The 268,849-nt window shown below is 47.2% G+C and overlaps 5 protein-coding genes and 3 pseudogenes across 9 annotated transcripts; 6 read left to right on the forward strand and 2 right to left on the reverse strand.

Moving 5' to 3' along the window:
• The first annotated feature begins 1,322 nt into the window (after positions 1-1,322).
• On the forward strand, positions 1,323-3,131 carry LOC149328603 (heat shock protein 68-like; annotated as a pseudogene).
• A 16,525-nt stretch (positions 3,132-19,656) lies between these two features.
• Positions 19,657-31,367, forward strand: LOC149328604 (uncharacterized). The gene is made up of 2 exons (XM_089559035.1): positions 19,657-21,749; positions 30,624-31,367. Exons 1-2 carry the CDS (start codon positions 19,662-19,664, stop codon positions 31,365-31,367), a joined length of 2,832 nt encoding a protein of 943 aa, XP_089415161.1. The 5' UTR covers positions 19,657-19,661.
• An 18,060-nt stretch (positions 31,368-49,427) lies between these two features.
• On the forward strand, positions 49,428-51,282 carry LOC149328605 (heat shock protein 68-like; annotated as a pseudogene).
• A 36,114-nt stretch (positions 51,283-87,396) lies between these two features.
• On the forward strand, positions 87,397-89,292 carry LOC149328606 (heat shock protein 68-like; annotated as a pseudogene).
• Positions 89,293-100,604: 11,312 nt separating this feature from the next.
• Positions 100,605-227,298, reverse strand: LOC149328607 (uncharacterized). Of its 5 annotated transcripts, XR_016285872.1 has the most exons (16): positions 227,093-227,298; positions 226,793-226,931; positions 215,614-215,709; positions 210,611-210,867; positions 183,107-183,163; positions 177,405-177,507; positions 160,084-160,217; positions 157,052-157,169; positions 152,354-153,048; positions 150,255-150,458; positions 148,656-148,719; positions 144,363-144,525; positions 139,565-139,687; positions 105,885-105,967; positions 103,563-103,788; positions 100,605-100,745 (listed from the first exon to the last, which is right to left on the reverse strand). XR_016285872.1 is itself a non-coding variant. In XM_089562291.1 (13 exons), the coding sequence occupies exons 1-13, from the start codon at positions 226,971-226,973 to the stop codon at positions 137,127-137,129; spliced, it is 2,199 nt and encodes a 732-aa protein (XP_089418417.1). In that variant the 5' UTR covers positions 226,974-227,298; the 3' UTR covers positions 136,806-137,126. The 5 variants fall into 5 exon arrangements, 2 of the variants coding, with proteins under 2 accessions (XP_089418417.1, XP_089418418.1); XR_016285870.1 differs by having other exon boundaries at positions 210,611-210,864; positions 226,793-227,298; XR_016285869.1 differs by having other exon boundaries at positions 226,793-227,298.
• LOC149328608 (uncharacterized) lies at positions 111,963-132,442 on the reverse strand. The gene is made up of 6 exons (XM_089562293.1): positions 132,209-132,442; positions 131,348-131,445; positions 122,576-122,693; positions 121,459-121,691; positions 119,465-119,684; positions 111,963-112,156 (listed from the first exon to the last, which is right to left on the reverse strand). Exons 3-6 carry the CDS (start codon positions 122,625-122,627, stop codon positions 112,032-112,034), a joined length of 630 nt encoding a protein of 209 aa, XP_089418419.1. The 5' UTR covers positions 122,628-122,693; positions 131,348-131,445; positions 132,209-132,442; the 3' UTR covers positions 111,963-112,031.
• Positions 227,299-233,487: 6,189 nt separating the features above from the next.
• LOC149328609 (uncharacterized) lies at positions 233,488-238,724 on the forward strand. The gene is made up of 2 exons (XM_089560870.1): positions 233,488-235,054; positions 237,494-238,724. Exons 1-2 carry the CDS (start codon positions 233,871-233,873, stop codon positions 238,467-238,469), a joined length of 2,160 nt encoding a protein of 719 aa, XP_089416996.1. The 5' UTR covers positions 233,488-233,870; the 3' UTR covers positions 238,470-238,724.
• An 11,280-nt stretch (positions 238,725-250,004) lies between these two features.
• On the forward strand, positions 250,005-255,652 carry LOC149328610 (uncharacterized). The gene is made up of 2 exons (XM_089560872.1): positions 250,005-251,396; positions 254,471-255,652. The coding sequence occupies exons 1-2, from the start codon at positions 250,213-250,215 to the stop codon at positions 255,444-255,446; spliced, it is 2,160 nt and encodes a 719-aa protein (XP_089416998.1). The 5' UTR covers positions 250,005-250,212; the 3' UTR covers positions 255,447-255,652.
• Positions 255,653-268,849: the final 13,197 nt, after the last annotated feature.

The raw sequence follows: 268,849 nt of genomic DNA on the forward strand, positions 1-268,849 counted from the left end.
ATGCACAGACGCGGCATCGGAGGCATATAAGAGAACCGCGGAAGTACTCCCTCGCCTGAAGAAAATTAGAGATGCCAGTGAATACCATTCGCTCAAGGTTCTTAGCAACGCACGATGTCCGAGAGATTGGGCGGAGGTTAGAGAGAGAGGGAGGTCTGTCCGGCTTTGGGATCATAGAAATGAGGGAGGAGGCCCAGAAGCTCGGCACGAAGCATCTGTCCCAGGCCTCATAGAGCATCTGACGGAGGAATTCTTCGGCGCGGTCAGTAAGGTTACGAAGTGGAGTGCATGTAATGGCGCCCTCACCGGGAGCCGAGCAGCCACAATTAGCAGCAACAGCCGCTTCGAGCTCCCGGAATGTGAACGGGTGGTCCTCATCGGGGTTAGGTCCACCCGAGTAAGCGGAGTAAGAAGTCGCAAGAGGGAGCCGGAGATAGAGAGAGGCGAGCTGGTCAAAAACATTGCACGAAGTCCCCTGGGTTAGGGCTTTAGCTCGATAGGGAGCAAGGGAAGGTAAAATACCATCTGCTGAGCTTGGCTCATCGCGTCGCCAGGCGAGAAGCAGGAACGAATGGGAATCGAGCAATGGCTACTTAAACGTGCTCATTACGATCATACCTTTGAAATAAAATATGACTTCAGGAGCCTTACAATAAACAGCAGTCCAAATCTCTGTTCGACAAACCGACGAGTGCACAACAATAACTACAATCGAAACTTCATGGCTCGAGTGGGCGCAGCCATCTTCCTCGGGGTCGCTTGTTTTGAGCCCGCAAGTTCTCGAATGATCAAGCGTGCTCTTGGCCGGATATGGCTACGAATGGCTGCGAAGGCCTTGAAATCCAAGAAATCAGGGATTCCAAGAATATTTAGAGGGCTATTTAGTGCACACAGACTTTAGTGTCCGCGTACTTTCTTCACTTAGACAGTGCAATAAGAGCACAATATAGCTGAGCAGAAAGCGGACGGAGCCTAGCATCACCGCATCGAAGTTCATTTTTTTTTTGCTCTTCGTAAGCCGAAAGCAGACGACGCGAGACCTTTCTGTAGCTTTCTTAACCCCGCAGTACCCGCAGACGAATCGCAGAACTACCCCTCTAGCCACCATAGCAGAACAGCTTGCGTGACGTAATTGAACCGCTTTCCTTCGATTGGTTGGTGCCGCTCGCGAAATTTCTTGGCATTTCTAGAAAAGCGCGCGAATGGTATAAACGCCGCCCCGCGTAGCCGTTTGCCAGATTTCACTGACTGCATCAAGCGATCGAGTGTTCTGAACGGAACGCACCTTTCACAACAACACATTCACCATGCTTACCCCAACAATGGCAGACTTAACGGCAATCGGCATCAACCTGGGCACCACGTACTCGTGCATAGGTGTCTTCCAGCACGGCCGCGTCGAGATCATCGCCAACGACCAGGGCAACCGGATGACGCCAAGCTACGTAGCCTTCAAGGACACGGAGCGGCTGATTGGCGATGCAGCGAAGGCACAGGCGGCCATGAACCCGGAGAACACGGTGTTCGATGCCAAAAGGCTGATCGGACGCCGTTACTACGACCCTAAGATCCAGGACGACCTCCGGCACTGGCCCTTCAAGGTGGAGAATGACGGAGGCAAACCCTAGATCAGCGTCGAGTTCAAGGGCGAGCGGAAACGTTTCAACCCGGAAGAGATCAGCGCCATAATTCTGAGCAAGATGGAGACGGCAGAGGCTTACCTGGGGAAGAAAGTCAGCGACGCCGTCATCACGGTGCCAGCCTACTTCAACGACTCACAGAGCCAGGCTACCAAGGACGCCGGAGCCATCGCCGGCCTCAAAGTGTTGCGCATCCTCAACGAACCGACTGCCGCCGCTCTGGCCTACGGGCTGGACAAGAACCTGCGCGGCGAGAAGAACGTCCTCATCTTCGACCTGGAGGCGGCACCTTCGAAGCCTCCGTGCTGACCATCGACGAAGGCTCCATGTTCGAAGTGCGCTCAACGGCGGCAGACACCCACTTGGGAGGCGAGGACTTCGACAACTGAATGGTAGAGCACTTCGTGGAGGAGCTTAAGCGCAAGCAGCGCAAGGACCTGCGGGTGAACCCGAGGGCAGTGAGGAGACTGCGTACGGCCTGCGAGCGTGCCAAGCGAACCCTGTCCAGCTGGGCCGAGGCGAGCATCGAGATCGATGCCCTATTCGAAGGCATCGACTTTTACAGCAAGATTACCCGCGCCCGCTTTGAGGAGTTCTGCATGTACCTGTTCCGCAACACCCTCGAGCCCGTGGAGCGCGCCCTGCGTGATGCCAAGATGGACAAGTCCCAGATCCACGACGTGGTGCTCGTGGGCGGCTCAACGCGCATTCCCAAGGTGCAGAAGCTGCTGCGAGACTTTTTCAACGGCAAGGAGCTGTCCATGGGCATCAACCCTGACGAGGCCGTGGCCTACGGAGCCGCGACGTGCTGCTGGTGGACGTGGCGCCGCTGTCGCTGGGCATCGAGAGTGCAAGCGGAGTGATGACGCGCATCTTGGAGCGCAACTCGCGCATCCCTTGCAAGACATCGCAGACGTTCACCACGTACGCCGACAACCAGCCCACGGTGACCATCCAGGTGTACGAAGGAGAGCGCGCCCTGACCAAGTACAACCACCTGCTGGGCACGTTCAACCTCAACGGCATCCCACCGGAGCCCCGCGGCATGCCCCAGATCGAGGTGACCTTCGGCCTGGACGCCAACGGCATCCTGCAGGTGTCGGCCAGGGACAAGACTACGGGCAAGCAGGAGAGCATCCGCGTCACCAACAACAAGGGCCGCCTCTCCAAGGAGGACATCGAGCGCATGCTCGCCGAGGCCGAGAGGTTCATGCAGGAGGACGACGCACATCGCGAGAGGGTGCCCGCTCGTAACTCCCTCGAATCTTACGTCTACGGGGTCAAGCAGGTCGCCGAAGAGGCTGGGGACAGGCTTACTTCCTCCGACAGGGAGTCCGTGCTGTCCAAGTGCCGGGAGACCGTCCCTGGATCGACGCCAACAGCCTTGCCGAGAAGGAGGAGTACGACCACCCGCTCAAGGAGCTGCAGCAGGCATGCATGCCTGTCATGAGCAAGCTTTACCAGCAGCAGCAGGGACCCAAGCACGCGTAGGCAGCTGCACACCATTCGGGACCCACGGTGAAGAAGTGGACTGAGCCGCAGTCTCTGATAGCAAGCTTCGCTGATTCGCCCTTTATGTTAATTTATTGCCCATACCCACATAGACATGTAAACTATTTTTTCTACTCTAGCGGTTGTTTACTGAGACGCTGCATTAGAGGGACGCTTTTTATTAAACCTGTCTTGTGCGCAACTGGTTTGGAAATGGGTGGCAAGTTCACCTTGAGGCCAAACTTTTGAAATGCGTTTCGTGCTGGGTGCAGCAGCAGACTTCGTGGCACTAGCGCACGCCAGGAGCAAAGGGACAGCGAGATGCTGCGTGCTTTCTCATGTGTAACATTCTTCTCTTATTTTATTGCATCATGTTGGTAAGTACAAGTCATATTGGGCCGGTCTAGTCTTTCTCATCTGGCTGCAAGCTACACCTCAGCAATCGGCGTTCAAGAGTTATAAAGGGGGAGTAATTTGCTCACTATAATGTGAGAAGCTGGAAAAATATATATGTTTTAGTGAGGGTTGGCAGTGACTTGTCACGAGAAAAATTAATTGTGCTTTTCTGCTGGTGACCGTAGAGCCCGTGGGATTGCTTGCGGTGACTAAAGGTAAACTGAAATCGGCTAATGACTGCAGGCTAAAAGCAGCACTTCTTACATACATTTCACTGCGGAACAGCAGTTACAGCAACAACACCAGCATACACAGGCTAAGTGGTGGCCATGATGTCAGGCAGAGCTGCTTAACGCAAAGACGCAAGTGTGACAAGAGCGGAACATCTTCCAAGATGATAACGTACTCAAAGCCAGAAGAACCCATCATTTGGTTCACTGCATTGAACATATATACGGCATTTGGGAAGCATTTGCGGAGGTTTTTCTCAGAGCCCATAATTAGTGACACTAGTCATCACATACTCTGGTTACTGGTAGCAAAGATATTTTTGTCACACATATTTCAAACCAGACAAGGGGATGAACTGCTGGGTGTGATTGCTGTTAAGGACTTTGTCGACAGCACTGTCAATCTGATAGTGCGTAACTGCGTGCTTGGTCTTCCACATTCTGTCAGTAGATATATGAAATGTCATTCATGAAAGAAATTGTACCACCTGGTAGTAAATGACTGCTTGCCCCACATAACTGATTGACGTTTCTGCCCCATAGGTGAGTACCATTAAGATACAGTTGTTGTATGCTTTTCTCTTGAGGGATATTGGTCAATTCCCATTCATGATTTGAGAGAACCTGCCAAATGCACTTCACCCCATCCTTATTCTTCTAGTTATTTCACTCTCCTATTCAGTTCATGTTAAATTCACAGACATAAGAATGGCAAGCAAGAAATTGAGGCTGCTCACCACCAGCCGCGCAGAGCAACTTGAAAAGTAACGCTTAAAGAAAACTCAGCTCCAGGTCAACGACGGCCGCTTCTGAGGAACGTAAATATGCTAGCCACTGTCACGTGTCAGCTGCGCCGTTCGTTCTCTGTTCCCCGAGTTCCGAGGCTGTTCATTGGTTTCCCGCATGGTGCACGTGACTCGAAGTACGAGGTGCGCTGGCGATATCACAGAAAGGCCAAACTCTCGCTTCGAAGCCGCTCGGTCCCAAGGGATCTCGGCAGTCTGACAAGGACGGGATGGCGAGGCCGCCGTCCTGATTATCTGATATAATAAAGTTTTTCTAAGCCTAAGCCTAAGCCTAAACTCTTCCACTTTGCTTCTTATTATTCACAGACGCCATCTATGAAGGATAGGAACAAATAAAATTTATTTTGCCTTTCTTGGACGACATCTATGAACGATAGGAACAAATAAAATTTGCACTGCCTTTTCTTGAACGCCATCTATTAACAATAGGAACAAATAAAATTTATTTTGCCTTTTCTAGGATGCCATCTATGAACGATAGGAACAAATAACATTTATTCTGCCTTTTCTTGTATGACATCTATGAACGACATGAACAAATAAAATTTATTTTGCCTTTTTTTGGACGCCATCTATGAATGATAGGAACAAAAAAATTTATACTGCCTTTTCTAGATGTCATCTATGAACGATAGGAACAAATAACATTTATTCTGCCTTTTCTCGGATGCTATCTATGAACGATAGGAACAAATAAAATTTATTTTGCCTTTTCTTGGAGGCCATATATGAACGATAGGAATGAAATTAATTTTGGCTTCTCTTGGACCCATCTATGAACGACAGGAACAAATAAAATTTATTCGTTTTCTTGATCACCATCTATGAACGATAGGAACAAAATTTACTGTGCCTTTTCTTGATCGCCATCTATGAACGACAGGAACAAATAAAATTTATTTTTCATTTTCATGGCTCCCACTGGTTTCTTAAAAATCAGAAATTAAAACTTTGTCATTTAATTCGCCAATATTTATTCAGGCCATCATAACTATTTCGTTAAATTCTGTGCCTCACCTACTGTCATTTAAACTAACGTTACCAATTTGTCATAGACCTTGCACTAATCTTGAATCAGCTTTTCATTCACCAAACTTTTATCACAACAAAAAAAGTTTGCATTTTAAAGGTATACGCTGATGTGCAATTAACTTCACGGCGACTCAAGACAGTTACTCAATTTGTATATAGTATTTAGTTAAGCCCAGTTGGCCTTTGGGATGGCCCCAGTGCCATATGCCTACCGCCTTGTGAATGTAGTCAGCATTTACATGGGAGCACATGCTTGGGCCGAGAACAGCTGCATCCAGCAACAGGCTCCATTTTACAGCTAAAACAAAACAGCAACAAGCCCACTTAACTTCATTCACAGCTTTATGCATGTCTCCAAGAATCCAGAGTTGCGATATTTATTTGCACCAGTACTTTGGCACATAAACAGGAAATATCTATAGAGTCGGTTGACACACCAAGCAACTAGCAATCAGCTACAGACAAAACTTTCTACAATTAGCTTTGCCTTTTTCATGAGCTGGTGTCTTGGCTATGTTTTAGGAACTTAATTCTTGCTTTCAGCAGCCTGAAATACAGAAACACAAAGTAGCATGTCTTCCTATAAACATTTATTCATGAAAACAAATATGAAGTCAGCTCCTCCAAACAAAGGAACCATAGCTAAGAGAAGACACTATGGCAATCTCTCGTTGACGCATATAAAGTGTAAACATGCCCTGCTGAAGTCGATCACAAGAGCCTACAATCGATCTGTTTCCGAGCCACATCAAACAGGGCAACACACAGCATCAACAGTACACTGAGCGGAAAACCGTTTATGAACGCAATTTCTTTAATAGAATGCAAGATTTCAATACAACAGTCAATATATCCGCAGATCACCCGACGACAGCCTTGCATTTTTTTTCTCTGAATGTTCTTGCTATGATAGAAAGCTCTCCCCATGTGTTTTCTATGGCAGTCTTAACTGTTCGATGCGATCGATGGAAACACTTTAAAAGAAAGATTTTGTTAGATATCCGAAGAATGGACCGTTACGTTCAATATTTCCGTAGCAGCGTCTTACAATTTCCCGATGTTCAAAATTTCTGCCTGAGAAAGTTGGACATGAGAACAGTGACAAAATACACAAGGGTTGATACAAATGCATTGCTTACAAACCTTGATTATTGCAGAATATTGCACGTTACGACAGTAAATTTTCAATTAAAACTCCGTTTCCCATTTTAGGCCATTTTTAAATATTTATTGAAAATCGCAGCACTCCCTTTTCCTTCTTGTTGGGTTGTTTTGAGTGCTGTCAGTCAAATAGAAAACCGGCACAACCAGACTTTACGATCAGGAAATATGCTGCAATAACCTTTGTAGCACCCGTGCTTTCCCATAAAGCTACTATATATCAAAATTACACCTCCATCACACAAAATTATTGTCCTTTTTATAGAAAAACACTACTTGATATCAATTTCCATACGTGCTACCACGTTAGAAAAATGGACATAGCTAGTGAATGACAACTGTGACAATTAAAGCTGGATCACTTTAGAGAAATGTTCTTAAATTAAATATTTCAGTGCCCTCACACAAATCTCTAGTTTTTCGGACCCAGGCAGGGATAGGGGAATGCTAATATCTATTAATCATTTTTTTTTGTCGATCACAGCAGGAAAAAAATTTTTTCTCTTGAAATTGAAGATAATTGTTTTATGTTATTTATGTTATTATTCTTTATGTTAATACTGAAGGTTGAAGGTTTATTTCCGCAACTGGGTGTTGCGGGGACAGCCAGGGAAAAAGCTGTATAGTCAGCTTGAGAGGTCCTGGCTTCCTGTTACAGTGCAGCATTGCCGGCGGCGGAATAGGACGTCAAACAAAATGTAAGTAAAGTATGTTCGGTACAGAGAATGAGACATGTACGTTCAATGCGCACTACATTGTGCTTTTAAAAGAAAAAAGAACTACATTAGATCAAAGAGCCTATAAAGGCAAACACAGGGAGGAGAAAATAAATGACAGCAAAATTGACAGGTGCACTCAAAGTGGTAATACGAAGAAAAAAAACATGAACATTTGGGGCCATTCTTTCAGAGAAATATTGGATACATCATGATTCTTGTGGCACTACAACTGGTTCAGAAGTGTCAGTAAGGTATGCTGCAACATTTGTTTGCTATAGTTTGTGCGGCATTTCTTAACATTGCAAGGCTCTGCTGCGCGGGTATCATGCACAGTTCTGCTTCGCTCTAGCCCCGCTAGTGTAAGTAAGGAGTCATCATTTTTCATTATGGCGAGTTTATATTTATAGCACAGCCTATAGTTATACAAGGACTTCATTGGTATGACGTTGTGTCGATGGAAAACGCTCGCAGTGTGGAAGAAATGCGGCACTTTACATGCAATGCGTAAAATACGTATTTGTAACACTGCGAGTTTGTTAATATTAAGGCGGAAGCCTTTAATGCCTCATCGTTGTAAGCAGGAGCTGTCGACAGAAATGTCACGCTTTTCAGTTGGTCGAAACGGTCGTGACGTCAAAGTGCGCGAATTTCAAACGGGGCGAATTGTATCGTATAGTGATGCTCCAAGTAAGTTTGACTGAGTTTAGTTAATTGCTTACATAACCAAATAGTCTAATTAGCCTTTCTAGTCAGACCAGATAAATAAAGAAAACCGAGTAGGAAATTGGTCGAACTTGGGAATCGAACCCCGGTCTCCGGAGTGCGAGTCGAGCACACTACCACACCGCCATGCCAGCTCGATGGTTCGGAATGAACAAGGGTGCGTCTAGTGAATATGGTGTCTTCATTCACTCCCATCTTCCTCCCTTCCCGTTACGGCGCGGTTTAGGTGTCCACCGAGATATGAGAGACAGATACATTTCCTTTCCTCAAAAACCAATTTACCGACGAGCAAGGCGTATTTGTCCGCGTTTCAGATTGGTCCAAATTGTCGTGACGTCACAGCGCGCGAATTTTGACGGGTGTCCACAGAAATATGTGAGGCAGTTACTGCTCAACTTCCTTTCCTCAAATACAATTTCCGACTAGTGTCTACTGATATATGTGAGACAGCTACTGCGTAATTTTCTTTCCTCAAATACAATTTTCATTTTCTTCATTACGGCCCCTCTTTCTTCTTTCACTCGCACTTCCTCCCTTCCTGTACGGTGCGGCTGAGGTGTCCACCGAGATGACAGTTTTTTACAGCCCCATTTCCTTTCCTCAAAAAGCGTTGCGTTCAAAGGGCAACGCATCGCGCCGAACGGGTGGTGGCGTTCCTTGGACTCCGTGGCAGCGCTACAACACGCTGTCGCGTTCCACTCCTAAAGGCGAAGCTTAAGCGTCATTAAGTGGCAGTTAATTAATGCTCCAACAAAATGTACAGTGAACAATCGCGTAGCAGAATGCAGCACTCAAGCTTTCGCCTTTCACCACTTTAGCCGCTAAAGTTCCTTGCAGTTTTTTTTCAGCTGTTGTTGTTGCCAACACCATACATCCGTAGTTAGCTATAGACGAGAACAGTGAGTGGTAAAGTAACATGTTGACTGACGTAGGAAAGTTAAAGCAATTGCGGCGCATGATACCAACTGTTCTGGAAAGTTTCTGAACTACGTAATTAATATGGTCATTCCATGACATATCTGCTGCAAAGTAAACGCCCAGAGTTTTCACAGACTGCACAAACTCTATTCTGGTATCGTTTAATTCAATTAGAGGTAGTTGAAAGTGTTTGTGACGTGGATGAAACATGACTGCTGCGGTTTTACTAACGTTAATTCTTAAGTGATTATCAACTGTCCCAGTATTTATTGCTTTCAAGGTTTTATTAGCTCGATTTGCAAGACCAGCAGTTGAAGTACCCGAAAAAAAGACTAACTTAAAACAGCACTTAAAATTTTTAAGTGCTCCGAAAAACAAGTTGATGAGAGCACATCAAGCGGACAAAATGCGAATGACTTTACGGAACTATTCCGTAAACAATGTCATCAGTTTGAAATAGTAAAACAAACTCAGTATCTGACAGGTTTTTATGACAGTTTTAACCACTCGATGCGAGCGACAGAAAAACTTTATGAGAGATTTTGCTACGAAACGGAAAAATGGACCATAACCTTCAATATTTCCATAACAGTACCAAACACTATTTGTCCGAAATATTTGCGCAAGAGTGCTGCACATCGGACTACCAAGGTAGAGGAAAGGGCATGCAATGTCGAACTTTCCACCTATTAATGTGGCCGCCTAAATGTCTTTTTTTTTCAAAGAAAAATCTATACACCGCAAGTGCATTAGCACACCGCGGAGTGAATGCTATAGGAAAAGAATGTTAGGCATGGTTTAAGCGCGGTTATACTGAAAAGTCGAGCAATAGCACTGGCATGGCTGGACAGTTCCGACTCCTTCCGTGGCCAATCGGGCCAGCATGGATAGTTTTTCAATGCGCCATACGTTGACGTCGCGTCAGATGACTTTAGAGTAGAACCACCTCGATGAAACTCATTTAAGGTGAAAAGTCAACGTCAAAGGTCAGGAATGGAAGGACAAGCCACCATGGTGCATGTTTGGTAGACTACCACATACTACCGAGTTTTAACTTGGTTATTACAGTCCGAAACCGTTCCCAAATCTCGAAGTCAAATTTTGGCAATAGTCCGGGCCAAATTTGGAGCTCACCAAAATTGAGCGAAACAGTCATTTATGATTGGACATCAATTTTCCACATTGGCCATGATAAGTTTTTGGATGACCCGGCGTAAATTTTTCGAAATGACCAGGCCCAGATCTGGAGGTGACCATCGTGTAGGGCACGGTCAAATATGGTTGGACATCACTTTTGGTACAAATCGGCCGAGGTCAAATTTCGGCGGTCGTCCGGGCCAAAGGCTGTTGCTAAGCGGCTTTGCAAGGTCACACTCAGGTCAAACATACGCACATCCCAGAGATAGATTTTGCATCAAGTACAGCTATCGCTCTGAAACATCCATGGCCACATACTGTGGGCACACGCTGGATGTTTTGTTTCTTAGCTTAAGTTCTCTCTTTATCGCGAGAAGTTTATTTAAAAGTTTAGTTTATTTAAAACGCACATAGTAATACAAATACAATAAAATCAGTACAGAAGGAGGTCCCATAGTACACGACTGTCGGGGGACCTCCTAGAACAAATCAAGTGGGGTAAAATTGCAAAGAATGGAAGGCAGTGTATCAATTAGCATAAATAAACAATCTACAAAAAAAAATTTACAATGTTATGTGTGAAAAACGGAACAAAAAGTATATACAGCAACAACTTCGAAACATAATGCAAATAAAATGAGACTTTAAACAAGGATTACTACTGTTTAGGCATGTGGACCACACAGGAAATTAATTAAGTACTCTTTAATGCGGTGATGAAATGAGTGAACAGTAAACGACGCTTTAATTTCACATGGCAAAGTATTCCAACAGGATATGCCGGCAAATATTGTGCCCTTATCAAATATTGTGCCCTTACCATTTTTTCATTCGAGATAACCGCCGATCTTTGATCTCGATAGTTCGCTACTGTCATTAGACTGAACGCTGTCGAGAGCAACCGGGATTCTTATCGTCGGCGTCCGCCGTTCACGCTGGCTGCTATCGCCGCCGCCCAATTGTTTCTGCAGTTTGCGGCCGCAGGTTAGCCCAGTAAAGTTTTCGGGCTTTCCGTCAGCCTTTTGTCAGCCATCAGTCTGTGCGGTAACCTAGCCACGTGCAAAGCTCAATTCATTATTAAAATTTGTTCGTTTGCGGGGTTTAACGTCCCAAAGCGACTCAGGCTGAGGGACTAAATTCATTCCTTGGCGATGTTTGCGTAGAGTTTGCAGATAAAAACCAAAACTATTCCTTGCATATCGAGATCAAATATTCTTACGACCTTGTTAGCAAGATCGAAAGAAGGGGAATAAACAGAAATTTAAAGTGATGTTGTTTGTGGTTATTCAACTGATCTCGAAAATAAGTCGTTTTTTACAGACATTAGCTTCTCAATATAGGATCAGTGGCTAATTTCTTTCTTTGGTCTATGTCCTCAAGGGGCGATCATAAAATTATAGGTACGTAATGCATTCATAAAGCGGCAGAAAGCCTATAGCGCGCAGTGTGCAGGTGTTGAAGAGCCAATGGATCTTTTAGGTCCCATAGGAGTATTTCCATAGTATCTCCTTGTAATTCTGCTTGCTTGCTCCTCAGTGTTCACGTCGCAGAGATTTACTACCGCAATGACTGCTTCTAAAGTTATCGACTTGCTTGGAAAATCAGGGCAAATATTCCTGAGCATTTCTAGGCCCGTATGTCGGTAATCTTGCACATCAAAAGAGCCCGCCGTCTTGTTCGCCTAAATCACCTCACACAGTCATCATTTAACTGATATGTGCAGGTAAAAGATCAAGCATTGTGCTTGCAGAATTTCTATCACTTTCTTACATTGCACCTCGGAGCGCCTAGACACGATAGCATAATCGCAAACAGTTCATGCGGACAACGATTTTTGAGTCAGTGGCAAAGACGACAGTGACAAACAGAAGGCTATACAGATATGGCAGAGCACCTCGAATATGTGCTGTTCTTTTTTTTCTAGCACACGTCTCCAGTTTTGGTAGAACCTGATACAAGCTACACCGGACAGTATAACAACAGGAACGATCCGGACGAATGCGTCTCTTGTCCTGTACATCCTGAGCCTTTGATGATTGACGGTTAACAGCGCAGGCTGCGATGGAAAGGCCCTTACCTGTTCTCAGCCAGGAAGACGTTAAATCGGTGCTCGATTCGCTCACTGACGATAGCAACAGATCGCCCGCTTCACCCACGGTCTTCTCCTGCAACACATGCGGCGACCAGTTCACTACGCAACATCTTTTTGAAGAGCACTTTCAGAAAAAACATCCCCAGAGGAAAAGGTACCAGTGCAGCAAATGCGAGTACTCCAGCAATTACAGGTAAGCCCGACGTTTGACCACGCTATATGCTTCGCAATTGTTTTAGTAGCGGTCGACAGCAGTGGTAGCGTTAGACCGAAGCGAACATCGAGAAATGTTTGGCACCCATTGGTCACACAGATACCGCCGTCAGGATGCTTAACGCGAACGCTCGAGCGCGTGCCTTGCACTGACTAACTTTAGCGGCGCTGGGCGTCGGCCGCTGCGCCTAAGCAGGGCACAAGCTGACTGCAACCGCCGCAAACAAACCGTGCAGCATTGTCTCGGACTCGGCGCCCAGCGCTCAGGGGCTATAATATCAGCGGAGGACGCCCAATCGAGCGTTCTGTTAAGCGTGCTGACGGCGGTAGATATGTAGACACCCTAAAAAGACTCATTTTCAATCATTTCGTTCCTCTAAACATAGGAAGCTGGTTGGTTTGGTTTATTAGGGTTTAACGCCCCGAAGAAACTCAGGCTATGAGAGATTCCGTAGTGAAAGGCTTCGGAAATTTCGACTACCTGGGGTTCTTTAACCTGCACTGACATCGCACAGCACACGGGCCTCTAGAATTTCGCCGTCATCGAAATTCGGCCGCCCCGGCGTGCAATAACCTTTGTACTCCGATCATTCAAGCAGGCAAATACGCAGTTAGAACAGGACGCATGTCGTCACCTTCCACGGCGGAGCAGCCATGCCTGCCGTCTTCCCTGAGAACGCAGAATTGCTTGCCATGGGTTTATACGGTAGAAACGTAGGAGCACGGAAGCGGGTTTTGTTCGATTCGGCTTGATGTAAATGGTGCAGGTCGTTACGGAAGCAGCGCCCTAAGGTTCAGCTGCGACACAGAATGGGACCACCAGCTTCGTTGCGCATAGAAGCTAATCGGCGGATTCTACGACAAGAGCACAAATGTTTCCCTTTCCCGTTTCTATGTAGTCCTGCGTCAGGAAATGGACCTATGCTCGCGGCCTAGTTCTGATGTATCCAACAACCAACACATGCTTGAAGAACACAATTGGTCTGGCTTGATAGTCTTTATTTGTCTCAGATCTAATGCAAACAGAAAGATTTGAGTTTTAATCGCTCATCGAAGCTTCTCTATGCTGACTCATTGCAGTGCATGCTGTAGACTGCTAACGGCCGCATGTTCTTTTTTTATGACGCAATGGTTATTTCAATCTTCGTCCTCTGAGGCGGCATTGTCATTCTTAGCGCGCCCTCCTGTTTTAATCTCTTCTCAAACAGTTCTGATGTCAACAGACACGAGCGGACCCACACGGGCGAGCGTCCTTTCGAGTGCGACGTTTGCAGCAAGCGCTTCTCGAGTCGTTCGGGTCTCAAAGAACACCAGCGTGTCCACACGGGTGAGAAGCCGTACAAATGCCCCGAATGTGGACGGTGCTTCACCCAAAGTACCCACCTGAGGCGTCACCTCTTTGATGTCCATCGCTTTGATGTCCTCACTGCCACCAGACGTTTTCGCACGTAGACGACTGCGAGAAGCACTACTTGACGCACCGCGAGCAAATACCCCAAGCCAGCTCTCATGCCGCTGCGCAAGAGGTTCAGGACGCGTGGTCAATCCCAGACGCATGACAGTGGGGAGAGCATCCGCCGCAATCCTCTTCTCAGGGCACAGTCTGGCATTTTTAACTTCAAGGATCTGAGACGCCATACGCGTGCGCTTTCCCCACGGTTAATCTTGAACGACAAGCAAAGATGACGCAGGTCTATGGCCACTAACAAAAAAGGCAGATAAGGAGCGCGTTTTGCGTGGCCGTCATGACCGAGATAAAAAAAATCGGAGATCACTGCGGCGACCTGCATTGGTAGAATGCGAAAGCATTGACGCCTCCTCGGCACTCGTCGCCTCTGTTTGCCATTCCCTTTATATTTGTTTATTTAACTATTGAATTTGCGTAATCATCTTATGCTTTAATTAAGGATCGATTCGTTTACCCTGATATACCTTCTTTGTCCTCAATCAACCATTTTGGTTTTTCAAATTTGGTGCCGTGGATTCCTTGCTTTCAGTTCCACTTACTATGTCCCCGTCGAGCCTATTCAACCGTCCAATCGGTTTTGCTGATAATTAATCTATGTCAATGAAACTTTTTGTTAGATTAATTATTACTGATAAAATGCATTTCGATTCATTACAAACATTGTTTTCACTCATTTGCCTATTTTCCCGCTTTTTTGCCGTCCAGGGCTACTTTCCTGTCCACTCACTATATCGCCGTCCGCGCTTTTTCGGCGTTCTTTTGACATTTATGGCTGCAAATAACTAATCGTCCTATCGACATAATTTTTTTCCGCCCTGTCCTGCCATCATCCTCTTTCGATTGCAACCATACGCTTCTTGCTTCCTCTTTAGAGAACGTCACAACTGCTGCTGTGACGTTCCCGCCTGTCGGGGGTCAGTCGCAATGCAACACAATATTTGTTGCTATCTACGGGCTCTGCTGAAGCGAGGAGAATTGAGCCAAAACGCAACGCCTGCGAGTGAACCTTATTTATTCACTTTCTGCCTGAAAGTGAAATTTGGGGTTCCGCTCACCGCTGTCTTGTATTAGGCGTCGGTGCAGTCCGGCCAACAGGTGCCTCGCTTTCGGCTGCTCTGGCAGGGTGGCGCTCAGCCTGGTGACGGTCCCACGTTTCGGCGAATTGGCCCGGCGACTGCTAACTGGGGCTTCCATCTTGACACTGTCGGATCTTCCTTCCCAGGCGTCTCGGCTAGTGGTACTATGACGGGTTGAGGCCTCAGGCTTCTTGGGTGTCTCGGCTGGCGGTCAGTTTGCTACGGACCCCTGAGGTCCGGCTTCGCCGACTACAGACCAGCGCGATCTTCCTCCGTTCACCTCGGCCGACTCTGCTCGTTCCCGCCTTTGTCTCTTCTGTCTCCAACGCGTCTCTATGAGGACTCTCTTCCTTTCCTTCGGTGTCCTCGTCGCCCAAAGGTTTTTCGCCGTCGCTGCTCATGCAGTCGACCTAGGGCGCCCGCCGATTTTTCCACGAAGCCGCGGCCGTTACGACGCGAAGGCCGGCGGCCCCGTTGGGGATGTGTCGAAGGGGATCAGGTGTCCGTCGGAGGGCAACGGTTCCCTCGCCTCCTCTGCTGGGAGCCCTCCTAGAGCTAGCCGCCGGCCTCCCCCGCCACCTCAAGCCGTTACGCGGTCTGTCGGGGCCGCCGTTAGTAAGGCTGTTGCGTTGCAAGACACTGCTGGCCTGTGGGCCCGCGAATTCCTAGAAACTGTTTGTGCCGCGAGCCTTCCGGCCTACCCTTGGCGCCGCAGGGTGCCGGCCACGTCGCGAACGCGGGGCTCATGTTCAGCCGAAGACGCACCCCTCTCGAACTTGACATGTTTATGAGGGTCACGGTTTCCCTCTCTCCTCTGGCATCGGAACTCGGGGCGTTCTGGACTCAACCCCCAAGCACGCTTTCCTCCAAGAACCGCGGCTTGGTCACGTGACCACGGCATTCGAAAACTCGGCCGTCAACGGACAAAGAGAGTCCTCCTCTAGCACCGGAAGAGAGCAGCTGCTCGGGGAGCCAGTCTGCGTTTTCCAAGGGCCTGGAGCCGTCTTTTCTTTTGGGTTAAATTGCCTTAATAAAGACCCAACCCCTAGCCTTGACCGAGTCCACAGCCCGTACCTCGCAACAAGGCCGTCTGCAGGCGCGCATGCGCGCACACACAAACGTCACCGTCTCTGCGCCAAAGGGAGGGAAGTTGGGGACGCACCGCAAAACGGGCCGCAGGGATGTGTGTGGTAGCGCTGGGCTCCTCGCGCGGCCTCTCCTCTTTAGCCCTCTGGCTACTTTGCACGTCTTTCTGTTGACCCGCCCCATTCGACACAACCGCCTTCGCTGACGGGGCAGGGAGATAATTTTGAAGCCAGACACAGTGGCTCAGGTGCTAGTCGGTGGAGTCAGTTCTTTTGGGCCATGCATACGCCTCCCGTACACAGCCCGTCACACTGCGGTCACGTTCTATGAACATGACCTCGCCGGCATAGCCTGGAAATGCTTTAGCATTAATCAAATACTGCAGCGCAGTGAAGGCTTGCTCTTTCCTTGTGTGGTACGGGAGTAACTCTGGACGAGTATGAACATCATTTATAAGCTCAACGCGTTGGAAAGCACTATGCGCGCTGTAGGTAAGCAGCAGATGTAGGCGTGAGGAGGCATGGAGAGACCACAGAAACCAAAGGAAACCGCTGCAGAAGCGCTATCTGGCGGATCGCGCCTCTTGTCGAGATGCGTGCAGTGTTACCGAGATACGGTCATTTCTGTTGGGCACGGCTTTCTGGCCGTGTTATCAGCATACATAAATATTACGAGTGGCTAGCATGGTACAACTTTTGCACGCTTATTGTGCAATGGTTTCTGAACGAGTATTCAGTGGCCGGCCTATGAGGTGAAAAATATTCGCGCTGTGTGTCGTCTTTCAAACAGATCTCAAGAGGGCTGCGGGATGTATTCACTGCACAGGCCAACATTTTCGTAGGTGACACAGCTCTAAAAAAGAAACTGCACCCCATATTCGTAGCCTTCACTTTCTAACTCCACATACCTCGAACCAGAAACCGTCACAGAGCGCTGCCAAGCAGTTCTGCGATTCTTTTCTTGATTCTTCCACTTTTGCTAGAACCTGTACCCAGTTGCTCACACAGGACTGTGAACAAAAATATGCTTCTTAGTTCAGTTTTTTTTAACGTCAGGAATGCATGTTTCATGAACAGGCTAGAGAGACATAGTCGCTAAAATACTTTATACATGTTTTTCGGTTACCTACTTGTGTAGGTGTGTCTTTAGAGAAACATTGCTCGGCACGGAAGCTAGGAAAGTGTTGTTATACTCATACATATATATAAAGATTTATATTTTTGTATAAACAAATAAACGAGCGAATAAACAAGTTTTCAGACAGCCATGCCTGCATGCGCATCGTTTCTTCCTTCACATAGTAAAAGATTTCAATCAGCGTGCTGGCGACTAAGCACTCTGTTCGCAACTGTTCACAACTGCGCACTGTCCGGCAACTGATGCTTTAAGCTGTTGGAGCTCATAGGTACTCTCTTTGAGGTGCAATGTTGCATTCCAGTCTTGCTCGGAAACGTGTTTGCTGTAGTTGCTTTCCTGCCTTAAAAAATAATTCTCAAGGCGACAAGGTCACACTGTAACTCAAACTTTTATTAACAGCATTTCGCATCTACTGACAGCTTTGAGTTGGAGTGGGCAAGCAAAAAGCCTAAGAAGGGCTTCACAAAGCCTGCACCCAGTGAAGTTGACAGAGCGATGGAGAGCTGACAAGTTGTATAGTGTGTTGCAAAACAAACAAAAGGTTGAAGTAATGGCAGAAAAATACACACACACATACATACATACACACGTACGTACGTACATACATACATACATACATGCATACGTACATGCATACGTACATGCATACGTACGTACATACGTACGTACATACGTACGTACATACGTACATACATACATACATACATACGTACGAGCATACGTGTGCGTACGTATACACGCGCACGAACACGCACACACACATACGTACGTACGCACGTACATACACATGCATACATACATAAGTACATACAGTCTTAGTCAAAACTAACCAGGCTGCACGTTTTTTTTCCCACTCGTGTATTAAAGCTATTATGCCAGCGCTCAAGCTCGAAATGTCTGTATGGTAAGAGGAACCCCTGTTCGCATCTTCAAACAACTTTTTGATCTTTAGGGAAGCTGTGAGGGCTCTGTAATACGAATGAAAAGCAAACCATGCAGCCTGGTTACTTTTGACAAAGACTGTACGTACATACGTACATACAAAAACTAACTGCTAAATAACAAACCCCATATTGTCACGTAGTGGTGGTGACTGCTGTCCCGGAAACAGGAAAACAGCGAGAATGTCTTCGAAACGGAAATATTTATTTGGGCTGTGTCACAGAAGTGGCGGCAGCCTGTAAATTACTTTTGTTTGTATAAAACTGATGCGTCCGCGTTTCTTTGTATGTCTCGGGAAGAGCAAGAATGTATGCACGCTTTTTTCAGTTATGTAGACAACCCCTCGCATTGCGAAAGCGGAGGTGGCTCAAAGTCGTCCCCGATACTGCCGAGGTCTGGAGCTGACCATTAGCGGGAAAGAAGTTGCGGTCTACGTGACTGGCTTTTTGGTTGTGTTTTACTTTTTTGCGTTTCCAAGGTCACCGAATCGAGAGTCGAAGCCTGGGGCTTCTTTTTAGTTGTGCGTTAAGTTTTTCCTCCTCCAAGATGGCGGCCATGCAGAGTCAAAGTGTAGGTGCCTACGTGCTCTCGTCGCGCTTTTTGGTGTTTTGTTTTTTTCTACGCCGACGCTGTGGCGCCGCGAGTGCTCGCGCGCTAGCGCCCGAGGGCTTTAAAAGGGGGCCGTATGGAAACGAACTTCAGTCCGCTCGTCGGTGGAAACGCTGCCGCCGCGAACTCCCGGGTCTCCGAGCCGCCGCACCGCATCCTCGAAACCGCAAGCTGCCCTGGACGGACGTTGCCTTCGGGGGCCGCACTGACTGCGTGTTTGGGATGGACTGCAGCCGCGCTTCCCGGTTTACTGTATGTTTGTTCACCTCCTGAGTTTTGATCGACTTTATCTTATTGGCCTCTCACTTGTGTTCTGACCTGTGTAGAAATATTCAATGTATAACTTCATTCAGTGTGTTTACTGTTATGTGCTTTCCGCAATTGTTTTGTAGAATGTAATTTACGTGTCTGTGAAAGCTGCCGCATTGTTCAATCGAAGGTATAAACTTTGTTTTGTTGTTGTTACCTCTTAACACGCCTCGGTCTCAGTCACTACGTTTGCTTACCGGCTACGCCGGGCATCAAACGGCTACCCCCTCATTGTCCGGACTCGGTGATGATGTCGACTAGTCGCCGAACCCGTGACAATTAACTGGCGTCCGCGACAGGACGTTTGATGCGAAGGGAACGTGGTGAACTGAGAGGGAGACTTGTTGAGGTATTGAACTGTGCCGACTTTATAGAGGTGTAGTGTATCAATAGGATTTGCTTTGTGCTGAGCTTGTAGCTGTGTTATTGAAAGTGTGCTTGGAGATAGAAGCAGGGATTTGGAAAGGTTGATAGCTATGGGTAGCCAGTTGGGGCTGAAAGGCACTGAGCTCAGAAAATGGGTCGAAGATAAGCAGCGCGAAGAGCGGGCGTTTGCCCGAGAGAGAGCGGAGCAGGAGCGCGCGGCCGCGAAGGCAGCTGACGAACGTCAGATAGAGATTATGCGTTTAAAAATAGAGAGTCAGCGACTAGAGAAAGAGACAAGAGAGAAAGAAGGGAGTCAGGACAAAGGTGATTTGAAGTTAAACACAAGTAAACTCCTGATCCCATTTGACGACCGGAAGGATGATTTAGATGCGTATATCAGACGATTTGAAAGCATTGCGAAGAGCCAGAAGTGGCCGGAGAGCCAGTGGTCGACAGCGCTAGCTACTTGTCTGAGTGGGGAAGCCCTTAGTGTTTATGGGCGTTTGCCGCCGGGTGATGCAGCGGATTATATGAAGGTGAAAACCGCCCTTTTGAAGAGATTTCGTTTCACCGCAGAAGGATTTCGAGAGAAATTCAATACAGGAAAACCGGCGGATGGCGAAACTGCAGCTCAGTTCTCAGCGCGTCTCAGCCACTATTTTGACCGCTGGATCGAACTTTCAGGCATCAAGACAGAGTTTCAGGGACTCAGAGAGCTCCTCATTAAGGAAAGATTCCTACAAGGTTGTCATTCCAACATGGCACTTTACCTGAAGGAGAGGAAGGCAAAATCGCTAGGAGAGATGTTGGACCTAGCTGATCAGTTTTTAGAAGCGCAAGGAAGCCTGAATCTCTCCAAATTGAAGAAAGACAGCCGAGACGATGCCGTGAGGCCCGAAAGCGAAGGAAAGAGAATCAATCAACGAGCACCGCCTCGCTGTTACCTTTGCAACCGCATTGGGCATCAGGCTTCACAGTGCCGTATCCACACCAGTAACAGTACTAGCGTCACCTGTTTCAAGTGCGGGCGAAAGGGACACAAGGCGGATGCGTGCCGCTCAGCGGTAAAGGATAGGCCTCAGGCATCGTGCGTCTACTCACCCGCCAAGAACGTTAATGAGGAGAGCATTCGCGATGGCTACCTGGAGCTCAAAAATGGGGATAAAATTCCCGTTGTGAACGCGGTCATGCAGACGCGACCGAAATTCCTCGTTGAAGGACTGCCGGTGGTGGCTGGAACGTTGGGAGGCAAGAGCATATCGGTACTGCGGGATACCGGATGCAATACGGCGATCGTGAGACGAGAGCTCATCAACGACGACCAGCTCACAGGAGAGAAGAGGCCAGTTTATCTAGTGGATGGAACAGCTAAGATGCTGCCTGAGGCGCGGGTTCACATCGACACCCCGTATTTTTCTGGGACTATATCGGTGCTCTGCATGGAGGAGCCGCTGTATGACTTAATTCTCGGAAACATAGAAGGCGCCAGAGCTCCAGATGACCCGGAGGAATTGGTTGAACAACCGGTCAGCAACGAGCTCGCTGAAGAGGAAGTTGCAGCGGTTGTAACAAGAGCGAAAGCAAGGGAGCAAAACAAGAAGTTCCAAGCGCTTAAAACCCCCGGCGTCGCAGTGGAGCCAAGCAGGAAGAGTTATGCAGAGGAGCAAGCAGAGGACCAGTCGCTCAAGCACTGCTTCTCCCAAATTGGCAAGAAAGTGACGTGTAGGGATTCGCAAGGAAAAATAGAATTCCAGAAAGAGAATGAAGTACTGTACCGAATCTACACCGAGAAAACTGGGCGGATCGTGCGCCAGCTCGTCGTTCCAAAGTGCCATCGAGAGGCGGTGCTGAAAACTGCGCACGACGGAATAATGGCCGGACATTTAGGCGCCCAAAAGACGAAGGACCGGATTTTGGAAGATTTTTTCTGGCCGGGTATCACCGCGGACGTGAAGCGATTTGTAGCCTCCTGTGACATCTGCCAGAGGACAATCCCGAAGGGTCGGGTCGCTCGGGTGCCGCTGGGGAGGACGCCACTCATCGAAACGCCATTCAAAAGAGTGGCCATAGACATTGTGGGTCCAATCCAGCCCCCTTCCAAACATGGCAACCGGTACATCCTGACCTTAATGGATTATGCTACCCGTTACCCAGAGGCCGTAGCGCTGCCGAGCGTGGAAACTGAGAGGGTCGCTGAGGCACTGGTCGAAATGTTTTCTCGATTTGGAGTCCCTAATGAAGTCCTAAGCGACCGAGGCACCAATTTCACTTCCGACTTGATGAAGGAGGTGGCCCGACTTCTCTCCATACGCCAGCTGCATACCACGCCGTACCACCCCATGGCGAACGGGATGGTCGAAAAATTCAACGACACCCTGAAAATAATGTTGAAGAGAATGTGCGCCGAAAAGCCGCGAGACTGGGACCGCTATCTGGCGCCGTTGCTCTTCGCATACAGGGAGGTCCCACAGGCAAGTTTGGGCTTTTCGCCCTTCGAGCTTTTGTATGGGCGGCATGTGAGGGGACCCCTGGCCATTTTGAAGGAGCTCTGGACAAACCATCACCTCGACGAGGAGGCGAAGACCACATACCAGCACGTCTTTGACCTCCGTAATCGACTGGAAGACACGTGCAAGCTAGCGCACGAGGAGCTCGAAAAGGCCGGGGCGCGCTACGCAAAACTGTACAACCGGAAAACCAAAGAGAGGATGTTTGATCCGGGAGACAAGGTCCTGATTTTGCTGCCTACGGACAACAACAAGCTGCTGCTTCAGTGGAAGGGGCCCTTCGAGATCAAAGAGAAGAAAGGAGAGGCCGACTATGTTATCGAGACAGCCGGAGGGAGGAAGATTTTTCACGCCAACCTACTTAAAAAGTACGAAGAGCGGGAAAGCCAGCCAATAGAACGCGTGTGCCACGCGATCTGCGGCGTTACCGAATCGGACAGCGAGGGAGCCATTCCTGTTCCGGCGCTTGAACAGTCGGAGGGCGAGCGAGATGTGAAGCTTTCTAATGATTTGACGGCGGATCAACGGAGACAGCTCCGAGAAGTGATATCAGAGCACTCTCGCATCTTCTCCGACGTCCCAGGCAAGACGGACTGGGCCGAGTGCCAGTTAGAGCTCACTAACCGCACTCCGGTCCACATAAAACAGTACCCACTTCCGTTTGCGACGAGAGAAGCCGTAGAAAGAGAGATGCAGCAGATGGAGCGACTGGGAATAATCGAGAAGTCCCAGTCACCCTACAATTCACCGGTCCTCTTGGTGAAGAAACCAGACGGCACGAACCGGCTTTGCATTGATTTCCGACGCCTTAACGACGTCCTGGTTGCCGATTCGGAGCCAATGCCCAGAGCGGACGCGGTCTTCGCTGCAGCTGGAGAGAAGAAATACTTCTCAAAGGTAGACTTTGCCAAAGGATATTGGCAAATCCCATTGACTGAGGAGTGCAAGCCCAAAACGGCGTTTTCAACGACATCGGGTCTCTTTCAATTCCGTTTTATGCCGTTCGGCATAAAAACTGCCCCGGCAGTATTTTCAAGATTGATGCAACGAGTGGTGGAGGGAATTCCCGGAGTGCAGCACTACTATGATGATGTCCTCGTTGCCAGTGCTACGTGGGAGGAGCATCTTTCTTCGCTGAGGCAGCTGTTTGCGAGAATCGAGATGGCCGGCCTGACAGTACGACCAAGCAAATGCGAATTCGGGATGGAAAGCATCGAGTTCCTCGGGCATCGCATTGGCGGAGGTGAGCTGGCACCACTCGGTAAAACGCTCGACAAGATACAGGCGGCGCCAACTCCTCGAACAAAGCGTCAGGTACGCGCTTTCCTTCGCTTGTCGGGGTATTACCGCGACTTCATACCCGACTACGCAAGAATAAGCGAGCCCCTCACCCAGCTGACGAGAAAGGGAGAGAGCAACGTCGTAAGGTGGACGCCGGCCCATCAGGAAGCCTTCGAAGAGCTCAAGCGTCGGGACTCAAGCCCTCCGATACTACGGCTGCCAGACTTCTCTAAACAATTTGTGCTGCGCACGGATGCCTCTGATACCAGCCTTGGCGCGGTACTAATGCAGCGGCATGACGGAACGCTTCACCCGGTGGCATACGCGAGCAGGAAATTGCTCCCCAGGGAAGCAGCATACAGCACAATCGAGAGGGAGTGCTTAGCATTAGTTTGGGGAATACAGAAGTTTTCCACCTACCTCTATGGGGTCCCGTTTTTAGTTCAGACAGACCACCAACCACTGAGCTACATCCAGAGAGTCAAACAGCTAAACAGCAGAGTCCTGCGCTGGAGCTTGCTGCTCCAAGAATATCAGTTTACCGTCGAGCATATAAAGGGCAAGGACAATGTCGGTGCTGATTTTCTTAGCAGGCTGTAGATTTGTCGCGCGCTATTAATTTTCGCTATTAATTTATTCAAGTGTTATGGTGCATGTATACACGGTGACTTGTGTGTGTGTGCTAGATTTATATAAGAGGTTCTGTTACGCGCTGTATATCTGTGCACAGGTCTGCTCGCCGACTTCTGTGGGTCTAGAATATTATCGGATAATATTCCGAAAGTGGGGGGCCGTGTCACAGAAGTGGCGGCAGCCTGTAAATTACTTTTGTTTGTATAAAACTGATGCGTCCGCGTTTCTTTGTATGTCTCGGGAAGAGCAAGAATGTATGCACGCTTTTTTCAGTTATGTAGACAACCCCTCGCATTGCGAAAGCGGAGGTGGCTCAAAGTCGTCCCCGATACTGCCGAGGTCTGGAGCTGACCATTAGCGGGAAAGAAGTTGCGGTCTACGTGACTGGCTTTTTGGTTGTGTTTTACTTTTTTGCGTTTCCAAGGTCACCGAATCGAGAGTCGAAGCCTGGGGCTTCTTTTTAGTTGTGCGTTAAGTTTTTCCTCCTCCAAGATGGCGGCCATGCAGAGTCAAAGTGTAGGTGCCTACGTGCTCTCGTCGCGCTTTTTGGTGTTTTGTTTTTTTCTACGCCGACGCTGTGGCGCCGCGAGTGCTCGCGCGCTAGCGCCCGAGGGCTTTAAAAGGGGGCCGTATGGAAACGAACTTCAGTCCGCTCGTCGGTGGAAACGCTGCCGCCGCGAACTCCCGGGTCTCCGAGCCGCCGCACCGCATCCTCGAAACCGCAAGCTGCCCTGGACGGACGTCGCCTTCGGGGGCCGCACTGACTGCGTGTTTGGGATGGACTGCAGCCGCGCTTCCCGGTTTACTGTATGTTTGTTCACCTCCTGAGTTTTGATCGACTTTATCTTATTGGCCTCTCACTTGTGTTCTGACCTGTGTAGAAATATTCAATGTATAACTTAATTCAGTGTGTTTACTGTTATGTGCTTTCCGCAATTGCTTTGTAGAATGTAATTTACGTGTCTGTGAAAGCTGCCGCATTGTTCAATCGAAGGTATAAACTTTGTTTTGTTGTTGTTACCTCTTAACACGCCTCGGTCTCAGTCACTACGTTTGCTTACCGGCTACGCCGGGCATCAAACGGCCACCCCCTCATTGTCCGGACTCGGTGATGATGTCGACTAGTCGCCGAACCCGTGACAGGCTGACTTGCATCCGCAAAGAGCCGAATCATTCGGCGGCGGCATAGCTACAAGCGTGCGCGGCGGTCGTCGAACAGAATGGCCGCCGCTCTCGGCCGTGCTCTTTTATGCGAAGCATACTAGCCGCACAACCGAGCTCTTCTTTGCTGCGCCGCGCGCGGCCGCGTAGCTACCACTTGACCTACATCGGCGCACCACGTGATATGACGTCACAACAGCTGTGAAAGCTGGGGCTCAACTCGTGCGCTCGCTTGTGGACGCGCAGCCTCCAGCGGTGGCCTAACTCCCGCTCCTTCCGCTCGGAGATACTGACGTCACGCAATTGTATAAAAGGCGATGCTTCGCATTCTAGGCTTAACCATGAGCTAAGCCAGGCCATTTTTTAAAGCTGATAGCGAACTTCCGAGATAAAGCTTGGAAAGTTACTAGAACACTCTGGAACAACCAACGTTACTAGATTACTTTTTCAGTTTGAAAACTCCGACGCCAGGGATGTCACCCTTGCCTCTGCCGCCGAGCGGGGCGCTCTCGTCGCTGTTTGACCGGCTTCTCGGCAGAGTAGCCACGCTGACCACGTCAGCGAACACTACAGCGAAGCGTTTTTTTGCCAGGCGTTTTTTGTTGGTGTTAAACTGCGCTGCAAGTTGATCGCTGCTCCTCTGTGTCCTAGCCACATTTATATAAGTGCGCCGCCGCGGTGGCTCAGTGGCTATGGTGCTCGGCTGCTGGCCCGAAAGACGCGGGTTCGATTCCGGCCGCGGCGGCTGAATTTCTTTGGAGGAGAAATTCGAGGCCCGTGTACTGTGCGATGTCAGTGCACGTTAAAGAACCCCAGGTGGTCGAAATTTCCGGAGCCCTCCACTACGGCGTCTCTCATAGCCTTAGTCGCTTTGGGACGTTAAACCCCATAAACCAAACCATTTATATAAGTGCGTTTCGAGCGACGTAGCTCGTGCGGCGTTGGCTCCGGGTGCAACTCAACACAGAAGTGCAACAGCGTCGGTGCACCCGAGCTATGCGTCCGTGAGTCGGTGCGGCGGAGCTGTCGACCTGTCTGCTCCGAAACCAAGGTAAGATAAGCGTTCTACGTTATGCGACCGCAATTCACACTGACCACCACCAAGGCTGCAAACATTTTCTGGAAAGTTTTGGAAGAGCTAGACAAGTGCAGCCTTGCTCGCTTGGGTTGTGCTGAGCGCATGTCGGCATTCACTTGTTAGATACTGAACTTTGTTATTGCAACAAGAATGCACTTTTTCTCTAGAGATGTTAAACACCGTTTAGAGAGCAAGAAGAAGGTGGCTGTTGCAAACAAAACAGCACGTCTCTTGTAACTGTTTTTTGAAAAACAGTAGAAACAGTTTTCTTGTAACTGTGTTTTTTTCTTATGTGAACTGAATAAACTATTTTAAATCTGACCTCTGCTATTACCGTCATTATTTGCGTTTTATGACGTTAATAACGTCGAAGTTTCACGGTGGTATTGCTGCATCTCCCTTTAAAAAACACGTATGTATCATTGACCCTCTTGCTTCAAACCGATCGTGCATGGCCATAGGTTTCGATATTTTCGGCAACATGCGACTCATCTACCGTTTCGTGGCCCGCCGTAAGCAAAGAGTCATTTAGTTTGTAGGGAAGTAAATGAAACAAAAAACTATACCCGACCAAGATCCAGATGTCTCATCAAAAGGGCTAATGATTCAGCAGAATGATTCAGAGAGGGTAATGGGAGCTTTGTCAAGCTGCTCGTGAGCGGCTTTTACTCCCATACACCTCAAACATGTATGTAAACATGCTTGTTTGAAATATACTCATACTCATACTCACATCCCGATCGCATCTTTGCCGCCCAGGACCGTTCGCGAAGCCTTAATGCCACTGTAGCTGCACATTCAGAATAATATTTGTGCCCTATCTTGGAAATATCTTCGCTAAACAGGAATTACCGGAGTAAAGTGGCGTGAAACACGGCGCGCTCGTCTGATAGCGAGAGTTCGTGTGACGAGAGACCGGCCGGACCGGGTCAACAGCGTCGATAACGCCACCTCGCGAGAGGGACACGAATGGGGCCACGTTTGGCCGCCGAGCTGCAGCGGAGTTTCCAAACTGACCAGGTAAGGCGCTTCATAAGCCTCGAGCACGCCTAGCAGCCTTCAGCACCCACTTGCGCTTCAGCCTGGAGTGCAAATCGAACAACGTGACCCCAAGATCACTGAAGCTTCGTCGACCTGTGAACACCGCCTTTGGACGCCACGTCGTGACGAAGGCAGAGCGACAGCTTGTACAAGCCCGCATCGATGAATGTAAGTGCACCTTGAAACGCCTACAACAGGAGGCTTTCTTTGCGAAGCGGCAACTAGAGTTCCGCATGCCAGAAATCTACGCGGAGGTACAACTAGCTGCCAACCAAGAAGCGAGGCGCTCAACAGAAAAGCACGAAGTTTCGCAAAGGAGCAAACTATGCACTTTGCTGGGGGAAAAAAGGAACGAGTCTAGAGGACCAGTCTCCAAGGTTAAAAACTTGTCGTCGTACACCATGAGTGCCACCGAAGAAATGGTGCAAAGCCGAGGCTTGAATTTCAATCAGGGGAAACCGCCGGATACGCGGAAGATGATTTGCGCTGTGGAAAGAGCCATTAGTCTTCTTGATAAAGACGTACAAGAAGATGTCAGAATGAATGCGATCAGTGTTCTTAAAAGAATGCGGAAACAGCACCGTGAGCACATTCTTTCCGAAGGTGAACGGAAGGCCCTGGAGTCGCTGAGAAAGAAGGAGGATATTGCAATTCTGCCCGCAGACAAAGGAAATGTGACTGTTGTGCTTGATCGGTCTGCGTACCACTCAAAAATGTCAGAGATGCTCGAGGACGCGACAACCTACTGTAAGCTCATTAAGGACCCTACGTCGAAAATACAGTCCCGCTTGCAGATGATCCTGTCTCACATATTCAGTGGTCTTCCGCCTTCTGAAAGAAAGCTGTACTACAGGCTTCTTTGCACTAATGGATACGCTCCCGCAATATATGGCTTGCCGAAAATTCACAAAAGTGGAACTCCGCTAAGGCCAATCGTGGATTTCACCAGGTCGCCTCTTTTCCGTCTGTCCGGTTATCTGCACAAAGTGTTGGCTCCGTTGGTGGGACAAACAGCGACGCACATCAAGAGTTCGCAAGACTTTATTGAAAAAGTCAAGGATATCGTCCTCGAAGAAAGCGATGTGCTGGTGTCCTTTGATCTATGTTCCCCTGTTCACAAGTGTCCCGGTCGATCTTGCTGTGGAAACCTGCAAGGAGCTCCTAAAAAGCGACCCCTCATTTCCCGATCGCACGCCGTTGAACGTCAGCGAGATCAGCGAATTGCTTCATTTCTGCTTAGCCAATACCTATTTTACTTACAACGGCACAGTGTACAAGCAGATCTTCGGAACTGCAATGGGAGCGTCAATTTCAGTCACGGCTGCCAACCTGACAATGGAGTCTATTGAACAGAAAGCCCTGAACTCGTTCACACGTCGTCCAAAGGTGTTTCTGAGGTATGTTGATGACTGCTTTTGCATTTTAAACAAACAGCATATTCACAGCTTCCTTGAACACCTGAATGCCGTAGAGCCATCTATAAAATTCACTTTGGAAGAGGAAGCGAACGGCATGATCCCGTTCTTGGATGTGCTCGTCAAACGTGATGCGCATCGGTTAGCCTTCAGCGTCTTCCGAAAAGCAACGCACACGGGGAGATACCTGGATTTTGATTCCGCTCATCCAACGGCTCACAAGCGTTCACTGGTTGCGTCACTTGTCAACCGTGCTAAAAACATCTCTTCGGACCCGGTCAGCCTTGGCAATGAGATGAAGCTTATACAGCACGATCTTGAGCGAAACGGCTACCCTAGACATTTTACCACCAAAGTCACCAAGAATGCCACCTACACACGAGGAGCACAACAGCTGACAAAAAAGATAAAGCGTGCTGCGATTCCCTCCGTGCGTCAGATCAGCGAGGCCCTTTCTAGGATTTTCCGTAAACACGGAGTGCACATTGCACACGTGCCAACCAGCAAGCTGCGACCCGAAGTGGTCAACGTGAAGGACCCGCTACCACGTGCCAAGTTCCCTGGCGTTGTTTATCGGATATCTTGCAGCGACTGCCCCTGCGTCTACATTGGGGAAACCGGGAACTTCCAGCGGCGCATGAAGGAGCACCAGGGCGACGTCAGAAACAAGCGCGCAGCAAAAAATGCAGTTGCAGAGCACGTGCTGTCCACTGGCCACGAGATAGGCCGGGATGAGGTGGAAATCTTGGCAACGGAAAGAAACCTATCTGCAAGACTGCATCTAGAATCCCTAATCATCCAGACAACGGCCAACACGCTAAACAAGAATCAGGGCACGCTACATCATATTTACGTGAAAAGATTGCAGAAGATTCTGAAGCGTATATAACCATCCCTTCTTCTGCGACAGCCTTATTGTGAACAAGGGCCCCGTATGGGACCCGAAACGTCATTTTTCATCTTTCGACTTGGTCAGTGACCCAATTTTCATTTGTGAATAAATCAGGTAATCTAGTAACGTTGGGAACAACGTACAGTCGGCTCCGCCTGGATGCGATCGATCGAGATAAACCTAGGCGCGTCTTGCCTCACAAACAAAGCGATAAAGCGGCGTGCCGGCAGCTTTGAAGAATGAACAAGCAAACACTTCAAACATTAGCGGCATTATTCCCCTCTCAAAAGAGCATCGACCCGATGCTTCAGTACATAATTCGCCATAAATAACTAAAACAGATTGTGTAAAAATAAACACCAGGAGTGTAAACACAACGTGTTTTAACGCGCATAATAGGGCTCTAGACGGAAGGCATGGACAACTTCTGGTCGTACGCGGCGTCCCTGGGATGCAGTCATTTCGTCAGAGACGATTATATAGTCCAGTTCACCTACCCGACGAAGAACCTTGTACGGGCAGAAATAGCGGCGCAAAAGTTTTTCACGCAATGCGCGGCGGTGAATGGGCGTCCAAACCCAGACTCGATCTCCTGGCTTGTATTCCGCGTTGCGTCTTCGTAGGTTGTAGCGTCTGGCGTCGGCCCGCTGCTGGCCTATGATCTGCAATCTGGCAAGCCTTCGCGCTTCTTCTGCGTGTTGAAGGTAGGCGGCGACATCGACGTTATCTTCTTCGGTAATATTGGCCAGCATGGCATCTAGCGTGGTCGTGGCCTCCCTGCTATGGACGAGCCTAAAAGGCGTCATCTGGGTGGTCTCCTGCACTGTGGTGTATGATGCGAAGATGAGGTAAGGCAGGATAACGCACCATGTCTTGTGGTCGGTATCGACATACATGGCGAGTATCCTGTGTATCGCACTGTTTTCAGCTCCTGTTGATTTCTATTTCCCCTTGGAGAGGTTCTCTGCTCTGAGGGGCCCTGTAACACCTTGGGGACCCCCTGAATGTCCTCCCTCTCCGTGGACAACACCTTAATTTTCATTTTCCACGCACTTCGCACCTAGGCTGCGGCCTGCTTGGGCCTGGAGGCTGCTGGCTCCATCATCACTGACCGCGCAGCTGCTGCCGGGCTGGCCCTGGCACCTCTACTACGCGCGGATCCGCCATCTCTTGAGGTAACCTCTGACGTCCACACGGAACCTACCGTTGACCTACCGATCATACCAGATGAACATCGTCTAACTGACCATGGTAACGCTTCAGGTGGTGAACCCCGTTCTCTTTCGGGCTCAGATTTGACCCCCGTGACCGGCGTCCCGGGCCTTTCCTCGCCACCTGCTGCTGTCCCAAAGACCCCGGCCCCCGGCAACCTAGAGCTGGGCACGGATACCTCCCTTTTAGCGGCGCACGAGGAACTGCTGTGCATCATTAATGACGGAAAGAATAAGATCACAGCAGGGGTCCGGGCTACCCTTGTGTCCCTGGTCTCTGCCATGAATGCTAATGCGCATAACTCCTTTGCCTGCGCCATCCGTGACACAGAGCGCGCCCGTGCTTTGCGGGACCAAGTTATCGCCCGGGATCGTGAGCTGAAGTTCCTGAGGGCCCGGAATGCCGAAGTGTCCGTCAGGGCTTCCGAGGCCGAGGCGGAACTTCGCCTTCTGCGGGCCGGACCAAATGTTCCTAGGACCTTTGCGGCGGCTCTGCGCGGCGGTGCCGGCCCTCTTCCACCTGTCGGAGTTGATTCAGGCACTGCGACACAGGCACGCCCAGGGCCCCTCGAGCTCGGGGACTCTCCTCCGGCCTAGAAGCCCCATCAGATGCTTTCAACGTCTGTTGGGGCTTCCGACAACGTGGGTCGCGAGGTTGCTACCCTCATCGAGTCGGGCATCGACCCTGAGTCTGAGGGAATAGGAGCCCCCACACTCCGACCCACCCGTCGCGCCCTGGTGGTTACATCCCGGAACCCTGGGAACCTCGAGCGCCTGCAGGCTGCCATCACCCGTATCGAGGCCACCCGGGCTTCCATCAATGTCCGTATGCCTCATCGACGCAATCCCCACGTCCGCCTGTCCGGGGTTGATCCTGATATCCGTCCTGAGGATCTCGTGACCGCCCTCAACCGGCGGAATCTGGCACTCTCTCTTGATCCGCAGAAACGTAAGCTCAGATTGTCCTTTACACAGCGCTCTGGACTGCGTGTTCACGTCCTAGAGGTTGACCCTTCCGCTTTTTCCCGGCTTCGTGACGCCCGTCGCGTCACCGTGGGCTGGACTTCCGTCGAGGTCCAGGAGGACCTCCACGTCCCGCTGTGCACGTTCTCTGCCCAATACGGCCACGCTCTTACAACAGACCCCTATAAGGCTTGCTGCACGCGATGCGCGGGGTCGCACCCTCTCGCACAGTGCCCCGCCCTATACAGGACCCTAACGCCAAGTGCGCCCCGTGCGACGCGGCTGGCCGCCCCTCTAACCATCAAGCTGGGCATGCCTCCTGCTCAACTTTGCAGGAGCGCGATGCTCGCGTCCGTGCCAGGACCGCTTATGGCCCTTAGGGCCGCGATTGCCCTGCCCTGTGTACGTCTCCCGCGAACCGCCAGGTTGCGACTGTGATTGTTCTTACGGCCTCCTCCATTAATTTTTCATTCGTATTCTTCTTTTCTCGCTGCCCTTTGGCTCCGTATCCGTTCCTCGGCCCTCCTGCTTCCACCACCGCCACTATCTATAAATCAATCTCTCTAAGCAGCTGTTCCCCATATGTGATCCTATTCTACTTCAGTTATCCCCGTTCCTATACCGCTTTACATCGCCATGGCTAGTTTTAGTTTTCTTCAGATCAACCTTGACCACACCCAAGTGCCAAGGCTGCCCTCTCGAGTCATTGCATCTCTTCTCCGTTTTCTCTGGCAGCGGTGGCGGACCCTTACCTGGTCGGCGGTGGGGTTTCAGGTCTTCCCAGTGGGGTTGCCGTCTTTTCTGCGCAATCACATCCGCGCTCGCTGGTCCTTGCGCAGGATCCTCCTTTTGAGTTCTTTCCTATTCACGCCTCCACATTCGTCGTGGCGGTGCTCTGCACCTCTCAGTCTGCTTCCTTCCTCTTTGCCTCTGTTTACTGCCCCCCGATCGCCCTCTTTGACTCTTCGTTAGACGAACTGGACGAAGTGGTCGCTTTGGCGGCCGGCCGCCCTATCATCCTGGCCGGTGACTTCAACGACAAGCATGAATTGTGGGGCCCCGCACCCTCCGACTCGGGTGGCTCCAAACTTCGCCCTGGCTCACCAACTGACAGTTTTAAATGATCCTACTTCCGCCCCCACATACGACAACTATTACGCGGAGTCGTGCATTGATGTCACGCTCGCTTTTCCATCCCTGCTCAGCTCCGGATACACATGGACCGTCTCGGACGCCGAATCTGTCTGGGCATTCTTATACTGAGGTGTCGATTCGTCTTCCTTCTCCGAAACAGCACCGGCTAACGGTTGCATCTCGGGCTCGTCTGCTTCAGTGCCTCGCAAGGGACACATGGTTTCCCCGGGTTGCTGGCGCCGATCTGCGCTCTCCCGATGCATTGGAGACCGTCGTCAACCGGATCCACGACCGATTTATAGCGCTGATTGAGTGCCACAAGAGTACGGTTGTGAGTGCTCCGGCACCGAAGCCATGGTGGTCGCCTGAGCTCGCCATCGATTGGGGCCGCGTTCGAGCTTTGCGCCAGCGCTTCCAGCGTTGCTCAGAACCATCGTTGCGCCTTCTCTATCGCACCGCGTTTCAGGCCGCACTTGCCTGTTACCGTCGCAACATCAGGGAGGCGAACGACTCGGTGTTGCGCCAGGCCTGTCACGATGCGACTCGGAAAAACCTTTTTGGCGCACCCTTTCAAAAGGCATTTGTCAAACTGCGCGCCCCAGTATTCTTACAACCTCTGGACACAGCAGGCGGCGTTCTGGCGACTTCTGTCGTCGAGTCGGCGGCACTTTTGCTCCCAACACAGGTCGCGTTTGATAATTCTTTGATAGATTCACCATTCCACGCGTGTATCAGTGCATCCGTCGAGTCGCCTTACCATCCTTCCGTACCGCCAGACGACCCGTTCTCGCGTAACGAGCTTCAGTTGCTCGTAAACGCACTCGATACTGGCACGGCGTCCGGCCTGGATGGGCTGACTGCGACCTTGGTTACGGGCCTCTGGCTGTTGTTGTTGTTGTCCTCTAGAAAATGGCGCATACCCACTGCGGGGGATTGGCCAAGACACAGGCGGCAACTGATAGGTGTACAAAATGTTAAACAAGAAAATAATGGTGGGGAAAAATAAAATAATCATGATAATAATAGCAATTAGGAAATAAATGAAAGGATCTCGGATGAGTAATTGAAATAGGCTAAACAAATGCTGTGAGATCGGTGACTGAAATAGAGAACGGGGCTAAATATTCCACGTTTCAGAAAGCTTTGATTCCAGAGAAATAATGATCATGAGAAAGAGCACAGCTTAAGAGGGCAGCCGTTTAGTGTCTGTAAGGAAGTTTTGCATGGCGGAGAGCACATTCCAGTTGCTGTGCCCAAGGGAGGAAGCCCCAAGAGACAGAGCAACCCCAGCTGACAGACTTAAACAAAGCTGTCGTAACGGAAGCTCCAGCAGGCGGCTCCGTAAAGAGGAGAAACGGCGGCAGGTCAACAAGAAATGATCTATCGTTTCGGGTTCTCCGCAGAACGGGCACAATGGGGAGACCGCCAGACCAGATCTATAAAGGTAGAAGTTTAAAAGAGGCACGCGACAACGTAGACGCGTGAAGTAAACCTCAAGCTATCGTGATCGCCATCCTTTACTGCACCACGGGTAAAGGAGATGCCGGAATTCGGGAGAGGAGGTCAGAGCTGATGCTGCGAATTCTTTCAAGAGCAGGTACCTGCGAAGCCTGGCCGCGGTAATATATGCGCTTGGTGGAAGCACAGATACGACTGGGCCTTGAAGAGATGCCTTCGCCAGGGTATCAGCAACCTCATTCAAATGGATTCCTCTGTGCCCAGGCACCCAGACCAACCGTAATGAACACACGTGGGGTGGAACCAAGCATTTGAGTAACCGAAGTGCCTGAGATGTTGTAGGCGCGGTGAGAGAGGAACACAACGATAATGAATCTGTCATAATTATGACAGAAGACAAGGAGCTGTTTAATTTGCGCAACGCTAAGACTACTGCTAGAAATTCGGCCAAATAAATAGGGGTGTAATCGGGAAGGCGGAGTGAGAATGACCAGTCAAGGGAGATGGAAAAAATGCCAACACCGGCCTTTTCTTCACACTGTGAGGCGTCTGTCGCTATGAGCACATGAGATTTAAAGCACAGCAGGTAATCCTGCAATAAACCGCTGAGCAAATGAAAAGGCATTAATTTTGCATGTTTTGGAAAGTTGTCATCGAAGACAACCTGAATAGATGAGTTGGCGCATACCGGACGGATGCCCGAAATGCGGACGTTTAAGGGGTCCAGGAGGGATTGCACCAAACATATCTGAGGGGTACGGAAACGAGACCAGGTTTCGTTGAAAAATAGCCTAGGCTGACAAAGGAAGATCAAATTGGAGGCATGGAGCGAAGAATCGCACATTCTTACGAACGTTTTCACCGTTAAGAGCCGAAATCTAGAAATCAATGATGGAGTACGCGCTTCCAGGTACAAAACGGAATTCGCCACAAATTTCGGAAGGCCCAAACAAAGGCGCAACGCCTCCCGCTCCAAGAGAATCAAGGGGCGAAGTTTATACGCTGGTGCACCAGAGAATAAAACACAGCCGAACTCTAAGACTGGACGGACGTACATTCTATAAATCATAAGAAGTGAGTGCCTTCTCATGCCAGAACGAACACTGCTCAGCCTGCGCAGCATACCGACTGCTCGGACTCCTTTCACAGTGATCTGCTCAATATGGGCCCCCCAGGAAAGAGAAGGATCATAAATTACTCCGAGGTATTTGACACTTTGCACTTGAGGAATTACATGGTTCCGGTAAACAATAGAGATATTAACTGGACGAGAGAGCGGAAAAACCAATAAAGCACATTTATTGACATTAAGGGACAGATTAATGTCTCCTAACCATTGGTCTAGGACATTCAGGTAGGACTGTAAGGACTGGTACAAAGAGGAAATGTCGTTCTCTGAAGCAAAAAAGGCGATGTCATCAGCATACACATAAGTGGACACCTGAGGACTGCAGGGAATACTGCTGAGTAAGATGTTAAAAAGTACAGGGGAGAGGACCGCCCCTTGGGGCACTCCTCTCGCTTGTCGAAATTTGCTTGATGAAACACCGTTCTGAAAGCAGTAAAATTCCCTGTCAGCAAGGAATTCAGCAACCCAAGCCACAAAGTATCTCGGAAGTTCTACTGCCTGCAGTCTTTGCAAGAGCGTCCTGTGCTCAACGCTGCCATAGGCTTTAGATACATCTAAAGTAACAAGCGCTGCGTATTGGTTTCGGCGCCGAGCTAACTGTATGCGGCTCTCCAGATCGGTATGGGCACACCATATAGAGCATCCTGGTCTGAAACCAATCTGGCAAGGGTTCAACAACCCAGTCTCTGAAATAACAGACATTATTCTATCATGCAACACCCTCTCAATTAACTTAACGAGATTCGAAGTTAAAGAAATTGGCCTTATATTGTCTAATACATAACCATCTCCCTGCTTTTTAAGCAACGGGATAATCTTTGCTAAACGCCACTCATTTGGAATCCATGGCCCCTTAAGATAGTAATTTATAAGCGCCAGTAAGTCGGTGGGAGATTCCTCGAACAAAATTTTAATCATCGAAGAAGTCACACCATCAGGGCCAGGGGCCGCGGGTGGAAGGCGGGATACAGTGTTCGAGAGCTCAGTGAGGGTGACCTCCTCGAAATCGTCCAAAGTGGCAAGAAATCTCTGAGGAGAAGGAAGAAGAGCCGTAAACCGGCGCTCGAGACCTCTGCCTATCTCTTCCAGGGACTGTGCAAGTTCAGCAGGTGACTGAACTAGGGAGACAGCGTTCATGGTGGGCGAGATTAGTTTCCTGGATTTTAGGTAATTGAATAAAGCGCGCCTATTACCAGATTTTGAAAGGAATTCGTAGCGTTCAGTATCGTGCAACTCCTTTGCACGAGATACGGTGCGCTTAAATGTAGCTGCAACGAACTTATAATCGATCCAGTTTTTGGGACACTGATTATGGAGAAGTTTCTTCCAAGCAGCCTTTCGGCGCCTATAATCGCGAGCGCACTCTGCGTTCCACCAAAGGCACGGCGATGTTCCCTTATGTGCCTGAACCAAGAACTCCGATTTTTTACGAGCTCCATCCAAAATTGAACAAATGCGGATGGCATTATCTCCACTGTTGGAATGAGATAATTCCTGAAGGTCTGCTTTGAGGGCATTTTTAAAACTGTCGTAATTTATGAATGTGCGCCGTGTGCTGTTAGGAGAGGTCAACTGGCACATAACTTGGAAGCTGATCGGAAGGTGATCACTATTGGAGGCACAGTCAACTGGCGCCCAAGAGGACACAGTTATTCTGGGGGAAGAAAATGACAAGTCTAACGCTGAGCGAGCCTGACCACGGACAAATGTGGGGAGACCCGAATTTAAACATATGAGGTTATTCACACAAGCCCAGTCCCATAAGAGCGTACCGCAGCGATCTGTACGAAACCCCCACGAAACATGATGCGAGTTGAAGTCTCCAACAATTAAAACCTGTTTCCTGCAACTAGATAAAAACGAGTCAAGAGGCCGAACGTCATGCACACCTGTTGGAAAATATACATTAGCCAGAATGAGTGGCTGATATCCAGGAATATTGAGATCAAGTGCCTGAATTTCGCACTGCCTGTCCATATATTCAAATGACACAGTTGCCCTGTGGCAAAATTTTGTGGATACGAACAATAGCAACCCACCACCTCTTGAGGGCCGGTCAAGCCTGAAAGAACGATAATTTTGTAAATTGTACCGAGAATCTTTAGAGAGCCACGTTTCCTGAAGAGCAATTAAATCTGGACTTAATTTACTGATTAAACAAACTAAATCTGTTGAAGCAGAAAGAATAGACCGGCAGTTCCACTGCAACACCTTCAACGACCCTATGTCGCCGAAAGGGCCGCAGCGGAGACCGCCTGATCCAAAATGCTGCCTTTGGGTGTAGATCTAGGGTGATTCTTTTTATTCTTCGACTGAGAGCAAGACGGACTAGCACCACTTATCGGAGACGCACTGCGCTTTTGAGCACGCATCTCAGTCTCCATATCAACGCACTCTTCAGATGAGAGTTCTGTCTCACTGTGATGTGAATAACTGGTTGTAGGGATAGACGAAGGCTGTGATTGAGTCTGATTCAGAGGATTGGAAGTCACGGGCACAGAAGGTTGGGGAGGTGCAACCAATGGAGAAGTGATTGTGCCACAAAGGGGGGCAATAGAAGCTTGCAATAAAGTGGACATTTGGGATGCCATGACCTGCGAAATGCACGCGGACAGATTTTCAACTATGCGATCCATGGCACTTGCCATTGCTTTCTCCACCGCCGCCGCAATCGCTTGCGACAAGGAGGAATCCACAACGGTTGCATGCCGCGCTGCCACACTTGCATAGCCAGATGTCCTATCTTTGATGACTGCAACTGCCTCACGTCTTGAGCACCTGCGCTTGTCAATCAACTCTAGTACTTGCACTTCCTCAGCCCGCGCTGGGCATTCGGAATGGCTTGCTGAGTGTCCACCGCCACACAAACAGCATTTCTCTTGTTGAGCAGAACACCCAGCGGGGTCGTGGCTCTCTCCGCACCCACAGCAGCGAAAACTCGATTTACAGGCCTTGGCGCTATGGCCAAACCTCCAGCAATTACGGCACTGAAGGGGCCGAGATGTAAATTGATCCACAAGGAAAATCAAAGGCCACACCTTAACTTCAGATGGACAGGACAGCCCCGCAAATGTAGCAATAACAGTCTCCGTCGGTACCTTTGTTCCATCCACCACACGACTGCATCGGTGAATGGCGATCATGCCAGCCGAAGTGAGCTTTTCTAATGTCTCGGACGCGCTTAGCCGTGGGTCTACGCCACGGACTAGCCCTTTCGAACACACCAGATGAGGAGGTATGAACGCGCTCACCGGGTGATTGGCAAACGACGAACACTTCAGCAGGTCGGCTACGCATGCCTGGTCTGGCGATCTGCATGTGCCCACCCGTCCTTCTTTCTCTTCCTTTTCAACAGTGCCCTCAGTCTCGGCCACTTTCCCTCCGTGTGGCGCAGGGGGCGGATCATCTTCCTTCCTAGAGCAAACCGTCCCTCTTTCCTCCCTACTTCCCACCGGCCAATAGTGATGAACTCAGTCCTCCGTAAACTATTAGAACGCCTACTTCACCGCCGTCTTTACCATTTCTTGCACGCCAGGGGCCACCTCCACCCCAACCAGTTTGGGTTTACCCATTCGCGCAGCGCAGTTCAAGCCCTGGCCTCGTTGTGAACGGCTCTGGACAATTTCTGCATATCCCGCACGCACATAGTTCTCATAAGACATGATTTTCAGGGTGCGTTTGATAGCGCCTGGCACCCCCTCGTCCTTCGCTTCTTTCTCAGCCGCGGCCTCCCTTCCAACCTGTATCACCTCTTGCGCTCCTTTCTTTCGCAGCGCACGGTAGTCTACCGTGCACGCACTGGTGAGGAGGTGTCTTCCAATACCACTCTCGGCAGCCCTCAGGGATCCCCCGTTTCACCCCTTTTGTGGAACATAATCGCAGACCTTCTCGAGTGTCCAATGCCCCCTGGCATGACAATACAGGCGTATGCCGATGACACCATTGTGCTGGTTCCGTCCCGCACGCGCCACAAGTTGGAGCAGCTGTGTGCCGACGTCCTTGAGAGAATAGCCTGTTGGGCCTCTGATTCTCGGGTGACGATCTCATGGCCAAAAACATTTTGTATGCTGTTTTCCCATGGCGTGGGCGGAATGGAAAAGCGTAATCCCACCGTGCGCTTTTCGGGCCGCCCCTTAAGTTTCAAACAGGAACTCAAAATTTTAGGCGTTGCCTCGGACTGCCACCTCATTTTTCTACCGCATGCTCACTTCCTCTACAACAAGGCAGAGATCCTCACTTCGCGTCTTGTCTCATTTCTGTCGTTCCACCGTTCCCACCCTCCCTGTTCTCTACATAGGCTTTATTTCCAAGTAATACAACCCGCTCTCACTTTCGCCGCGCCCGCTTGGTGGTCTCGCCACGCAAATTCCCGCCTTCGGGAGAAGGTTGTTTCTGTGCAGCGGGTCCCCCTTCTCGCTATCACAGGGGCTTTCCGCACAACGCGCACGGCTGCGCTTCAGGTACTCCTCCGAGTACCCCTCTTCCCTTGGCATTGGATCGCCTCTGAGCGGAGTAGAACCTTTTAAACGGTGTAGATCCCGTCACCTTTGGAGGTCGCACTTATCTACCATCTGATATCTTGCCCCGCTTTGATCCCTGGTGCGACCATCCCTCTTTGGCTTCCTCATTCTCCTTCATCCGTCTTCTCCCTTCTCACTTTCCCTCTCCTTCCTCCCTTCCCGGCCTTCAGATATTCAAGGACGGCTCTTATACGTCCCACTCTGGGGGTGCTGCTTACGTCGCATTCTCATCTTCTGGCACGCTGCGGAACGTGGGCCCGTTTCGTCTCGAGACAGCCTCTAGTGCCTTCTGCGCAGAGGCTGTTGCGTTTCACGAGGCTTGTTGTTATGCCCGGCGTGCCCCCTCTCCTTTATCGTTCCATGTCTTCTCTGATTGCCTTTCTCTCTTTCAGGCTCCTCACTCTCTTTCCACCAACAACTTACGCGTCCGAGACATCAAGTGCACCCTTGCAGTCATTTCTCTTCAGCGTCCTGTCTTCCTCTGTCATGTCCCCGCCCATTGTGGTGTCTGGGGCAACGAGCTCGCTGACTGGGCCGCCTCAATGGCGTCGGCACGCGGCCTCCTGCGGCCGTCATGGCCGTCACCTTTGTCAGTGCGCACCCGCATGCGTACCACCACACTCAGGCTTTGGCCAGACACCTGGACCGCAGAACATTCGGACACCCTCCTGGCTGTTTTTGTCCCCTCTCCCGGTTAGTCTCCCGCTCTCTTTCCCTCCACCCTGATCTCTTGTCCCTCTCCAAATTGGCCATTGTCATTTTCCCTCCTACTTCCATTGTTTTGCCCTCCTTCCTTCGCCTTGTTGTCCATGCGGGGCAGCTGTGGGGGATGTTGTCCATTACCTACGTGCCTGCCCTCTCACCGCGGACATAGCAGCACGGCTTCCCGGCTATCCGCACTTTCTTTCCCCTCATGCCTCCCCCTCTTTTTTAGGTTCCCCTCGGTCTCGTGCGTTGCTTATTCACGTTTCCCTTCTTTCACTTGTATCTCGTCTTTATTCCCGCCCGGATGTCTCGTAGACCTCCTTGCCATTTCTGCGCCTCCCCATGTCTCATGTGGTCGGGGGCACCATAGGGCCAATTTTGGTGGGCCGTGGCCCTGTCTCTGCCTCACGGGCATGTGGATGGCATGTGGATCTTGATATTTGGTCGCCTTGCGTGCACACGCAGTCTTTGTTTTGTTTTCGTTGTTTTCATGTTTATTTCTATTTATTTTTTGTTTTCAATTTGTTTCCTTTCCCTTTTTTTTTCTTTCCTCTAGCTGTTATATTTTTCATGTTTTAATTGTTTGGTTATTTTTCATTTCGCTCGTTCTGTTTCTGTTTTTTTTTGCCTGCCTTTTTGTCATCTACTTGATTCTCTTTTCAATTTCCCCTCTCTTTTATGTACCCCTTCTGCTTTCTTAAGCCCACTATCTCCTGTTTGTTAGTTTTTTTTTTCTCTTTGCTTTCTTTCCTTGTCTCTTCTCTCTTCCTACAGAGATCCCCGCACCTTCCCTCCTCCTGGCCGCCTGCCAGCCTGTCTGAAGAATCTGGGCACGCTGGACCCATCCCTGTTTCAATATCACTTCATCCTTCTCAATTCTTAATCCTTCAGGGGCGTCTTGCGTCTAAAAATCACTTTTGCCCGCCCATCATTTGTGCCTATTTTCTTTCTCTCTTGTAATTGGTTTTTCTTAAATTTTCTCTTGGGCGTTGGCCCCGTTTTAATTTAATTAATTTTTTAATTGGTTCGCCTGCGATAACCTTTGGTTGGGTGCGGGCTTCCTATCGAATTTTTTTTATTTGATTTCATTTCTTGAGAGCTTTACAATAAAAGGGGAGTGTGCTGATGTTGAACGTGAGGATCATGTGTTTTGTGTCTATTTCCTTATTATCCTTCCGGATCTTGATTCGGCGAACGTCTGTGACGTCAGGGTTACTCAGACCTTCGAGCATCTTTTTTTCAGTGATGTGAATAAAATCATTTTCGGATATTACGCCCCGGACGGTGTTCAGAGATCGGTGTGATCTCACAGAGACAGGAATATCCCTAACAGACACAATGTTTACGAGTTTTGAGTGCTGGACGTTGTCACGCAGTTCGAGCAGTAAGTCACCGCTGGCCATCTTTGATACCTTGTAGCCAATGCCCAAGGCTTCTCTCAAACACTTTGATACTAGGAAGGAAGACAGGATTCTTGCTTGCTTATCGTGTACTTCACTATAGATGAAGTGATATTTAGGAAAACTGACTTTTCTTTTTTGGAAAAAATGATCTGCATCGTTCCGCCCTCTCTTGAGAGAGCGGTCAGGTTTAGAAAGAGGGGGAGCCATAAAAGATTTTAATTTTTCGGTCACGGTGCCATCCACCCACCATGGAGCCCAACAAGGGGACGGGCAGAAACTTGCCAGCAAATTCTGCCCACGCCAGCTGTACACGTCAACTATAACCAAATATGACGCAACTCAGGGTAGTTGGCCACACACGGTTAACCCTAGCCGACAGGAAAAGTGAAAAAAAAAACAAGAAAAGATGAGGCGACAGGAGAGTTCTAGGAAGGGAGACAGGAAAGTGAAAGATGGAACAGGAAAACGCGACTGCCGATTTCCCCCGGTCGGATCAGGCCGGAGGTGCCGTCTACAGGAAGCTGTGGCCAAAGTGGTGTGCTGCCTCCGCCGAGGAGCCTTAAAGGTCCGAACGCTCGGCATTGGCTCAACCGCCAGGATCCCCTTTTCCCCGGACACGGCGATGCCGCACACGGCTGAGCGCGGATGCTCGGGTCCGTGGTGGCGCACTGCTCACCATCATCCCCCTGAGGAGATGTCCCTGCGGATGCTCGGGATACCCCGTGGTGTCGCAACTCACCAAAGTCTGCATGCTGCAGACGCCCCCCTGCGGGGATCAGTTCAGTTCAGTTTATTACCTTGACTGTGCACAATGGAGAGGACATCGAGGGACAATGTGTCTGGAGGGCACCTGTATGGCCCGCTGGTGTTGGTTTCAGTTGGAAGATGATGAGGATGGTACAGGGCGTGGCCACAGGAACCTCAAGGAGCACGAAAGAGGCATCTGTGTAGGCCACACCTTGGGTATCAAAGAGAGGGAAATGGTGCCGCATGGCGACGGCTGGCGTGCGGGACAAGCTGGCCGGGAAGGAGAGAATATGAAGACTGTGAGCCGGGGTGGAGACAGGAGAGGTAAGGGTGGAATGGGAACTGGAGAGTGGTTATTGGCTCAGGCCAATAGCCAGAGTGGTTACTGGCCTGAGCCAATAATCACTGACTCTGACGAGTAAGAGAAACCAGGGCAGGCCGTGAGTCCTGATGCAGAGTGAGAATTGAACGGAGAGGATGGAGGAGGCCTGTGTCAAAGAGCTCAGCAGTGGAGGTGGTGACAGGGAGGTTGAGAGCTGCTTGCAGAGGCCCACAAGGGCAGTCTCAAGAGCGTTAAGTTGAGTCTGATTGAAGTAAACGTAGGGTGCAAAGTACAAGACCTTGTTGAGGGGAAGCACGTGGGCAACGTGGCATGCATGAGCCTCCACGCACCGCAGGAGGTGAGTTACTGAGTGGCAGGTGGTCAAAGCGTGGAGGAGGGCTGGCACGTTCTTGGTCGCATGCAAAGAGAAGCCAAGAACTCTACACTGCGTGACGACAGGAATGGGTGAGCCAGAAAGATGGAGAGAGACTGATGCGAGCGCTGGTATGAGGAGTGGTTGAGAGGGAGCAGCTTGGATTTCAACGGAGCAGCAGAGGCCAGCGGTGGTGAGAAAGGAGTCGGTGAGGTCTATTCGACGTTGCAAGGTGTTCTGTACATGACAGGGAGAGCCAGACAAATATCAGAGAGTGATGTCACTGACGTAAATGATGCAGTGCAGGTCGGGAATTTCGGGTAACTGGGAGGCGACAGGACTCATAGCGAGATTGAAAAGGGTAGGGGAGAGAACATCAGGTTGAGGAGTGCCACAGGTGAGGTGGTGGGGTTGGACAGATGGCAATCTGCGGGCAAAAGACTACATGTGGAAGCCAGAGGCCACGGAGGCGAGTTGAGACAAGACGTGGCCGCGGCACACACCTTCGAAGGCCTTGCGGATCATCGACGGTCACAAATGCGTGAATTTCGGAGGGGTAGCTGAGAGAAAGGTGTTGGAGAGTCAGAAACACGTCCAATGCGCAGACGCGGCATCGGAGGCATATAAGAGAACCGCGGAAGTACTCCCTCGCCTCAAGAAAATTAGAGGCCAGTGAATACCATTCGCTCAAGGTTCTTAGCAACGCACGACGTCCGAGAGATTGGGCGGAGGTTAGAGAGGGAGGGAGATTTGCCCGGCTTTGGAATCATAGAAATGAGGGAGGAGGAGTTGGAGCTCAGCAGGCAGCCGCTGTCCCAGGCCTCATACAGCGTCTGACGGAGGAATTCTTCGGCGCGGTCAGTAAGGTTACAAAGTGCAGTGCATGTAATGGCGCCCTCACCGGGAGCCGAGCAGCCAGTATTAGCAGCCACAGCCGTTTCGAGCTCCTGGAATGTGAACGAGTGGCCCTCATCGGGGTTAGGTCCACCCGAGTAATTAGGGTAAGAATTTGCAAGAGGGAGCCGGAGATATAGAGAGGCGATCTGGTCAAAAACATTGCACGAAGTCCCCTGGGTTAGGGGTTTAGCTCGAGTGGGAGCAAGGGAAGGTAAAATACCAACTGCTGAGCTTGGCTCATCGCGTCGCCAGGCGAGAAGCTGGAACAAATTGGAATCGAGCAATGGCTACTTAAACGTACTCATTACGATCATACCTTTGAAATAAAATATGACTTCAGGAGCCTTGCAATAAACAGCAGTCCAAATCTCTGTTCGACAAACCGACGAGTACACAAAAATAACTACAATCGAAACTTCATGGCTCGAGTGGGCGCAGCCATCTTCCTCGAGGTCGATCGCTTGTTTTGAGCCCGCAAATTCTCGAATGATCAAGCGTGCTCTTGGGCGGATATGGCTACGAATGGCTGCGAAGGCCTTGAAATCCAAGAAATCAGGAATTCTAAGAATATTTAGTGGGCTATTTAGTGCACACAGACTTTAGTGTCCGCGTAGTTTCTTGACTTTTACAGTGCAATAAGGGCACAATATAGCTGAGAAGAAAGCGGACGGAGCCTAGCATCGCCGCACCCAACAAACACAAAACCTCCTCAAAATCTCCCAAACATGACCCATCGGGACATCTGGAATCTCCCCAGGAGGTACTCATTTTTCCCGAACACATCTAAAAAACGTCCCCACAACTATAGCAATGTCCAAAAAGTTGTGCATCCCATGGAAAGCCCCAAAAGGTTAATGCTCGATTTCTCGGCTCTGGTTCAATAAAATTATTCCTCATTTTTCGTGCAGCCTGCAGGCATCCAAGCGCACATATGTGCCAAATTTCAGGTGCATACTTACGTTACAGGTGGTGTAATCCACCTTTCCACTCGTCTGAATGCGTCCTGGCTCGGCCGTTCTGCACTTATCCGTTTACATGAAATGTCCTAGCATTTTGCACACAAAGGAAATATGAACTCAAAAAGTCCCCCGATTTGGCTCATATAAGAGCAAATAGCAGCGCCATACAGAAGTAATTTCAGTTTACTAGGTGTGCTCTTAGCACGAATTGCATCCTGTCGTCCATGCCGGCGACCGCACCATACACCACCACAATCAAAATGCATTCATGTTTCAGTCAAAGAAAAACAATACAGACCGAATTGAAAGTCCGTGCCGAAAAACTTACGTTCAAGGGCGCAAATCTGAATGAATACAAACAGCAGACGCAAACGTATGCACCATTTAATACACAGTGTACATAACACTACGGCGCCATGCATATGATGGCCACTTTTTTCTCCAGCCCTGAGAAATCTGCAATATGAAGCAAGTAAAACAGAATACAGGCTGAAAGTTGATGCACCTTAAACGAGCATTCTAAGGGCTACAAAAGCAGATATGCACACGCAAAAGCAAACGTATGTAAAGAGCAACTTCGGCGACAAAAGAAAAGACGAGATGGGCGTACGCTGCAGACACGCAGTTTCAGGTCACGGATTTTCTTCAAGTTGAAACCCCCCTCACGCTTAGAGACTCGGAGCAAGCTTCAGCGACGTGTTATCAAAACAGAAAAAAAAATACAGAATGTTGCGCAAATCAGAGAAAATCGAAAAAAAATTCTCACACAGAGCACTGACTAGGGAAGAGGCTGTAGGATGGCGTAGGCTACAGACGAACACTTTTCCTAACCTGTACATATACAGCAAAATGTCACCAACGCAATTCAGATCAGACTGTCCCTGGTGCGGCGGTACACCTACACTCTATCACATTACCTGGGAGTGCGAAAGAAACAGCATTCCACAATTATCAAACACCGAGTGAGGAGCAATGGGAGAGCTGTCTCTCCAGCAGCGAGCTCGAGGTCCAGAGGGCCTTGGTACAGCACGCTGTTGAAGCGGCACGACTCAGTGGAGCCCTGGACTGAGGGCCCACCCTTGCTCGAAGACTCAAGTCGCCAGCGCCCAAGCAGGACGTCCCAGAAGTCTTCATCTCCGCGAATCTCTTGAAAGAGCAATAAAAGTTTTCTCTCTCTCTCTCTCTCTCTCGGCTTAACCGCGCGTATGTTCGGGCTCAAATTTCGCACAGAGGTTGCATTTAGTGGTCAGTTTTGTTTTATATTACATTTAGGTGGGGTACTTGCCTGATTCGGGCAGAATTATTTGGAAATCCCCATCGTCTGTGGCGACGGAGAACCAAAATCAAAAGACTTCGCATGGATGGATGGATGGATGGATGGATGGATAGGAGCGCCCCCTTTGAAACGGGGTGGTGGCAATTGCCACCATGCTCAGCTTTTCTTTATTTATTATTTTTTTTGTTTACTGTGTTGGCAATTCTCATTAAGATTCTCCATCAACTTTGCCTACGGTTTCCTACTATTCTAACCTTATGCCACATCTCTGCTTTTCAGCCACCAATCCTCCAATCGCTTTTTGCTGACTTCCACTGCAGATTTATTTACATGACCATTGTTATCTTTAAACCCTAGGGCCTCAGAAAGAGTGACTGTGCCTGCATCGACATCCGGATGGATACCATCACATTTGATTATGAGGTGTTCAATTGTTTCCACAGATCTACCACACACTGCACATGTGTCATCTTCTTCGTTAAATTTCTTTTTGTAGCAGCAATGGTACGCGTAGCGCCATCTCGCAGCCATGGGAGAAACGAGCTCTCCACCGGGGAGGGCGGTGGTATGGTGGCTAGAAGGGGAGCTCGTTTCTCCGATGGCTGCGAGATGGCGCTACGCGTACCATTGCTGCGAAGTCTTTTGATTTTGGTTCTCCGTCGCCACAGACGATGGGGATTTCCAAATAATTCTGCCCGAATCAGGCAAGTACCCCACCTAAATGTAATATAAAACAAAACTGACCACTAAATGCAACCTCTGTGCGAAATTTGAGCCCGAACATACGCGCGGTTAAACCGAGAGAATTTTTTTTCGATTTTCTCTGATTTGCGCAACAGTCTGTATTAGTTCTACTAGGCGAAAATAAAAAAAATGCGAAAAGGGCCTGCAGTATGCTTAAATAAATAAATTAAATTAATAATTAAAATAAACCAACATACCTTGACGACGTTGCCTACGGAAACCCAGGGATGAAATACAAGGCTGCAACAGCTGAAACCATAAATTAAACGCAGGCTTCTGTCCTGCGCCTTCTCACAGCACAGCGAGCGCTCAAACTACGCGTTACACCCTCGTAACGATCCTGGGAGTTTTATTTTCTTGTGACTAAGTGTGGGGATAAGACTGCTTGGAGCCAGGCGGGAAGGTGAACGTGCTCAGGTACGTGCGGTGGCGCGCTGCATCCATGGTGCGGCAGACCGCGCATGCGGCACAGTCCAGCGTGGGAGTCGAGATCAAGGCACGATTAATCCAGTGGGAGAGAGTCAATATAACCACGCGAACACTGCACAAACTATACCGCTGCGGCAGGATGGCTGCGCGGTGGCGAAGTTGGTAGAGCAGGCTAATCCATGGGCACTCGCAGAAAGAGAGTGGTGGGTCTCGGAGGTCCTTCCCGCCTCAGACCGTAGTAGACGGCCAAGCTGCCGCCACCAACGTGCTGCAGTCGTCGGAGGCGCTGAGGAATGCAGGGTGCGTGCGAGGAGTCACCTATTGCCACGAACTCCGCTGCCACGAACGCCGCCTCGAACAGCGGCATCAGTAGGGCCGTGGAGCTGCGCAAAGGACTTGCGATGCGCAGCCGCGGCATCAGTTCCAAAAGGAATGGTGTGGGCACGCCGAGGTGCGCGGGAAAACTTCCATGAATCCGTAGCTACGAAGTCCACGACAGCCCAGTTGGCGCAGTGACGAGAGCAAGAACTGCCGCGCGCTGGGGCTTGTGCTCGAACGTCTGGGGCAGCGCGAATAAGCATGCGCAAAATGGCGTCCGTCCAGCGAGGAAGCCGGGCGAGCGACGGGAGGCCATTACCGCACTTCTGCTAGACAGCGGCGCAGCGTGGAGTGCCGATAGTCGGAGACGCCTGGAGGGACCACCACACAGTTTTGAAGTTGGGCGCAAGCTGGGAAAACGCTAGAAGACGGGAAAGATGTTGACCGCCGCTGCCGGCGGCGCGATGAAAATGCAGACCGCCGCCGCCTGCCTGCAATGGAGCCAACGGCCCACGTGCGAGAAACGCATGCACCGAGAGAGATGCGGGGTTAACCGCTTCCTTCGGCTGTTCGAATGAAACTGCCGTTTCATCTCTCAAAACGACGAGTGCAAGAGCAAAACCTTCTCTCCCCGCAGCTTGTGGCGCGAAGGAGAGAGAAAAGAGAGCGCGAGCAGTCGATTTTTATTTCTTGTTGAAAATCATTGGTCCCAAAACGTTATGCCCAGTTACATTTCTGGGACGAAAATGCATTAACTCGCTTTTGTTGCTGCTTAACACTCCAGAAAAAAACGTTTCTAGACATTTAGTGGGAGCACTGCCTTTTTGCTTGTGTTTCTATGTCGTGCCTCTATGGTCTGGAAACGTTTGATAAACGTTGTACTGGGACTGGGACATTCCATCCTTTTTTGGAGTTTCTGAGTAGGTTTTGTGTTTGTTGGGCATCGCAGTTCATTTTTTTTTTTTGCTCTTCGTAAGCCGAAAGCAGACGACGCGAGACCTTTCTGTAGCTTTCTTAACACCGCAGTACCCGCAGACCAATCACAGAACTACCCCTCTAGCCACCGTAGCAGAACAGCTTGCGTGACGTCGTTGAACCACTTTGCTTCGATTGGTTGGCGCCGCTCGCGAGATTTCTGGGCATTTCTAGAAAAGCGCGCGAATGGTATAAACGCCGCCCCGCGCAGCCGTTTGCAGGTTTTACTGACTGCATCAAGCGATCGAGTGTTCTGAACGGAACGCAACTTTCACAACAACACATTCACCATGCTTAGCCGAACAATGGCAGACGTGCCGGCAATCGGCACCGACCTGGGCACCACGTACTCGTGCATAGGTGTCTTCCAGCACGGCAGCGTCGAGATCATCGCCAACGACCAGGGCAACCGGGCGACGCCAAGCTACGTGGCCTTCACGCACACGGAGCGGCTGATTGGCGATGCAGCGAAGGCACTGGCGGCCATGAACCCGGAGAACACGGTGTTCGATGCCAAAAGGCTGATCGGACGCCGCTACTACGACCCTAAGATCCAGGACGACCTCCGGCACTGGCCCTTCAAGGTGGAGAATGACGGAGGCAAACACAAGATCAGCGTCGATTTCAAGGGCGAGCGGAAACACTTCAACCCGGAAGAGATCAGCGCCATGATTCTGAGCAAGATGAAGGAGACGGCAGAGGCTTACCTTGGGAAGAAAGTGAGCGACGCCGTCATCACGGTGCCAGCCTACTTCAACGACTCACAGAGACGGGCTACCAAGGACGCCGGAGCCATCGCCGGCCTCAAAGTGTTGCGCATCCTCAACGAACCGACTGCCGCCGCTCTGGCCTACGGGCTGAACAAGAACCTGCGCGGCGAGGACGTCCTCATCTTCGACCTGGAGGCGGCACCTTCGACGTCTCCATGCTGACCATCGACGAAGGCTCCATGTTCGAAGTGCGCTCAACGGCCGGAGACACCCACTTGGGGGGCGAGGACTTCGACAACTGAATGGTAGAGCACTTCGTGCAGGAGTTTAAGAGCAAGCACCGCAAACACCTGCGGGTCAACCCGAGGGCAGTGAGGAGACTGCGTACGGCCTGCGAGAGCGCCAAGCGAACCCTGTCCAGCTGGGCCGAGGCGAGCATCGAGATCGACGCCCTGTTCGAAGGCATCGACTTCTACAGCAAGGTTACCCGCGCCCGCTTCGAGGAGCTCTGCATGGACCTGTTCCGCAGCACACTCGAGCCCGTGGAACGCGCCCTGCGCGATGCCAAGATGGACAAGTCCCAGATCTACGACGTGGTGCTCGTGGGCGGCTCAACGCGCATCCCCAAGGTGTAGAAGCTGCTGCGAGACTTTTTCAACAGCAAGTAGCTGTCCATGGGCATCAACCCTGACGAGGCCGTGGCCTACGGAGCCGCGGCGCGCTGCTGGTGGACGTGGCGCCGCTGTCGCTGGGCATCGAGACTGCAGGCGGAGTGATGACGCCCATCGTGGAGCGCAGCTCGCGTATCCCTTGCAAGACATCGCAGACGTTCACCACGTACGCAGACAACCAGCCGGCGGTCACCATCCAGGTGTATGAAGGAGAGCGCGCCCTGACCAAGGACAACCACCTGCTGGGCACGTTCAACCTCAGGGGCATCACGCCGGCGCCCCGCGACGTGCCCCAGATCAAGGTGACCTTCGACCTGGACGCCAACGGCATCCTGCAGGTGTCGGCCCGGGACACGAGCACGGACAAACAGGAGAGCATCCGCATCACCAACGACAAGGGCCGCATCTCCAAGGAGGACATCGTGAGGATGCTCGCCGAGGCCGAGAGGTTCAAGCAGCAGGACGACGCACAGCGCGAGAGGGTGGCCGCTCGCAACTCCCTCGAATCTTACGTCTACGGGGTCAAGCAGGCCGCCGAAGAAGCCGTGGACAGGCTCCCTTCCTCCGACAGGGAGTCCGTGCAGTTCAAGTGCCGGGACACCTTCTCCTGGATTGACGCCAACAGCCTGGCCGAGAAGGGGGAGTACGAGCACCAGCTCAAGGAGCTGCAGCAGGCTTGCATGCCTGTCATGAGCAAGCTTTACCAGCAGCAGCAGGGACCTAAGCATGTGTCGGCAGCTCCACACCATTCGGGACCCACCGTCGAAGAAGTGGACTGAGCCGCAGACTCTGATAGCAAGCTAGTCATTCGCCCTTCATGTTAATTTATTGCCCATACCCACATAGTCATGTAAACTATTTTTTCTACTCTAGCGGCTGTTTACTGAGACGCTGCATTAGAGGGACGCTTTTTATTAAACTTGTCTTGTGCGCAACTGGTTTGGAAATGGGTGGCAAGTTCACCTTGACGCCAAACTTTTGAAATGCGCTGCGTGCTGGGTGCAGCAGCAGACTTCGTGGCACTAGCGCACGCCAGGAGCAAAGGAACAGCGAGATGCTGCGTGCTTTCTCATGTGTAACATTCTTCTCTTATTTAATTTCATCATAATGGTAAGTACAAGTCATATTGGGCCGGTCTACTCTTTCTCATCTGGCTGCAAGCTACACCTCAGCAGTCGGCGTTCAAGAGTTATAGAGGGGGAGTAATTTACTCACTACAATGTGAGAAGCTGGAAAAATATATATGTTTTAGTGAGGGTTGGCAGTGACTTGTCACAAGAAAAATTAATTGTATTGTACTTTTCTGCTGGTGACCGTAGAGCCCATGGGATTGCTTGCGGTGACTGAAGGTAAACTGAAATCGGCTAATGACTGCAGGCTAAAAGCAGCACTTAATACATACATTTCACAGCGGAACAGCAGTTACAGCAACAACACCGGCATACACAGGCTAAGTGGCGGCCATGATGTCAGGCAGAGCTGCTTAACGCAAAGACACAAGTGTGACAAGTGCAGAACATCTTCCAAGTTGATAACGTACTCAAAGCCAGAAGAACCCATCATTTGGTTCACTGCGTTGAACACATATACGGCATTTGGGAAGCATATGCGGAGGTTTTTCTCAGAGCCCATAATTAGTGACACTAGTCATCACATACTCTGGTTACTGGTAGCAAAGATATTTTTGTCACACATATTTCAAGCCAGACAAGGGGATGAACTACTGGGTGTGATTGCTGTTAAGGACTTTGTCGACAGCACTGTCAATCTGATAGTGCGTAACTGCGTGCTTGGTCTTCCACATTCTGTCAGTAGATATATGAAAAGTCATTCATGAAAGAAATTTTACCACCTGGTAGTAAATGACTGCTTGCCCCATATAACTGATTGCCGTTTCTGCCCCATAGGTAAGTACCGGTAAGGAACAGCTGCTGTACACTTTTCTCCTTAGGGATATTGGCAAACTGACATTCATGATTTAAGAGAACCTGCCAAATGCACTTCACCCCATCCTTATTCTTCTAGTTATTTCACTCTCCTATTCAGTTCATGTTAAATTCACAAACATAAGAATGGCAAGCAAGAAATTGAAGCTGCTCACAAGCCAGCCGTGCAGAGCAACTTGAAAAGTAACCCCGAAAGAAAACTCAGCTGCAGGTCAACGACGGCCGCTTCTGTGTAACGTAAATATGCTGACCACTGTCACGTGTCAGCTGCGCCGTTTGTTCTGTTCCCCGAGTTCCGAGGCTCTTCATTGGTTTTCCGCATGGTGCACGTGACTCGAAGTACGAGGTGCGCTGGCGATATCACAGAAAGGCCAAACTCTGACTTCGAAGCCGCTCGGTCCCAAGGAATCTCGGCCGTCTGACAAGGACAGGATGGCGAGGCCGCCGTCCTGATTATCTGATATAATAAAGTTTTTCTAAGCCTAAGCCTAAGCCACTTTGCTTCTAATTATTCACAGACGCCATCTATGAAGCATAGGAATAAATAAAATTTATTTTGCCTTTCTTGGACGACATCTATGAACGATAGGAACAAATAAAATTTGTACTGCCTTTTCTTGAACGCCATCTATTAACAATAGGAACAAATAAAATTTATTTTGCCTTTTCTTGGACGCCATCTATGAACGATAGGAACAAATAACATTTATTCTGCCTTTTCTTGTATGACATCTATGAACGACAGAAACAAATAAAATTTATTTTGCCTTTTTTTGGGCGCCATCTATGAATGACAGGAACAAATAAAATTTACACTGCCTTTTCTAGATGCCATTATGAACGATAGGAACGAAAAACATTTATTCTGCCTTTTCTCGGATGCTATCTATGAACGATAGGAACAAATAAAATTTACTTTGCCTTTTTTTGGAGGCCATATGTGATCGATAGGAATAAAATTTATTTTGCCTTTTCTTGGACCCACCTATGAATGACACAAACAAATAAAATTTATTCCGCCTTTTCTTTATCGCCATCTATGAACGATAGGAACAAATAAAATTTCTTCTGCCTCTTGATCGCCATCTATGAATGATAGGAACAAATAAAATTTATTCTGCCTTTTCTTGATCGTCATTTAAGAATAATAGGAACAAATAAAATTTATTTTTCCTCTTCTTGGCTCCCATTGGTCTCTTAAAAATCACAAATTAAAACTTTGTCGTTTAATTCACCAATATTTATTCAGGTCATCATGACTATTTCGTTAAATTCAGTGCCCCACCTTCTGTCATTTAAACTAACGTTACCAATTTATCATAGATCTCCCACTAATCTTGAATCAGATTTTCACTCATCCGAACTTTTATCACAACAAAGAAAGTTTGCATTTTAAAAGTATACGCTGATGAGCACTTATGTGCAATTAACTTCACTGCGACTGACGGCAGTTACTCAATTTGTATATAGTATTTAGTTAAGCTCAGTTGGCCTTTGGGATGGCCCCAGTGCCATATGCCTACCGCCTTGTGAATGTAGTCAGCATTTACATGGGAGCACATGCTTGGGCCGAGAAATGCTGCATCCAGCAACAGCCTGCATTTTACAGCTGAAAAAAAAACCAGCAGCAATCCCACTTAACTTCATTCACAGCTTTATTACATCTCTCCAAGAAGCCAGAGTTCCGATATTTATTCACACCAGTACTTTGGCACATAAACAGGCAATATCTATAGAGTCGGTTGACACACCAAGCAACTAGAAATCAGGTACAGAGAGACCTTTTTACAATTACCTTTGGCTTTCCATGAGCTGGCGTCTTGGTTATGTTTTAGGAACTTGATTCTTGCCTTCAGCAGCCTGAAATACAGAATCACAAAGTAGCATATCTTCCTATAAACATTTATTCATGAAAACAAATATGAAGTCAGCTCCTCCAAACAAAGGAACCATAGCTAAGAGAACACACTATGGCAATCTCTCGTTGACGTATATAAAGTATAGACATGCCCTGCTGAAGTCGATGACAAGACCCTACAATCGATCTGTTTCAAGCCACATCAAACAGGGCAACACACATCATCAATAGTACACTGAGCGGAAAACCGTTTATGAACGCAATTTTTTTTCATATAATGGAAGATTTCAATATAACAGTCAATACATCCGCAGATCACCCGACGACAGCCTTACTTTTTTTTTGTCTTTTAAGGTTTTTACTATTGTCGAAAGCTTTCGACATGGGTATTCTATGGCAGTCTTAACTGTTCGATGCGATCGATGGAAACGCTTTAAAAGAAAGATTTTGTTAGATATCCGAAGAATGGACCGTTACGTTCAATATTTCCCTAGCAGCATCTAACAATTTCCCAATTTTCAAAATTTCTGTCTGACAAAGTTGGACATGAGAACAGTGACAAAATACACAAGGGGTGATACGAATGCATTGCTCACAAACCTTGATTATTGCAGAATATTGCATGTTACGACAGTAAATTTTCAATTAAAATCTCCGTTTCCCATTTTCGGACATTTTAAAAATTTATTGAAAATCGCAGCACTCCCTTTTCCTTCTTGTTGGGTTGTTTTAAATGCTGTCAGTCAAACAGAAAACCGGCACAACCACGATTTTACGATCAGGAAATATGCTGCAATAACCTTTGCAGCACCCGTGCTTTCCCATAAAGCTCCTATATATCAAAATTACACCTCCATCACACAAAATTATTGTCCTTTTCATAGAAGGACACTACTTAATATCAATTTCCAGATGTGCTACCATGTTTTAAACAATGGACATAGCTAGTGAATGACGACTGTAACAATTAAAGCAGGATCACTTTAGAGAAATCTTCTTAAATTAAATAGTTAAGTGCCTTCACACAAATCTCTAGTTTTTCGGACCCAGGCAGGGATAGGGGAATGCTAATATCTATTCATCATTATTTTTGTCGATCACAGCAGGAAAAAAAAAATTCTTTAGAAATTGAAGATAATTGTTTTGTTATTTATGTTATAATTATTTATGTTAATGCTGCAAGTTCCATGTAGGATGTAATCGAATGGGCATTATGACAGCTCTGCGAGATTCTGTCTAAAATGCGACACAATATAATACACGTGAGATAATCCAAACTGCTTTAAAACTGTGCACACATAGATATCATCATTGCTCATTAAAAGAACAGCCAAGAAAACGAAGACTGCTTCCCTGTAATTTCACACTTAAAATTTTTAAGTGCTGCGATGAAGAAGTTGATGAGAGCACATTAAGCGGACAAAATGCGAATGACTTTACGGAACTATTCCGTAAACAATGTCACTAGTTTGAAATAGTAACACAAACTCAGCATCTGAGAAGTTTTTATGACAGTTTTAACCACTCGATGCGAGCGACAGAAAAACTTTATAAGAGAGATTTTGTTGCGAAACGGAAGAATGGACCATTACCTTCAATATTTCCATAACAGTACCAAACACTATTTGTCCAAAATATTTGCGCAAGAGTGCTGGACATTGGACTACCAAGGTAGAGGAAAGGGCATGCAATGTCGAACTTTCCACCTATTAATGTGGCCGCCTAAATGTCTTTTTTTTTACAAAGAAAAATCTATACACCGCAAGTGCATTAGCACACCGCGGAGTGAATGCTATAGGAAAAGAATGTTAGGCATGGTTTAAGCGCGGTTATACTGAAAGGTCGAGCAATAGCACTGGCATGGCTGGACGGTTCCGACTCCTTCCGTGGCCAATCGGGCCAGCATGGCTAGTTTTTCAATGCGCCATACGTTGACGTCGCGTCAGATGACTTTAGAGTAGAACCACCTCGATGAAACTCATTTAAGGTGAAAAGTCAAGGTCAAAGGTCAGGAATGGAAGGACAAGCCACCATGGTGCATGTTTGGTAGACTACCACATACTACCGAGTTTTAACTTGGTTATTACAGTCCGAAACCGTTCCCAAATCTCGAAGTCAAATTTTTGGCAATAGTCCGGGCCAAATTTGGAGCTCACCAAAATTGAGCGAAACAGTCATTTATGATTGGACGTCAATTTTCCACATTGGCCATGATAAGTTTTTGGATGACCCGGCGTAAATTTTTCGAAATGACCAGGCCCAGATCTGGAGGTGACCATCGTGTAGGGCACGGTCATATATGGTTGGACATCACTTTTGGTACAAATCGGCCGAGGTCAAATTTCGGCGGTCGTCCGGGCCAAAGGCTGTTGCTAAGCGGCTTTGCAAGGTCACACTCAGGTCAAACATACGCACATCCCAGAGATAGATCTTGCATCAAGTACAGCTATCGCTCTGAAACATCCATGGCCACATACTGTGGGCACACGCTGGATGTTTTGTTTCTTAGCTTAAATTCTCTCTTTATGGCGAGAAGTACGTGCCCTTATCATTTTTTCGTTCGAGATAACCGCCGATCTTTGATCTCGATATTTCGTTACTGTCATTAGACTGAACGCTGTCGAGAGCAACCGGGATTCTTATCGTCGGCGTCCGCCGTTCACGCTGGCTGCTATCGTCGCCACCCAATTGTTTCTGCAGTTTGCGGCCGCAGGTTAGCCCAGTAAATTTTTCGGGCTTTCCGTCAGCCTTTTGTCAGCCATCAGTCTGTGCGGTAAACTAGCCACGTGCCAAAGCTCAATTCATTATTAAAATTTGTTCGTTTGCGGAGTTAAACGACCCAAAGCGACTCAGGCTGAGGGACTAAATTCATTCCTTGGCGATGTTTGCGTAGAGTTTGCAGACAAAAACCAAAACTATTCCTTGCATATCGACATCAAATATTCTTACGACCTTGTTAGCAAGACCGAAATAAGGGGAATAAACAGAAATTTAAAGTGATGTTGTTTGTGGTTATTCAACTGATCTCGAAAATAAGTCGTTTTTTACAGACATTAGCTTCTCAGTATAGGATCAGTGGCTAATTTCTTTCTTTGGTCTATGTCCTCAAGGCACGATGATAAAATTATAGGTACGTAATGCATTCATAAAGCGGCAGAAAGCCTATAGCGCGCAGTGTGCAGGTGTTGAAGAGCCAATGGATCTTTTAGGTCCAATAGGAGTATTTACATAGTATCTCCTTGTAATTCTGCTTGCTTCCTCCTCAGTGTTCACGTAGCCGAGATTTACTACCGCAATGGCTGCTTCTAAAGTTATCGACTTGCTTGGAAAATCAGGGCAAATATTCCTGAGCATTTCTAGGCCCGTATGTCGGTAATCTGGCACATCAAAAGAGCCAGCCGCCTTGTTCCCCTAAATCACTTCACACAGTCATCATTTAACAGACATGTGCAGATAAAAGATCAAGCATTGTGCCTGCAGAATTTCTATAACTTTCTTACATTGCACCTCAGAGCGCCTAGACACGATAGCATAATCGCAAACAGTTAATGCGGACAACGATTTTTCACTCAGTGGCAAAGACGACAGTGACAAACAGAAGGCTATACAGATATGGCAGAGCACCTCGAATATGTGCTGTTCTTTTTTTTCTAGCACACGTCTCCAGTTTTGGTAGAACCTGATACAAGCTACACCGGACAGTATAACAACAGGAACGATCCGGCCGAATGCGTCTCTTGTCCTGTACATCCTGAGCCTTTGATGATTCACGGTTAACAGCGCAGGCTGCGATGGAAAGGCCCTTACCTGTTCTCAGCCAGGAAGACGTTCAATCGGTGCTCGATTCGCTCACTGACGATAGCAACAGATCGCCCGCTTCACCCACGGTCTTCTCTTGCAACACATGCGGCGACCAGTTCACTACGCGACATCTTTTTGAAGAGCACTTTCAGAAAAAACATCCCCAGAGGAAAAGGTACCAGTGCAGCAAATGCGAGTACTCCAGCAATCACAGGTAAGCCCGACGTCTGACCACGCTATATGCTTCGCAATTGTTTTCGTAGCGGTCGACAGCAGTGGTAGCGTTAGACCGAAGCGAACATCGAGAAATGTTTGGCACCCATTGGTCACACAGATACCGCCGTCAGGATGCTTAACGCGAACGCTCGAGCGCGTGCCTTGCACTGACTAACTTTAGCGGCGGTGGGCGTCGGCCGCCGCGCCTAAGCAGGGCACGAGCTGACTGCAACCGCCGCAAACACACCGTGCAGCATTGTCTCGGACTCGGCGCCCAGCACTCAGGGGCTATAATATCAGCGGAGGACGCCCAATCGAGCGTTCTGTTAAGCGTGCTGACGGCGGTACATATGTAGACACCCTAAAAAGACTCATTTTCAATCATTTCGTTCCTCTAAGCATAGGAAGCTGGTTGGTTTGATTTATTAGGGTTTAACGCCCCGAAGAAACTCAGGCTATGAGAGATTCCGTGGTGAAGGGCTCCGGAAATTTCGACCACCTGGGGTTCTTTAACGTGCACTGACATCGCACAGCACACGGGCCTCTAGAATTTCGCCGTCATCGAAATTCAGCCGCCGCGGCATGCAATAAACTTTGTACTCCGGTCATTCAAGCAGGCAAATACGCAGTTAGAACAGGACGCATGTCGTCACCTTCCACGGCGGAGCAGCCATGCCTGCCGTCTTCCCTGAGAATGCAGAATTGCTTGCCATGGGTTTATACGGTAGAAACGTAGGAGCACGGAAGCGGGTTTTGTTCGATTCGGCGTGATGTAAATGGTGCAGTTCGTTACGGAAGCAGCGCCCTAAGGTTCAGCTGCGACACAGAATGGGACCACCAGCTTCGTTGCGCATAGAAGCTAATCGGCGGATTCTGCGACAAGAGCACAGATGTTTTCCTTTCCCGTTGCTATGAAGTCCTGCGTCAGGAAATGGAACTATGCTCGCGGCCTAGTTCTGATGTATCCAACAACCAACACATGCATGAAGAACACAATTGGTCTGGCTTGATAGTCTTTATTTGTCTCAGATCTAATGCAAACAGAAAGATTTGAGTTTTAAACGCTCATCGAAGCTTCTCTATGCTGACTCATTGCAGTGCATGCTGTTGTCACCCACACTTCGCCACACTTTTACGTGGGAAGCTCCCAGACACCCTTAGAGCGTGTGGGGGTAGCGGTCTCGGAATCAAAGGAGATGCCCTCGACTCAGCGTGGCAAACTCAGCGGAGACCAGCTACCAAGTGACAAGAGGTTTTTGGGCGTTCGGTGCCCAGCTTTCGCTTGTCTCAAGCCAGAGAATGGGTCGGAGCCAAAGGTTCACAAACAAAACAAAGTTTATACAGCAAAGAGATGATACAGAGGATTTCACAATCACTGGTACAAACACATACAAAGTGATTAACAAAAGAATGCAACGCTTGCAAAGTTAAACTCGAGAGAGAATGCAATACAAAGGCAATATTGCGCCTAAAGTGCTCTAACACAAGAGAGAGAGGTAAAAAAACAAAACACAATTTGTTCACCAGGCACTGCGGCAGTCCGACGACCAGAGCTCCACGACGATGCCGTCCCGCAGACTGGCGAACGTTGCCTCGTTGGTCCGATGCTGGCCGAGTGGTGTTTTCCCCGGGAGTCAAACGGGCGCGCTTCTCCGAAGCTTAAACGGCGGTCCGGACTAATTGACAGTTGTGTTGTGTTGTTGTGACTGAGAGAAGGATGAAGAGGAAATTGCACGGGCCTGCTACTGGCTCTAGCCAAGCCACCACCGCTGCCACGTGCAGATAGAGGAGAGTTAAAAGATCAGAGGAAAGAGAAAAAGGAAAGAAAAGACGCGCGTCGCAGCAACAACTGCGTCCGCCGGAGCGGACGCGGTCGACGCCTTCTTTTATAGGCTCGCTCTCCCGTCTGTTTGTTGTACGCGCCAAAGTAGGCGCGCACATACACGCAGTATCTCCCGTGTAGTTTCCCTTCCTTTCTCTCGCCGGCCGCGCGTCCTCATTGGTTAAAGTCAGGAGTCGTTTCGCGAAGGTTCCAGCGTGTTCTAGCGTAGCGCCGCCGCCGACGTCCGAGTGCAGAGGAGGGGGGCGTGTCTTAGCGCACGCAAGGTTTCCCCCTCTTCCCCCGGTTAACGGTAGAAACGACTCGGATGTTCTAGAGAAATCTTCCGCATGGATGATTCATTCTCTCGGCGCACGCCGCGTCGGTGAGCGGTGGTGGAGGGGGGAGAGTGCACACGCACACAGGCTAGGCGCCCAGCCGGGGTTTCCTCCTCTCCCGTTCGTCTCGTGCCGGCGAGACGCTTCCGCGCGGCGCTGTTTTTCTTTGTTTGCTTCAAAAATGCGCCGAATTTTGTGACACTGCCCCTTCCTTTAAGAATATTGTTTAACAATATTCACAAATCACAAAATTCGCGCGCACATGCATGCGCTCACAAAGTCAGTGGCGAATGCCAAAATACATACATCAATACCTTGATGTTTTCACATACATAACACAGTGCAATGGGCAGACTGCACTTCAAAACACGCCGCAGTTCGGCGGTTTAATTCACGCGCACATGCATGCGCTCACAACTTCAATGGCGAATGCCAAGATACATACATCAATGCAATGATGTTTCCACATACTTAACTCAATGCAATGTTCACAATCCAGATAAAAACACGCCGCGATTGGGCAGAACATTAACACAAGGCTACAAACATGGAGAACACAAAGAGAAGGCATACTTTCGCCGGTACTTTCACGTTTGGCCTACACAGCGGGCTCGGAACAGGATTGTTTCGCTCAAGGTTTCAGTCGCGCTTTTAGTTCTCTTACGCACGCGACTCTGAATTTTCTGTCTGTCGCGAGCTCTGCTCTTCTTTCGCCTTGTGTTGAGGCTTCTCTTCCGAACGCGGTTTTGGCTCCACTTCCTATTCGTTCTCCTGTCTGGTTCTGCGCCCAGACCTCGAGCTCCTCCTCTTTTCCTGAGGTTAGCGCGCCGGCTACGAACGAATTTAACGCCAGTTCGCATATGACGGCTCCGCTTCAGGTGTTTGCTCTCTTTTCCGTGTGCGCTCTTCTGATTCCGTTTGCGCCTCCAAACTGAGTCCTTGCTGTAGGCTGGGCTCGTTCCTCTGAGCTTCTTTCTGATTTTGCTGCGATGTTCGGGCAGCTTGTTTGCATTCGGCTCGGCTGTCTTCAGCTTGGTTCGGTTTCGTCTCATTCGGTTCCTGAATTTCCTCCAGGGTTTCAGCTGTTTGATTCCACCTGCATCGGCGGTGCTCGATTCGCTGCTCTTTCTTTTTACTTTCTTCCAAATTTTCCTTTTGGTCAAGCCCGGTTCACTGACAATGCCGTCATCCGAGTTGTTATCTCGTGATGAAGGCACTCGTTCAGCTTTCTCTTGTTCTTCGAGCACTGAGCTTTCTTCTTCCAAGTCCTTTTTCTTTTTCTTCTTTCTTTCGGCCGCCGTGGTGGCTCAGCGGTTATGGTGCTCGGCTGCTGACCCAAAAGACGCGGGTTCGATCCCGGCTGCGGCGGCTAGAATTTCTTTGGAGGAGAAATTCTAGAGGCCCGTGTACTGTGCGATGTCAGTGCACATTAAAGAACCCCAGGTGGCCGAAATTTCCGGAGCCCTCCACTACGGCATCTCTCATAGCCTTAGTCGCTTTGGGACGTTAAACCCTATAAACCAAACCAAACCTTTTTCTTCTTTCCGCCTACTCTTCGAGCGCAATGCTCAGAGCTCGGCTCAGGAGTCATTGGAGAATTATTCTCTTCACTGCTCAGTTCTCCTTCCTTAATTCTTTCCGTCAGTTGGTCACTTAGTGTGCAGCCGTAAAAAGGCTTTCCTTCTGCTGCACCCACTCCTTCCTCATAGGCGAAAATTTCCTCGCACCGTTCATAGGCACAAATTTCCCCGTCCTTCTCATAGGCAAGGGTTTCCTCGCTGCTCGAGGGTTCTCTAGGAACGGTTTCCGCGTTTTCTCTGAGTGACCTCTCTTCAGCTATTACTCCGTTGGAGCCTTCGTTCTCTACGACATTTGACCGCTCTTCCTCACGGTCCCTACTGCCACCCTCAGGAGTGCAGCTCAGTGATTTGTCGCTACAGCTCGAACTTCTTCCGTCGTCTTCAGGCGACTTCTTTAAGGTGCACTCTGAATGAAGCGTCAGAATGGCCTTGTCCTCAGTGCTTACTACCTCAGCAGTTGCTACACTTTCAGTTTCCTGAGGAAGCGACACTCCGGTCGGTTCTTCACTCTCTGTGGTTACAGCTGCAGGAACAGGCAGTTCCACAACCACACTCTCACCAGTGGAGCTAGTTACAACCTCTTCCGTGGTTGTCAACAAATTAGACTCGTTAGTCTTCCACCCGGCCTCTCCGGGGTTAAGCTCCACTGGATCTCTGACGTTCCTCAAACGCCGCATTTCTGCAAGCTTCCTCTGAAGGATTGCCATTTCTATATCAAAAGCTCTTTCGGCCGCTTCTTCGCGCCTTTTCCGTTCTCTCTCTTCTTCTTCACGTTTCCTTTGCCTCTCTTTCTCAGCGGCTTCTCTAGCGCGCTGTCTTTCCCTCTCTCTCTCTTCTCGAGCCCTCTCTCTTTCCTGGTCCACCCATTCTCGCAGTTCGGCCCCGGTCATCCCCATCTGGAGACCGACCTCTATTAGCTCCTTTAGCTCCTTGAAGCTCATCTTTGGGGACCGAACTCTACATTCAAGGCAACTAATACCTCTCCACGGTGAACCTCACTAACCGCTTCAGCGCGGCACCTCACGATATCGCTCTGCTAATAACACTCGTTTACGACATCTTCGTAAAGTCCTTCAGACTCTTTCTCCGTTCTCTGTGCTTACAAACACCAAACGTCCTGTCGCGGACGCCAGAATATATTGTCACCCACACTTCGCGCACGTTTACGCGTGAAGCTCCCAGACACCATTAGAGCGTGTGGGGGTAGCGGTCTCGGAATCAAAGGAGATGCCCTCGACTCAGCGTGGCAAACTCAGTGGAGACCAGCAACCAAGTGACAAGAGGTTTTTGGGCGTTCGGTGCCCAGCTTTCACTGGTCGCAAGCCAGAGAATGGGTCAGAGCCAAAGGTTCACAAACAAAACAAAGTTTATACAGCAAAGAGACGATACAGAGGATTTCACAATCACTGGTACAAACACATACAAAGTGATTAACAAAAGAATGCAACGCTTGCAAAGTTAAACTCGAGAGAGAATGCAATACCAAGGCAATATTGCACCTAAAGTGCTCTAACACAAGAGAGAGAGGTAAAAAAACAAAACACAATTTGTTCACCGGGCACTGCGGCAGTCCGACGACCAGAGCTCCACGACGATGCCGTCCCGCAGACTGGCGAACGTTGCCTCGTTGGTCCGATGCTAGCCGAGTGGTGTTTTCCCCAGGAGTCGAACGGGCGCGCTTCTCCGAAGCTTAAACGGCGGTCCGGACTAATTGACAGCGGTCGACGCCTTCTTTTATAGGCTCGCTCTCCCGTCTGTTTGTTGTACGCGCCAAAGTAGGCGCGCACATACACGCAGTATCTCCCGTGTAGTTTCCCTTCCTTTCTCTCGCCGGCCGCGCGTCCTCATTGGTTAAAGTCAGGAGTCGTTTCGCGAAGGTTCCAGCGTGTTCTAGCGTGGCGCCGTCGCCGACGTCCGAGTGCAGAGGAGGGGGACATGTCTTAGCGCACGCAAGGTTTCCCCGTTTTCCCCCGGTTAACGGTAGAAACGACTCGGATGTTCTAGAGAAATCTTCCGCATGGATGATTCATTCTCTCGGCGCACGCCGCGTCGGTGAGCGGTGGTGGAGGGGAGAAAGTCCACACGCACACAGACTAGGCGCCCAGCGGGGGTTTCCTCCTCTCCCGTTCGTCTCGTGCCGGCGAGACGCCTCCGCGCGGCGCTGTTTTTCTTTGTTTGCTTCAAAAATGCGCCGAATTTTGTGACAGCTGTAGACTGCTAACGGCCGCATGTTCTTCTTTTATGACGCAATGGTTATTTCAATCTTCGTCCTCTGAGCCGGCATTGTCTTGCTTAGCGTGCCCTCCTTTTTTCATCTATTCTCAAACAGATCTATGGTCACCAGACACGAGCGGACCCACACGGGCGAGCGTCCCTTCGAGTGCGACGATTGCAGCAAGCGCTTCTCGCAACGTTCCGATCTCAAAGAACACCAGCGTGTCCACACGGGTGAGAAGCCGTACAAATGCCCCGAATGTGGACGGTGCTTCACCCAAAGTTCCAGCCTGAATCGTCACCGCTTTGATGTCCATCGCTTTGATGTCCTCACTGCCACCAGACGTTTTCGCACGTAGACGACTGCGAGAAGCACTACTTGACGCACCGCGAGCAAATACCCCAAGCCAGCTCTCATGCCGCTGCGCAAGAGGTTCAGGACGCGTGGTCAATCCCAGACGCATGACAGTGGTGAGAGCATCCGCCGCAATCCTCTTCTCAGGGCACAGTCTGGCATTTTTAACTTCAAAGATCTGAGACGCCATACACGAGCGCTTTCACCACGGTTAATCTTGAACGACAAGCAAAGATGACGCAGGTCTATGGCCACTAACAAAAAAGGCAGATAAGGAGCGCGTTTTGCGTGGCCGTCATGACCGAGATAAAAAAAATCGGAGATCACTGCGGCGACCTGCATTGGAAGAATGCGAAAGCATTGACGCCTCCTCGGCACTCGTCGCCTCTGTTTGCCATTCCCTTTATATTTGTTAATTTATTTAACTATTGAATTTGCGTAATCATCTTATGCTTTAATTAAAGATCGATTCGTTTACCCTGATATACCTTCTTTGTCCTCAATCAACCATTTTGGTTTTTCAAATTTGGTGCCGTGGATTCCTTGCTTTCAGTTCCACTTACTATGTCCCCGTCGAGCCTATTCAACCGTCCAATCGGTTTTGCTGATAATTAATCTATGTCAATGAAACTTTTTGTTAGATTAATTATTACTGATAAAATGCATTTCGATTCATTACAAACATTGTTTTCACTCATTTGCCTATTTTCCCGCTTTTTTGCCGTCCAGGGCTACTTTCCTGTCCACTCACTATATCGCCGTCCGCGCTTTTTCGGCGTTCTTTTGACATTTATGGCTGCAAATAACTAATCGTCCTATCGACATAATTTTTTTCCGCCCTGTCCTGCCATCATCCTCTTTCGATTGCAACCATACGCTTCTTGCTTCCTCTTTAGAGAACGTCACAACTGCTGCTGTGACGTTGCCGCCTGTCGGGGGTCAGTCACAATGCAACACAATATTTGTTGCTATCTACGGGCTCTGCTGAAGCGAGGAGAATTGAGCCAAAACGCAACGCCTGCGAGTGAACTTTATTTATTCACTTTCTGCTTGAAAGTGAAATTTGGGGTTCCGCTCACCGCTGTCTTGTATTAGGCGTCGGTGCAGTCCGGCCAACAGGTGCCTCGCTTTCGGCTGCTCTGGCAGGGTGGCGCTCAGCCTGGTGACGGTCCCACGTTTCGGCGAATTGGCCCGGCGACCGCTAACTGGGGCTTCCATCCTGACACTGTCGGATCTTCCTTCCCAGGCGTCTCGGCTAGTGGTACTATGACGGGTTGAGGCCTCAGGCTTCTTGGGCGTCTCGGCTGGCGGTCAGTTTGCTACGGACCCCTGAGGTCCGGCTTCGCCGACTACAGACCAGCGCGATCTGCCTCCATTCACCTCGCCCGACTCTGCTCGTTCCCGCCTTTGTCTCTTCTGTCTCCAACGCGTCTCTATCAGGACTCTCTTCCTTTCCTTCGGTGTCCTCGTCGCCCAAAGGTTTTTCGGCGTCGCAGCTCATGCAGTCGACCAAGGGCGCCCGCCGATTTTTCCACGAAGCCGCGGCCGTTACGACGCGAAGGCCGGCGGCCCCGTTGGGGATGTGTCGAAGGGGATCAGGTGTCCGTCGGAGGGCAACGGTTCCATCGCCTCCTCTGCTGGGAGCCCTCCTAGAGCTAGCCGCCGGCCTCCCCCGCCACCTCAAGCCGTTACGCGGTCTGTCGGGGCCGCCGTTAGTAAGGCTGTTGCGTTGCAAGACACTGCTGGCCTGTGAGCCCGCGAATTCCTAGAAACTGTTTGTGCCGCGAACGTTCCGGCCTACCCTTGGCGCCGCAGGGTGCCGGCCACGTCGCGTACGCGGGGCTCATGTTCAGCCGAAGACGCACCCCTCTCGAACTTGACATGTTTATGAGGGTCACGGTTGCCCTCTCTCCTCTGGCATCGGAACTCGGGGCGTTCTGGACTCGACCCCCAAGCACGCTTTCCTCCAAGAACCGCGGCTTGGTCACGTGACCACGGCATTCGAAAACTCGGCCGTCAACGGACAAAGAGAGTCCTCCTCTAGCACCGGAAGAGAGCAGCTGCTCGGGGAGCCAGTCTGCGTTTTCCAAGAGCCTGGAGCCGTCTTTTCTTTTGGGTTTAATTCCCTTAATACAGACCCAACCCCTAGCCTTGACCGAGTCCACAGCCCGTACCTCGCAACAAGGCCGTCTGCAGGCGCGCATGCGCGCACACACAAACGTGACCGTCTCTGCGCCAAAGGGAGGGAAGTTGGAGACGCACCGCAAAACGGTCCGCACGGATGTGTGTGGTTGCGCTGGGCTCCTCGCGCGGCCTCTCCTCTTTAGCCCTCTGGCTACTTTGCACGTCTTTCTGTTGACCCGCCGCATTCGAATCAACCGCCTTCGCTGACGGGGCAGGGAGATAATTTCGAAGCCAGACACAGTGGCTCAGGTGCTAGTCGGTGGAGTCAGTTCTTTTGGGCCATGCCTACGCCTCCCGTACACAGCCCGTCACCCTGCGGTCACGTTCTATGGACATGACCTCGCCGGCATAGCCTGGAAATGCTTTAGCATTAATCAAAGACTGCAGCGCAGTGAAGGCTTGCTCTTTCCTTGTGTGGTACGGGAGTAACTCTGGACGAGTATGAACATCATTTATAAGCTCAACGCGTTGGAAAGCACTATGCGCGCTGTTGGTAAGCAGCAGCTGTAGGCTTGAGGAGGCATGGAGAGACCACGGAAACCAAAGGAAACCGCTGCAGAAGCGCTATCTGGCGGATCGCGCCTCTTCTCGAGATGCGTGCAGTGTTACCGAGATACGGTCATTTCTGTTGGGCACGGCTTTCTGGCCGTGTTATCAGCATACATAAATATACGAGTGGCTAGCATGGTACAACTTTTGCACGCTTATTGTGCAATGGTTTCTGAACGAGTAATCGTGGTCGGCCTATGAGGTGAAAAATATTCGCGCTGTGTGTCGTCTTTCAAACAGATCTCAAGAGGGCTGCGGGATGTATTCACTGCACAGGCCAACATTTTCGTAGGTGACACAGCTCTAAAAAATAAACTGCACCACATATTCGTGGCCTTCACTTTCTAACTCCACATACCTCGAACCAGGAACCGTCACATAGCGCTGCCAAGCAGTTCTGCGATTCTTTTCTTGATCCTTCAACTTTTGCTAGAACCTGTACCCAGTTGCTCACACAGGACTGTGAACAAAAATATGCTTCTTAGTTCAGTTCTTTTTAACGTCAGGAATGCATGTTTCCTGAACAGGCTAGAGAGACCCACATAGCTGCTAAAATACTATATAAATTTTTTTCGGGGGCCTACTTGTGTAGATGTGGCTTGAGGAAAATATTGCTCGGCGCGGAAGCTAGGAAAGTGTTGTTATACTCATACATATATATAAAGATTTATATTTTTGTATAAACAAATAAACGAGCGAATAAACGTCTTCAGACAGCCATGCCTGCATGCGCATCGTTTCTTCCTTCACATAGTAAAAGATTTCAATCAGCGTGCTGGCGACTAAGCACTCTGTTCGCAACTGTTCACAACTGCGCACTGTCCGGCAACTGATGCTTTAAGCTGTTGGATCTCATAGGTACTCTCTTTGAGGTGCGATGTTGCATTCCAGTCTTGGTCGGAAACGTGTTTGCTGTAGTTGCTTTCCTGCCTTAAAAATAATTCTCCAGGCGACAAGGTCACACTGTAACTCGAAATTTTATTAATAGCATTTCGCGTCTACTGACAGCTTTGAGTTGGAGTGGGCAAGCAAAAAGCCTAAGAAGGGCTTCACAAAGCCTGCACCCAGTGAAGCTGACAGAGCGATGGAGAGCTGACAAGTTGTATAGTGTGTTGCAAAACAAAAAGGTTGAAGTAATGGCAGAAAAATACATACATACACACATACGTACGTACGTACGTACATACGTACATACATACATACATACATACATACATACATACATACATACATACATACATACATACATACATGCATACATGCATACATGCATACATGCATACATGCATGCATACATACATGCATACATGCATACATGCATACATGCATACATGCATACATGCATACATGCATGCATACATGCATGCATACATGCATACATGCATACATACATGCATGCATACATGCATGCATACATACATACATACATACATACATACATACATACATACATACATGCATACATACATACATGCATACATGCATACATACATGCATACATACATGCATACATACATACATACATACATACATACATACATACATACATACATACATACATACATACATACATGCATACATGCATACATACATGCATGCATACATGCATACATGCATACATGCATACATGCATACATGCATACATGCATACATGCATACATGCATGCATACATACATACATACATACATACATACATACATACATACATACATACATGCATACATACATGCATACATACATACATACATACATACATACATACATACATACATACATACATACATACATACATACATACATACATACATACATACATACATACATACATACATACATACATACATGCATACATGCATACATGCGTACGTACGAGGGGGTACCCAAAAGAAACCGGACTTATTTTTGTTTGCACTTATTTGTTCACATTTTAAGCACAGACCTTCAATCTCCTTCAAAGTATTCCCCACTTGCAATGATACGCTTGTCGAATATTTCATTCGCTTTTTCAAAACATTGTTTAAATTCATCTTTTGTGATGCTTGACAGTGCCTCCGTCGTTTTTTTCTTCACCTCAGCAACATCAGCGAAACGCTTTCCATTCACCTATTTTTTCATTCTAGGAAACAAAGAAAGTAGCACAGGGCAAGGGCGGGAGAGTATGAGGGTTGAGGAATAGGGGTCATGCCATTTTTGGTCCAAAATTGTCGTAGAGACAGGGCTGTGTGAGCAGGGGCATTGCCATGATGGAAAAACCAGTCACCCGACCGCCACAAATCTCGCCGCTTCCACCGCACACTGTTGCCCAATCTCTTCAAAACATCCAAGTAGAAAGCCTGGTTACCTGTCTGACCCTGCGGAACAAATTCTCAATGGACAACTCCTCTCACGTCTAAAAACAAATCAGCATTGTTTTGAGGTTTGGTTTCACCTGACGAGCTTTCTTGAGGCGAGGTGAATTTGAAGTTTTCCATTGGCATGATCGTTGCTTTGATTCAGGATTCGATTCAGGAAATATTGAGTTGTCCCCATAGCATCGTCCTTGTACGTCTTTCTTAATATTTCAAGAGTTTTCCATTCAACTTTTTCCGCGCAAAAATCAGAATTTCACCGGCGCACGCTGTTCACGAAAATCAGCCATTGCAAAAACGACATTCACACAAAACAGTCGTCACTCTAAATCTCTGCCTAAACTAGTCTGACCTCCTTCAACGACGGCACTCGGCTTACTGACTCTGGAATGTTCGTTCTATGCGCTCCTAGTGGCAAAACGCGGTACCACAGAAGCTTTGCCGACCAATAAATTTAGTCCGGTTTCTTTTGGGTACCCCCTCGTACTACTAACAACATTGAAGAATTTAAAAAACGGTTGCGGGGTCATTTTGTAGTAGATTAGATAAAATGGTCATTTTATTTATTTTCACGTTGCTATTCTGTATACAGCGATTTCGCCAATTTTAAACATGCATTTTCGTTATTTTTGCCGCTTACTGTTGCTAACTGTGTTGTCATTGCTTTGTATTATAGCTTGTTATGAGTATTTCTAAATGACCGTATGCCTTAACACTACTTTGTATACTTTTGTTTCTCAAACCTAAAGTTTTTTCGCGCTTCATGCTTTTTTGCAATATCGTTTACTTGTATTCTCTTCACTTCGAAATCTTGTGTAATGATGCTGCTAAATACGCGCGTTAGCTATTGTTTTAAATAACCCGTTGTGTATATATTCTGTACGTATTTGTAACCACTCACTGCATTCTCTAATGCCCTCCAAGGGCCATGAAGGAACCTGAAATAAATAAATAAATAAATAATTGGTGTTTTGCCCACAGACTGCCATCTGTTCAACCCCACTACCTCACCTGTGGCACTCCTCAAGGTGATGTTCTGTCCCCTACCCTTTTCAATCTCGCTACGAGTCCTGTCACCTCCCAGTTACCCGAAATTCCAGACCTGCGTTGCATCTTTTACGTCAGTGACATCACTCTCTGGTGTTCGTCTGGCTTTCCCTGTCACGTACAGAACACCCTGCAACGTCGAATAGACCTCACCGACTCCTTTCTCACCACCGCTGGCGTCTCGCTCCGTTGAAATCCAAGCTGCTCCCTCTCAACCACTCCTCACACCAGCACTCGCATCAGTCTCTCTCCATCTTTCTGGCTCTCCCATTCCTGTCGTCACGCAGTGCAGAGTTCTTGGCTTCTCTTTGCATGCGGCCAAGAACGTGCAAGCCCTCCTCCACGCTTTGACCACCTGCCACTCAGTAACTTACCTCCTGCGGTGCGTGGAGGCTCATGCATGCCGCGTTGCCCACGTGCTTGCCCTGTACAAGGTTTTGTCTTTGTACCCTACATTTCCTTTACTCAGTCAAGCTAACGCTCTTGAGACTGCCCTTGTGGGCCTCTACATGCAGCTATCACCCTCCCTGTCACCACCTCCACTGCTGAGCTCTGACACAAGCCTCCTCCGTCCTCTCCGTTCACTTCTCACTCTGCATCAGGACTCACGGCTTGCCCGGGTTTCTCTTACACGTCAGAGTCAGTGGTTATTGGCTCAGACCAATAACTACTCTGGCTATTGGCCTGAGCCAATAACCACTCTCATGTTCCCATTTCCATCCTTACCTCTCCTGTCTCCACCCCGGCTCACAGTCTTCGTATTCTCTCCTTTCCGGCCAACTTGTCCCACCGTCCTGCACGCCAGCCGTCGTCGTGCGGCACCATTCCCCTCTCTGTGATACCCAAGGTGTCGCCTATACAGATAGATGCCTCTTTCGTGCTCCTTGAGGTTCCTGTGGCCACGCCCTGTACCATCCTCATCTTCTTCCAACTGAAACCAACACCAGCGGGCCATACCTGTGCCCTCCGGACGCATTGTCCCTCGATGTCCTCTCCATTGCGCAAACTTAAGGTAATAAACTCAACTGGATTGCTCCCCGCAGGGGGGCGTCTGCGGCATGCAGACGTTGGTGAGTGGTGACACCACGGGTTCCCGGGCATCCGCAGGGACATCCCCGCAGGGGGATGAAGGTGAGCAGTGCCCCACCGCGGACCCGAGCATCCGTGCTTAGCCGTGCGTGGCATTGCCGTGTCCGGGGAAAAGGGGATCCTTCTGGTTGAGCCGATGCCGAGCGTTTGGTCCTTAAGGCTCCTCGGCGGAGGCAACACACCACTTTGACCCCAGCTTCCTGTAGACGGCACCTCCGGCCTGATCCGACCGGGGGAAATCGGCAGTCGCCTTTTCCTGTTCTCCTCTCCATCTTTCACTTTCCTATCTCCTTTCCTACAACTCTCCTGTCTCCTCCTCTTTTCTTGTTTTTTTTTCACTTTTCCTGGCGGCTAGGGTTAACCTTGTGTGGCCAACTACCCTGAGTTGCGTCATATTTGGTTATAGTTGAGGTGTACAGCTGGCGTGGGCAGGACTTGCTCGCAAGTTTCTGTCCCGTCCCCTTGTTGGGCTCCACGGTGGGTGGATGTCACCGTGGCCAAAAAATTTAAATTTTTTATGGCTCCCCCTCTTTCCAAACCTGATCGCTCTCTCAAGAGAGGGCGGAACGATGCAGATAATTTTTTTCCAAAAAAGAAAAGTCAGTTTTCCTAAATATCATTTCATTTATAGTGAAGTACATGATCAGCAAGCAAAAATCCTGTCTCCCTTCCTAGTATCAAAGTGTTTGACACAAGCCTTGGGCATTGGCTACAAAGTGTCAAAAATGGCCAGCGGTGACTTACGGCTCGAACTGCGTGACAGCGTCCAGCACTCAAAACTCGTAAACATTGTGTCTGTTGGGGATATTCCTTTCTCTGTGACTTCACACCGATCTCTGAACACCGTCGGTGGCGTAATATCCGAGAATGGTTTTATTCACATCACTGAAAAAGAGGTGCTCGAAGGTCTGACTGACCAACACGTCATAGACGTTCGCGAATCAAGATCGGGAAGGATAATAAGGAAATAGACACAAAACACATGATCCTCACGTTCAACACCAGCACATTCCCCTTTTATTGTAAAACTCTCAAGGAATGAAATAAAATAAAAAAAAATCAAGAGGAAGCCCGCACCCAACCAAAGGTTATCGCAGACGAACCAATTAAAAAATAAAAAAGGGGCCAACGCCCAAGAGAAATTTTAATAAAAACCAATTACAAGAGAGAAAAAAAGGCACAAATGATGGGCGGGCAAAAGTGATTTTTAGACGCAAGACGCCCCTGAAGGGTTGAGGATTGGGAAGGACGAAGTGAAAATGAAACGGGGAGGGGTGCAGCGTGCCCAGATTCTTGAGACAGGCTCGCAGGCGGCCAGGAGGAGGGAAGGTGCGGGGATCTGTAGGAAGGAAGAAGAGACAGGAAAAGAAAGCGAGGAGAAAAAAAACTAACAAACAGGAGATAATGGGCTTAAGAAAGCAGAAGGGGTACATAAAAGAGAGGTTAAAATGAAAAGAGAATCAAGTAAATGACAAAAAGGCAGGTAAAAAGCAAAGAAACAGAACTAGCGAAATGAAAACTAAGCAATTAAAACATGAAAAGTATAACAGCCAGAGGAAAGAAAATAAAAAAGGAAAGAAAACAAATTGAAAACAAACAATAAAAAAATAAACATGAAAAAAAAACGAAAACAAAACACAAACTGTGTGTACGCAAGGCGAACAAAATCAAGATCCACATGCCATCCACACGCCCGTGAGGCAGGGACAGGGCCACGGCCCACTAAAATTGGCCCCGTGGTGCCCCCGACCGCATTAGACATGGGGAGGCGCAGAAATGGCAAGGAGGTCTACGAGCCATCCGGGCGGGAATAAAGACGAGAGACAGGTGAAAGAAGGGAAGAAACGCGAACAGCAACGCGAATAAGCAACGCACGAGGCCGAGGGGAACCTAACAAAGAGGGGAAGTCATAGAGGGGAAAGAAAGTGCGGATAGCCGGGAAGCCGTGCTGCTATGTCCGCAGTGAGAGGGCAGACACGCAGGTAATGGACAACGTCCCCCACAGCTCCCCCGCATGGACTAGAAGGCGAAAGAAGGAGGGCAAAACGATGGAAGTAGGAGGGAAAATGACCACGGCCAGTTAGGAGAGGGACAAGAGATCAGGGTGGAGGGAAAGAGAGCGGGAGACTAACCGGGAGAGGGGACAAAAACAGCCAGGAGGGTGTCCGAATGTTCCGCCGTCCAGGTGTCTGAATAAAGGCTGAGTATGGTGGTACGCATGCGGGTGCGCACTGACAAGGGTGACAGCCACGACGGCCGCAGGAGGCCGCGCGCCGACGCGATTGAGGCGGCCCAGTGAGCGAGCTCGTTGCCCCAGACACAACAATGGGCGGGGACATGATAGAGGAAGACAGGACGCTGAAGAGAAATGACTGCAAGGGTGCGCTTGATGTCTCGGACGCGTAAGTCTTTGGTGGAAAGAGACTGAAGAGCCTGAAGGAGAGAAAGGCAATCAGAGTAGACATGCAAGGGTAAAGGAGAGGGGGCACGCCGGGCATAACAAGCCTCGTGAAACGCAACAGCCTCTGCGCAGAAGGCAGTAGAGGCTGTCTCGAGACGAAACCGGCCCACGTTCCGCAGCGCGCCAGAAGATGAGAATGCGACGTAAACAGCACCCCCAGAGTGGGACGTATAAGAGCCGTCCTTGAATATATGAACGCCGGGAAGGGAGGACTGAGAGGGAAAGGGAGAAGACGGGTGAAGAAGAATGAGGAAGCCAGAGAGGGATGGTCGCACCAGGGATCAAAGCGGGGCAAGATATCTGATGGGAGATAAGTGTGACCTCCAAAGGTGACGGGATGTGCACCGTTTAAAAGGTTGTACTCCGCCCAGAGGCGGTCCAATTCCAGGGGAACAAGGGGTACCCGGAGGAGTACCTGAAGCGCAGCCGTGCGCGTTGTGCGGAAAGCCCCAGTGATAGCGAGAAGAGGGACCCGCTGCACAGCAACAACGTTCTCCTGAAGGCGGGAATTAGCGCTGCGAGACCACCAAGCGGGTGCAGCGAAAGTGAGAGCGGGTTGTATTACTTGGAAATAAAGCCCACGTAGAGAACAGGGAGGGAGGGAACGGTGGAACGACAGAAATGAGACAAGACGCGAAGTGAGGATCTCTGCCTTGTCGCGGAGGAAGTGAGCATGAGGTAGGAAAGTGTGGCGGCAGTCGAAGACAACGCCTAAAATTTGGAGTTCCTGTTTGAAACTTAAGGGGCGGCCCGAAAAGCACACGGTGGGACTACGCTTTTTCATTCCCCCCACGCCATGGGAAAACAGCATACAAAATGTTTTTGGCCATGAGATCGTCACCCGAGAATTAGAGGCCCAACAGGCTATTCTGTCAAGGACGTCGGCACACAGCTGCTCCAACTTGTGGTGCGTGCGGGCCGGAACCAGCACAATGGTATCATCGGCATACGCCTGTACTGTCACGCCAGGCGGCATTGGACACTCGAGAAGGTCTGCGATTATGTTCCACAAAAGGGGTGAAACGGGTGATCCCTGAGGGCTGCCGAGAGTGGCATTGGCAGACACCTCCTCACCAGTGCGTGCACGGTATACACTACCGTGCGCTGCGAAAGAAAGGAGCTCAAAAGGTGATACAGGTTGGAATGGAGGCCGCGGCTGCGAAAGAAGCGAAGGACGAGGGGGTGCCAAACGCTATCAAACGCACCCTGAAAATCTAGTGATATAAGAACTAAGGGCGTGCGGGATATGCGGAAATTTTCCAGGGCCGTTCGCAACGAGGCCAGGGCTTGCACTGCGCTGCTCGAATGGGTAAACCCAAATTGGTTGGGACGGAGATGGCCCCTGGCGTGCAAGAAATACTAAAGACGGCCGTGAAGTAGGCGTTCTAATAGTTTACTGAGGTCTGAATTCACCTCTATTGGCCGGTAGAAAGTAGGGAGGGAAGAGGGACGGTTTGGCTTAGGAAGGAAGATGATCCGCCTCCTACGCCACACGGAGGGAAAGTGGCCGAGACGGAGGGCACCGTTGAAAAGGAAGAGAAAGAAGGAGGGGTGGGCACGCCAGAGGCCCGTAACCAAGGGTGCAGTCAGCCCATCCAGGCCGGAAGCCGTGCCAGTATCGAGTGCGTTTACGAGCAACTGAAGCTCGTTACGCGAGAACGGGACGTCCGGCGGTACAGAAGGATGGTAAGGCGTCTCGACGGATGCACGGATACACGCGTGGAATGGTGAAACTATCAAAGAATTTTCAAACGCGACCTGTGTTCGGAGCAAAAGTGCCGGCGACTCGACGACATAAGTCGTCAGAACGCCGTCTCCTGTGTCCAGAGATGGCAAGAATACGGGAGCGCGCAGTTTGGCAAATGCCTTTTGAAAGGGTGTGCCGAAAAGGTTTTTCCGGGTCGCATCGTGACAGGCCTGGCGCAACACCGAGTCCTTCGCCTCCCTGATGTTGCGATGGTAAAAGGCAAGTGCGGCCTGAAACGCGGTGCGGTAGACAGGGCGCAATTACGGTTCTAAGCAACACTGGAAGCGCTGGCGCAAAGCTCGAACGCGGCCCCTCTCGATGGCGAGCTCAGGGGACCACCATGGCCTCGGTGCCGGAGCACTCACAGCTGTACGCTTGTGACGCTCAATAACCGTGGTAACTCGGTCGCGGAACCGGTTGACGACGGTCTCCAATGCATCGGGAGAGCGCAGATCGGCGCCAGCAACCCGGCGAAACCACGTGTCCCTTGCGAGGCACTGAAGCAGACGAGCCCGGGATGCAACCGTTAGGCGGTGGTGCTTCGGAGGAGGAGGACCAATCGACACCTCAATATAAGAATGCGCAGACAGAGATTCGGCGTCCGAGACGGTCCATGTGTATCCGGAGCTGAGCAGGGATGGGGAAGCGAGCGTGACATCGATACACGACTCCGCGTAATAGTTGCCGTATGTGGGGGCGGAAGTAGGATAATTTAAAACTGTCAGTTCGTGAGCCAGGGCGAAGTGGACGAGTTTGGAGCCACGCGAGTCGGAGGGTGCGGTGCCCCACAATTCGTGCTTGGCGTTGAAGTCTCCGGCAGGTATGATGGGGCGGCCAGCTGCCAAAGAGGCCACTTCGTCCAGTTCGTCTAACGGAGAGTCAAAGGGGGCGCGCGGCGGGCAGTCAACAGAGACAAAGAGGAAGGAAGCAGACTGGGAGGTCAGAGCACCGCCACGACGAATGTGGAGGCGTAAATAGGGAACAACTCAAAAGGAGGATCCCGCGCAAGGACCAGCGAGCGCGGATGTGACTGCGCAGAGAGGACGGCAACCCCACTGGGAAGACCTGAAACCCCACCACCGACCAGGTAAGGGTCCGCCACCGCTGCCAGAGAAAACAGAGAAGAGATGAAATGACTCGAGAGGGCAGCCGTGGCACGACGGGTATGTTCAATGTTGATCTGCAGAAAACTAAATCTAGCCATGGCGATATAAAGAGGTATAGGAACGGGGATGACTGAAGTAGAATAGGATCACATATGGGCGACAGCTGCTTAAGAAATTGATTTATAGATAGTGGTGGTGGTGGAAGCAGGAGGACCGAGGACCGGATACGGAGCCAAGTGATAAAGGGCAGCGAGAAAAGAAAAATACGAATGAAAAATTAATGGGGAAGGCCGTAAGAACAATCACAGTCGCAACCTGGCGGTTCGTGGGAGAGGCACACAGGGCAATTGCGGCCCTAAGGGCCATAAGCGGTCCTAGCACGGACGCGAGCATCGCGCTCCTGCAAAGTTGAGCAGGAGACATGCCCAGCTTGATGGTTAGAGGGGCGGCCAGCCGCGTCGCACGTGGCGCACTTGGCTTAGGGTGCTGTATAGGGCGGGGCACTGTGCGAGAGGTTGCGACCCCGCGCATCGTGTGCAGCAGACCTTAGAGGGGTCCGTAGCATGCGGGCACGCCTTAAGAGGGTGGCCGTATTGGGCACAGAACGTGCACAGCGAGAAGTGGAGGTCCTCCTGGACCTCAACGGAAGTCCAGCCCACGGTGACGCGACGGGCGTCACGAAGCCAGGAAAAAGCGGGAGGGTCAACCTCAAGGACGTGAACACGCTGTCCGGAGCGCTGTGTAAAGGACAATCTGAGCTTACATTTCTGCGGATCAATAGAGGGCGCCAGATTCCGCCGATTGAGGGCAGCCACGAGATCCTCAGGACGGATATCAGGATCAACCCCGGACAGGCGGACGTGGGGATTGCGTCGCGGAGGAATACGGACATTGATGGAAGCCCGGTGGCCTCGATACGGGTGATGGCAGCGTGCAGGCGTTCGAGGTTCCCAGGGTTCCTGGATGTAACCACCAGGGCGCGACGGGTGGGTCGGAGCGTGACGGCTCCTATTCCCTCAGACTCAGGGTCGGTGGCCGACTTCATGAGGGTAGCAACATCGCGACCCACGTGGTCGGAAGCCCCAACAGACGTTAAAAGCATCTGATGGGGCTTCTAGGCCGGAGGAGAGTCCCTGAGCTCGACGGGCCCTGGGTGTGCCTCTGTCGCAGTGCCTGAATCAACGCCGACAGGTGGAAGAGGGCCGGCTCCGCCGCGCACAGCCGCCGCAAAGGTCCTAGGAACATTCGTTCCGGCCCGCAGAAGGCGAAGTTCCGCCTCGGCCTCGGAAGCCCTGACGGACACTTCGGCATTCCGGGCCCTCAGCACCTTTAGCTCACGATCCCGGGCGATAACTTCGCCCCGAAAAGCACGGACGCGCTCTCTGTCACGGATGGCGCAGGCAAAGAAGTGATGCGCATTAGCATTCATGGCAGAGACCAGGGACACAAGGGTGGCCCAGACCCCTGCTGTGATCTTATTCTTTCTGTCATTAATGATGGACAGCAGTTTCTCGTGCGCCGCTAAAAGGGAGGTATCCGTGCCCAGCTCTAGGTTGTCGGGGGCCGGGGTCTTTGGGACAGCACCAGGTGGCGAGGAAAGGCCCGGGACGCCGGTCACGGGGGTCAAATATGAGCCCGAAAGAGAACGGGGTTCACCACCTGAAGCGGCACCATGTTTAGGTAGACGATGTCCATCTGGTATGATCGTGTCGTCCGGGTTCTCAACGGTAGGTTCCGTGTCGAGGTCAGAGGTGACCTCAAGAGATGGCGGATGCGCGCGTAGTCGAGATGTCAGGGCCAGCCCGGCAGCAGCTGCGCGGTCAGTCATGACGGAGCCAGCAGCCGCCAGGCCTAACCAGGCCGCAGCCTAGGTGCGAAGTGAGGAGAAGATGAAAATTAAGTTGTTGCCCACCGAGAGAGAGGACACTCAGGGGGTCCCCAAGGTGTTGCAGGTCCCCTCCGATCAGAGAACCTCTCCAAGGGGAAATAAAAATCAGCAGGAGCTGAAAACAGTGCGATCCACAGGATGCTAGCCATGTATGTCGATACCGACCACAAGACATGGTGCGTTATCCTGCCTTACATCATCTTGGCATCATACACCACAGTGCAGGAGACCACCCAAATGACGCCTCTTAGGCTCGTCCATGGCAGGGAGGCCACGACCACGCTAGATGCCATGCTGGCCAATATTACCGAAGAAGATAACGTCGATGTCGCCGCCTACCTTCAACACGCAGAAGAAGCGCGAGGACTTGCCAGATTGCGGATCATAGGCCAGCAGCGGGCCGACGCCAGACGCTACAACCAACGAAGACGCAACGCGGAATACAAGCCAGGAGATCGAGTCTGGGTTTGGGCGCCCATTCACCGCCGCGCATTGCGTGAAAAACTTTTGTGGCGCTATTTCTGCCCGTACAAGGTTCTTCGTCGGGTATGTGAACTGGACTATGAAATCCTCTCTGACGAAATGACTGCATCCCAGCGACGCCGCGTACGACCAGAAGTTGTCCATGCCTTCCGTCTAGAGCCCTATTATGTGCGTTAAAACACGTTGTGTTTACACTCCTGGTGTTTATTTTTACACAATCTGTTTTAGTTATTTGTGGCGAATTATGTACTGAAGCATCGGGTCGATGCTCTTTTGAGAGGGGAATAATGCCGCTAATGTTCGAAGTGTTTGTTTGTTCATTCTTCAAAGCTGCCGGCACGCCGCTTTATCGCTTTGTTTGTGATGCAAGGCGCGCCTAGATTTATCTCGATCGATCGCATCCAGGCGGAGCCGACTGTACGTTGTTCCCAACGTTACTAGATTACCTGGTCAGTTTGGAAACTCCGCTGCAGCTCGGCGGCCAAACGTGGCCCCATTCGTGTCCCGATCGCGAGGTGGCGTTATCGACGCTGTTGGCCCGGTCCGGCCGGTCTCTCGTCACACGAACTCTCGCTATCAGACGAGCGCGCCGTGTTTCACGCCACTTTACTCCGGTAATTCCTGTTTAGCGAAGATATTTCCAAGATAGGGCACAAATATTATTCTGAATGTGCAACTACAGTGGCATTAAGGCTTCGCGAACGGTCCTGGGCGGCAAAGGTGCGATCGGGATGTGAGTATGAGTATGAGTTTATTTCAAACAAGCATGTTTACATACATGTTTGAGGTGTATGGGAGTAAAAGCCGCTCAAGAGCAGCTTGACAAAGCTCCCATTACCCTCTCTGAATCATTCTGCTGAATCATTAGCTCTTTTGATGCGACATCTGGATCTTGGTCGGGTATAGTTTTTTGTTTCATTTACTTCCCTACAAACTAAATGACTCTTTGCTTACGGCGGGCCACGAAACGGTAGATGAGTCGCATGTTGCCGAAAATATCGAAACCTATGGCCATGTACGATCGGTTTGAAGCAAGACAGTCAATGATACATACGTGTTTTTTAAAGGGAGGTGCAGCAATACCATCGTGAAACTTCGACGTTATTAACGTCATAAAACGCGAATAATGACGGTAATAGCAGAGGTCAGATTGAAAGTAGTTTATTCAGTTCACATAAGAAAAAACACAGTTACAAGAAAACTGTTTCTACTGTTTTTCAAAAAACAGTTACAAGAGACGTGCTGTTTTGTTTGCAACAGCCACCTTCTTCTTGCTCTCTAAACGGTGTTTAACATCTCTAGAGAAAAAGTGCATTCTTGTTGCAATAACAAAGTTCAGTATCTAACAAGTGAATGCCGACATGCGCTCAGCACAACCCAAGCGAGCAAGGCTGCACTTGTCTAGCTCTTCCAAAACTTCCCAGAAAATGTTTGCAGCCTTGGTGATGGTCAGTGTGAACTGCGGTCGCACAACGTAGAACGCTTATCTTGCCTTGGTTTCGGAGTAGACAGGTCGACAGCTCGGCCGCACCGACTCAAGGACGCATAGCTCGGGTGCACCGACGCTGTTGCGCTTCTGTGTTGAGTTGCACCCGGAGCCAACGCCGCACGAGCTACGTCGCTCGAAACGCACTTATATAAATGTGGCTAGGACACAGAGGAGCAGCGATCAACTTGCAGCGCAGTTTACCACCAACAAAAAGCGCCTGGCAAAAAAACGCTTCGCTGTAGTGTTCGCTGACGGGGTCAGCGTGGCTACTCTGCCGAGAAGCCGGTCAAACAGCGACGAGAGCGCCCCGCTCGGCGGCACAGGCAAGGGTGACATCCGTGGCGTCGGAGTTTTCAAACTGAAAAAGTAATCTAGTAACGTTGGTTGTTCCAGAGTGTTCTAGTAACTTTCCAAGCTTTATCTCGGAAGTTTGCTATCAGCTTTAAAAAATGGCCTGGCTTAGCTTATGGTTAAGCCTAGAATGCGAAGCGTCCCCTTTTATACAATCGCGTGACGTCAGTATCCCCGAGCGGTAGGAGCGGGAGTTAGGCCGCCGGCGGAGGCTGCGCGTCCGCAAGCGAGCGCACGAGTTGAGCCCCAGCTTTCATAGCTGTTGTGACGTCAGCGCCCCTAGCGGAAGTAGCGGGAGTTAGGCCACCGGTGGAGGCTGCGCGTCCACAAGTGAGCGCACGAGTTGAGCCCCAGCTTTCACAGCTGTTGTGACGTCATATCACGTGGTGCGCCAATGTAGGTCAAGTGGTAGCTACGGGGCCGCGCGCGGCGCAGCAAAGAAGAGCTCGGTTGTGCGGCTAGTATGCTTCGCATAGAAGAGCACGGCCGAGAGCGGCGGCCATTCTGTTCGACGACCGCCGAGCACGCTTGTAGCTACGCCGCCACCGAATGATTCGGCTCTTTGCGTGTGCAATTAAGTCAGCCCAAATAAATATTTCCGTTTCGAAGACATTCTCGCTGTTTTCCTGTTTCCGGGACTGCAGTCACCGCCAATACGTGACACTATGGGGTTTGTTATTTAGCAGTTAGTTTTTGTATGTACGTATGTACGTACAGTCTTTGTCAAAAGTAACCAGGCTCCATGGTTTGCTTTTCATTCGTATAACAGAGCCCTCACAGCTTCCCTAAAGATAAAAAAGTTCTTTGAAGGTGCGAACAGGGGTTCTTCTTACCATACAGACATTTCGAGCTTGAGCGCTGGCATAATAGCTTTATTATACGACTGAGAAAAAAAACGTGCAGCCTGGTTACTTTTGACTAAGACTGTATGTACTTATGTATGTATGCATGTGTATGTACGTGCATACGTACGTATGTGTGTGTGTGTTCGTGCGCGTGTATACGTACGCACACGTATGCTCGTACGTATGTATGTATGTATGTATGTATGTGTGTGTATGTATGTATGTATGTATGTATGTATGTATGTATGTATGTATGTATGTATGTATATATGTATGTATGTATGTATCTATGTATGTATGTATGTATCTATGTATGTATGTATGTATCTATGTATGTATGTATCTATGTATGTATGTATCTATGTATGTATCTATGTATGTATCTATGTATGTATGCTCGTACGTATGTATGTATGCTCGTACGTATGTATGCATGCTCGTACGTATGTATGTATGCTCGTACGTATGTATGTATGCTCGTACGTACGTATGTATGCTCGTACGTACGTATGTATGCTCGTACGTACGTATGTATGCTCGTATGTACGTATGTATGCTCGTACGTACGTATGTATGCTCGTACGTACGTATGTATGCTCGTACGTACGTATGTATGCTCGTATGTACGTATGTACGAGGGGGTACCCAAAAGAAACCGGACTTATTTTTGTTTGAACTTATTTGTTCACATTTTAAGCACAAACCTTCATTCTCCTTCAATGTATTCCCCACTTGCAATGATACGCTTGTCGAATCTTTCATTCCATTTTTCAAAACATTGTTTAAATTCATCTTTTGTGATGCTTGACAGTGCCTCCGTCGTTTTTTTTTCACCTCAGTAACATCTGCGAAACGCTTTCCATTCACCTATTTTTTCATTCTAGGAAACAAAGACAGTAGCACGGGCCAAGGTCGGGAGAGTATGAGGGTTGAGGAATAGGGGTCATGCCATTTTTGGTCCAAAATTGTCGTAGAGACAGGGCTGTGTGAGCAGGGGCATTGCCATGATGCAAAAACCAGTCACCCGACCGCCACAAATCTGCCCGCTTCCACCGCACACTGTTGCCCAATCTTTTCAAAACATCCAAGTAGAAAGCCTGGCTAACTGTCTGACCCTGCGGAACAAATTCTCAATGGACGACTCCTCTCACGTCGAACAAACAAATAAGCATTCTTTTGAGGTTTGGTTTCACCTGACGAGCTTTCTTGAGGCGAGGTGAATTTGAAGTTTTCCATTGGCATGATTGTTGCTTTGATTCAGGATTCGATTCAGCAACACTTGAGTTGTCCCCATAGCATCGTCCTTGTACGTCTTTCTTAATATTTCAAGAGTTTCCATTCAACTTTTTCCGAGCAAAAATCAGAACTTCACCGGCGCACGCTGTTCACGAAAATCAGTCATTGCAAAAACGACATTCACACAAAACAGTCGTCACTCTAAAATTCTGCCTAAACTAGTCTGACCTCCTTCAACGACGGCACTCGGCTTACTGACTCTGGAATGTTCGTTCTATGCGTTCCTAGTGGCAAAACGCGGTACCACAGCAGCTTTGCCGACCAAAAAATTTAGTCCGGTTTCTTTTGGGTACCCCCTCGTAAGTAAGGCTGCAGGTAGGTGGTTCCACTCCGATGACGTCCTGGGAATGAAAGATGCCAAGCAAGCAGTAGTGCGGCAAAGTGGTATGCTGACCTTGTGCAGATGATCAACGCGTGATGAAATGTATGTAGGTGGAATGAACAGTGCTCTTTTTAGGTATTCGTTCCTGCGAAAAATTTTAAAGAAAAGGCTCAGTCGTGACACTTTTCTGCGCGTCTCAAGGGGTGGTAATGACAATGCATTTTTCATGAGTGTCACGCTATGTGAACGATTATAGTCCGAAAAAATAAAACGGGCTGCTAGATTTTGTACAGCTTCAAGAGCTGTTATCAATGATTTAGTTTGCAGGTCCCAAATTGAAGAAGCATATTCTACCTTACAACGCACCAAAGATTTATAGAGAGTTAGTTTGACAGAAGATTGGTTTGGTTTATGGGGTTTAACGTCCCAAAGCGACTAAGGCTATGAGAGACGCCGTAGTGGAGGGCTCCGGAAATTTTGACCACCTGGGGTTCTTTAACGTGCACTGACATCGCACAGTACACGGGCCTCTAGAATTTCTCCTCCAACGAAATTCCAGCCGCCGCGGCCGGGATCGAACCCCCGTCCTTTGGGTCAGTAGCCGAGCACCATAGCCACTGAGCCACCGCGGCGGCGTTTGACAGAAGAAGAAGCAAGAGAAAAATTTCTTTTTATGTATCCCAGCATGCGATTAGCGTTGGCGACAATGCGGCTGACATGATCATTCCAAGTGAGGTTTGGGGTTAGATACACACCAAGATATTTAAACGATGTAACTGGTGCTAAAGATGTATTGTTAATAAAATAGACTGGAGTATTAGCCATTTTACGACGTGAGAAGCGCATCACTTTGCATTTAGTTTCATTAAGGGTCATTCGTCATTTAGAACACCAGATAGAGACTGCGTCCAGGTCAATTGTAGCAATTCAACGTTGTTAGAATTCTTAATCACATGATAAACAGCACAGTCATCAGCAAAAAGTTTCATAGAACAGAAAAGGTTGGAAGGTAGATCGTTAATATAAACAAGAAAAAGTAAGGGACCGAGCACCGATCCCTGCGGCACACCAGATGTTACTGCAATTAACGAAGAGTTGTGATTGTTAGCGTGCACGAATTGTGATCGGTTCGTTAGAAAGGATTTAATCCACGCTAGTACGTTAGGGTCAATATTCAGTTTGCTGAGTTTATAAAGAAGCAAGATATGGGATACTTTGTCGAATGCTTTACAAAAATCTAGAAAGATACAGTCGACTTCACAACCGCGGTCAAGAAAACATTGAATGTCATTAGTTAAAGTAAGAAGCTGTGTTTCGCAAGAAAAAAAATTACGAAAGCCATGTTGCATAGGGGTGAAAAATGAGTTGTTTTCAAGAAACTTTACCAAGTGAGAATATGACATGCTCCATGATTTTGCAGCAAATGCTGGTTAACGATATTGGGCGGTAGTTAGCTGATGAGTGCTTGACACCAGATTTGTGGAGTGGAACCACCTTAACTATCTTCCAGTCTTCTGGTAACCTGCCGAGCTCAATCGACTGTTCGAATATTTTAGATAATATGATAGCGGTGTAAACTTTAGTGTTCTTCAATATTTTAGTGTTAATATTGTCAGGCCCACAAGATGAACTCAGTTTTAGGTTGTCAATGATATTAATGATACGAAAAGAATCAAACCTTATCGGATCCATTGGAAACTCAATGTGATATTCATAATCAGGGAACGTTGCATTAGAAGTGCGTGGAAAGGCTTTACCAAAAGTTTCATTTATAATATTAGCACAATTAGTAGCTGGAACAGGATTTGATTGGGAATCGTTAAGTGAAATATCTGCATGGTCTTGCTTATTTATGATGCTCCAGAATTTTTTGGGATTGCTAGTCAACATTGAAGGCAATATCACATTAAAAAAGTTCTCTTTCGTTTCCTTCAATGTTATTTTGTAGCTTTTGCTAATTTCTTTTAGCTTCGACCAAAGCTCCGGTTTACCGGAGGACTTCGCTTTCCTAAAGATTCGTCTCTTCCTATTATCGATACGTTATTATCGATCGTTATTATCGATCGTTATTATCGATACGTTATTATCGATCCAGAGGCCACGGAGGCGAGTTGAGACAGGATGTGGCCGCGGCACTCACCGTCGAAGGCCTTGCAGATCATCGACGGTCACAAATGCGTGAATTTCCGAGGGGTAGCTGAGAGAAAGGCGTCGGAGAGTCAGAAACACGTCCAATGCACAGACGCGGCATCGGAGGCATATAAGAGAACCGCGGAAGTACTCCCTCGCCTCAAGAAAATTAGAGAGGCCAGTGAATACCATTCGCTCAAGGTTCTTAGCAACGCACGACGTCCGAGAGACTTGGCGGAGATTAGAGAGGGAGGGAGGTTTGCCCGGCTTTGGAATCATAGAAATGAGGGAGGAGGCCCAGGAGCTCGGCAGGCAGCCGCTGTCCCAGGACTCATTGTAGGCTTGAAGGAGGAATTCTTTGGCGCAGTCAGGAAGGTTGCGAAGTGTTGTATATGTAATAGCGCCCTCACCGGGAGCCGAGCAGCCAGTATTAGCAGCCACAGCCGCTTCGAGCTCCCGGAGTGTGAACGGGTGGCCCTCATCGGGGTTAGTTCCGCCCAAGTAAGCAGGGTAAGAAGGAACAAGAGGGAGCCGGAGATAGATAAAGGCGAGCTGGTCAAAAACATTGCACGAAGTCCCCTGGGTTAGGGCTTTAGCTCGAGTGGGAGCAAGAGAAGGTAAAATACCATGTCCTGAGCTTGGCTCACCGCGTAGCCAGGCGAAAAGTAGGAACGAATGGGAATCGAGCAACGCCTACTTAAACGTACTCATTACGATCATAGCTTTGCAATAAAATATGACTTAAGAAGCCTTACAATAAACAGCAGTCCAAATCTCTGTTCGAGAACCGACGAGTACGCAACAATAACTACAATGGAAACTTCGAGATGGCTCGAGTGGGCGCAGCCATCTTCCTCGGGGTCGCTTGTTATGATCCCGCAAGTTCTCGAATGATCTCACGTGCTCTAGTGCGAATATGGCTACGAATGGCTGCGAAGGCATTGCAATCCAAGAAATCAGGAATTCCAAGAATATTTAGTGGGCTATTTAGTGCACACAGACTTTAATGTACGTTTAGTTTCTTCACTTTGACAGTGCAATAAGGGCACAATATAGCTGAGAAGAAAGCGGACGGAGCCTAGCATCGCCGCATCGCAATTCATTTTTTTTTTTTGCTCTTCGTAAGCCGAAAGCAGACGTCGCGAGACCTTTCTGTAGCTTTCTTAACCCCCCAGTACCCGCAGACCAATCGCAGAACTACCCCTCTAGCCACCGTAGCAGAACAGCTTGCGTGACGTCATTGAACCGCTTTGCTTCGATTGGTTGGCGCCGCTCGCGAAATTTCTGGGCATTTCTAGAAAAGCGCGCGAATGGTATAAATGCCGCACCGCGCAGCCGTTTGGCAGATTTCACTGACTGCATCAAGCGATCGAGTGTTCTGAACGGAACTCAACTTTCACAACAACACATTCACCATGCCTAGCCGGACAATGGCAGACGTGCCGGCAATCGGCATCGACCTGGGCACCACGTACTCTTGCGAGGGTGTCTTCCAGCACGGCCGCGTCGAGATCACCGCCAACGACCAGGGCAACCGGACGACGCCAAGCTACGTGGCCTTTACGGACACGGTGCGGCTGATCGGCGATGCAACGAAGGCACAGGCGGCCATGAACCAGGAGAGCACCGTGTTCGACGCCAAAAGGCTGATCGGACGCCGCTACGACGACCCTAAGATCCAGGACGACCTCCGGCACCATGGCCCTTCAAGGTGGAGAATGACGGAGGCAAACCCAAGATCAGCGTCGAGTTCAAGGGCGAGCGGAAACGCTTCAACCCGGAAAAGATCAGTGCCATGTTTCTGAGCAAGGAGACGGCCGAGGCTTACCTGGGGAAGAAAGTGAGCGACGCCGTCATCACGGTGCCAGCCTACATCAGCGACTCGCAGAGGCAGGCTACCAAGAACGCCGGAGCCATCGCCAGCCTCAACGTGCTGCGCATCAACGAACAGACTCCCGCCGCTTTGGCCTACGGGCTGGACAAGAACCTGCGCGGCGAGAAGAACGTCCTCATCTTCGACCTGGGAGGCGGCACCTTCGACGTCTCCGTGCTGACCATCGACGAAGGCTCCATGTTCGAAGTGCGCTCAACGGCGGGAGACATCCACTTGGGAGGCGAGGACTTCGACAACCGAACGGTAGAGCACTTCGTGCTGGAGTTTAAGCGCAAGCACCACAAGGATCTGCGGGCCAACCAGAGGGCAGTGAGGAGACTGCGTACGGCCTGCGAGCGTGCCAAGCGAACCCTGTCCAGCTCGGCCAAGGCGAGCATCGAGATCGATGCCCTGTTCGAAGGCATCGACATTTACAGCAAGACTACCCGCGCCCGCTTCGAGGAGCTCTGCATGGACCTGTTCCGCAGCACCCTCGAGCCCGTGGAGTGCCCTGCGCGATGCCAAGATGGACAAGTCCCAGATCCACGACGTGGTGCTCGTGGGCTGCTCAACGCGCATCCCCAAGGTGCAGAAGCTGCTGCGAGACTTTTTCAACGGCAAGGAGCTGTCCTTGGGCATCAACCCGGCCGAGGCGGTGCCCTACGGAGCCGCGGTGCAGGCGGCCGTGTTGAGCGGCGATTCGAGCGACACGATCCGCGACATGCTGCTGGTGGACGTGGCGCCGCTGTCCCTGGGCATCGAGACTGCGGGCGGAGTGATGACGCGCATCGTGGAGCGCAACTCGCGCATTCCTTGCAAGACATCGCAGACGTTCACCACCTACGCGGACAACCAGCCGGCGGTCACCATCCAGGTGTACGAAGGAGAGCGCGCCCTGACCAAGGACAACCACCTGCTGGGCACGTTCAACCTCAACGGCATCCCGCCGGCGCCCCGCGGCGTGCCCCAGATCGAGGTGAACTTCGACCTTGACGCCAACGGCATCCTGCTGGTGTCGGCCCGGTACAAGAGCACGGGCAAGCAGGAGAGCATCCGCATCACCAACGACAAGGGCAGCCTCTCCAAGGAGGACATCGAGCGGATGCTCGCCGAGGCCGAGAGGTTCAAGCAGGAGGACGACGCACAGCGCGAGAGGGTGGCTGCTCGCAACTCCCTTGAATCTTACATCTACGGTGTCGAGCAGGCCGCCGAAGAGGCCGGGGACAGGCTCCCTTCCTCTGACAGGGAGTCCGTGCTGTCCAAGTGCCGGGAGACCGTCTCCTAGATCGACGCCAACGGCCTGGCCGAGAAGAAGGAGTACGAGCACCCGCTCAAGGAGCTGCAGCAGGCCTGCATGCCTGTCATGAGGAAGCTTTACCAGCAGCAGCAGGGACCCAAGCACGCGTTGGCCGCTGCACACTGTTCGGGAGCCACGGTCGAAGAAGTGGACTGAGCTGCTAATTCTGATAGCTAGTCATTCGCCCTTTATGTTAATTTATTGCCCATACCCACATATTCATGTAAAATATTTTTTCTACTCTAGCAGTTGTTCACTGAGACGATTTTTTTAAACCTGTCTTGTGTGCTACCGGTTTGGCAGTGGGTGGCAAGTTCACCTTGATGCCAAACTTTTAAAATGCATTGCTTGCTGGGTGCAGCAGCAGACTTCGTGGCACTAGCGCACGTCAGGAGCAAAGGAACAGCGAGATGCTGCGTGCTTTCTCGTGCATAACATTCTTCTCCTATTTAATTGCATCATGTTGGTAAGTACAAGTCATGTTGGTAAGTACAAATCATATTGGGCTGGTCTAGTCTTTCTCACCTGGCTGCAAGCTACACTTCAGCAGTCGGCGTTCAAGAGTTATAAAGGGGGAGAAATTTACACACTCTAATGTGAGAAGCTGGACAAATATGTTTTAGTGATGGTTGGCAGTGACTTGTTGCAAGGAAAATTAATTGTGCTTTTCTGCTGGTGACCGTAGAGCCCTTGGGATTGCTTGAGGTGACTGAAGGTAAACTGAAATCGGCTAATGACTGCAGGCTAAAAGCAGCACTTAATACGTACATTTCACTGCGGAATAGCAGTTAAGCCTAACATCCAAATGCTGAGTAGCAGGAAGCATCCGAGCTCTCCAGGTGACAGGAGAACAAAGCGTTTCGTTTGCTAAGCAGCTGGAGAACAGCATTACAGAGTAGATTGGGGAAACGGCAGGTATGCTTCTGTAATCTCGCTAGTGGGAACACCCATAAAACACTAGGTACACCAAAGCACTAACATATGCAACTTTTGCAGTTGCCTGTCTGTGTTAGTGCTTTAATTCTGACCTACTATGACATGAGGCTTCGTAACAGCCCAACAGTGCCTCATATGTGGCACTGAGTTGCATGAAAAACGGTACCACTGCTAGATGGTTGCATTTCTCTTGATGGCAGTGACTGAACTTGTTGTGAATCCTTAAGTGGCCAATAATTAGTCATCAATTAATTTTGGGGCCAGACTACACGCTCAAGCAACACCGGCATACACAGGCTAAGTGGCGGCCATGATGTCAGGAAGAGCTGCATAACGCAAAGACACAAGTGTGACAAGAGCGGAACATCTTCCAAGATGATAACGTACTCAAAGCCAGAAGAACCCATCATTTGGTTCACTGCATTGAACACATATATGGCACTTGGGAAGCATTTGCGGAGGTTTTTCTCAGAGCCCATAATTAGTGACACTAGTCATCACATACTCTGGTTACTGGTAGCAAAGATATTTTTGTCACACATATTTCAAGCCAGACAAGGGGATGAACTGCTGGGTGTGATTGCTGTTAAGGACTTTGTTGCCAGCATTGTCATTCTGTGAGTGCGTAACTGCGTTCTTGGTCTTCCACATTCTGTCAGTAGATATATGAAAAGTCATTCATGAAAGAAATTTTACCACCTGGTAGTAACTGATTGTTCGCCACATATAGCTGATTGACGCTCCTGCCCCATAGATGAGTACCGGTAAGATACAGCTGTTGTACATTTTTCCCTTGAGGGATATTGGTAAATTCCCATTCATGATTTGAGAGAACCTGCCAAATGCACTTCACCCCATCCTTATTCATATAGTTATTTCACTCTCCTATTCAGTTCATGTTATTTTCACAAACATGAATGGCAAGCAAGAAAGTGAAGCTGCTCACCAGCCAGCCGTGCAGAGCAACTTGAAAAATTACGCTGAAAGAAAACCCAGCAGCAGGTCAACGACGGCCGCTTCTGCGGAACGTAAATACGCCGTCCACTGTCACGTGTCAGCTGCGCCGTTCGTTCTCTGTTCCCCGAGTTCCGAGGCTGTTCATTGGTTTTCCGCGTGGTGCACGTGACTTGAAGTGCGAGGTGCGCTGGCGATATCACAGAAAGGCCAAACTCTTTCACTTTGCTTCTAATTATTCACAGACGCCATCTATAAAGGATAGGAACAAATAAAATTTATTTTGCCTCTTCTTGGACACCATCTATGAACAATAGGAACAAATAAAATTTATACTGCCTTTTCTTGATCGCCATCTATGAACGATAGGAATAAAATTTACTCTGCCTTTTCTCGGATGCTATCTACGAACGATAGGAACAAATAAAATTTATTTTGCCTTTTCTTGCACCCATCTATGAATGACAAGAACAAATAAAATTTATTCTTCCTTTTCTTGACCGCCATCTATGAACGATAGGAACAAATAAAACTTATTCTGCCGTTTCTTCACCGCCATCTATAAACGATAGGAACAAAGAAGATTTATTCTGCCTTTTCTTGATCGCCATCTATGAATGATAGGAACAAATAAAATTTATTCTACCTTTTCTTGATCGCCATCTATGAATGATAGGAACAAATAAAATTTATTCTACCTTTTCTTGATCGCCATCTATGAATGATAGGAACAAATAAAATTTATTCTGCCTTTTCTTGATCGCCATCTATGAATGATAGGAACAAATAAAATTTATTCTGCCTTTTCTTGATCGAAATCTATGAATAATAGGAACAAATAAAATTTATTCTACCTTTTCTTGATCACCATCTATGAATAATAGGAACAAATAAAATTTATTCTGCCTTTTCTTGGCTCCCATTGCTTCGTTCAAAATCACAAACTAAAACTTTGTCATTTAATTCGCCAATATTTATTCAGGCCATCATGACCATTTCATTAAATTCAGTGCCTCACCTTCTGTCATTTAAACTAACGTTACCAATTTGTCATAGATCTTGCACTAATCCTCAATCAGCTTTTCATTCACCCGAACTTTTATCACAACAAAAAAAGTTTCCATTTTAAAGGTATACGCTGATGTGCAATTAACTTCACTGCGACTGACGACAGTTACTCAATTTGTATATAGTATTCAGTTGAGACCAGATGGCCTTTGGGATGGCCCCAGTGCCATATGGCAGTTTTTTTTGCAATTTGTGCTATAACCAGGGAGGCGCCGCTCCCTTTCACATACGGCGATGGAAGTGGAGGCTCATAGGCCTCCCTTGGAACCCGGCGGGTCGGCAGCGGCCGCCCAGAGGAAGCGTCTCTACCATCTCAGTGACGCAAGTAGCCAGGCTACCGAGGTGTACTCGGCGGCCAGTGAAGACTCTTCGACGGACGACGGGTTCGTACCAGTCCTCAGCAAGAAGGCCAAGCGAAGACTGCGCCGACGTGAGGAGTCGTCCTCATCAAGCACGTCTACAGTCATCAAGACGCGAGGTCCCCCGACGCATACCATCTTGTTTGTGCCTGAAACGCCAACCGGAAACCTCAACCACCTGAACAGGCAAGCCACGTCTATGTTCCTTGAGGGCCTCGTGCCTGGGGGGATTAAAGACGTGCGAGTCAACCCTTACAAGAACATTATCGCCATTGATGTCACGGAGCGCAGCGCACTGCAAAGTCTGTCCGCCGTTACCAAACTCGGCGACATCAGCGTACGCTCCCATGTCCTCCAAGACAGCGGCACTACAGCAGGCGTCATTTACAACGTCGACATTTCCATCGCTGACGCTGATTTGCCTATTTTAATCAAGCCAGCGTCCAACAGCATCTCTATAATGGCAGTTCAGCGCCTTGGAAGATCTCAGTGCATCAAGCTCACATTCCAGGGCGACTGCATACCATCGTATGTGAAAGTTGGGCATTTTCGCCACCCAGTTCGACCTTTCGTGCCCAAGCCACTGCAATGTAGAAAGTGCATGAAGATCGGACACGTGAGTGGCGTCTGCAAGAACAACATTGTGTGCTCTAGATGCTCTGATGCACATTGTGGCGACGTTTGCCGCGCGACTACCCTGAAGTGTGCCAACTGCCGTGGCCCTCACGATTCCTCTTCGAAAGACTGCCCACGCCTCAAGAATGAACGAGCAGTGTTGAAACAAATGGTTCGAGACCATTCCACGCACAGAGAGGCCGCTGCTAAGGTGCGACGACGTCGGTCGCGTCGTCGAAGGTCCTCTAAGAAAGCCGTCACTTTTGACAGAGAGGTCTCTAGCACTGCTGCATCTTGTCCTCCTCCTCCGCCTGCCGTATTACACCAAGGGAGCCCGACAGTTGATGAGGCCGGACTTGCTGCATCGGCCGTTACCTGGCCGTCACTCCCGAAACCTCCCACATCCACTGGGTCAGGAAAGTCAATGCCATCTCCAAGTTCGGCGCCTACTGTTGATCCGGAGAAAGGCCAAGATCTCAGCCATGGCCAAGAACTACAGGTTATGGCAATGCTGAAGTCCATCCTGAGTGCCATCCGCGCTGTGCTGGCAGGCCTGCGTACGCCAGCGGCACAGAATGCGCTGCAAGTACTAGACGCGCTAACACCAGTCCTAGCGGCGTTACAGTAGCAGGAACAATGGCTCCCCCAGCATTAACATTTCAAAAGCAGCTGAGGCAAGCCTCTATTTTTCAATGGAATGCCCGCGGACTTCAGCCCCGAATTTCAGATATTCGGCAGTATGTTTACGTAAACAATTTCCCCATCCTTATCATTTGTGAGCCTAATGTGCCGAAGATATTGCGACTGTCAGGTTACGAGGCGTTTGCATCTCCCACGCACCGAGGGAACAGTAAAGTCATCATCTACATTCGGCGTGAACTTACATATGTGCTTCATCCAGTTCCCCCTAATAACGACAACCAGTACGTTTGTCTAACAGTGAAGAGGCGTAATCTCACGTTTACGCTTGTGGGTGCGTATTTGTCTCCATCAAGTCGATTTGACGCCGCACGACTGAGTGACCTGATCGCGCTTACACCCGGCCCTTGGATCGTCATGGGTGACTTTAACGCTCACCACACCATGTGGGGAGGCGTTAGAATGAACATTAGGGGACGGAAACTTGTGTCCTTCGCTTCTGACCATGATCTTCAGTGTTTAAATGACGGCTCCCCAACTTATATTCGAGGGACAACTTACAGCAGCTGCCTTGACTTGGCGTTCGTTTCTCGATGCCTTATCAGCGATGTACGGTGGTTTTCGGATATTGAAACCCGCGGCAGTGACCATATCCCTACATATCTGATCATTACTGGCCTTTCCACATGCACCTCTGCCACACGCATGCGACGCATCGATTGGTCAGTGTTTCAAGCACTTATGGAAGATGCATCAAGAGAAGGTTCATCCGCAAGTTTTGAAGGGAAAGTTAAGGAGGCCATGGAGAACGCGACACGGTTATTCACCCCAATTAAAAAGTACACGGAATTCGATATGGAATTGCAGCGCCTGCGATCACTGCGGCGTAGGGCCGAGCGTAGGTACCGACGCACAAAGTCGAGCCTTGACCTCAGAGATGCGAGGCGCATGCAAAAGAAAATTCAGCGCAGAATTCAAGCAGTACAGGCACAACGTTGGAGGTCATTCTGTGAAACGCTTGATCCACGGAAACCGTTGTCACGCATCTGGAATGTAGTTCGTGGCCTTCGAACATCCCCACACCAGCTGCACCCTTTCAAGTCTCTCTCACTCTTCCAACGACGTGGCGAGGTCGAGGTAGCTGAGGATTTCTGCGCTAGGGTAGCAGGACCATCTTCCCCATCTGCGACGCTGCATTGCAGCGATGTTCCTGCTTCTCGGGATTCTCGGATGGACCTTCCCTTCTCCGTGGAGGAACTTGATTCTGCGCTGGCTTGTTGCAGACGATCATCATCGCCGGGACCCGACGGTGTGCCATACACTGCACTTGCAAACCTTGGACAAGAAGCTAGGCGTGTCCTTCTGGAGCATTACAACAAATCTTGGAATGAGGGCACAGTCCCAGACGATTGGAAGTCCAGTCGTCTAGTTCCGCTCCTGAAACCAGGGAAATCGCCTCTTGACCTGACATCATACCGTCCAATTGCGCTGGCTAGTTGTGTTGGCAAAGTACTGGAAAGGATGGTACTTACACGCATTGAGTGGTACCTGGAGCGCTACCGCATATATCCGGATATAATGTCCGGGTTTCGACGTGGATGCTCTTCAATCGACAGCGTGGTCGACCTAGTGTCATCCGTTCAGTGCCAAAAACATTTGAAGCGCTTGACCGCGGCGTTGTTCCTGGATGTAAAGGGCGCATACGACAATGTAACCCACCAAGCTATTTTGGACGCTCTGGAAACTGCCGAGCTTGGTGGCCGCGTATTCTGCTGGATACGTAGTTATTTATCCAACAGATCTCTCTTTGTGCAGACAGAGGAAGGCTCAACATCTTCTCATTTCACTTCCCGTGGAGTCCCGCAGGGTGGAGTGCTCAGCCCAACGCTGTTCAACCTTACACTTGTCGGGCTTGTCGATATACTACCACAGTCGGCGCAACTCTCAATATATGCGGATGACATCTGTATCTGGGCATCTGGAGTTACGCGCCCACAAGTTCGAGCGAGACTTCAAAAGGCGTCAAGTATTCTTGCTGCCTACCTTCGCCAGCAAGGCCTACAGATTTCAACCGAAAAGTGCTCGCTGGTTGCCTTTACACGAAAGAACATGTCTCCTTATACCGTATGCATAAACGGCACAGCAATACCCTACGTAAAGAGCCATCGGTTTCTGGGAGTAATCATCGACCGAAATCTATCATGGACCCCTCATATCTCATACATGAAAAAGAGACTGACAGCGATTTCCCACGTTCTCGCCTTTCTTGGGGGAAAGTCGTGGGGAGCGTCGGTGCGGTCGATGATGCAGCTCTACAACGCCTTATTCATGGGATTTCTTCGCTACAGCCTCCCTGTACTTGGAAATATTCGAAAAACAAACATACGAAGTCTGCAGAGCGCTCAAGCTCAAGCTCTCCGGACTTGCCTAGGATTGCCAAAATGTGCCTCCACGGCCGCATCTGTACTTATCGCCCAGGAGCATCCAATCCCTACCTACTTAACAGTTGACGCACTGAGGGCACATTTCCGGCACATTTCCCGAGTTCCCTCTCACCATCTTGCCAGTCTTCCTATTACCAGGCCGCGCACATCGTTTACAGACGTCATTGACGCACATCCCGCCATTCTGCCGTCCCAGTTTACACCTGCCTCTAGACCGTCCTCGCCACTTTGGAGCCTGCATAATCCCCGTGTGCTTCTTTCGATACCTGGCATCAGGAAGAAGATAGACTTATCGCCGACAGAACTACAACAAGTCACCCTTGAATATTTACATGAGCACCATGCAAACCGGGTGCACGTTTACACCGACGGCTCAGTGAACCCTATATCTTCTTCTGGCTCCGTCGTCATACCCGCAAGAACTACAGAAATTAGAGTTAGGACAGGTCGCCGCACTTCTTCGACGGGTGCAGAACTCACCGCTCTTCGTGTCGCCATTGAATGCATCAGTCAGCAGCGCCCTCAGCGGTGGTCTATTTTCACCGATTCGAAAGCTGCCCTCCAAGGCTTACAAGCTGCTCTTCGCCGTGGAGCCCATGAACAACTGGTCGCAGAAATTCGACAGCTACATCACTCTGCCATCAACAAAGGGCATGACATTATCTACCAATGGCTACCGGGGCACAGCGGCATAGCAGGTAATCACCGCGCGGATGAGGTCGCGCGAACGCGCACGACGACGGCGATTTTGTATCGATCCCCATTTCGAGATCGGATGCAGCGAGCAGGCTTCGCGCACTTGCGCGGGACATCACGCTTGCCGCGTAGAATTCCGGCCAATTTTGCAATTCCCGTTTACAATCATTGGACCCAGACCTGAAGCTCCGGCTACCATCAGGCCTACCACGACGAGAAGAAACTTTGCTGTGTCGCCTCTGGCTTGGTGTAGCGTTCACCAATCACTACTCATTCTTAATCGGTATGGCTGATAGTCCTACATGTTCCATCTGCGGGCAAGACGAGACCATAACCCACATTCTTTGTGACTGCCCTGCCTACACCACCGAAAGGCAGTCTCTCAGCCGTGCGCTGGAGCGCCTAGATACACGCCCTTTCACGGAAATGAAGATTCTCGGCCCCTGGCCACGGCGGTCGTCGGCGGAGAAGGCCTGCAAGGCACTGCTCCGCTTCTTGAGAACTTCTGGCCTGCACGATAGGCTGTGACTTTAACGAACAGTGACGTTTTATAGTGACTTCAATTTTCTGTTACTCTCCTTTCTCTTTCTTTTTTTTATCCCCTCACCCCCTTCCCCCCGTGTAGGGTAGCAAACCGATTATTATTTCGGTTAACCTCCCTGCCTTTCCTCTTCTATATCCTCCTCCTCCTCCCAGTGCCATATGCCTACCGTCTTGTGAATGTAGTCAGCATTTACATGGGAGCACATGCTTGGGCCGAGAACAGCTGCATCCAGCAACAGGCTCCATTTTACAGCTAAAACAAAACAGCAGCAAGAACCACTTAACTTCATTCACAGCTTTATTACATCTCTCCAAGAATCCAGAGTTGCGATATTTATTTGCACCAGTACTTTGGCACATAAACAGGCAATATCTATAGAGTCGGTTGACACACCAAGCAACTAGAAATTAGCTACAGACAGAACTTTTTACAATTAGCTTTGCCTTTTCCATGAGCTGGCATCTTGGTTATGTTTTAGGAACTTGATTCTTGCTTTCAGCAGCCTGAAATATAGAAACACAAAGCAGCATGTCTTCCTATAAACATTTATTCATGAAAACAAATATGAGGTCAGCTCCTCCAAACAAAGGAACCATAGCTAAGAGAACACACTATGGCAATCTCTCGTTGACGTATATAAAGTATAGACATGCCCTGCTGAAGTCGATGACAAGACCCTACAATCGATCTGTTTCCAAGCCACATCAAACAGGGCAACACACAGCATCAATAGTACACTGAGCGGAAAACCGTTTATGAACGCAATTTTTTTCATATAATGGAAGATTTCAATATAACCGTCAATACATCCGCAGATCACCCGACGACAGCCTTACAATTTTTTGGGTCTTTTTTTGCTATTGTCGAAAGCGTTCAACATGGGTATTCTATGGCAGTCTTAACTGTTCGATGCGATCGATGGAAACACTTTAAAAGAAAGATTTTGTTAGATATCCGAAGAATGGACCGTTACGTTCAATATTTCCCTAGCAGCATCTTACAATTTCCCAATTTTCAAAATTTCTGTCTGACAAAGTTGGACATGAGAAAAGTGACAAAATACACAAGGGGTGATACGAATGCATTGCTTACAAACCTTGATTATTGCAGAATATTGCATGTTACGACAGTAAATTTTTACTTAAAATCTCAGTTTCCAATTTTCGGCCATTTTTAAATATTTATTGAAAATCGCAGCACTCCCTTTTCCTTCTTGTTGGGTTGTTTTGAGTGCTGTCAGTGAAATAGAAAACCGGCACAACCAGACTTTACGATCAGGAAATATGCTGCAATAACCTTTGTAGCACCCGTGCTTCCCATAAAGCTACTATATATCAAAATTACACCTCCATCACACAAAATTATTGTTGTTTTTATAGAAGGACACTACTTAATATCAATTTCCGTACGTGCTACCACGTAAAAAAAAAAATGGACATAGCTAGTGAATGACGACTGTAACAATTAAAGCAGGATCACTTTAGAGAAATGTTCTTAAATTAAATAGTTAAGTGCCTTCACACAAATCTCTAGTTTTTCGGACCCAGGCAGGGACAGAGGAATGCTAATATCTATTAATCATATTTTTTTGTTGATCACAGCAGGAAAAACATTTTTCTCTTGAAATTGAAGATAATTGTTTTATGTTATTTATGTTATAATTATTTATGTTAATACTGCAAGTTCCATGTAGGATGTGATCGAATGGGCATGATGACAGCTCTGCGAGATTCTTTCTAAAAGGCGACACATTATAGTACATGTGAGATATCCCAAACTGCTTTAAAACTGTGCACAGTCAGATATCATCACTGCTCATTAAAAGGACAGCCAAGAAAACAAAGACTGCTTCCCTGTAATTTCACACTTAAAATTTTTAAGTGCTGCGATGAACAAGTTGATGAGAGCACTTTAAGCGGACAAAATGCGAATGACTTTACGGAACTATTCCGTAAACAATGTCATCAGTTTGAAATAGTAACACAAACTCAGCATCTGAGAGTGACACTTCTCAAGATGCACTCATCACTCTAAGCTGCTAGAGCAAATTGATTACTTCTATTGACGAGATGGCCTTCTCATGCTCCCAACTCAAAGCTGCCTCTGACATACAAGCAAATGCTGTCGTAAATTGCATCATTTACTCATATGAACACGCAGAATACATCACATATGCCTCATAAATAAAATAAAAACCTGCTGAGGAATGGGATGAAATGATTTACCCAAGGCTTCGGCACTTGCATTTGACACTCTGTGACTTCCATCCCAACACATTCCTCTTAAGGGGAGATCCTGGCCTTGAAAAAAAAAAAATTTATTAATGCAGTCACAGTTAAGAAATCTTCAGGGAATATGTATTCTTGTGCGCTGATTCTAGATGTATCATTTAATTTCATGTAAAACAATTCCTTGAGCACTTATGCACTTTTTATGCAAGCATTTTGCGAAGTTTTGAAAAAAATTTGCTGCGGGAAACTCGCTGAAATTTATGCCATTTGGGTTCTCTTGACACCAAGGAATGCAATAAGGGTGAAATTGTCTTCCTGGCTATCATAGAACTTAGGTTATAGGGTTTTGAAGTTGTCGCTTCAGAAATGAGAAGTGTGTACTAATCCTGTTTCTGAAGTGGCAGCCTCAGTACCCTACAACTCAAATTCTATGATAGCCAGGATGGTAATTTTACCCTTATTGCATTCCTTGGTATCAAGAGAACCCAATGGCATAAATTTCAGCGAGTTTCCCACAGCAAATTTTCTTCAAAACTCTTCGCAAAATACTTGCATAAAAAGTGCATAAGTGCTCAAGGAATTGTTTTACATGCAATTAAATGACACATCTAGAATCAGTGCACAAGAACACATATTCCCTGAAGATTTTTTAACTGTGACTTCATTAATAAATTTTATTTTTCAAGACCAGGCTCCCCTCTTCAGAAGAAGACGAGCATACGCTCAAGCCGCATGGCCATTGCCTGGCTGGACTGTCTGATCTTGGACTTTATCCGGAGAAGCCTCGGAATTGGAGCAGAGTCAACAGCAGTCCGAGATCAGCTAGTCCAGCCAAGCAATAGCCATGCGACTTGAGCATATGCTCGTCTTCTTTACAAGAGGAAGTTTTCTGGGATAGGGTGGTCGTGGATGGCACAATAGATTTCAACACCAGAGGAAGAGGTCGCACTGGATGCTGATGACTCCACAGCTTGATACGTACATTGATTCGGGAAAGATGATGAGCACTGTGTCGTGCTGAAAGTCATTCACTCTCTTGTTCCCTTGATTTCCCGAGACAGCATTGAGGAGAGGCTGCTTTTCAGCTGGTTAGGAGTCGTCTTGAAGGTCTTGCATGTGAAGGCTGGAAAAGAAAAGATACCAGCGTTAGTTTGTCAGGCAGCTCTGAACAGGACGCCAAAGGAAACAAAGCTGGTGTACACTGATGGAACAATCGTTTCTTTTCTTTTTATCTCGTTAGAATATCTGTATCACGTTGCAGTTCTAGAGCAAACGAATGCTAAGCATAAAAAGAAAGACAGCTGTTATAATCATACATGACAAAATGCTTTGAGAAGGAGTATTGTAAAAGCAACATCTCTAGTATATTAGTTTTTTCAATTAAAGTTATGGTTTCAGTTAGTTGGTTCACGACGATGGGAAAGCACACTTACACAGAAAAGACGGGTGCTGTTCTGTCAGTACAAAACAGTAGCAGTTTTGTCCCACATAAGCTTTTCTATCGTCTTCATTTTCACTACTAGTTTTTTCCAAACTCTCCAACAGTTCCAGTTTTGCACTGCTTCATTTTAGATTCCTAAATTACCACATAAGCAGCAAAAAATCTAGAGATCAATTACTACTTAGGTCCCTAAAAAACAGCTCAAGACTATTTCTATTTTTATGATGCAAGAGTGGCTAGGCCGAGCACCATTACTAATGTGTTTTAATCTGCTTTTCATTCTGCAGTTAAGGTGGGGTCGTTGACCCCCCCCCGCCTTAACCCAAACAATTTACTTAAAGACCTAAAGAATTTAGTACTACTAAGAGCGCACAAGAATTCACAGCACAACTCTCTTGCATTTAAGAAACCTTAATTCAGACCGATGAATAAATGGCTGCATTCATGAACTGAGCAAAGCCACGTGTTCCTTGATTGCCTTCGATCAAGACTAACTACAAGTTCTTTCTTTCGGCACCAATGACACTTCATGACTAACGACTTAATCAGGTCTTTGAGTTAATGAGAACCAATAACATCAAGTCCTTAGAGTCCTTGAGAGACCTAGCACGGTTAAAATTGGTCTTTAAACTCTATCATGGTCAGTTCTGTCTTAACTGTTCAACATACTTGCAGCCTTTATCATCTGGAGTCACAAGGCATAACCATGCTCATAATCTGACTATGTTATTCACCCATACAAATATCTTCAAATATTCTTTCTTTCCTAGGACTAAATCCGATTGGAATAGTCTACCAGCTCATGTGTTCGCATTTGAAAATGTGCTCTCTGCGAATAAACGAGCTTTTGACTGTTAACCATTGCTCCTCATTTGTCACAATTTATTTTTTGTATTTCCTCCTTTTTGTGCTTTTTTCATCCAGTGTGTAGATCCCTACATTTGGCATTGTGAATTGATGGTCCACAGAACGATTCCCCCACTCCTGCTTGGGCATTTTTTGCCTTCCAGCATTGAGCAAACAAAAAACAAACAAACAAACAAGGGGACAAAGTGAACACAGGGTTCAGCCTGAAAAGCACTTGCATGCCATGAAAACAGGACAAAAGAACAAAACGTTGTCATGAACTTCTCAATTTTTGCTTCTAAAAACAGTGTTGAAGATTTCGCGAGAGTTGTTCCCGTCAAGAGGATTTCACGGCAACACATTTGGGCTGCCCACTGTGTCTGAAGAAAGACAGCTTCAGGCAAGTTCTAAAGAGTTGGAAATTGCTGACAATTATGCACTCGTGCGTGATTTTGTTGGTTTCAGTTTAAAGTCATATACAAGGACAATAAAAGTAATGTAAGGTACAAACAAATTAAACCACAGAATAAAGATGTGTACCTTACAAATTTACCCAAGAGAAACACTCCAATGCATGACAGCACGAAACCAAATAAGCAACAGAGTCAGCCATGCTAAAACAAATGAGGGCAGATTTCTCAGCAAGTTTGATAAATTTATCCCCTGCTAACCGTGCAGTAACCGATGGATGCAGTTTGCTCTAACCTCTAACCACTGTGGGAAAAATCCTAGAAACCGTTACATCATGATCAACAAAACTCTTCAATTTACTGCGACAAAAAATTCCTTATACACGGCTTCCTCGGATACAAATGTACAGGTGTACATTAGTATTTCAAGCTTTTCCAGCTGGCATCTATATGTTACCATGTGTTCTATCACTTTAAATGGTATTCATGCCAAGTTGAATTCTCCTCCACACTAGACAACCATTAAAAGGGCAGTTCTGGGAGTTGTACAGGTTCATGCAATATGTTGAAAATTTTGCTGTTAGTTCTTCTCCATCTCCTGAACTTTAATGTCAAATTTTGCAACAACGCGGCACTTCAAATGAACACAAAATCATTTTTGAGTTTAACATTTCTTGGGACTAAAATGGGACGAATTTCGTGGCCAACACTGCATTTGCGATTTAATAGAGTAGGCTGAAACATACTAACCCATTAAAATGTCGACATTGTTTGAGGTAGTTTAAATATTTCATGGATAAGGTTGCTGGTTAAAGTCATCTGCTCAGCCATTCAACGTGCACATGACAGTTTTGCGGACACTGTTTATGACACCGTTTCTTGGGCATATGTGACGTCGTGTTCACTGAAACCAAGTTTTTGTTTCAGTTAACTGTACTTAAAACAGTCTTAAAATTGTTTCGTCCACAATTTCGAAAAATGCGTGGTTGCAGAAAAAGAGGGAGGACCACAAAACACATATCAGTCAAGAACTCAAACTGTAATAAAAAAAAAAACTGGAGCTGCTGTGGAGAAAAATTGATATACAATCTCATTCCTTCTCAACCTCTTCCTTCACCTACTGCAGTCCCCATTTCCCTTTTCCCCCTTCCTTCTGCCCTTACGGATTACGAGCAGCGCTACCCTGTCACCGGACTGCGGAATATGGCATCTTCATCGCATTGCGATCACAACTCTATCTTACTTATGATTGCGTTGACGCGGACTGGGTCTAGTGCCGGCTTCTGCTCCACGTTCATGGCCTTGAACCGGTTGCAGCCTTTGCCAAACAGGGTCTTCCCCAGCAGCTCCTCATTTGTGAACAGCATGCGGATGAGGCGCCGCGCAAACTTTGAGGGCGTGTTGTGCTGGTGAGCGAGCAGTTGGTCCAGCTGCATGCCGTCCACCATGACACCACCCCCGATGTCCACCTTCGAGGAGAAACAGAGAGGGGGGAACTTACCGTTATTATCACCACCTGGACATCTTTCGAAAACCATGCAGAACACCAAAGTAATGTTCACCACTCTACAAGAGAACAGCAGTTCGTAATTGGTGGCGACTCAGGCTATGAGAGACGCCGCAGTGAAGGGCTCCGGAAATTGCAACCACCTGGGGTTCTTTAACGTGCACTGACAACGCACAGTACACGGACCTCTAGAATTTCTCCTCCAAAGAAATTCTACCGCCGCGTCTTTTGGGTCAGCAGCTGAGCACCATAACCACTGAGCCACCAGAGGGAAATAACTAGAAGAATAAGGTTTGGTTTATTGGGGTTTAACGTCGCAAAGCGACTCGGGCAATGAGGGTAGCCATAGTGAAGGGCTCCGGAAATTTCGACCACCTGGGGTTCTTTAACGTGCACTGACATTGCACAGTACACGGGCCTCTAGAATTTCGCCTCCATCGAAATTCAGAAGAACAAGAATGGGATGGAGCGCATATGGCAGGTTCCCTCAGATCATGAATGGTAGTTTGCCAATATCCCTCAAGAGAACAGTATAGAACAGCTGTATCTTACCGGTACTCACCAATGGGGCAGAAACGTGGAGGCTAACAAAGAGGGTTTAGCTTAAGGTAGGGACAACGCAGCGAGCTGTGGAGCTAACGTGAATGTTAAGAGATCAGAAGAGGGCGGAGTGGGTGAGGGAACAAACGTGGGTTAATGACATCGTAGTCAAAATGAAGAGGAAGAAATGGGCTTGGGCAGGGCATGCAATGCGAAGGCAAGATAATCGATGGCTCTCAAGGGTAACGGAGTGGATTCCAAGAGAAGGCAAGCGTAGCAGGGGCTGGCAGAAAGTTAGATGGACGGATGAGATTAAGAAGTTTGCGGGAATACTGTGGCCGCAACTGGCAAAGGACATGATTAATTGGAGACATTGGAGAGGCCTTTGCCCTGCAGTGGGCGTAGTCAGGTTGATGACGGTGATGGACATCTTTCAAAGCCCTCTGTGCTCACTTTGCAAAGACCTGAACACTGCACTAACCTAGCTCTTTTCTTGATACCTATTAGTTTCTCCCCCTTGCTTTTTTTTCTTGTCTGAGAGCTTCCTGAATAATTCGTTATTCTTGTGCAGTTTATTTCTTGTTTGTATTTATCACAACTGCAACCCGCACTCCTCTAATACCACCTCAAATGGTACGACATTGTATTCACTTTAGAGGTTTGATATGTTCGTCATTTGTTTTCTATTCACTGGCATTAAAATTAGTTTTTACATTTGTTTCGTACTTATATTTGGCGTTTCTTGTATCCCTGTAGCTGCTTCTTGGTGTCTGTCATTATGCTTTGCCCGCTTTATTTATATAATTTTCCCCGTGTTCCAGTACACGGATCACTTGATTTCTTCTACGCACATGAGAGACACAATGATTTACTGAATGACTGATTAAATATTATTATCATTACTGTTACCAAAATGGAGCACGAAGGAAACAAAGGGGATAGGCTGGCAAGGGGCACCCAAACGGCACAACATCTTCCTACCTCGTGGGAAAGGGAAAAAGTGTACACATAATGAACCAATGATAAAACATAACAGAGAGAACATGATAAGTGAGGAAAAACAACAACAGAAAGAAAAAGAAATCAGATGAGAACAATGTGCCATTAAGCAATGCAGGATACGCTGCTTTGTGGAAGCTTGAAGGTGCTGAGTAGCGACAGAAGAACAAGGCCGAATGTGAGGTCAGATTGTGATGCAGTCAACTAGTATTAACTAAAGTGACTGGAAACATTCGAAGTCCAATTGTGGCATTGGTTTCCCGTCATTCCTATAGGCATTTTTCTGAAAAAAAGGTATTTTATTTCACAGTTGTAGTTAGAGCCTTTCTTTACCCACATTTGCCCTTGTTCTGTTGCCACTAATATGCATCTTCAAGCTGCCATGCAACGTGCCAGTCTCTGGGCTACCTTTGTTACCAATCAACCAACCTCTCGTTCAAAGACATTCCTCTGCCACCAAAACAAAAACTGCAGCCCATCCCAAGTGAACAAATGCCAACACAGGAGCAGAAACAATACCTTTCGTGGTTCGGCAACAACAATCTTGCCATTGTCTCCCCTTTGCAGGATTCCCTTGAGCTCTTTGACCAGTTGGAGAGATTCTGAAATAAAAAAGAAAACAATAAATAGACGCAAAGCATTTTACAGTGCTATCTGTATTAGCCCGGTCATCTCAGTTTTGTGTCATTATCAGTGTTGTCATCCCATTCGGATGCCCCATTCCAAAGTGTAAGAAGACTCAGAGCAAAAAAAAAAGATTCAGAGAGACGTGACAGCCCTCCATTTTCTACACCGTCTCTCTCTTGGCTTAGCTACTGGCTATGGATTTCTACAAGTACTAAAATTGGCTTCAGTTACACGTCCACTCAGGATGGGGTCCCAGTAACAGCTCTCGCTGCATAAGATGGTGAACTACATGTACAAAGCTGTCCGCTCTAGAGCACAGCCACTCTACTCTGCTCACCACCCTCCTACGAAGGCCAACTGAATTCGAACCAGAGTCCCTAACCCAGACCATAATGCAGAGTAAATTTCCCCTCAATTACGAATCAGCACAATCAATGATAGTCTACTGCCGCTATTATATTAGTGACAATACAGTGGCAACAGCAGTCATGCATGGTGTCATCACTGTGCTAAAGACTTTGCGAAGAAGCTAGCACTGATGACTTGTCATACCGAGGATAAGTAACTGTAATTTTTTTTTGTAAGATAACTAGACGACTAACCATACACACAGTTGCCAGCATGCATAAACATCAGCAATGCAACTGCTTTCAGGATGATAGATTTCTGTAGCTAAAATGTATTGCATTATTTGAAAGAGTGGTCCTTACATTTCTGCAATTTTGGCTACTTGGCAGACCACAGTGAAATGCCCTGAGGAGATAAGATGGGCAGTGCTTTGCAACTGTTCGGCAAATTCTTAACCATGACTATTGTTGCAGATATTTGAACCACTGTGTATGCTGCTGCATTAACTCTCCACGGTTTGCGTACAAGATGACACGTTTACAAGTAGTGGCTGGCCAGTAAAGCATGTGATCTACTTTTCACATTCTGCGTACCGGAGCTACACTGAGCACTTAAAAAGCATGCTGAAATTAACACGAAATAGATAAGAATAATAAATTTTGACCACGAAACAGTAGACAAAAAAGGCTACTATCAACAAGAAAAAAAGTTGTACTGGCCGGGATTTGTAAATAGGCTACCATGTAAGGCAAGGCGAGACCGTGTAGAAAATGCCTAATAATAAAGCACATCCAGACACCTTGATGTCCTCACGGAGTGAAGAAACAACAGTGCAGCAATACCTGACATCTCTTCAAACCAGGCGTGTATTCAGATGATGCTTTTCCAATGATTCTGTCTAAAATACACAAGCCACCAGGATTCCTTCCAGGCTCAGCTTTGTGGCTTGTTTCCCATCCCCAACATTCTATGCCTCTCAAGAGTGAGGGATATGCTCATGCTCATCTGTCTAGGACAGGCAAAGCAATGCACCAAGGAAATGAACCCATGCACAGAGCAAGTGAAAAGAAATGCAGCCAAGAATTACTGCAGTTATAGTATTCTTGCATGATCATGTAGAGTGTAATGATCATGTAAAGTGTATGATCATGTAGAGTGTAAAAATGTCTCAACATGTGAATGCACAGAGGCAATAGTTTCATTAGGCTTTAACTAACTGATTGCCCCATTACCATTGTGTAATGCGAGTCAGCGGCAGATGTTTGCATCACCACTCGACCATGCCATGTGGAGGAAGTACTCGCTCATGCTCTTAGCCGCAGGCAATGCCGCACAGTTGTGACGTGGCGAATGGCGTAAGCACTAGTTTGCACCACCACACCTAGCAGATGCCACTCCATTTTCTTTATTTGTCTGTCATCCTTCGCGTCACACAAATGCTGATGCCACCGAACTGGGAAAAGTGGCCTCAGCAGGTACTGCTGTTAAACATGTGGTTTCTTATATGCCAAGCTGTCTAATGTTGAGCAGAAACCTCCCACAGCCACTGCCGAACACTGTCACAGCAAACTCATTAGCCTTATCACTCATTTGTCCAAAGCTTGCATTCCTTTCACTGGACTACAAGAAGCCACCAGCTACCTGTTCTGTACATCACACACCCCCCCCCCACTTAACAATTTTCCTCATCCCAATTTCACATGGGCTATACCTTCCAATCACATCTAATTCATGCTACTGTCTTTTTGTCTCTAGATCTCTAGACACTGCAATAATTTCATCTTTCACAGCTTGCTGCACTGCCCTAGCCTGCTTTCAAGTTTTTTTGCTACCCAAACAGTTTCAGCCCGACACGGGAGTGCTGGTCAAATACCTTGGCTGTTTCCTTTCTTTTCGGAGAATTTGGATAAGCTGCTGATCAGATGCCTGCAGAAAGTTCTCCAACCTAATTTCGTTTGTGTGGTCTCAATATGCTTTTGCTGCCTCAACAATTTCAATACCTAATTATCTTCTATGAAGTGTTCATTCACCACAATGTAGAAACCTAAGTTTCCTTCGCATTAACACTCAAACCTGATATTGCACTTTGTCGTCAATCATGCCTCTTCGTCCTTCCAGCTCTTAGGCTTGAATTGCAAGTGGATTGAAAGTTTATGGTGTTTAACATCCCAAAGCGACTCGGGCTGTGAGAGATGCTATAGTGAAGGGCTCTGGAAATTTCGACCACTTGGGGTTCTTTAATGTGCATTGACATCGCACAGTACACGGGCCTCTAGAATTTCGCCTTCATCGAAATTCAGCCGCCACAGCCGGGATCGAACCCGTCTCTTTCGGGTCAGCAGCAGAGCGCTATAACCACTGAGCCACTGCAGTGGCCAATTGAAGGTTTCCAAGGCATTCCATGTTATGAAGTACTGATGCCTACACACTAGAACCTTGCTGTTACTTTCCTGCGTGCTGTGTTGCGAGCCTGTCCCACTGTAGACCCCACAGAAATCCATGTAATATACAAACTTTGCAGCTACAACTGTGGCAGATTTCCCGCATGGTACATGTCATGAATGTCCACTTGTGCGACTGCTCTTCTCTGTGGCAACATCTGGACAGCCTACATTCAGCGTGCGAAGCACAGCGACCCTTTTTTCCACCATGTTTGGACACCACTGTGTTTGGTGGCTTGCTTGTGTGTGGCGTTAATTGTTGTTACAGCTGCTGGTGAAGTTCCACCAGCGCTATGACGCCGGTGCGAACAACTGAAGGTGCAAAACAAAGCTATGCCAAGACAGAAAGTATGCTCATTGGCTCGAGAACTGCTTTTTCTCTCATCTGCTTTTCTCTTGTCCCCTGCGGCTTAAGAAGACACATCTTGCATTTTCTAAGAGATGAGGCTTGTATAGGATTAAAGCGGCCGCTGAGAGGTCAATGCACTCCCCAAGCTGCTCAGGCAGATGGGAAGCCACCTCAGGGCATTTGAAACATTTGTGCAATACGCATTTGCGCATTGCACATTTGTGTACGTGCATGCACATGCACATACCGTATTTTCCGGTGTACAAGACGCACCCTTGTATAAGACGCACCCGCCATATATGCAGGCTGTCATTGAAAAAATTGGTATATAAGACGCACCCATGTATAAGATGCACCCCAATTTACCCAGTTAGGCTAGTGAGGCTTAATTAAACATGCTTATGCGACCATCGCAAAATGCACCGTACGTGTGAGAAGTTCTTAAGCAACGCTAAGTGATCGAAAAAGGCAACACTAACGCCATACCAGCCCACGTTTTAGCACAAAAGAAAAAAAGCGAAAGAACTCTCTTTATCTCCATAACAATTTATTTTTACACAAAACCTTCAAAGTCTTCATCTTCGGATGCGCTATCGAAAAGGCAACACGTCTGAAGCATTCTCTTCGCACTTCGTACTTGCAAAGGGTGACTAAAAAAAATATCGGCTTCTCTTGGCTTGTCGTGACAATGGCGAGAAGCGCGACTGTCGCCATCTTTTGGCATTTCACATTACCTTTGCTTGGGGCCTCCGAAACGGCCGCGTTTAAAATCCCAGAAGTGGTCAACCCCGCCGTTTCATGATAAAGTTCACCTAAAAAGTTGCGCACGGCGGTCTCCGTATTGAAGTATTAACCATGTTACAACCGCGTTATTGGTAGTAATATTTTTTCAGTGAAAAAAGCTTGAACATGAACTTGAGTAATTTCTAAACTCGCAAAAAAAACGAAAAATTGGCATATAAGACGCACCCTTGTATAGGACGCACCAGCAAGATTTTTGAAAAAAAAAAACCGCGTCTTATACACCGGAAAATACGGTATGCACATTTGTGCAGAACAATCATGAGGGACACAGAGCGCAGCAAATTCCAGGGAAGCACGATGAGCTCACAAGATATAGAAATAGTAGCGGAAGAAAACAATGTACAATTCTTTCGCGCACTTCATTCGGCTACCACTTTTCCCAGCTGATACTTTTTTTTTCCCGAGGTCCCGTGACAAAAGTAACAGCTGTCTACGTATTCCCTTTCTAAGTCCAGTGCTTATGACGTTTTCTAAAAATATACATGGAAAAAGCAACACAGATGGCATCTCTGTGCCTGGTACCACTTCCGATTGTTCTTCTCTCACTCCACTAATAAAGACTGTAACTGCGTAGCAGGGGGCGACAGAAAATTAGGTGGGTGGATGAGATTAAAAAATTTGCGGGAATATGGTGGACGCGGCTGGCGAAGGACAGAGTTAATTGGAGAGACATAAGACAGGCCTTTGCCCTGCAGTGGGCATAGTCAGGCTGGTAATGATGATGATTTTTCCAGTCCACATCAAAATTTATGTTGAGAGTGTGCTGAAATTGTTCACAGCATTCAACATCACATGCTGAATTTGCCATGTGAATAAGCAGGTTTTATGTTGGTTGAATGTTCGGGCTGTGTTCAACTTTTGTGGAAAAGTGGCCACCATGTTTGCTCAATATTCTCACCAAGTTGGTCAAATGTACCAGCTGTGTTCAATCCTTGTAGAAAAATGGTATCGGGTTTCCGCTGAATATCTTCAACCCGTTTTTAGGTCTTTTTATGTCGAATTCAAGAGGCAGGTTTAATGTTGGTCGTATGTTCCAGCTGTGTTGCATCTTCACGGAAAAGTAGCCACCATGCTTCCGCTGAGTATTCTCAACACCGGTCCTTAAGTATTTTCATGTCAAGCTCGTGATGAATTCTTGAGCGACTCAACACATCACGTTGAATTTGTGTTGATGATATGAAGGCTTCACATAGAAAAGCAGCCGCCGTGCCTAGCTAGGCTGTGTTGAACTCTCTCCACGTCACCTCTTCATTGTTGTCGTCTCGAGTAAGCGTTGAAAAGCGAAGAGAGTCGATTCTCCTCTGAAAGAAATTTCTGCTCCACAGAATGAAATGATTATACAGGGAAGAGGTCGTCTCGAGTAAGCGTTGAAAAGCGAAGAGAGTCGATTCTCCTCTGAAAGAAATTTCTGCTCCACAGAATGAAATGATTATACAGGGAAGAGGTCGTCTCGAGTAAGCGTTGAAAAGCGAAGAGAGTCGATTCTCCTCTGAAAGAAATTTCTGCTCCACAGAATGAAATGATTATACAGGGAAGAGGTCGTCTCGAGTAAGCGTTGAAAAGTGAAGAGAGTCGATTCTCCTCTGAAAGAAATTTCTGCTCCACAGAATGAAATGATTATACAGGGAAGAGGTCGTCTCGAGTAAGCGTTGAAAAGCGAAGAGAGTCGATTCTCCTCTGAAAGAAATTTCTGCTCCACAGAATGAAATGATTATACAGGGAAGAGGTTGTCTCGAGTAAGCATTGAAAAGCGAAGAGAGTCGATTCTCCTCTGAAAGAAATTTCTGCTCCACAGAATGAAATGATTATACAGGGAAGAGGTCGTCTCGAGTAAGCGTTGAAAAGCGAAGAGAGTCGATTCTCCTCTGAAAGAAATTTCTGCTCCACAGAATGAAATGATTACACAGGGAAGAGGTCGTCTCGAGTAAGCGTTGAAAAGCGAAGAGAGTCGATTCTCCTCTAAAAGAAATTTCTGCTCCACAGAATGAAATGATTATACAGGGAAGAGGAAAAAAAACAGACACAGACTATCCTGCAAAGTACTTTATTTTTAATTACAATTAATGCGCGATGCAGGTCATCAAGTAAACACAGCACTCAGGGAGAGCCCACGTAAGCAGCGGATGCACCCTCTGCTTTCTTCATGTGAGTAAGGAGCATCACGGAAAGAGTGCTTTTCACGTTGCGGAGGCCAGCTCCAGGAAACCTGGCACATGTGTAGTCTGTAAAAAAAAATAACAGAAATTAGCAAGCATTCCAAGTGTGCCATGTAAACACCTAAACAGGATTTAGCATGTGTAATACAGGGTGTGCTGTTTGTCACGGCACTCAATTTGTGCAGTGCAGAGTTGGAGCGGTGTACAGAATTCCGTTCTCGTGTGGCCATTTCTACGTGGGCCAAACAGGCAGGCGCCTCAATGAACGCCTGTTAGAACACGCTAATTCTTTGGGAGGCTCCTGTTTGTCAAAATTGGTTGCACATTGCAAATCCTGCCTGTGCACTCCGTACTTTGACAGCACTGTTGTGCTGTATTGTCACAAAGAGCAACTAAGTACGGGAAGTAGTAGAGGCTTACTGTATTTACTCGAATCTAACGCGCCCTCGATTCTAACGCGCACCCGTTTTTCATGACCCCCCCACCGAAAAAAAAAACTTGATTGTAACGCGCACCCGTTTTCCATGACAAAAAAAAAAAGGTACCACCCACCTCGTGCTTTCATGCAGCAATACAACTTTGTCTCATTTGGAAAAACAAAGATTTAATCTCGATGCACTAAAGTTGCGATAATAAACACACACATAAAAAAAAAGAAACGGCTTATCTTGCCAAGCCCGGGATCAGCCGTGCCGGCGTAGTGAAAACAATCTTGGCAAGATAAGCCGTTTCCTTTTTTTGTGTGTTTATTATCGCAACTTGGTGTAGAGAGAGGAACTCGAGTGAGACACAGCGGGAAGCCTCGTGCCTGCATGCTCTGCCGAAGCGTGATTGGTGGCCCCGAGAGGGACCGTTGAAAAAAAAAAGCTGCCAAAGGAGCTTTGAGAGAAGAGGAGGAGGAGAAGCGGCGTTGGGCGAGGAGACATATGCAACGCCAGCCCGGGATCAGCCCGCCGGCACAAGGTTCACTCGTCGTCGCTGTTAGACAACTCCTTATCGCTGTTGACGGACCAAAGCATTTCATCCTCGGTGCCGTCCATGGCATTCGATATGCCACATTTTTTAAAGGCCTTGCTGACCATGGCAGACGGTATCGTGCACCACGCATCTTTCGCCCATCCAGCGAAGTCTTGCAGCGAGGCACGCTTAATCCTATTGCTGGGAGTGAATTCATGGCAGCCACTCACAAGCCATTCGGTGTAGAGCGCCCGAATCCTATCTTTAACCGGCTTGTTCAAACAGACATCGAGCGGCTGGAGCTGCGCTGTCATGCCACCGGGTATCACGACAAGGTCGGTGTTGTACGCTGCGAGCTTGTCCTTGATGCGTTGGTCGAGATGGCACCTGAACGAGTCGAGCACAAGCATCGCACGCAGGCCCAAACTGCCGCCGGGTCTCTTGCGCCAGACGTGATCGATCCAGTCGGCGACCAAGTCCGTGGTCATCCAACCTTTTTCATTTGCGCGCACGATCACGCCACTCGGAAACACGATTCCTTTCGGGAGTGTCTTGCGTCTGAATATAAGATACGGGGGCAGCTTGTGTCCATCCATGGTGCAACAAAGCATTGCGGTGACACGTGTTTTTTCATGGCTGGAAGACAACATGCGCACTTGCTTCGCCCCCTTCTTTTCAACAGTTGCGTTGGCAGGCATGTCGAAGTAGAGCGGTGTTTGATCGGCATTTCCAATCTGGCCGAGGCCGTAGCCGTGTCTGCGGCGCAAACCCAAAACGAACCGCTGAAAACTGTGCAGCTTTTCCTCATATTCCTCAGGCAACTTTTGGCATATCCCCGTTCGCCTTCTAAGAGAAAAGCCTTTTCTCTTCATAAAATTTGAGAGCCAGCACCTGCTGGCTTTGAAGTCACTCCGCGTTAGCCCTGTTTGTAGGGCTAACTGCATCGCCCGGACTTTGAGCAGATCGGTCGTCACTGGTTGCTGCGCCGCTCACTGCTCTTGAACATATTCTGCGAGCCGCTCTTCTATTTCGGCGAACCGGCCCTGCTTCGGTCCACTGAAACCCTTTCGTGTAGCCTTGCTGGCGAAAATCGTTTCCTTCTGCTTGCGCCAGTCCCGCACGCACGTTTCTGGTACTCCGAATACGCGTGATGCGGCCCAATTTCCGTCCGTCTCTGCACACATGATGACTTTCCTTTTAAATGCGGCATCATGATGAACTCGGCGTATCTTCGCTGTCGGCCCGTCCATGCTGGTAGAGCAAACGCAGAAAACGGATAGACTAACCTAAGCACAGGCAGCTAGTCAGCTACGCTCTCGAAGTGCGTATGAGGCGGCCATTTTGAAATGCCGATGGCGATATGATATCGGAGATTTAGGGTCGTACTCGATTCTAACGCGCACCCAATTTTTGGACCCGATATATCGGAAAAAAAGGTGCGCGTTAGATTCGAGTAAATACGGTATCATATCTTCACAGAAGTTGACTCATGTGTGAGCAGCACTTCGATGGCCTTGTCTAAGCGTGAGATATGTCTGTTGGAAAAGCGTGAGAGCCTGTAGGTGCTTACGATTCAGCAATTATTTTCCTTTCTTTTTAGGTTAGTACAGTGAAAGCTCGTTAATTCGACCCCCGTTAATTCGGAAAATCGGATAATTCGACGCGTGCGCGAGGTCCCTACAATTATACATAGGAGTCTATGGGGCGAAACTCTCGTTAATTCGAACAAATTTTGCCGTGCGTCGGTTAATTCGACTTCACTCCGCAGCCCGCCAAGCCGGTGTGCCGAGAGCAAAAAGAAAAAAACACTGCCATGAGCGGCGCTACTGTACGGCTGATAGGCCATCCGTATGGTCATATTATCATCCATCCATTCATCCATCCATCCGAGGAAGCGAGTTAGCGGCGGCCGAAGGGGCTGGCGTCTTTTTTTTTTTTTGTGCTTTGTTGTGTCGCAGCAGTCGCTACGATCGCGGTTATTTACGGCGCCTTTTTTGGTAAATGCGCACTTTGTCAGCGTGTTTACTGCGCTGCTTGTTGTTGCTATTTTGTTGCGACTGAGAGAAGGGTGAAAGGAAATTGCAAGGGATTGCCTACTGGCTCAGCCGAGCCACCACCGCTGCCACGTGCAGATAGAGGAGAGTTAAAAGATCAGAGGAAAGATAAGACGCGCCTCCCAGCAACAACGCCGTCCCGCGGACGCTGGCTGAAAAAAGATAAACGGGGAGCCGCGCTCGCTTCACCTCCTCCCCACCTCCTCCCCGCGCTGCTTTCGGGTGGGTAGCGCACAGGGCCTGCGCGCCTCGCCTTTGTGTCCTGTCAGCTGACCAAGGATGAAATAATTGAAGTGACAGGCGCTGACAACGACGACGATTTATGATTGTGAGCAGTTGTCCCAAATGCCGAAGTGCACGGTGAAAGAAGCCGCAGAAGCCTTGTCTGTGCGGGAGGACTTCTGTGAACAAATCCCTGACGGCGCGTGTGCCGTGGAGCACCTGGCAGCTGTTAGAGCTATCGTAGTCGCTCAAATTCGCTCGAAAAAGCAGACGGTGATTACAGATTTCCTTGCCAAACAATGGTATATGTCCTGTTGCGGCAAACATTGTTTTTTGTTGTTCATTCGATAATTCGACATTCGGATAATTCGACAATTTTTCGCGGTCCCGTCAGTCTCGAATTAACGAGCTTTTACTGTAGTTTGTGATGATGATGTGAGGCTGCGATGCAGCGATTACAGATTATTTAACTGGCTTTCCAATTAAAACAGTCAGTTGTAAGTAAGCGCGTGTTGGTGTATCTCTTTTTGTGGTCCTTCGTTTTAGTTGCGCTGTTTCGTTCCTTAAGATGTAGTACAGTTGCTGACCGAAAATTCAGACCCCCAATTTTTTTGGATGTGCTTCATTATTCATGCTTTCTCGCGGCACTAACTCATGTCAAACAGAGCCATGTACAAGAGCAACAGAAATTTCAGATGCACTGCAACTGACTGCTTGATTTTTCGGTCCTCATTCTCACTCACCACAGCACTGCTACCAACAGTGAACCACAGTGGAATCTCGTCAATTCAAACTTAAACAGAGACCGAAAACTAGTTTGAATAAAGTGGAGTTTAAATAAGGTAAAAGCGAGCCACTTAAAGTACAGGGCTGATACCTTCCAAGAGCTGTCACACTGCATGTGTGTGCTTGCGAGTTTGTACCGATCTCGAACAACACGCCCTGTACAAAACTTGAATAGCAGTCAAAGTTTATGGAACACATCTGTGCCGAGTCCTTACCAACAAAATTTTAGCGAGGCATTCACGACACTGTACATGCGTCAATGTGAAAGCATTCATGCAGTCATGGTGGGATGTACCTTCACCACTCCTACCGGAAGTCGGCAGTCAGTTTCGTTTTCGGATCAGCGGTGGCTCGTGTTGGCTTGCTATGGCTTGTTCAGGATTCTGTTGGATTATGGACTTATGGATTGGATTGTGGACTGGATACAGATTGGCCAATGTTTCCACAGTTACGTTCAGCCAGTTTAGCCAATGGATCAATTGTTGTGCGGCTAGTGTTGGATTGGCTATGGATCTCTCTTGTTGGATGAAGGCCACTGAGCCATGAGCCAAGAAATGCTTTCTTATTAATATGCAAAGTGGCAGCAACTAAGCTCGTGGGAAGTATACAGCTGCACAGAGGTGGTGCGCTGAAGATGGTGGATCAATGGCGGATCAGATATGGCAGATCAACTTAACCTTGATCACAACTTAACCTGATTCTAATATCCTCACTAGACGTGCCGACAACCCATCAAAGCAAAACCATGAGCCAATCAGACTAAACACACGGCTTTACACGTCTTCTCAGTTTAGCTACGTACCGTATTTACTCGCATAATGATCGCACTCGCGTAATGATCGCACCCCCGAATTTTCTAGGCAAAATTCAGTTTTTTTTATTCCCCGAGTATTGATCGCACCCCGAACTTGCCGCGGCAATTTGTCGACGATGTCGAGTCTAGCCAACGATGATCGTACTTGCTTATCTCTCTGACAGATGGCACGTGCAGATTACCATCTTGCTCTGTGAACATTGTAGCGGCAGCCGCCTGTTGGTTGACCTGCGGTCACACGGGCAGTCTAAATGCGGTTATGCTTAACCGCGGATACCAAACTTAACTGCGGTTATCTCGAATCACGGTTCGCCATTGTCGCAAGTCTCGCCACCGTTCTGGGTTGCGGTGCAACGAACGAAGTGACGCGGTGATCCGGCTAAACTTTATTGCTCTCGTAAATAATAAAGGCCCAACTCCAATCTCACTTCCGAGGCGTCGCGCCGCGCGTCACCGCGCGCCAGGCGTCACAGGCGTCAGCCAGAACCAGTCTGCGCATGCGCGCGGCGTCAGACGCGAGCAGCGCGTGCGCTGACGCTCCGATCTGTCCCTGCCAGATATTTGGCGCGCGGCGCCGCGCGCGCCGCACGCGAGCACAGAGTGAGCGAGTGTCGATGGCGCTGCGGGTTTTGCGATACAGCATCACAGTGAAAAGGCATGCTTAATTATTTGTGTACCAAATACATTCTACGCGTTTTAAAATCATTTATTTACTCGAATTACTACCTCTCACCACTTTTGGGTGTCGAACTGCTTTTAGCAACATCAACCCAGACGCGAGCGGCGCGAGCCAGTTCCCGGAGAATGGAGATGTGCACCTCTCTCGACGCCCGACGCGGCGCGGCGCTCAGCGCGCCGGCGCGCGGCGCGACGCCTCGGAAGTGGGATTGGAGTTGGGCCTTAAGCCCTGGGATACGGGAGCGTCAAAAATGAATCCTCCTTGAGGATCACTGGCCTGTACCGAGTTGATGGTAGGAGTAATAACTGCGATACTAGCTAGTTTTACGTTCGCAGCCTCGTAACAGTTGCCGCCATTTCAGCGCGAGTGACCCGATCTGCTTGGCCAGTTCCGCTGCGAAGGCATCGCTGGAATCGATTGTATATATTCCTTTTAATATGAAACAATGAGGTTGTGAGTAAGGCAGCGCATAAGTAGAACATTCATTATAGCGTTGGTCAATTCAAAAGCGCCGTCCACTGTGGCTTCGATACGAAACAAGTTAGGCCTAGCGACGAATAGGAAGTACAGAGCGCCGTCGTCCGCCGCGCTCACGGGCGGCACCATTGCGGTAAGCGCATGGAATCCAGTGCTCCGAGCGTTGCGAACGTGTCACGTAAGTACATCAACGATACGGCAGGGACCGGACATTTTTCGGCGTAACAGCGGTAAAATGCGTAGCTTGAGAGCCGCGGGACGTTGCTGTTGTACGCTGTTGCCGCGCTATCGACGAGATCGAAGGCCGTATAAAAGCACCGTTGCACAGCACTATACACACTGCCTAGATGTGTTGCTCTTAGAACATGATTTAGTGTGAAGAAAGTACGTTCTTGAAGAGGGCCAGCTCTTGCGCTTTTCGCACTCTACCTTCTCGGTTAATGCCGTAAGCCGAGATTGCCGAGATCGGTTCGCGATAACCGCGGGTAGTGCACCCGTGTGATAAGGGCTGTCTGCCTGCTACTTGTTTGCGTTTTTGGTGCTCAATTTTTTTTTGTAATTTACCCCGCGTAATGATCGCACCCCTAATTTTGCGTCAATCTTTTGAAAAAAAAAAAGTGTGATCATTATGCGAGTAAATACGGTAAAACCCCACCATTTTTTTTTCTGTCACGCTGTTTCGGCACCAACCAGACAGTGGCTGTGATGTCGCAAATGAGTTGATGCACCACTGACATCGTGTGGTGTGAAAAAATTCTGCTTTGCTGTTTCAATTCATGTAACTCGTAAGCCAGCCTGCCCCATAAGGCGGAATGAACAAACATCTATTACATTACGTTTTCTGCATGCCACACATGACATCAACCTTGCTTAACACATCTGTGATGTCACAGCCACCATTCAGCTGTTGAAACTGAGACACAAAAGAAAGAAACCGAATCGAATTATTTACAGGGCTCAGGCAAATTTCATGCAGCAACCCATGTTTACTGATATTTTCTGCACTGTTATGAAGAAAAGAATACAGCCACAATTTTGTGTTTTGCACTGCTTTTAGGAACTGCGTAGTGATAAGGTTTGATTTGGTTTATGGGTGTTTAACGTCCCAACGCGACTCAGGCTATGAGAGACGCCGCAGTAAAGAGGTCCGAAAATTTCGACCACCTGGGGTTCTTTAACGTGCACTGACATTGCATACTACACAGGCCTCTAGAATTTTGCCCCCATCGAAATTCGGCTGCCACGGCCGGGATCCAACCCGCGTCTTTCGGGACAGCAGCCGAGCGCCATAACCATTGAGCCACCGCGGCAGCGGTGATCGGATAAAATTATCACCAGCTCATGCAAGAAAGCAGCACATGCAAACAGAAAGTAAGCACACTCACTTAGTATGGCGTTCACGCGCACGGGGTCAAGGGCCTCCTTGACAGGGTGGTCCTTGTGCAGATGAGTTCTGTTCTGCCCAAACAGGGATTTCCCTTTGAGCTCCTCAGGTGTGAAGAGATGGCGCAGAAGCGCCCGAGCAAACTTGCCCGCGCCACCACCGCACCGCTCCAGCCTTCGGAGTGTGGGCTCCTCAATTAGAATTCCGCCCCCAATGTGAATCTGCAAGCAAAGCATCAAGTAAAAAAAAATTATAGGGTAGATTACACTCTCGTGTAAGACTGATGACACAGCGATGCTGCTTGAGTTTGGTTCCACTAAGTTTGCCATTAGCATTTTTGCTGTCGTTGAAAACGTTCTTCATTGGTTTTCTATGGCACCCTTAAAGGTGCAGTGAAGAGGAATCCGAACTCGTATTTTTGCCGCGGGAACTCAATCTACACGTTCCGAGCATTCGTAGAAACATCGGTTTACTGCCCTGTGTGGCCGATTTCCATAATTAAATCGGATTAACGTCCAGCTCCCGCATTTTTTTTTTTTTAATTCTCCCCGTACGGTGGGCGGAGTCGACAAACACGTGGAATGCCTTTCACCCAGTCCCGTGGCGGCTTGCCGCTCTGCCATCGGCGGAGTGATACGTAGTAATCCGTACAAGCAAATAGTCCGCGCGTATTTTTATTTCTGCGGGCTTATTTTGCGGCTATATTATCTGCGAATGAAAATATTTATTCACGGAAACCTAAAAAAACAAAATAAAGCGAAAGCAAAGCCTCCATGTAGCTGGCTGAAAGGCACTCCACGCACTGGTCAACTCCGCCCACCGTACGGGGAGAATTAAAAAAATAAAGGCGGGAGCCGGACGTTAATTCGATTTATTAGGGAAAATCAGCCACACAGGGCAATAAGTCGATGTTTCTAAGAATGCTTGGAACGTGTAGATCGAGTTCCCGCGGCAAAAAGACAAGTTCAGATTCCTCTTCAGTGCACCTTTAACTACTTGATGCGAGCGATGGATAAATTTTTATAAGAAACATTTTGCTACGCATCGGAATAATCGACCATTACATTTAGTGTTTCTATAGCAGTACCTTAAAACATTCCACAGTTGTCTCACAACTAAAATTGGTGTCCATGAAAATCATGAACTTGAGCTGTGTTTGCAGTAATGAGGTCACCCACGGACAACTGACACCCCCTGCCAGAGCAGACGACAACTAATACAATACTAGTTGTCCGCTCCGACAGGGGGCGTCAGGCGTCCGTGGGTGACCTCATTACTGCGAACATAGCCACTGCTGCGCACGAACAACGGAACAACCTCTGGCTTAAACAACATCGCTGTTAAAAGGGTGGACGCTAAAAGTTCAGTCTAAGTGAAAAAGGCAATTTAGTAGTGCCCAGGCACTGAAAACGTCAAATAAAAGCTGTGAACTTCAAGGATTTCAACAGTGATCACCTCGTCAATGCAGAAATGTAAAAAAAGGTGAAAGATTTATCAAGAAAAACATGATTACAGCACCATTAAATGCATTCAACTCAGTTTAATGATTGGCAACTCAGTTGCCAATATAGTTGCATTCATTATGGAATGAAGTCTTTTCTTTGCACTTTTATCTCCAGATTATCAAAAACATGCGCCAAAACAGTACTTGTAAACGTCTGGAAGTAAAAAACACGAACAAGCGAAACTTCGACTCCGAGATTTGCTTGATATGCTAAACATGCTGCTAACGGTTACTGCCATGTGGCTTGTACTGAATTCGCCAAGCAGTGTGATAAGCAAATGAAAGAATTGGGGTCTGAACGCAGCTCTAAAAACAGCCTAAGATGACGGTCGATCAGCCCTGTATTTCTGTGCATGTGGCAACTGTTGCCGAGTTTGCTGATTTGCTCTGCCATTGGGTGCTGATCAGGCAAATAGGCAAGGCTGAAGTGATATTACTGAAAGATTGGAAGGGTGTACATGGGCATAGAGCATACTCAAGTCCATGCATACCTTGGGACATGGAATCACATTGTTAGGTCCCACTTTGGCAGGCACCACTCTGACACCGGTCAACGCCTCGACGGGCTCCACGTTGACGGGCCTCACGTTGGCGGTCACCGCACTCTCAGGTACCACATCGTCAGGTACCACGTTGTCAGGCGCCCGATTGTCAGGCACCACTCTGTCACTTCTACTTTCGTTTCCAATCATTTTCTGCAGCCTCTTCACCATCTTGGAAAGTTCTGTAAAGCAAGAAGCAAAGAAAAAAAAAACAACTGTTAGAAGAAGGGAAAAGAAAACTTACAGGACGACCAGACATCCGAGGCGACAATTCTGCAAAAGTAGTTGGATGTACCCTTGAAGGTTACTTTGACGGTTTGCTCTCATTTAATCTGAGCCGACCCTTCACGCACACGACAGCTTCTCTGGACAGTGACGGTGGGCAGGTGAATTTCCTGTGGAATGGCATCACGGCACACATGCGGCTCGAAGCAACAGCTGCATAATGACACAATTGCAATTAAGGCTAGTCTTCGGAGGAAAGTGGTGATCAAAGGCAATGAAAATGGTGCCATTGCCATGACTTCCACTAGCTAAAAGGATCGAGAAGTCCCGGCTTTCACATCGTGTCAGTGAAAATTAAACAGAAATGCTCGTACACTATGTGAAAGAAAGACCTGTGAGGTAATTCCACGCCAATTTTTTACACTAATTGGGACCGTGCAACAATTAAGGTCGGCGCAGTGCACCACGATGGCAACACTACCACAAACAGGAGCATCGTGTTTACATGTCTGCTTGCGTGAAGACCTCTGCCGGCTGTTATGTATGTATATTGAATGGCTCAGGAAAGTAGCACGCACTGATGGTTTGGAAGCATCAGCTGTGCTGGACTTTTTGCGATGTCAGCACAGATAAAAGAACAATGCTACGATGAAGTAAGCATGTTTTGATGTGTTGGAAGAGAGCACAAGCTTGCTCTGCAGCTGCATGAAGCTCGCACAAACAGTCAACAAAGAGAGCTCCTTAATATCATATTAGCCCCCCACCCCCACCCCCCCTTTCCTTGCAAGGCCTACTCATTTAGAGCACACTGAAAGCAAAATCGTAAAGAAAAACAACTTACCAGCTGCCTTTTCGGTCACTTCCAGCTGCCTCTTTAAACTTGCAACTTCCATTTTCAAAGCAGAATTCTTGTCGCGAAGTCGCTTCAGCTGTCCTGCACTCCTGCAGCACGGCTCGTCCTGAAAACAAGAATTTAAACAACTAAAAAGTTGTGCAGAAGCAACAGCAGCAGCACAAAAAGTTAAGCACGCTGAGAACAGCTCCATCCAAGTATTGTTTTCAGTAAAAATAAATTCTGTGGCTCTTTCTGGCTATATTCATGTCTGTGTGGTAGGAAAAGACATACCGTGATTTCTGGTGTAGAGTCACATCTTTTTCTATCTTTATTTTTCGTCGATGCGCCTTATACAGCAGAGTGACTTATATACAGCCAAAAACGATGCGCCACCTCGCATCATCATTTGCCATGCCCAGTAAACATGCTTGTAAATAACGGCAATTAGTAAAAGAAGAAAAATCGAGGTATTTAAATCTTAGTGGCAGAATGGCATTTTCTTTCGATGGACAGACAGAAATGTGGCGATTGCTGCATTCAGGACTCCAGTCAAGTTCTGGAAAGTTTCGACTTCAGTGCCACATCCGTTTGTCACTGTGTGCTTCATGGGTGGTTGCAAGGCGCCTTGCGCAATACGGCACCAATGATGCCGCCTGCAAGATGAAGGAGCTACAACGCAATATTCAAAGTTGCGTGCTGTTGAATATGCACTCGGGAATGGGAACTGGGCCTCAGGGAGGTAGTTTGACGCAAGCGAAAAAAATGATCCAGAACTTACGCAAAGCCACAAAAGCACTCTGGTCGATGCAACCAGCAAAAAACTGACCCACGATTGAATGAAGTAATGGAAGAAATACACTGCCATTGATTTACAACCAGTGGGCACAGTTTTTTTCACCTTGATGTTGTGGGTTTGAATCGAGGAGCAGGGAAATATTTGAATACAATTTTCTCGCATCTAAAATACCGTAGATTCCAGTATATATATATATATATATATATATATATATATATCACGAGTATATATTGCGATTATTGCAGTGGTATTTGAATGGTAGATAAATGCGGACGGAACACGCATTGTCGAAGAGAGGTGGCTCTGAGTTTTGGCTTGGGCAGCGCACACAGTCATCCGCTGCTGCTGAGCCTGTCTTTGCATGAACGGATGATGGCGCTCGACATGCTACTCCTGCTTCATCTGTTAGTGGGTTGTATAGCGAAGCCCGTTTCATGAAGCCTGTCTCGTGTGGCACTTTGCTTTCCTCTTCCCGCTTCCGCTGTACCCCACTCCTTCGCTTCCTCCTTGCGCTCTCTTCACTATTGCAGTCTTTCATCCTTTGCTGCACTCTGTGTTCGCTCTCTTTCATCATCTGCTGTGCTCTTCGGTAGCTCGGTTACACCAAGGCACACCACTAAACCCACGAACAGGCGCTTAACACGTTTACTGCATTGTGGGTCACTGGTGGGTATTGTCATTTATTCATGCTGTGTGGACATGACTACCGGGTGACACGAAAAAGCCATAGGACAGATTTCATTGTGAGGTCCTCTTTCTTAGGCTTACAATAAAATCTGGCTCATAGCTTCAGCATGTGACCCAGTACTCGTGGCCGTAAGCATGAATAAATGACAATACCATTGGTGACCCACGACGTAGCTGTTAAGAGCCTGCACCCTAAAAACTAACAGGATAGTTACAAAAAGGCAAATGTTTGAGCGTTCGCTGGGGTGAGAGAAAACAATTTTTCAAAAACAAGCTGCGCTACTACTGGTTCTATAACGCATATTTTCAGCTCACTCTCCAATGAAAGAGTACAGTTGAACCCCTCAATAACGAAAGCCCTCAAGCACGAAATTCTCGCGGCAACGAAAAATTGTGGCGCCCCCGGCGAACTCCCATAGGGTTCAATTCATTTGTCCCCTCTAAACAGCGAAGGGTTTTTAAAAAGCAGTCCCGCATTAACGAAAGTTTGAGGCAGTGATCTGCAACATTTTTTCGTCACATCAGCCAGTCGGGAATATAGAATGGGCAAAACTGCAGCAGCACACTCATCCGACAAGTCGGGCCCATTCTGCACTTCGCGTGCATTCTGGGGCACGACAACTTTAAGGCGAGCGCCGGATGGCTAAGTCGATTTAAAGCGCGGCACTGCATCGTCGCCAAAGTGTTGTCAGGGGAGTGTGCGCGCGTCGACGCTGAAGCAGCATCGTCCTGGATGCAGGAAAGTTACGCAAGTAAGCTCGCATGATGTGCTTGATGCTTTCGATGTTATCCATACTTTTCTCAGCGACCACGACGACGACGAAGCTATGCATAGCTTATCAAGCTGCGAAGCCAGAGTCGTCAAGCTCCTGCACAGCAATGTCAATAAGAGCAAAATAAGCGACTTTTTTCATTAAATTTTGGTTCTGGAAGGTAATGGGTGTGCTTATTTGTCCATTTTCGCAACAGCGAAATTCTCACAACAACGAAAAGGTTTTCCTTCCCCGGCGGTTTCGTTATTGCGGGGTTCGACTGTATTGTTATAGCGCTTACCGAATGAACAGGTGTGTCCTACACACAGATGTGATTTATGCATGATTTTTAAGGCAGAAGCCTTTAATGCCTCATCGTTGCACGCAGCAGTTGTCGACAGAAATGTCACGCTTTTCAATTGGTCAAAACGGTCTTGACGTCACAGTACGCGAATTTCAAACGGGGCCAATTGTACTTTGGCTAGTAACCATGCAACCAATTAAATGGATCATATAGTGATGCTCCAAGTGGGACTGAGTTTAGTTAATTAACCAATTAGCCTAATTAACCTTTCTAGTCAGACCAGAAAAATAAATAAAACCAAGTAGGAAATTGGTAGAGTTGGGGAATCAAACCAGGGTCTCCGGAGTGCGAGACAAGCACGCTAACAACTCTGCCATGCCAGCTCGATGGCTTGGAATAAACAAAGGCACATCTAGTGAATACAGTGTCTTTGTTTACTCCCATCTTCCTCCTTTCCTGTTACTGCAGTTCAGGCGTCCATAGAGATATCAGGTGTCCACCCAGATATGCCACCCAGATATGCGAGACAGATACATTTCCTTTCCTCAAAAACCAATTTACCATGGAGCAAGGCGGAACGGGCGATGGCATTCTGTGGACTCCCTGGGAGCGTTGCAAGACGCTGTCGCGTTCCACTCACAAGAGGCGAAGCTTAACATCTTAACCACACATCAGTGACACAAGCAGCAACACCGCGCTTAAGGCTTCCGCCTCACCGCAATTCAGGTCAACAAAGTGCCCCCGGAATTTTTTTTTTTTTTTAAAGCTACCTTTTCAGAGGGGTGCAACTCATATATACTGAAAATACGGTACATTAGATGTGAGAAAATTGTATTCAAATATTTTCCTGCTCCTCGATGCAAACTCACGACATCAGGGTTAAGAAGAATCCACTGACCACCGGTTGTAAGTGAACGGCAGTGTATTTCTTCCATTACTTCATGCACTCAGTGCAGATAGAATGAGAACAAACGAAACGACGCACCAACTCAGTGCAGTGTGGTTAGCCTAATCACAGGGACCTGCGTAGAAACGAACTCTCTCGGAGCACTGTAATTAGCTCACAAAAATGGTTGGAGCTGGTGACACCTGTATTTCATTTTTTTCACCTTCATTTCTAGTATACAGATGCTCCATTATCACTGAAAGTAGCATCTCTGAAACTGGAACGCAGTAGTCTATCAATACAGGCCGACCTTTACAGTGGCACAAGATAACTGCGCATCCCAACTGACAGATGCCACACAGCAAACGCAACAGTTTGCATTCACCAGTGCAAGTTGTCACTGTTACATTACACTGAAGCAACACTGCTTTTTCAGCTTTTCTAAAAATCAAAGCAATGCTGAACACCACAGATGACAAAAGACGAGCTTGAGCCTTGAGTGTCTTACTCAAATATGCCGCATGAAGTACACAGATGCCATCAACAGTTTATGGAATGTGACTCTGCCTAAAAATTTCATTTCTCTTTGCTCAGTGCCATTTTTTTAGTTATTATCGGAATAGTCGTATACAACAAGTCTGCAGTGAAGCTCCACCCACATTCAGCCTCCGCACACAGAATTCCTCCACGACAAAAAAGTAGTCCGCTGGTTTAACGTTTCTTGTAACGTAAACAAGAAGCTTATTACAAGAGAGAGCACTATGAGCTCTAGAATTCTGATACATGGATTGTTTGATATTGCCACGTATCATTGTAGTGTTTGTTCGTTCACGCTCAAGGCTGCAGGAAAGGGCTGTTATCATTTTTGTTCGTGAGGCGAGAAGCGACCAGTCTAATCTCAATTGATCGCAGCCATGAAAGGCTGCATCTAGGTTTTTCCAGATTACTGTAGATGATCTTGTCCTGCTATCTGGAAGTTTCTTTGCCGGCTTTAAATTGAACGATGCCGCGAGTGGCGGACATTTGTAGTTCGACGATTGACGAGCACGTTTGTTGCTTACGCCGCCGCCGAGTGATTCAGTTCTTTTGCGGGCGCAAGTCAGCCCAAATAAAGAGCTTCGTTTCCAAGACTGGTTGGTGTCTTCCTGACCGCTGGACTGCCGTCACTACAACGTGACATAGTCAAACATTAAAAAGCTGATTTCGTTTAGTTGCAATTGGCTAGTGGAGTAATACAGGACACCACAAACCGCGGCGTTTTTTTAAGTTGTATCCTACTTTAGACTGTGTAATCTGTAAGGTGAGAGTACACGCTACATAAGTCTTTTCCAGGCTGCATGCCAAAGTGGCACTGATATTAATTTTTTTTGGTTAATACTGCATTTCATAAATATTCGCCTGCAGGTGCACATTTCATTACGATGTAGTTCAATCAGTGCAAGAGTCCAGTTGAGGCAAATCACGCAGGAAATCTTACACGTGTAGGCACTGCTCACAACGATAATCCAATCAGTCTTAAAGTACCATTGACACATAATTTTACTCCAATGTTTTCTTATCTCAGATGATCCATTAAAAAAATAACACATGGTTTAACATGTGGTATCTGCCAACAACCACTAAATAATTTATAATTTAATTTCTTGATGCTGTTTCGGTTTCATCTACCAAACACTGGCTGTGACACGTAGTTGATGTTTACGTAACATGAGGCACAAAAAAGCTGCAATATAATCGCTGACATGTAGTTCTCATTCACTAAAACACTACCGCCAGCCTGTTTCAAGAGCTGGAATGACAATAAACGAAGTATCAGCAGTTATACTGCCATTTTTTTCATGCCTCACATGACTAAGCACCATCTACATGTCATAGCCATAGTTCGGCTGATGAAACCGAAACTGAAACAGCAACAAGAAGAAATTCACTTATAAATTATTGATTGGCTGTAGGCAGATATCTTGGGGTTATCTATGTATTTTAATGTCGAGCACATCATTTGAAAGAATAAAACATGCAAGGAAAAAATTTGGTGTCTATACTCTTTTAATGAAAGAGGAAATCTGGTCAAATTATTTCTCTACACTTACTGCCACCTATCAAGCACTCTCATTACAATCTGTTTCATACATAGCCTGCAATGCTGTCAAAACTAGCACGCCTTTTCCTGCTTGTTACGCCTCGGCCTCAAAAGTAGTTCATCACATGTCCACTGTACAGCCAGACATCTTTCATTGAGCCTCGACTGAAGTATCGTGGCTGGCAACACTTCGCACTTCATTTGACCTTTTACCCCATTTTCGTCCTGCCCTTCACCGAGACTTCGAGAATTGGGAGCAATATGTAGTAGAGTGATATCCAGTTGGCATACCTTTCGAGATACGGTGCGAAAGGCAACGATAACGGTCTGGAACCACATAAAAGCAGTTGTGCGTATCTGAGGTCATTCGAGATAAATGTTCTCCCATCTTGCATCGGAAAGTGATAAAAGCCACGTGCCAGCAGCTCTGAGCCTGAACAAAGCTTCGCAGCAATATTCTTTTGTGGGTGCACTATTTGTCCAGATTCCATAACATTGCATACTAAGTGTGAAATGGCTTTAAAGGCGCACTGAAGAGGAATCTGAACTCGTCTTTTTGGCGCGAGAACTCGATCTACGCGTTCCGAGCATTCTTGGAAACTTCGACTTATTGCCCTGTGCAGCCGATTTTCCTAATTAAATCAGATTAGCATCCGGCTCTCGCCTTTTTTTTTAATTCCCCGCATATGGTAGGAGGAGTAGACCAACGCGTGGAGTGCCTTTCAGGCAGTCGCGTGGTGACTTTGCTTTCGCTTTTATTTTGTTTCTTCTAGGTTTCCATGAATAAACAGACGTAGTCAGAGGCTACATAGCTGCAAATTAGGCTAACGGAAATAAAAACACGCGTGGACTCTCTGCTTTCGCCAATCACTTCGTATCCCTGCGCCGATGGCAGAGCGGCAAGCCGCCACAGGACTGGGTGAAAGGTTGGTTGACTCCTCCCACCATTTGCGGGGAATTAAAAAAAAAAAAGGCGGGAGCCGGACGTTAATCCGATTTAAAGTAGGAAAATAGGCCGCACATGGCAATAATTCGAAGTTTCCAAGAACGCTCGGAACGTGTAGATCGAGTTCCAGCAGTAAAAACATGAGTTCAGATCCCTCTTCAGTGCACCTTTGAGTTTCCATGGAGCACTAATCTTCGACACAGAGATCCAGCTACCACATCCATTGCAGCCAGTTATGCATAGGTTGCTGTGGTGCACATTCCAAGCATGACAGCAATCTGTAAACGCATTTAGGAAGTCATTAAGCAACAGCCGGCGGAAACTGAGTGCGACTCCTCTCGCCTGCCCCCTTCGTACCTTCCTCTTCCACTTTCCACCTTGAGCTTCTGCCTTCCTCTCTTCCAACGCCACCCCTCCTCTGCCTTTTCATTCTTGCTCTCCCTTCGTTATTGCCCTAACTCCCATCCTTCGCCGTGCTCTTCTCTTTGCTATAGCTCTGCCGATTACACCACCGTCGCCAAGCAAGCCAGGAACGGGCACCCAAGAGCTACACTTCACTGCATTGCACTTCACCAAGAGCCCTTCACTGATTATGCACTTTACAGCATAGTCGTGCCTCATTAATTAAGGCCCCCGTAATCTGCACGATCTGCACGTTCCGAGCATTCTTAGAAACTTCGACTTATTGCCCTGTGTGGCCGATTTCCCTATTTAAATCGATTTACCGTCCGGCTCCCACATTTTTTTTTAAATTCCCCGCATATGGTGGGCGGAGTCGACCAACGCGTGGAATGCCTTTCACCCAGTCCCGTGGCAGCTTGCCGCTCTGCCATCGGCGGAGTAATACGTAGTAGTCCGTAGCAGCAAATAGTCCACGCGTATTTTTATTTCTGCAGGCTTATTTTGCGGCTATATTATCTGCCAATGAAACTATTTATTCACGGAAACCCAAAAAACAAAATAAAGTGAAAGCAAAGCCTCCACGGAGCACGCTGAAAGGCACTCTACGCGTTGGTCAACTCCGCCCACCGTACGAGGGAGAATTCGAAAAAAAGAAGGGCGAGAGCCGGACATTAATTCGATTTAATTACGAAAATCGGCCACACAGGGCCATAAATCAAAGTTTCTAAGAATGCTCAGAACGTGTACATCGAGTTCCCGCGGCAAAAAGACGAGTTCAGATTCCTCATCAGTGCACCTTTAACATCCTGAAGCGACTCGGGCTAAACGGACACTGTAGTGGAGTACTCTAAATTAATTTAGACCACCTGGGGTTTTTTAAAGTGTGCTGACATCGTACAGCATATACACGGGTGTTTTTGTATTTCACTCCAATCGAAATACAGCTGCCGTGGTTGGGACTGAACCCGTGACCTTGAGATGCAAAAGCCACTGAGCTACTGTGGCAGGTATGCACCTGTACAAGAAATGTTAATTACTAGCTATGTGTCAGCTGTACCAAGCAAATGAGATGCCTCCTAATTAATTAATTAGTAATTTGTAGCTTCTCAGTGCATCGCAAAAGCTATGACCTTGCTGCAGTTGTTCTAAATTTGTGTGACAGAACTGCGTGGAAACTTTCTTTGCGCTATGCAAAAAACTAACGTACTCTGCGATGCCACGGAAAGCTAGCACCCAGTAATTATGCGAAAGAAATTGGTGCACATGACTACTGTAAAGCACATGTACACCCAGAATGAAACTTAATGAATAAGCTTAAATTCATCACTGCATTTTGCTGCAGCCTGGAATAAATATGTGCCACCTAATTCTAAGTGTGTGAATTACACACTGCATCACTTAAACAAGAAGCAATCTGTCCTGGATGCAAAGTAATTTAACTTCATTGCCAAAGTCACGTTCCATAGACTTGCGACGATGGGCGTACATGCAGGATGTTTTTTGCCTGCGGTATCAGACATGTAAGCACTATCGGGGACAAAAGTGGTATAGTCCACGCGGCGGGTGCCAAAGCAACGGAAAACTGCGTTGCAACAGCATCTACAGGCAGCATCTAGCATTGAGACAGCCAATGTGTGACCTTTGTTATTAGCAGGCATGTCGCTTGTCTTGTTTCAATGTTCGCACTTTAGCTCGCCAAAATGCCGCAGTTTTCCGTTGCTCAGGCCCCTGCCACGTGGAGTATACCACTTTCGTCCCCGATAGTACAAATATAAGCCGACCAAGAAAAGAGGATATTAACAAGCAATAAAAATCAAACAGCAGGGCTCATACTGTGGATTACCTGCTTCCAGTAAGTCACAGTGCATGAAATTCAGCTGTGTACGAGAACAATAATGACAACGAGTACTGAAGTAAATACGTACACTCAATGTTCCCGTCCCTTCTGATGAGCTGCTGCCACCATCGATGTCTGCGGCTGCAGCAATTTTCGCCCTCTCTTTTTCGACCGAGTGCGGCTTGCCTGTCAAAAAACAATGCAAGTTGTTACACAATGTTTCAAGTAATAAGGGAGTAATTACTCATTGACGTCCACCCGAGCGCAGCCATACGGCCACAAAGGAAAGCTATACAGCTTTCTCAGAAACTTCGTAGTTAAAGAAAAATTTGTCCTGGTCCGGGGTTCGAACCCGGGACCACCGCTTCACCGGAGCAGTCGCTCTACCAACTGAGCTAACCGGGACGGCAAGCTTATGGTAGGGTGAGAGCGAATTGATCAATAATTCGAAGTGGGAACTGTGTTGGTCAAATGTTTAGGGGAATCCCCCAAAGTAGAGTAGATTGCTAATAATATTCCCTTATTATAATAATACTCCCTTATTGTAATAATACTGCCTTATTACAAATCTACTTCACCTTGGGGGATTCCCCTAAACATTTGACCAACAATGTTTTAAGGCGTACAAAAAAAAAAAGTGACCAAAACCAAACCCACATGTAAACACACATACACGTTGTAATAAGCAAAGCAGACTTGGCACTGCGACGCTGCCATCGTGCCAAATGGCAGATTCATTATCCCTCCTCCACGCAGTCAGATTGAAGACGCAGGTGAGAGAAAAGAGAAAGAATGGGGAAAGGTTTAGGGAAAAGAGCTGGGAAGCTGGTGAACAAAGAATGAAGCAGTTGGTTTGTATTGAGACTCAAAGCTGCCTAAGTGCTCTATGCGTGCACCACCGCACATTCCCGACTGCATGCATGTACATTCACTAAAAAAAAATGCTTACCCGAGTGAAGAAGTTCTGCCGGTTGCGGTTGTTTGATTTCTTCTCAAAAGACAGGACCACAGTACCTCCCAGCTCCACAAAAGCACTTCCTTCATTAAGGAGCTTACTGCCAATAGCCAGACCCACAACTGACTATAGAGGATATACATCCCAGTTCTTTCTTTATCGTGTACATCTTTGTCTCCTCCACATATGTATACAACATTGCTTTAGACCCTTTGCCAGCAGCTAGCCCTGGGTAATAAAATAACAATGTGGAAAGGCAGGCGACGGAAGCAGTAGTAGGAAGTCACTCCGATCATTTTTACGTACAGAAATTATAAAGAGCTAGAACCTCTATGCAGATCAATGAATAGAAAAATATAGAATAAAAATAACAGGGAATAAGGAAATGCGAATACAAGAGCACATTTTCAATCGTGCATACACTAAAACAGGGATGAGATGGTAATCACACAAAGATGACTTTGGTGAAAACATGTTGAACGCGTGTACATGGTGTACCTGACGTTAAAATAATCGTATTGTTGTGAAGAATATGAAGAAGCGGGCAATGACGTGAGACAAAGCGCTCGCACTAGGCCCGGAGCCATTAAATCCTATTTCATCTGTTATCATGTCGTCCTTGGCTTGCTACCTCGTATCAGTATGTATTTTGGATTATTCGATACATTAAGGTATCATTTAACAGCACTCGGGAAGTACAAGTCTCTTTTACATCAGCCACTTCATCAGGATGCCAGGCATTATGACAATGAGGTAGGTTTAACCACACCAGAAAGCTCTCAAGTGAAGGTTTCAGACCGAGAGCGCCTAAAACCCAGCCACCTAAGAGAAGGACAACTGCGACCTCAAACCCAAGCAAACAGCTCCTCTAGGCCTGTGAGGCCATTCCTCTAGGATGACACTGATATGAGACATAGCAATTCAAGGATTCGCTGCAATCATCTCAGTCTGCTCATGACAGACTAATCGCCTGAGTGGAGAACAGCCAAAATGAACATCACCACAATTAAGTATTTCTGATTCCCCGTCAGCAAACCATAAAAGTAACGCAAACAACTTCCCTGCACAACTATCTTTTTTTTTCGGACCAGGGTTGCATTTCAACAAAACTTTTGCAAACATGAACTCAGCAATTTATTTTGTAGTAAAGGCATACAGTCATCAAACCGCCGATCTCTGTGCATCCAAAAATGCCTACAAAGTTTAACAACGTGCTTGGATTCACCAAAAATGGTCGCTCAAGTTGGTATGTTGTTGAAGTGGTGACAAAAATGTTTCCCAAACACGGGCACTTGGTTCACCACATCATGCACCACATATGAACACTGCTGCTACACGGCCTGTGCAGCGCGAACTGAAGTAACAGTTACTGTACAGGAAACTCATACGTGTTGCATTTTTTCTCCGCAATGCACAAAAAGAAAGCCACGATAAGAGCGGGAGGCTCACCGAAACTGTGAATGATACAAATGGCACGGCTCTTCAAAGTAAGAACAGCAAAGATGAAACAAAGTTTCTTGGTTCCATATTGCTCATCATCGATTCTAACAGGAGTTCAGTTCTATTTTATCTTGTCCGAGTTGCAAAATGTGAGCAATAACAGATCTCCGACTTCCAAGGCTCAGCTCAGCATATCATAACCTACCTACGAAGGCAAATGCTGGCAGAGCTGATGCATCAGCTACTCTGCCTCTTTAACTTTTCAACCATCTCTGCCTTCCCGTTTCGGGCCCATCACATGGCAGACACTTCTTACTGCAGCATGTTCGCTTTACTATGTGGGCTTTGCCCAATCACCTACATTCAGTGACGACTCTGCAGCAGTGTATGTATATGAAGAAAATAATAGACTAATTAGGAATTTTTTCAGATAACTGAACAACCCTGATAGGGCCTAAGAGATTGGTAGTGAAACTGGCAACACCGGGACACGATACAACGAGGAATTGTGAAAATCACGCCCCAGTGCTGATGTCGAAATCGGGGCAGCCACCAGAGCCGAGAGGTGTACGGAAACAAATCATTTCTGAACTGTTTATTCAAATCTGTTATCGTTCTCATCAAAGAAATGACAGCAAATTTCACAATACAACAGTAATGAAATTCTTCACAAAAATTTTTCAGTAATCGTTGCAGTGGGGTTCACCTGTACTTTGCAGAGTGCACCTCACTGAAGAAGTCCATTATAGAGGCTAGACGGATGTGCTCACATTGGTGCAAAAAAGCCCCGTAGTCTAGGAGATTCGTCGCTTGATCTCACACAGGCCTCATAAACTGCAACCATATCCGCCTTAGGCATAGATAGACCCCTCCTTGAATCTTCGTTTGCGAAATTAAAACCATCAGATGATACGTAAATGTCCTTCACCTGAAGGTAGACTTTCAAAACACAGCTCATCAGCACTGCTCCAGTTTCGAATGTGGCAGAGTTCTTTGAACTAGCAAAAATATAATATGTTGTTTGCATTGCTTATTTATTTATTACAAATACTTTCAGTGCCCATCGGGCACTATCATAGGACGATATATTACAAATGCAAAGGTAAAAAAAAGTGCAAACTAAAATGTGAGGTCAATTACAATATGAAACGATACAAACAACTATTACTGTAACTAAAGAGGAGACAAAATATATTCTATAGCAAGCATAAAGTTTTCAGCTACAAATTTTTTCCACGATGCATAAAACAGTACAGTGGAAGTATGATCTGAAACAGATTCATGTGATGCTTACTATGGCAGATGAAAAATCGGGCACGAACAGCATCTTATCCAGGAGCAAATTCCCTTCTGGAATTATTCTTGGAAAGAATGACAACTTAAATATGTTTGCAATTCTGTGCATAGATGTAACAATGCACAAGTGTTTATGGGTGGCTAGTTAACAAAATGCGGTGAAATCTAGTTCGAAATGTGCGAGAAACAAAAGCATGGTTAGCCCTGCCCAGCGTTTATAACACAAAAGATTTTTTAATCATTCCATGTTTAGCTCATTGACCAGTGGAGGTATCACCGGTAAGATACCATAACTCAGACAATGAACTGATTCCACCCCCCCCCTCGTTTTTTTTTTTACGTTGAGAATTTACTTTTTTTTTAACCTCGCGTAAAAAAATGCAGACCTAAACTTCAGGATCGGTGTTCAGCACGTTCACTTTACCGCGCCACGATTGGCTGGCGCTGTCAGCTATCATAAAATTATTGAATCGTGCCATGAGACAGCAAACACATTCTGAAGCAAATGATGCTAAACACCTGTGACATGATCACAGGGAGACAGCTTGTCAACCGCATGTTTTTGTTGGTGTCGGATGGATGGATGAAAGGACCAACAAACGGCCATAAAGAATGATACGAAATTTTGACTGTTACAAAAAAAAACTTTTTTTTTTCCCACAGTATGAACTCTCGTCAAACTAGCGCAGACTTTTCTGGAAAAAAAAGTGAGTTCCTTATGCGAGTCAATACAGTAAATACTCATGCATACATTGTTTGTTATTTTGTCATATAATAGTGCATTCAATTGAAATAGTTATAAACGAGGTGGTGGCGGTCAAAAGCTTGGTTTTGTTCACTACTTAGTTCATGCTAACAAGAGAATTCATAAGGATTCTCAGCACACAACAAAAATCACTATGGATGTGGGAAAGCACAAGACAAATCCACACCTCCTCACGTGCGAGGATAGTGATTTCAATTTCAGTTGATTGCAGCAGCTTCTTCCTGTGCTGTGAACCATTGAGTTGTGTCCTCTACACTCTTTCGGAAGTTGGGGATAACCTCTGGATATAAATAGCCTTTCTGAGTAACACAAAAAGCATTCCACCACTTCTCTGGTTGAATTTAAGCGGGGACGAGGGCCTTAAACCTCACCTTTTTATTTATGGATAGAATCTCATGAAATTTCACACACAGATGTGTTTTTCTCTTCTGATTCCAAAAATGTAGTCCTAATTGAGCTGCTGATCTTAGATCAAAAGTTATCTTAAATTCTAGAGTGTAATTAGGCAATTTCTTATGCACCTTTAATCAACTTTCTCATTACATTGTGTTGCTTTTAATTACAGGAACTGATAGCCAGCAAATTCCCATACCCGATGACATTCTTACTTCTTTTGTTTACGCCACATATAAATAGCAATCTACAATTAGCTTAACAAGTTGCAGTGTCAAATACTGCGACCTTTTACTCTCGACACAGTATACCAGGATGACATCTCTTTTCAGAGAAAAACAAAGAATGTCACCGTGTATGGGAACTCTCTGGCTATCAATTCATGTAAATAAACGCAACAAAATGCAATGAGAAAGTTTGTTAAACCTGCGTAAGAAATCACCTAAATGCATTCTAGACTTTGTAAGATTTAAGATCACCACCTCAATTATGATTATATATTTGGAATCAGAAGCGAAAAATGCATCTTCGTGCAAAACTTCATGACATTCTAGCCATAAATAAAAATGTTTGTTTTAAAATGCTCGTCCCCCCTTAATAATCATGGAAAACTACATGCAAGTGAGAGTAACTAGCTAGGAGTGCTTTGTTCTGAGTCAAAACACCTGTAAATGGCAGTTAGTCAAAACACGTGAATACAGCAAAACAGAACAAACAGTTCACTTTATTGTGAGTGATGCCGTTTGCCTATAAGGCAGAAAACAAAGTATACACATCGAAAGAGAAACTGCATTGGAAGCTTTTTCATGTCCTTTATCATTCAAATGTTGATGCTGAACACCAGAAACATGTGTAAGGGCCTTTTTACAAATGTAACTGAGAGATGGAAACACTCCACCAGCTCTTTATCACAGCTGGCATTCCCATCTGGCCCACTTAATAAGCAATTAATCAAAATTAAAACTTGAAACTTATCGCCCCATTTTGAAGCTTGTGCCATGCGGCTTGCATGAAGCTTCACCTGAAAAGCAAAGAACAGAGTATAGTAGTAGAAAGAATACTTTAAAAACAAGGATTCTAAGTCGCTGATTCATATAGCATAAAGCAGGTTAGTAATATATGCGTCAACTCCCAAGCTTAAAGGTGCACTGAAGAGGAATCTGAACTCGTCTCTTTTGCCACGGGAACTCGGTCTACACGTTCCCAGCATTCTTAGAAACTTCTATTTATTGCCCTGTGCGGCCGATTTCAGTAATTAAATTGGATTAACGTCCAGCTCCCACCTTTTTTTTTTTAATTCCCTGCAGACGGTGGGAGGAGTTGACCAACGCATGGAGTACCTTTCAGGCAGTCTCGTGGCGACTTTCCTTTCGCTTTTATTTTGTTTCTTTTAGGTTTCCGTGAACAAATAGGTCTAGTCAGAGACTACATAGCTGCAAATTAGGCCCACGGAAATAAACATACGTGTGGACTCTTAGCTTTCGCCGATCACTACGTATCACTCCGCCGATGGCAGAGCGACAAGCCACCACGGGACTGGCTGAAAGATTGGTCGACTCCTCCAACGCTTGCGGGGAATTAAAAAAAAAAGGCAGGAGCTGGGATGTTTAATCCGATTTAAATGAGGGAAATTGGCCGCACAGGAAAATAATTCGAAGTTTCTAAGAATGCTCAGAACATGTAGGTCGAGTTCCAGCGGTGAAAAGACAAGTTCAGATTCCTCTTTAGTGCACCTTTAAAACACACCCCAGTATTAATTCTGTACTGGATGACATGCTAAATCAGTATCTAGATTCTGAAATTATTGACGAAATGCCATAGACCGGCTTTGAGGTGACATGTATGTTACTTTTCAAGATGCATCGGACTGCATCGGATGTAGACAGACCATAAACTTACATTGGGAGACTAGTCATATATCTAATGCACATCTTCCTTACAGTGCGAGTTTTCAACTCCCTACCCTCATTTTAGAAGAAACCTTGAACATGCTAAACTAATATTTTAGCCATGAGACTGTTCCTTACTCTTCTATTGCTTAGCTCGTCATGGAAACTAAATTGCCACAATCCCATTTTTCAAGTTTCCCAACCACAGAAGCAAAATTAACTTTAGGCTATTAAAGACAAATTCCAAATTTCTTGCCTCCAATCTAAAGGAGGACTGTTCTCTGCATTGAAGGTTGCCTGTGAATTTGGCATAGAGGTAACAAAGTTCTGCCAGAACACTTTGGTAAACAGTATCTGTGATATTAATGAACCGCTAAAAATATATAAAATATGCAGTAAGGCATTCATTAGAGAAAAAAACTGTCACTTTATAATTATTTTTGTTGTCAATCATCAAATTAATATATATAGGTAGGATACAGCTTAAGTCTGCAGTGAAGCTCTGCCCACATTCAGTACCACAGCACAGATTTCCTCCAAGACAAAAAAAGCAGTCACTTTTCTTGTTACCAAAACAAGAAGATGACTATAAGAAAAAATTCTAAGCTCTACAATTTTGATACCTGGCTTGTTTAATAAAGTCAAACAGGAAAAAGCTGATTTCGTTTACTGTTGCGATTGCCTTGCGGAGTAATACAGGACGCCACGGACTGTGACCCAGTGTTAACGACTGCTGTTTTCTTAAGGGGGGGAAGCTGGTCTTAGAAAAAAAATTTTTCTTAATGAAGTCACAATAATGGAATCTTCAAGAAACAAAATGTATTTTTGCTTGCTGATTCCAAATATGTGATTTAATTTTATGAAAAACAAGTCCTTGTACACTTATGTAACTATAATGTGTTATGTAACTTTTTGCCCAGAGCTTTCAATAAATTTTGCAGCAGGAAACTTGCTAGGACGAATGCCATCGGCTTGTCTTGACATCAAACTATGCAGTAAGGGCAAAATTATTATCCTGCCTATCACAGAAGTCGAGTTACAGGGTTCTGAATTTGCCACTTCCCAAACAGGAAGAAACTGATAATTTGAAAATCCTATAACTCACCTTTTATAGCAGGCAGGGTGATAATTTCACCCTTATTGCATAGCTTAATGTCAAGAGAAACCAATGGCATGTAGTCTAACAAGTTTCCTGCAGTAGAATTTCTTTCAAACTCTCGACAAAAGTTACCCAACATATTGCACAAGGACTTGTTGTACATAAAGTTAAATTAGATATTTGGAATCAGCACGCGAAAATGCATGTTTCCTGAATGTTTCATGGTTGTGACCTCATTAATAAAAATTTATTTCTAAGACCCTCCCCCCCCCCCCTGAAGTTGTATCCTACTATAACTGCAACAATTACAGTCAGGACAGTCATCCAGCAATTTCGCTGCTAACCATCAAATCAGAATAACTCAGAAGTAAAATTTACTACAGAAACCATGCTGTATTTTCTCCACTGTGGCTCCCGCTGTAAGCACGTGGCTGTAACAGATGAAAGAGGTAAGACACTACACTCACTCAGCGTGGGCAGTGGTCCGCAACATCTGCTCGAGTTTCAGCACTTTTGAATGGACAGGGGTCCACACCCTCTGGCCTCCCCTTCTCTTCCTGCCCCACCTGGGGTCCAACTCAAAGATCTGCCTGCAAAGAACCAAAGTTACGAAAGCCATTCACATTTCTGATCTGCCTGTAAAGGGCAAAGTTATGAAAGCCATTCACATTTCTGACACCGTTAGGACACCTCAATGTAATACCGCAAGTGCACTTTTTTGGGGCTTTCTCTCATTATACATTTCATCATCAACAGCCTGACTACGCCCACTGCAGGGCAAAGGCCTATCCGATGTCTCTCCAATTAACCCTGTCAATTGCCAATTGCGGCCACCATATTCCCACAAACTTCATCTCATCCGCCCACCTAACTTTCTGCCGTCCCCTGCTACGTTTGCTTTCTCTCGGAATCCACTCCGTTACCCTTGAGGACCAGCGGTTATCTTGCCTTCGCATTACGTCCTGCCCAAGCCCATTTCTTCCTCTTGATTTCAACTACGATGTCATTAAACCGCGTTTGTTCCCTCACCCACTCCGCCCTCTTCCGATCTCTTAATGTTACACCTATCATTTCCCTTTCCATAGCTCGCTGCGTTGTCCTTAACTTAAGCTGAACCCTCTTTGTTAGCCTCCACGTTTCTGCCCCATAGGTGAGTACCGGTAAGATACAGCTGTGTTAGACTTTTCTCTTCAGGAATATTGGTAAGCGACCATTCATCACCTAGAGAACCTGCCATATGTGCTCCACCCCATTCTTATTCTTCTAGTTATTTCCCCCTCATGATCCGGATCTGCGGTCACTACCTGCCCTAAGTAGACATATTCTCTTACTACTTCCAGCACCTGGCTACCAATTGCGAACTTCTGTTCCCTTGCTAGGCTGTTGAACATTACTTTGGTTTTCTGCATACGTGAATTACCGTATATAAGAGTGTAAGGGCCGCACCTCCTACTTGGCAGCCAGTAATTCGAAAAAAAAAAAAGAAAATTGTCAGCCAAAACTGTTTTCATGTGTGCATGATTTTTACCACGTGGTACTTTCTGCTGGGAGCTAATAGACTACGATAACTGCCTATCACACTCGGTACGACCACAGACGTGTTGTGGCATGCACCACACTCCGCCTGGAACTGTGAAAACATGGTGCCCCAGCGTTGCTAACTCGCCTTCTGTGCTCGGCGTTCACACCAAGGACAAAATATTATGCTGCACAAAAGCTAGAATGGGGTGCATCCACGCTAATAGCTTTCTAATAGTTTCCTTTAGTTTCTAATGTTTCCTAGTTTTGAATAGTTTCCTTGTAAATAGCTTTCTATTAGTTTCCACGCTAATAGTTTCCTTGTGGCGACGCACCACCCACCAGACTCATTCAGCCGATGTCAGTCAAGGCATCAGGCTGTCGGTCAAGGCCTGAGCTTTGGCCATCTTAAAGGTGCACTGGAGAGAAATCTGAACTCGTCTTTTTGCCACCGGAACGCGACCTACACGTTCCCAGCATCCTGAGAAACTTCGATTTATTGCCCTGTGCAGCCGATTTCCCTAATTAAATTGGATTAACGTCCGACTCCCGCCTTTTTTTTTTTTTTGAATTCCCCGCATACGATGGGAGGAGTCCACCAACACATGGACTGTCTTTCAGGCAGTCGCGTGGCGACTTTGCTTTCACTTTTATTTGTTTCTTTTAGGTTTCCGTGAATAAATAGGTCTAGTCAGAGACTACACAGCTGCAAATTAGGCCCCCGGAAATAAAAACTCTTTGCTTTCCCCGATCACTATGTGTCACTCCGTCGATGGCAGAGCAGCAAGCCACTATGGGACTGGGTGAAAGGTTGGTTGACTCCTTCCACCGACTGCGGGGAATAAAACAAACAAACAAAAAAAGTGGGAGCCCGATGTTAATTTGATTTAAATTAGGGAAATCGGCCGCACACGGCAATAATTCTAAGTTTCCAAGAATGCTCGGAATGTGTAGATCGAATTCCAGCGGTAAAAATACGAGTTTAGATTCCTCTTCAATGCACCTTTAAAGGGGCCATGAAATGATTTTGGTCATATTCTAATGCAACAGACCTCTACAGGTAGTCTTTGCGAGCATTCGAGTTAAATTTGAAAGCTCTGCATGGATTCTATAATTTACAAGCCATTTTTAAAAATTGCTGCTCAAAACCGATTACGGCAGCATCTCGCCGTGCGTCCTCAGACATCCCTACCCCAGTGAGGCGAATGAGCACTTTCGGTGAGCCTTCTCACTGGGCATGCCCAACTGACATGGCCGGAATGGGGCATGGTGGGGTGCAATAGTGACCTGCTTTATTTTTTTTTCTTTCTCTCGCAGTGGCTTGCTCGTGCGCTTTTTGTTAGCCACATTAAATACCATTTCATAGTCCCTTTAACTTAACAATCAAGTGACGCTCACCAGTAAACTGATCTAGCAACCTGCTCAACTCCGTGTGGTTAGTTCACACCGGTCGCCAGGTGCACGTCCTATCGTCCACACTTGCAGTGGGTTATGTATTTAAAAGATTCGCAAGGGCTGCGCTAATTCGTCATAAAAATACATGTCACAGCATAAAAAGGGGCCACGTAATCGAGGCTCCGCTCTACCTGGAAATATTTACATTAAAATGCCTATCCTGTGTAAAGACTGCACCCTGTCAAAACCACAAAAAGAAGGGGGCCCTAACACGAACATACAGTAATCCCTCGTTATAACGAAATCGCTTTACTCGAAATATCGCTTTATTCGAAATTTCTTCCGGTCCCAACCCAAACGCATGCATTTTAAGCCGCATTACTCGAAGCGCACGAAGAGCTTGACCCGCTTAGAGCGAAGTGGCGAGCGTAGGCATCGCCGCCGTGGCGGCGCCCCTTTGCGCATGCAGTGCGAAATTAATACCGCCGACGAATTAAACTCATGCAGGCATAGAACAGGCCACAAAAGTACCAAACCCACGATCGATGACCTGCTTAGTAACCAGCACCAAGAGAGTGTCGAGTGTCCCCTGCTCAGCGGGACCAAATTCCATGGTGCAGCGCGCCCGAACCGTTAATCTCGGTCGGAAGCGCATTCCTGGTGTTCCCCGTGACAGAATCCACACGAAAAAAATGGCAGTGGCTTAGCTCTGGTTAAGCCTGGATATGCAAGCGAAAAGCTGCATTTATGCTTTGTTTGACGTCATGGCTGTCGCAGTTCGCGCACAAGGCAATGGGAGCACCACGGTAGCGGTGTAGATTTTGAGCCAACTTCCTCGCTACCACTTCTGGGTCTTCTTTTCTTCCTTCCATGGTGAATGTCTGCGTCTCTTCTACGGCAGCCGCCGCCGCTCACACGTGCGTTCTCGCAACGCCTTGCGAAAGAACCTTCTCTTGGGACCGCGGCGAGACCGTGCAGCAGCGGCAAGGGGTAAACCGGTGGCGTGGAGAAGTGGCGATGGAGCGCAAGCGCCGCGGCGCGCGGCCTCTTTTATGTCCGCCGTATCACAACGCGTTATCACAACGCCTTGCGATAACGCTATAAGAACGCGATAAGAACCGCTAGCAACGGCGAAGGGTAAACCGGTGGCGAGGAGGAGAACGGAGGGGGTGGCACGGAGGGGGAAGGGCGCGCGGCGGCGGCGCCCACGCGAAGCGCGGTGTTGACGAGCCTAGTGAAGCTTTTTGCTTCAATAAAGTTTTCGTCGCGCTTTGCGATGCCAGAAAACCGCGGTGTCTTGAATGCGGAAAAGTGGCCGGTCATGCTCGATTCGCGCCATTCGACTAGACAAACGGTCTAAATGAGCGTTAGGGTCACTGAATTTTGTTGTTACGGCGGGAAGACATGTGTGAAAAGCGAGCGCGATTCAACGCGGCGCGAGGTTGCGAACGGCGCCGCAGCGTCCGATCGCAGCGCGCCGCTTGCGTCCAACCTGCTAGATGTCAACGACGGGCTGCCCGCGGCAAACGCGATGACGGGAAGCGGGACCCAACGCGAGCGCGGCGAGCGGCAGCGTCATGATGACGTAGGGCGCGCTCCTTTGAGCCGGAGCCGGTCTCGACGCGCGAGCGAGCGAGCGCGCATCGAGACCGGCCGTGGCCTGCCAGCCTGTCGATCAGCCTGGATCCCGTCTGGATCACAAAAATGAGCTAAAGCTTGTTCTTGATATAGATAATAAACTCTGGTATAAGCAATTTGAAAACTGTATCATCTTTGAGGATCGCTGACCAAAACGAAGTTGCTGGCAGAACAAATGTTTTACGAGAAAATTTTCTAGCGAAAGCTACATTGGCCACGAACTTGCGATTTCGCTGTGGCGGTGCTCCGAGGAGGCACAGAGACCGACCTTGAGCCGTTGCCTAGCAACCGCCGCAGCTGGCGGACGCCGCGCAGCGTCCGCCAGCTGCAGCGGTTGCTAGGCAGCGGCTCAAGGTCATCCGCCAGCTTCCTCGCAGTTGTGGCGCAATTAAATCTCGACAGTTTTAGCTTTTTTGAGCGGTCGCTTATATCGAATTATCGCTTATAACGAATTTTTTCGCCGTCCCGCTGACTTCGTTATAACGAGGGATTACTGTATACGGTAAAAAAGAAAAAAAAGGAGCTGGACCTGACTTCCATGCCCAAACCTTGGATATATAAGGTAAGGCAGTGTACAAAAAAGCAGGACATAACAACACCACTTGCTAATTATATAGAGATGTAAGAGAATGTATATATATATATATATATATATATAGAGAGAGAGAGAGAGGACAAAGCAGGAGTCATGATCTGACGAGCAAGACAGCTTACCTTTGAAGGAATTCCATTGTTGTGGCTGCAGCATTGGCATGCTCAACATTAAACACACAGTGTGCCAAAAACATGAGGCAAGTAGCCTCGCTGAAGTCGGTGGGCGAGTCAATCAGGACCTCCTGCTGGTAGTACACGTAGCACTCATTGCCGTGAATGCCACCTGTAAGAAGTTGGCAAACACGCAAGAGAAATGAGGGAACAATCCTGGGCTGCCTGAACAGCATAAACGAAAAATTATACATGACAAGGATACAAGTTCTAAGAGCACTTGCTGCTGGGCTAGTTGGTTTTGGTTCATACTTGAATAGGTTTTAGGCGCAAAAAACAGACGAGACACATAGGAAGGTAACAGGACGGAGCGCCAACTTCCAACTGATTTTATTGCATGCTTGAAACGTACTTATAAATCTTGTCGTCACATGAGCAGGAGGGTCACCTAAAGTTCAAGAATGACTTGAGACGGCGCGCTCCAGAAATTTCTTTTCACAGTTAAACAATACAACTGATGTGTCGCTTACGCACATGTCACCTTTCTTTTTGATAAAAAACGCTTCTATCAATTCCCTAGCCGTAGTGTCATTGCTTTTGGCCAGAATTTGCACATCAGTGAAGCATGGCTCACAATTGCGGGACGGGCACTTACTGATGTGTTTAGTTAGATGTGTGCCTTCCTTTTTCTGCTCTACATTTCTCTCATGTTCCCTCGCTCGCTCATTCAGGCACCTGCCTGTCTGACCTATGTAGGAGCGCCCGCAAGACAGGGAGATTTCGTAGACAACCCCTTCAGCACATTTCACGAACGGGCTCCTGTGCTTTGTTCCACAGCCTCGTTCCTTGGTGTTGTCTTTATCAGTACGGGAGCAAAGGCCACCCAGCTTTCTTGGTGCCGAGAAGGCGAGCCGTACAGCATGGCGGCTGGCAACTTTCTTCAAATTATGGGCCACACGACGCACGTATGGCACCACCACAGGTCTTGCCTCTTCTCGAGGGACCTCTGGCCTAGCTCTACCAGTACTATTCTTTGTCTTGTTAAGGAGACTTTCAACCACCACAGTCACGAGCGAACGGGGGAGCCCGGCTACAAAAAGCCTAGCCAATTGGTGATTAAAACTGTCCCGCATTTTGTGAGGGCATGACTCTTTGAGTGCCGATTCAAGGCAAAGCGAAGCAATCCCACGTTTCACAAGTTTAGAATGGCAGGAGTCAAAAGGTAGCAGCTGCTTCTTTGCACGCAGAAAATATGACCAACAGACCCGATCACCACAGAACTCAATTTTCAAGTCTAAAAACTGTAACAAATCATGATCAGGTAGTTCGTGTGTGAACTCCAGACCCTTTCCATGCTCTCTAAAAATAAATAAAACACTGTGCACTGTTTCGTTAAGGTTGTAAAGACCTTCTTTAGTTAAAACAATCATAAAATCATGAACATACCTAAAAACTTTAAAAACCTTGTCAATGGGTAAAACTTGCTGCAGAGCTTGGTCAATATGAGATAAAAAGATGTGACATAGCACCGGTGCCACACAGGACCCAATGCATATGCCTGACTTCTGCAGAAAAAACTGCTGGTCAAAAGTGATAAAAGTAGATTCCAGGTGAAACTGTAATAGGGTTAAAAAGTCATCTATGGAAATACCGGCTGAGTTCTGAAAAGAATTCGGGTCATTATCTTCAATGCACTCCCTAACAGCGGAGAACAAGGGGCCATGAGGAACTGAATAGAACAAATCTACTACATCCACTGAAAAAGCACTCCCAACATCAGGGTTGGTTTCAAAAAAGTCACAAATTTCATTTGACCATTTCGTCAAAAAAGGATCATTTACATGCAGCTTAGACAGGTGCTTAGCCAAATACATGCTAAGATTTTTCTGCCACGTGCCTTTTTCAGTTACAATAGTTCTAAACGGCATGCTTTCCTTGTGAGTTTTGACAGAAAAGAAAACATTGAGCGCGCTCTTTTTGCTATCTCTAATTTGGTTAGTAAGGGTGCTCAACCCCAAATGATCGCATAAGGCCATCGCGGCCGATTTCACTTTTGTAGATTTTTTAGAAATTGGAACAAAATTCTTTCTAACCGCCTGAGTTGCTCTCGCTGAGAAGTTATCATCCGAGAGGACTACAAATCCGCCCTCCTTATCAGCTTGTAGTAGACGCAGTTGATTCCTTCTGCAGTACGGCACAATGGCTTCCGTCGACATTCCCTTGTTTCTTGTGGTGTTCGGATAACCTGACTTTAGAAGGGATTCAACGCCTTCCAGCAGGCATTTTTCTCGCATCTCCGCTGTGGCTTTTCTTGCAATTTTGTCGGCTGATGGCTAATAGATTTTGAGGCGGCACTTGTGGCTCCACTGCGCACTTCGGTCTTTTTTCCAAAACAGATTTCATCTTCTATGGCAGATGTACATCACCCATTATCACCAATCCTTCACCACCTTTCTTGCTTCCCTCAGCAAACAGCTGAGCATGCACGTCCACTGTTGCTCAGTCATCTTTGAGGCCAACTTGGTGATGGACCGAAAAGTGTCCTCAGCGACACATGCAGGACTTTGTGCAAAGCAGGCAACACGCAGAAGGTCATAAAAAAGGCGATTCTGGCGCCATAACTCCGACCTGAGGATCTTGCTCATTCTTTTTACGTGACCCCACGAAGGAAGCACTGGACGGAAAAGCGCACTGCTACCTTTTGACTCCTGCCATTCTAAACTTGTGAAACGTGGGATTGCTTCGCTTTGCCTTGAATCGGCACTCAAAGAGTCATGCCCTCACAAAATGCGGGACAGTTTTAATCACCAATTGGCTAGGCTTTTTGTAGCCGGGTTCCCACGTTCGCTCGTGACTGCGGTAGTTGAAAGCCTCCTTAACAAGACAAAGAATAGTACTGGTAGAGCTAGGCCAGAGGTCCCTCGAGAAGAGGTAAGACCTGTGGTGGTGCCAGACGTGCATCGTGCGGCCCATAATTTGAAGAAAGTTGCCAGCCGCCATGCTGTACGGCTTGCCTTCTCGGCACCGAGAAAGCTGGGTGGCCTTTGCTCCCGTACTGATAAAGACAACACCAAGGATCGAGGCTGCGGAACAAAGCACAGGAGCCCGTTCGTGAAATGTGCTGAAGGCGTTGTCTACGAAATCCCCCTGTCTTGCGGGCACTCCTACATAGGTCAGACAGGCAGGTGCCTGAATGAGCGAACGAGGGAACATGAGAGAAATGTAGAGCAGAAAAAGGAAGGCACACATCTAACTAAGCACATGAGTAAGTGCCCGTCCCGCAATTGTGAGCCATGCTTCACTGATGTGCGCATTCTGGGCAAAAGCAATGACACTACGGCTAGGGAATTGATAGAAGCGTTTTTTATTAAAAAGAAAGGCGACATGTGCGTAAGCGACTCATCAGTTGTATTGTTTAACTGTGAGAAGAAATTCCTGGAGCGCGCCTTATCATGTCGTTCTTGAACTTTAGGTGACCCTCCTGCGAATGTGACGACAAGCTTTATAAAGTACGTTTCATGCATGCAATAAAATCAGCTGGAAGTTGGCGCTTCGTCCTGTTACCTTCCTATGTGTCTCGTCTGTTTTTTGCACCTGAAACCTATTCAAATAGGATACAAGTTCGTGGCTCTAAAGATGCAATAACAGGATGTTAACAAAAAGAATCATATAACTTTAAGCCCCTACCAGATATGTGCTCAGTGGACTTTGTTATAGCAAATAAACTGCATCACTATTTACTCTTCATAAAAAGAAAAATTCCTAATGAATTTTCTAATCCTTTGTCCATGCTTGAAGCATTTCGTTTGCTTCAAGCATGTAGCTACTAAGCAACCTGGTCCGGTGAACTCGAACTATAAGCAAGTTAAATCTGAGTGCTACAAACTATTTCAATGACCACGTAGTACTGAATGCTTCTATTAAATAAAAGACACTACAATCACACTCCAAAGCATATGCCTGAAATAAAGACTCAGACTCAATAAAAAACTGATGTATGCTGGTGCTAGCTTGCAGCCTTTCAAAGATCACTGATTTAGAAGTTTTTTCAGTTTGCACAAAAGTGAAGCACAATAAAAGAAAAAACTCCAGACTGGGATGCAACTCTAGCAGCCACACATCCTCTAAATTAAGTTATTAATAGCTGTCGAATGAGCCATTAATACAAATCCAAACGCCTTTTTTTCTGCTTTAAAATACTATGGTAACAAAGCTTTTACTCAGTAAAAAAGAACCAGAACAATTCCTTACATTCTCTACTGCGCCGTAACAACATGCAGTATAGAAAGAAGTTTAACTTACCAAGTGCGACAACAACAGGTGTCGATGGCAGCTCTAGGGCCTTTGATGTGATGTTTGCGCCTTCCTAGAAAGAGAAGAAAATATTGTTCACCTCAGTTAAAGTGGGAAACTATAACAGCTGTGGACTCTTCCACTGCTTGCAGAGTTGGAAAATAGAAATGCATATATTTCGCAATCATCTGGGCTAAAGGGGCTTTGAAACAACCTGCGAAAACCGTAAAAAAAACTTGCACAATCACTACACTCTGTCATCAAGAGCAAGTGAGCCAATAATACACGTCTACATGCAGGGTAGAACCCACAAAAGCGCCTGAAAGTTGGTGAGCCCTTTCCGGTGACTTTTTCAAGCTCGCATCCTCCTCTGTCTCACATTCCTGCGTATTTATGTTCAGAGATGGCAATCATTAAGATTCTTTCAGATGTCACACAGTTTCCGTGGCCACGGCCAGTCGGCTGCGTTGGTCCGGCGAGCCTAAAAGCTCCATCCCCCCCCCCCCCCCCCCCCCCCCCCAACCAGAGAATTCCCGCACACATTGGCAGCTCGCCATGGGGTGACGAGAGGTGAGGGAAAGGCACAAAGACACTGAAATGCAAACTCAGCTTCTACAAAAGGCATAAAAAAATTCGGCTGTGGCTTAGCTAAGGTTACGCCTGGATATCTAGAAGCGGAACGCTCTCGCTGATTTTCCAAATCCCAAGCTACCACTTCTGGATCGGTGTTTCTGCGCCGTCCGACTGTTGCTTCTCCTTCCATGGCGAGTGTCTGCGCCTGTTCTGTGGGCAAGCGCGCCTTATATACCCTTCCTTTCAAATGCGCACTGCGCACCGCTGTGGTGAAAGGTCAAACGGTGGCGAGGAGGAGAAGCGGCGGTGCACATGCGCAGTAGCATGCGGTGGCACCTAAAGTGGGTGGTCAGTGCGGGCGGAAATGTAGCTGGGTTCATTAATGTATTTCTCTTTTGGAATTCCAGTTTTATTATTAAGCACATTATAAAAGAAAGAGAGTCTCAAATATTTGCGCCTGTTTTCAAGTTTGAATCTATGTCACAGTTGCTACAAACAAAACAAGAGGACGCCACTGGTGCTAGCAATGCGACAGTGGCTTGTTGTCTTTGCCATCACCACAGACAATCAGATGATCCAACTTCTTCTGATCAAAGGCAAATACCGCAAACAAATGAGGTACAAAATACCTAGTACTGCCGACTGAATTCCATTTCCATGCGATATTTGAGATCGAACAATTCACCGGTTTGCCTGAGAAGCATTCTATGATGACCGTAAAATTACGGAACACTTTGTATTTACACATCTTGAACAGCTCTCAAACATCTTGTACGTGAAACACTGTTATCCAAGAGCTCGTTTCATTATTTATTGCCGCTAAAAACAATAACGCAGACAACAGTTCTTTTTTTCTTCTGAAGTATTTTCCACAAAAACAGAGAAGAGGTATGAACGACCGAGACACTTGCAAGGGACCGTGGCCAGGAAGGACCCTGTGGTCAGGATGAGGCACTGACACGACAGCGGTAGTTTAACTGATCGCCCAAATGAACTTTCCAGCCAAAAGTAATTCACAGAACGTGCACTACTCACTTCGAAAACTTGGTAGAGGGCGCTGGGGCGGTCCTTAAAGTAAGCTGCCAAGAGGGGCATCAGGGCGGCCTCGCAGGCGGCTTCGTCTTTTTTGCTTGCATACTGTGCCTCAGCGAGCAAATACATTACATCCTTGGAAGGAGCCTTTTCAAGGCTCTTCATGAGCAGCGCAGCATAGCTGCACACGTTGGCTCGAAATGTCGCCTGAAATACAAGAGCCTGCATTGCAGAAAACAACTCGTGCATGCCGCAGTGAAACCTAACACTGCTCGGCTCCAGCCACAGCCCACTATAGGCGCAGCCATGAACAAAAGTTTAAAGGAAGCGGGTTTGCAGAAAATTTATTTATCATCATCACCACCGTGACTACGCCCACTGCAGGGCAAAGGCCTCTCCCATGTCTCTCCAATTAACCCTGTCCTTAAAATAACTGTACTTAGAAATAATTAGAATCCACATCCCAAAAACTATTGTCCATGATTGTACATAAGACATGTTAGGGAGGCTAAAAAGATGCAACATTCACAAACACATTCAACCACTCTCGACATCTAACGCTCTTTTGACACTCTGTGTCCATGCAGCACACGATAACCCAGTGCGTTTCCACCATTTCAGCGAAAGAGTTTCAGTATCTGTAGAATAATTGGTTTTCACTCAGCTATTTTTAGAAATAACATGATTGACAGAGCCCACAAAGAGCAGAGATGCATTGAAAAGCTCAGAAAACTACCAAAAGATACCAAGCTTGCAAGACTGAACAATAGTTATATTTCCCTGTCTCCTGTTCAGCCACGACTGGAAAGCTGATCTGAATGTAAAACTATTAAAGGTGCACTGAAGAGGAATCTGAACTCGTACTTTTACTGCTGGAACTCGATCTACACGTTCCGAGCGTTCTTGGAAACTTCGAATTATTGGCCTGTGCAGCCGATTTCCCTCATTTAAATCGGATTAACGTCCGGCTCCCGCCTTTTTTTTTTTAATTCCCCGCATATGATGGGAGGAGTCAACCATCCTTTCAGCCAGCCCCGTGGCAGCTTGCCGCTCTGCCATCGGCGGAGTGGTATGTAGTGATTGGCAAAAGCAAAGCATATTTTTATTTCCGTGGGCCTAGTTAGTTTGCAGCTATGTAGTCTCTGACTAGACCTATTTATTTGCGGAAGCCTAAAAGAAACAAAATAAAAGCAATAGCAAAGTTACCATGCAACTGCCTGAAAGGTACTCCACGCGTTGGTCGACTCCTCTTACCGTATGCGGGGAATTAAAAAAATAAGGCGGCAGCTGGACGTTAATCCGATTTAATTAGTGAAATCGGCCGCACAGGGCAATGAATCGAAGTTTCTAAGAATGCTGGGAAAGTGTAGATCAAGCTCCCGTGGCAAAAGAGACGAGTTCAGATTCCTCTTCAGTGCATCTTTAAGGGGGGACACTGGTCTTGAAAAAAAAAAATTTTATTAATGCAGTCACAGTTACGAAATCTTCAGGGAATATGTATTTTGGTGTGCCGATTCTAAATATGTCATTTAATTTCATGTAAAAACAATTTCTTGAGCACTTATGCACTTTTTATGCTAGTATTTTGCGGAGAGTTTTGAAGAAAATTTGCTGTGGGAAACTCGCTGAAATGTATGCCCTTGGGTTCTCTTCACACCAAGGAATACAATAAGGGTGAAATTGTCTTCCTGCCTATCATAGAACTTAAGTTATAGAGTTTTGAAGTTGTCGCTTCAGAAATGAGAAGGAAAGTGTATATTCCTGTTTCTGAAGTGGCAGCTTCAGTACCCTATTACTCAAGTTCTATGAGAGCCAGGATGATAATTTTACCCTTATTGTATTCCTTGGTGTCAAGAGAACCCAGTGGCATACATTTCATCGAGTTTCCTGCAGCAAATTTTCTTCAAAACTCTCCGCAAAATACTTGCGTAAAAAGTGCATAAGTGCTCAAGGAATTGTTTTACATGAAATTAAATGGCATGTCTAGAGTCAGCGCACAAAAATACATGTGCCCTGAAAATTTCATAACTATGACTAAATTAATAAAATTTTCTTTTCAAGACCAGTGTCCCCCTTAAGAGTCACTGCTCGAAGTTCTGTACCTGCACATCTTTCCCCAGAAGGTTGTCGCAGTGCCTGTAAAAAAAAGGCTGGTGAAACAGCAGAGGCCACTGCTCTTTCACTAGTGACATCGCGTGTGAGGGTTTCTCACTGTTGATGAACTCCCTCTGAAGCGCAAACGTCCTGTCCATGCTGGTCACTGCCAGTGGAACATCAATGTCTTGTAACGCCTTCGAGCCTTCGTTCTTCAAAAACTCAATCTCTGCCTCCAGGCTTTCCGCCGTCTCCGCTTGAGCGAGATGCCGCCCGTTCTGCCATCCGTAACTGCAGTTCTTTCCTCTTTCGACGACGCCGTCCTTTGGCTGTGATCCGGACCGATTACGGCGGAGGTTCTCCACCCTATTCTCAATTTGGTGAAACAAGGAGTTGTACCCGCTCCCCAGCACCTGTCCATCAAAGGCAATGTCCTTCAAGGAGCCCGGATATTTCTTAACGAGGTCCTTGGCCACTGTCCGTATTAAATCTCTTCTTGGATGAGGTGTCCATTCCATCATTTGGTCCACGACGACTCGCACCAGCTCTCGCCTCAATTGTGACGGGAGAGGCAGCGCGTCAACCTCAAGGTGCTCTCGAACATTCTTTGACAAACGCTTTGTGTCCACGATGAATGTGTAGCAGTCGTGACGTTGAGCCTTTGTAGGAGAGTCAGCCTCTCTTACTGCACGTCGGTCTGTTACTGTAAGAGAGAAAAAAGACACAAGCTTTAGCTTTGCCTGACTGATGGCAAAGTTTTTGTTTTCTGTAAAGCATGATCAATAAATTAGACAGGCAGAGCAGAACGGTGGGGCTAAAAATTAACATGCAGAAAACCAAAGTAATGTTCAACAGTCTAGCAAGGGAACAGCAGCTCGCAATTGGCAGTGAGGTGCAGGAAGTAGTAAGGTAATATGTCTACTTATGGAAGGTAGTGACCGCTGATCTGCATCATGAGAAGGAAATAACTAGAAGAATAAGAATTGGGTGGAGCACATATGGCCGGTTATCTGAGATGATGGATGGCAGTTTACCAATATCCCTCAAGAGAAAAGTATACAACAGCTGTATCCTACCGGTACTCACCTATGGGGCAGAAACGTGGAGGCGAACAAAGAGGGTTCAGCTTAAGTTAAGGACAATGCAGCGAGCTATGGAAAGGAAAATGATAGGTGTAACGTTGAGAGAACGGAAGCGGGCGGAGTGGGTGAGAGAACAAACGCGTGTTAATGATATCCTAGTTGAAATTAAGAGGAAGAAATTGGCTTGGGCAGGGCATGCAGTGCGAAGCCAAGATAACCGCTAGTCCTTAAAGGTAACGGAATGGATTCCAGAGAAGGCAATTACCGTATTTACTCGCATAATGATCGCACTTTTTTTTTTAAATTGACACAAATTTAGGGGTGTGATCATTACGCGGGAAAAAAATTTTTAACAAAAAATTTTTGAGCCCCAAAAACGAAAAAAAGTTGCAGGTCAGACTACCCTTGTCACTGGGGTAACTCGGGCGCGCTACCCGCAACGCCGCCAAACGCGGTTATCGCGAACCCGGCGATCTCGGCTTACATCGTTAACCGGTAAGATAAGAGTGCGAAGAGCGCGCGAGCTGGCCCACTTCAAGAACGTAGTACTTTCTTCGCACTAAATCCCGTTTCAAGAGCAACGCATCAAAATAGTCAGTGTGTATAGAGCTGCGCGACGGCGCTTATATGCAGCCTTCGATCTCGTCCGATAGCGCGGCAACAGCGTACAACAGCAACGTCCCGCGGCTCTCAAGCTACGCATTTTACCGCCATTAGCCCGAAAAATGTCCGGTCCCTGCCGCATCGTTGAAGTAGGCGACAAATTCGGAACGCTTGCAGCACCAGATTCCGCGAGCTTACCGCAATGATGCCGCCCGCGAGCGCGGCGGACGACGGCGCTCTGTACTCCCTAGTCGTCGCTAGGCCTAACTTGTTTCGTATCGAAGCCACAGTGGACGGCGCTTTAGAACTGACCAGTGCTATAATGAATGTTCTACTTATAATGCTGCCTTACTGACAGCCTAATTGCTTCGTATTAAAAGAGGTATATACGATCGATTTCAGCGCCACCTTAGCAGTGGAGCGCGTGCAAGCAGATCGGGTCACTCGTGCTGCAACGGCGGCAGCTGCTACGCGGTTGGAAACGTAAAACAAGCTTGTATTGCAGTTATTACTCCTATTAGCAACTCCGTACAGGCCAGCGATCCTCAAGGCAGATTCATTTTTGACTTTCCCCTATCCCAGGGCTTATTATTTACGAGAACAATAAAGGTTAACCGGATCACCATGTCACTTCGTTGCACCGCAACCCAGAACGGTGGAGAGCCTTGCGACAACGGCGAACCGTGATTCGAGATTACCGCAGATAAGTTTGGTATCCGCGATTAAGTATAACCGCATTTAGACTGCCCATGTGACTGCAGGTCCGCAATGCTGACAGAGCAAGATGGTCATCTGCATGTGCCATCTGTCAGGCAGATAGCAAGTACGATCATCGTCGGCTAGACTCGACATCGTCGACAAATTGCAGCGGCAAGTTCAGGGTGCGATCATTACGCGGGGAATAAAAAAAATAGAATTTTGCGAACAAAATTTGGGGGTGCGATCATTACGCGAGTGCGATCATTATGCGAGTAAATACGGTAGATAGCAAGAGACGGCAGAAAAATATATGGGTGGATAAGATCAGTTTGTGGGGATATGATGGCCGCAACTGTTCAAGGACAGGGCAAATTGGAGACACATGGGAGAGGCCTTTGCCCTGCAGTGGGCATAGTCAGGCTGATGATGATGATATTGTGACGAAGACGAAGCTGGCAGTGGCGCGGGACGGAGCGCCCGCGCTAGGCCAACGGCCATTAAATCATCTCATAGCCATGGTTCACCACGTCTCATTCTTCAGCTGGCCGCCGCGTAACATTTGGTGTGAGGTGCTGGGGTCCCTTCATCGCCATCCTGGTCATGGAGCTTCGGCGTCCTGGGCCTGCCGTGGATGTCGGCCGTGAGTACCTGGTCAGCGCCGCACGGCCATGCCCCAGCCCGCCCGACCTGAACCGACCTCGACGCTCACCCCAGCCCCGTCCCCCGCCCGGACCACACTACACGACGACCCAAGACCCGACGGACCCAAGACCCGACGGACCCAAGACCCCACCGACCCAAGACCCCACTGACCCCAACGTGAAGACACCGTCCCCCTGCCTCTGCCGTTCGGTGCGTCCAGAGACCTCGGCCGTCAGCTCCTGGCACCCTACGGCCCGGATGCTTCGTGACCCGGGACTCATTCCCTCATCTTTCTCATCGTGGCGGCCAGCACTGCACCATCTTCTACATATTGTTCGATCCTTCACTCAAGACCATCGCCATTTCGCCGTCTGTTCGTCACCGATCGGGACGATCGCTCGGTGGCCCCGGGTAGTGTGACGAAGACGAAGCTGGCAGTGGCGCGGGACAGAGCGCCCACGCTAGGCCAGCGGCCATTAAATCATCTCATAGCCATGGTTCACCACGTCTCATTCTTCGGCTGGCCGCCGCGTAACAATATGAATTATATGCCAAATTTTTATTCTGTATAAGCGACGAACGCTTTATGTACCGAATTTTGTGCCCATTTCAATGTTTGTATCATTATTTTTTTTTGTACCACATTACCCACTCCTGTTATAGCCCGTGAACAGGGCTGACAGTATAAATAAGTGAAATGAAATGACAACAATGTGCCTCATTTGTATTCAAAGGCCACGCTGTAGACCGTAGTTGTTTATAGCCTTGTAACACCAAAGAACTTCCTTTTCCTAGAGTGCTTGTTTTGATACTGCTGCTGTGCAGCTCACCGCATAAATGCTGTTATCATCTTGCGTAAAATCTAAAAATACGTCTCACAACCCACATTAATGTATTTTTTTTTTAACCGACCGACTCCATGAGTAAGGACATGGCTGCTTGACTTTTGGACAAGTGCTGTGGCCTCCAAGGCAGTCAGCTGCACTGCTTAGCACCTCAGCCTCTAATGGGAATGCACATACAGAAATGTCTGCGTACAGGCATGAGCAGGCCTGTCTAGAGCACTCTACTGGTGCGCTGTACAACGTACTATAACCAAAACCTTACCACCTGTTATGATTGATGTGCCTGAGCCTTCGTCACTTTTCTTACTTTTAAGCAGCTACACCCTGTCACAAGAATTGTTTGTGAACTCATGGCTGCTTTGAAGACACTAAAAAAAAGGGGGGAGACGGTGTGTGTAAGGCTCATGAGATGGCGCTACTGCATCCGACGCTGTATACATACGCTGCTGAGTACAGCCTTAGAGTCTTTGCCCACCTGGAGTCAGCTAGTGCGGTTTGTGCTTGAAGCAATGTAACCCACGCCAGCTTCTTCACTTATGTAGACCACATAAAGTAGAGAGAACAAAGCATCTACTGCAACACGGCGAACCTAACTAGAAACAATGCTACTTTGAAGACGGCAATAAACACTGTCAGAGAATAACACCAAAGGGAACCTACTGTGAAATCAACGGTAGATCTACTCTCAACCCAGCAAGCCTAGATGCAATGTGGCTTTGCTTTGTTTCAATAAGAATGCTAGACGCGTACCTCACGGTCAATCAGCGTGAACTTTTGCAGCTATGGTTGCGTGCGCAAAATAACAACGCGCGAGAACCAAGAAATTCCATCTCACCTTGTTCAGTAGGTGGTGAGGCAGCGCCAACAAGAAACGTTCTTTCTTGCGGAGGAAGCTCCTTCAAGAGCTTTTTGAACACGCTCTCCTCCAGCTCTGATCCGTCCTTGAGAAAGACCTGTACAGGAAAAAATTGCGAGGACACTTTGGCAACTAAAGTGTTGAGAGGCGAAAGCCAAGGACACTATGCCATGACAACTACCGGTCGATGTGATGTCACACTGTTCCCGTGGCTATATCGATACCCAAACTGTGCACCTTTCGGGGATCTTAAGTGTTAACTGCGCTTAATTACAGATTTTTCTATCTAATTTGACACAAATCCGACGTTTTTCCGACCATTCTGTGACAATTTTCGTTATGCCGTGATGACTTCCGGTGGATGTGACGCCACATCGTTCCCGTGGCTATACTGACGTCCGCGCTATTTCGTTGAAATTTCAACAATTTTTATTATAATTAATTAACTAATAAAGTTAATCTACAGTCATCAAACTTAGCTTCTGATTCATTTTTTCTCCTCTATCTGAAGCAACCATTCATTTTCTCCTATCTTTTTTAGTTTCTGAGTTAAAATGATACTGAACCAAACTTTCGGAGCTGCTCTTTTACATGTAAACAACAGCTTGACTGCTAAAATTGATAAATCCGACAAGCATTATAGCAAAAAAGGCGGATGACACGTTTTTTTTTCACAATTTATTTTAAGATTTTGCTTCAGTATCCCTTTAACACAATGTTAAACGATGCCAAAAGTGTGACACCCTCTGCTAACGGACGACAGTATGAGCCGTTAAAGGCTTTATGCGCCTTACCATAAAAAACTACAAAGTTCTCGAATAATCGTGTGTACAAACACATCCGTTCGGTTGAAAACGGTTAATGTGTACCACTAACCTTAGAGGTACTGCAGTGTATCAAAAGTGCAGTGCACTGAAAGCTAAAAGATGAGAAATTTATCTGCACTGGAAACACAGCCTGGGATAATATCGTGCACTGAGAAGTTGCTACGCCAACTGAAACCTAGGAATTGTGAGACAGGGAGGATGTTACTCCATCTGATGTTTCACTCAACCGACATTCCACCATTATCTGTCATAAATTAGTGTCGGATAATGCTTCTTCTGTCTAGCTACCCTAGTTACCTTAGCAATAGAACATAACTGAACTGAAATCTCATTTTCACAGATTACGACAAATTTATACTGCTTTGCGCATAGCAGAACAGTACGGGCAGCTAAGTGTTCACTTTGTACAAATGATAGTTAAGCGAGAGTAAGCTAAATGGCCCGTACTTACACACCCCAGTCACATACTAAAGAATGACTACTTACCCAAATGCACAAACGTTTTTGTCTAAAACCGTAGCACAAAGCTAGCATACAATTTTACGTCACCGCTATTTATATTTTTTTCCCCTCACCAAACTGTTTCGTACCGCTCCGTCACATGTACAAGTTCTAGCAAGAACGTTATTAAACGTTATTTGATTGTGTCATACAATATATGATGTAATGAATTTTAAGAGGGCACACGGCTTTGAGCAAAAATTTCTTGTCTTTTGATGTATTTAGATTAAATATTTTCAACAGGTTACAAATAATTTTATGACTACTCTCAAAAAATTTCAGTTATATCTGCAGAAAATTATTTTCTAATACATATTTTTCTCTCTGAATCTTGTGAAAAGGGCGTAGAGTTAAGAAAATGCACCAGAAAGTTGGTTTAACATTCAATGCACTGGCACGCAACAGGTGAAGACATTCTTAGAAGTTTTTTTTCGCAGTTCAAAAATTTTGGTTTCAATTTATTTTCGATGCAGAGTACCTGTTGGCATATCCAGAGTGAGAAGGAAATTTCATATTAAAAATTTGAAAAACGAATCTCTTCACCTGTAGTATGGTCCTAAAAATTTAACAAAACAAACAAGGTCAAAATAGAGAAAACAGTCATGAATAAATCTGCTCTGTAAGGTGAGTGCCTAGAAAGAAAACTATAACGGAGAAAAGTGCGAATTGTTCAATCGTTTTCCCGTAATGCACAGCTGCTATGGCTCACAAAACAATTTTTTTAAAGCACTTCCCGGTCGATTTCAGCAATGAAACTTCAGGACAGCATACAAAACAAAGCATACAAGCGGAAACAAGATTTTTTAAAAAATAAATTTTTTTTGGCCATTTTTTGGGGGGATTTCAAAGCCATGTCCCCTTTTAAAGGGGATGCGAAGGGGATGTGGCTTTCCGAGATGAATTTTTTATTTTTTTGTCTTAGAGTGATGAAATCTGACACCCTTACTGAGAAGTGCACGTAGTGCAAAAATAAAAATTTTCATTTATATATCCTATGTAGCTTTGACATTATAAATTATTATGCGCTTTATTGCTTTACCAAACTTGCAGAAATCCTGGCGTGACAACAAAACAAGGTGGGAACCTAGAGTCACTCTTAAATTTTAGCCAATGGATTGGTTCATGGAGTGAAATTCTCCAAATATATCTATCTATCTGAGCCATTTCTACACAGAACATTGCACTAATGTTGCATGTGTAATGCACTAGTTACCATCATGACAAATTAGTGATGGAGTGAAAAAATGAGACAGTAATTCAGAAATACAGGAATGTCACTGGATGCAGATTTTACCAAATTACACAATGCAACAAAGCACACGAATATCCATGAAGCCATTGTCGTGCTATGCTTTTTGCAAACAGGGCAATCAGGTCAAAAAATGCTTCTGAGAAAACTGGCATTTTCAGAGATCTCAGCCAGTTTTCCCCTACCTACGGTAACAAAAAATAGTTTTTAAAGTAATTTCTGGGCTTTTCTCAGAACAAAATCTTTTGGAATATAATTACAGAAACCTTATACTAAATACGAAATCTGGTGTTTTCTAAAATGCAATTTTTTTTCTCTAAATTTTCGCGATGTGAAAGCCACGTGCACCCCTTGAATGCATTGCGCAAGTCAAAAATACAAGAAATGTATGACATTAACTTTGGATGCATTTCACCCCACAGTACGGGTCTCACCTTTGCATTCACGTCGGTGCAAATGCCTTTTTGACGCGCTTGTTCCTTGACTTCTTTCAGGCTGCTAGCGTAGGCCATTTTCTTTATTTTGTGGTCCGTGCTCCATATCTTGACAATAGGCGCTGATGCAGTTTCTGCAACAGTGGAGAGCACATTAATTAAACAGCTGGAATGCTAATACAAAAGATAAGTCCAACTGAAGTACAGCCGGCCAAATCTTTAGCTGGCGTGCGTTACGGCCGCTTTTTCTGCGCTCCTGCTCTTTACGACGAAGCAAACTTTCGGAAAGCTCCTTATTAAGCACGGACTAAGTGAGCCTGTGCTTAGAGTTGATATTTTCGCATGTTTGCTCCCTCACAAGGGGCAGGAGCACGGAAAACGCGGCCATCGCGCACGCCAGCTAAAGATTTGGCCGGCTGTACCTTCCGTCCAACTCAGCAAGAGACTGCAAGGAGGCATGTTCTGACAGAACAGCATTTTCAAGCTTCTCGTTTCATTGAATGCACTCAGTACTTAGAGAGGTTTATGTTTTATTTTTCAGCGTGTTTGCCACACCGCAGTCAGAAAGAGGGTCTAAGTGGAACTTCACAAGCAATCAGTCACCACACCATCAAATGCATAGTAGCATCAGTTAACAGTGACTGGTTAAAGAAACAGTCATATGGCTTTAGCATGGGCATAACAAATGACAAATGCTCTTCATATGCAGCACCAGAGTATAGCACGACACCTTTACATCAGTTTGTTCGGTTTGTACTTTAATGGCAAATTCAGGGTTATTTTTGAACATACTGAGCTGATACTGCCGCCACACTGCCTAGTCCCCCCCACCTTTTGAACAAAAACCCTTTTTCAAAATACTGACTAGAAGCATTTTAAAACACCAAAAACCAAAAAACTGAAACCAAAAATGGGTTTCGACAAAAGTGCGACGCTGCGATGGAACAGACTATGACGTCACAGATACAGTCATAAAACCTACTGTGTGCACCAATTGGTTTGGACTGTAAGTGATATCTTGGATCAAAAGTTGTTGAATTGACCAAAAACAAGCTCAAATTTGTTTACATCTGCAAACGTGGAGTGAATGTCGACGGGCGTGCAAACTGTGTTGTCATAGACTCAATGCTGCCCATAGAAATCTCTTCGACTGAGGCTACAAAACGGCAAAATTTTGAATTCAAGAAATTGAATTGAAAATTGTTTAGCAGTTGCAGGCAGATACCACATGGTGATCCATATATACAAATGTCTTACGCAGGGAAGCTAGTCAGTAGGGAGTTTATTAGCGCAAGGAAAACTTAGGCCAAAAAGCACCAAAACAATGTGTAAATTTGGTTGCTTTTTGTATCCTGGGTGAAATCGGGTGGGGTGATGCGAAATTCTGCCTATCAGAAAACATTAAACAATACCAAAAACAGTGTAAAGAGCTGGAAAAGTATACGACATGTAAATATGACAAAACTATAAATATGATGTAATAAAACAAGGTAAAAGAAATCTTGCTTTTAAAGAAAAAAAATCCGGTAGGCCTTGCCTGACCAAGCGGGTGAGCAGTTCTCTCCGACCATGCTTGGCTATGGTGCCCTCTTGCCTGTGCCAAGGTACCCTTTCAACAAGTTACACCGTTAAAAAAAAAACTTCATATGTTCATAGAATCCAGTGCTATTTAAGAATTTTATAACACCACCAAATGACACAGTATGCTCATTACCTAACAAAACGGAAGGATGGAATGAAATATGATATTTGTAAAATTCGCTAAATGAGTGCGATAGTCTCCTTCATAAAATAGATAGGTTAAAAAGATATTTTCATAGACTAGAAGAAGACGAAGCGGACAGTGGTGCGCAAGCGAACACTTGTGTTACGACCAGGGGGTGTATTAAGACTACGACGGGAGACCGAGAACCAGCTGGGTCCACTTTCCGAGCACGAGACACACATACACCTTGTCCTCCTCATCTTCTGCGTAGTCAGCGGTGCCGACCAAATAGAATAGGCATCACCTCGTCATGGGCATCACAACTTGCATTGCACTAGACCAGCAGCCATTAAATCATCTCATCCCCGTCTGTCATCACGTCCCATTCTTCAACAGGCTGCCATGTAACATTTGGTGGAGGTGCTGGCAGTCCTTTTCCTCCCAATCCCAGAGCTCAAAGCCTGTCGTCCGTCGAGGTCTTCGGTTGCACACTCGTGGTTCGCACCTCTTACTCAAGCCTGCCAGATGTGACCCAACGTCGCCGCTCTCTTCCGCGCCACCCCCGGCTCCAACCAGAGAACATGACATGACAAGTGCGACCCACTAATCTTCTGCGACTGGTGGCTATGCAGTCTTCGTGGACAAGGATTCATCTGCTAATCATAAGCTCATCTCTTCCATCGTGGTGGCAAGCCCTTCAGCATCTTCTCTTTGTTCAAACACTCTGTCACGCCCATCGTCATGTTCTGCTTCTTATCATGAGAGCCATTCTTCCAGTTCGCAATTGGGACAATTGCTCAGTAGCCCCACGTCATGTCACGAACTAGAAGAAGTGGACAGTGAAGAAGATGAAACACTTCAGTTGAGTCAGCAGCCATTAAATCATCTCATCATCGTATGTCACCATGTCTCATTCTTTGTCTGGTTGCCATACTATAACAATACGAATCTCTGAACACGACACACAACAGTAGTCACAATCCAACAGTTGTGCTCCCAAAAGCAAGTAGTCGTGTGTTAGGTTATATCTGGAACGTACAACTTCGTAGAGCCGGCTTTGAAGTGAAAGCTTCACTACAGTACCTAGAGCAGCCTTCGCCGTATGACCAGTTTTCACCTTCAAGCAATTTAGAGGCCAAACCACTGTAGAGTCGTGGTATGTTGCTATGGTGCTACACCAGGGTGGTCCTTAAGGTCAGAGGTCAGGTCAAAGGTACAAACAATTTTACCGATGAGCTTTCACTTTCTAACCAGGTTCAAGAGTAGTTGAACCATACCTAATTTTTTTGTATTCATTTTTAGAATTGGTTTAATCAGATGTAACAGTATTTTGCTCACTCTTCGATTCAAGCTCCCATTTGGAGAGCACCGCCAAGGCTGTGGCATGTTGAAAGTTGCGCGTCCGCGCCGTGGGTGCCGCCACGGTAAAAACGTTTGCAGCGATCCTGGTACCGGCGGTAAACACGGCTGCAGTTAATCTTAATAAAAGTGAAATTTTTCAACCACTATCAATAACAAAAACATGCTTATGAACTAAATTATAACCAGCCATAGGTATTAAAAATAAGATATCAAATAAATTAGTTGCGAAAATGACGCCGCGGGTAACAAGGCAGCAGACGACAAGCAGACGACGCCCAGACAGCCGCGCAAGCGAAAACGGCGACATTCGCACTGCAGCAGCGTCATTGGCGTCATGTCGAGTCATACAGTGAGCTTTTCTTGGAGTCTTTATAGTAAGCACTAGCACTGCAGCATATTACGTTGCCCCTAGCCCAATGCACTGTGATTTCTTCTGTACGAGCCAAAGGTTGAAAATTTTCGCTTCGTTTCTCTGTGTGTGTTTATCCATAGCCACAGACTGATGCATTTCAATACATGTCAGATGTTTTACTTCCCTGCTATTTACCTGAATCTGTAATCTTACAAAGTCGTGTACAAGCCTATATTCAGTCAGCCGCCGCCGCGGCTTCAGCCGCCGCGGCAGGGATCAAACCCGCGTATTTCGGGCAGCAGCCGAGCACCATAACCACTGAGCCACCGCGGCGGCAGTATGCACAAATAAATAAATCCTTGAAAAAACTGAGCTCTCCATAACACACTGCAGTGTGAACTTCTTTAGTGAAGGCTAGCCTCGAGCTGTAGGGAACACATATGAGCTTGGACCAGGCTGTACCTGACTGCACCAACCCTACGGGGCAACAAGAACGCAAGTCAAAACGTGCTTACCTATTCGACAGACGATGAAGGTGCGCCTTGTGCAACTGCTAGCCCTGTGCATGCATCCTCTGCGCTTGATACAACGATTGGTCTGTGGGGCATTAGAAGAGAAAGGTCGTCAATAACTCGCACGACATGTCAGTGAAATCTCGTTTACCTGTGTAACTGGAATGGCGCTCACAAGCCTGGTGCAGCTCTGTGGAGAATCGCGAGCACGGTGGCCACGAGCAAAAAATAAAAAATACGTGCCGCGCCTTTCGCTCAGAAAAAGATGTTTCGCCTGTTTTGGCACGTCTCGCAAAAACAACTGCCTCTGGAGGCGGCGCGACCAATTCTACTGTTGTGTTTCTTTGGAGAGGATTTTCCCCCATTTGCAGAGGGTCGCAGTAGGTCGGATGGGAAGAAACTGTAGAGCGTCATGACCAGAGCAGCGAGAGGGTGCACCGTGCAGACAAATGTGCCCCTCTCATGTTTTCAATTCAGCATGAAGGTCAGCATTTCTTGTTTCTTTTTATTTTCCCTCTTGGAAGTTGTCTGTTCTGTCTTACTCCATCTTCTGGGAAACTATCCTATGCTTGGCTTCTGTTCCTGACACAGGAAGGCGGGAAATTCCACTGGAGCAATACCTCTCCTTTGGGGAGGATCGATGTGAGCCAGGCAGTGTATGCATGACTCAACTGTCCATCCCGAGGACATGGATTCACACCCAGCCAGGGCAACCACGTTTCCAAGGAGGCGAAACACAAACAGCCCTTGTATGCTGTTCAATGTCAGCGCATGTTAAAGAACCCCAGGTGGTCAAATTATTCCGGAGCCTTATACTACAGCGCCTCTCTTTCCTTTCCCACTCCCTTCTTCATCCGTTCCCCCACTGTGTGGTGTCCACCGAAAGTGACAGATAATGCCTTTTTTTATTTCCGACAACCAATTATTATTATTATTATAGTGCATGCATGGGAGCACTTCTAGCCCCATCAGAACATCACGTCACCTCTTTAATTCTCTGAGCGTTCAACAGATCTCTTCTACCAACTGCAATAGAAAGAATTCATTTCTGAGCTAGTTGGTGGAACATGCCAAAATACAGCTGACAAATAAACACCACACAAAAAAAGGACGTACACAAGGCCGAACACGAGGACGTACACGAGTACGTACACCAGCCTCATGTACGTCCTTTCTTACTGTGTGGAGTTTGTCAGCTGTATTTCTGGTGCAGTAGAAAATTGGAACCATCTACCAGCAGTATTGTTAACAAATTTAACTCAAATAAATTCAAACAGGCATTAATCAAACTTTGCCACAAATAAATATACTGAATATATGTCTCGACCCAGCACTTTGACTAGTAAAATTTGTTTTTTTATTATTGCTCCTGCTTCCTATAAGCCTATCTGCCACTCTGCATTGACTAGCATTGTACTGTATCATTTGCACTGTATTTATTATATCAGACCCCATTGTATTGTACTACAGTATGTTGTATTTTATCAGCATTGTATAATTCCCTACTGTATTTATTTTGTCCCACCTCCCCTTATGTTAAGCCCCAACAGTGGCCTTTAAAGATGCACTGAACAGGAATCTGAACTAGTCTTTTCATCATGGGAACTCGATCTACACGTACCGAGCAAAGAGAAACCTCGAATTATTTCCCTGAGCGGCCGATTTCCTAAATTTAAAGGGACAGTGAGGAGAGCTCTATTAATATTTCTTTTTAAAGCAAAATCCGATAGTTTGGCATTTTATGGCTTTGCTGCCACTTGGCCGGCGGCGAGGGATGCATTTATTTCTAAGAAATTTGGATTCGAAGTTTAAAACGTTTTTACCGCCGCTCTGATTCAAACTTGGGATTCTCTTATGTCGACACAGGACTAGGTGACGTGAGACATGACGTGAACATGACATAACGCAGACTCCGTGATTTCTGACGGCCAGCAGCGCAGCCTAGCAGCAGCTGAAAAGAAAGCTACCGCCGGCCGCACGTTGAAGGCATCTATCGGCTATTGCAGTCGTCGCCACTGTCGCTTCGTTTACGTTTGCACCGAAGTTTTGCCAGCGTTACGATGGATCCCACTCTCAAAGTTGTCAACAAAGTTCTAGCAAAAAGACACCTTTAGCATACCGTGTACCTTGTTACCGTTAGCAGAATACCAGGAGCCCGCCTACCTTCGGTGAGCAGGCGCTGATTGGTCCCGATGCCACAGGCTCGCGCGTAGCTGCCGTGTACGTGGCGCCATCTGGCGACGTCAAGGAGATTTGCCCATGCATTGGCTGCGCCTCAGTGCTTCGTGGCTTCTCGTGTCCTAGTGTTCCTAGAAGCATTGGTTCTAGCAACACTGTTTTGTCCTCTGACGTCATCACGCTTGTACTTGCAAGTTTGGCCTGTGGCGGCAATACCTGTATTTTGGTTCTTGCTCTTTTCTACGTTACAAGAGCTTTGTTGTCAGTATGAGTGGCGTTTTCGTAATCGGGAGCTGGTATTCTGTCAATACAAGCCAACTTCAATTTCTCCTCAGTGTCCCTTTAAATCAGATTAAACGTCCCGCGACTCTTTGCTTTCGCCAATCACTACGTATCATTCCGCCGATGGCAGAGCAGCAAGCCGCCACGGGACTGGGTGAAAGTTTGGTCGACTCATCTCACCATCTGCGGGGAATTAAAAAAAATGCAGGAGCCGGGACGTTTAATCGAATTTAAATTAGGGGAATTGGCTACACAGGGCAAATTCGAAGCTTCTAAGAATTCTCGGAACGTGTAGATCGAGCTCCGGCGGTTAAAATACGAGTTCAGATTCCTCTTCAGTGCACCTTTAAGGGTAAAATAAATGATGAAGCAGAGTAGTCGCATAATGTGTACATGTTTTGTTTTGAGGTCTTTTATCAAGTTCATCATGAGTTTGGCACAAATGCAATGCCGAAAAAAGTCACCCGTAGTGTCGCTTTGAATTTTTGCTACTTATGAGATATGAATGTTCCCCCCATTACTGGACTGAAATACAGACTTCCCATCTGTGTTTTATAAAATGAACGTTTTTCAGACAGTTTCCGTAAATTTACGGTCAAAATTAGAGGTTTTACTACCATCATGTAATTTTATAGTAGTGTGTAAATTCATGGATTCAATTCTTTCACTCGTTCCGCACGACCACATTACCGGTTGCATATTGTTATGCTATCTAATCAAACAGCATAAATTTATGTGTCCATCTTTTTTTTTTAGATAGTGCCAAGTCATGTCTAATCTCTTTCGGTTGTAAAAAGGACCATATGTTTTTTTGAAAAAAAATAAGACTTCCTTTCTTTTTAAAAACTGTTTTTTTTTCATGAACAGATTTCATTCAACAGATATTCAATATTCCAAGCACATTTTTCACCACACTTGTATCTGAACACTTCAGTACTTGCACCCCCTCATTTCTACATGATTTTTCAAATTTATGCACATTCTGCTATGTCCCCTCTCTCCTTGTTTCTGTTAAAGTGATCTGCTTTCATATTAACAAATAAAGGCGGAAGTTATTGGCATTGTTATAATGAAATTGCAATAATTTGTAATTATTCAGTAATGAGGTATCAATTACTTTCCTGGCCAAGTAATTTTCTGACAATGAATTAGCAGCAATGTCATTTAGAATACTCATTACTTTTGAAGCTTTTCAAGTTCAGCTTGCCCCGTGGTCACATGTACGAGTCAGGCCAGCTTTAACCAGCTGATTTCGAATGTGACAACCTCCATCAGGTCAGAATTGGCCCCTCTTCGTACGGCTGTGCAGTACATCGGCCCATAAACACCCCATAAATCATAAATAGGCTGCGTTCTGCGATTCAAAAGCAGCCCACAATGTCTTAATTCTGCTTTACGTCATGGCGATCACGAGCAACTTGTAGACGAAATAGGACATCTTCAAGATGTCTTGTTTCACACAGGAAGAAAGTCATGAAATCATCTTCCAGTGGCTACCAAGACACTGTGGCATTATCGGAAACGACGCAGCTCGCGCTGCAGCTCGATCGGCGCACGGCGGTACCAACGTTGTCCGGATACCACTGATGAGAGCCGACACAGCAAGACATCTGCAAGTGCTTGGCCGAAATGAGATTCTAGCGTCATCGCCTTGTCTGAAAACTTGACTTGCTGTCTGCGCTGCCTCGACCCCTTACTTCAACTCAATCCTCTGCCCGACCTCTGCAGCTGCGATGCTGTTGTGTCGCCTGTGGCTGGGAGTGGCCTTTACAAATGCCTACTCCCACTTAATCACAATGGCAGACTCTCCTGCGTGTGAGAACCGCGGGTACGACAAGACTACTGAGCACCTACTCAGTGGCTGCCCTCAGTTTGAGCGTGAGCGCGTCCTGGCTGCAAAGCTCTGCCGCTTAGATCCTTGTCCACTCACAGAAGGCTAGATTCTAGGTCCTTGGACTAAACCCTCATTGCAGAGGAGCCATTGCGAAGGCGTTTCTCAAGTTCTTGAAGGACACAGGATTGAGTTCTAGGTTATAAACTTTTCAGTGTGTGCCCTGTGTACCGTTAGTAATGGCTTAATAGTGTATTATATTTAGCCTGCTCTCATTTGTTGCTGATGTCACGGCATAAATCATGAGAGGCAACTTCGGTTTTTCTCACTGTGACTGAACCTGTCTTGGGTTCATTATGCGTATGCTGCTTTAACTTGGTTTGGTTTATGGGGTTTAACGTCCCAAAGCGACTAAGGCTATGAGAGACGCCGTAGTGGAGGGCTCCGGAAATTTCGACCACCTGGGGTTCTTTAACGTGCACTGACATCGCACAGTACACGGGCCTCGAATTTCTCCTCCAAAGAAATTCGGCCGCTGCTTTAGCTAACATGGGTAGCTGGTTCCCTAATGCTTTTTCCCATTCCGAATTCTGTGACAAGCAAAGCATCCTAGCTTTACAAGTGCACGCAACACAAAGAGTGTTGTCGCGACTGGCAAGTCCCAAAAAAATCATTTCTTCTATTGGAAAGTAAACACAGTAAAAGAAAAAAATTGACCATTAGTAGTGGTGAAAGCCAGTATGCACTGCTATCCCAACAATCTAGTTTAATGTTATTTTATGTTTTCCTTTATAAATACTAGGAAAACAACATAATAAACCAGACCGTGTTCATAGGTGAATGGCAAAACCTTCAAGCCCTGTTTTCTTCCAATCTGAAGTGAAAGTAGCGTATGCACATGGATCACAGCCAGCATCCAGTGTTCCAGTGCGCCCAGTCGTTCCCAGTGACATCTCATCACTGCCAGCATGATTTTCAGCACGTACCTGTGCCGACATCATGCACAGCACCATTCACATTGTGGTGATGTCATTCCAGCAGTTCCAGTGCAACTAAGAACTATTGAGTACACACCACCACTACCAGGACCATTCTTTATAATGGGACGAGTAAAATCCCAGTGTTACCAGTGTCGCCCTAGTGGAAGCCCAAGGTCGCTGGAAGCTATTCTAGTATCCTCCAGCACAATACGAGTGCTACCAGTATTTTCCAGCATTACCAGTGAAAAAAACAATCCGGAAATACACTGGAAATTAATGCAAAACTCTGCTTCTTTGCAAGAGGAGCAGACGACTAAAAAGATAAGCAGCAGAGCATCCAATATAGCCATAACAAGCCTTCCACAAGCATTCGCTTTTTGTAGGTTTCAGTGAGCTGAGCCTTGAAGGTGGAGGTCTGTGATTGTTTACATTTTGCGATCCAGATTAGATAAGGAAAAAAAAGCACTCGTTAGCATCAGCGATATGCATGGATGATGCACAATTCTATACAGGAAGTCCCAATTCAGTCTCCGACTATGGGACGGACCTCCTCCTGAATACTTGTTTCCTGTAATCATGTTCATGCTCTAAATAAAAACAATTTTGATTCTGATAAAAAGGTCAGGACCATGAAGCATGTTGTTTCATGTTTGAGGTTTTCACTTCAAAGAGCCTTTGCCTTTTTATCGTTCACGGTATCAGCAGCCTCCCACTTGCTTTGCTGCTTCCCTTTTGCAAGCTAGGGAGGAAACAGACTTGGGCAAGTTCCCTGAACCACAACTCGTAACGTTTGCACAGCACAGGCCATGCAGAAACGACTTGAGCATGCGTTCGGGTGGGTTGTATGATACGGTCAACAAGTGCCAATCCGGAACACCACTGGTGCCATGAAAGAAGACTTTCTTATAACCTCTACAAAGACGTCCACTCTTCAGCTTCAGCAGAGCAAGGACACCGATGCCGTGAGCTACACCATGAATCAAGTTTGAAGTGCCACCAGTGCAGACAGGTGATTATGCCACCCCCGAGTTTCCTGCACTGTGCGGTATGGTGAAAACGTTCTTTACTGTCTATGAAACGTGTGGTCAAAGACTTGCGGATGTTTTCAGGCAGCATCCATGTGTGCAACCTCCTGCACATATGTGGGCCTGCATCTCCTGGCTATACACAGTGTCTAAAAAGCGTTTCAAAACGTACGGTGGTGCCTTACGACCGCAGCCAGCCAATGATGACAAAGGTTGCACAAAGCACAAGTACTAGGGTGCAAGAAGGGGCTGATCATGTGATCACGGGTGAGTGCACATCCCACCCAACGACAAGGCAAGTAGCGTGCGGCACGTGCGAGCGGTGGACATATGATCAAGGAATGAGGTTGCAAGTCATAAGTGAAAGAAAGTCTTGCGAACCGCTCTCGCTGTAAAACAGCATACGTAGCGCAGAGGCTGTAGTCTTTGTGATATGCACGTCCCGTTCGAGCTCAGAGGTGAGGGTGACACCAAGGACTTTATGTTCATTGACCACTCAAGAATAGTACTATTAACCTTTTATGTGAGCCCAGCTGGTTGTTTGATTCTGGTCCCTTTCACTACCAGATTTTTTTTCCTGATTGACACCTGTCCACCTTGAATGCCTGATGGCTATTATGTTAAGCAACCTGTCAAATATGAAATCATAATCACAGCTCATGATTTCCCTGTAAACGATACAGTAATCAACAAATGGTTCGATACTGCAGTCAATACTTTCCATGATGTCATTATATTATACAGGAAAAATAGCTAGGGCCGAAGGACTGAATGGCGCAAAACTCCGGAAACTACTGCCAATGTATTACATTGCACGTTTCTGAAGAAAAATAAATTGTGTCTTGTCAGTTAAGAAATTTTGTAGTCATGCTACAATTTTGCCTTCGCCGTTATGCTCTCCAGTGTCACAATCAGCTTCCTGTGGCATACAAAATCAAATGCTTTTACAAAATAAAGAAGAAACACATCAGACTGGTTGCAGTTATTAATGGAGAAAGTACAGATAGAAAATACTACTTTGCTGCAGCGGCATTCATTGTATCTCAGAATATCCAATGCAATAGAGCACTTTCCGTTTCACATGCTCTCCACAAAGGATTTGCATTCATGTTTGCACAGATGCACCTATGAGCATGATTTCCTCTTTGTATGTTAAGGAAAACCACAGGTGGAAATCAGCAGAAATTCTTCCAACATAAACTGAGTTACATGAAGCACAGAAAAAATTTTTGTAGAGCACCTGCTCAGTGAACTCGACATGCCCTGAGTTTGTTTCTTTCCGGTTGATTCAACACAAACTCGCCAAGATGCCAACAGAATTTGAAAGTCATTTTTGGAAACATGGCAGGATCTGCTATGCTTCCCCTGCATCATGGTTTTCTGATGCCAGCAGGGCTACTGATGTTTACACTGAATCAAATGGTTTTTTGTAAGCTTAACCCTTTCACCGCCACTCCCGAGATAACTCGGGCTACCACATATGCACACCCCCTGCCGCTCCCGAGTTAACTCGTTTTGGCTTTTTAACTCACCCCCTGCCGCTCCCGAAAATACTTGTGTAAGAAAAAACGATGCAAACATGTAGCGCCATCTATGGAAAGAAGCTATAAACTCATAGATCTTGTAGGGTAAATTTTACACAACAGATAGCGCGCATGTTTCCACATCCGAGTCGCTTCGTTTTGGTTTCCGCACAGCAGCCATGTGAGGCAATGTGCCACACTCGTCCGCGCTTTGACGGACGAAGAAATTCAAAACTGCTTGTGAATTCGGAGTCCAATGATAATGAGAACGAGGAAGGAGCCCACCTAAGTACCTTGTCAAGTGATGACAGCGATGAAGTCCCTGTTCCACCGAAAAATCCGCGTAAGAAGAGGAAATTTGACAGGCAGGATTGGTGCCGGAAGATTTGATTCAGTACAACTAATATCAATAAGATTATCCTGAATAAACATGTCTACATGCCCTGCAGAGATTTTTAGTGTGTTACAAGCAAAATATTTCCAGGAAACTAACATGCAAAAAAAACCCGGCAGGGTATGTGCAGCTATGAGTAAACAAACCTGGCAGTGAAAGGGTTAAAGCCCACACGAAAAGAATGACTACATTCTGCACATATATTTCTACATAATGATTAACAATAAGAACCTCATATGTTTTTCACTATCACATGCACAAACCAGCATGTTCCCTTAGCACTTGATGTATAAAATTTCCCCCTGATCATATATAGTGTTACATGACGGCAAGCCGATGAACACAGGACTGCGTGAGCGATGGCGATGGAATGATTTAATGGCGACGGGCCTAGCATGAGCGCTCCGTATCGGCCACTCTGCCCACTTGGTCGTCTTCTAGTCCGTGACACTACCCGGGGCTACCAAGCGATCGTCCTGATCGTGTGAACTAGAAAAACAGTGACGATGAAACATGACAAGAAGACGTGACAATGGACGCGACAGGTTGGATGAACACAGAAGAGAAGATGCAGGGCTTGCCGTCATGAGAAAAAAGATGAGGAGATGATCGGATGAGTGCTGGTCCACAAAGCTTTCTGCACACACGTCACCTTGAGCCTACGGCCGAGGTCCGTGGGCGCACCAAATGGACATGGGCAGGAGGGCTGTGTGCTGACGTGTTTCAGATCGGGCGGGCCACATACGGTCTGGTCAGTAAGAGCAGTTCGTGGAGTCTTGTGGTCGGGGCAAGGGAAGTGACATGGGCGAACAGCGAGGTCGGTTGTGATCAGGTGGGCTGGGGCACAGCCGGGCAGTGCGGACCAGAAAGACAAGGCCGACGACCACGGCAGACGCAGCGCGCCGAAGCTCCGGGACCAGCACGCCGATGATCACCCCGCACCTCACACCAAATGTTACGTGACGGCAAGCGGATGAAGACAGGACTACATGAGCGATGGCGGTGGAATGATTTAAGTGCGGTGGGCCTCGCGCGAGCGCTCCGTGCCGCGTCACTGCCTATTTTGTCATCTTCTAGTCTGTGACAATATTAGCAAATCAGGAGGTGTCACGCAGCCATCAAACAATAACTCTCTAACATCACCAGATGTCACAGTGTATAGGTGCTTTCTCTTGAATTTTTTGTCGCAGAATTTTATACAACAGTGTGCCTTACATATGGCAAAAGACCAACTGTGTCGTCATTTGCTGTGCGTAGTAACTAAATATCAAAAGACAGCCAATGTAAACATCAAGCTGCCCTATAAGAACAAAGGGCTGTACTATGCATTTTTGCAGAAACTTTAGTGTGAAATGCAAAAAATTCTGAACAGAATGGGTAGAATTGCATATCTCCATAAGTTTCAATTTCAGTGCCCCGTCAGTCGGCATACACTTCCAGTCACCATGCACTTGTTGCAGTGTGCTCTGCGCGTGCCGTGCTCTTTCAAAATGACACCTGCCTGTGAGGCAAACCAGATGCGATGAAGAATCTAAGTTGTGTGCCACTGAATATGCCCTAGTGAATGCATCGTTGCGTACCACCTGATACCAGTAACTTTCAGCACAAACCTTTTTCGAAGAACGCAGCCCAGATGACGAAAGGCATTCATTCCAGCAGTTCATCGTGGGTGGTACAGCGCGAAACAGACAAAAGGCAAAAATAGAAAGCGACACACCCGAGTGCCGACTCGCGATTAATTTTTCTAACAAGCCCTGACCAGCATTGGTTATGTACAGAGGCAGCGACCGCCGCAAGCATGCAATTTCGTTCCACTAATAAAGGGAACTTCAAGGCATTTTTATAGTGATTACCATACGAACAAGTGCACATACCTGCCAACCTGAAGGCTTTCATATTTATAAAACCTTCGCAACTGGTGGGGGGGGGGAGATAGCACACATTTTTTTTTAAAGAAAAAAGTGTTGCACTTCTTTCAGTGTATGACGCGCTAGCACTGGAGCTTCTTCACACGTGAGGAAACACAAAACTGGTGAACAGGAAGTGATGAGTGTGGAATTTCAGTGCACTTGAAAAATGGAAGTATCACATGGAAGGAATCGGGGAAAGCGTGCACTGGCTTCAGAGCCTTGCCGAAGCGGCAATTAAGATGCCTTCTATAAATAAACAAACAAAAAATGTCCGCAACAATGCAATTGCCGTTCTAAACAGCGTGCAGCTTGGCTGGCTGACTGATAAGTGCAGCCGATAGCCGCTGCCACTCCGGCCTGGCGGTGAAGCTCCAAAAGCGAAGCTATGCAGCCAGACTCTTGACCGGCTTATCGCCGGGGCCTGCCGATCCTCAAAACACCTACGTGCATCTCAGAGGAGCACTGGAAGCAACGTAACAGGTAGTTCGGGCCAGGGGACGAATGTTTCGGCAAACAGTTTAACCTATGAGTTTCGGGAGCCTGTCTGAAATGACCGATGCCAGGCCCTGGGCATCCGAATAATGAGCTCCCAAGGACATAGTGCTACATGGGCATTTGGCGGGACTCTGGCGGCAGTCCGGATTATCTGCATTAACGAGGACCGAGGAGTAGGAATTAACAATGTTTTACTGCACAATGTTCCAGCTGCTGCTGCTAATTTCGCCTCGCTTGTGGTGGCGCAAGGTGATTGGCAAGGGTTTGGTTTTTTATAGAATTTCAAACGTTTCTCTCAAACATTTATTTTCCATAAAATTTGAGTCATGATTCGTAAAATCGTAATACAGGTCCAAATTCGTACATTTTACGAAAAAATTTGGAAGAGTTGGCAGGTATGACTGCACATCCTATAGACTGGTGTGACTTATGTATACTTTTTTTTTTCAGAAAATGTGCTGTTTGTAGGTGGGTGCGACTTGCACAGGTATAACTTCCAGATGAGATATTATAGTACTCTTCTCCTGGATATGGTATTCTGCCCGTATCTGTTACATTTGAGGTCTCGATGAATTGTGTATAAGTTGTGGTCAACCCTGTGGTTCACGGGCAAGTTACAATGCTCTATTGGAAGCTTCCCCTTCCATTCCGCCATTGCTAAGGCTCGAACTTGCAATGTTGGTGGCTGCTTATCATTGCTACCTTGTATTTCAGCAGCATCAACAGCGTGCGACAAGCAGTAATCTGCATTGCGGCCACTTTCTGTCATCATCACGGTCAATTGCGCTGCGTGAGGTTGTAACCACAGGTCGGACCGAAGGTCTGGTGACCGTGAAAACACAAAAAAAAGTGAGCTTTCTTCGGTGCCCAACGTCGTTCGCAGGCAATGCAGCAGGATGTTCGAACTGACAGTGAAGCGTCGTGTGAAATGGTGTCGGCAACCCCGCTGAGCCTTTATCAACATAACAGAGATGACCTACAAGGTGCGTAGTGATCATTTTGTGTCAGCCATCTTAAGTTGCAGCTTTTGGACGAAGCCACTCGTGACTCGTGAGATAGTTATGTGCCTCTAGGGATTTCTTTGCTTTGAGTTCATGCATCACATAGCAAGTTGTGTGCACCAAGTAGCCCTTGATACCAGACATTTCAACCTTTCGCACAACATGAATGTCGAAGGACAGTTGATCGCTTGTGAGCAAAAATGGGCCAACGCTGCTGTACAAGGCTTCTTTCCTTCGTACAGAGGGCAAAACGCTTGTCTAGGACATTTTCTGGGCGTGTTTCAGGCTGAACACGCGACATCTAGCGATAACATTTGGTTAAAAATGGTCTGGATGTAAGCATGTGCCGTTAAACTCATAGGATTTCATCGTCATTTTTTGCTTTCCTGGTCACAGTGGCTTTACGAACTGCTGAACACACAGTTCGATCGTCCTAGGCTAGAGTTTTGCCTTCTGTACCTTTTCCTGGCTACTGTGTCCAAGCCTTGCACGTAGTCACCTAAGTGACTACGTGTGTAGGATGTAGGACGTCTAGGATATTAATGCAGTTTATATCCAATAGTAGGAGCTCACACAGCTTGGTTCGTCGATATGGCGTAAGAGGTGGCCAGCATGGTTGACAGCACTACCCTAGCTGTCGCTGTCGCATGTGTGACGTCATTGTAAATACTACCTATACAAGGTTGCAAGCTTTCTGAGCACAATGCTGACGCCACTTTAAGCAGACATACAGTTACACCATCTTCAAATGCAGGTTATCAACTGGGCACTGCATACTTCATTACTTTTACCACAAGAACAGTAGCAGGATTACCACAACTATGGTGGCAACATTCCTGATTTTAATGCAACACTGCTAGAGATGACATTGAGGAGAAAAGCCGTGCGTGTTGTCACACTAATTCAGGATTGGTCGGCAGAGGTTGTGACATCACATAAGTCAACCAATGGGAGCGAGGTGTGATGTCAGACACGGTGAGTCAAGAAGTTGGCGGGGTGCCAGCTGCGCAAACGTCAGGGTGTGTAGAAAGTTTTCACTGCTCTGTGGTTGGCGCATCGATTCATGTGAGAGGGTGCATGACATGGCTGTGGGAGTAGAGAAGTGGCAAAGCAGCGCTTATCTAAAAGAAAGAGGCATCAAGATTGATGAGTGTGTACCATAATGGTGCTTTTAGAGTTGCAAAGAAGGGCTAAGTGACTTCTAAGGAGTTGTGTTCGACTTCCTAAGGATTGGTTAGGAGTTTGCAATTTTTTCACAACCAAACCTATTATGGAGCGTTCAATAATAAACCATCTACCACTCGTAGGCAAATACCTCGCAGTGGTCCATGTATACAAATTTCTTGAGCATAATTGCACAGAAGAAAAGATGCCTCCGATATCTGGTGTCTGAACTCCTTCAATCTGGCTGAAGATCATGAAAAAAATTGCCCCTGCATGTGTTAGGAGCCGACGAAAGCAATGCACATTTCTCCAAAATTCAAAAGTAAGAGAAGTATTGATGTTTCAGTGTGATCTGTATGGCAGGAAAATCAAAACTGTACATGTGTAAACAAGTGAGTTCATCTTTAGCCACGAATTAGTAGTTCTGTTCACGCGTAACAACGCAGCAGCTTCTTCAAGTGCAGATTTCCAAGAAACACTCCCGAGGCAAATGTGCATAAATATTAGTGACCGCTTTTCTTGCTGAAAAAGTGGTTGCTTTGCAGGCCCGCAGAAACAGCGCCATCAACGGAAGACTGAAAAGGAAACGAAGAGAAGGAAACCTCACCGGAAACGTTCCGAGAATCCGCCAGCTGTTTCACGAGCTCTTGCTTCTCGCGTTCAAGCTGCTCCACCTTCTTCTCAAGTCCGCAGTTACAAGTTGAGGACTCCTGCACAACACAACCGGTCATTAGCACAAAAGCGGAGAAATCCAGTTCTCAGGGTCTGAATTTCACTTCTAAACCATGGTGAGGTATCGTATGGCAAGGTATAATATGATACGGTACGTAGGGTTTAACAAACTAAAGCTACCGTATTTTCCGGTGTATAGGACGCACCTGCCATATATGCAAGCTGTCACTGAAAAAGTTCGTATATAAGACGCACCCGTGTATAAGACGCACCCCAGTTTACCCAGTTAGGCTAGTGAGGCTTAATTAAACACGCTTGCACGACTATCGCGAAATGCACCGTACCTGTGAGCAATTCTTAACTCTTTCGCTACCGCGCCATAGGCCATCGTTCGCATATGATCAATTCAAATCGCCCGCACAAAAAAGCTAATTTTGGAGCGTCGTGGACGTGCTACGCCATCTAGTTAGCGAGCTCAACAACTGTTCTTTCGATTGCAGCCTTGGTTTCAGTGTTTTGACATGAGGGGGCGCCGTGAAAATTAAAACTTTGAACGGCCGCAGCAGCGTCAGCCGGAGAAAATGGCGTTCGCGTCGCCGCGCGCTCCTCGAAAGCAAAAGCTGACACCGAGCACGTCGGCCGGTTTCGGTTTCGTTTTTTGCGACGAAAGCAGTGGTTATTAGTCGGGCAACAATGTACAAACATCGGACTTCGGTTTCGACAGCGAGACTTCGCCTCGGGAGCCTGGAACGCCAGCGCGTACTTGCATGTAAGTTCTGTTTTCATTCGCAGTGTGGTTTCTGCGGTGCACACGGTTTGTAATTGATGACAGTGGTTTATTTTTGTGCTTCAAGGTCTTGACAACGTATGGCGAAGACAGTTTGCCAAATGCTCAAGGTCGCGTAGCGTTTTGTCAACCAGGACGACAGCTAGGTGTCCATATCAGCACATCGCTGCGGAGCGGCACTCGGAGATTTGCTCGACTTTTCGACTTTTTTTTATGCTCTTCACGGCGGAAATGACGAAGACCGTGTGCGGAAACACCAATAAGTATGCATAGATGAAGATTCTCAGCAAATTCGGCGTGACGGCTCATGGGAAGACGTGAATCTGTTGGATATTCTGATGTTCATTGGAATCATCATAAACATTGGAATTGTTGACCTGCCACGACTGTATCTCTACTGAAATACCAGAATAATCTATTCTGGCCCTCTGCCATCAAAAATCATTTCTCAAAATTGGTTTTTCGCTTTTTTTGTTTGTTTATTTTGCACGTAACGGACCCGGATGATTCAGTGGCGGCAGCTTCTATTGGCAAGACTTGAAAAGTGTCCTGGCTTTTGAACCACATCGATAAAACTTATTTCATTGATCCTGATGTTTTAGAGCTTGTCTAAAATGCCAAATTTTATCAGCTGGCTTTCAGGGAGCAGCTCATTCAAGAAATCTTCGGGTATGATGAGGGAAAAGAAGTCCACGCCCCCAATCCTCCCATAGAATCCATTCAACACCAACCGAAAAGAATGAAAAAAAGAAGAAACGACAAGCTCGGCTATCAGAGAACAAGGGAGGAACAAAGATAAAACCTTATGTGAAGCACTTGTCAGTCTACCTCTGCTTCACATCTTCACCCCTGATTGCTCTTCACAGTGGCACCACAGTCATGACCCCTGACTTGACAAGCCATGGAAAGTGCAGTAAATTTTTCTCATAGCTGAAACTGTGAATAATGACAGCTATAAACATGTGCAACAGTTTGTATATTCCAGTTTTCCTCTAATCAAGTTCGGGCTTAGTGCAGCCGGTAATTTTTGTTCTTGCTAAATACTTTTTTTTGTATTTTTAGCAAATTTCACAAATAAATAATCATTTACTTTTGCACACACAACTCTTCTGTTTGTTTCATTCAGAAGTGTAACTAATAAGCTAGAATTTCATGCGTTGCAATATGTGCTGGGTGCATTAGGTCTTGCGAAAAAAAAATTTTCTTTCAGTACACTCCAAATTGTGCATTTTTCCGCGGTAGCGAAAGAGTTAAGCAACGCTAAGTGATCGAAAAAGGCAACACTCACGCCATACCCGTCCCTGTTTTAGCAAAAAAGAAAGAAAAAACGATACAGCTCCCCATATGTCCATAACAACATTTTATTTCTACCTGAAACCTTCGAAGCCTTCATCTTCAGATGCGCTATCAAAAGGTTCACCAATTTCTGGAAGCAACTCGGCTGAAACATATACTGCGTACACGGAGCAAAAAAAAGTCGCAAAGGGTGACTAAAAAAGAACGCCGGCTTGTCTTGACAATGGCGAGAAGCGCGATTGTCACCATCTTTTGGGGCTTCTCATTACTTTTGCTTGGGGCCTCCGAAACAGCCGCGCGTTTCTGATCCCGGAAGTCGTCATCCCCGCCGTTTCATGATAAAGATCACCTAGAATAACGCGCACGGCGGTCCCGGTATTGAAGTATTAACCGTGTTACAACCGCGTTATTGGTAGTGATATTTTTGAGGTGAAAAAAGCTTGAGCATGAACCGGAGTAATCGATGAACTCGCAAAAAAAAAGATGAAAAATTCGCATATAAGACGCACCCTTGTATAGGTCGCACCAGCAAGATTTTAGAAAAAAAGCCGCGTCTTATACACCGGAAAATATGGTACACCTGGGCTATGAGAGACTGCACAGTGGTAGGCTTTGAAACAATTTTACCACCTGGGGCTCTTTACATTCAATAATATTGTATATTACGTGGGCATCAGCATTTTGCCTTCATCAAAATGCAGCTGCAAAGGCTGGGACTCCACAATACAACCCCAAATTCAACTGCACAACATTTTAACCACAATAGTTCAATGAGCATAGGTGCGTGTTGTAAAAAAAAAAGTAGTGCCAGCAATTCTTGGTTCCGTTTCTTTGTAACTATGAGCACATCATCGTATACACGAATCAGCGCACTGAATTTCCCTGTGACCAGCAAGTAACATACCATAGAATTCTTTTCTCTGTTTTAGTTTCAACAACCAAATGACAGATATGATGTAGCGCATGAATTGAGACAGCACTCAGGCCCCATGAGGCATACAAAAGCTGTGATACCGTATAAACGCGTGTAAGGGCCGCACCCGTGTATGGGCTGCACCCCGTTTTCCCGAAGGCAATGTTTAAAAAAAAATAAATCCGTGTAAGGGCCACACCCGAACTTTCCATGACCCAGGCGGGAATAGCCTTCTAAATGCACGCGCCGTGGCCTCCGCGATCGGCTCCAGCTGCGAACAACGGTGCGCTCGATCGCGGAGCGCTTGATCGCGGAGGCCAATCACGCGCACAAGAGCTTCCAAAAACCGTCCATGGACGGCGCCCGAGGCCGCAGCCATCATCATCGTCAATTCTCTCCTCCCCCCCCCGCGACTTCCCGCTATCTAATCAGCATCAGTATCTCCAGCTCCAGCCTTTTATGGCGGATTAGCACGTTCGCGGTAGTTGTGGCTTTCGCGTGCTGCCGCCAATTAAGCACCTTATCAGCTACACGGCTGGGAGTTAGCTCTCGAACGCAGCAAGCGTGCCGCGGACAGGGAACTCGACGTGGCCGAGAAGTGCGTCCGATGACCGTGCAATCAAAAGGGTGCATGAGAAACACAAGCTGCAAAAAACGCGCTTTCCGAGGCGAGTGAGCCGTGTGAGTTTCTGGAACTGCTCTGCTAGTGATGGAAATGCGGAACAACGGCTACGCGTTGACAGCGGACATGCTGCGCGGCTTCTTTGGGATGAGCGTGCACCAGAATAAATGCCGTTCATTTCCTGATTGCTGTGTTTTTGCTTAAAAAAATTTTTTTTTTCTAAATCGCGTGTATGGGCCGCACTCTGAAAATTGGCTCCCGAATCTGGAAAAAAAAGTGCGGCCCTTACACGCGTTTATGCGGTATATTCGCTGCTTCGTCACTTTGATTGACCGTAACTCTTATACCACTGTCAAGCACGCAAAACAAAGTGCATTTATGAAGAATGTCAATTGCTAAAAGTGCACCCTAGCACAGCTAAACGGCGTAACACAAGTGCACTCGTCAAAGTGTGCACTCAGGTTGGAGTGCATTTACAGAGCACACTTCGAGGGCTGAGCATGTAGCCTAGACATAGTGATTTTTTGGTCATAAAATAACATATAGCAAAAAGCACATAAAAGTTGATTTTACCTGCTACACATATTTTTTGTTTGTGCAAGTGTTATCACAGCAACCAGCAAAACAATACATCACAAAAGCACGCTGTAGTCCACCACGTTTTTTGTTGTCTGGATTCTGGATGTGCTAGGAACTTGTCTTGACTTGCTACGCTATTACCATAAAACAAATGTAATGCAGCTATGGCCGAACATTAAGTTATGTTCATTTTTTATATGCTCTGCATCTATAAACAAGCATAGTTACGAAGGTTGCGCTTATAGATTGCCATTTCGAAAAATTGTTTTTTAGCCAGCTGCCATTTCCGTATCTACGAGCGCACTCTGCTTTCTTGTTTAGTACACCATAGAGTAAAGTGCACTCTCCGTAAGTGCACTCCATTGCGTGCGCTTGACATAGGCATCACATCATTACGCCTCTGGATTCGGAATGAAATTGCGGAAGTGCATGCCAAAATGAAATTGCGAGGACACTTTGGCAACTAAAGTGTTGAGAGGCGAAAGCCGAGGACACCATGCTGTAACGACTTCCAGTGGATGTGATGTCACACCGCTCCCGTGGCTATATCGATACCCAAATTACACATCTTTCGGGGATTTTAAGTGTTAATTACGCTTGATTACACATTTTTCCATCTTTTGACACAAATCCAGCGTTTTTCCGACCATTCTGTGACAATTTTCACTATGCCGTGACGACTTCCGGTGGATGTGACGCCACATCGTTACCGTGGCTATATCGACGTCCGCACTATTTTGATGCAATTTCGAAAATTTTGACTACAATTATTTACTACTTACTCTACAGTCATCAAACGTGACTTCTAGGTTCATTTTTTCCTCCTCTCTCTGAAGCAACCATTCATTTTCTCGTATCTTTTTTAGTTCCCGAGTTAACACAAGTTCAACGCTGCCAAAGGTGTGACACCCTCTGCTAACGGACGATAGTATGAGCCATTAAAAGCTTTCGCCTTAATATTGTGGTTGTTGCGTCTTATGTGACTTCAGCACCAGCTGTGACGTCATCCTTATATACAGCTGTCGAAACCAAAACTGAAACTGTATTGGAGAATACAAATTCATTAAAAATTATTTTCCCAGCAGAAGCTGATTCCCCATGGTCATTCAAGGTCGGCGTTCAAGGTCATTCAAGGTCGGCGGCGAGTCATGTGAAGTGTGAGTTAGGTATCTCAGTGTAGTTTTCACTACAAAGGAAAGCATGCAGACGCGTGACCCCTCAAAAGGTCAGCATCATCATCATCAAGTTCGATTAACAAGTACTGGCTGTACTATTCAAGCAATCACAGTACGATAAGTCCCAAAATAAAGCAATAAAGGAAAGGTGGGAGTTGGGATTCAAGTGCTCCAGAAAACCAAGACCTTTTCAAACCAAAAGTAGTTTGTTTCTTTCTGTACTGCCACATTCACACAGACTTGCAAGAGGTGAAACCAAACGCACCTGGCATGGCTCCGACGGGGCACATGACATGCTGGTCCAACTTTCTTCACCTGTCTCCTAGAAAAGGAAGAGAAGAAAAGAAGAATCACTCTTTGGTTGCGCGCACTTTGGTCAGCTAGCGACCACATCTCGAAGACAGCACAGATGAGATAAGTGCGATGATATCAATGACATGTAATAAGTAGGTTTACCTATACCTACAACACCCCTTTTCGAAAAATTTTTATGGCCGCAAATGCTTCGGGCAATGCTTTACATCTAACACAGCATAGTCAACTGTCAATGGTTAAAACTGGAAACGGACCTAAAATTTGTTCCCATTACGTAAAAGGAAGCTGTTTTAATGCACTTTATGTTTACAGGACCAAAGCATCGGTCTGGATAAATTGGCCATTCAAATTCAGCAAGTTGGAAATAATGACGGCTCGCAGCATGACGAAATTTGCAACCAGAAAATAGTCAACGGCCTTTGATTCATGACCTACACAAACCCTTATAATATTAATCACAACAATGCCAATACAGGTACTGACTAATCACAGCCAAGAGGCGGTACACAAGCCTTTTGTAGACCGATGGCACAGATATCACTCTTATGTCGCACTTAGTGATGCTACATGCGACCGAATTGCCGTGCCGCCCCTTCCCTGACCTTGAGGTATATATACTCCATCTGGCTGCAGTTTTGCACATGGGTAACATATGCTGTTAAGTGCATAAATAAACGAGCATCTGTTCTTCGTTCACAATAACGTCCACGTGATCTATCAAAGGTTGGCCCATAAAGCTGTACACAGAAAACTATGAGCAATTCAGTTCTGATTAAATCTGAAAATCGGCACCGTTCACAAGCAATTTGAAGGCACAATGTCAAGCAATGGTATTCTCATCCAGGCAAACCCATGAAATTCACCCCCAAATGCAGAAATGTAACTTGGCTTGATCTTGACTTCTGTCGGTCTCAAGAGAGCTTCGTTGCGTGCCATAAATCATGCTCGACATTAAAGGTAACTCATGGTCAATTTAGCTCATTCGAAGCCGGCTCAAGTTCCAAGTCTGCCTCTGGGCTAGCTTGAAGCCGACTTGTGTGCTACTCCAGCATGGCTACCTCCCGAATGGAAGCGGTGCAGAGGATGGCTACTTTTGAGTTAATCTATTACACCATGGATGTATCTAAGGCGTACTGCTTGCTGAAAGTTCGAAGACTGGCTCGCGTGATTGCAGAAATCCGATGGAGGTCTACAACAAAGAATTTCTCACCCACTAAAGAATCCCAAAGGATAGCGAGCGGAAGCTGCTTGCCATGTTGCCTCTGCATGAAAGCGCAGACAGCAGGGGACACCTCTGCCTACCGTGATGAAACTGATAATGGTGTTAAGATTTTACATGACTATACTCCGTTTCATACGTAGCAGGCAATGCTGCGGAGGTTGCTGAAGTAGTGAATCCACGAAACCACTACTCCCCTACGTATCATTTGTTCTTCTCGAAACTCCGGTCACTGTTTGGACGAATGCAAAGGGCGGTATAAAAAGAAGCGGTAGCATTGAAAACCACGGTCGAAGCTGTGAGGCGCTCAGTGTTTAGGCTCTCTGGCCATAATTGTCACGGAATGTGAACTACTTGTTGGGCGCGGATTTAGTAGAGGCGATTCGCCCTACCAACCGCGTATCATACCGCCATGTGTACTTTTTGCTTCTCGAAAGCTCCGCAAGTCGCAGGACGAAAATGTGGCAAGAGGTAAAACGAACACCAGGAGGTGCCAGTCACGGCACTTAAAATTTGTCGCTACGAAATATGCTCGTGTTCGCTTTGGTTGTATGGCGAACTACTTTTTGCGTGCGGACTTAGCCTGCGCGAACAGGAGCGCTAGCTTTGGCAGCGTTGCCTGCTATGTATGAAACGGAGTATAGCACACTTCAAACGATCGCGGGGGACCTGGTGAAGATTCTGCAGTCGACAGTGTGCAGCGTAGTTGGGAAGGTCACCTGCGCATGCAATGCACCTGCACCCAACGATAGTGCACTTCCCTGATGTGTTGAAGTTCTCAAAGGTGATGCGGGACTTTTATGAAGTTGCCAAGTCCTTGGCGGAACCGGATGCATCGACTGCACACGCGTGCGGATTAAGAGCCCTGGTGACGACAGTGAAGAAACGTTTTGCAAATGCAAGAGATACTTTATCATAAACATGCAGGTAAGCAATAAAAATCCAAGCGCTCTGTATAAAAGCGAAACCTATGAGAGCACGAGACAATGCCTTCTACCAATGCGCTGTTCCAACATGCACACGAGTGAAGACAAGCTGCTCACGTGCTCGTAGCTAGTTTCCCTTCATTACCAAGATGATACCAGCGCTGCTGACACACTTCTAGCCTCTGCCCTGTTTTTCCATGTTATTTTTTCATCATGCAGGTATAACTCATCCAGCCATCCAAATCCATCTGAGCTGCAGAAGTTATCACTACAGTCAAGCCCACTTATAACAATATTCAAGTGCCATGGAAATACCATTGTTATAGCCAATAATTGTTATAACAGGGTTGTGCAAAAAAAAAAGAAAAGATGACAAACTTCAGAGCATTTATTGACAGTAAATATCCGGAGTGGTTTGATTGTTCTAATGCCTGTAAAAGCTCGTTAATTCGAACTTCAGGGAACCGGAACAATGTTCACCGTTCATCGATGACCAAAGCACCGCCATCACTGCGCCACCGGGAGTTTCGCGCACCTCCGCGTCACAGGAATCAAGCCGGCTTTCCGGAAGTGATTCTTACAGGAAATTCAAGAAGCATGCAGAACCAAGGGTGCGGTGACAGCTGAGAAGAGAAAAACCGCGCTGGCTGCACGCACGCGCATTGCACTGACTGATTGGGGGTACGCATGGCGCGCGCAGCCAATGCAGCAATGCAGCAGCTCTCGTGACGCGATGACGCCTGCCTCCTTTGCTTTCGTGGCGTTGCTGCGCCAGCTCAGTCCATTGTTCGGCCCCACATGTGCGCGCTTTTGTGTTGTAAGCATGGTTTTGCTGGTGTGGTTGTAGCATTCCCTTCTTTTTTTTTCTATAACGGTTGATGCTCAATTACCAGATTTAATTGTTATAACCAATAATGTGCCTTGACAGCATTGCTATAAGCAGTTTATTTTACCATAGAACACATAGCAAAGCTGATGGTGCCATGACTGACCATTGTTATATCCGATATATTGTTATAACCAGTATTGTTATAAGTGGGCTCGACTGTATTTACTTTACGTGCATTCTGTAAAGGAATAGGTAGTCCTCCTACTGACAAACTTTCCTGGTGTCATTTGCTGGGTGCAGGTATGTTAGATTTCAATGTAGAGTGGGTTTTCTAAGGGCGGAGGGAGGTACATATACCAACTCCCTCTGTTATTAGCTGTGCTTCATTGTAAAATGAAAACCAATGAAGCTTGATGGTTTATACTGAACCCAGGAAACAAACACGCTCCAGCCATACTAACTGGTATTATGCTGGTTTCACGCAGGCTGTCGGGTGCAGCTCTTTGACGCTATTGCTAGCTGGCCCGGCTCTGTGCACGACAGCAAGAAATTGAGCGATTCCCATTTGTGGATGCCGTACAAAGAGTGCCGGATGCCAGCCTTTTCTAATGACACCTCTGGCAGACCCTAGCCCAATGAGCATATGCCGAAGAAGGCAAGTCAAAATGCAAGCAGTCAAAGCACACAACACAAACATGTAAACATCAGTGCTACCTTGTCTACTGAAGAATTAAAGCATTGCTGAATGCAAATGCATATTAAGTGCATTTTCACAGTGTTGCGGTCAAGTGATATGGCAAGCGATTTTGTTAATGATAGCTGCACACATTCACAGGACTGCTTAGTTCAGCAAGGTTGATCTGTACCTCGGTTACACGGGCAGTTTCAACTACCGTTCAGTTGAACTAAAGTTCAGCTTTCAAACTGCATTCAACAGAATGTCAGTTGGCTGCAGTTAAAGGTGCGCCATGAAATTCAGTTCACCCTCTGAACCATGCCATGTGCTGGCAATTCATAAATAAAAAAATGCTTTCATATATATTTATTTCTGACTAAGGGACGAAGAGAGGAAAGCACAGGACAAAACGCGCGTCTTGTCCTGTGCTTTCCTCTCTTCGTCCCTCGCCGTTTAGCGTGGTTGCAATATGCACTCCATTGTCAACCACCAACTAACCCGCCTTCACCTGTTACATGTTACAGAACCAATGGTGTGTCATGCCGACAGCTGAAATAACTCAAGCCAGTGGTGCCGTGAACTCAGGTGAACACAGTCATGCAAATGAGCCGTGAGCAGGTCTTTTGCAACGCTTCACTACGAACAATACAGCAGTGCAGTCTGCGGCAAGAATTTGCAATTTAGAGAAAAACCTGTATTTCGCTGCTATTATTTGATCACTGAAAAATGCCATTCAAGTTCTCCTCTTGTACCATTCACCACAGCTGGCCTATCTGAAGTTACTTGGACATTGCACTGTGAGTGAGACTGATTAAAATCTGCCTACAAATGACATAGTTAACCTATCATCCCGGGTCTATGATTAGTGCCTGGAAAGATTTTAGCACCGGAATTCTTTCACTTCCGAGATGTTCCAGTCAAAACACAAAAAAAAGCAACACTGCTTGTTATTCTTTTGTATGAGGAAAACGCAACGATACCACACTAAAAAATAAGTAAATAAGCGTTGAGCAATTTTTCTCCCAGCCAATGTCATGCCCTATTTCACCCGTGTTGCCGCCAGGATGCCCCAAGTGTAATTCACTCTAAAATAATGAATTAAGAACTGTACACAGCCCCTCTATGCACAGGCAAGAGCCCGGCCCGAGCACAGAACTTCAAGGCCGGGTTCAGCTCAACCCGGCGAAACAGCTTGTTTCCAGCCCAGCCTGGCTTTTAAAGGCCACCAGGAGTTCCTTCTTAACTGCCACCTCTTACGTGACAGCTTGTCATACATGCTAGCCTGGTAGCTTATGATCCAAATTAGGCTTTTCTGAGGCAATGCTTCACAGCTACAATGGTTGGTTTATGGGGTTTAACGTCCCAAAGCGACTAAGGCTATGAGAGACTCCATAGGGGAGGGCTCCGAAAATTTCGACCGCCTGGGGTTCTTTAACGTGCACTGACATCGCACAGTACACGGGCCTCTAGAATTTCTCCTCCAAAGAAATTCAACCGCCGCGGCCGGGATCAAACCCGCGTCTTTCGGGCCAGCAGCCGAGCACCATAACCACTGAGCCACCGCGGCGGCACAGCTACAATGAGCCATGCAATTCAAACCATGCAATCAAAGTGCACTTGTGTGAACCTGCCACACTATTTCGTGCAGGCATTCAGACAGCACTCCAATTGCACTTAATGTGGGTCACTTTTATTCTGAGCCTCTCGCATTGCACGGAGTTGCTCCTCTTTCAGTTGTTTCTCAAGCTCCGCAATTTCAACTTGGAGCTTTAGTTTCTGCAGCTCGAGTTGGTGGATTTGCTGCTGAAACACACTTTCCTGCCGCCGCTCTGCAAACACGCTTTGGTAATCTTCCCACATCAGTCTAAGGCGAATGGCAAGCTCTTCCCGGAGCAGGGAAGCTCTGACGTCATTTTCTTCACCGAGCGTTCTCTCCAAACGAGCCATGGGTCCTCTTGGAGTCCAACCACTTCCACCGGGAGCGGCCACTGCTTCAGCAGTGGCGCAGCTGTTGTCAGTCCAAGAAGCGACTAGTGCATTACTGCAGCCTATTGCAGCTGTGTTGGAAGGAGCAACGGACTGCACAGTGGGTGAAGAGGTCCTGTAGCCGTCCTCAGCCGATTCTGGAGCTGCTCCACCTGAGCCGCTCCAGCTAGCCGTAGCCGCTGGCGGAACCGGCTGATCTCTGACAGGGCTGCCGGGTTTCTCTCGCTGGTCGTTCCCTACAAACAAAAAGACAAAACATGTGAGAAAACAGAAACACAAGCTCATAATACAGTACCTATTTAGCTTGCTAGCTACACACCTAAGGTACATATGCTATGGTGGGGGGCTGACGAAAGAGAATGAAAAATAAAGCACCCCAGCCCAAACCACACAGTACAACAGGTGCATATAAGACACAGTAGAGCATTACTGCTTCTCATGGCTTAGCATGGCAGTCCGGCGCCAGAAAGCAACTCAAAACTGTTGCAGTGTGGTGTTATGTCATCCTTTTATCATAGTGCACTGTACACTATTGTGGCTAGATGAAACAAAGTGCAAAAGGGACAGGACAAACGAAGAAACAACACGGACAAGGCGCTTGTTTCCGCTGTTTCTTCGTTCGTCCTGTCCCTTTTGCGCTTTGTTTCATCTAGTCAAGTACCAACTCACCCACCAATCGATTCTTCTAAACTATTGTGGCACGGTTATGTTACAAGTGAACGAAGAACACAACAAAAGTAGTGGCAATGCATTCACTTCGCTTCACAACAATGTTCTTCTGTTTTTCATGCTGATGTTGCCTGCACGAATGTTACTGCACAGTTAGCCTGTGTGAGTAAAAACACTGGTGTCAGTGGTGTTGTCTTCAAACATCGAGAAGCTTCCCCAAGCTCATGCTATACACACAAGATAAGCAGCAGCCTGCTACAACAAGAAACACATCTATAGGCTACAAAACTTGAGGGTACAGAAAACAGATGGCGCTTTACAGTAAAATCTCTACAGTACAAAACACAATATTGTTACGAAGAAGACGAAGCTGGCAGTGGCGCGGGACGGAGCGCTCACGCTAGGCCAGCGACCATTAGATCATCTCTTGTCCATCGTTCATCATGCCTCATTCTTCAGCTGGCCACCACGTAACAATATGCTTGCAACTAGCAGCCAGATTGTAAACCAGAGAAACCGGAAAGAACCGACCTGCTTCAGCACGAGATTGAAAAGGGTGATGCGCGCCCTTTCAGGTGTAACCCGAGGCCGTTAAGTGCGCATAAGAGGCAGCTTTTCGACTGTGCCCATGATGAGATGATTGCTACTGGTGCAGTGAGACCCTCGCAAAGTCCCTGGGCGTCACCAGTGGATCTAGCACCGAAGAAAGATGAATCGGTCAGGCTGTGTGTTGATTATCAAAAGCTCAACTCACTGACGCCTACGGTTGCGTACCCTTTCCAGTCGATCGAGGCTGTGATGTACGCGTTAAGGAAAGTGAGGTTCTTCACAGTCCTAGATGCAAGCAGAGGGTACCTGCAGATTGAGGTGGCCGGAGGTGACATTGAGAAAACCGCGTTCACCTGCCACCGTGGGCTCTTCGAATTTACTCGACTCCCGTTTGGTTTGTCTAACGCCCCGAGCACGTTCATGCGACTGATGGACATCGTGCTGGGCGACGCAAGGTTCAACTATGCCATGGCGTACCTCAACGACGCTGTGACATTCTCACAGTCGTTTGAGGAGCACCGCATTCAGCTGAATTCTGTCCTCGAAAAAATGAGACGTGCCTGCCTAACCAACAATCCAAAGAAAGTGCAGTTGGCATCGAGGAGAGTGAACCTCTTGGGCTTTGTCGTGGATGATGGCACACTGAGACCGAATGATTACAAACTGCAGGCAATTCCAAACTACCCCTGCCCCATTGATGTGAAAATCTTGCGGAGGTTTTTGGGGATGGTTGCGTTCCACAGGCATTTCATCCCGCGCTGTTCAGAGCTAGCAAGGCCACTGAGCCTGCTGTAGCGTAAAGGCTCGAAGTGGATCTGGGGCAAGGAACAGAGTGACGCATTTGTTGCCTTGGCTCGCGCGATAGCGAATACCGCTAGTCTGCACCTCCCCGACCTGAACAATCAGTTTGTCTTGCAGACAGACGCTAGTGACTACGGTGTTGGAGCTGCTTTGTTGCAGGAACACAAGGGCAAACTGCGCCCTGTTGCATTCGCTAGCTGCACACTCGCGTCGGCAGAGCAGAAATACTCCGTGATCGAAAAGGAATGCCTGGCAATCATGTTCGCATTGTCAGAGTTCGACATGTACCTAGACGGAGCGGTCTTCACCGCGTAGCAGATCACCGGGTACTGTCGTGGTTAAAGGGACTCAAAAGCCCCGCACGCAGACTCGCGCGATGGGCAATGAAGTTGCGTCATTATGCGTGCGCCACTGCGTACTTGCCGGCGCAGCATGAACAAGGCGGCCAACGCTTTATAGTGCGCACCGTGGAATGCTGGCGGAAGCGCTTCAGAGGCGCAGCCCAGCACTATAGAAAGCGGCGTCACCACTGTTGGAGAGGAGGAGAGGGTGGACGGGAATGCCGCACCCAGTTTGGCGAAAGAGCGGACGGACAAAGGTCCCGCATGGTGCTGTGTGAGAAGGAAGGCACAGCAGCTCGTGGCGGTGACCGCTCGCCTGCCTAGGAGCGAGACTGAGAGAAATCTGTCCTGGGGAGTAGCGGTCAGTAGAGAAGAGCCGATTGAGGCCCAGAAAGCAGAAGGTCTACGCCAGCGGGTGCTAAAAGAGCTTGCGAGCAGTGTAGCTTGCACCGGCAACACTGAGGGCAGGTACAACACGCATCTGCTGGACAATGATGGCTTGCTGCTCCGCTATATCCCCCAGCTTGACGAGGAAGAGGCGATAGCATCCCCTTTCCGAGCTGTGGTCCCAAGAAGGTTGCGGAAATGATTCCTGCAGCACTTCCATGACTCAGCACTGGCAGGGCATGGCAGCGGCATTAAGACTTACGACATGTTATGCCGTGTCGCGACCTGGCCAGGCATGAGAAAGGATGTGCTGGAATACGCCCGTACCTGCCCGGTATGCCAGGTAGCCAAGCCACGGGCAGGCAAGCCCGCTGGCATGATGAAGGCGGTAGTTAGCAACTACCCGTGGCAAATGGTCGCGTGCGATATCATGGGACCCCTCCCCCTGTCTGCGTAAGGAAACCAATTCATCTTGGTAATAACAGACCACTATTCAAGTGGGTTCAAGTTTTTCCCTTCAGGAAGCTTGTGTCGGAGCAAATTTGAGAAAAACTGTTGGAGACGTTCACTCGTTTCGGTTTCCCTTCCGACCTGATTACAGACAATTCTTGTTATTTCACAAGCAAAGTCTTTGTAGACTCCTTTCGGGCAGTTCAAATCTGCCACAGGAGAACAAGTCCCTACCACGCTCACAGTAACATAACCAAGCGGGTGAATAAAAGCCTGAAGAGCATGCTGGTCACGACGACTGAGTAGCACAGAGATTGGGAGGCGTAGCTGTCCGAATTGCCATTCGCTACAAAGACAACCATGAATAGGTCGGTGGGTATTACACCTGTTTACTTGAATTTTGGGAGAGATATGGCTTTCCCGCTAGAGAATGCCCTACTGGAGGTGGCTGCAGTAAGTAGCAAGGCTCTGGGAGCATACGGAGGCAGCGCAGCGTGCGGCTCGCGAAAATCTCGACGTCGCGTGCATAGAGCAGGTGGATCAGTACAACAAAGGTCACCGTCATGTGTCGTTTTCAACACGGGTGACTTAGTACTCAAGAGAACGCACCCACTTAGTATCGCAGCGTGCGGTTTCGCCACATCGCTAGTGCACAAGTGGGCTGGCCGTAAGAAGTTATGGCACAGACTGCACTGCTCATCTACTAGTTCCGCTCGTTTGGTCCACGTTGCTGATTTGAAGGCTTTCCACCTTCACAAGGACGATGACTGCGAAGCGGTGGAAAATCGGAGCGATGCAGCGACCTCACCCTGAGGAAGACCAGCAGGTAGCGGTACGGTTCACAACCAATGCTAACGCCTGAGGGCCAGGTTGCACCCATGTCTCTCGACTAATAATCACTCGCAATGCTCTCGCCCTCTCAGCATGCCCTCTAGGAAGCTGCAGCGGACCAGTACTCGTGGCTCGAACACCAGCAGGCAAGGAAGACCGCCGTCGAACGGTGGCCACCAACAAGGTGCGCCACTCAGCTGGCGGCAGGAGCCACGCGAGTGGTGCAGATTCTACGGCCGCGGTGGCCCCCACCGCCAGCCTAACCACGCGCCTCACCACTGGAGAGCACCTCCCAGTGGTGCAGGCCAACGCAAGAGGGCCCATAACCAACCAGCGCAGGGCCCCCCTCAGCACCCAGCCGGTGCACCGGCCACTGAGCAGCTGCGACCCAAGTGGCCGAGAGTCCTGCGGCATGTGGCCACATGGACCACGGTCGCCAACGGAGCAGCCGTCTCCTACTGCACGAGGTCCAGGTGGCGGGACCACGTGCAGCCCCTTCGTGCCGGTGACCTCCAGGCAGTGCCGCAGCCTTGCCGCAGCCTGACCCTGGAGGAGCGGGACCAGGAGCCACCGGCCGAGTACAATAACGAGGAGCGGGCCAGCCTGTGCTCCCTCTGCGGCACACTCATTGTGTACCAGGTCAGCCATGAGGCCGGTGCACTCCATGCGCACAAGGAGGTGCCGCCGAAATGTATGGTGGCTGCAGCAGCTTCTCCCCTCGCTGCGCCACTGCAGCCTCTGCAGAGGGGCAGCCCAGAGGACGCGGCCCTCTGCATCCTCCAGGCCAGCCAGCCAGAGCTCCTGTCCCTGGCGGCTGAGGAGCTCTACATGATGCTGCCGGCAGGGCCCCCGGAGGAGTCCAGTGCCTCGCTCCCGCAAAAGATACAAGGTGGTCAGCTGATCCAGCCAGCGGTGAGCTGATGCAGCTACCCTCCCCCCTTCGAAGACACCATGGACTCCAAACCGGAGGTCATCAAGTGAGGGGAGGGATGTGGGGCCCGAAGGGTGGTCGAGGGTACCCTCGACCACCCTTCCTCTCTTGAGTACATCAAGCAAAGGGGAGGGGGGATGTGGGCCCCACATCCCCACAAGGGTCATTGAGGGTACCCTTCCTCTCCCGAGTAGGGTAGGGGGAACCAGGCTACGTGGTGGAGGCTATTTAAGGGGGGCCCGACCGCCAAGGTGGCCTCTCGATTCCTGGCCTGGAGACCCCTCTGCCAAGACGACACCTGAGCCCACTGCCGCGACAGCATGTGAGAATAAATCACTTTATTCCTTAGACCTGGCACGAGTCGCTGTCTGTGCGTCCTCATGCAGAGGAATCACCCATAAAACATGAAGACTGTAATATTTTGCACAAGAAGGCTGTTAGCTTACCTAAGGAGCGTCATATCGCGCAAGTACAGTCGGAGTCAAAAGTCTCTGACAACCCCCTCCGAGTTCTGAACCGTGCTGGCCTCATGCGGAGCAGCACGGTTCGGAACTTGGAGGGGGGTTTTGGAAACATGACCGCAACCGTAGATAAAGGCATAACACTGCATGTAGATGAGCACTACATATCCCAAGGAACTACATGCCTAACAAAACTGCATTGAAGCTGGAAGCTGTGGAATAAAAACAGGCGCATGCACTGAAATATTCCACACCGTTTCTTACAAAACCACTGCGGAATTAGGCACCTTACACAGCAAGCTTTTCGTTGCACTAAAAAAAAAAAAGGGTGCTTAAAATTCAGTAGCCGGTCCCTTTAAAAGAAAAGCGTGTAAGGGAGACATGCTTTTCGTGCTACACCAGTATAATCCAAATGGCTATGATCAATTACTAAACTGCAATTACAATTACAACAAATTAAAATTGCGATCAAAATACAATTACTAATTGTAATGTGATCAATTACTACTGAACTCGAGTCTTAATAATTACACATTCATGCATGGTGCAGTAAGTAGGCCATGAAATTGAATAATGATAAAATGGTCTTCATGAAAATAGCAAACAAGCAAGTCACACATTCATTTCACCAGTCTTCATTGCAGCCTCTAATTGAAGTTAGTGAGTATGAATACCTTCGAGTCACTATATAACTAATAAACTTAACTGGAACAGGCATGTTTCTAACATATGTTCATCTTCGTTTAAAAAGCTGTCTTTTCTACGACATGAAGCAAAGTAAACCCCACTGGATGTAAGGTTCTTAGCATATTCATCAATCATAAGACCTAAGCTTGAATATGCTTCCACCACTTGGGACTCAAGCTCATAACGTAACATTAACGCACTTTAAAGCACCCAACGCAAAGATGTTCATTTTATTTTTTCCAAATATTGAAGAAAGGATTCGCTAGCTGACCTTATGAAGAAGCATAATATTCAAACGCTCCAACTGCGACATAAGATTCAAAGACTAATTTCTGTTCTTGCTAAAACATCAGTTGCTAACGAGCCCCTTACCCTACCTGAAACCACTTAATACACATCTGACGAGGCATCAGCATGAAGAACAAATAACTCCTTATAATTCAAGAATGAATGCTTTTAAATATTCCTTATAATTCAGGAATTAATGCTTTTAAATATTCTTTTTTTCCACATACAACAGAAGAATGCAACCGACGGCCACCTTACCTAACAAATAGCATCAACTTGATTGACCTAATCGAATCTTGATGAACTGCTTAATGCTTTTGGCACTTTTTAGCGACATTTTCAGGTTCTTGGAATTAAAAATTTTCCCTTTTCTTGATATCTGTTATGACTGATGTATTCTTTTTTACTATTTTGCAATGTTCATTACTGTTACCCTTGACACGTTCATTGCTGTCTTCTGTGTACAACTTTTGCTACTCTTGCCCCCTTCTGCCAGGGCCTGCCTGAGGGCCTGCAATATTCTGTAAACAAACAAATAAGAAAAATGCGTGGACACTTTAGCAACTTAATTACATGTTGAGAGGCGAAAGCCGAGGACACGATGCCGTGCCGACTTCCGGTGGATGTGACGTCACACCGTTACCGTTGTGGGAATCTGGCTTTCCGCCGTCGCCTTTGCGCGGCTGTGCCGGCCGCCCGCGTTGTTTCTCCTCTTTCCCTTGCTGGCTGGGTGACTAATCACTGTCATTTAGCCACAGCTCCGCCCCGGCTCCCCAAGGGCCTTTGCCATTGGCGCCTTTTGGCGGGAATCCGGGACCCGTTTTGGCGGCCGCGGATCCCGCGACCGTCCGAGCGGGGCCCAGAGAGAGAGATCCCTCCGAGACAGCGTAAGGTGCGTACGTTACTGTTTGTCCGTGCCGGCCTTTGCCGTTCGGACCAGTGCTTACTCGAGCTCGCTCGCACGTGTCCTCTGACCTGCAGCGGCTCGAGCCTGTCCAGCGGGGTCCAGCGACCTCCGACAGGCGTACCTTGCGTTGATTGCCCACTCTCTCTCGCAACCGGCCCAACGATCGACACGAGAGAGAGATCACAGTACTGCCGCGGGGACATTCTCCTGCAGCGGCGTGCTAGCGGCGCACATTGCTCGAGTCGCTTCGTGCGCGCAGCGGAGCCTTGCTCCTCGCGCGCCCCCGGGACGGGGTGACTATTGAGTGTGTGTGTATCTGCTGGAGGACGACGTGAATAAACGTCTCCTTTGTGAACTTGGAGGCCTATTTCTTTGCGGCGAATCGCTCTCCTCCCAGCGGAGGTTGAGTGCGCTGCAGCGGTGTCCCAGTGTGTGTGTGGTGACGGCTGATCGGGGCCCTTGGCTCGCGCGAAGCTCGAACCCGCGGTGGGTGGTGGCCTGTGTCCACTTAGGAACCCACACCGTGGCTATATCGATACCCAAATTGTACATCTTTCGGGGATCTTAAGTGTTAATTGCACTTAATTACACATTTTTCCACTGAATTTGACACAAATCCGACATTTTTCCGACCATTCTGTGACAATTTTCACTATGCCGTGACGACTTCCGGTGGATGTGACGTCACACCGTTCCCGTGGCTATATCGACGTCCACGCTATTTCGATGCAGTTTTGACATTTTTGCCTATCATTAATTAGCTAATTAACCTACAGTCATCAAACTTGGCTTCCAGGTTCATTTTCTTCCTCCTCTATCTGAAGCAACCATTGGTTTTCTTCTATCTTTTTTAGTTCCCAAGTTAAACGCGTGTGACACGTTTTCTTAACGGACGACAGTATGAGCCATCAAAGGCTTTTGCCTTAATAAATAAAATGCAAAGCACCTTACCTGTGTGACCATAATCCACATTGCCTCGCCAGTCTAGCATTGGCTGCAGTATCACCACAGGCAGACCTTCAACGAGTGGCTGACAACCTGCCCCGTCTGAATCACATGCGTTCGGTATCTCTGTAGCCACCACCTGCTCACTTAGGGGAGACTTGTTGGAAGCTGCTGGCCTTCCCGCTAAAGAGAAATAAAAAAAAAAGTTTTGAACGCACAGTGAAGCCAGTTACAGTAGAACTCCGCTGTTACATTCCCCGGTGCTGCACTTTCCCAGATGTTATGTTTTCTTGAGCCAGTCCCGTCCAAGCTCTCGTGGAAAGCCATCCAATACAAACTCGTCCGTTATGCCACAAATGCGGCAGCTTTCCCGCATACTGCATCGCGTATGTCACTTTGCAATAGTGGCTTAGCCCTGGCTGGCATTTCAACAGCCTATGATCAAGTGTGCGAGGAGTGGTGTCGGCGGACCGGCAAAGCGGAACTCTAGACTCCATCGGTTCTTGGCTGTCACCGTGTTCGGCGGTATCTGGCGTGTTTTGATGCACATGAACACTGAGCACACTTGTAGGCAGAGTGAAATTTACTGCGGCCGTTGGCACAGATCCATCGTAGCTGCGGTGCGAGTGACCGAAGGCAAGAACACGAAACTATGCCGTGGAGAACGCTGCTCGGGTTGGCTTAGAGGCAAGTTTCTGTCATTCACGTTTTCGTTGTCGCCTACAGTTTAAAAGTGTGATTCCTTGATTGGAACAGATGACGATTCTGTAGGCTTAAAGTGGCTGCCCTCTTTGTTGCTGCCTCCCTTCCACAAACAGCTGCTCAGGCAGACTGAGAGCCATTGCAGGGAGTTCGGGACATTCTGTGCATACTAACGCTTGCAAAAGCCACAAAATGTAGCATATTTCAGGGAACCATGATGCCCTTATTAGATGTTAAAAACAAAAAGAGGCAGACAACAAAGTACATTTTTTTTATAACGTGCTCTTCCTGGCTGCTACGTTTCCCAGCTGGTATGCTTTTTTTCCGCAGTCCCGTGAAAGAAGTAACAGCGGGGCTCTACTGCATCACAAACAGAAAACTTGGCAATAAAAAATTGTTCTCCGATATTTTTTGTCCTTTGTGCTAATTGTTCCTTAACTACCCACAGAAAAAACAATTCAGGACACATCAGCAGGTGCTGTCCTGTGTTGTTTTCACTACATTTCTCTGACACTTGTAAGTGCCTAACCAGAGCTGATGTCAAGAACCATTAAAGGTTGAACCATTAAAGGTCAGTTGCTCTATGTGCAGCCACCTGGGTTTTTAATACCACACAACCATTGATAACGCAGCACGTAAGCGCCTTATAATGGCCATAAGCGGGGAAATCGCCTATAGAGCACAACATCCCTATAGAGCACGACGTCCTCTCCAGTGTGAGCATCGTCTGTTATGGTGCTCCCTATCAGTGCTTTAGCACTCCTATCAGGCGCTGATATTCCTCACAGTGCGATATTATTAAAAATCCGGGAGGCTGCACAAGTAAATGCTTGAACACTGGTGACATAACACAGGTTGCATGTACCTTAAATTTTAAATAAAAAAGCAAGCAGTGTACAGTCATGCCTCGTAAATGTGGACACTCAAAACTACCCATAAAGCAATGCCTCTGTAATAACGAATCCCAATAAAAAAAAAATGCAACCGCACACAAAAAGATGCTATGACTAAGGTCTACTTCCATTCACAATGATGGCCGATAAAGTTGACATAGACAAAATTTTGGGGGCTACAAGCCCAATACCCTGGTCACCATTATGCTAGAAATAATGCGTGCAGTCTGATTCACCTAGTGATCTGTGATACGCTTGATGGTGTCCCATGGGTAATAGACCCAAATCCTACTACGACTGTTCCCGCCAATCGTTACTACATATCAGCACTCAGCTGGCTGACTGCAGCTGAACGTGGCTTTCTACGTGGCACAAGCAGCAGGAGTCTTTTTCACAGCCATTCACGCAAGTCGGAAGATGGTTAGGCGTATTGAGTACGCAACAGTCATTTGCACTTTTTCACCAAGTTTCTATGGTGTCCTGCACTCGAAATGCAGAAAATGAAACATCAGGCTTCGTCAGTAGAGATCATGTTCTTACCACCTTCCTAATAAACGAGACAAAAATACACGGGCCCCAATAGGCTCTGTGCATTTCCTCCTTTCCATTGTTCAGACAACAAATTTCCATATTTAAGGAGGCATAGATGCAGTGAGAAACTTTTGGCCTCAAGCAAACTGTCCATATTTCAAGACATCCATATAACCATATATATCAGCCCAACTATGCCCACTGCAGGGCAAAGGCCTCTCCCATGTCTCTCCAATCAACCTTGTTCTGTGTCAGCTGCGGCCTACTGTCACCGCCAACTTCTTAATCTCATCCGCCCACCTAACTTTCTGCCACCCCCTACTACGCTTGCCTTCTCTTGGAATCCACACTGTTGCCCTTAAGGACCAGTGGTTATCTTGCCTTCGCATTACATGCCCTGCCCAAGCCAACTTCTTCCTCTTGATTTCAACTAGAATGTCATTAACCTGCGTTTGTTCTATCACCCACTCCGCCCGCTTCCGATCTCTTAATGTTACACCTATCATTTTCCTTTCCATAGCTCGCTGCGTTGTCCTTAACTTAAGCTGAACCCTCTTTGTTAGCCTCCACGTTTCTGCCCCATAGGTGAGTACCGGTGGGATAAAGCTGTTGTATACTTTTCTCTTCAGGGATATTGGTAAGCTACCATTCATGATCTGAGAGAACCTGCCATATGCGCTCCACCCCATTCTTATTCTTCTCGTTATTTCCTTCTCATGATCCGGACCAGCTGTCACTACCTGCCCTAAGTAGACGTGTTCTCTTACTACTTCCAGCACCTCGCTACTAATTGCGAACGGCTGTTCCTTTGGAAGACTGTTGCATATTACTTTGGTTTTCTGCATGTTAATTTGAGCCCCACCGTTCTGCTCTGTCTGTCAAACTCATTGATCATGCTTTGCAGTTCATCTCCTATGTGACTTAGCAAAGCAATGTCATCAGCGAACTGCCAGTTACTGAGGTATTCTCTTGCGCGGGTCCATATTAACGAGGCACGACTGCATTTTGCGGTCAACATGATTTCACGTGCATTTCTGCATTACCCTTCTATTCTTAAAATTATGCCTTCCAGCGTCCCCAGCTTACAGCCGTATTCATGCCCAGCAAGTGGAATTTTCAAGTGCCTCCTCACGGCACGTAAAGCATGCTAGCAAATGAAATGTAAGCATAGCCCAAATTTTAGCCATTCATGCAAACTTGCAAACTGCCCTTACCTGTCTCGCAGCAGCCACTTTCCAGCCTTTCGATCTCCTCCTTGCACCTCTGTCTCATATTGGCCCAGTGTTTCTTTAGTTGTCTGGCGTTGTGCCGCGTCACCCCACGGTGCGAGTTATATGATGTGGCGATCTCCTCCCAAGCTGCGTTTTTCTTCGCTACTGACAACCAGTCTCTTTTCTTGCACCCCAATATGTGCTTGTAGCGGTTCACCAAACTAGTCACCAGAGCCCTCTCTTCCGCTGTGAACGATGCCGTCCGCTGCGAGAGGATACCTTATTGCAAGCACTGTACGGACATTTTACCATGGAGTATAAAAAAAGCTCAGGAGAGAGCATCCGGCGATAGCCTTCAAGCCTATACTCCGTTTCATACATAGCAGGCAACGCTGTGGAGGTTGCTGAAGTAGTGCGTCCGCGAAACCATATTACTCCGCCACGTATCATTAGTTCTTGTCGAAACTCCGGTCGTTAATTGGATGAATACAAAGAGCGGTATAAAATGATGTGGTAGCATTGAAAATCACGGTCGAAGATGTGAGGCGCTCAGTGTTGGGCTCTCTGGCCATAATTTTCACGGAGTGTGAACTACTTTTTGGGCGCGGATTTAGTAGAAGCGATTCGCCCTACCAACCGCGTATCATACCACCACATGCACTTTCTGCTTCTCGAAATCTCGACGAGTCGCAGGACGAAAATGTTGCAAGAGGTAAAACGAAGACCGGGATGTGCCAGTCATAACACTTAAGATTTGTCAAAACCAGGGTGTCGAACCGGAACCGAACCTGAACCCGAAACCGGAACCGAACCCGAATTATTGCCCGGAACTGGAACCGAACCGGACCCAAATTTTTTTCGCCATCTCGGAACTGAACCCGAACCGGAACGATTCAAAGGAACCGTTCCGAACCGGTTCGGGACCTGGTTCAGCCGCACATTTTGTGAAACACGGCATACCTTTTTTTTTTTTTTCGGACCAAATGGCATATGCAAGCGCGTAGATTTACCTAGCGAAAGCTGTCGGCGCTATGGAGTGCGAAAATGGCATCCAGTACAAATGGCATCCAGGTCAACAATAAAACTGAAAGAAGTCTCGTGTCTAGGAAGAAAGCTAATTGGCATTTCCGCAATGTGCTTCTGGTACTTCTGAAGTATTTTACGCCAGATTGACGTGAAATGTTGGATTTTATAGTATCCCCCTTTCGCATGCTTATGCACAGCTTTAATCGAATTGTTAGCACTGCTTTAACTCGTAAAGCACTGAGTGAGAATGGTTTCCTTTTCTTTGTGTCGAATACTATAAATATGTGAAGCATAGGCGTAATGACCCAATCACGTTGTGCAACATTTACTTTCTGAGGCATTCCTTGTCTCAGATAGCAGATAATGAATAAGACCCCTCACGATGGCTCAGTGGCTGTGGTGCTCGGCTGCTAATGCCAAGGTCGCGGGTTTGATACCGGTGGCAAGGTCGCATTTTGATAGCGACGAAATACAAAAATGCGCGTGTGCTGTGCGATGTAAGTGCACTCTGAGGAACCCTAGCTGGCCTACGCTAATCTGGAGTCCTCCTCTACAGCGTTCCTGATCGACTCCGCGCCACTTTGACGCGTTAGAACACACATAATACTATTATTACAAACCAAAGAAATATACATATGTGTTTTCTTTTTAAAGAATCCGACCATTCTTTGTTGCATGCGACGGAAATAAGAAATGAAAGGTGGGAATGTAGCAGCGGTACGATACTTAGAAAAAAAAAGTGATTACACAAAGAGGCAATGCGGAAATACATGCGCTCGCTGAGATGTGAAAAACGCCTAGAAAGGTGCTACTGAAATGAAACGTTACTCTGACGAAGTGATTTTCTCTTATGTCAATGCATTGAAATTGTTCTGCATATATTTTTTTAAAAAATGCCAATCGCTAGCGGGCAGCTTCGTCACGCTGTTCTCAGATTGCTGTATCTTGAATTCTCTGACGGGCGGCTTATATCTGCCTCTCTGCCGCACATGAGGGAAGCCGACAATAACCGAAACCAAGGAGCATAGGGGATGTACTTTTTGAAAGTAATTTGTGGTGTACAATAATAGGAGTTTAAAGAGTAATTATTTTTAACGATAATTGGTTAAACTGAAAAAAAAAACACGTGCCGCCAATAGGATCCGAGCCCTTGACCTCCGAATCCGAGCGTTCGATCCGAGCGTTCGGTGCTCTGCCAACTGAGCTACGGCGACGATTTTTTTCTTCATTGCATGGAAACAGCGCCGGAAAGAAAAATCGGAGTAAGTCCATGACACAAAACACCAGGCTGTGTAATACGAGCCCACCAAACCCTTGCAAATAACCACCTCCCTAAACATCGGAAGTCTGAGAGGCACACCCATGCATCTAGATACGGGAGCCAGCAAGGCGGCCCTTCCAGGGCAACATATACTCCATTCACCAAATCGCGCTGCTCACGGAACAAAGATTTCGATGACCTCGGTGATTCGGCTGCGGTCCATCATACGGCTATTGAGACTAAACAGTCACAGCAACATAAATAAATCACACGGCACAACACAGTTTTTCGCCACTGGCAAAAAAAGTGCACTAATCCGTGTGATTTCATTGTCCTTCTCAAGTGTACGTTCGCCGTAATTATGTCCCAGAAGAACGTAGCATCATTGCACAGAATAAAACAATGGTCAATGGTCTTTGGCGCATTGCACAGGCGGCAATTTACCGTCCATGACAGAAAGATCTCCTCAGCATGAAGTAATGCCTTGACAGGCAGCATCGGTGTGTGAAGTTTAGAGAAGACCGTTTTTGCAGCAGAAGAAATAAATGTACATTCGCTTAACGCGTTTTAAAGCACTGGTGTTAAGGAACTCCAGAAGAGGTTGCCGATACAACAGTACAGGAAACAAATACCCCGTAAGTACATGAGTCGTCTGCCTTCTGGAGAGGCTATACAGGTAGCCTAAAGAAAAGCGCACAGTGAGGAAATTTAAGGTGTCCGCTACTTCCGCGCTGCGGCGACGACTGTATAATCTCTGTGGCTTCCGGGGGCACTTATGTGTAGTGCAACCGAACCATGAGAGTGTTCCCCAGCTCCACCCTCGTCAATAGTAGCAAACGTAATACGTCTTCTTTTACCGAGAGTGCCACATAAAAAACGTGGTGGAACGGTGAGGACGGAAGCTGTGCAAGAACCCTCGCTTTGGGATGTTTGTGTCTGAGGCGAGAGGTTTAAGGTTGGTTCACATGCAAGCGAATGGGCGACTGAGCGGCGCGTCCCAGCGAAAATTTCCAACTTGTTGGAACCTCGCCGCTCACCACCGCGACGACTCAATAAGAAGTTTTTGCATCGCAGCGTCAGGATTCGCCAGCGTTTTCGCGTTCTTTTGTGGAACGCTTTGCGACGGCACGCGTGCAGCATTCACAGCATTCCACCTCAGGGAGATCGGCTGCAGGTAGATGGGGCATTTTAGACCGCCATTATTTTGCGCCCGTTCCCGCGTTCCCGCGTCGTTGTCGGCGTAGCCTGCGTAACCGCTTTTCCAAGTAGCAGAGCGAATTAAACGCCACCTGGAAGGTGGCTGCCACGGGAAGACCCCAAGAGTGGCTAGCAGCATAATACGCCACATGCCAGGTAGCGTGTGATGAGCTGCGCTTAAGCTTCGCATTACCGACAATTGCAACCGCCTGTCAATTTTTTGCCAGTGAGTGCCCGGATGTGCGCCCACCGAATTGTGCATATGCACATGCACATACACATGCTTAAGTGCACGCACGCACGCGCGCACACACACGCACACGCATACACACACACACAGACACACACACACACACGCACGCACAGACGCAGACGCACACGCACATACGCGCACACACGCACAGACGCGCACACACAAACACTCACACCACGGAAATTTTTGAATTTTTGAGAAAGGAGACTAAACTGCTAACGCAGTAAAGAAACCAATTACAGTACTCAAACCCTGAGTGGGAATCGAGCCAGTGGCGGCGGGCGCAATAGAGAAGCTTCGCTTACTCGGTCATCTTCGAAGATTCTTTTTATTGTTGCCGCATGGCATATCAGGAACCTCCCTGACCTCGTCTTGCCTTACTGGACTGGATCGAATTCCGCGACCTCGGCATACAGCCTCATGCCACTATCATTCCCTTGCTCTGCCCGCTCATAAATTTCTGAAGGCGCACACGTCAAGAAAGGGCGATGAGACAGGAGGTTGAACTTTCGCAGCATATACGTTCTGAGCTAAAATAAACTATTCTCTGAACAATGACCTCGCCGAAAGTGGCGATTGTGCGTGTTTATCAAGCATACAGCTTCTTCACAAGCTAAGCACTCTTATTAACAGGAAAAGTTCACACGGAATTCGGGTGTCCTTCATTACTGGCACAAATCTTATAGTGTAAGGCATGACCTCAATGTCCTTTTTACGAGACTGCTGAAGTGAGCTATGTCTCAAACGAACATAGCGTCACAAATAATTTCGTTGTTCAATAGTTCTTCCTTGCTTGCAGATGTAGCAATTCACTGATCATGGCACAAACGTGCGCTTGGCTCGATGGCAGGTCCTAAAACGTAAGGTCGACGTTTCAAGTTTAAGAAAGGTTTTTAAGGCCTGTTAAATGTACATCCTCTGAACTCGCCCTAAAGGGCCACTGCCCACCCCCGGGCAGCAGACACTCTCTACCTCTCTTTGAGCGAGCCTCCTCTCCTTCCATTCCCTCCTCGAAATTCTTCTCTCCCGCTCCTCGTCGAGTAGGCTCGGCAAGGCAAAATCACCCCTTCCTTCTCCGACGTAAGCCGGAGGCGTGGTGTCTGTGGAGTGCGTCACAGGGTACGTCATGGCCCCGCCTTCAATAGAATTCTTTTCTTGGTTTTTGCTGCTGGGTCTGTTCGAGGGGAGGGGGGCGCTGCGGGCGCGCACACTGAACGATCGAGAGGCGCGATCGGCTCGACCACCTAGACTTGTTAGCGAGCGCATCCTTTCATACATCTGTTTGTCATTCCCAGTTAACGAGCCAGCTTATCATTTTTTTTAGGCCTCCCCACCGTTTCACGAGCGGAGGGGCGGAAGTCATTTCTGTTCGAAACACACGGCGAAGTGCGGACCGGCAACCGCCCGTTTGCTTTTCTTCATGTGTGTTTGTGTTCTGTGTGTTTGTGTCTTTTCTCCGCTCCGTAGCCCATGTCGTTCATTGCAGTCAAGGCGTACGCAAGATGCATGGAGGATAAGCGGTGTCTGTGCGGAGCGGTCAAGTGGGCGAGCGAGGGAAAGGCTCTGCTGCACTACTAATTAAAACCTTGTTTTGGGGGGCTTGCATAGAAGAAAAAAAACAGAAGGGAGCGCGCACGCAGAGCGTCTCGTGACGTGATCACGGCGGGGGGGGGGGGGGGGGGGCCTCCTCATTTTACTATTTTTTACTTTTTATGGCTAGGGTTCAAGGCTGTCGCCGCACGCTCCCTCCGCAGTTTTTTTCTTTTGTTACTTCATGCGAGTTTGTAGGCATGAGCCAGAACAGAAGGCGCTGCGGAAAGCGTTGTGCAGACGACGCGACGTGTGTGTGTTTCCTCGTCTTGTGTCCTTGTGTAGCATGCGCTGTTGAAAAAATTATTATGAATAACCAACTAGCCCGTGAGCTCACCCTGCGACGCCAAGGCTACGCCCAACCTTCTCCCGTCAGTCAGAACGATGCACCAATGGAGTGCCTTTAGCAAAAGTAACCCCCCATGACGTCAACGGGGTTCAGAGTAGTGGGCCGGGCCCGTTTTTGTTGAAGGAAAGAACGAGCGGGCTTTGATTTGAATTTTCGCAGCTTTTCGGGGCGCGCATGGCTCTAGTATTTTGCAGAGGTTATCTTCGATGCCTCATCTATGCAGTGGGCTTGTTTTTCAAAAATGTCCGGACCCTGGGCAGTGGCCCTTTAAAAGGCCGTCAAGAAAGGCTAGGTAAGGCTGCACGTAGAGGAAGTGATGACCGATCAGAACCTTTGTCAGCTGCCTTCTGGAGAATCCGTACAGGTATTCTAAGGAAAAGCGAATATTTAGGAAATCCAGTGCGTCAGCACAAAATTCCCTCACGACTTTGCACATAAAAGACAGATGAGCATGTAGTCACCTAATAAGCACAGCTGCCAGGAAGCGGTGGTCTTCGGTTTCGAAAAATAAAAATCATAAAACAGGTTAGTGGACAAAAACTGCACGAAAGGCACACCATACTGTAGCAAGGTAGCATGAAATTCTGTGCACACATGGGCTCCCTTTGAAAGCGCCCCAGAAAAGTCACGAAAGTTCTATTTAAAGAATTTACGGTCCTCCTCTTGCAATGCACCAATTGCAATATTATCATAACGCAACGTCGCATCGAAGACGTCATAAGTTTGTGTCCGTACAGACGCGTAGTGCCCCCAACCAATGCAAGCCTGCTTTTTTATCATATTCTTTTCATCAGAGCAAGAGACAGAGACGACATCAGCATAGGCCAAAATCTTAATTTTACACTGTACTAGCGACAAGCCACGATAAGCTGTGTTTTTGAAGAAACTGAGCTATAGGTGGTCGAGATATATAATGCGAGTTACAAAGGTGATGTAGAGCAGGTGATGGAAATAAAATATTTTTGGTAAACTCTCCAGATGTATGCTGCAGGTGTGCCAGAGTGGGGGGGGGGGGGGGGGGGGGGGGGTGACTGGCAAGTTGCTTTTGAGGGGACAGAAAGATGTCTTGGCTGTATATACATGCAAATACAAGGCAACTTCCGCTCATAGTGGCCGCATGCAGCGGTCCTGACGGCGCCCGCTTAAGCATTTTGCGCTTGATAAATTCCCGATTGACACGAGCTTCAAGAGAGACCTATTACTCGCCTGACGGGGTCTCCGAAACTGCTGAAGCTGAAAGGTTTTTTAGATGAAAAATCCATCAGCTTTTCTTTCTATGTATTTCATCAGAGTCTAGTGTACATAGCCGGTGTACACTAATTGTGAACTCATTTGATTTCGCGGCTCTTGCGTAAATTTAAATTTTTTCGCCGCGGACAGCAAAACATCTCGCATTGAGCAAATTTTGCAGTGCTGTTTTATATGCTGATATGACAAAGAAAAGTAAACAGCAAAACGAGGTTGAATAAAAGCCTACGTTGAGAATTTTTTATAGTCTGAACCCGTTTGAACCCGTTTGAACAGGTTTGACGCTATCCGGAGCAGTTCGAACCGGAACGGAATGTCTCTCCGGAGCCAAACCCGGAACTGAACCCGAAAGGTGTAAACCCGAACCTGAACCGAACCCGAAAAAATTCTGGTTCGACACCCTGGTCAAAACAAAAGAATCAGAATGTAAAGTGAGGAACAATATTGTAGCATACGGAAAGATGAGAGGTCTACAACAAAGGTGCCTCAACAAATGGCTTTCACATGGCCTTTCTGTTTGAAGTAAGTAGCACAAAATAATACCAGATAATACTGATATTAGTTAGTTATATTGATTTTAATGGCGCAAAAGCAACTGAGGCTATGATGCGCCAAACACAAGGTTAAAGTTTTTGTTAAAGGTGAAGCTCTCTATACTTACAGTTTGTTTAAAATGCTGGCTTCCTTGAGAAACCTAAAAATACATGAGATGTCAACCAGTGGTCGATCGCCTAAAAGTAACATGGGGTGTAATGGGATGGTTTCCCTGTAAAATGTTGTGAAATATTTCTTTCTTAGTTCTTCTAGTTTTATACATGAAATTAAAATGTGGTTCACTGTGAGTTCAGCACCACACATTTCACAGAGAGGTTTGTTTTGTTTGGTTAGTAGAAAGTTGTGCGTGAGGTGGGTGTGTCCAATGCGGAGCAGACATAAAATAACTTCAGCAAAACATTCTTGATGCCTACATGATTGCCATTCCCCTAAAATGGGCTTCACAGAATGTAATTTGTTGTTTACGTGCTCTTCCCATGCAGCCTGCCACTTATTTCTGAGTTTACTGTAGATAAACTTTAAGCAATCCCTGTGTGGTATGCTCACTTGTTTTATTTGACCATTTGACCAGATAATACTAGTTTAGTTTAGTTTATGGGGTTTAACGTCCCAAAGCGACTAAGGCTATGAGGGACGCCGTAGTGGAGGGCTCCGGAAATTTCGACCACCTGGGGTTCTTTAACGTGCACTGACATCGCACAGTACACGGGCCTATAAAATTTCTCCTCCAAAGAAATTCTAGCCGCCGCGGCCGGGATCAAACCCGCGTCTTTCGGGCCAGCAGCCGAGCACCATAGCCACTGAGCCACCGCGGTGGCTGACCAGATAATACTGACATGAATATAAGTATGAACAAAGTCCTACCGCGCTGTCACTGCATCGACCGCGTTGTTTAGACGCCGTGTCGTAAAAACAAAAATTCTCCCAGCTGTTCAACCAAGTGGTGAGTCAGCCTGCCACACATCGATGAAAATTCTCAATGACATTTACATGAGTTGTTGCCTTAGGTGGAGCCGTCGGAAAACTGCACGAGTTCGACGTTGCTTCAAAGTGCGTCAGCGATACCAAGGAAAGTAGCAACAGTTCCCTTTTATGTGCAGTGGCAAAGCCAAGCTTTTCGTGCACCCAAACTGGTATTACAGCATCTTCGGTGCTTTGAATGTTCAGGGAGCTTGCCGAACCTTCACAGAACGAAACGAAGGCCTTTGCAATGGCTTGAAGTCGCAGTTCGTTCTATTGCATTTCATCAGGACAATGCGTTGAATCCATGTTCGATGTGCAAGTGCACCGCCTCCAGCAAGAAGTTTCTTACAGCTCGGCCGCTGCTCTGATTAGTGTTAATCGGTATTTGTGGCTCAGACTTCTATTTACTGGCCAATGCGGCCTTCTTTGTTTGTTTTTTTTCCCATTTCCCCGAAGTTTGGGCCAACCTGCATATCGCATCAACCAATACGCAAGTAAATATGGCACAGTGTGCTGTTGTCTCCGCGTAATATTGAATTTTAATGGATGATTATAACGAGTGAGGAGACTTTTCATTTCTATTCTTGGTAAAATAAACTCCCGTTACATTCGAGAAAAGACGGTATTTGCTGCTCAGCCCGAATTACCTTAGACCCCATAAATAGGTCAGCCCTGTGTATAGATTCACACCCAGTTTAAGATGAGCATTTTTGTAATAATAAAAAAAAAGTCAACTTATACAGCAAAACCTTGCTAATTCGGACTTGAAGGGACTGGAAAAAATGGCTGAATTATCCAAAGATCTGAACTAATAAATGGCTCCCCAAAACTGCCACAAAACCGTTCACATCATAGTAAATTTATTTACCAAAAGCAAAGGCGGTGCTGCATGGCAACGGCGATTTCTCTCTGTAGACGCATTACTGCGTGCACACTCTCGGGGTTATTAACAGAGGCCTCCGTGAAATCCTATACGGTACGATGCGATAGCAGTGGAGTCTCCTCACAAGCAGTGGTATGGAATGTGAAGAGGTGCCATTAGAGAAACGGCGAACAGTGTGCCGTTTCATGTTAAAAAAAAAAAGAACGGAAGAATCACATGGACGCAACCGAGAGGAACATGCCGGCGCTTGAACGGCGAGATGCCTTTTGGTGAGAAAATGAGAAGACCACCGACACACCGATCAGCATCCAAAACTTCGCAAAACTACACTCAGCTGGCTGGTAGACGCGTGGCTGGGTTGCCATCATCCTGGTCTGTAGCTAAGCTCGGCAAAGGAAAACCGAAACTATGCGCCGGGGCCCTCCGAATGCCATCACACCAGCCGTTGCCTGCCATGGCCATCTCTGACAATAATTGACACGACTTGGGATATTAGCATGATTGCTCGTTCATACAGCAACACGGTCTTCGCTCGGGAGCGTGTCCGAATTAAAGAGCATCTGACGCTACAAAATTACATGAGCATTGGTTGAGACTATATAAGCAGTCCGAATTATCTGAATTTCCACATTAACGGTGGTCAAACTAATAAGATTTCAGCATATTAAGACGGCAATATAATGTGACAAATAGGACCGGAATCAAAAGGGCTAGGCACAGGCCGTAAGCAGAGAAGCAGAGTCCCAGCTGCAAGAGCAAGTGAGTCCCTCACTTCGTCCTCTGAGCGCCGCCCAGGGACACCTGGCGGCAATATGCTAAGTAATAATGCTCCAAATTGTGACAGCGAGACAATGAATTCCATGTGGAAACTGAAGCACGACGCAAAAGTAAAAGCAGGAGAACCAGTACCTGTTCAGTACAGCTTCTTTTTTTCGGTGGCTCTGACTCCGGCTCCGACTCCTGCACTGAGGTGTCCTCTGGCCTTGGGCTCCCTTGTGGCGACCAAGCTGCTTGTGGTTCTGGAGTTGCTTCTCGCTGCAAGCAGGGCTCTGGATCCGGGCTTGACTCTGGCTCATACTTGGAGGGGCGACAGTCTGCCACTTGCAAAGTGTCCACCAAGTGTGCTGGCTCCGAATCCATCCTGCTATCTCTCCCAGCGTGCTCTGCTACGATAAGTGCAGAACACATGACATAATCAACATATGGACAATCTATAAACTTTACTACTGGATTTTCACAAGGATTAAGAAGCCCATCATCACTTTCGTTACCCCACTGCCTCTTTCTTTCTATTTCATCATTATCATCAGTCTGACTAAGTCCACTGCAGGGCAAACGCCTCTCCCATGTCTCGCTCCAATTAATCCTGTCCTTTGCCAGTTGCGGCCGATGTATCCCCCAAACTTCTTAATCTCATCCGCCCACTTAATTTTCTGCCACCCCCTGCTACGCTTGGCTTCACTTCGAATGCACTCCATTACCCTTAAGGACGACGGCTCATGGGAAGGCACCAGACCTATAGCGGTCCCTCATAGCCTGAGTTGCATTGAGACGTTAAACCCCAATAAAATCGGATAGAATTCAAGAATTAAGCGGCTTTTCCCCATTCAAAGGACGCCCTCCCAGCCAATGGCGTCGGCAGCTTCTCATGCAGGGAGAAATGCAACAATGCAGGTAGGGGACTATCCCCTTTCGCCTACCACTCCATGCGTTGTCGCACTAGCAGGGTCATGAGAATCGGTAGACGCCATTGGCTGGAGGGAGGTCATTTGAGAGGGAAAAGCCACATAGCTCTCGAGTTACATTCAACTGTTGCAAGGCACAGTACTGTGAAAGCTACTTTTTCATGCATGTGCAACTTTTGTTTTCGAAAGGTGTGCCACTAGGCATAAATTTAGAGGGGGTATGGGGATAAGAGGTGAATAGTTCACAGAGTGGCTTGGAACAAAAAAACAGGAAGGTCCTGTTCGTGCTTGACAACCACACGGCACACCACGTACTGCCTTTTCCGAGGGCGGTGACCACGCTCTTCTGCCACCCAACAGATGAGCCAGGCCTACCACTTCACATCGGCATAATTCGAGCGCTCGAGATGCCTCTTCGAGGCCATGTCACTAGTGCAAACTAACAGCAATTGACGACCAGGTGCCGACGTCCGAGTTCGGATAGCTCTAGTCCCCACTGCGGAATAAATTCGCGTGGATGGAAAAGAATGTACAATGATCAAAATTGCTTCTGCGAGACAGATTTTATAATACCATTAACAATGGAGGGCGCCATCGAACACCCACAATATCAGACGCATGTAGATTTGTGGCAATGAGACGTCGATGCGCTGCTAGACCGACCTGATGTTGCCTTCGTTGGTGCCAGCGGAGAGAGAGAGAGATACAGAGAGGGGGAAAGGCAGGGATGTTAAAGTGGCAGCGATGATGCTGACATTAAAGAGCCAATCACTGACGAAAATATTAGCACGCTCTAACTACAAGCCCTGTCCGAATTCCAGGGAAATGACGAAGGCGATGACGTGGAGGCCGACCTACCACTAGCTGCCGTGGAGGTTTACGCCGTGACTAGTCCCTAAAGCAGCTTGTAGGTAGCAGGGCTATCGGCAAGGGGCATGCGACTGTTTCGGAGAAATTTGGAAAGTGCCATAATAAGGTCTAATTTAATTAACAGATGCACATAAGGAAGTTACACAGTCTAAATTTGTATTCTTGTTGCTGATCAAATCCTGCTTCCGTGGTGTCGGTTCAGATAATTTACAAGGGCAACACAAAATTTTTGATAATGCAAACATCCCCCACACGTTGATACCTGCTCCCTGCTTCGGTAACAAAATTTGGAGGCTCGGATTAGGTTAATCGCAAGAATTTTACAAAACAACGCATTGTTTTGTTTTCGATCACTAATTCAGCTACCCAACGCATACAAGGGTTTTTCTACTAATGTTTGTGACATCCCCGCTGCCTCACATGAAGCATCGTCCCTGATCATCAGTGTTGTAGGCGTTACCCAAAAAAAATTAACTAAATACGTTACTCGTTACGCTAAGAAAAAAACGCGTTACCGCCCTACATTACCTACAAAAAAAGGTAACGTGTTACCGTTGCCGAAAAAAAGTATCGCATGTTACTTTGCCGTTACTCCATGGCCATAAATTTTAATCAGTACGTCTTCGCTGTAACTGTAACCTATAACTCGTCTTCTCTGCAAGGCCTGTTTTCCAACCAAAAGATCTCAAACCCAGACGACACGCTCATATTCTTCAAGCGAACGGTAACTCCGGATGGTGGCACTCTGCTTGCAACAGAGTCTAGGCAGGAAAAGGAGGGAGGCCGTCCTTAGTCACAGTGCTGTGGGAAGTGCGTTGTTCCTTGTTCTGGCTAGGGGAAGGGGGGGAGGGGGTGAGGTATGACTATGACAGAAGAAAGTTGGAGCGACAGTGTTGTTCAGCTGAAAATTTTTAAAAGTTTAGTGTGAGGTAACTCACTACTGCCAGCACAGGAATTAACAAAGGCCCATTTCCTTTTTTCCTCTCATTCGGTGCTACAGCCGATTGACTGCAATCCCCTTTTCTGTGCTGTACCATTGTACTCTTTCGGCGGCTCTCTTGGGGCCATCACGAAGTAAAGTGGCGACATTTCTGAGTTTACTCAGAAGAGGGAACTGCTTCCACAAAGAATGCGAGAGTGTCGCCTGGGAACGAGACCTTTTGGCTGGAAAACATGGTAACGGAGAAACTGACTTACAGATTTCTGCAAATGCTCCATTGGTGGCTCGGCAAGCGTCCACTCTTTAGAGAGTTGTGTGTGTGAGTGGTTTGGGGGTGAAGACAAGTGTGTGAATGCGTGTTGGTGCTTTTTGTTTTTTAGTTGAGTGCGTTGACAAGGGCAGGTGTTTTCTGGCGTGCATGAAGAGTTGCCGAGAGCACCCGTAGGTTTTGTTTATTTTAAACATCAGTTTCGGTGTTTTTTTCTGAAAAAGAGGCCGAGGGGGGACAATTGAAATAAAAAGTAACTAGTAACGTGACAACTCACGTTACCAGAAAATTTTAACGGAAGTATGTTACCCGTTACAGGTCTGAAAAGGTAACGAGTACGTTACTAAGTTACCGAAAAAAGTAATGCGTTACCGGTAACGCCATTACTTGTAACGCGGTCAGTAACGCGTTACCGACAACACTGCTGATCATGGACTGTGTTTCGGTTTCATTTTACTGTTTTAAAAAGGCATAACTAGAAGAATAAGAATGGGGTGGAGCGCATATAGCAAGTTATCACAGATCATGAACGGCAGCTTACCAATATCCCTCAAGAGAAAAGTATACAACAGGTGTATCCTACCGGTACTCACCTATGGGGCAGAAACGTGGAGGCTAACAAAGAGGGTTCAGCTTAATTCAAGGACAACGCAGCGAGCTATGGAAAGGAAAATGATACGTGTAACGTTAAGAGATCGGAAGCGGGCGGAGTGGGTGAGGGAATAAACGCGTGTTAATGATATCCTAGCTGAATCAAGAGGAAGAAGTGGGCTTGGGCAGGACATGTAATGCGAAGGCAAGATAACCGCTGGCCCTTAAGGGTAACGGAGTGGATTCCAAGAGAAGGCAAGCGTAGCAGGGGGCGGCAGAAAATTAGGCGGGCGGATGAGATTAAGAAATTTGCGGGAATATGGGGGACGCGGCTGGCTAAGGACACGGTAAGTTGGAGAGACATGGGAGAGGCCTTTGGCCTGCAGTGGGCGTAGTCAGGCTGATGATGATGATTTTGAAAAATGGTTTTTTTGCAGCACAGAGAGGGGATGTGATGTGACTATCAACTCAAAACATTCGAAAAAGCCCTGGAGTTTCCTCATTGGGGGGGGGGGGGATGTATGTATAAAAATAAAGCATGTTGAACTTTTTTTTTTTACCCAAAATGTCCAAAAAATAAATGCTTCAAATAAGGCTATCCTCCCTCCCCGCCCAAAGTTTTTATAAGTAGTGGTTGGACATTTCGTTTCCAACCGAAATAAACCGATACAAGTAAACTGCTATTCGGTTTCAACCGAAAAAGGTCGGTTGAAACCGAATAGCAGTTTACATTTATCGGTTTATTTCGGTTGAAACTGAGGTCCATAATCTTGGCATGCAAGGCACAGATGCAACAATGATAATGTCGGATAAGGAGCACACTTGTGCAATTTGAGGTTTTGCTCTGCTAGTTTACACGTCTCTGACGACTGGGAAGCACCAACTCCTCGCCGCCTGCAAGCTAAGCACCGTTTGTTCACTATCACCATCTGTTTAGAGCAGTTAGTCGGTTAGGTAGGTTGAACGACTGCATGCGACTGACATGAAACAGTGCATGGGTGTCACGAAAAGGTATGTTATGGCAACCGTGACAATTAGGCGGCAGTTACACCACTGCCATCAACACGCAGACCACACGATGCCCCACGCATGCGCTCAGCCCAGTGTGACAACCAAACATTAACAAGCCAACCTAGTTCTTAGAAGTGCACTTCAACTTGCATTTTTGACTGGTGGCTGTCTCATTTGACTTGAGTTACTCTTTTATTGAGGACAGCAATTGCTTCAACAAGCCCAGCTCCAAGTAATAACATCTGCATACTAATTACCGGTAAATAAGTTGTTCATGACAACAAAAACACAGAGACAGACTTCAATTAGCCTTTCTGAACACATAGGATTGCCGCATTAAATCATTAAAAAAAATCAAAATTTCATTCATCAAACAATCAAAATATAGCATTGTGTCTTTCTGACCATTTCCTGATGCCGTTTAGCTGTTTCAGTTTCCTGGAAAATTCAGTTCGTTACCTCACCTGTTCATTTGCAAGGGTCACTTTAGATTGTTAGCAGCTTAGCCTATTAGATATGCAGACCGAAACTAAATCTGGTAACTTACCAAGCATCGCCAGGTCAGGGGACGATGTCTGGACTGGGCAGCCCCAGTTCACTGAGCTGATTTCAGGTTGAAAGGTGTTGTTGATGGTCTCCTTGGCTGAAATCAAAGAAGCCAACCATTGTAAGCAAAATGAAAGCAAACAGGAGCCATCGCGAAGCACTGCAGCAGTGGCAAAAGAAAGCAAATAAAAAAAAACAGACATGCAAAAACAAAACAACATATGCCAAAATTCTTCCTTCAGAACTCAACTTGGATATTCTTCTCTATCACACGGGGCCCCTACGGCGTACCATTAAAAGCCAGAATTAAAATAGAAAGATAGCTTTTTACCAAACTTTGTTTACTGGGCTCCCCTTATGAACTAATAAAGTCAGATCAGTAGCTTCCATTATCGTCATCGCAGCCACCATGCCGGCAAACCAGGCACATGGCTGAAACCTAACCCATTTCTATAATCCTCTTATCGCCCCCTGCTATGTGTGATGTCTGTAACAATGTGCAAGGCTAACATACCATTACTAGAAGAACAAATACACAGCTTCAATTCCTTTACCCAACTGCAATAAGTAAAAAGTCAACAGCCGAACCCTCACCTTCTCAGACTCACCAAGAACAAGACATGCAATAGCTCATTTCTTCACACAAGCTAACATGGTCAGATAACCCTTTTTTCCTTCACACACTCAAGTGGAATTCTTAGCCATGATGCTAAATAATGATTAAGTTTACAGTATTTTTTTCTTGTCCCTTTTTCGTGTTTGTATTTGTGTGCCCCTCTTTAAGACCCCCAGACTGTACTAAGTAATAAATACGTGTCTATTGAACAACCAACTCTTAAAATAAAAAAAATTGATGAATGAGGGAAATGAGAACATTAATCTGGCAATCAAATATTGCAAAAGGATGTTTACTAGTAACTAACATCATCACAGCTGCTTCCACTAGCTTATCATAGTATTTCTGAATACTTTAAAACAACTGCTTCGAAACAGCAGTGAAGACCACAAATAAGAAAGAGCTCCTAATTAAAGAAGTCTGTGCAATACGAACCTAATCCGCAACAAGGCAGAAATTTCAGCATGCAAAGATTCGTCGCAAATAACACACTAAAGTTTTCACTCAGGCCAGAGAATGTGGGAAATATCTCTCAAAATGCTACACGAGGCTAACAGCAGCACCACAGTTCACCTATACCACACTTCAAAACTAATAGCTGATACGAGAGCTTTCTTGACGGATTTTATACCGCACAACAAAGTACTTAAATTCCTTCCCCAAATCAACATCAAACCATCCCCCGGGTTTTGCTGAAGAAAAAGAAAGCAGGGAACCACAATTTTAAGGCGAAAGCCTTTAATGCCTCATCGTTGTCGACAGGAGGTTGTCAGCAGAGGTGCCACGCTTTTGGGTTGGTCGAAATGGTTATGACGTCACAGTGCGTGGATTCGAAGTAATGAGGTCACTCACGGATGCCTGACGCCCCCTTTTGGAGCACACGACAACTAATAAAAAATAGTTGTCGTCCGCTCCGACAGGGGGCGTAAGGCGTACGTGGGTGACCACATTACATACCTCATTACTGCGAACAGAGCCACGGATGCAACCGACCTCGTCGAAGCAGAGAGAGAGAGAGTCGTGCTAAAGAAGCAGTCAGAGTCGGCAGTCAAAGTGTGTAGTTCTAATGTGTAGTCAAAGGGTGTAGTCCCCCCCCCACTGTAATGCCACGGCGCTGTGGGTTCCTTACTAAATAAATAAATAAATAAAAAGCACTAGTACAGCACTAACAGTCTCGCAGTCAATGCCAAACAGTGCGCCAGGAAAGGCTTTTTTTGCCTTGCAGCACTTTAGAGAGAAAAAGTGCCCCCTGAATTTTTTCTGCTGTTATTCAGTACAAGTTTACAAGTTGACGTTCAGAGTGTTTGACTCGGAAGGACTAGGTATAATAGTTAATGCGGAACATCCAGCAAGCTCCACTTTTGCTGACTGGATTGTGCTAAGGAACTCAGGGGCTGTGTTGAAGAGCATGACTGACAACTGACAACCGTGCTGCATGGGCATGCCGACATGACATTTGAGCCAAATGACAACAGAGGCTCGGAGTGGCATTCGAACTAAACAGTCTCCTGAGGTGCTCATGAAATTTCCAAAGGCAGTTCATAGTGTCAACATTCATTCATTAGACTACAGAAGCACTGCAACTGTCAGGTATTTTCTAATTTAAGAACCTTTGAAGCATACAGCACGAAATGGCAAGGAATAATAAAACATTACTACAAATATATTTTAGCTTTCCTTTTTCCTTACAAAGCATGAGTCAGTGGTTGAAAGTCTTAAAGATGTAGGCTTGACACTCAATGTCCATTTTTTTTTTTTGCATCATCTGACTGCATTTTTTTTTACTGCCCTCATACTAGTGTGCATTTGTTCGTTTTCCATGTTTTTAATTTCTGCTGTTTTATGAACATAAATGATAGTAAAAGAGACACTCAGTTTACTTAAAGGATAACTGCTAATATTGCAGCTGAACTTCAAACTGAACTAGAAGTCAACGAGGTTAAAGATGGCACCATAATTATTAAAAAAAAAAGCTGCTGCATTCAGTGTGTGTGTGTGCATGTAATTACTAATTACACACAACATTAACCCCAAATTCCTGTTTCACAAATGATCATGCAACAATGATATGCACGGGGATACCTGCACTCAGGTTTAGAAGGTCCCCCATGTCTTTCAGTGCTTCATTGACCCAAATGACAGTTCAACCAAATGCTATTGGGAAGCTAAATTAAATGACATGAGCCACTGAAGGCATTTGCCATGTAGCAAGGATGTTGAACAGGCAAAGAACAACCACGAACTTTCTCCAACATATGCAAAAAAAATTCAATATTTAAAGGTGTGGTAAAAATTAACGACAGCTCACGATAAGAGGTAAGCTAACGGAAGAAGTGAGGAAGTTCATTTATCTAAGCCATGAAGTGACAGCAGAAATGCATCCCGACAAAAGAAAAGAACTTTGGCAGGAAAACAACTTGGAAGGAAATTGTGACCTGAAGTCACTTCTGTTTATAGTATTTTCCAGTGCATAAGCCATGGTTCCTTCGTAATTTTTTGAGAGTGCGTCTTATGAGATGGTGCAACTTATATACGACAAAAATTGACTTGCCACCACAAGCCTTTTCTTTTGCCATGCCCAATAACCGTGTTTGAAGAAAAGAAAAATTGGTGTTTAAAAAAATGAAAAAAGGTTGAGGTAATTTTAAAGACTTTTTAAATGTTATCTTACGGGCAGAACATAACAGGGAGATTTAGCATACCGAAGATGTAATAGAGTAGACGTACACAGGCTGGTTGTACATATGCCGCCGCGGTGGCTCAGTGGTTATGGTGCTCGGCTGCTGACCCGAAAGGCGCAGGTTCGATCCCGGCCGCGGCGGTTGAATTTCTTTGGAGGAGAAATTCAAGAGGTCCGTGTACTGTGCGATGTCAGTGCACGTTAAAGAACCCCAGGTGGTCGAAATTTCCGGAGCCCTCCACTACGGCGTCTCTCATAGCCTCAGTCGCTTTGGGACGTTAAACCCCATAAACCAACCACCCAACTGGTTGTACATATGAGGTACGCACGCATGGTGCCAAGCTCATGACCGGATAGAGCCGCTGAGCGTGTGCAAAAGGCGTACGCAAAACCGGTATACATTTCCGGTATCCTAAATCTCTCTAATGTCATCACAGTCAGACTGCAGCAAGGTTATTCCATGCAAAACGCCCCAGATCGCAAAAGCGACCACCGCCGATTCTTTAAAAAAAATATTTTGTGCTGACGTGAGCGCTCTGCAGTTTCAGCAAAGAAGCAAAAGTTGGTTGAAGCTGCACAAACTGCACAACATACCTGCTGAACATACTGCACAAAAAAATGCACAAGCCCGATGTTCCATTCCGCTGCATTGTTACAGAGAGAGCAACATGGCAGTATGAGGTGTCAAGTTTCTTACAGAAAAACCTTAGTTCACTAACAATTGTTGATCCGTTTCTTGTGTCTAATTCCCTGGCTGTTGTTGACTATTTGAAGTGTCATAATCCGGGATTGTGCAGTATGTTCAGCATAGATGTTCAGGACTTATTTTATTCACTTCCGCACAATAGCCTGCTAGAATATGTTAGAAAGTGTATAAAAGACGATAATGATGAAAGTGATTTCATTTCGAAATGCGGGATCTCTGTGGGTGCCTTTTTGGAGCTTTTGTCTTTTTATCTTAAGTCACCTTTATTGAATGGGAAGGGAAGTTGTATACTCAAAAACAAGGGGGCATGTATTGGTTCAAAAGTGGCTCCTGTACTAAGTAACATCTTTCTCAGTTATGTAGATCAGGCTATTAAAAGTAATTTGGGCGTCAGTATAAAACGCATCGTTAGATATGTGGATGATTATCTTTTTGTCGAACATCATGACTTCAATAGGCAGGTCGATGAGGTGTTAAAGATTTTCGACGCAAGCGGACACGGACTAACTTTCACCTTTGAAAAACCTCACGACAACGAGCTGCAGTTTTTAGATATAAGATTGGCAACAAAGCAAGATCACGTGTGCTGGTCCTTCCTTCAGAGATCAGAGAAGCCTTTGCTCCGTTTTCGTTCAGCGCATTCCAAGGTTGTTAAATGTGGCACAGCAGTTTCTTGCTTAGGTGCTGCCATAGCCAAATCATGCGCGCATGCTATCAGTACAAGTTTTAATCAGCAGGTTCAGAGGCTTCTTTAAGAAGTGCGGGCTTTCCAGATGATGTTTTATTACTTGCTTGGAGTAAGATAATTAAAAGGGTCAAAAGGCATGAACCACAGGAACTTTCAAAAAAGGAAAAAAAAGAAATTCATTGTTCTACCGTACATTCACCAAATGTCACACCGTTTGAAGCAAGTAGGCAGCAGATATGGCATTGACGTTCTTTTTTTGGCACCAAACAAGCTCGGCAAACAATGCGCCATTGTAGATAGAAGGGCCAGGGAAGAGGAAAAGAAACGAAGAAAAACAAAAAAAGGTTGCCAGATTAGGCATGACCTGAGGTTTGTCCCTTGTGCTGAAGGGGTTGTGTATCAAGTGCTGTTCACGTGCAGGAAGACCTATATATGTCAAACAGGAAGGCGCTTGAACACTCGCTTAAGAGACCACAACACTTCTTTAAAGGGGGCTCCGTCGTCAAACTTGGCCTTGCATTACAGGAACTGTTCCAAGATCTTGTACAAGCACAAAGATAAACTAACACGGGAAATCAGTGAAGCCTTTCATATCCAAAAAAACAGTGACTCTTGCGTGAGCATCCCCTCTGTAACAGTTCATGACTATGAACTAAAGTATCTTGATCCAGGTGATTGATGTATCATTGTAGCTTTTGGTGTTGCCAAGCGCTCTTGGTTGTCGATGGAGTATACATTGTGTGTTGTTTCTAATAAAACTTTCAGTTGATAGTCAGCGCCGGTCCTGTTGTCCTCTTTTCTATGTCCTTCGCCCTAGCGCTGTTTTTTCCAAGCAACATGTACCAACTAGCTCAACTGTCCATTTTATTGATGACTATCATTCTCAATATGAACTGCTTCGCACAAGATGTGACAGCACACATTCACTTCGTAGAAAGCCACAGTGCACATCAATGCCACAAAGATAGGCAGCGACTCGTACTAACGCGCTCAATATAGTTTGCAACACATCCGATGGGAACAAATTGAGGTTTCCACTTTATGGTAAATCAATACCCCATGTCGAAGAGCGCCCGACTTGCACAAATATTCAACGTCCCTTGTTGTTATTATCGAGAGCTAATTCCAAAACTTTATATCACCAATGGGCTTGCACTGCTTCGAGAACTGAGCTCATATCGCATCTTCTGCGTTGCAGTTTATTTGGAACATGATAGTATGTGTTCTGCACCGAAGATACAGATCGACAGTATCTATCAAAGAGGTCACTTGGGGATTTCAAAATTTTTTTCTCACCTCAAACAAAATTTCCTAGAATCAAAATTTCTATTTTACAAGCAGTGAAAGTGGCCAGTATTTTGAGCCATCTTACATATTTTTTTCTGGATGGTCATGATCTTTAATTTAGGTCTGAAGCTCGGAAAAAGGTCATTGTAAGTGTAATTAACTTTCTTAAAAAAGTACTCTTTCACAATTTTGCATTGCATGCTACAGAAACATATAAAAATAGGAAAGAATTACTGTGACTGAAACTTTAATGCAAAAAATTTCCTGAAATGCTACTTTTTTCCTTTTTATTGAACCAAGAAAACACTGAAAGTTCTCGCAAGGCTTCATTAATGCAGTCAGATGAAAGAACAACGCAAGTGAAGTTTCTAAGATAAAATTCGTCATTTTACTCTTCTCCAAGTTTGATTTAAAAAGTTTTAACTCTCCAATTAACTTTTGCTTCTTCGTGGAAACCTCGAATAGTGCTCACGTGAGTAAAATTTTTTTTTTTTCGAGAAAAATACTTCATTGAAACTCCCTTCACATAATTGCCAACTATTCCAATTTTTTTTCTGAAGAATCGGCGGTGGCAGCGGTCGCTTTTTTGATGCGGAATGTTCCGCGTGGAATGACCCAAAAGGGACCGAACCGCGCGGCATGGTTACATTCACGATAGCCAGTCAAGCCATATTCTAGAAAGTTTCGATTTCGGAGTCTCGTCCTTTTGGCCCTCTATGCATTGGGCATTGTTCTCGCTCAACATGACACCCTCTACAAGCGATGGGGCTACGATACACAATTCAAGCTGCATGCCTTTGAATATGTGCTGGAGAATGGGTGAATGATTGGCATAACGTTAAGAGATCGCAAGCGGGCACAGTGGACGTGGGAGCAAATGTGGGTTAATGACATCCTGGTCGAAATCAAGAGGAAGAGATGAGCTTGGGCAGGGCATGTAATGCGAAGGCAAGATAACCACGGTTCCTTAAGGGTAACGGAGTGGATTCCAAGAGAAGGCAAGCGTATAGCAGGGGGCGGCAGAAAGTTAGGTGGGCAGATGGGATTAAGAAGCTTGCGGGGGTACGGTGGCCGCAACTGGCAAAGGACAGGGTTAATTAGAGAGACATCGGATAGGCCTTTGCCCTGCAGTGGGCATAGTCAGGTTGATGATGATGATTTGGAACCAAGCAACAGGAAAACCATTCAACAAGAGTGAAAAAATTATCCAGGACTGGCATAAAGCCGCAAGAATGCTCCGATGAGCGGCGATCAACTGGATTGATATGGAGGAAAGGCGACAACGTGCTTCTTTCACTCGCCAGTCTATTTCAGAAATTCAATGTCTTTCACTCCCCAATGTATGCCAATTCTATTCTACTCCAGCTGAACAACTACAGCATAATGTCACATTCATTGATCGCGGCAAGTCCTCATAACAGTACCAGTGCAGTGGTTAAGCAATGCACTACTACACTGGGAGGTGCCTGCCGAGACCTATGTTGCTCTTTGCAAGCAACGCAAGAAGGAATAGCTCCCGCAAGCTTCATTTTAGTGCGAAAGCACTGATCCGGAGGTTCAGAGCCTAGCGTTTCGTCTAGTGTATGTCTGTGCAGCAGGCTGGCCTAGTAGTGTGAGCGCTCCGCCCCGCGGCAGTCCCCACTCATCGCCATCTTCTACGTAGCAAAAATCAGTGCTTTCGCATCGATTTGAATGTAGTAAACATTCTCTGCAGGTTTTTGCAGACTGTTCTTCAAGAAGGTGTATACACTGCACATACGCCGGTTGTTGTACGGGTCATTTTCTTCTTAGCCATTTTCATTTTCGCTCGGTCATTCTTTGTCTGGCGTCTCTCTCTCTCCCCTATAAGGAGAAAGGGTGAGGGGGATGATTCACAGGTGGCAGGTGGAGGGAGAGAAATCCACCTAAACACAACCCAGCAGGTGAAGGTTTCACACAGGTAACGGTGACACTGCCATCACCACTGGACAGTTTTCACCTTTATGCTCCTCCAAATGCTACCCATTAAAATGCAGCCCGCAGAAAGTGGCAAACTGGACAGAGCCTGAGAATCGTAAGCACGTGGCTGCTGCCGCAAACACTTTTGTTGCAATCTAATGAAGGGATCCTCAGTGCATTCTATAGCGCTTACCGAATGAAGAGGTGTGTCTCATACACCGATACGACTTATATCGGTGTCGCTGACAATCTTCATGCTCATTTGTCGTCATGATAACACTTGCCCCCATGAATATTGTACCCACCACTTATGTAATGCCCCTCACCGAGCCTTTAAAGAAAATAAGTGAAATGAAATGTGATATGTTTTTTTGAAAAATGCCATTTTACAGGGAGGTGGAATTTTCAGAATGGAACAACAGCTCTGAAAAGAATGAGGCATTGCCCTTGGCTCCAAAGCACTGGTGTCACCTTCGTCCCAGTTACTGCTCTGGCAAAGAGGAGGAGCCATACTGACTGCTCGAAGCAAAGAGAGGATTATAACACAGTTTTGGGCTGTTGACGCGAACAACTTCACAACCACAACAGCACACGTCCAAAAAAGGAGTTGCCAGCTCATTAGCGCAGTTGACAGGAGAGGTGTGCCCTTCGACGTGGAAAACGCCATGGCACTAGGTAGAAAACATGGAGGTGGCTGTAACACAGCGTAACTGAGGAGCCATCGAGAAAGACAGCAGCAGGCTTGTCTTAGGCACTCTGAACTTTGCAGAGGCTGTGGGCGCACAAGAATGGAGGGTAATGTCAGTATGGAAGGCAGTATGAAAGTAATCCTGGCGAAAATCTTTCCCAGCCCAAATGGTTTATGGAACAATTTCCAGTTGGTTCCAGTTGGAACCAACTGGGTCCCAGTTGGTTCCAACTGGAACCAGCTGGGAATTGTTCCATAAACCAGTTGAGGTGGGAAAGATTTTCACCTGGGAATGTCAATGAAAATGTAACAAATTATGTACAGTTGTAAGAACGTTTTCTTTATATGTTACCAACCCTTATGTAATACCCCAGACATGGGGCCTTTAAGGAAATAAAATGAAATGAAATATTTGGAGCCAGCATGGGAAGACTGTGTCAAGAAGACAAAAAGGCTTAAAAGAGAAAGGTTGGTGAGAAACCAATCACTCCTTCAGCAGTGATCAGGGTTGCTACTGCTCAGACATTTCCTTGGCAATAGGTTCAAATTCTCACTGACCTTGATTAAAGCTGTCAGAGGCAATATGGCAAGAATGCCATAAGAGTTTGAAAAAAGTGTTTAGTGAGCCCAGTGCTGAATTGACAGCATGCGATGCGAGGATCACGGTGGAAGAGTCTGTTTCTTCCACCGTGGCCAGGATTAAGACCCTGTCGTGCACTCTGCCATGCATATGCAACATACACTGCAGTACCATTTGAACAATCACCTTCCAATCATGTGAGGCCATGCAACCATTGAACAACGGCCTTTCAAACATGTTGCAACATATTTTGTATATACGAGATGAGCGTTTACATTCTCCGTCTTCTCTGCACATATTTACTGCAAAGAACAGACAGCCGGTTCTGTGCCATAACAACAGAGTAGATTATTGTAAAAGGGACATGCAGGCTGCGATGGTTTAACGGCTGGCATGGATACGGAATTTAGAAATTTGATGGAGCACGGGTAACCAATCTCAGTGAAGGAAAGGGGTACTTGAAGACCAGTCTCCTTTACATTGCAGCAGATACAACCTGATTAGTTCTGAAATGCCAACTGAGATGCATACTTTGCACTAACTGTTACTAAACCTTAAAAACCTTTGCACATACTGTTAAACTACAAACAACATTGGTAAAAGGATACCTAGACTATACATGTTGATTTATGTTATTCTTCCGTTGCTGTTCCCTTATATTTATGTTTTATAAAATATGAAGCTGTTCACTTCATATTTTCAGATTACTCAAAAGCGTTTTAGCACTAAAAAAACGTGCCGAACAGAAAGATTTGTTGCATCGCCGTAAACTTGCTCGCTTCACACTTTTCCATAAGCTTTATCACCACCCATCTCTTCACAGATTTGCTTCAGTAAAGTTACACACGTAAATTGTCAGTCATCGTCTTACGATTTATTCCCCATAATATCATTAAATTGAATAGTTTGCCATCAGTCATAGCCACAGAAACTGACAGTAAAAAATTCCAAGAGCTTCTTTGCTGTGACGGAAATGTATAAAAATGTACTGTTTTTGTTTGTGTTCATTTTTCCTTTCTGTGTCATGCCTTATATTTTAATTAATGTTGTTTTCGTTACACTTCATGCTAATATGTATTGCATTTATTAATATGATTGTATCCCCCCCCATGAAACAGCCTCCGCTGGAGGGCCTTTATGGGTAACGTGAATAAATAAATAAATAATCATGTGAATGAGAAGTTTTGTTATTACAGCATTTTTGATGGCTATATACATTCTTGTAGTTCGTGTTTGTGGAATGTATTTATGCAGTTAGTGTAAGTGGAACGACGTTAACTTGCTCGAAAAGATACACTACCAAGTGCCAGGTGTTGTGTGTAAAGAATTAACATCCATCGCTTGCGCGAACGTGAAATGAAAAGCAGCAAGCTGATCAGTGGGGGCTCAACATTCTTCACTTCACAGTACAACAAACACTTGGGCATACAAAACACTGGTGTCAAAGGACACCGGCGTTCCATTCTTGAGTCAACTGCTTTGTTGCGCTATGAAACCATGTGCTCAAACCAACTTACCCAATCCATGCTTCTGCTGAATATTCAAGCTTCCAACTAACAGTTCCCTGCTTTTGAGCATTTTTCAGTTTAAGGGAACATTTATATCGCCATTCTTTTGAGCGTTCAGGCAGCACTGTTTAATTTTAACATAAAATTTGTTTTCCCCCTTTGTTCTGCACAAATCCACAACTCCAAAATGAGAAGCTGCATTGTTGCTGCCCAGCATCACTAAAACTGTACTTCTCGCAGGAAGCGAAATAAAGCGCTCACCTTATGCACATTAGAGGATATAAAATAGTGAATCCAATCCAACTCCGCGACTCCGCATAGATACGAGACTCCACGAACTAAGTGCTGCGCACAGACATTACGAATAAGAAAGAAAAAGGCCGGATGTCGATACTGAACTTAAAATGTGGGACTTAACAAGAATAAACATGAGCCTGCAGAACACGACCGTCATGACTGCATGCCAACGTCGTAGAAACGGGGACTTACCGACTAAGCGCTTGTGAGAGACCGGCGAGTGACCGCAGTAGCAACACCATCCGCACTGCAGCGGGGCCACTTGGACGCTCCGCGATTCCAGGGATGACGGCCGTGTGAATCCATCACACTCGCAACCATCCGTCGTGCACTGTCCGCGCGACACGCCGCGCACATCGACATTGGTGAACATTGCTGTCCCCGAGACACAAGCGGCAGCTCAAGACCACGCCGTTTTTGCGCGCGAAAAAAATCGGCCGGGTTGTCGGCGCGCACCGGATCGATTCGCGCCAATGTGGTACCGATACCTGCCTTTGCGAACGAAGCACACTTCGCTAGAGAGCGACAGCGCTTCTAATGCAGCCAAAGTGGCGGGCAAAAGTTGAACTGGCCGCCACAAAGAAACGCACGTGCACGCACAACCGCGCTGGCACTTCCTCGCTTGTTGCTGGGGGACGAGCCAACGTGCGAGACGCCGCGGCCACTTCCTATCAAAACATGAGCCCTATCGCCCTCTCCCTCCCTACACTTCAACCACCGCCACGGCGATCACCACTCTTTCTCTAGTACGCATAGGTGGCGCTACATTCTTATTATGATGTTTTAGCGATGAGCATACAAGTGAATCACGGTTTGATACACAGTGCTATTCACTGTAAAATAACAGTTGGTTATATTAACTCTATGAAAGTAACCTTTTATTTTTTAAATAAGTGAATACATTCGTTCCTTTGCATCTACTTGGCACACAAGTGAATGAGCACGGTTTGTTGCACGGTGCTATTCTTACATCGTGGTTTGTTGCTGTAAAATAATAGATAATTATATTATTTCAGAAAAATTCTCGTACACTGAACTGAACAGTTTTGCTAAACTTGCTTGGTTTAGCTTGGTTTCAGGGCTAGGTGTCGTCCATAACTCGCTTGGCTTTTCTCAGCATATCGCGGTACCGACCAAGTTTGCCGGCACACGATTTCGAAAGGCGCTGCTATGCACAGCGGCACAGCCATAGAGTTAATAGGCACAGCATGCCTGCGAGAGCAGAGGACGCAGCTTACTGCAACGTTGGCTTACTGTGCTTCAAGCTTTTGGGCCCATGCGACGAGGGTTCCCTGACAATGACATCTAGCACACCCCGGCGCTCAGAAACCGAAACCGAAATCGTTCAATATAAATGATGCAATAACAAATTATTTGCCGCGCATATATAAATTGCGCAGCGTGTATCACGCGTCCTTTTATAAAAGGGAGTGCGCTAGAGGACAGCGTACCCCCTTTTTTACTCCCATATATATTCGTATTTAGGGTGCACCAACTACAGCGCTTTGATATTCCGCTTCGGACTGATGCGTTTAATATGTTGCTCATATTCTGCTTATAATTTTCACCCATAAGAAACAGGAAACTTGCAGAAGACAGAGCGCTTCGCCGTAAAGAAACATTACCAGGCTGGCAATGGGCACATGTATTATACTGTTCTTCCTCCGCCTGCCTGAGCTGCCCTGCGGCTTCGAGGACCTCTGGGGCGTCCGTTTCAGCTGCGACCGGCGGTCCTGGCTGTTCCTGCGGCCGCCGCTGCCGGTTCCTGCGGCCGGTCGGCAGTTTCTAGGCCGTTTCTTCAGCTTGTGATTGTCCACCCATTGCCCTGCTGTGGTTGGCCGCGGCGCCTGCCCTCGCCGGAAAAACACTCGGTTTGTCCGGCCTGCGGCGCTGGGAGACGTGGGCTGTTTCATTGCCCTCCCGCGCGCGGACGCGGTACTCACCGGCTCTTTTTTCTGGGGCGCTGGCCTTTTTTGGCCGCGTTTTTCGCGACTGGGTCTCTGGGTCTCGAGCTGAGGCTTAGCCCTAGCAAGACTAGTGCCGCTCCACCCCCCCCCCCCCCCCCCCCCGGGCCCACGGATTTTTTTAGAAAGAGCACATTTCGTGTGTCGATGGAACTGTACAGCCATGTGCGGCCTGATCTCGGTGACTAGAACCGACAACGCACTTCCTCACCAGAGCAGAATCTGGCCACCCTGGTGTAGTACTTGGCCGCAACCTTCTATGAACTACCCAATTAACCCTCGGCCCTCAGTCCCCAGCGGCTGCGGCGCAACTGACTAAGGCGGTGGTCAGACCTGTGACGCAGCAGAGGGCGCTAACAATCATTGGCTCCGGATAGGAGGCCATTGGAAACTGAACCTAGCAACGTTTAACGCAAGAACCTTATCCAGTGAGGCTAGTTTAGCAATGCTGTTGGAGGAATCAGCGGGTATTAATTGGGATGTCATTGGGCTTAGTGAGGTTAGGAGGACAGATGAGGCGTATACAGTACTAAAGGGCGGGCACGTACTGTGCTATCGTGGATTAGCAAACAGACGAGAACTAGGTATGGGATACCAAGCCTACGCGCCTACATCAAGCCATGACGACCAGATCGTTTAAGCTTCTATGAAGACGTGGAATTGGCAAGGACCAAAGTGAAATCACAGTACAATGTACTGATGGGCGACTTCAATGCGAAGGTAGGCAAGAAGCAAGCTGGAGAACAGGCGGTAGGTGACTATGGCATAGGTTCTAGGAATAGCAGGGGAGAGTTATTAGTAGAGTTCTCAGATAGAAATAATTTACGGATCATGAATACCTTCTTCCGCAAACGAGCCAACAGGAAGTGGACGTGGAAGAGCCTCAATGGTGAGACTAAAAATGAAATAGACTTCATACTGTGCGCTCGCCCTGGCATCGTAGAGGATGTGGAGGTCTTCGGAAAGGTCCGTTGTAGCGACCACAGAATGGTAAGGTCTCGTATTAGTTGCGATTTGAAAAGGGAACGGAGGAAATTGGTGAAGCGGAAGTCTATTAAAGAGTTAGCATGAAGAGGGAAAGTAGAAGAATTTAGGATTTTGCTGCAGAAAAGATTTTCTCCTTTAACTGAAGATGACGATCGTAATGTTGAAACAATGAACCATCGTCTCACAGATATCATTACGGAGTGCGTCGTAGAAGTAGGCGGTAGGATGTTTCGACAGGATACCGGGAAGCTATCTCAGGGGACTAAAGGTCTGATTAAGAAATGCCAAAGAATTAGGACGACTAACTCCATAGACAGGATAGAACTAGTAGAGTTGTCGAAGTTAATAAATAAGCGATAGGTAGCCGACACCAGGATGTTTAACACGGAGAACATCCAGCATGCTCTAAAAAGCGGAGGTAGCCTAAAAACAATGAAGAGAAAACTAGGCATACGTAAAAACCAGATGTATGCGACAAGAGACAAAGAGGGCAATGTCATTAGCAATAGGGATAAGATAGTCAAAGTAGCCGAAGAGTTTTACACAAATCTATACAGTAGCGATTCTAATCAGAATGTCACCGAGAGAGGCAGTAGAGCACAGCAATCGGACATGCCGCCAGTAACGAAGGAGGAAGTAAAGAAAGCCTTAGGAGCAATGCAAAGGGGGAAGCAGCTGGTGAGGACCAGATAACAGCAGATTTCTTGAAGGATGGAGGAGAAATTGCTTGCTTGCGGCTTTAACCTCAACCTCCTCATTTCTTCAAAATGAAAATAATAAAGAAAGAAAGACTTATTTCTTTCAGTTATTACTGAGGTACTGTGTTGTTACAGATGATTGGCGAATAGCCCGGGTAATTTCAGTTTTCAATAAAGGTGACTATCTTGATGTTCGTAAACAAACTAACAGAACATGTCTTATCAAACTTCATAGTCCATTTTCTCGGTAAAGACAAAGTTTCATCTTGCTTTTAGCATGAATTCCGCAAAGGTCTTTCGAGTGTCACTCACCTGGTAACCATCATTCGCGAAGTGGAATCTTCACTGGCTAAGGGTGAACATGTCGAAAAGATATTTCTTGACTTCAGCAAAGTATTTGACAACATCTATCTCAGCAAACTGATCTTAAAGTTTCAAAACACTGATCTTCCCGTACAGATTGTGAAATGGATTCAAGCCTATCTTTTTAACCGAAAACAATATGTCCACGTCAACGGCTGCTCATCTAGAATTCTACCTGTTGGCTCTGGGTTCCCGCAAGGAAGTGTCCATGGACCCGTTTTATTTTTAATATATATTATTGATATCATTGGCTCTGCTGAAATTGCATCCGTATGTATGATACTGTTTGCCGATGACTGCGTTCTATTAAAAGCTATTCGTTGTGCCGCTTACCAAATCTCTTTAGACGAAAACCTTACCGCTCTCCACCAGTTTTGCAATTTTTGGTCGATGGAATTAAACAGGGAACCATCGGTCCTCGTTCGGGTAACTAAGAAGAAAGTTGAATTTTCCTAGAAAATCCACGAATGTCCGATAGTTCAGGTCGATGAATACAAATAAACAGGTGTCAGGATAACTAGTCCCTTAAGCTGGACAAGCCACATTAACAAAATTTGCGCATCAGCCCTTCGAAGATTAGGTTCTCTTCGTCATAAGTTAAATACAGCCTCTTCACATGTCCAAATGCTTGCGTACAATACTCTTGAGAAACCAAAGTTGGAATACGGTTGTGTGATATGGGACCCTAACTTGAAAAAAAGACGTGAATAGGCTAGAAACGGTCCAGAGAAAAGCCGTTCGCTTGATATACATTTCATTCCACCGACAAGATTCGCCCCCATCTCTCATGACCGCAAACAACGCTCCGATAATAGAAAGCTGAAGAATTCTTGCCAGACTGCGATTCCTGCTTCTGCTCTGCAATAATCAACTAAGCGTCGATGCCGAACGGTTCATTCATCCAAGTGCGGTTCGTCAAACTCTACACACCCATATTTACAGCCAGGTCCCATACTTGGCACGTATTAACAGTTTTGAGAGCTCGTTTTTCCCGCGCACTGTCTCCCTGTGGACTGCGCTTCCGATAGAAGTCTTTGCTGTTGTTGATGCAAATACATTTCAAGAATGTGTACGGAAAGTCCGTTGTCTTGAATTGATGATGACGGTGATGTCTTGAATTGCCCGTTCAATGATTTCTTCCTCTTTTTGCTACGTTCTTGTTCCAATGCACTTCTGTTTGTTTTGTTTTCGTTTAGTTGCTTGCTCATGTAGCGCTGCATTGCATTTATGCATTTAATCGTGTATGGCCCTCCTGCTTGGTCTTCAAAGGCTGTGGTATGTTTTGAATAAATAAATAAATAAATAAAGGGTGTCAGCTAGGGCTTGTTCTCTTTTCGCTGCCGTATAGGCGTGTTCCTGTTTACTGTGCACGGGGTTGCAGAAAGCCAAGTGCGCTTAGAAGTCTCAGAAGTTTGGGGGAATAAGGTAGCCGCAGCTGGCATCGGAGAAGGTGAATTAGGGGACATGAAACGCCTTTTTCTTGTGACAGTGGGTGTAAGACTGTGTGCGAAGCTTGACCGTTAAGCTATGGGCACCGGGCAGGCTTTAAACTTCCGATTGTTAAAGATCAGGGAGCATGGTCGGGCCGGAGAGGGAGTGAGGGAGGTCGGAGACGTGGCTGCGAGAAAGACAAGGAGAGAAAAACTGAATAACATTATTATTAATAACATTATTAACTAAATAACATTATGACGAGACGCTCAATGCTGAAATGCTTTATGATGAGACCACATGATCAGACCACTCGGCCGTACTCGCTGCCGAGTTTTTAAAGTGTTCTCTTAACCTAGGTTCCCTAGATGAGGGCCGGGCCTGCCGAGGAAGGAAGTTCACTGTGGCACCAATCACACACTCTCTCCTGAGGGATCGCGCCCCCGTAACGTGTTGGCAAAGGGAGGAAGATGCCATCCACGTCGCGCAGACGCTGGGATGTCCACGAGCGGCGTTCCCGCGCATTGCGTTCGAACGTGCGTTCGCACGCGGTACAAGGGAGACGCTCGCTCAAAACTTCATCCGGGTAGACGGACGCGGCTTCCGTGGGTAATAATCCAGGCGTTCACCCAACGTGCGTTTCGGGGCTAGTCGGCGTTCCGCTGCAGCCACGCCGTTTTCTTCCACACGACGAAGGCGAAACGTAACACCATGTATTTTGAGACACCCGTTTTCTCAGCAACTACGCCGCCTAGCTCAGTTGAGACTTTTACTGCCTTATTTCCTTACTTTTTAACTGGTCAAAAGTGTGGCATTGCAGTGATATTTTTAGCTTTGACTGTTTCTTGAAGTCATGTTTCCTTGTTTTCATTTCATAAAACTTCTAAATAGTTCAGCAGCTTGACATCTCTTTGTAGGTAAAACAAAAAAAAGGAAGTGCAACATTTTATACGCGATCCCAAGGCTCTAATAGAAATCTGGCTCCCGTTTGTGTATCTTATTTTTTGCAGTGCAAACGTTTAGTAGTCAACAAAACTGATACACCTCTCCATACAAGCCATATTTTAATGGAGAGTGATAGTACACAGCATCAAGAAAAAAGTTCTTGTCAAAGGTTTTATTGCGTCATATCCTGCGCCTCCGAAGTTGACCGACCTATACGCTGGGCAGCCATAATACTAAGCCCGCTTAAAACCTTTTATTCGTAGCAGAACACAGATAACTTATGAAAAACTGGCAAACAGAATTCGGAAAGAAGCAATCGCTTCACGAATACAGCCAACTACGTTCTGGCTGATAAAATATACATAGTAGTAAGAATTAATTCTAGATGGCGCTTCTAGATGCAAAATTCTAGATGCGAAACGCAAGAGGCGCCCGTGTGCTGTGCGATGTTAATGCACGTTAAAGATCCCCAGGTGGTCTAAATTTTCCCGGAGACCTCCACTACGGCACCTCTTTCTCTCTTTCTTCTTTCACTCCTACCTTCCTCCTTTCCTTTACGACGCGGTTCAGGTGTCCGCCGAGATATGTGAGACAGATACTGCGCCATTTCCTTTCCTCAAAACCAATTTACCAATTTATTTTATCGCTTCACGAATATAGTCAACCACGTTCTGGCTGATATAGCATACATAGCAGTGAGAATAAATTCTAGATGGCGCTGTTCCTCTTCGAGGCCACACTATCATCATCATCAGTTTGAGGCCGAAGGCGACAAGGAAGACACGGCGGTCCAGCACGTGGAGCATTCTTAGTGCGCCAGCACAGCCGGTGCATGCCTAGAGTTCTTCTACATGGTATTCGCCTTTCCAATTTCCGTGAGCCATGGCCAGTTCTAGCGACGTAACAACGGACACGTGGAAAGGTCAGTTAAACTTTGGCAAACCCTGTATATCTACAGGAGATCGAGACAGGTGTTGGCTCACCGCCGACCTGAAGGCATGGAACCGAGTGCTGCACGAACTGGAATGGGCGCTTGTAGAGTTTTCTCCGGGAAAGCTCAGCCTCCGGCACTTGCCGCACGGTGACGTGGACGAGCACAGCACTGGCACAGCACGGAAGGCAGCCTTTCTGATCTCTTGGCTCATCGAACATCACGGCTGCATCACCGAGCTGCGTGTCTGGTGCACCGGTCGTCCTGACAACGACGACGCCCCAGAGGAAGCGGCTGTCCCCATTCGCCTACGCCCACATCCAGGAAAGGGTATACGCCGCCTCGATTTGCAGATGTTCGACTTGAACGTTTCCAGGAGACCGAGCCGCTATTACCTGGAAAAGGAAGACATCGAAGCACTTCGCGGCATCGAAGAACTCAAGATATTCTCTTGCGACGTGAGGCTGGAGCCAGTTCTGGTCAGCCTTGTGGAACACAACTCCAACTCTCTCAGGCTTGTCGAGGTGGTCAACTCGAAACTCTCAAGGAGCATGGTGGATGCCCTACAGCGTGTAGACAAGTGCGAATCGATGACGGTTGGGCTTCGCGAAAGCGACGATGACACCTTCTCGGACACAGATGCCGTGACTCAGCTGGTACAAGGCGTGCTAGGTGTCAAGAAGTTGAGCATTCTGCTACCCAGAAATTCCGACTGCAACATCTCAGGCCTGGCCCAAGCCGTCCAGACCAGCCTGACACTCACCACGTTGGAACTGGCCATCTTTTCTGACAGGAGCTCGCCAATAGAGTTGTTCGCTGCTCTCAAAGTGAACACCAGCGTGAAGATGGCGCGAGTCCACTTCATCGGTCTTGATGCGAGCTGCGGAGAAGCCTTGGTTGAGGCACTGTCCACGAACCGTTCCCTTCTCGACCTGAACTTACACGGTACAGTCACCGACGACTGCATGATCCGAATGGCGGGTGCCCTTAAACAAAACACCTCTCTGGAGAAGCTGCGGTTCACCGTAGCCGTTGAAGGCGTGAACGGCGTCGTGGCTTTGTGCGAAGCGCTTCGAACCAACAAGACATTAAAGAAGCTGGAATTTCCTGCGTTCGACGCTTCCCAGACGGAGAGGTAAGTGAGCAGCAGTCTGCCCCCTATTGATTCGAAAGCATTAAATGGCTTTGTCGCGTCAGCAAAACGTGTCCGCTAATTTTGGTTTGGTTTATGGGATTTAACGTCCCAAAGCGACTAAGGCTATGAGAGACGCCGTAGTGGAGGGCTCCGGAAATTTCAACCACCTGGGGTTCTTTCACTGACATCGCACAGTACACGGGCCTCTAGAATTTCTCCTCCGAAGAAATTCAACCGCTGCGGCCGGGATCGAACCCGCGTCTTTGGGGTCAGCAGCCGAGCACCATAACCACTGAGCCACCGCGGCGGCGCAGATTTTGTCCCCACGATTACGTCATTCTCTTAAGATAAATGTGTGAAAGTTTGGTTGTGACAGTATAAATGTTGCCGTAGAAAAAACTTGGTTGATGAGGTTTAACTAGTCAACTAAACCCGAAAAAACGCGATAAAATATACTTAGACGTCAAAATAGCCATGGACGACAATGTAGTACGTGGACGTCAGAACCATGGACGTCGATACAGTATGTGGACGTTTTGCTTTCGCATTGCTCCAGTGCGAGTCACCGCAGCGATCCCAAAGTTTTTTTTCTTAGAGTAAATGGGCAAATATTAAGGCGGAAGCCTTTAATGTCTCATCGTTGTAAGCAGCAGTTGTCGACAGAAAATGTCACGCTTTTCAATTGGTGGAAACGGTCGTGACGTCACAGTGCGCGAATTTCAAACGGGGCCAATTGCACTTTGGCTAGTAACCATGCAACCAATTGAAGGGATCGTATAGTGATGCTCCAAGTAAGTGGGACTGAGCTTAGTTAATTACTTAATTACTCAATTAGCCTGATTAGCATTACTAGTCAGGCCATATAAATAAATAAAACTGATTAAGAGATTGGTCGAGCTCAGGAATCGAACCCCGGTCTTCGGCGTGAGAGACGAGCATGCTATCCACTCCGCCATGCCAGCTCGATGGTTTGGAATGAACAAAGGCGCGTCTAGTGAATACGGTGTCTTCATTCACTCTCATCCTCCTCCATTCCCTTCCGGCGAGGTTTAGGTGTCCGCCGACAAATGAGAGACAGGTACATTTCCTTTCCTCAAAAACCAATTTACCGACGAGAGAGGCGTAGAACCGAATGGGCGATGGCGTTCTATGGACTCCTTGGCAGCGTTGCAAGACGCTGTCGCGTTCCACTCTTAGGGGCGAAGCTTAACATCTTAACCACACATCAGTGACCACACTTTAGGTCAAAACAGTGCCCCCCCTGAATTTTGAATATGTGAGACAGTTACTGCGTAATTTCCTTTCCTCAAATACACTTTTCATTTTCTTCATTACGGCTCCTCTTTATCTATCTTCTTTCACTCCCACCTCCCTTCCTCTACGGTGCGGTTCAGGTGTCCACCGAGATGACAGAGAATTACTGCGCCATTTCCTTTCCTCAAAACGCGTTGCGTCAAAGGGCAAGGCATCGCGCCGAACTGGTGGTGGCGTTCCGTGGACTCCCTGGCAGCGCTACAACGCGCTGTCGCGTTCCACTCCTAAAAGCGAAGCTTAAGCGTCATTAATTAGCAGTTAATTAGTATTCAGGCATTAATCAGTAATTAAGCATTAATTAGTGATTTGCCATCACTTAGTAATTAGGACTCAATTATATGTGACGCCACCGGTGCCACAGAAACAGCGAAGGTGGTGCGGAAAACGCTTCCGCCTCTACCCACTTTAGACAAAGTGCCCCCTGAATTTTTTCCGCTTACTGCGATCATTATTTTGCCATGGACGCAGCGTGAAATTAGTTTGCTACCTGTGGTAATTTAGCGGCCTTCAATTATCCGTTTCTTGACTGACAAGATTAAATTTTGAATGCGTCCGTTTCATTACCGCTCCTCCAAATCTGTCGCGTTAGAAACCCGCTAAAAAATAAGCGAAGACATTCACGTCTAATTTTATCATCCCCAACCTAAATTGTTGCAGACTGAGGCACCTATAATTGGTCGGAGAGCTTCACGGAAAATGCGTCAAAGAAATGACGTCACATTGCTAATTTATCGAGGGCTCTCAATGTGGAAGTGGCTCGTTACCTTCATTTACAGATTTCTCTGAAACGCAGAAACGTTTCAGCGCAGAAAAAAACTTAGCGAGTCTTCCCGAGTAAGAATCTATTCGTCTTGCTTAGTTTCATATTTCCCTCTAGTGCCCATTTAAAGGTCGCTCCTCATCTAATTAGTGCTGTATCAGCCCACACTAAAGAACCTCTTGTGGTCTACATTTATCGAGAGCACTGCACTGCGACGCGCACCATATACTCCGCGCAGCCTTGGAACTTTAAATCAAACACTAAATGCCTATTCATAGCGCACCCATTGTTCCCCTTTATGTCAGCTGGGAATAAGATTCTTGCACCTTCCAAAAACCGTGCGGCATGCTTCTGCGTCTTCTCAGGGCAGCGTTGGCGGAGACGTTGGCGCACTGTGACGGCTACAGACGAGTGCTGCTACCCCTGACGGAGCCCGACCTTCCAGCGTTGTCGGCTCTCCTGCCCCGCCCCACGTCATGCCCACAAGAGCTTGACCAGATTCCCATCTGCAGCGCCTCTGATGAGAACCTCCAGCTTCTTTTCAATGCCCTAACGTCCTCCGGTTGCCGAGTGGAGAGGCTCAGCATCTCCATCAGCGAAGATCCGGGGCCAAAAAAGGTAGCGGCACTGGCCAAAATGCTGAGTGCCAACCGATCCATCAGACAAATGTATATCATCATGCATAGCGACAGAGGCCAGTTTGTCCCGGAGCTCCTGGAGGCCCTAGAGGCCAACAACAACATAAACGAACTGGGCATTTCAAGCTGCGCTATGCGAATGCACACGGTCGTAGCGCTGTCCGATTTCTTCGCCCGCAACAGAACAATTACAACGTTCCGGCTGTCCATCATACGGATGGAGCTGGAGCAGTTCGAGCAAGTGCTGGCTCCCGGTCCGTTCGTGGAAGTCATGTCCCAGGGAATGGCGATGAACCCTGTCATCCTGGAATTCGGCGGAGCGTCCGGGTATCAACTCAGCCGCACCTGTTACTCAATTTTTGAGACGCTGCGCAGTAACCGGGCCACTTTGAATCGTGCTACGGATTTCGTTCTCTTGGACGGCAAGGACAGACTGGGCGCGCAGGCTTTCCAGGTCTTCTTTGGGAGACCTTGCCTCGTTGAACACGTGATGAAGACTTCTGGCCAATCGGAGCACGAGGCACTGCTGGCAATAGCCTCAGCGCAGAACTTTTTGCTGGACAACTACTTCGTAATCACTGGCATTGTTGAGCGCTGTGTAGTGTGCTACCCTGCAGACAAGGGTACTCAGTGCGATGAGCTCAACGCTGACTGTTGGCGTGCCATTGCTCGTCATCTGAAGGTAGCTGACGTGTTAAGCTAACTTCGCCTCCCTCGTCTTCTCGGCCAAAGAGAACTCCAAGGTTTCATAAGGCAGTGCGAGGGTTTATATTCTGCTCCTATTTCCGCAATAGTCCAGCCCTTTCTGTGACAGCGCGTGCCGAGTTTAAAAGGCTTTTTGTTCTTGCAAAACTGCGACTGCAGCGCAAGAAGTGACGAAATTGTGAACTCCTGTGACGGTACTCAATGAGGCTTATTTCTGATGTTTTTACACAAAGAGTAAATCCATGAAAATTGAGTCAGCGTGGCTTCTTTCCTTTGTCTTTACGGTATCTCTACGTCGGACCACAAACAACGGAACTTGTTTTGTTCGCCTTCCTCTATTACGTGGCGCTTTTGTTCCTAGCAACCACTGGTGGGGAAGATTAAAACGCATTTACATCCTAAGCACCTAAGCGGGAGGGGCGGGGTTCAATGAAATGAAGGCTGGCGCAACAAGGACACTACAGAAAGAGACTAGAAAGAGACACCACATGCGCACCCTACCAACTGTTTATTATACGGAAAGGTGGCATATTTAAACATACAGCTCAAGCATGAGACTCATTGCATTATCGCTCTGAACCCAACACGTGGTAAAGAAGCAGCAACGTCAAGCAAAAACAGACGAGAAACCTTTAACCCCTGCAGATAAACTAACAGATTCTGATAAAAGAAGAGGAGGCCATCTCTTAGCTTTTGCTAAGTTTCAAACAGTCGTAGGAAAAGCAGAGTCATACGTGAGAAGCAAAAGCAGTCAGGAATCAAACACCAAAAAGAAAAGTAAGAAACAAATGACAATCGTAGCAAAATCAGTCAAACATGTGAAGCAAAAGCAGTCAGAACCCGAAAAACAACAAAAAGGAAAAAACAAAAACAAAACCAATAACAAAATTAACAACCTACCTAAACAAACAACAGACAACCGCTAGAAATGCAGGGCTGAAAAGTCGCATGACAAAAAACTGTCAAGAAAGGACACTTCATTTCGACGGAGGGATACCGAAGTGTCGCTAACACAAATGGGTTCAATCCTTAGCGCCTCCGGGCATCCACCGGAAATACGGTAGGTACAAGGTTTCCCTTGGTTCTTTGCTCGGCTTCCGTGGGGCGAAACGCTATAAAAGTGGGTACTTGGCCCAATCTCGTCTAGAAGAAAAGCTGGGGGACCACTTAAGCTCCGCCTTTAAGGGTACGATGGGACAGCATTAATGAGTCTCGTCAGCGGTTTCACTTGATCTCATTAGCGTATTACTCCATCACGTGCTCAACTAATTTACTAATCATATGACAATAATGTGACGAGACAAGCATACAGTCGTTCACGTAAACTCGCCCCTCACCAACATGCACTTTGCTACTCGCCTAATCACTACTCCGTTAATTAGTGCCTCTCAAATCACACACTCACACTCACATTAGCAAATAGTCGTAAGCTGCCATATTATCTGAAAGTCCACACGACATACATATGAAACCTCGCTTCGACCAAGCCGTACTAACGTTCTGTGTCTTCCCCGAGCCAATATATCGATCTCTGAATAGTGCAGGCCAAGTAGGAAATGTTTTAAAGAGAGTACGGAAAATGGTGGTGCCAGCGGGTGTGAAGACGTTTTTCTTCAGTTGCACACTGGTACGTTGCGCCGATTTATGCGCAGTTTATATCGGTGGCGCCTGACGTCACTCTCGATGGCCTAGCTTGATATCCGATCACTGTTGACGATAAACGTGGCGGTGGCGGGGCTGTGGGGACAGCGGTGCAGATGTGTAGGTTATCCGGTTGGTCCTCGGGTACGGATGGTAGGTGTTATGTTTTAGTAAAAGTTTATTGACGTTACATACTACAAGCCAGAGCGGCCATGGCGAGTTCCCGCGCTCTTTGTCTCTGCCCAGTTCCCCCAGTGTCCAAGCCCTGGACACCCACACAGATACTGCACAGCACACATAGGGGGTGCTATCTACTGGTTTAAAAATGTCATACATAACAAGCCCCTTTTTAAAAAAACAAAAAGTTCACAACACAAGGCGGTGTTCAGGCTTTCTGGGTTTTGTCATTCACGAAATCTTGCTGGCTTAACTACCCGCCGACCTGTGCGAGTATGGTACACGCCAGAAGAAACTGCTCGTGGAGGTGATGATGCTGCTGGTGTGGGGGATGTTGGTGAAGCCAGCTGAGCCGGTGGAGGCTGAGGTGATGCAGGCTGAGGCCATGGATGGTCAGAGGATGGAGTTATGTCATAGTTCTCTGGAGAAGCCAGTGGCACTGGAGCAATGCCAAATAAAGGTCTAATGTGGTAACGGTTCCGACGATATATGGCACCTTCTGGTGTGACGATCAGATATGATCGGTGCTGCGGGCCAACTCTGTGTATACTTCCACGCATCCACTGACCTTGGCGTCTGAACCACACCTTCTGTTTTTCCTTCAACACAGACAACGGCTTTGTTCTTCTGTCACCGTGGCGATGCTGTCGTTTTTGGTGAACACGAAGGCGGCTTCTTGCGTCGGCACAGTTGTACTGCGGTTGGAGCTGGACAGGATGTATAGGTACTCTTGTACGCATTTTCCTGCCCATTAGGAGTTCGGCTGGTGTCTTAAGCCCATCCATTGGTGTACTTCGAGCATCCATCAGGACCACAAAAAGATCCTTTCCATCTTGCAATGCCTTTAGAAGGCAGTGTTTTATTGTTTGTATGGACCTTTCTGCCAGTCCATTAGACCTTGGGTAATAGGGAGAACTAGGGTTGTATGTGATGTCCCAAGAAGCGAGAAACTCCTGGAACTGGGTCGCATTGAATGGAGGTCCATTGTCACATACGAGTTCTTCTGGGATGCCGAAACGGGCAAATACTGCTTCGAGAGCAGTGATAATGGCTTCAGTGCTTGTTGATGCTATTTGTTGCACCTCCACATACTTGCTGAAGTAGTCGACAATTAGCAGGTAGGTAGATCTGTTGAAATGAAAGAGGTCCATTGCAACCTTCTGCCACGGACGATCGGGCAAAACACGCTCAGCCAGGGGTTCATACTGGTTTTGTCGCTGGTGTCGCTGGCAGTGATGACAACGTTTGATCATCTCCTCAATGTCTGCGTTCATGGACGGCCAATATAGGCTTTCTCGAGCCTTATTCTTGCATGAAACTATGCCACGGTGTGCTTCGTGAAGTCTCAGTAAGGCATCTTGCTGACATGAGACAGGCAAGACAAGTCGCTGCCCTCTCAATATAAGGCCATCACATACGTGTAGTTCATCTTTGCAATGAGCAAAAGGTTTCACTGCTGTTGGGAGCAATGTGTCACGTGTAGGCCAACCTTCTTTGATGTGTTTCAACACCTGTTGCAAAGTGCTGTCCTCAACAGTTGCTTTTCGGATATGTTCCAGCTTTGACGTTGAAGCGTTGACTACCGCACAACTAGCCAGGCACTAAGCAGGTTCATACTCCTGCAGAGAACTTGCACTGTCAGGCGCTCGTGAGAGTGCATCAGCTACTATGAGTTCTTTCCCTGGAACATATGTTAGCTGAACATCATACCGCTGGAGTCTGAGTAGAAGACACTGAAGCCTTGGGGTTATCGTGTCAAAGTCCTTTTGTTGCAGACCAATCAGAGGCTTGTGGTCAGTTTGTACCACAACACTCCGTCCATATGTGTAAAAATGGAAACGTTCACAGGCAAAGACTATAGCGAGCAGCTCTTTTTCGATCTGGGCATATTTTTGCTCTGCCAACGTGAGTGCAGCTGAGGCATAGGCTACCGGATGATTTTCCTGTAGGAGTACCGCACCAACTCCGTATGAGCTTGCATCCGCTGAGACCACAACCTCCTTTGATTTGTCAAAGAAGTGAAGGACAGGGGTCTTAGAGATGAGGTGCTTGATTCTGCTGAACTCTCGAGTCAGGTTGTCATCCCAGTGCCAAGGAACGTCATTCTTTAACAGCTGCCTGAGACATGTAGTTTCCTTTGATGCATTTGGCACAAACTTGGTAAGGTAAGTCACCATACCCAAAAATCGGAGGAGTTCAGTCTTGTTTGTTGGCACTGGCATTGCTAAGATAGCACTCACTTTTGCAGCATCTGCTTGCAGACCCTCTGAAGTGATCTGATGTCCCAGGAACTGAAGACTAGGCTGTGCTAGCTGACCCTTCTTCTCATTAAGCTTGAGATTGTGTTTGCGAGCTGTTAACATGACGAGCTGCAGCTGCTCCATGTGTTGCTTCATAGTCTTGGACGCTATCAGAATGTCATCAAAGTATGGGTAAACACCCTCAATGTTTGCAAACATATCATCCATGCAACGCTGCAAAAGTTCTGGAGCATTTTTCAGTCCAAATGGTAGCTGCAGGAAATGGTACCTGCCCCAAGGGGTTGCGAACGTACACAGGTAAGAGCTTTCTTCAGAGAGAGTAAGCTGCCAGAATGCAGATTTGGCATCAAGCAGGCTGAATACAGTGCACCCACATAAATGAGCAAACAGTTCCTCTTGTGTTGGTATACGGTAGTGCTGGCACTTGATAGCACTGTTTAGATGCCTGGGATCGAGGCAGATTCGTAAGCTGCCGTCTTTCTTGGGTACAATTACCAATGGGTTCACCCAGTCAGTTGGCTTCGTGACTTTTGTGATGATAGCATCCTGCTCCATCTTCTCGAGCTCTGCTTTAACTTTGTCTTGAATGGCCAAAGGGATCTTGCGTGGTGCTGCAATAGTAGGAGTTGCATTATCTTGCAGCACAATGCTGACAGTTTCTGGAAGCTGGCCAATCCCAGTGAACACATCTTTGAAGTCCTTAATGATGTCTTGAGCTGTGACATCGTCAGAACCACGCTGAGGAGTACCGGCTGCATTTCCTGAAGAGGCGAGATGATGAAGTCGACGAATCAGCTGTAGCTGCTGGCATGCCTCAGCACCAAGCACAGGGGTCACATCAAGGTCTACGACAAGGTACTGCAAGTTACAGCTGAGGTTTTGTGTTTTTGTCTGCAGAGTGCACTCACCGCTGACCGGCAGTCGATCATCTGTATACGTAGACACCCTGACTGATGCAAGTCGGATGCAGCATTGGTTGATCACTCCACTGTTGAAGCACATGCTTTGGAAGAATGTTCACGTCAGCCCCGGTATCAAGCTTAAACGTCACCTTGTGGTTGTGGACGACGAGTGTAGCTGTCCAGTCCGATGTTTTGACAGTACTGCCCGCTGTCAGCTCCCCAAGAAAGAAGTCATCCCGGTCAAGCGTCGACACGTTGTGCGGTGGTCTAGTCTGCGTCTGTTGATCATCACAGTCAGCTGGTCTAGCTGGTCTTGCTCTCCTCTGACGGCACATAACTGCAAAATGTCCAAACTTGCCACAGCGAAAACAGTGCGTTCCATACGCCGGACAGTTGCGCGGCGGATGATTGCTCCCACATCTCGAGCATGAGAGTGTAGTCGGGGTCGGCGTGCGGTCTTGTTGCGGCGGTGGTGGACGTCGGTCATTTACGGGCTGGTGGCGTTGAAAATTATCGACCCGCCGACTGTTGCAGCGAAGTGCGTCGACCTCTATCTTTGGTTCAGGCGCCTGAAGATCTTGCAAGTGCTTTTTTTGAAATCTCGGCAGCTTTGCAGATTGTGATGATGCGTTCCAACGTTAAGTCGTTTTCGCGGAACAGACGCTCCCGAAGCGCAGAGTCCCGAATGCCCACGATGATTCGATCACCAATCAGCCGATCCGCTACGCTGCCAAAATTGCAGCGCTTGGCTTGAATTCGCAGTTCAACTACGAAGTCGTCAATTGACTGTCCCACCTGCTGGGTCATGGAGTTGAAAATGGCTTATAAAGGGCGTCGAACTTGTCAAGAATGTACTCGACTTCATCCACTGGTTGTCCGTCTGGTTGCGTAGGAGGCGGCGGGAACGTTTGATATATTCGTCGTGCTTGTGGGCCAAGAACGTGCAGAAGTAAGGCTTTCCTAGCTGCGTTTGGCTTTCTTCCCAGGTCGTCGCTGGGTCGTCTGTCGGCTCAAACGGTGGCGGTTGCTGCAGAAATACGCCTGCCATGTTGCGCTGCTTGCTGCGGAGTCGTTGCGGAGACTAGGCGTTCACTTTCACTTCTGACACCATGTTATGTTTTAGTAAAAAGTTTAATGACGTTACGTACTACAAGCCAGACCGGCCACGGCGAGTTCCCGCGCTCTTTCTCTCTGCCCAGTTCCCCCAGTGTCCAAGCCCTGGACACCCACACAGATACTGCACAGCACACATAGGGGGCGCTATCTACTGGTTTAAAAATGTCATACATAACAGTAATTAAGTAGGCAACCCACGAAAGTGCACAGCAACGGGTGAGCTGCTGACGGAGGTCTCCCGAGGTGGAAGCTTCCGTCCGCGCGCAGCAAGGCGCCCTCAAAGGAAGACGACAGCCCAAAATGGACGACAGTCTGCGTGAAGAACATGGGAGCCATGTGAGTACGATGCATCAAAGCGCTGCCGAGTCCTTTATGCTATTTCCATTACCGTTCCACGAAGTAGGCACTCCAGGTAGTCTCTTTGTTTCAAGCGTATTCATTGTTTTATTTGTAATCGTGTGAATGTGCTCCGCTCGTCTAAACTGTCGCTATGTCTAGGGGTGCTGAGGGCTGACAAGAAGTTTGCATACGGCTTTAACTTCAACCTCTTCATTTCTGAAAAATGGAAGCAACAAAGAAAGAAGAACTTATTTGTTTCAGTTATCACTGAGGTACTGTGTTGTTCCAGACGATTGGCGACTAGCCCGGGTAATTTCAGTTTTCAATAAAGGTGTGGCACCACAGGGACAGAGACAGAGTGACAACAACACAGGTGCTCCTGATCGGTTACGTTCGTTGGTGACTTATTTCTCGACGAACGGTTTGAGAGCCATGACCTCGGACAAAGAAGGTTTTTTTGTGGTTATCCCCAAAGGCCTGTTTTTTGAGAAGTCCGGCAAGGCAGTTGAAAAGTGTTTCACTTGACTCTCTGTAAAACCCTCTGCTGTGAAGAAGAGGGCGCTGAAATTGCTTGGTGACCTCAACCTTGGGCGTTTAGCCTCGGCCGTTAATGGGGCGCGAGAGAGTAAGCTCAGCGTTTTCTTTACTGCAAAAACGCATAAGCCGGAAGGCCCCTTCCGGGTTGCGTGTTCGCCAAATGCAGCCGGTACAGCCAGCGATGACAGCGCCGCCCACCGGCAGGTAGCAACCATTAAGGCTCGTTATAAATATTCATTCAGAACAACGGCTTGACGTCGCCGCTATGGCGCAGTGGATTAGAGGCAGGTGTTGCGTATGGAAGGTCGGCCGTTCGACTCCGCTCTCTGTACTGTAATTTTATTGTTTTTCTTTTAATTTCATTTCTTAATTTTCTTCCCTTTTAGGTCGCACATCGTGATGCTGAGTGCCATATAACGCCTTTTAAGCATTATTTAGGGAATAATTACCCCTTTTAGGTAAGCCGTTGTGACAATCTTCAGTCACCGTGATCAATTCATCGTGGTTTCAAGCCTTGTGGCTGTACAGGCTGCAGTTGGCGAATACGCTTCCGGGTTATCGTTTCAGAACGCGATACTTGGCAGCATGAAGTGTCAGGCTTTCTGCAGGGGCACCTGAAGTCGTTGGACATTGCGGATCCTTTCCTGATCCCCAGTTCTGGAACGGTAGTTGAGTTTTTGAAGCGTAATAATCCGCGCGGTGGTTCAGCGTTCAGTATTGATGTTGAGGACTTATTTTACTCGCTTCCGTATGTGCAACTTTTGAAATGTGTCAAGGATTCTATAACGCAACAGAACGATGAAGTTGCCTTTATTTCCAGGTGCGGGATTTGGGTCGATAGTTTCCTTGAGCTTCTGGCTGTTTATTTGAACTCGACTTTTACTGGCTGGAACAATGACGTGTACATACAAAAATCTGGTATCTGTATCGGGTCAAGAGTTGCTCCGGTTCTGAGCGATATTTTTCTGTGCGCGGTTGATAGGTGCCTGGAGCGTGATTTGGAAGGAATGGTGACAAAAGTTTTCCGTTATGTTGACCATTTTATAGTTTTTGTGGACTGTCGTGACACCACCCGGCCAATGGTCGATGTTTTGAAGGTGTTCAAAGAAAGAGGACGTGGCCTGAATTTTACGTGTGAAGCTCTCGAAAATGGACGCATTCAGTTTTTGGACCTTTCCTTGTTTTTCGAGGGCAACCATGTGTGCTGGTCGTTTTCACCAAGGCCAAAGAAACCGTTGTTGAATATTTCTTCCGGCCATTCGAAGTTGATTAAGAATGGCATTGCGTTGAATGCATTAAATTCGGCTTTCACAAAGTCCTGTTTCCATCGGATGGACAAAGCGTTCGCTGATCAGGTCGCTAGACTAAAAAACGCGGGGTTCCCAGCCTCTGTGCTGGCTTCGGTGTCGCACCGGATGCTTACGGCACAGAAACAAACTGCAAAGGGAACTAGGTCGCATGAAGAGAGCGCACAGGGAAGGAAAAAGCTCGCCTGCATCCCTTACATACATGGTGTGTCTCACAGCCTTAAAAAGGTGGCTCGCCGTTATGAGGTGGACTTGGTATTTTCAGCCAAGAATAAGGTAGGGCGGATATGTGCTGCCATTGAGAGGTGTGACGCACCGCGGGAGAAAAGGAACGCTTGTGGGGTGAAGCACTCCAACCCGTTTGTGGACTGTGCTTGCGGTGTGGTGTATTCCATTCCCCTAACATGCGGTCGGCACTACACGGGGCAGACGGGACGCTGTCTAAATGTACGCCTCCAGGAGCACGCCAGGTCAATTGACGGGGGTTCGGGGACGCACCTGACTAAGCATGTAAAAAGCCACAAGTGTGCCCCGTTGTTCAAGGAAACGCGCGTTCTCTGGAAGCATAAAGATAAGACTTCCCGGGAGATTATGGAGGCCTTCCGCATAAGGAAGTCAGCAGATGTATGCGTGAGTTTGCCATCCTTGCTGCTGCTGGACGCCGAGGTTGATTACCTTCAAAGAATACTAAACCATGATAACAGGTAGATTCGTCGTGATTTAACGTGTGTTCTTGACTGTAACCTTTGTAACCGTGTTATGACTGTGCATGTGACCATAGGTTTTGGCTATATATTCTTTGTGTTTTCAATCACCAGTATGAATTCGTACCAACTCGCCCAATTTTCAACCGTTTTGAACTTTTCAATAAAGGTGACTGTCTTGATGTTCGTAAATAAACTAACAGAACATGTCTTATCAAACTTCATAGTCGATTTTCTCGATAAAGGCAGTTTTATCTTGCTTCTAGCATGAATTCCGCAAAGCTCTTTCGACTGTCACTCAGCTGGTAACCATCATTCGCGAAGTGGCATCTTCAATGAATAAAAGTGAACATGTCGAAATGATATTTCTTGACTTCAGCAAAGTATTTGACCACATCTATCTCAGCAAACTAATCATAAAGTTAGAAGACACTGATCTTCCCGTACAGATTGCGAAATGGATTCTAGCCTATCTTTTTTAACCGAAAACAATTTGTCCACGTCAACGGCTGCTCATCTAGAATTCTACCTGTCGGCTCAGGGTTCCCCCAAGGAAGTGCCCTTGGACCCGTTTTATATTTAATATACATTATTGATATCGTTGCCTCCGTTGAAATCGCATCCGTAAGTATGAGACTGTTTGCCGATGACTGCGTTCTATTAAAAGCTATTCGTTGTGCCGCTTACCAAATCTCTTTAGACGAAAACCTTACCGCTCTCCACCAGTTTTGCAATTTTTGGGCGATGCAATTAAACAGTGAACAATCGGTCGTCGTTCGGGTAACTAACAAGAAAGTTGAATTTTCCTAGAAAATCCACGAATGTCCGATAGTTCAGGTCGATGAATACAAAGAAACGGGTGTCAGGATAACTAGTCGCTTAAGCTGGACAAGCCACATTTACAAAATTTGCGCATCAGCCCTTCGAAGATTAGGTTTCCGTCATAAGTTAAAGACAGCCCCTTCACATGTCCAAATGCTTGCGTACAATACACTTGAGAAACCAAAGTTGGAATACGGTTGTGTGATATGGGACCCTAACTTGAAAAAAAAGACGTGAATAGGCCAGAAACGGTCCAGACAAAAGCCGTTCGTTTGATATACATTTCATTCCACCGACAAGATTCGCCCCCATCTCTGCTCATGACCGCAAACAACGCTCCGACATTAGAAAGCTGAAGAATTCTTGCCAGACTACGATTCCTGGTTCTGCTCTGCAATGATCAACTAAGCGTCGATTCCGTACTATTCATTCATCCAAGTGCGGTTCGTCAAACTCTACACACCCATATTTACAGCCTGGTCCCATTCTTTGCACGTATTAACAGTTTTGAGAGCTCGTTTTTCCCGCGCACTATCTCCCTGTGGAATGCGCTCCCGATAGAAGTCTTTGCTGCTGTTGATGCAAATACATTTGAAGAATGCGCACGGTCAAGTCCGTTGTCTTGAATTGATGGTGACGGTGATGTCTTGAATTGCCCGTTCAATGATTTCTTCCTCTTTTTGCTACGTTCTTGTTCCAATGCACTTCTGTTTGTTTTGTTTTCGTTTAGTTGTTTGCTCATGTAGCGCTGCTTCGCATTTATGTATTTAATCATGTATGGCCCTCCTGCTTGGTCTTCAATGGCTGCAGTACGTTTCATATAAATAAATAAATAAATAAATAAATAAATAAATAAATAAATAAATAAATAAAGGGTGTCCGCTAGAGCTTGTTCTCTTTTCGCTGCCGTATAGGCATGTTCCTGTTTACTATGCACGGGGTGGCAGAAAGCCAAGTGCGCTTAGAAGTCTCAGAAGTTTGGAGGGATAAGGCAGCCGCAGCTGGCATCGGAGAAGGTGAATTAGGGGACATGAAACACCTTTTTCTTGTGACAGTGGGTGTAGTTAGGCTGTGTGCGAAACGCACACTGAAGCTTGACCGTTATGCTATGGGCACCGGGCTGGCTTTAAACTTCCCATGTATTTTGAGACATTCGTTTTCTCAGCAACTACGCCACCTAGCTCAGTTGAGATTTTTACTGCCTTATTTCCTTATTTTTTAACTGGACAAAAGTGTGGCATTGCGGTGATATTTTTAGTTTTGACTGTTTCTTGAAATCATAACTTTTTCCTTGTTTTCCTTTCTTAAAACTTCTAAAATAATAGTTCAGTAGCTTGGCATCTCTTTGTAGGTAAAACAAAAAAAAAAGAAGTGCTACATTTTATACGCGATCCCAAGGCTCTAATACAAATCTGGCTTCCGTTTGTGTATCTTATTTTTTGCAGTGCAAATGTTTAGTAGTGAACATAACCGATACACCTCTCCGTACAAGCCATATTTTAAGGAAAAGTGATAGTACAGAGCATCAAGAAACACGTTCTTGTGAAAGGGTTTATTGCGTCATATCCTGCGCCTCCGCAGTTGACCGACCTATACGCTCGGTAGTCATCATACTAAGCCCACTTAAAACCTTTTCTTCGTAGCAGAACACAGATAACTGATGAGAAATTGGCAGACAAAATTCGGAAGGAAGCAATCGCTTCACGAATATAGCCAACCACGTTCTGGCTGATAAAATATACATAGCAGTAAGAATAAATTCTAGGTGGCGCTGTTCCCCTTCGAGGCCACACTATCATCATCATCAGTTTGAGGCCGAAGACGACAAGGAAGACACGGTGGTCCGGCACGTGGAGCATTCTTAATGCGCCAGCACAACCGGTACATGCCTAGAGTTCTTCTACAAGGTATTCGCCTTTGCAAATTCCCTGAGCCATGGCCAGTTCTAGCGACGTAACAACGGACACGTGGAAAGGTCAGTTAAACTTTGGCAAACCCTGTACATCTACAGGAGATCGAGACAGGTGTTGGCTCATCGCCGACCTGAAGGCATGGAACCGAGTGCTGCACGAACTCGAATGCGCGCTTGTCGAGTTTTCTCCGGGAAAGCTCAGCCTCCGGCACTTGCCGCACGGTGACGTGGACGAGCACAGCACTGGCACAGCACGGAAGGCAGCCTTTCTGATCTCTTGGCTCATCGAACATCACGGCTGCATCACCGAGCTGCGTGTCTGGTGCACCGGTCGTCCTGACAACGACGACGCCCCAGAGGAAGCGGCTGTCCCCATTCGCCTACGCCCACATCCAGGAAAGGGTATACGCAGCCTCGATTTGCAGATGTTCGACTTGAACGTTTCCAGCAGACCGAGCCACTATTACCTGGACAAGGAAGACATCGAAGCACTTCGCGGCATCGAAGAACTCAAGATATTTTCTTGCGACGCGAGGCTGGAGCCAGCCCTGGTCAGGCTGGTGGAGCACAACTCAAACTCTCTCAAGCTTGTCGAAGTGGTCAACTCGAAACTCTCAAGGAGCATGGTGGATGCCCTACAGCGTGTAGACAAGTGCGAATCGATGACGGTTGGGCTTCGCGAAAGCGGCGATGACACCTTCTCGGACACAGATGCCGTGACTCAGCTGGTACAAGGCGTGCTAGGTGTCAAGAAATTGAGCATTCTCCTACCCGGAAATTCCGACTGCAACATCTCAGGCCTGGCTCACGCCGTCCAGACCAGCACGACACTCACCACGCTCGAACTGGCCGTCTTTTCTGACAGGAGCTCGCCAATAGAGTTGTTCGCTGCACTCAAAGTGAACACCAGCGTGAAGATGATGCGAGTCCACTTCATCGGTCTTGATGTGAGCAGCGGAGAAGCCTTGGTGGAGGCACTGTCCACGAACCGTTGTCTTCTCGACCTGAACTTACATGGTACAGTCACCGACGACTGTATGATCGGAATGGCAGGCGCCCTTAAACAAAACACCTCTCTGGAGAAGCTGCGGTTCACCGTAGCCGTTGAAGGCGTGAACGGCGTAGTGGCTTTGTGCGAAGCTCTTCGAACGAACAAGACGTTAAAGAAGCTGGAATTTCCTGCGTTCGACGCTTCCCAGACGGAGAGGTAAGCGAGCAGCAGCCTCTGTCTCTTATCAGAAGTTGTCGACAGAAATGTCACGCTTTTCAATTGGTCGAAATGGTCATGACGTCAGAGTGCGCGAATTTCAAACGGGGCCAAGTGTACTTAGCCTAGTAACTATGCAACCAATTAAAGGGATGGTATAGTGATGCTCCAAGTCGGACTGAGTAATTAACTAATTAGCCTAATTTAACCTTTATAGTCGGACCACATAAATAAATAAAACAGGAGCAAATTGGTCAAGTTGGGGAAGCGAACCTGGGTCTCCGGAGTGCGAGCCGAGCACGCTACCACTCCGCCATGCCAGTTCGATGGTTTGGAATGAACAAAGGCGCGTCTAGTGAATACGGTTTTTTCGTTCACTCCCATCTTCCTCCCTTCCCGTTACGGCGATGTTCTGGTGTCCACCGAGATATGCGAGACAGATACATTTCCTTTCCTCAAAGACCAATTTACCGATGAGCAAGGCGTGCAGCCGAACGGGCGATGGCGTTCTGTGGACTCCCTGGCAACATCGCAAGACGCTGTCGCGTTCCAGGCAAGCTTGACATCTTAACCACGCATCAGTGACACAAGCAGTAACTCCGCGTTAAAGGCTTCCGCCTCACCGCACTTTAGGTCAACAAAGTGCCCCCCAGAATTTTTTGATTCGAGAGCATTAAATGGCTTTGTAGCGTCAGCAAAACGTGTCCGCAAATTTTTTCCGCACGGTTTCGTCGTTCTATTAAGATAAATGTGTGAAAGTGTGATTGTGACAGTGTAAATGTTGCCGTGGAAAACTTGGTTGGTGAGGTTTAATTAGTGAAGTAAACCCGAAAAAACGCGAAAAAATACACTTAGACGTCAAAATAGCCATGGACGTCAATATAGTAGATGGACGTCAGAATAGCCACGGACGTCGATATAGTACGTGGACGTTTTGTTTTCGCATTGCTCCAGTGCGAGTCACCGTAATGATCTCAAAGTTTTTTTCTTAGAGTTAATCGGCGAATATTTCCTCTTACTGCGGTCAATATTTTGCCATGGACGCAGCTTGAAATTAGTATGCTACCTGTGGTAATTTAGCGGCCTTCAAGTATCCATTTCTTGACTGACAAGAGGAAATTTTGAATGCGACCGTTTCATTACCGCTCCTGCAAATCTGTCGCGTTAGAAACCCGCTAAAAATTAAGCGAAGGCATTCACGTCTAATTTTATTATCCCCTATCTAAATTGTTGCAGGCTGAGGCACCTCTGATTGGTCGGAGAGCTTCACGGCAAATGTGTCAAAGAAATGACGTCACGTTGGTAATTTATTGAGGGCACTTTGAATGGGGAAGTGTCTCGTTGCCTTCATTTACAGATTTCTCTGAAACGCAGCCACCTTTCAGCGCAGAAAAAAAACTTCGGTAGTGTTCCCGAGTAAGAATCTATTCGTCTTGCTTAGTTTCATAATAAGGCGAAAGCCTTTAATGCCTCATATGCCGTTAGCAGCCGTGTCGGCAGATTTGTCCGCGTTTCGGCGGCACTACTTAAGGGGACAGTGAGGAGAGCTCGATTAATATATATTTTTTTCAAGCAAAATCCGGTAGCTCGGCATTTCATGGCTTTGTTGCCTCTTGGCCGGCAGCGAAATATGCATTTATTTCTAAGAAATTTGGATTCGAAGTTGAAAAATTTCTTCCCGCCGCTCTTATTCAAACTTAGGATTTTCTTATGACGACACAGGACTAAGTGACGTGAAACATAACGTGCACATGACGTAACGCAGACTCCGTGATTTCTGGTGGCCAGTAGTGCGACCTAGCAGCAGCCGAAAAGAAAGCTACAGCCGGCCGCACGTTGAAGGCATCTATCGGCTGTTGCGGCCGTCGCTACCGTCGCTTCGTTTACGTTTGCAGCGGCGTTTTGCCAGCGTTACGATGGATCCCCCGTTCTCGAAGTCGTCAACGAAGTTCTCGCAAATAGACCCCTTTAGCATACCGTGTACCTTGTAACCGTTAGCGGTATACCGGGAGCCCGCCTACCGCCGGTGAGCAGGCGCTGATTGGTCCCGATGCTGCAGACGCGCGCGTAGCTGCCGCGTACGTGGCGCCATCTGGCGACGTTAAGGAGACTTGCGCATGCATTGGCTGCGCCTCAGTGATTCGTAGTTTCTCGTGTCCTAGTGTTGCTAGAACCAATGTCTCTAGCAACACTTTTTTGTCCTATGACGCCATCACGCGTGTTCTTGCCAGTTTGGACTGTGGCGGCGATACCTGTATTTTGGTTCTTGCTCTTTTCTACGTTACAAGAGCTTTGTTGTCAGTATGAGTGGCGTTTTCGTAATCGGAAGCTGGTAATTCTGTCGATACAAGCCAACTTCAATTTCTCCTCAGTGTCCCTTTAAAAAGGAACTGTGTCGAGGCTGGGAATCGAACCAGGGACTTCGGCGTTTGAAGCGGAGACGCCTACACTCCGCCACGAAGGCTCAAGGTTTCAACATGAATATAGGCGCCTCTAGTAAATGCATGGGTTTCATAAATAAAATAAAAGGAATAAAAATAAAAAAGGGAAGAAAAATAAAAAAAAATAGAAAAAGGAAAGGGAAAAATAAAGAACAAAAATATGAACAATAACAGGAAAAACAATAAGATAAGGAAAACAAAAAATATAAAAATAAAGAAATGATGAAAATTTAAAATAAAAAACAATAAAAATAGGAAAATAAACAAAATATAAAATAAAAATAAAATACGAAAAATAAAAATAAATAAAAAACACACAGTGCGCCAGGAAAACCTTTCGCCTTGCACCACTTTAGACAGCCAAAGTGCCCTCTGAATTTTTTTCCCTCTAGTGCTCATTTAAAGGTCGCTCCTCGTCTAATTAATGCTGTATGAGCCCACACTAAAGAACCTCTTGTGGTCTAAATTTATCGAGAGCACTGCACTGCGACGCGCTCCATGTACTCCGCGCAGCTTTGGAACTTTAAATCAAGCACAAAATGCCTATTAATTGCGCACCCATTGTTCCCCTTTATGTCAGCTGGAAATACGATTCTTGCACCTTCCAAAAACCGTGCTTCTGCGTCTTCTCAGGGCGGCGTTGGCGGCGACGTTGGCGCACTGCGACGGGTACAGACGAGTGCTGCTACCCCTGACGGAGCCCGACCTTCCAGCGTTGTCGGCTCTCGTTCCCCGCCCCACGTCATGCCCACAAGAGCTTGACCAGATTCCCATCTGCAGCGCCTCTGATGCGAACCTCCAGCTTCTTTTCAACGCCCTGACATCCTTCGGTTGCCGAGTAGAGATGCTCAGCATTTCCATCAGCGAAGATCCGGGGCCAAACAAGGTAGCGGCACTGGCCAAAATGCTGAGTGCCAACCGATCCATCAGGCAAATGTATATCATCATGCATAGCGACGGAGGCCAGTTTGTCCCTGAGCTCCTGGAGGCCCTAGAGGTCAACAACAGCATAAACGAACTGGGCATTTCAAGCGGTGCTATGCAAATGCACACGGTCGTAGCGCTGTCGGATTTCTTCGCCCGCAACAGAACAATTACAACGTTCCGGCTGTCCATCATACCGATGGAGCTGGAACAGTTCGAGGAAGTGCTGGCTCCCGGTCCGTTCGCGGAAGCCATGTCCCAGGGAATGGCGATGAACCCTGTCATCCTAGAATTCGGCGGAGCGTCCGGGTATCAACTCAGCCGCACCTGTTACTCAATTTTTGAGACGCTGCGCAGTAACCGGGCCGCTTTGAATCGTGCTACGGATTTCGTTCTCTTGGACGGCAAGGACAGACTGGGCGCGCAGGCTTTCCAGGTCTTCTTTGGGAGACCTTGCCTCGTTGAACACGTGATGAAGACTTCTGGCCAATCGGAGCACGAGGCACTGCTGGCAATAGCCGCAGCGCAGAACGTCTTGCTGGACAACTACTTCGTAATCACTGGCATTGTTAAGCGCTGTGTAGTGTGCTACCCTGCAGAAAAGGGTACTCAGTGCGATGACCTCAACGTTGACTGTTGGCGTGCCATTGCTCGTCATCTGAAGGTAGCTGACGTGTTAAGCTAACTTCGCCTCCCTCTTCTTCTCGGCCAAAGAGAACTCCAAGGTTTCATAAGGTAGTGCGAGGGTTTATATTCTGCTCCTATTTCCGCAATAGGCCAGCCCTGTTTGTGAGAGCGCGTGCCTCATTTGAAAGGCTTTTTGTTCTTGCAAAACTGCGACTACAGCGCAAGAAGTAACGAAATTGTGAACTCTTTAACAGTTCCCAGTGACGGTACTCAATGAGTCTTATTTCTGATGTTTCTACACACAGAGTAAATCCATGAAAATTGAATCAGCGTGGCTCCTTTCCTTTGTCTTTACGGTATCTCTACGTCGGACCGCAAACAACGGAACTTGTTTTGTTCGCCTTCCTCTACTATGTGGTGCTTTTGTTCCTAGCAACCACTGGTGGGGAACATTAAAACCCATTTACATCCTCAGCACCTATGCGGGAGTGGCGGGGTTCAATCCTTAGGGCATCCACCGGAAATACGGTAGGTGCACGGTTTCCCTTGGTTCTTTGCTCGGCTTCTGTGGGGCGAAACGCTAGAAAAATGGGTATTTGGCTCAATCTCGTCTAGAAGAAAAGTTGGGGGACCACTTAAGCTCCGCGTTTAAGGGTACGACGGGACAGCATTAATGAGTCTCGTCAGCGATTTCACTTGATCTCATTTGCATATTACTCCATCACGTGCTCAACTAATTTACTAATCGCATGACAAAAATGTGACGAGACAAGCAAACAGCCGTTCGCCTAAACACGCCCCTCACCAACATGCTCCTACTCGCCTAATCACTACTCCGATAATTAGTGTCTCTCATATCACACACTCACACTAGCAAATAATCGTAAGCTACCATATTATCTGAAAGACCACATGACATACATATGAAACCTCGCTTCGAGCAAGCCGTACTAACGTTCTGTGTCTTCCCCGAGCCAATATATCGATCTCTGTATAGTGGAGGCCAAGGAAGAAATGTTTTAAAGAGTACGAAAAACGGTGGTGCCAGCGGGTGTGAGACGTTTTTCTTCAAATTGCACACTGGTACGTTGCCGGTTAAAACATAATTGGAGGAGAAGGGATTGTTTTTACCATGGGGTGCTGACTGCTTGTGTGACAAACCAGAGTGAACAGAACACGTTTTTACTGATTGCTGGGATGCGCTGCTCTTTTGGGATGAGCTCAAGGGTATACAATAAAGCGAGACATAGGATACGATTCGTGGACATTGAGCGAGATCTTTATAAATACGATGTTATTTTCCTTCTTGGCCTGCACAGTATTTTGCGAAGCAAGATGGATGTTCGACACTGCGATGAACGTGCGCGGTCTGTCCGAGGTTACTTCAAAGAAAACGTATTTAGGCTGCTATGTTTTGGAGATGAAGTTAGCGAGTTGATGGGAGTGTTGTGTTCCTAAACAGTTTTGATTTTTTCACGTGAATGAAACACATGTCCGCTCTTGATGTTTGGGAATGCAGCGCAGAAGATATGTTTGGGATGTGTCGTAATGTATCAAAACAGACAATGAGGACAAAAGAAGTTTCTGCGTGACCTAGAGGTAGCGTGTGTGACTCTCAATCTAAGGACCAGCGGTTCGATTCCCCACCTATCACTTCAATCTTCTTTTCAGTGCAGTTAATTTACTTTAAATGCAGACATGCCGTAGTGATGTTTTGAGTCATGTTGTTACCTTGTAATCGCAGTTGATGTCATGTTTTAATCACTTGTTGATTTCGCCGCTCCGCTTATTACGTCAAGTCGTTTCGACCGATTCGGAGCTTCGTGACATTACAGCGGACGCCCCCGACGGGACGCTGCATTTTGCGCCGGACGGGATCACTTCAATACATTGAGCCATGGCGCTCTTTACCCAAGGCTGCCCTTACGCCTCATCGTTTACATCCCACTGGCAATGAACGTATAAGTGCATAGAGTTTCTGAAAGTTATCAGCAGAGAAAAGTGGCGCCACTGTTTATGCTAGTTGTTTAAAGAGCGTTTCATTCATAAGAGCATGCTGCGAAGATGAGATTTCGTATTCGGCTTGGCTAAGTGTCTGGACGAAAACGTGGATTCTAATGTTGAACCCTGGCTGCTCTGCGATACTGTGGCTAGATATAGTCACCGCAGCCGCGATGCTCTTCACCCTATGCAGATTACTCTTTCAATAGAGTATTTCAATATTCAACAATTACGATGCGTCGCAACAAGTAGTTAAAAATGACGACTGTTTCTTACCTGCACATTCGATGGCCATAAAGAGCGCCGTAGCGGCCAAAATGGTCTCCTCCGTTACTTGGTCAGTGGAGGAGTCTTGTATTGGTAGGCAATGCTTTTATTGCAGTTCTTGAGGCGACCTGCCTTTCTATGTCCCCACTTGCTAACCAAACACAGTTTAGATAAAAAAAAAACGTTTGTACAATTCGTAAAAAAGCAAGCACTGCTTGACTGTTCCTTCAGAATACCGCAGTCGCGCATAGTCTCAATGCTCACCGGAACTACATCTTCACAGAGTAGCCTTTGTGAAATACTGTTTCTTCCCATTCCAAAGGAGACAACACTCTATGAAGAAGCATAAAAAAGATCGACATTTGTAGCTCATATTTCACGCCACACAACAGTCAACCTTGGACCCAGAACAAAAGCCGGAAAGAAAATAATCCACTATGTCTCAGTTCACACCACAATACCCCGCTATGCATGGCAGACAACTCCAGAAGAAGTGCGGTGAAGTGTGGTGAAGTGCGTGAAGTGGTGCCGCTGCCGTCATTCATGCTGAAAGAGTGGCCGTTCACACTCACTGCCATCGGTGTTTGGCTCATGGCGTTCAGCACTTACGATATGTGCTTGCATTTAACGCAATCCTGTACTGTGGGCTGAACGCCTGATCTAAGGTGGTCAGGCCAAGCCAACCTCTTCCCAGATAAATACTCGAACATCTCTTATTGTACGCGTCAAAATCAATGTCGTACAAGACGAAGCAATGGCTGTTAAACACGATACGATTGCGTCCTTGTAAAATAGCCGGGGTGATGTACATTGAATTGGAATGCATGAACAGGTAAAGCGGAACCTTCCTCTGGTATTTAAATTGATCTTCTTGAGCCAAAAGGAGGCATTCGTCAGGATTTTGACGTACGACGCAGATGTTATAATAGCAAAGATCTAAGATGGCGCCCCTCCGTAGGGCCTTCCAGGATATGTCAGCAATTTGTGGTGCAGATGAGCTGGAAATGTGACCAACATATGTGCCATTCACCTCCATGGTCCATGGCGCCAAAGAGATTCCTACACACAGCTTACTCCTCAAGTTCTGAGCGGTGGCCGCCAACACTTGCAGAAAATGCACCTTTCGCAGGGCCATGCGAGCACACAGTGACATATCTATTTGTGCAGGTGGTTGGAGAGCCTGTGTTTCAATGAAGAAATAGTCGACATCAGGCTCATGGGGTGTCCACATATCCGCGAACGTAGTGCTATCTGGCGCCAGGAACACGGCAGTCGTAACGCGAACGCCATTGAGCTCAAAGAAGCTTCTAGTCGCCTTCACCAAATCCTCAGTGTTCCGGTGTCTTCGGGGTCCGCACATCGCTGTTCAGGGGATGCCCAGTGGATTGCTACGCCGTCTAGATTATACCGACTGACGAGGCTCAAAGAACTAGCTACGAAGCGCGACAGGGCAGAGGCGCCTCGGGCCAACATCGAACACTCCGGGCTGTCTTGCGGGTAGCCACCGACAGCATCAAATATGGTGGTATTGCTGCCCGAGGAATTGACCACCTGCCGCAACTTCCTCAGGCCGTACATCTGATCGAAGACCAGAGTTCGACTCTCGATGTTGCTATTCCTGATTGCGAGAGACCACTAAATGATGTTTTTGCAATAATTAAGCGGGATATTATCTACCGTAAAATATTTGTCGCTTCTTTTTTTCACACGGAAGACGTTAAAGATGCAGATCATTTTGAACCGGGGTCCGAAGGGCTGATATGTTTCGCTTCTCGACGGGATGAAAGCGTGTACGTCGTCTACGTGAACTCTGTCAACATAGGAGGAGGACGGAGGTGCGACTGTTTGTCTGGTCGATGGCATACTGGGCACCGTGAGGGTATATTCAATACTCGTACTCACTGTCGGTATTCTTGAGGTCGCTGCAGGGGTGGCAGCTCCAGGGGTGCTAAAGTAAGATAGCATGGTGAACCCTGCAGGCGAGATGTGAGTGCCAATGAGCACGGCGCAGAAGACCCAGGCCTGCAGGGAAACGGCTCTGCCTACTCGCTGCACAGTTTGCTGCTCATCTGTGGATGGTGCAGGACCCGTCGAGTAGAACTGTGAGCTCGCGCCGGCTTCATCCCGATGAGACATGGGTGTCTCTTGTGGATGGTCATTGACTGGAGGCGTTGCTGCTTGGTCTCGAGGTTCCTCAGTTGGGGACCTCGGGACGAAGAGAATCAAGTTTGACTCCGCAACGTTTGTAGGAATCCCGGGGAAGCCAACGTAACGTTGCAGTACGGCGGATGATTTTTGTCGCTTCGAAAAGACTATGACCCGATATTTGGGAACAGGTGGTGATTCTGTTCTCATGGCCATTCTCTCTCAATCCCCAGGGCTGGACGAACGCCGTGAAAATGGTTTGGAATACTCATAGGCAGTAGCTAGTCCTAGACTACGGCGTCCAGATATTGATGCCCTGCTGCGGTGAGCTTCCGACAGCCTGCCGCGATCACGCGAAGAGGACCATCTGCGTTGGTCTTCTGATGGTATACGGGTGAATGAGGCATGGTGGACAGAATGGACTTCGCTAGGTGGCGAATATATTGAACTCCGAGCCGCTGTTTCATCATTCGGGCTGGAGGACGGCTCGGAAGTGATCTTGCTAGGCGCCTCTGGGTCTGACTGTCGGCGGAAGTCTGGTGGAATAGTGCGTTGTCCGGCCTGAGACGGCTTTCTTTTGCACAGTGGTTTTCGCCCTGACCTTTCGCTCACGATGCTCTCGGGCGGCGGTGGTTCTGGAGGAGTCGTCAGTGGCATTTCCTCCACAATGGCTTGCGTCTTCGGAAAGTACCACTGTTCGTCTATCCCAGCGCGCTTACTGATGACGACGATCGCCGAGAGCTCTCAGGTGGTGGCAGCCTGAAGGCGATCGATGAAATTAAATTTTACAGCAGCAGTGAAGCTCTGTGACCGCCTGCGCATGAGCTAAATCTTCTTCTTTGTGTCTCGAGGCCAGGCAGTGAAGTGCACAACCATAAACCTTCTTCTACACTTTAAGCAGAAGGGAATCAGGCGACAGAGAATTGCGCAGAATATAACTGATCCCTACATATAGCCTTCATTGATTACGAGCAAGCATTTGCCTCAGTGGAAACCTCAGCTGTCATGCTGGCATTGCGAAATCAGGGTGCAGAAGAGTTATGTGCAGCAAATATTGGAAGATATCTATAACGACTGCGCAGCCACCATAGTCCTCCATAAAGTCAGCAAAAACATTCCAGTAAGGAAGAGTGTCAGGCAGGGAGACACGATCTCGACAATGCTATTCGCCTGTTTGCACGAGGTATTCCGAGGCCTGAATTGGGAACAATTGGGGATAAGAGTAAGTGGAGAATACCAAAGTAATCTGCGATTCGCTGATGACATTGCCTTGCTAAGTCACTCAGGACATGAAGTTCAAAGCATGATCAATGAGTTAGCCAGGCACAGCAGAAGGATGGAGCTAAAAATTAACATGCAGAAAAACAAAGTAATGTTCAACAGTCTAGCTAGGGAACAGCAGTTCGCAATTGTTATCGAGGTGCTTGAAGTGGTAAGGGAATATGTGTACTTATTGCAGAGACGCCGGAAGTATATTTTCAGGGGGGGGGGGGGGGGGGGGGCTGAACAAGGTTCTTTTTTCTTCTTTTGTGTTTGTGTACTTAAGTTTTTCATATAATATAATCCATGGTTGGCTGCAGAGAGAATAATTATCTTTGTGAAAAAAATTGTTTTGCTTACGCAATGTTTCTTTGATCGCTAGATGGTGCATATTATACAAGCATTAACAAGAAAAAAACTACAAAATGAATTTTCAGTGCGCAGATATTTATTGAGATTTAACAAATTTACATATTTAGGCACTCGCGCATGAACAAAACCATAACATAAAAGAACAGTTTAATTACCACAGTACAGTACCATAGACACTTTTAGTTGGGCGTAAGCAGTAAGCTTGCGCACGCATCGCTCACTGCGTTGCGTACGCTGTAAATAGTGTAAGCACGACACCTTTAGCTGGCCGTGCCGTAGCGTCCCTCAAGAAGCGGCAGCGCGATCTAGTGACAAGACGTCAAAGCACATCAACGCTGTTTTGAAGAAATTTTATCCGTAATTACTGAAAATTAGGGTGGGTGCACTGCGAGCCTTTTTCGTTCCAAGAAAAAAAAACTATGCAAATGGAACAAAATGTACCAAATGACTAAAAGCTAGACAACTGCTTCGCCAGGTGTAGTTCTTGCGAGGTAAACACAGGGCATCTAGCTGGGCCTCAGAGCTTGAAAATCGACAAATGATCTGAAAAACCGGGGCTAGTTATCGCTTATACCTCTATGCATGGGCGAGTGTGCGCGAAATAAAAGCGAACCGCTACCATTTGAGCGAGCTATCGCGTCAAATAATCCAGCGATGACATTCATTTAATCCGAAGCGGGCGACCAGGGCGCCGCCATCTTGTCAACGCAACCCGTAACGTGCCCTCTAGCCCACGCACGCACGCACGCACGCACGCACGCACGCACGCACGCACGCACGCACGCACGCACGCACGCACGCAACGAAACGATACGTGCGTACGTACGGAAGCGTCCCAGCGGTACGGAATGTTCTGCGCATGCGCACTCGCGACCCGCAAAGCTCCTGCGTACGTAAGCCCGTTCCGTACGGCCAACTAAAGGTTTCTAATATTGCACGCAAGCAGCAGACATTTCGGACAGCGCTAGGTGCTTAGGCGTGACCAAAGGTTGCTGCTCACTCCGCTGTTCTGCTCCCAAACTCCTTGACGACTCCGTCTAAACTTAGGAGTGCCGTTCTTTCTTTGTGTGCATGCAAAATCAAATGATGCGATAACCTCTTTTGAGTCGTTCGGTTGCGCATATACGTTTTTATTACGTAGTTTTACGAGCTGTTCCGTGCCCGGCTGCTCAAAACGCAGTTTTGTTTCACTTATGATTCGGTCGGCAGCAGCGAAATACTCCTTGCGCAGCACGGCCTTAACGTCAAGTGCAACTGGCTGGACAGGTCTGTCAGACATCTCATACCTCTGCCTTGTCATACAAAGGTTCCTGCAAGCCTAGGTGCGCTGCTGCTGTGCTCGTGTGCTGCCACAGCTTCTCAAACGCAGTTTCAGAGCGCAACTGGGAGATCGCCTCGCAGAGGGTCTGTGCTGCCTTTTTTTGCACCTGCCGGAACAACCGGAAGCAACTAGCGTCATTACAACCTCCGCATTGGACTTTGAGCAAACTGACCACCTCGGAAGGTGGCAGTTAAGTTAATGACTGCTCGCGAGAGGTTGCTCGGGAAAAGCAACCTGAGTGTCGCAAGTCCCACCGATGGTAGCATCCGCCATCGCGAAGATACCGGGGTTCGAAATAATACGGAGACTTAGACAAAGCCTCGCGTCGTCGCCAATGCGTAGTTTTTTTCGAAAATAGAGAAAGAAACCTATTAATATCCGTATTGAAAATAAATCATTTCGTGCCAGCGTAGCTAGGGTACTCGTAATTATAGGAACAGGCCTGCAGCAGCACGGACGCCTAATCGCGAGGCATTCATGCATCTTTCCACCTTTCCTGTAATGAACCCGATACGGCGACATGACCGCTGGTATGAATCTCACGAGTCTTCAGACAGGCCATTTTTTACCGTCTTTTCCTGAGACTCACCAACGGGCTCTCTCTTTACCTAGTACAAGGAAACGCACTCAACGCGGACCATAACCTTTAATAAGGAAAGAAAAAGCGCAGTGGTATAATAAAAGCTAGAAAAGACTACGTTTTATCGGAAGAAACACAAGGAAGGGCAAAAAAGTTTCTTGTCAAGCTTTGAAAAGACGCAGGATGGGGCGGTACAGGTCAGCTCATTTTCTTAATGACTAAAAGCTGCTGGAAAAGGAAAAATGCAGATATCTGCAACATATCTCTGCGTCGAGCTAATGACGTCTGAGTGGGTGCATATCGTATTTTATTCCGGCGTATTGGGAACAGTGACGCAAGAAGACGAAACGCGCCCACGCAAGAGGAACTGCCGGAACCCAAAGATTTCGGGCATCTGTTTAAATTATTACCTACTTTTCCATATAACCATTGTTTCTGTTCTACTAATGCCATTTGTATTCTTAGCTATGTGCATTTCAATTGGATTCTGTTGCCATTTACATTTTTTTCGTCTGCCTCGCGAAATATCGTGAAAGGTTAACTCGGCCATTGTATTAAACAGTTTAAGAAGGCCAGTCAGCATGTTTAAAAATCTATAGGAAGATAGTTCTCTTTTTAGCAATAAAAGTTTACTTTCTGTTGTATTTATTGCAGAAACAAAAGTTCTTTAGGTTATAAAAATGTGATATACGCCTGTGATATGCACTTGATATATACAAGTGGATTAGAGGACGACATGCAGAGCTATATTACAAAGGTATCATCATCATCATTATTCGGTCATCATCATGACCGAATTTTTATAGCCTGGACGTCATCGAATCATGCGCAGAAATGGTGCACAGTGAGGATGCGCAATTCGTATAGCAGGCACAAAGTGGGAATAATAAATAAATAAAGTTTTTATTCATATGACTTACAGTTAATATCCAGCTCGCATTAGCGTAGGGTAATTTGTTTGCGAAACGGGGCAGTGCAGCGGCGTTGCAGCTTTGTTTCGCGGTCTCGTGGCGCCTACGAGCCCGAACTGCATAAGTGAAGACTGGAAACCCTGATTTACTTTCCAGAAGTGCACTATGACGTCTGGCAGCTTGTCCGATCTAGTCTTTACTGATAATGCCTACCGATGTCCATGGTAATACTGACGCCGATAAAAATGGTTAGCGGCGCATGGGTCAATGCTCGAATGCTAACGAAAGCGCTGACGGAGTAAGGACAGCGCCGTGAGCGCGATGGACACAGAGGATAACTGCAACGCTAGAAGGTTGAAGGAGGGCGCCACGTAAGGGAGGAAACACGGACTGATTATTCTCCATGGGAAAAAACCGGGAGTCATGGACTTAGTCATGGGAGTCATGGATGGATATATTGATTGTTATAGTGTCATCTTGCAATGTACGAAAAAATTGCACTCATAAACTCCCGTTAGAGAGTGTTTTTGTGCAGAATGGTTGGGTATGTCCAACGTAAGCTTTTGAACAAGTATTTATTAAAGCTACTGAAAACATGACTACCACTTGCAACACGGGGGATGACCTAATTCTGCTGCAGTCGTGTTCCTTTTCGACCGTCGTCATTAGCTGCAGCACGACTTGGTTCTCAGTATCACCGGTACCTGCCATTAGGCACAGAGGACGAAGACACTGGAATAGAATGAAATGAAAATAACATTTATTTATTTATTATTCAATTTATTTCGTCATACTGCAGGTCCAGCGAAGGACCCTGACAGAAGGTGCACATACTTAGTAGCGCTCGTGCTGTGTCCTATTGCGGAGGGCGTTTAGTTTTTGTCTTGAAACGGAACAAAATATTCTTGGAATATTCAGACTAGAATTTGAAGGTTAGGTTAAAGATCTGTTGAGAAGGTTCAAAAAGGATTACCTGAAAAAGTAAAAAAGAAGAGAGAAATTCAGCGAAACGTTACCCGATTCCGAGAAAGGCGTTTTGGTCGTCATATGAGGCAGTTATCGGAGGCTAGCTCTTTCATTGTGTGCGTTTCCAGAAGATCCGTGCCATTTAGTTCGCTGGTAGTGTCATAATGACATGCTGCTAGCATGATTTCCGTATGCTGTATTCTAGAGTACAGAGTGGCCTCAGAGATTGCTACATTTTCTTAGGTGCGGCGGTACTGCATAGACATTAAATGCGCAGTAAAAAAAAAGTAAAACAGTAGCTGTCGTTAGCCTGAAGCGTCCTGACAATGTAAATTTCAAGGAAAGGAAAATGTGTGCACAGGCGTTGGAAGCTGCGTTTCGGTCGTTTGTGAAGAAAGTTAATGCGAGCGATGTTCTACAGTGTAAGGGTCGACTCAGTCCTGCTCTTGGAAGCATTGCGCCTGTGAAGAAGGCTTGTTAGCCATTGTTATGCCCCGAAGAGTAGGAGTGAAGAAGACTGCGAAGAATACTTATTAGCCATTGTTATGCCCCGAAGAGTAGGAGTCTCACAGCTATGACAAGCACGAGAAAACGCTCTGCATGACCTATATTTTTTTAGTGTTGGGATATGAATGACATAGAACAGCTTTAAATTTGTGGGAAATACTAAATAAATTAGCCTTTTCTTCTGCACACTAAACAAGCTGAAATGGTTGTTGTAGCGAATCATCATCCTAATTACAGGGCACTTCATGACCAAAACCTCTTCTACATTTGGCCTTCAATTAATGATTTGTATACACAAACGGCGCTGATAGGAACCAGAACAACGGACACAGCACTCGACATTGCTTAACCGCCATTATTTTCAGTGGTTTGCCTCCAGCATTGCGCTTTTGTTTATATAGCAATGGATCCGCAGTAACTTGGCCTTATTTGAGTGCCAACGAGAGAGCAGATGAAGCGATACGCGAAGGTCTACAGCGTCGTAACTATAAGCGCCTTTTCGACGTAGAGTGAGACCGTGCGGTGGTCCAGGTACCCAAGGGGGGTCTAAACACACTTGCCTTAAGAAAGTTTTTCTCTCTTTCTTCTTCACAAAAGCGGATGCGTGCCAACACGACAAACGATATACCCAGAGTGAAAAGAACCGCCTCTGGAACTCATCATTACACTTTTCTCCATTCCATCGACCTACAGCTCAAATCAAGACTACCATTCGGGCTTCCACGTCATCACAGTTTATCATCGCCTTCGCCTTAATGTTGCCTTTAGGAACAGTCTACGACACCGTTTCAAGCAAGCAGGGAGTCCGTATTGTGACAACTGCGGCTGAATGGAGACTGTGCTTCACATTCTCTTCGCATGTCCAGCGTACATCACCGAACGTGCGCAGTATGAACAATGCAAGCAGTCCGTCGCCAAGGTGCCACTTACAGTGGATCCTATATTATGTCCTTTAAGGTCCGTTCACACCTGCTAAAAAATCCGGTGAGCGAAGCGGATTTGCTCGCCGCAAAATCTACGACCTCTTCACATCTGTTCACGAGGCGGAAACGCCGAGCCGCCGCTGTTTCTCGCCACGTCGCTGCTGGCGGCATACACAGATAGAGTGAGAAAAGAGCATAAATTTACGCTACGTACCACAAACGTATGCATGCTTACACACGTTAAACCCGGGCTCATTCCCACTTTTAGTTCGGCGTATGCTAGCACAGACGCAAAAATAAACTCAGCCTATAGTGGCGCCATCTGGTTGCCAGGACGGTAACCATTACTCTCAACAAACCGACTCTCCTCTTAAGCCTAGTAGCGGCAGAATCGTCACTCTTAATAAAAAAATAAAGCAAAATTATCACTAATACGTTTTCTTAGAGGTGAGGTGAGACGAAGCGAAAGACCGGTGCACCATTTATGGCCAGTGAACCCTCTGAAAGAAGCAGCAACAACGAGAATTCAGTCCGAAGCGAGGGGTCCGGCTTCGAACCGTGCCGCCATGTTCGTCCCCGCGCGGCGGAAATCGGTCTGGACCGATCGGCTTCGCCGCGTCGCTTTCCACCTCGCTCGGCGTCAAAAGCGGCCGAATCCGCCTCGCTCGCCGGATTTTTGGGCAAGTGTGAACGCGCCTTAAGGCTGCTACAGACGGCAGCGACGTGCAATGATATTCTTATTTGCCTATTTAGACGCTATTGGTGTTCTAGAAACACTCTAAATTGCCCGAACACTTGATCACCCCGCTGTACATGCTCAGAACTTGACTTCGGTCTCATCCGAAGAAGCCATCATGCATTGAACTATTGCGTTGCAACCCTCTTCAATGACCGCACTCTTTTCTACCACCCTTCTTCAATCTTTACTCAACTGTTCCCTCCTCTACGTAGAGTAGCATGTCAGCGAATATTCTCGCCGGCTAAAATCTTTGTTTTTCATTAAACAGCTCTCTCTCTCTCTCTCTCTCTCAGTGCTATTGCTTCATAATTATCTCTAGTTGGCCAGCTGTCAGCTGGGCATGCCAGGGAATTTTTTAAGCACCTCACTATGCTGCTCACTGTGCTGTGCTCACTGTGCTGCGATCTGGTTCGCTTTTGTAACCACGTTACCAATGACAAGAATCAAAGGACGGTATTTATTTCTGTGATAAGCAGAACTCACTGTGGTACCTAATGTTCGACTGAGAATCTCTGTCTATTCATGATTTTGTTCACAGCGCAACAAGAACGGTACAGGAGACGAAAGAGTGACACAAACAAGCGCTGAATTTCCGCCTTGCTGAATGTCTTTCTATTCGGTCTGCGGCAAATAGCATAGAGCTCATCCACATGACGTCAATTGCGTGGCGTGCTTATGTAGGCAATCATGGCGTACAAGATGGCGTCGTGTCGAGCGATACAACCTTTTTGTCCTGGAAATCCGATAATGGACCCAACCTCAAGGTATGGCGGAGAGTACTCCCGTCAATTCTCTTCCACACACGCATTAGAAGAGCGAGGAGCGTCGCACCCTCACCATCTTCCTTTGTTTGGCACCTTTTGGACCTGGGAGCACCACTCGGTTGGAACTCTTAGCTTCGAACCTTGCTACAGTATGGCGGGTGGGGGAGGGAGGTTGCCACTGTTAGATGTAGGCTTCTGGTGCCGCTTGACGGTACCTCAGCAGTTTCGACACCCGTTTCAACCAGCACGGAAGTGCCGTCGAGTTAAGGAGCAGGGTAGTGTGACTGGCAGAGTCTCTTCCGTTGGCTCTTGGCGTTGTACAAAATGTAAATAAACTCAGACGTCTTCTTTCGCCCATCCCCTTGCTTTTACACTCGACAGCACTCCTGTTCAGTGGCGGTCCCAGAGCGTAGTTTTAGGGGGGGTGGAGAGGGGGGTGACAGATTTTCGTATATCAAAAAGGAAAAAAAAATAGAAACAACGATTTTTTGTTTATTTTATTCACACAAAAAATTTTGCGCGCTTTGTTGTTGAAAAATAAATGGCGAATGGTGCAGATGTTATACCATTACTCAGTATTTGAATGTTAACGTCTACGCGAGCAATATTTATTGGGATACCAGGGAAAACAATCCGACCGCTGAGATAACCCGCCGCGGCATGTCCACGAAGGTCAAAGCACCTGCCCGGACATTTCACCAGCGG

This window comes from Amblyomma mixtum, chromosome 9 (assembly GCF_055824585.1).
Source record: "Amblyomma mixtum isolate Tamu chromosome 9, ASM5582458v1, whole genome shotgun sequence".
Taxonomy (NCBI): Eukaryota; Metazoa; Arthropoda; class Arachnida; order Ixodida; family Ixodidae; genus Amblyomma; species Amblyomma mixtum.

Coding starts and splice junctions, on each gene's coding strand:
- LOC149328609 (XM_089560870.1), top strand. CDS start 233,871: ATGGCCAGTTCTAGCGACGTAACAACGGACACGTGGAAAGGTCAGTTA. Junction 235,055..237,493: donor GACGCTTCCCAGACGGAGAG/GTAAGTGAGCAG, acceptor GCGTCTTCTCAG/GGCAGCGTTGGCGGAGACGT.
- LOC149328607 (XM_089562291.1), bottom strand. CDS start 226,973: ATGTTCACCAATGTCGATGTGCGCGGCGTGTCGCGCGGACAGTGCACG. Junction 148,720..150,254: donor CCCTCTACCAAGTTTTCGAA/GTGAGTAGTGCA, acceptor TTCTCTTTCTAG/GAAGGCGCAAACATCACATC. Junction 139,688..144,362: donor ACAATGGAATTCCTTCAAAG/GTAAGCTGTCTT, acceptor GGTTCTTTGCAG/GCAGATCTTTGAGTTGGACC.
- LOC149328604 (XM_089559035.1), top strand. CDS start 19,662: ATGGGTAGCCAGTTGGGGCTGAAAGGCACTGAGCTCAGAAAATGGGTC. Junction 21,750..30,623: donor AAACTGAGAGGGTCGCTGAG/GCACTGGTCGAA, acceptor CTTCGCACCTAG/GCTGCGGCCTGCTTGGGCCT.
- LOC149328608 (XM_089562293.1), bottom strand. CDS start 122,627: ATGGAAGTTGCAAGTTTAAAGAGGCAGCTGGAAGTGACCGAAAAGGCA. Junction 121,692..122,575: donor AGTGACCGAAAAGGCAGCTG/GTAAGTTGTTTT, acceptor CTTGCTTTACAG/AACTTTCCAAGATGGTGAAG. Junction 119,685..121,458: donor ATGTGATTCCATGTCCCAAG/GTATGCATGGAC, acceptor CTTTGCTTGCAG/ATTCACATTGGGGGCGGAAT.
- LOC149328610 (XM_089560872.1), top strand. CDS start 250,213: ATGGCCAGTTCTAGCGACGTAACAACGGACACGTGGAAAGGTCAGTTA. Junction 251,397..254,470: donor GACGCTTCCCAGACGGAGAG/GTAAGCGAGCAG, acceptor GCGTCTTCTCAG/GGCGGCGTTGGCGGCGACGT.